The 266,247-nt window shown below is 34.8% G+C and overlaps 25 protein-coding genes, 2 long non-coding RNA genes and 1 pseudogene across 47 annotated transcripts; 16 read left to right on the top strand and 12 right to left on the bottom strand.

Annotated features, from left to right (window-relative positions):
- Positions 1-653: 653 nt before the first annotated feature.
- On the bottom strand, positions 654-6,955 carry LOC109000397 (probable F-actin-capping protein subunit beta). Its single transcript, XM_018977255.2, has 7 exons — positions 6,778-6,955; positions 5,723-5,793; positions 5,170-5,283; positions 4,958-5,040; positions 4,812-4,885; positions 4,541-4,660; positions 654-1,066 (listed from the first exon to the last, which is right to left on the bottom strand). The coding sequence occupies exons 1-7, from the start codon at positions 6,904-6,906 to the stop codon at positions 890-892; spliced, it is 768 nt and encodes a 255-aa protein (XP_018832800.2). The 5' UTR covers positions 6,907-6,955; the 3' UTR covers positions 654-889.
- Positions 6,956-7,594: 639 nt separating this feature from the next.
- On the top strand, positions 7,595-11,632 carry LOC109000398 (MA3 DOMAIN-CONTAINING TRANSLATION REGULATORY FACTOR 2). Of its 2 annotated transcripts, none has more exons than XM_018977256.2 (5): positions 7,595-7,718; positions 8,341-8,608; positions 8,979-9,073; positions 9,221-11,058; positions 11,300-11,632. In XM_018977256.2, the coding sequence occupies exons 2-4, from the start codon at positions 8,374-8,376 to the stop codon at positions 11,045-11,047; spliced, it is 2,157 nt and encodes a 718-aa protein (XP_018832801.1). In that variant the 5' UTR covers positions 7,595-7,718; positions 8,341-8,373; the 3' UTR covers positions 11,048-11,058; positions 11,300-11,632. The 2 variants fall into 2 exon arrangements, with proteins under 2 accessions (XP_018832801.1, XP_035541804.1); XM_035685911.1 differs by lacking the exon at positions 7,595-7,718 and adding an exon at positions 7,769-7,829.
- Positions 11,633-13,666: 2,034 nt separating this feature from the next.
- On the top strand, positions 13,667-16,048 carry LOC109000390. The gene is made up of 2 exons (XM_018977242.2): positions 13,667-14,120; positions 15,539-16,048. The coding sequence occupies exons 1-2, from the start codon at positions 13,740-13,742 to the stop codon at positions 15,752-15,754; spliced, it is 597 nt and encodes a 198-aa protein (XP_018832787.1). The 5' UTR covers positions 13,667-13,739; the 3' UTR covers positions 15,755-16,048.
- A 1,553-nt stretch (positions 16,049-17,601) lies between these two features.
- Positions 17,602-34,274, bottom strand: LOC109000391 (cleavage stimulation factor subunit 77). 5 transcript variants are annotated; one of them, XM_035685913.1, is made up of 23 exons: positions 33,998-34,274; positions 33,801-33,881; positions 33,606-33,668; positions 32,829-32,938; positions 31,378-31,478; positions 30,298-30,359; positions 30,028-30,168; positions 29,745-29,873; positions 28,706-28,752; positions 27,429-27,492; positions 26,810-26,930; positions 26,487-26,545; positions 26,341-26,409; positions 25,509-25,649; positions 25,113-25,177; positions 24,612-24,708; positions 23,876-23,935; positions 22,693-22,845; positions 21,908-22,010; positions 21,736-21,837; positions 20,644-20,817; positions 18,865-19,083; positions 17,602-17,964 (listed from the first exon to the last, which is right to left on the bottom strand). In XM_035685913.1, exons 1-23 carry the CDS (start codon positions 34,007-34,009, stop codon positions 17,777-17,779), a joined length of 2,361 nt encoding a protein of 786 aa, XP_035541806.1. In that variant the 5' UTR covers positions 34,010-34,274; the 3' UTR covers positions 17,602-17,776. The 5 variants fall into 5 exon arrangements, with proteins under 5 accessions (XP_035541806.1, XP_018832792.1, XP_018832788.1 ...); XM_018977247.2 differs by having other exon boundaries at positions 21,736-21,831; positions 21,908-21,974; positions 33,995-34,274; XM_018977243.2 differs by having other exon boundaries at positions 21,908-21,974; positions 33,995-34,274.
- A 4,206-nt stretch (positions 34,275-38,480) lies between these two features.
- LOC108981172 (ras-related protein Rab7) lies at positions 38,481-49,530 on the top strand. The gene is made up of 7 exons (XM_018952262.2): positions 38,481-38,870; positions 38,963-38,989; positions 39,329-39,428; positions 39,528-39,674; positions 48,525-48,605; positions 48,674-48,819; positions 49,160-49,530. Exons 1-7 carry the CDS (start codon positions 38,818-38,820, stop codon positions 49,221-49,223), a joined length of 618 nt encoding a protein of 205 aa, XP_018807807.2. The 5' UTR covers positions 38,481-38,817; the 3' UTR covers positions 49,224-49,530.
- A 4,210-nt stretch (positions 49,531-53,740) lies between these two features.
- LOC108981171 lies at positions 53,741-61,591 on the top strand. 2 transcript variants are annotated; one of them, XM_035685916.1, is made up of 9 exons: positions 53,741-53,949; positions 54,438-54,489; positions 55,278-55,351; positions 55,860-55,961; positions 57,386-57,529; positions 58,328-58,379; positions 59,516-59,589; positions 60,934-61,023; positions 61,238-61,564. In XM_035685916.1, exons 1-9 carry the CDS (start codon positions 53,825-53,827, stop codon positions 61,248-61,250), a joined length of 726 nt encoding a protein of 241 aa, XP_035541809.1. In that variant the 5' UTR covers positions 53,741-53,824; the 3' UTR covers positions 61,251-61,564. The 2 variants fall into 2 exon arrangements, with proteins under 2 accessions (XP_035541809.1, XP_035541808.1); XM_035685915.1 differs by having other exon boundaries at positions 53,742-53,949; positions 61,233-61,591.
- Positions 61,532-65,163, bottom strand: LOC108981170 (putative laccase-9). The gene is made up of 7 exons (XM_018952257.2): positions 64,905-65,163; positions 64,666-64,817; positions 63,757-64,001; positions 63,434-63,559; positions 62,752-63,346; positions 62,212-62,570; positions 61,532-61,969 (listed from the first exon to the last, which is right to left on the bottom strand). The coding sequence occupies exons 1-7, from the start codon at positions 65,073-65,075 to the stop codon at positions 61,770-61,772; spliced, it is 1,848 nt and encodes a 615-aa protein (XP_018807802.2). The 5' UTR covers positions 65,076-65,163; the 3' UTR covers positions 61,532-61,769.
- An 8,413-nt stretch (positions 65,164-73,576) lies between these two features.
- LOC108981166 (polyadenylate-binding protein 3-like) lies at positions 73,577-79,200 on the bottom strand. The gene is made up of 7 exons (XM_018952251.2): positions 78,725-79,200; positions 76,907-77,685; positions 76,654-76,731; positions 76,456-76,545; positions 75,227-75,520; positions 74,490-74,714; positions 73,577-74,086 (listed from the first exon to the last, which is right to left on the bottom strand). The coding sequence occupies exons 1-7, from the start codon at positions 78,969-78,971 to the stop codon at positions 73,862-73,864; spliced, it is 1,938 nt and encodes a 645-aa protein (XP_018807796.2). The 5' UTR covers positions 78,972-79,200; the 3' UTR covers positions 73,577-73,861.
- Positions 79,201-83,228: 4,028 nt separating this feature from the next.
- Positions 83,229-86,062, top strand: LOC108981165 (DEAD-box ATP-dependent RNA helicase 39-like). Its single transcript, XM_035685917.1, has 5 exons — positions 83,229-83,826; positions 84,779-84,853; positions 84,956-85,132; positions 85,236-85,376; positions 85,450-86,062. Exons 1-5 carry the CDS (start codon positions 83,314-83,316, stop codon positions 85,633-85,635), a joined length of 1,092 nt encoding a protein of 363 aa, XP_035541810.1. The 5' UTR covers positions 83,229-83,313; the 3' UTR covers positions 85,636-86,062.
- A 766-nt stretch (positions 86,063-86,828) lies between these two features.
- On the top strand, positions 86,829-94,003 carry LOC108981168 (DEAD-box ATP-dependent RNA helicase 39-like). 3 transcript variants are annotated; one of them, XR_004798455.1, is made up of 10 exons: positions 86,829-87,452; positions 88,050-88,145; positions 88,231-88,419; positions 88,617-88,757; positions 89,070-89,210; positions 90,406-90,548; positions 91,681-91,810; positions 91,937-91,985; positions 92,560-93,043; positions 93,608-94,003. XR_004798455.1 is itself a non-coding variant. In XM_035685918.1 (9 exons), the coding sequence occupies exons 1-9, from the start codon at positions 86,928-86,930 to the stop codon at positions 92,991-92,993; spliced, it is 1,848 nt and encodes a 615-aa protein (XP_035541811.1). In that variant the 5' UTR covers positions 86,836-86,927; the 3' UTR covers positions 92,994-93,157. The 3 variants fall into 3 exon arrangements, 1 of the variants encoding a protein (XP_035541811.1); XR_004798454.1 differs by having other exon boundaries at positions 86,836-87,452; positions 93,460-94,003; XM_035685918.1 differs by lacking the exon at positions 93,608-94,003 and having other exon boundaries at positions 86,836-87,452; positions 92,560-93,157.
- Positions 94,004-94,882: 879 nt separating this feature from the next.
- LOC108981167 lies at positions 94,883-96,945 on the top strand. Its single transcript, XM_018952253.2, has 2 exons — positions 94,883-95,472; positions 96,556-96,945. The coding sequence occupies exon 1, from the start codon at positions 94,944-94,946 to the stop codon at positions 95,466-95,468; it is 525 nt and encodes a 174-aa protein (XP_018807798.1). The 5' UTR covers positions 94,883-94,943; the 3' UTR covers positions 95,469-95,472; positions 96,556-96,945.
- A 4,144-nt stretch (positions 96,946-101,089) lies between these two features.
- Positions 101,090-104,917, bottom strand: LOC109010268 (annotated as a pseudogene).
- A 2,224-nt stretch (positions 104,918-107,141) lies between these two features.
- Positions 107,142-111,422, bottom strand: LOC109010254. Of its 2 annotated transcripts, none has more exons than XR_004798456.1 (5): positions 111,295-111,422; positions 108,613-108,684; positions 108,104-108,172; positions 107,870-107,999; positions 107,142-107,724 (listed from the first exon to the last, which is right to left on the bottom strand). It is a non-coding gene; the product is annotated as an uncharacterized LOC109010254 (long non-coding RNA). The 2 variants fall into 2 exon arrangements; XR_004798457.1 differs by lacking the exon at positions 111,295-111,422 and adding an exon at positions 109,662-109,894.
- Positions 111,423-126,599: 15,177 nt separating this feature from the next.
- LOC109010255 (type IV inositol polyphosphate 5-phosphatase 3-like) lies at positions 126,600-133,014 on the top strand. 3 transcript variants are annotated; one of them, XM_035685919.1, is made up of 11 exons: positions 126,600-126,758; positions 126,908-127,025; positions 127,473-127,532; positions 128,410-128,482; positions 128,601-128,705; positions 129,838-130,699; positions 130,775-130,995; positions 131,480-131,588; positions 131,956-132,098; positions 132,271-132,505; positions 132,639-133,014. In XM_035685919.1, the coding sequence occupies exons 1-11, from the start codon at positions 126,729-126,731 to the stop codon at positions 132,660-132,662; spliced, it is 1,980 nt and encodes a 659-aa protein (XP_035541812.1). In that variant the 5' UTR covers positions 126,600-126,728; the 3' UTR covers positions 132,663-133,014. The 3 variants fall into 3 exon arrangements, with proteins under 3 accessions (XP_035541812.1, XP_035541813.1, XP_035541814.1); XM_035685920.1 differs by having other exon boundaries at positions 130,811-130,995; XM_035685921.1 differs by lacking the exons at positions 126,600-126,758; positions 126,908-127,025; positions 127,473-127,532; positions 128,410-128,482; positions 128,601-128,705 and adding an exon at positions 128,893-129,484 and having other exon boundaries at positions 130,811-130,995.
- A 3,176-nt stretch (positions 133,015-136,190) lies between these two features.
- On the bottom strand, positions 136,191-140,416 carry LOC109010256 (probable choline kinase 1). 6 transcript variants are annotated; one of them, XR_004798459.1, is made up of 9 exons: positions 140,191-140,416; positions 139,526-139,888; positions 138,427-138,548; positions 138,130-138,325; positions 137,510-137,627; positions 137,341-137,388; positions 137,123-137,198; positions 136,828-136,970; positions 136,580-136,680 (listed from the first exon to the last, which is right to left on the bottom strand). XR_004798459.1 is itself a non-coding variant. In XM_035685922.1 (8 exons), exons 2-8 carry the CDS (start codon positions 139,874-139,876, stop codon positions 136,376-136,378), a joined length of 1,056 nt encoding a protein of 351 aa, XP_035541815.1. In that variant the 5' UTR covers positions 139,877-139,888; positions 140,191-140,416; the 3' UTR covers positions 136,191-136,375. The 6 variants fall into 6 exon arrangements, 3 of the variants coding, with proteins under 3 accessions (XP_035541815.1, XP_035541816.1, XP_035541817.1); XR_004798458.1 differs by having other exon boundaries at positions 137,062-137,198; XM_035685922.1 differs by lacking the exons at positions 136,828-136,970; positions 137,123-137,198 and adding an exon at positions 136,191-136,495.
- A 16,157-nt stretch (positions 140,417-156,573) lies between these two features.
- On the top strand, positions 156,574-166,403 carry LOC109010258 (protein GIGANTEA-like). 3 transcript variants are annotated; one of them, XM_018991034.2, is made up of 16 exons: positions 156,578-156,735; positions 156,891-156,983; positions 157,086-157,310; positions 158,668-158,739; positions 158,915-158,969; positions 159,089-159,231; positions 159,440-159,714; positions 160,620-160,675; positions 161,400-161,640; positions 161,763-161,913; positions 162,472-162,681; positions 162,843-164,387; positions 164,841-164,909; positions 165,179-165,397; positions 165,584-165,676; positions 165,846-166,371. In XM_018991034.2, the coding sequence occupies exons 3-16, from the start codon at positions 157,221-157,223 to the stop codon at positions 166,143-166,145; spliced, it is 3,519 nt and encodes a 1,172-aa protein (XP_018846579.1). In that variant the 5' UTR covers positions 156,578-156,735; positions 156,891-156,983; positions 157,086-157,220; the 3' UTR covers positions 166,146-166,371. The 3 variants fall into 3 exon arrangements, with proteins under 3 accessions (XP_018846581.1, XP_018846579.1, XP_018846578.1); XM_018991036.2 differs by lacking the exon at positions 156,891-156,983 and having other exon boundaries at positions 156,574-156,735; positions 157,203-157,310; XM_018991033.2 differs by lacking the exon at positions 156,891-156,983 and having other exon boundaries at positions 165,846-166,403.
- A 1,161-nt stretch (positions 166,404-167,564) lies between these two features.
- LOC109010259 (40S ribosomal protein S18) lies at positions 167,565-169,260 on the top strand. The gene is made up of 4 exons (XM_018991038.2): positions 167,565-167,694; positions 167,804-167,964; positions 168,362-168,550; positions 168,837-169,260. The coding sequence occupies exons 1-4, from the start codon at positions 167,692-167,694 to the stop codon at positions 168,940-168,942; spliced, it is 459 nt and encodes a 152-aa protein (XP_018846583.1). The 5' UTR covers positions 167,565-167,691; the 3' UTR covers positions 168,943-169,260.
- Positions 169,261-169,638: 378 nt separating this feature from the next.
- LOC109010260 (UDP-rhamnose/UDP-galactose transporter 6) lies at positions 169,639-173,801 on the bottom strand. The gene is made up of 6 exons (XM_018991039.2): positions 173,581-173,801; positions 172,812-173,016; positions 171,888-172,072; positions 171,596-171,796; positions 171,050-171,211; positions 169,639-170,314 (listed from the first exon to the last, which is right to left on the bottom strand). The coding sequence occupies exons 2-6, from the start codon at positions 172,939-172,941 to the stop codon at positions 169,985-169,987; spliced, it is 1,008 nt and encodes a 335-aa protein (XP_018846584.1). The 5' UTR covers positions 172,942-173,016; positions 173,581-173,801; the 3' UTR covers positions 169,639-169,984.
- Positions 173,802-180,002: 6,201 nt separating this feature from the next.
- Positions 180,003-184,475, top strand: LOC109010261. The gene is made up of 3 exons (XM_018991040.2): positions 180,003-180,333; positions 182,892-182,972; positions 183,743-184,475. The coding sequence occupies exons 1-3, from the start codon at positions 180,175-180,177 to the stop codon at positions 184,142-184,144; spliced, it is 642 nt and encodes a 213-aa protein (XP_018846585.1). The 5' UTR covers positions 180,003-180,174; the 3' UTR covers positions 184,145-184,475.
- Positions 184,476-187,448: 2,973 nt separating this feature from the next.
- LOC109010262 lies at positions 187,449-191,091 on the top strand. Of its 3 annotated transcripts, XM_035685925.1 has the most exons (4): positions 187,517-187,707; positions 188,046-188,098; positions 188,957-189,575; positions 190,761-191,091. In XM_035685925.1, the coding sequence occupies exons 3-4, from the start codon at positions 189,028-189,030 to the stop codon at positions 190,831-190,833; spliced, it is 621 nt and encodes a 206-aa protein (XP_035541818.1). In that variant the 5' UTR covers positions 187,517-187,707; positions 188,046-188,098; positions 188,957-189,027; the 3' UTR covers positions 190,834-191,091. The 3 variants fall into 3 exon arrangements, with proteins under 3 accessions (XP_018846587.1, XP_018846586.1, XP_035541818.1); XM_018991042.2 differs by lacking the exon at positions 188,046-188,098 and having other exon boundaries at positions 187,449-187,707; positions 188,954-189,575; XM_018991041.2 differs by lacking the exon at positions 188,046-188,098 and having other exon boundaries at positions 187,505-187,707.
- A 534-nt stretch (positions 191,092-191,625) lies between these two features.
- On the top strand, positions 191,626-193,843 carry LOC109010263 (light-harvesting complex-like protein OHP2, chloroplastic). Its single transcript, XM_018991043.2, has 2 exons — positions 191,626-192,232; positions 193,530-193,843. The coding sequence occupies exons 1-2, from the start codon at positions 191,796-191,798 to the stop codon at positions 193,642-193,644; spliced, it is 552 nt and encodes a 183-aa protein (XP_018846588.1). The 5' UTR covers positions 191,626-191,795; the 3' UTR covers positions 193,645-193,843.
- Positions 193,844-202,092: 8,249 nt separating this feature from the next.
- Positions 202,093-204,072, bottom strand: LOC109010265. Its single transcript, XR_001999184.2, has 2 exons — positions 203,835-204,072; positions 202,093-202,505 (listed from the first exon to the last, which is right to left on the bottom strand). It is a non-coding gene; the product is annotated as an uncharacterized LOC109010265 (long non-coding RNA).
- A 582-nt stretch (positions 204,073-204,654) lies between these two features.
- LOC109010266 (probable serine/threonine-protein kinase At1g54610) lies at positions 204,655-211,480 on the top strand. The gene is made up of 6 exons (XM_035686040.1): positions 204,655-205,086; positions 205,591-206,187; positions 206,260-206,478; positions 206,822-206,916; positions 207,823-207,928; positions 209,215-211,480. Exons 1-6 carry the CDS (start codon positions 204,655-204,657, stop codon positions 209,629-209,631), a joined length of 1,866 nt encoding a protein of 621 aa, XP_035541933.1. The 3' UTR covers positions 209,632-211,480.
- An 11,710-nt stretch (positions 211,481-223,190) lies between these two features.
- On the bottom strand, positions 223,191-225,846 carry LOC109010267 (peroxidase 12-like). The gene is made up of 3 exons (XM_018991046.2): positions 225,415-225,846; positions 224,736-224,930; positions 223,191-223,969 (listed from the first exon to the last, which is right to left on the bottom strand). The coding sequence occupies exons 1-3, from the start codon at positions 225,658-225,660 to the stop codon at positions 223,343-223,345; spliced, it is 1,068 nt and encodes a 355-aa protein (XP_018846591.2). The 5' UTR covers positions 225,661-225,846; the 3' UTR covers positions 223,191-223,342.
- A 7,645-nt stretch (positions 225,847-233,491) lies between these two features.
- On the bottom strand, positions 233,492-235,206 carry LOC108981532 (phytosulfokine receptor 2). The gene has a single exon (XM_018952744.2). It carries the CDS (start codon positions 234,858-234,860, stop codon positions 233,724-233,726), a length of 1,137 nt encoding a protein of 378 aa, XP_018808289.2. The 5' UTR covers positions 234,861-235,206; the 3' UTR covers positions 233,492-233,723.
- Positions 235,207-242,266: 7,060 nt separating this feature from the next.
- Positions 242,267-246,836, top strand: LOC108981531 (protein S-acyltransferase 8-like). Its single transcript, XM_018952743.2, has 5 exons — positions 242,267-242,685; positions 244,637-244,813; positions 244,947-245,252; positions 245,355-245,591; positions 245,971-246,836. The coding sequence occupies exons 1-5, from the start codon at positions 242,647-242,649 to the stop codon at positions 246,481-246,483; spliced, it is 1,272 nt and encodes a 423-aa protein (XP_018808288.1). The 5' UTR covers positions 242,267-242,646; the 3' UTR covers positions 246,484-246,836.
- Positions 246,837-248,211: 1,375 nt separating this feature from the next.
- On the top strand, positions 248,212-248,891 carry LOC108981530. The gene has a single exon (XM_018952742.2). The coding sequence runs from the start codon at positions 248,283-248,285 to the stop codon at positions 248,802-248,804; it is 522 nt and encodes a 173-aa protein (XP_018808287.1). The 5' UTR covers positions 248,212-248,282; the 3' UTR covers positions 248,805-248,891.
- Positions 248,892-255,746: 6,855 nt separating this feature from the next.
- On the bottom strand, positions 255,747-258,067 carry LOC108981529 (ethylene-responsive transcription factor ABR1-like). The gene is made up of 2 exons (XM_018952740.2): positions 257,317-258,067; positions 255,747-256,814 (listed from the first exon to the last, which is right to left on the bottom strand). The coding sequence occupies exons 1-2, from the start codon at positions 258,065-258,067 to the stop codon at positions 256,012-256,014; spliced, it is 1,554 nt and encodes a 517-aa protein (XP_018808285.1). The 3' UTR covers positions 255,747-256,011.
- Positions 258,068-266,247: the final 8,180 nt, after the last annotated feature.

Below are 266,247 nucleotides of genomic sequence, written 5' to 3' on the forward strand. Positions count from 1 at the left end.
AAGTTAATTTTTTAATAGTAAATTCCATTCTTTTTCAAAGCGATTATATAACGTTTACATACTTTACGATTATACACGTAGAATTATTCTTATTCTTAGGCTAAAAGAATTAATTATAAATTTTTTATTTTTTATTTTTCATTTTTCAATTTCCTTAACTTGTGAGTATATAGCCAGAGCAAAAGAGTTGATATTTTCACAATATTATCTTATAATCTGAGCTTTGTCAAGATGGTCGGCTAATTACAATATGGGATTAATGCAAGAACTCGCAAGCGCTCCCTCGAGTTGAATGTCTACTACATTATAATATATGTTCTTTTAGGTAATTAATTTTTTCTACATATGAAACACTTTCATTGGACAAACTTATTAGTAGGCTTTATAGTCCAATGGGACTCTCTAGTCTCTCCTCTTTGAAAGGGAAGGATGTCATCCCTGACGGGGCTTCTCCTGTTTGTGGATGATCAAGTCACTTTTCACATTTTGAGGAAATAAACTTCCACTTTTGACAGACTTCTGCTTTTGGTAATATAATGGTCATCCCAGGAACTTGAAAGCCATTCGAAATTTAGTAAATCAATTGCAAAATTTTATCTTCCCACCTTTTTTTTAACGTTTATAATGTCAGTCTCCATATCATCAGAAGAGTATAGACCAAACGAGTTTCCAATTCAATGAGCATCTATATCTCATCCACAAAGCACCAAACTTCTTAAGTCTACAATAGGGTTTAAGAATGCTACACTTTTTTATGTCCAAGATAAGGTCTCAAAATAAGGAGAACAAATAACTACATAATATCTGCTAGGAAAAACACACTGCCAAGTAAGTTTGGGAAATGCAATGAATTTTGAGAATCCGCCAACTCGTGCCATAGAATCCAACATCAGCAATCCGGCAGTCTCATCACAACTTCAGATGGTGGTCGTAGGGTGCATACCATTTCTTTTGTCTTGCCAAAATATACTTGATCCAGGGAATTCCTCAGCTTACTCTCCATCTCCTCTATCATCCTTCCCATATTACAAAGATGGCCTTCTGCAACTGAGAGTTTCATATCCATCTAAAAGGGATAGGAAGAAAATAATGAATTCCTGTCCTAAATAAACATACCCTGAGGTAAAGAAAAGCTTGCTTGTCTATTTGCACACATAAGGATAAAAAATAACTATGATCCAATTGATTATGCTAAGACTCTTTTATGTTTTTGGATAACACGGTAAAAGAAAGAAAGGTAAAAGAAAAAAAGCAATGCCCTTCCTCCTTAGGAGTCTTTAGACCTCATTTTCTATGTTTTTAATTTTTTTTCTTGTTGTATTACCAAGAACCTAGTGGAGGGTCAAGGCATATTCAGGGGAACGTACCATGAGCTGTGGTTTCTGTATTTATCAACTTCCTCTTAGTATAATTTTCTCAATTTATATGTTGGGCTCTCTTTGGTCCCCACACCTTTTCGCTCTTGGACTGTGGGTTGAGCGCGCGCCCCTTGGGGTAATTGTTGGAGGGATTCCTCTTGAGAGACAGATCTACTAAACTTTAGTCTTCTCAATGACGAAACCTTCTACTTAGGAAACGATAGGTTCACCATCAAACAGGAAAGCTAATACTAGTATGGGAAAGTATATCAATGTCCAGACAACAGAGCTTCCGGACAACCATTTCACTGTCAACTTCTTTACTTGATTTGGAGTTTTTGGAGTTCATATTTGATTTGGATCTCATGGATCTCTCTCTTGTTGGGGATGAGTTCACGTGGTTCAATAGTCGGGTTTGGTCGAGGCTGGAAAGACCCTTTGAAGAAGATGAGATTTATAAAGTCATTAGTGGTATGGCCAAAAACAAAGCACTGGTTCCTAATGGCTTTTCGATGGGATTTTTTCACGCTTGTTGGGACATTGTGAAATGCGATGTTATGCAGGTGCTCCTTGAATTCCACTCCTTTAAGAAATTTGAGAAATGCCTCAATGCGACGCTCATTGCTCTCATACCGAAGAAACGTGGGGCAACAAAAATTGAAGATTTCCAACCTGTAAGTCTCGTGAGTGGGGCATACAAGATTATTTCGAAAGTTCTTACTAATCGGTTAAGCTTGGTCATGGAAAAAATTATTTCTAAGCCTCAAAATGCGTTTGTTCGGAGGAGGCAAATTCTTGATTCAATTCTTATAGCCAATGAGTGCTTGGATATTAGGTTGAAGGAAGGAGTTCGAGGTATTCTGTGCAAGCTTGACATGAAAAAGGCATATGAACATGTGAACTGAGAATTTCTTTTCTACTTGTTCGGGAGGTGTGGCTTTGGAGATAGGTGGATCTCATGGATTCAACATTGTGTTACTATCACTCGCTTCTTGGTACTAGTTAATGGTACCCCTGCTGACTTTTTTAACAGTTCCCGTAATTTGAGGCAAGGGGATCCATTGTCTCCTTTTCTATTTGTTATTGTCATGGAGGCACTTGGTCGGATGGTGAAGGCTACTAAACAGATCTCCTTTTCGCAGATGATACTCCTATTTTGTGACGTTGATCGTGGCCAGATTCAAGTCTTAAGGGCACTCTTGTTATGTTTTGAAGCCGTGTTGGGTCTTAAGGTGAATCTTGGTAAGTCCGAGATGGTTTCGGTGGGGCCTGTGCCTAGCATCACCAAGATGGTTTCAGTGGGGCCTGTGCCTAGCATCACCATCTTGGCGAGTCTCCTGGGTTGTAAAGTGTCTTCTTTGCCTATGAAATATTTGGGACTTCTGTTGGGAGCAGCATTTAAGGCTAGAGCTATTTGGGATGGGGTTATAGAGAAAGTTGAGAAAATGTAGGCTGGCTGGAAACGGATGTATTTATTGAGAGGAGGTAGACTCACATTAATAATGAGTACTTTATCTAATCTATTTCCTTTGCTTGCAGGGGTGGCTAATAGGATTGAGAAGCTATTTAGGGCTTCTTTGTGGGGGAGGAAGCAAATTCTCATCTTGTTAATTGGAATAAAATTTGCTCTCCTATCTCGAATGGTGGCTTGGGGGTGCGCAATTTGAGGACATTCAATAAAACTCTATTGGGGAAATGGTTGTCGACATATCACTTGGAGGGGGATGCACTTTGGAAGGAAGTTATTGATCTCCGACATGGAAGTGCTTTTTTTTTTTTTTTGGGGGGGGGGGGGGGGGGTTATGGTGTGGGCTTATAGAAGTTTTTTAGGAGGGGCTTATAGAAGTTTTTTAGGAGGGGCTGGCAGAGTTTTGAAACTCAAATCTGTTTTGTGGCAGGCGAGGGTTCCATAATCAGGTTTTGGCATGATGTTTGGTGTGGTGATAGCGCTCTTGATAGGGTTTTTCCAGCTCTCTATCGCATCGCAGTTAACATGGATGCTTCTGTGGTGGATCTGATTGCATTTTCTCATGGTTCTCGCCAGTGGAATGTTCTCTTTAATAGGGATCTTCATGATTGAGAATTGAGTACTGTTTCAGAATTCTTCAGCTTGATATATTCCATGGGAGGTATAACAACACAGGGGGACAGAATGCAGTGGAGGCCTAATGATAGCAAGAAATTTACAGTGAGGTCGTATTAAAAATTATTGGCACCACAAGGTAATTTTCCTTTTCCATGGAAGAGTATTTGGAGGTCACACTGCCTTCCAAAGTAGCTTTTTTCGTATGGACTGCTTCTCTTGGGCATATTTTGACCACGGAAAATTTAAGGAAGAGGGGGCTCATTGTGATGGATTGGTGTTATTTGTGCAAAACACATGACGAATCAATGGATAATTTATTATTGCATTGTGAAGTGACAAGAGTGATATGTGATGAGATACTTAGAAGAGTTGGTTTAGCTTGGGTAATGCCATCGAGGTTAGTGGATTTACTAGCTTGTTGGAAAGGAATTCAAGGCTGTTCCCAAGTGGCGGCGGCGTGGAAGATGATTCTGTTGTGCATTATGTGGTGTACTTGGTTGGAAAGGAATGCACGGTCCTTCGACGATAGGGAACATACAACGGCGGAGCTTCAGAACTTTTTTTTACACACTTTATTACTTTGGTTTTCAGCTATTGTGCTTTATGGAAACAATGTTCACAATTTTCTGGTTTTAATTTCTGGCTCCTAGAATGTATTTAGGTATTCTCTTGTATACTTCATGTGTACACGGGCTTTGCCTATTTCATTCATATCAATAAAATCTATCTCTTACTTATTAAAAAAAAAACTTCTTTACTTGATCCCTCTCTTTGGGCTAGGAAGATTCAGAATAGAATCTTCCCCAACACTGAATCTGATCCAACTCGTCCAGCCTTTTACCATCTGAAGAGGAGTACTTCCTAGGAGGGAGATGATGTCAATCTCCATACTGAAACCTCTCACAGGTTATGAGCAAATGGAATAAAAAATGATCCTGACTAAATTCACTGTCCATTCTTCGCAAATTCACTCACCCAATAGGCACAAAGGTACAAGTCTCCTACATTTGGCTTTGGCAGATTTTCAGAGAAATATTCCAACAAGTAAACTCTGGGGCAAAGATTAAACTCCTCGGTCCAGAATAGAATGAAATACCTGTCGCCTAATTGATCCAGACAAGCTAAATGTGCCTGACAACTCGTTATCCGTAGTCAAAGATAGCATCACGGTACTGGTTAAGCAGTAATGAGCAACTCCTTCCTCCTCTGGCCCCACCTAGAACAAAATGAGGTTTAGCGCACATCAAGGAAGGAATGACAGAAAAATACACAGAGAAGAGTGAAAGCAGACAGAGGGTTACAAGGACATCCTACATGGACATCATCCCCACATCCACACTATGCAGTCGATGGAAAATGAACTTTACCTCGATGACATGTATAGCATCCCATGCTCCCTCCTGCAGGTAACCCCTTCGACCCTGCCCTGTCTTTGAGCCATCTTCATCCACGAAAATGCAAATCAGTGAAACATAAAAAGCCTACTGACGGTCAGTTCAGGTACAAAGATTACCTTTCTTTATTAGGAAGCATGCTACAAAACCTTCATTGTCATCTTCCCACATATAAACTGATGAAAAGCCACCTTCATAGTACCTAACAAATTACATGTTAATTAAACTAATAATTTTTTTAGACAGGATAAGTCATTGAAGAAGAAATTTTACACATGAGATCCGTTAAACAAAGAAGAAACTCAAGGACGAGGCAAGTAAAGGACCTCACTGGTCACGATAAATTGCAAAGATGTCGTTCGCCTCAACTTCAAGTTTCCTCAACACTATTGATGGGAGTGCTCCATCCTTCAATGGTGGATGGTATTTATTTGACCAAGGCGATCTAGATGGGAATAAAGTAACACAAAACAAAATGAATCCCTACTTTTCAAAGAAGTAGCGAATGCATATAGTTAAGTATAATAAGTGCATCCACGCAAATAATTTCTATGCACATAAATTTTTGGGAGTTTTCATAACCGCCAAAAAAGGTGCTCATGTAGGAAAAAAAGGTATGGTAGTGACAATTGCTTTAGACTAGACGTCGATAATGTGCTTCTCTCTGTTAAAACCATGCAGAAAAGAGTTGCAGCAAAAAGGTCCTCAGAGCTTCAATGATCTGTGAACTAAATATAGAGACTACAAATTAAGGGCAGATCTCTTTTACATCTACAACAGCACACAAGCAGAATCACTACTGAACGCAGATTCAGATGACTACTAATCTACCATGCTACAACCTAGAACAAAACTTATGAAAGCACAAATAGGTAAGCATATACCTGTAAGAGTCGGCATCTCTGTTGTATTCACACAAAATAAACTCCTTCCCACAATCAACGTCGAATAAAACCTGTAAATTCAGTCCAAAAAAGTTTTATTTTTCAAATGAAGCAGTAGGTTAGGAAATACTCATCTTAAGAAAGTCAATACATTATCCATCCACATAAAACTCACTCAAATACAGTCTACTCTAAGTTAAAAGTAAAAAACTACCCAATCATGGAAAAGAATAAAACACAAGCGCCCAAAAGAACATGCCTTATTTACTCTATACAATATAAATAAGAAAGTTGATCTAAATTTCCATGGTCTAATCTAAGTTAGAAGTATCTTTTAAGGGATAGGTTACTTGAAATCCAGCAATTGAAGGGATGGCCGATGCTATGATCAACAACAGTTAATAATTACCATACGGTAAAACTTGATGATCAACAGAGTTAAAAGTTAAAACCTACAACTTGTAGTTGGTTAAACCCCAAAAATTTGCATGACTAGGTTAAATTATTTTACCTTTCCAAACTGAGGGGAGAATGAAACACAATAATTTTTTTTTGATCGATAGAGAATGAAACACAAAATAATAGGAGTGCAATTAATTATTTCAGAAAAATAAATTGTTTCCATTTTTAAAAAGGCATAAAGGTTTGGTACTGTTTACAAAACAACTTTCAAAACCTCCTAATAACATTTTTCCCCGAAAATGCCAGAGAAGTAGATTGCAGAGCATTAACTTGAACAATTTGTATGTCGGGTCATAAGAAATGACTGTCAAGCTGAAAATAGAACATTCTCAAAAAACCCAACAGTCTTCGTTTTTACTTATCTATTATGTCATATTTTCAGAATCAAAGATTTCAAAAAGTTCGAAACCAAACTGGCAGTTGCTAAGTAATGTGGAGCCAATTGGAGCGCAAGTACATATAACAACATCCAATTTTCTTCTCCACTCCTCCAATATCTCAGCAACCAAACACGAAGTAATTAAAAAAAAAAGTAAAAAATTACACCAAACTCTAACTTGTATTAGAGAGAGAGAGAGAGAGAGTTTGTGAACCTGGAGGGGCTGATCGACTTGAGAGAGAAGATCGGAGGAGTGGTTGGGCAAGAGGCTGAGGAGCGCCGAGAGAGCCGCGTCGGTGTGCTTCGGAGGTATTCTTCTCATCAATCCCATCGCCGCCTCCATTTTCTCTCCCGCTTTGGCCTTTTTTCCCGGCTACTTGTTATTAAAATAAGAGAAGAAACCGACGACGATCCCAAGCAATTTAGATAAATCCATATGTATAATATTATTTTTATTTTAAAATTTTAAAAAATTAAATTATTTATTATATTTTATATAATAATTTAAAAAAATTATAATAATTATATAATAAAAAATGAAATGAAATAGTTTAATTCGATGTAACTAAATTAATTTTAAATATAAAAAATAAATTTATAAAAAAAATAGAGAAAATAATTTTATTTTTTAAATTTAATTAACTAATTATTTTTATAAATATTTTCCGACTATGGACACAGTGCACGGTAAGACTAAATATGTAATTTCATTTAAAAAAATCTATTCATCTTTTCTTTAGAATTAAATAATATATTTATAAATAAAATATAATAAATAATCTCTAATAATTTAATATCGCATCATAAAATAAAAATAAAAACTCACTTCTTTAATATCAATCATTAAAAATAATTCTGTCCACGTCTTTTCCCGCGGATTTGGCGGGCTCTGTGTTTGCCGTTTCAACAGGCAGAATATAAGAAGATCTAAGCCGTCCATTGGCAAAATTCCTTAAGATCCGCATTGATTTTAATCCAACGACATATAACGTCCTAGCGTTTTGCAACTTCCTCCGAAAAAAAAAAAAACTGGAACGAGAACCAAAAGCTTGTTTGGGCGTTGAAACTTCAGTACAGCATAGGTTAACAATTTAACACCAACGAAGGAAACCAGATCATCGGTGTTGGATTTCTTCTCGTAAAAGACCATAAAAAGTAAGGTTTTTTATTGGTTTCTACGGTAACAGTTTTTGGTTGTATGGAATGCCGTTTGTAAGATACTCTGAGTATGGCTAAGAAGGGGAGGGAGGAAGTGGAGAGCATTTGGTAGATTTTTTCTCATTTTGTTTGGTTTTCTGAAAGATTTTATTTATTACAATCAAAATGCTTGCGTTTTCAGTAAAAGAAAGAACATCTTCGGTTTTGTTTCCTGTTTTTGGAAATTTATATAAATATATATATATATTTTTTTTTCTTGGTGATTTATCCATTTGTTGGAAGAGCTTGAATTTAGCTGCTGTAGATGTTCTGTGCGACACATACACCTTTACTCTAGTTAATTGTTTTTTGGTTCCTATATTCGAGTCCTTTTCTTTTGATGTCTGTTCTATGAAATAAGAAAGCTGGTATATTATTTCAGACTGGGTTTTTTTAAAGTTCTTATAGCACGCAGTAATGTAGATTTATAGTAATTTTACTGTGCTATGAGAGGGCAGGGGATTAGAGAGGGTGGAGTTTTTTTTCTTTTTCTTTTTTCTTTTTAAAAAATAATAAATTAATGCAGTGTTGTTAGTCTCTCTCTGCAAATTGATTGCGTGATCTCTTTTCTTGGTACTAGAGAGTGAGAAGAGGATTTCAGCATATAAGCTCGATGGATTTCGGCAATGGTTCTGCATCAAATGAGCGTCGGAAGGTTCACAAGTCTGCCTTAGATAGTGCAGATCGGCTATCTGTTCCTTTGTTGAAGACTTCTCCCAAGTCTCCAATGTCCCCAAAGTCACCAATGTCCCCAAAGTCACCGAGGTCTCCGAGGTTGCATGGAAAACATAGCCCATTCAAGCATGATAGGTCTTCACATTCTCCAAAAGACGGGCGTCCTAAAAAAGGTAAAATGTACCTTTTTGTTATATTGATACCGGATCAATGTGTTAATTTTTCGTTTGCATCATTTATTGGCTGAAAAAATCTGAGCCTGAGAACTCTGGTTTTGAAATGTTAGAACAGATAGCCCGGAAGTCATGGTGCTAAAAAAGGATATCTTGGAGAGCATTTCTCTCTTGGTAGCTTAGGTTGGCCTCATTGGCATATTTGTATGTTTGGACTACTATTCTGATGACATAGAGATGCATAAAAATGAAGTATTGGGCATCTAATGTCCTTCATTGCATTATATATTTGCAATTAAAATATAAATGACACGGGCTTGCTATCTGTAATTTTCAGATTATTTCCTAATGAACTACTTTCATGATGCAGGTGGTTATGGGGGAAAAGGTACCTGGGGAGGGTTACTTGATACAGATGGTACCTATTTTCTTGACCCTAATGACCCAAACTATGATAGCAGTGAGGTAGGCAGTTACTTTATGTGTCTATGTCTCACCTTTGCAGAATTGTAAAACATTACCAAGAGATGAAAAGTCAGTAAGATTGCTTGTTTTTATGCTTGAATTGCTCATTGCAGTTACTAACTTCTGAAAAAATATAATTCTTTGTAGGAATGCGAACCTTTAGATGCAGGAAAGTCGACAGGGGATTTTGAGGAGTACAAAAAGAAGGCTATCATAATAGTGGAGGAATACTTTGTCACTGATGATGTTGCCTCAACTTCGAATGAATTGAGAGAACTTGGAAACCCTCGCTATAGCTTCTATTTTGTCAAAAAACTTGTGTCGATGGCTATGGACAGGCATGACAAAGAAAAAGAAATGGCTGCTGCTCTGTTATCTTCGCTATATGCCGATGTGGTTGACCCCCCACAAGTTTACAAAGGCTTCAGTAAATTGGTAAAATCTGCGGATGACTTGATTGTGGATATACCAGACACAGTTGATGTTCTTGCTTTGTTCATTGCTCGAGCTGTGGTTGATGACATACTTCCTCCTGCATTTCTGACTAAAGAAATGGCTTCATTACCTAAGGATTCAAAAGGGGTTGAAGTCTTAAAAAGGTGTGAGAAGGGATATTTAGCAGCCCCTCTTCATGCAGATTTGATTGAGAGGCGGTGGGGAGGTAGCATGAATAAAACAGCTGAGAATGTGAAGGCTAGGATTATAAATTTGTTGATGGAGTATGTAAATAGTAGTGATATGAAAGAGGCTTGCAGATGCATCAACGATTTGAAAGTTCCATTCTTCCATCATGAAATAGTTAAAAGGGTTCTTATAATGGCAATGGAGAGACAGCAAGCTGAAGGACAGCTACTGGATTTGCTGAAGGAAGCTGTGGAAGAAGGTTTAATCAACTCAAGTCAAATATCAAAAGGCTTTGGTCGGATGATTGACACAGTCGATGACTTATCACTTGATATACCTAATGCGAGGGGAATATTGCAGTCACTGATCTCCAAGGCAGCATCAGAGGGATGGCTGTGTGCTTCATCTTTGAAGTCACTTAAACTGGAGCCAGGAAAGCAAGCATTAGATGTTGGCTCTGCCAAAATATTCAAGATGAAGGCTCAATCTACTATTCAAGAATACTTCTTGTCTGGTGATATATCAGAGGTAAGTAGTTTTCTAGAATCGGAAGACAAGACTTGTTCAGCAGAATTGAATGCTCTCTTTGTTAAGAAACTGATAACTCTAGCAATGGACCGGAAGAGTAGGGAGAAGGAAATGGCTTCTGTGTTGCTGTCATCTCTGTATTTCCCTGCTGAGGATGTTGTAAATGGGTTCACAATGTTGATAGAATCTGCCGATGACACTGCTCTGGATAACCCAGTTGTTGTTGAGGACCTTGCAATGTTTTTAGCTAGAGCAGAAGTGGATGAAGTCCTGGCTCCACAACACTTGGAAGAGATTGGAACCCAGTGTGTAGGGCCGGACTCAATTGGGAGCAAAGTACTTCAAATGGCAAGGTCATTGCTAAAGGCTCGACTTTCAGGGGAGCGGATCCTAAGGTGTTGGGGTGGTGGGGGAAGCAGCAGGCCTGGGTGGGCAGTCGAGGATGTCAAGGACAAGATTGGAAAGCTGCTAGAGGAGTTTGAGTCTGGAGGGGACATTAGAGAGGCTTGTTGCTGCATAAAGGAGTTAGGCATGCCATTTTTTCACCATGAGATTGTCAAGAAAGCTTTGGTGACAATCATGGAGAAGAAGAACGAAAAATTGTGGAGTTTACTCGAGGAGTGTTTTGGCTCTGGACTCATAACCATGAACCAGATGACTGAGGGTTTTGGGAGGGTTTTTGAATCACTCGATGACTTGGCTCTGGATGTTCCTGATGCAAAGAAACAGTTCACAAATTATGTTGAAAGAGCAAAGATTGCTGGGTGGTTGGATTCATCATCTTATTTCGGCAAATCAGAGCATGCAACAAGCACACACTAATAATACTGAGGGTAGACTTCTCTCTATGTTGTCCCACATGCAGACACACGCTTTGACACACAAATCTGCACATCCCGGCACACACACACATCCACTTAGTTCACATATCTTTCTTTGCTGACATGTTGCTTCTAATCAGTAAGCAAGCTGGAATGGTTTGCTTCCTATTGCCTTTTTAGTAATCTAGTTTTTCTTCAGCAATCATATTAAAAATCCTCCAAAGTTGAACACTCATACCTACTTTTATTCTAGCCTTCTGAAGCAAAGAGGTGGATGTGGCATGGATGTTTTTCTGAAGCAATGGCGAGGATATGGAGCCAATTTAATGGAGTTTCTTCCTTTCTAGTATCTGGTAGTTTTTATCAGGAAACGAATAGCCCGAAATTACATGTACAAACATCTGGTAGTTTGATTGAATTATTCATGTACGCAGACAGCCGATGAGATTTATATGGGAAAACTAGATAGTTTTACATCTTTGTATTGCATGAATGTAGAGGCTGAAATTCTGGGATGTATTTTTTTTTCTTGCAATTCATGTATATTGAATGGTAGATTTAGCAGCAGTGTCTGTTTCCATTGCTCTACTCAAGATTCAACAACCTCTGGCATAGCATGATGCCAATGACCAAGCAACTCAAGTGTTGAATCTTCAAGGCATTACAATTTACATTCGTTAACAGTTTGAGGATAAATGTGGGTTTCGTTCTTGTTTTAATGCATGAAAAACAGGAAAAATAAAAGAACAAAAGATGTTCTCTAATGTCCTTAAGTATGCCTCGTTGCGATATACAGATACAATGATTATGGGCGAAAAATCCTATTTATAAGTCGACGTGAAAAATCCTAAGAATGACGGGATTCTATCCTCTAACAAAAAGGGCTCAGCTAAAGCTATGATATTAGGGCTAAATTACTTAATAATTTTCCTCAACCTCCTATAAGAAGTGCCTACTCCTCTAATATTCTAAAAAATAATAGGACTGATCATAATTTAAATTTGGAAGGACGAATTACCACTCTGGTAGAGCCTCTTTTCTGGCCTGTTTTTCTGGGGTTGTTGGAGCCCTCAGAGTCTGTGTAGTATTCCTTGCGCATATCATCATTGATTTTGTCTCTCTCACTCTCGTGATCAGAATGGGAAAATAGTATCTCATCCGTTCTTTCCTCTTCATATGCAACCATAAACGTCTCATTAACACTGACTGCTAAGGATCTTGTCTTTTTCTTCTTCGATTTCCTCTTTAGGCTTATCAGAGGATTCTCCCATTCTTCGCCCGACTCAGTTACTTTGCTCACAACTGGATTAATGGCTTCTGTGCTAACCTCTTGTGGGTCTGGTAGGGGATAGGTAAATTTAACGATTTGCAGGCTCTCTTGCTCAATCAAAACTTTCCCTATGTCCTCAACAACTTACTCTTCTATTGATTGTGTGGAGGGGGCAGGAAACTTCTCTGGTAGATCATCATTCAACTGGACCACAACACTGGTGTTATCCTGACCTTGATCTGTAGCTACAGTGTGCCTTGTTGTTCCACTAAACTCCTGGTTACAATTTTGATTGTCTAAAAGAATCAAATTGATTTAAAAAATAATAAATGGGGAGTTATTTAAAAAATGGAACATGATTAAAATTTTATTTATCATGAAAACTTATTTTAGTATCTAAATTTAAATATATAATATATTTATATTAATTAATAGAAATAATCAAACTTCTAAAAAATACCCGAGTGATGCTCCAAAATTAGGGCTGCAAACGGGCCGGTCCGGTCCGGTCCGGTCCGGTCCGGCGATGGACCGAAAATTTTCGGTCCATTATTTTTCCGGACCGGACCGGACCGAACACCCAAAGGGACCGGACCGAACCGATAGCTATCGGTCCGGTCCGGTCCGGTCCGGTCCAGTCGGTCCGCCCTCTTTTTTTTTTTTTTTTAATAATTAATAAAAAAATTTATTTAAAATACTAAATTAAACTAAGTGACTTATTAATGTGGATTATGTAACAAACTCAATAAAAAAATATTTTATATGGTCAATGATAATAAATTAGATGAAAATTATATTATTAATTTATATAATTACTATATAATTAACTAATTGATATTATATATTTATTAATTCATAGAATATTAACAAGTGTTAATAGTATATTTAAAATTTTATATTGTTAATAGTGATAGGTTAAATGAAGATATATATAAAATATTGTTAATTTATAGAATATTAACAAGTATTAATAATATATTTAAAAATTTATATTGTTAATTGTACAATTATTATATATAAAATATATATAAAAAATATATATTTTTTTTAATTTTTCATTCGGTCCGGTCCGGTCCGGTCCGGTCCGAAAAAACTGTGGACCGTGGACCGGACCGAATGATTTCGGTCCTCTAAAATATGGACCGGACCGGACCGGTCTAAGTCTCGGTCCGGTCCGGTCCGGACCGAAACGGTCGGTCCGGTCGGTCCGTTCGGTCCGACCGGACCGTTAATCACCCCTATCCAAAATGTATTCAATTGATTTTTTTTTAATGATTAATTTTTTATTTTATTTTATGTAATAAATCATTTATCATATATTAATAAATAGGAATAATTTAATATTTCTGGATATTACTGTATTAGTGTATTACACAGCGTTAAACAGAAACTCTTTGGTTGAGCACAAGACGGCCAGAGCTAAATGGAGAAGACAGAGAAGGTGGCCGAAGCCGCCGAAATAGTCCCAGAAATCGAGGAAGCGGGTTCGGATCCGGACGGTTCTCCTCAACCTACGGACCAGAGCCGGAGCACGAAAACCGTGAAGACCAAGGTTCCAGAGGTGGAGATCCGTCTGTTCAGGCAGGGTAAGGGTCCGATCGACGTGTTCAAGTCTAGCCTGGGCGGCTGGGACCAGGACCAGCTCGAGGTCCGAGATATCCTTGACAAATACGGGTTCAAGTCAATCTTTGCATTCAAGCCCGGGTCGGGGCGCGGCCTTGCGATCCGGTTCAACTCGAGGAACGGACGGTCTGTGTTGACTTACAGAGACGGATCGGTGATTTACGTCGATGGGGAGCCCAAGGTACTTCTATCGTAGATTTTGTTGTCCATTTTGGATAAATTGATTTTTTTTTCTTCTCCTTAAATTTTCTGCATATTGTCGATAAAATTATCTGTTTGATTGCTGAGAAAACTAGGAAACATGATTCATAGAGAAAGGAAATAATAGATAACTTGGGGGGAATTCTGTTCCGTTGTTGAGAAAGTGTAAGAAAATAAAAGATATATTGAATCATAATCTGTTGGTTCGATTAAAAGCAATTTAAAACCAGTCGATTGTATCCAATGCATATATTTCTTCCCCCTGTTCACGTTTGGTGTCATTGGTGAAAGGGTTCTCCCCAACCAAGAAACCTTATATCTTCTAGTAAGATATGATTTCAACTTTATCTCTGGGTTTAATCACATGATTAAGCCGAAAAATAGGACCATAGAGGCAATGGTTGTGACGTCCTTTGGACTCCCTCATTGTTTTTCAATATCCAAAGAACGGAATTTCAGCAAAAGGAATTGGCTTTTTCCGTAAACATCATATTCACCTAATTTCTTCTGTTTGGATTGTAATGCAGTTTCATGGATTAGATAATGCCAGATAAAATCTCTTTTCCACTTTTTCAACTTCTGCTTGACTCTAGCAACTTCCTTCTTAGGTTAGGTTCTTGAGTGAGAGGCGTGCTTTCAACCAAAGTGCTGAGTTGATGTCACTTGATCATCTTTCAAATAAAAGCTTCTCAAAACTCATTTGAGAATGGTATTTGAACCCAATAGCATCTCCTTCCCAATTAAATGTAGCTCAGTAGTGGTTCAATCTCTGCAAGTACAAGTCCCTTTATCTCTCAAAGAGGAAAATGTGACTTATTTACCTTTAACGGATTGAGATTTTGCAACAGCTAGAGGTGGAGAGAGTAGCATTTTGTAAAGGCAAAGTCTTGTATATTCCCTTCCTGCCCAAATGCTTCCTAACCATTAGGATGATGATTCAGTCAATTTAGATGTTCCAAGGGGCATCCTAGAGACCACCTCTCATGCATAGACCAATAAATTAGCATGACCATCAACACCCGATTGAATGCTCCTTGGCATAATTGTCATGACCGAATGCCCTTAAGGACTTTACATTGAAGACCTCATCCGGGGATCATTTGGAGAAAAAAAAAATTGCTAAATCCCACACTGCCCTGAAAATGATAGATAGGATTTGCAGATGTGATTTTCCATTATTTCTTTCGGTTTCTTTTCTGCCTTATTCGCGCAACAGCAGTGCTTTGTGCTTAAGCAACTGATTTCTCTTGGCAGGGAAAAGCATCATGGACATAAATAGTAAGAAGTTGTGCTAATCTTAGTCGTACCTTTCTTTTTCTTCTCCATATGTGGGCATTGCAGAAAGCCGTTTTCAGCATCTGATTATGACTGTATTGTATTTGTAATCTCTAATTGCAGGACTCCTTGATGAAACCAGTAACCAAGATCTTGGTGGGCGTTGCAGTAATAACCATTTTAATAACATTGGTTTTGAAGGAAACTCCAGTGTGGGTCGAGAAATTTAACATTTTTGGTGGGAGCTTTCCTCCATGGATCCTGGCTTGTGTGGTTATTGTTTTCACACGGACGAGGAAGAGAACAAAGGACTTCTTGAAGAAAACGTTTGGTTGGTGAACAAGATTTTTCCCCCTTTTCTTAGAGCTCATCAAATCTTACTTATTTCTGAACCAAGGTTTTCTCATAATCATCCATATGTTTACTACATTTGACAGTAAAAAATGTTTGGGATTTGTTTGTAGATGATTTTGGTTTTTCCCATGTCTGAGTTGGCTGAGATCCACCTCAATTATCATAAAACTAGTGCTTGACGAAGCTGTGACTGGAATGATTACGTGTCATATTTACTATTTTGAAATGTAAATGGAATTCCATTAATTTTAATGAGTGGATTTAAATCATGCAGATGCATCCTATGTCTAGGAAATCATTTTGCTAGTTCATATTCCAGAGTGCCATCTGCCATGGACTCCGAACACCATGTTAATTTTTCAGAACGAATTTAGTAGATCTTTTTAGGAGGCCCAAATTCCAATTACGACCGATCAAAGTTACAAATTTCGTTCTAAAATATGATTCAGTTTTGGAGTTCTCTAAGGTTGTGATGTGGCATGGCTTTCGTGAGATCAGATTTTAGTTCGTAGAGGATCGAAAGGGTTTTTGTCATTTTGATGCCTTACCAATTATCTTGGAAAAGAGACAGTGCAATGTTTTGATACGACATGTCGGGCTTCATCAACTTTCTATCATGTGATAATTAATCTCTCTCAAACTTTTCATGGATAGTTGGAAGTCTTTTTAAGAGGCTTCTCGTTTGTACAATTTCAGCAAAAAACTCAAGGGTTGGCCGAAGTGGTGAAGGTCCTTAGTCTTGAGGTATTACTTCAAGATTTAAGGTTCAACACTTCATGAGTGCAAACAATTTTTTGGAACCATACCCCCTAATGAAAAACCAACGATTTAACTAATTTTGTGTAGCAAAATTCTTGAGGGTGTGGTGCACGAGACCGGAGTTTACTTTGCAAATGTGGATTTAAAGGACCCTGCCTTGGAGAGGTCCCTGACATAAAATAAAATTAAAAAAAGAAAAAGAAAAAAACAATTGCAGCAAAATATTTATAAATCTGCATATTGATATACTAAATATATGACCTTAGTATATGACTGAGGTGGAGTTTCCCATACCAATTAATATAAAAATATTATTTTTGAGTATTTTTATAAAAGTAATGCCAAGTACAAGCTTAAAGTGTCAAACTTTGCGTAGACTAACCTTTTGTAAAAAGTCCCACTAAAAAAGTTTTTTTTTTTACATTTTTTTTAATAATAAGGTCCATTTTTTTATAAAAAGACTACACGCGACTTGTTTTATTTGAAACTTGAACAAATCAATATTATGTACCTGTAAATAACAAAACTAATGCAATTCATATATGGAGGATTCTTTCCGAATGGCAAAGGCCAACTTGCCAAGTTATACGCATCATAACTCCAGCAGTTGAGAGATTGAAGAGTGTACTTTTGTAACGTTTTGTTGAGGGGTTTACGTCGAGATATGGCAATAGATTTGACTTGCCCAAGTCGAATATTAGGATTGAAGACCCGCATAACATTGCTACTAAATACACAACTTTTCCGATCGAAACCCACATTCAAGTTTAAGTCGTTTGGATAGAACCTGGCATTCTCTACTTTTACCACTACAAAACAGGCCAAGAGTTTTTCCACTCGTCAACAAACATCATAAGCCTATTCCCAAGTGCACAAGTCGGTCTTAGTTTCATGTCAAAATTATTCAAAGCTAACTACATTTTTTCATCAGTAGAACAATGGCTAAGCTGGAAAGATGTGGGAACCATAGGAATTACATATGGAGTGTTCCTATGTAATAGAATGTTCTGTCGTTTCCTCATCAGAGATGTATATCAAAAGATTATTCACATGACTACATATGAACGTGCGAGTTAGGGTGAAAAATTGGCTAATATTAATGACAATGATTTAATAGCATGTGAATAAATTTACAAGCTTAAGAATGAAAGACTATTTATTGGAAAATTAAAGAAAAATTTTCATCTACAATCTACAAAAATAGGGAAAGGAATAAATAGAGGAAAAGAAAAAGTAATGGAAAGCGAATCAGCCAGTGCTACCAGACAAATCTCCAGAAAGTGCACTTCCATATGAAGCTGATCCTGTTTGTGAAGTGGTAACTCCTCGAGCTTTTGTAGTCGTACCTCCTCGAGATTTCTGGATCTGCCGCATCCTGAAAACATCTCTAGGTAGTGGCTGGCTTTGGACAGTGGCAGTTTCATCGTCCTCTTGTCCTTAAATGGTCACATGCGTACCATTAGTAAAATGCTTTGAATGTTTAGGAACTCGATTAATTGACATCATTCTCATAGTTATGAAATAGCATATGGTGGGCATGAGGCGGGAGTGAAATGTTTTGAGCATGAGCCTTGGCCCCAGGTTGGGACCTGATCACAAACAAAAAATCCAGGCTCAGACCCAGCCCCATCGACTGCCCTAGCAATTGAGGAACTTTTAGACTTATCCAACAATAAACTGGTATAACTCTACTCAATAGGTAGACTGAATGGGGAAACTTAAGGGAAAAACACACTTTGCTCCCTCCAATTACCAAATGTTTACATTTTGTGTAACAACTACCAAAACTGACACATTACATTCCCAAACTATCAAAAGGTTACAATGTGAACCCTATTTTAATATCCAACCATCAAGACTCTGCTACATCACCCATTTTCACCAATCTTAACGGGAAAAATTAGATGAAAGTGTTATTTGTCAATTTTTGGTGATTGGAGGGTGCAATGTACCAATTACGACAGTTCGGGGCACAAAATGTAAAACGTTTGGTAATTAAAGGTCAAAAGTGAATTTTCCCAAAACTTATACCCCAGATAAACAATTCTAGCATAAGGCGCCACGTCAGAACATTCTAGATAAATTTCTTTTAACCCACTGAAGTCAAAACTGTACACGTCTGAGATATCTTCAAGTAGTATAAATAAGCATTGAATTGATCAGTAACGTGTGCAACGAATATAAAGCAATATATGGGAGCATCTTAGTTAAATTTCTTCTAAAGAATCAAAATTGATCTCTAACATGCGAGGAATGCTTGTTAGAAGGGAGGTAATTAATGTGTACAATAGCATAGAATAACATAAAAGAGTCACAAAGAAGGGAGTTGCACGTACTGTCTAGGTCTTTCCTTTTCCCTGCTTGTCTGTCCCTAGTTGTTTTAAAAGATGCGGCACTTGGGATGGGATGGGACTTGCTGCCAGAGAGGACACTTGTAGTAGGGGCAGGACCACCTGACAATTGCACTGAGGAAGTGCCTAACTTGCCAGTCTGCCCTGCTGGTATATCACTCTGCAAGCAAATAGATAATACAACATCCACATCCGGTGTTGGGCCTGAAATTCTCAAAGAAAGCAAATTTCATCCAGCAGAAGTGCAAGTGATTCATAATCCTTCAGTACCATCAATTAAAATCAAGTAAATTCAGCTTAAGAAAGCAAATTTCATCCACCAGCAGTGCAAGTGATTCATAATCCTTCAGTACCATCAATTAAAATCAAGTAAATTCAGCTTGAAGAAACCCAAGTTTGTGCAAAAGGAGGATTTCAATGCAAATTAAATTAGAAGAATTGAAGAGGACTTCAATACAAAAGAGAGAGGGGGGGGGGGGGGGGGGGGGGGGGGGGGTTGTGGAGGGGGAGGATTGTGGTTTCTCCTGCATTAGAAGTTTATAACAAAGTTTGGAACATCCTTATGAACGGCCCTAATGATAACGTTACAACTTACAACCATAAACCCAAGAGTACTTTTCTACCCATTAATCAAATAGATTAGTAGTGGTTCATCTTGTTGATGCAAGAAACATGGCATCACATTAATATTGAATATAATGTTTCAGTGTGTGTATATATAGTAATATGCAAATTTTTTTATAAGTAAAATGAGATTTTATTAAACCAAGTAATTAATAGCCCAAGTACACATGGTAATAAGAAAATATATGATGTTTTTTATTCATTCATTTATTTACCTACTTTTACCGACATTGCGTTTCAAAAGTTTTGATCACATAATATGCTTCAATAATATAACAATTGCAAAACATGAAAATCTTTACATTTGATTTACCCTATATTTTTCTATGACGTCAATCTTTTCTTTTTTTATAAATATAAGAATGATGTCAATATTTTTTTATCAAAACTACATATAAATCCTGTCATCCCACTTCAAAAGATGTACTGGTCACTCCAAATTGAACAATGAAACACTCCTTTATAAGGTTGTAATAAAACTCAGTTGCCCAACACCCGTGAAATGGGTAAGGTCATTGAAGGCAACAAAAAAAATATAAAATATAAAAAATGGAAGTGTGATTTTAAACTACATAGACCTTGAGTTATTCCCAAAGAAGCATTTTATACTACATTAACCAGCTGAATGTTCAATGCGACCATTTGGAATTCCACAGTTTTTATTAATCAAGTAGTGTAATGTAGGAATTTTTGGACCAATTATAAGTCTGTCAGACTGTCAAAGCCATCGTAGACACGACACTTTTCCCACATTTTACGAGAAAAATAATAAATAACCATGTCAAGAGAATTTGATGCTGAACATTTGCGTAGCATAGCACATTGAATGAGGCATCAAAAGTGGTGTTGCACAATTCAAATACTGCTCTTCCAACAAGAAAAACAAAATGTATTTTCAACAAAATTATTGGACCTTTCCCTATATCTCAACAGAGATAGCCCATAGACAAAGCAGACAGGCAACAAAGGAAACTGCTCCATCATACCGACAGGCAGGACTACACGTTTCACTCTGGTTTGAGCAATCAAATTGGGTGTTCTCACAGAGAGTTCAAAGTTAGAACAGTAAGAAAATATATGAATTATCATCTTGGCATTGATAATAATTACATAAAACAGGAATCAAAGTTTGGAAGTTACCCTCAACAACAGGCAAGCTTGCTAGAAATGCTACCAATGCAGGTGGTGTTGCTTTCAGTATTTCATCAAATGCATTGGTCATCCCACCACCCACTATTGCAGCAACTGGATTTGATAAGTTGCTATATGCAGCAGGAACTCCAGATGATGTTGTGCTTGGAAGAGTCTCTATCCCTACAGTCAATAAGATCAGCCATCAAGTAGTAAATCCACATGATGCAATAATGTGAAATACTCACTGTAAAATCATTACCACAAAAAATGACCAGGTCAATCCTTTTCCCTTTTCCTTTTTTCTTTTTAAGTTAATATAGCACAAAGAGGGAAGAAAACAAAAGGCACATTACGAGGGATTCGTGTTTCCAAAGAAAACTTAGAAAATATCGTTCACCTTCGACTAATTATTTATCAATGAATTGTTTCCTTTTTCAGTTTCAGCAGTTTATCACCACTTAGGTGGCTGTGACAACATGCAATCTGCCATATTTAATCTAGAGATTTTGAAGATATCATTCCCCCATAGAAATAATTATCATCAAACATCCACACCCTTCCTCGTAATATTTTGGGAATACTTTGCGAAACCATGTACTTGAATTGGATTATTTTTCAATGGTTGGGTATATCTTTAATGCACAGGAAAAAAATTTTGTTTTGTACTAGAAAATAGTATCAGCTTTAATGTTTAAAAATGATTTGATTTGATGATTGCTTTGCTCACGAAATTATTCAAATTTATTAGTGGAGATTCAAGAAATTATATATCCTCTATAATGTGAGATGTCCTAATGCACTCCTTACTTGACCAATATATATTATATACTTCAAATTCTTACCCAGTTATTTATTGATTTCAGACAAATTATCAGGATAGTATACTCTAGCCTCATAAATAAGAGCGATAAACAAAAGGTACAGTTTCAATTATTTTTATTTTGCTTATAAAAAAACAAAAGGTACAGTGCTTTATTGGCAGTTGGGCATCATACTGTAGTGTTCAATTTTATGATTGTAGGGTAAAGTGCCAGTGCCGCATTAAAAAAATTAAGAAAAATAAAGCTAAATCTTTAATCAAGAAAAAGAATCACATACCAGATTTTTGTCTTGGGTCATAAATCACCATCTTAGAAACATCAGGATTAACAACCTTTGCAGACACAGTTGAATTGCTTATCAGGCCCGTATAATCTTTATCTGCAAGAATGGTGCGGTGAACCAAGTGATGACAATAAAATAAGTTATAAGAATAAAATGATATCAGTACCTACAGACCCAGGTCCATTAGGCAGAGCCAACTTCTCAACCTTCTTATTCATATTTTTGGCAAGCCACTGAAAAGAGGGGGAAAAAACAGGTCTTGGAATTATCTGTAGATAAAAGACATTAACAAAAAATGATTGCAGAAACTCTACACAGTTAGAATACATTGTTCTCTGTTATTGTGTCCCCTTATAATTGTGGTGGAGAGCTATGCTTCATAAACGAGCACATGCATCTGGTCTGGGGCAACAATCAATAGGCCTCACATGTTTTTCTGATCAGTATGTCTCACATATGTTAGACCCAGCTCTATGGAAAAAATGACTTTAAAGTGTAAAGTATAAAATATTTTTCCCTTGCCCCATAAAACAGAAAGTGTAAATGCTAAATTGGGAGCTCCCAATTTATGTAATTCAGCCTTTCTTCTTTTTACCCCACATATTTTACATATATTCATTCCCAAGGAAACCACTTCCACATAAATTACGTTATAATAAATGCAAAGTTACGGACCCAAAGTTTTTTTTCTTCTTTAGTCAGACCCAAAGATCAAGGCTTTGCTAAGAAAAGTTCAAAAGGATCCTCAAACTTTTTCCAGAGCACATTTGAGTCTTCAAAATTGCAGGTTTATCAATCTCATAAAGCTTTCTCTTACATTATGTCAAGATCAGAAATAAACGACAAACATGTATCTGAATGATATTAGGTAAGGACGATTGGTAATAAACAATTTTCTTACTGCCAATAATCACAATCAAATGAACAACAAAACATTCTAATCCGATGTACCTCTTGCCGTGCCAAATGATCCAAATCTTTAGAAGAGCATGGCCAAAGATCCATGAAACTGTAACGTGAGACAACATCTTGCAACGATCCCACTAATGCTGATGCTCCTTCTTCCCCTGTTCTAGAAAGAGCTTCTTTCCTTCTTTGTTCAACCTAGATGACATTAACAAGTGGCAAAATTTTCAGTCAATGAGATTCTTCAGTGTTCTTCAGCAAGCAAGATATGTGCTTGCGCACTCCAGCAAGGAAAGGATAATATAGGCACTACTTCTAAGATATAATAACAATAACATATTGCATGAGGTTCTTTACAACCAGAATAATTTAATCTTGACCAGGGCACTCCAGTGCCTTCGGCAATATAACTTTTCAAAGCATTAAAATCACATACAAAGAACCAACTCAAAAATTATTTAAATAAGTTTGCATACAACAAATAAATTCAAGCATAAAAGCAATAGTTGCAATTACGGTGATAGCTTTGAAGTTGTTTCGACTATGGCAATATGGCACAAGGGCCTCCAATAAAGCATACAAGTGCAATTGAAAACAACTTGAGAATTAAGCACAAATAACGCTTACATGATGCCAAAGTTTCCAATATTATAAATAATAAAATAAATTTAAAATCTCTGAAGACATTCCATCTCAGTTGAAAACACAAGCAAAGAGAGACTTTTAATTGCTTTTTGGTTTTAAGTCAAAGCTCTTATTGGTACTTTCGATATAAAGGTATCTTTTCGTATTTGTGGCTGTAGGAGATATTATTGCATGATAATTAACGAAACTTATGAAATCAATGTTCCAGCAGAATATTCTTGCTGGAAGAATATACTTGCTAGAGGTGATCAAGAACAAAACAACAAAACCCAACCATTTGATCCATGCTAATTGCATAGCATCGCACCACACAGAAATGGAGACTAGACACCGTTCCCATTCATATGTTTAAGCAACATAAAATAAATATGAAGTGTCAGCTGAATAAGAGATGGTATAGCAGCTTCCGTGGTAACTAACCCGTGCAAAAGCATTTACTTTAAAAGTTCTAAAGGTTACACTGAAAAGGAATCTCGAATTATTTCATTAAATTAAAAAAAAAAAAAAAAAAAGATGGAGGATATATGTAAGCCGAAAAACTCTCATTCCAGATGATGACTCAGCTTCTTGTTCATAGTTCTACCTTCAACATGCTTGCCAGATCTCCGTAAGTTTGCTCAAATTGGGCAAATCGTTTCCAAACCTACAAAAAGAGGATACATGAGAATCATGTAGATTCTCCCAATAAAGCAATAATGGAAATTAGATATGAACAATAAGAGATGGTATAGGTTTAGAAATTATTATCATTCCTCTCTTAAAGAACTTAAACGTACTGGCCATAATCTGTACCTCTGTTAAAGGCCAATAATTTTTTTTTTGATAAGTAATAAGTTATTTCATTAATAAAAGTAGGCATAGCCCAAGTACACTAGAAGTATACATGTGATTACACCTATTTAAGCACTAGGAACAGTTACAAGGAAATCATGGAAGCTGCGACCATTCCAATCAATAGCAATGGCCCACAAAAACAAAGTCTTCCAGAAAAAATTCCTAAACTCTTCCAAGGAACGTTCATGGTCCTCAAAGAGTCTCTCGTTTCTTTCATTCCAAATACACCAGAAAATACATATAGGAACCATCTTCCACACGGCTGCAATCTGTAGTGTCCCTGTGATCCCTCTCCAGCTTGCTAACAAATCAACCACCCTACCCGGCATCACCCATGCTATACCCATTCTACTAAGAAAATAAGTCCAAATATCTTGGGCAAACTCACAATGTAAAAGGCCAATAATAAATTTGCTTTAGTTAAGTGATAAATACAAGAAATAAAATAAGATAATATAGGCATGGACATGAGTGTGTGGGTCTACCTCAACAGATTCCTCTGGTGGGAGCGAACTCAGTGCCCGCTCGAATAAGGCCCGGATATTTCTATCATCATTCAAGCGTGTCAAAAAATCTGCATATCTGTGACATTTAGGAAATTAATAACTTATATTTAGAAGCTATATTATGAATAGGAAAATGATACTTGAACTAACAAAGTGACCCGAATTGTGACTGAATGATTTTTTCTTTTATTTTTTTTAATTTTCTATGAATAAAAAATGATTTTTATAACTGATTTTTTATTAAAAGAATTCAAAAAGTGAAAAGAAAATTGAAAAAAAAAAAATCAATTCGGTCACAATTTTGGTACAGAATGTTAGTCTGAGTATCAGTATCCTTATCCTTATGAATAAGCTAACATGATCTCTACATTATGAATAAGACCAGATGAGCTCACTAAGTGCTGGTAGAATATATCATGGGCACATCACCACAGCACCGTAACATGAATAATTTCTGCTTTAAGAGATATATGAACTCACTCAAGAATGTATAAAGGCTCATGCATAAACCTTTTCAATCCCGCTTCGAAAACATTATGTGCAATCTGCATGGTGTGGAAAATAGAACAATGACTTGTCTGTGTTTAGCCTTTATAAAACATACCTAACAAACCATCAGAAAGTAGAGAATCAACTTTAATTAGTTGCTGAACTCCTCATACTTGGAGAATGTTTAGGTCAGAAACAAATATAGGTGCATCCCAGAAAGGGGGGACAAAGGGCAGAGGAAAGCAATTAATGGCAATAATCATCTAAAAAACCAATAATCTTGTTGGTTTTGTAGAATCTATAACCATGTCACCAATATAAAGTACCATTTTAAAGTTGGAAGAGAAGCCCAAACATGAAAATTTAAATTAAAAAGAAAAGGAGGACCTCTCGATCCTTGTCAAGACAAAAGGCCATCATTGCATAAGCAACATAAACGTGGTATGTGCAATTTGGGGATTTCCGAGCATCTAAAAAGTACTTGCGAGCTGCTTCAACACCCTCAGTCCTTCTTAGAAAGCGAATAAACTGCAGCATGAGACAGAAATAACATCACTGTGAGAAACATTTATGGACTAGCTGTGGAATATGCATTTTATCAAATCTATTTTCAATCAAACAAAACATTTGGAAAAAAATTAAACTTGATGTCCATCACATTAATAGAATATCCCAACCAACTAAGAAATGAAGAAAGTGAAGTTGTATTCTGCAAGGCCAGTTCCAAGAGAAATTCTTTATCATCCCTTCTTACCTATTGGCTTGAGGAGTCCCATGTGTTAACCTAGATTGTATAACGTTTTCCCCCTTGACTTTCTAACTTATTTCACTTCATGCTAAGTCATACAGCTTTTCTTTTCAAAAATAACATCTTCCTCTACCTTTCCTTTGGGCATTCACTTTATCATAATTTCATTATCTACAAACAAATTGCTATTTGGTTTGATTTCAACTAAAAAATCATATGTACAGAAGGATTGGCTTTGAACTGACCCTAATGTGCAGCACAAGAGCATGAAGCTTCTCACTTCTCTTGTACCAGCACGCAGACTCACCACATGATTTTCAGAACCAAAGATCATGAGACTCAAAAAGATTCTTTTTAGTATTGACCTACCTCATAGAGACCTAGAGAAACATCTCCCTCTCTCAAGACCAGTGTCAACCATGCTACTTACTCTAAAGCGAAAAGTACACTAAACAATTCAAAGTCACTTACTTGAATATGTGCAAGCGTCGTTGTGTTAACATCATCCCCTAAAAGGCTCTCATATATTTTCTTTGCAGGCTGCAATAAAGCAGAGTGAAGTTCAAAGACCAAGAACTGGGGAATTGAGCAAGTGGAAAATATGCCAGACACTGTACCTGAATTGCTCCACGAGATTCCTCCAGCTCTGCATATGCATACCTTAGCATTTCTGAGTCTGTTAGGCAAAAAAAAAAAAAAAAACAAATGAAAAAAATAATAATAATATGGGTAAAAGGTAAGCATGCATACCCAGGTCATGTGAAATACAAGGTATACCAGAAAAAAAGCATAGATAAAACTGAAATTTATATCAGAATAACAGAGCCCTATATGCCAAGAATCAAGCTATATACAAAGAGTTAAGAAGAGAACTGAGCATTATTGAAGAATAAAAAAGAACCTAATTGAGTAAAAGACACAAAACAATAAGTGAATTTACCAGGAAGAGCCTTCAAAGCTCGCTGAAATACTTTGACTGCAGTATCTACTGAACCACTTTTTGCATGCCATGTCGCATAGTCATACCAGATATCAGGATAATGGTACAGATACATCAGACACTGAATAACATCACAATGTAATGAGTATACTAAAACTGAAGCAAAGGGCAATCTTGTTTATGAAAATGGAGAAACATTTTGATTTGTAGCAAGAGTGAGATTGCAAACATCTGATTAGGATCAAACAAAACCAATTATTTTTATTTTTTAGATAAGTAAAACCAATCATTTTTATAGAAGGAAAAGCATAACTCAAACTTTTTTTTTTTTTTTTATAGGTCATAACTCAAACTTTCCTTTTCAATCTCAGAAAAACCAAGAGAAAGTAATGTAACCAAACACTGTATCCTTTTAAGTATTTTATATAATCAAGCAGATTAACTAGTTTTAGAGAATTTAGACAAGTGTGCAACATATTAGTTGCAACTTATTTTTTTTCTTGGTTTATATATTGCACAAGTCATGCTTGGCCTTTATGTTATAAAAGAAAGAAAAAATGAAGCTTCAATTCATATATGATGGAGAACAAACATACACCACAGCTATATTTTCTAATACCTGTTCATATGTGAATATAATTCGCTTGTTGGAGGATGCACTGTCTATCCTCTGTGGGTTTCCCCTGGAATTCAAAGTGTAATTAGATCAAATATATAACTTCAGTGAAGTTCCCAATTAAATCAACATCCATAAAGCAAACAAATATGCATGCCAGAGCTACCAAAAGATTTAAGGCTTGTTTGGGAAGTGAGATGATCTCATCTCATCTCAAAACTTCTCATAATTTCCTTCTCAAACATCACTCAAACACAGACACCTTTCAATTTCAAATCCAACTTTTTCATCTAATCATTACAACTTTCCCAAACTTTTACTTATAAAAAAAAAAAAAAAATTCTCCAACTTCCAAACAAAACACAAAAAACAATACAAATTCTTCAAATTTCAAAAGAAAAATTATATTAAAAAATTATATTCTATTTTAAATTTATAATATTTTTATTCAACTTTTGCTCTCTCCTTTCCCAAAACCCAATAAAACATCTTAACTCACACCATTTCACCACTATTCACAAAATTATCATCTAATCTTATCTCATTACCCAAACATACCCTTAGTTCTACAATAAGAATTACATCAATCCCTTTCAACTATTTAAAGATCTTATTCAAAAACTTGAAGATCTGGGGCACAACACCCAATGGATTTCCATTCAAAAAAAATGTATTTATACAAGAATTATACATACGTTCACTATAATTTATCTGCCAAAGTTTGATTCTTCTCTATTGTTCATCAATATTCTAGCATAATATTCCGCAGCATAAAAATGGTTACATGTATATAAAAACTTTCCTAATCCAAAAGACATTTTAAAACTTTTCTGCATTTGATAACTTTGTCACACGGTACATAATACTTTAAACCATTAAGCTCTCAAACGGCACTTCCTTCCCCCATTACAATAGGTTGGAGGGTGAGTTTATGGACTCAAAACTCATTGTGAGCATGTCTAACCTTTAACAAGAAGAGCAAATAAAACTTCCATTATTTAAAATTATCCGCAGTAGCCGAATGGTGTGTGTGTCTATATATATATATATATATATATTGATAAGTAAGCAAGAAGAAATGAATGGTACATATTTCTGAAAGATCTTATACTACCAAAATTTGAACCCTCCTACCGCTTAAACCAAAGATCAAGTGAAATAGACCTTTCAATACAATGTTGAGAAGAATAAGAGAATAGTTCCAAACACAATAACATGAAATCACATCTGAGACGAATATAAATGCATGAGCAAAGGGTCAGGGTTGCCCTGCTTCTTACTTCTCAAAAGCTAACAACCGTTTCCATCCCATCCATTGCACTTCTTCCTGTGAGAACACCACAAATTACTAAGTTTTTGGGTAAATAAAGATACCAGAATTTTATAAAAAAGAGTATTAGGGGTACAACCCAAGTACACAAGAAGTATATAAAAGATAACGCCTAGTTAAGGTGAGACAGGAGAACAAGAATTCAGATAAGGAAAAATCTTCTTACAAGCGAGTTCGCACACCAAATCACGCACCGATGCTAACATGTAAGGCATTCGTTTAATGAAACGGTGCGAATTGAGACGGAAATTATTTTCATGAGATAGAAAATCTTCTTCTTCTCTCAAAATTTTCCTTATTTATTTTTCTTTTCAATAAAAAAAAAAATCATGTCAGAGTCGGTACGCGGTTTGGTGCGCCAAACTGCTTGTACCTAGCAAGGCTCGATAAGAAAATATACAAAGGATGAAAAGCGAGTAATGTTGTGGTCAGTTGTCCAATGTAACACCTTATGTTTTCAGTTTTATAGTTATGGAAAATTTGGTAATTTTTCAATTACTGATTTCCATAACTATATAGAAAAAATAAGGTTTTCGGTCAAAAAGCTTATAACCTAAAAATGAAATGCAAATATTGCAATTGATTTCATTTCCATTCAAACAACACTATATCAAAAGTATATTTATCCCATTTTTTGGAACTCAAAGTTAAAAGTATGATATTGTTTCCACATAAGCAATTTATACAGGCAAGTTGACCAGGTCTTAAAACTACAAATCACAAAACCATCTTGCCCTCGAATATCAAGGCCAGTCATTGCAGCATGTTTGCTTAGACAACCAACTTTTTTGCACAAACCAGCCAAAATCACATGCTAGGAAGCTATGTTAGAGAAAATAACACTTTAGTAACAAGTTGCTTGCTTGCTTCTCAAAATCAATGTTCAGACATGCACCTTTATTGCTTGTTTGACTAACAGAAACCAACCACTACAAAAACTATCTTTGGTTCAGTAGTTACAAAATGCAGCACTAGAAGCAGATATTTGCCTTGTAAGAGCCAGATGGTGGTACAGCCAGCATATTCCAATCAATTTCATCAACATATTTCTTCCGCTCCCTGTAGACAGCCCTTGCACTGTTAAACTTGGGCTGATATTCTGATAACAGTCCTTTTGCCTGTGCATATTACCATGTCAGAAGGTGCCAGTTTCTAGAAAAATACTGCCTTCTAAACTAAATAGTACGCATGTGCACAACATATTAATAACTACATGTACATGTAATACCAACTACTTCAGATTACACTTTCAATCCAGAATGAAATGGTTACCAGTTGGCGGCTAACAGAGTTTTCAAAGTTCTCGTAGTCCCTCCAAAGTTGTTCAATGTGATGAGTAGGAGTAACAATAGCTTTTTGGTACACTTTCCTGACAGCAGTCATTCTTTGTGACTCTTCCTGAGTGCTTAGAGCCTGCATGATCATCTCACTTTTAACATGCAAAATGACAACAAAAAAACAAAACGCAAATAGCATTACCGTTCATTCTATTCAACCCAGTGAACTCATAAAATGTAAAAGATAATGGTGAGTTCCACATACCGGCAACGACTTTAAGAAGGTGATGTACTCCATCCAAATAGGCCCAGATGCTATGTCTGCTCCTGGAAACAGATTCAACGAATATAAGCACAATCAGATCATTCTTAATCAGTAACACAAACACAATCCAGCCTTTCCAGAAGACGAATCCATCTTAATTATATACATCTAATTGTACACAAAGTTTACCCATATTTTTTTATTTATGGCTGTCTAAGAAGTAACTAGCATGGTCAATACTTGCTACCTTCTCGAGAGATGTAGAAAGCTTATTTTCTTGTATTTATTACTCAATAGCAGATTTTCTCTCTTTCCTATCCTTTTTTTTTCTTTCTATAGTGGAGCTGGTTGCATTTAATGCCAGATCACAGCCTCAAATAAGCAGATTAGAAATTCCACCAATAGCTTGTCAACTTCCTCTCTCTCATATCCCTTCAGCTCTGATTTAAAGAATGAAAAAATAACAAGTAGGACAACCATTCCCATCAAAAAAAGAGAAAAAAAAATCAAATCATTGAATTCTCAGTCCTCAAAGCAAACCAGCTTCCAAAATTATCTTGAGTGGAAAGTAATCGATATAAAGTTGAGATTACCCGTGTACTTTAATCATGAACCTGCAGATTTCAAAGCTTTTTTTTTTTTTTTTTATGATGGGGGAACCACCCCACGGCAAAGCCCTTAGGACTCACCCTAAACCCACCCCCAGGGAGACTAGCACAGCAACCCACCACCATGGCCTCCCACTTAAATCGTAGTTTGATCCCAGGGGGAATTGAACATGTGACATGGGGCTCATGCACACAAGTTCTCCCTTAACAACATCAACATAATACCTTCTCAAATATTTTTAATCTCAAATGGGTTTATGGAACTATAATTACATTCTTACCTGTATTTTGCACAGCCAGATACCAACAGTCTAAGGCAAGTTTCTAAGTGAAACACTTGTGTCTATACTTTTGGAAACTTGGAACTCTATTGGGAAAAGAACTTGTTCCAAATTTGAAATAACAATAGCTGTACGAATGTGAAGCTATTACAGGGGGAAAAATCCTGAAAGACTTAAGAGAGAGCACACACCAACATAGTTGAGCATAAAATCAAAAGCTTTTCTAGTCTCTTCTTGACCCTCTAACCCCTTGGACTCATTGGCCATTTTAATGAAACGAATGTAGCACCGCCTACAAAACCAATAAGCAACACAATTAAACAAAAGTAAGAATAATATTGCCTGAATAAGAGACGGCCTTCCTGAATAAGAAATAATAAAATATAATGGGCTAAGAAGAGAGGTAAACTTCATCAATAAAGTTTATCTCTTACTTATCAAAAAAAAAAAAAGAAGAGAGGTAAACCATATAAAGCAGGTCACAAGCTTCAATCAAAAGAATAATGAAGGGCAAAAGATCATTATCTTATTGAAACGGGACTAGATCATTTTCTAGATTAAATAGATATATAGGATTAGCCCTCTTAAACTCGAGCAGTCAAATAGTATTCTTCAAAAATAAGACAAGAAAATAATTGGATCCTTTATGCTTAGATAAAGCCATGTTGTATATTGAGCATAAATATTCGTTCATTTGACGAAGCTGCCTTCGCAAGGTTTACATTTAAAGGATAAGGTGAGTCTACGAACTATTCTAACTTTGGACAGAATGAATTGATGTCACCCATATAAAAGCGTACGGCATTCGACCAGATTAACCGCCATCATTGTCATGCCTGAAGATGTAGATCCAGGCAGCACATCAATTTGATGTCCTTTTGAACAATATTATAAAATCATTGCTTTACTCATTGAGACTTCATCCTGTCTTTTACAGATATATCCTCTTCTAGCTTGATCTATTTATCTTCTTATATACCTCTCAATATTAAAATGAATGTAAAAAAGCATGATTGACAAGGGAAACCCAGGGTTGAATTGACTTGTGGAAGTAAAGACCAAAGTAGGAAAAAAAATTGTATAGAATTGAATACTTAGAATTGCGTACGCTTAAAATTCCAGCATCAAATACTCCCCACTTCACCGTTTCACTATGTGTAGAATCTAATGCACATAATGGACTTTGCTTTGTGTTTTCTTTTTTATTAGTATAGGAGGGAAAAGCGAGTACAAGTTCATCGTGTGCATCATACTTTCCAAGACACTATAAGCTGCTCTTCAGTTACAAGACACTTTAAAACAATGATGAAGCAATATTGCAATTCAACAGCATTTTGGAGTTCCCAACTTGCAGCAGATATTGATAAACAGAGCAGCAACCACTCAAGGTTGGGAAATTTGGGTGGTGGCCAGCACATGATTTCTAAAACTAAGAGTATAATAGTTTCAACTCTATATCAATATTTTATAAGTAATAATAACTTCATTAAAAAGCGCAAAGGCACAATCTAAGTACACATATACAAGAAAGACACCTATCAATTTCAACTCAATGTCAATGCAAGTACGATTCATCAACCAGTGCCATATAAATGTAGAACATTTTTTTGAGAAGTATATGAATGTAAAACATGAAACATACCAAAGAGGTATTTGAAGACAGTTTAGTAAGCAACGGCTAAATATCTGTTTGGTAGCATCATCATTATTTACAGCCATGTGTGCCTCAACATACTGCTTCCAATATTTTGCCTGAAGAAAAAGGGGAGACAACTTTAGCAGTCTTTTTTTATCAGTAAATAAGAATTTTATTGAAAATATGAGAACCCAAGTACGACAACTTTAGCAGTCTATACCACCAAACTTCTCAAAAATGAAATAAATACCATTTCCAACGTATTGGTAAAACTTTAGACCGATAAAGTTAGTTGATCAGGCTGCGTGCCTTGATGCACAAGATTCAAAAAATCATAGAACTGGCATTTAATTGACAAATATATTACAGCATGTGAATTACTAGATGCGTTGTCCACGATAACCAATAATTAGGCTTCAAGGGCATCATGCAGTAATGTCATTTAAATAAGTAAAACTTGAAAATGACTTTGGATGAAGTAGCCATCGACTTGCACAAGAAAATGTTCTGTAACTTATTTCTCCAAATTAATACCAGCAAGTTTAATCATGTTGGTCATGGGACTGAAGTTCCTCTAAGTCGAGAGTAAGACTCAATTTCATGCTGCCTAGAATGGCGGCATCATTATCATATGAAGTGAAAAGCAATAAGCAAATTTCAACAAGTGAGATCACTCTACTAAGAATTCATAACAAGGAAACCAAAAGGGAAATGCAATCCCTTGACAAAGCCCTTGAGAAGAGGTGATAATAATTACACAAATGAAGATAGTTAGGAACTCACGGCTGTTGGAAAAAGTGTAAGCAGTTGCTCGTATATCGGTGCAGCCTCTGTAATGGGCAAATGCTAGAGAGGGAGACGCGTACAATATGTAAATTGAAATGGAAATAGCATTCAGCACCAGAAAAAAGAAGTGAAATTAACAAAATATTTTTGCTGAATATAAAAGTAACCGAATTGAAAGTATCAGAATGACACCTGCGCCTCATTGGCTAGAACTTCTGCGGCTTCGACATTGTATTTATCATCCATGGCTTTACTGTCGCCCATTGTTTTATCCTGGAATTCCAAATTTAAATTAATTACATAGATTTTCTAGGTGAAAAGAAAGAAAAAACAAAACAAACAAACAAACAGCAAAAATTCAAACTTGAAGGAAGAAAAAAGGGCACCACGGTGGAAGACATAGATTTGAGCGGTGTCGACCAATGGAGGCAGCGTTAGGAGCGCCAGTAAGATTCAGAGACACTGTTAGGAGGAGGATTCCTAGGATACTAAGGACAAAGTACATCCATGCTGATATGAATATGAAGGAAGTACACCTACAGGCCGGATTTCAAACGTAGAGATGGTATTAGGTATGCTTACGGTGTCGAATCTCGACTGCTGAATTTGGGGAAGGAGAGACTGTCGAGACTCTGGTTAGTGTTAACTGTGTAATAAGCTGCCGTGGACGTTAAATTTGGAAGCTTTGGGTTAGTGTTAATTATTAATGGTTTTTTAATCCCAAGGATAGCATAAAAGGAAAATTATATTTATATTTCGGTATATAAAACACAATCTTTACTAGAAGTGTAATTTTTTTTTTTTTTTTTTTAAATAAACCTATATATTGTATTCATGAATCACTTGAATTACAAATTTTATCAAATTCTACCAGTTTCCTAATCTCTTGAGGATACTCCTCCATCCACACTAAGGCTTTGTTTGGCAAGTGAGAGTACTTTAGGTACTTTCACTACTATTCTTTATTTTATTATTACTTTTTACTTACTTTTCTACTATTCATTACTTTTCACCTACTTTTTACAACTATTCAATATTTTATTATTACTTTTTCATTATTTTTTCACTACTATTCATAAACATTCTCAACACTTCTCACTACCCAAATGTACCCTAAGTCTTCCATTATATGTAAAGCACTTTTAGCAAGACTATATGCAACACTATTACAAGCTCTACTCACATGCAAGACTACCCAATGCATTTTGTTTCTCAATATGTTCTTCAATCCATCTACTAGCTGCCCATTCTATTTCCACGATACTAGAAGTGTAATTGATCCGATCTGGGAGGTCATGGATCGAAAATTTTAGTTAGAATTGTCTGAGCAGATCAATTACTCCTATTAGATCAGATTAGACTGTTAGCTATCGGTTCAATCAGCACAATCCAATCAATAAACATTTTGTTTCTCTTTTTTTATTTAAATTGAAATTAAATGATTTATTTAACATGAATTATGTAACTAACTAATTAATATAATATTTAATTATAATTATATTTATGATGTTAATGGTTACTAACTTAGTACTTTATTATTAATAATGACCTATATCAAAATTCTTATATTTGGCTAATGAATATTAACTAATTTTATTATCTATAGATTATTCATGCTTATTTACAACTTATATATCCTAAAAAAATTATTTAATTACTTTAACTAAGTGTAAATCGTAGAGTATGTATCTATATATAATACTAGGGGTGTAATTGATCCGATTTTGTCCAATTTTAAATATATTTTAGAACTGAACAGGTATATATCGGTTTTGATATTTGAATAACGATACCGCACATATTACACCTCTAAACTGAAACTTCGATTTTATTGGTTCCGGTTCAGTTCGTTTTTTTCGATATATTATATAGTATATATAATACATTATATTATAGTATATAATAATATAGGGATAATATATTATAGTATATTATAATTGCATTATACACTATAGTGATATATTATAATACTAGGTCGAAACAACATGCAAACCACGTTTGCCTAGTTCTATAAAATAATTATTTAAAAAAAATAGTATATATTTCATAAAAAAAAAATTGATTTCAATCAATAATTTAAAACATATGGGAAAAAATGTGAAATCTAACAAATATTTAAGAGTAATGACAATTAAGTAGAATATAATAATTACATGTTTGCATAGATTAGAATATAAAAATATTAGTTTAAAATATAATATAGTCCAACACATATTTATAACATCGATAAATTTAGTAAAGTTGCGTACAATAAGTTTAATACAAGCCCAACAAAGACATTAATTCAAAATATAACATAGTCCAACATATATTTATAACATCGATATTTCTAGCAACAAACCCAACAAAAACAACAGTTCAAAATATGAGTCATTTGATGTTTTTACCATGATCCATCATTTTGTGTCATCTTGTACTACATCAATAGAGACGACATTAAAATTCTTGTATTGTTGTTGGTTTAGTCGACTAGGGTCTACTAAAAGTTTAATCATCCACTCTTTATATGAAACTTGTACTACAATATTTTCTTTACATGGCAAATGTTCATGCAAATAAAATTTTTAATAGTCTTAAATCCTTTATCTATGATTTAATCTGTGCCTTTTTTTACAATGTTGATTTATAAACATGATTTCGTCTAGATTTTTGTATATATTGCATAGTTGGTTTGATTTTGTAAATTACTTATGTATTTCGTGTATTCGCTCGAATTTTTTCAGAACAGATATGAGAAATGCATGTGCATAAATATACACTATTTGGTTTGATTTTCTAAATTTCCTATACGTGTTTCCTTTTTATATATCTAATTTTTGTATTTTCCTTTTTATATATTTAATTTTGGTTTGGTTTAAATCTCTTCTTTGCTCATAGTAGATATCTTATTGACTGTGTTGGTCTGTTTTTCTTTCTTATATCTAATTTATATGATTTTGTTTTTGAGTATTTTTTTAGGTGCGCTTGGGTTGCCCATGTGAAAATTTCTTTTATGTGCAAACATGATTTCCTTTAAATCTTTGTATTATTGCAAATTTTAAAGTTAAAATAGCTTAGGCTTGCATTGCAGTCCCCAAATGGGGACTATATCTAGCATTGCTCATTTTCCTAGATAAATTCTATTTACAGTCCTCAAGTGGGGATTGCATGTGCAAGCATATTGTTAAATGAGAGAAAACATCATTTTAAGAAGGATAATTTTGTAATTTTAAAAAATTTTAAAGTTAAAATAGCTTAGTCTTGCATTGCAGTCCCCAAATGGGGACTGTATCTAGCATTGCTCTCTTTCCTATATCATTTCTTTATGATTCAATCTGTGCCTTTTTTTGACAATGAGTTTCTGACATTCTGTTTTATTTTCAGTTTTTCTAGATAAAACAATATTTCTATTTTATTTAATAAAAACAGGAATTTAAAAAATTTATATTTTCACAAATTCTGTTAGATCTTTCTATATATTGTATATTATGTTGGGTTTGAATTAAACTGTGTACTCCAATATTTCTTTTTCTGAATTTCTGTAGTAAATTTTGTTTGATTTCTCACCAAAATATTATATGTTGTAAAGAAGGTTATTACCAATCCTCTTTTGTAGATAGAGCTATCAAATGCATTTCCCTTATCTTTACTTATCTACCAATTTTTTTTTTAAATACATTCACAAATTCTGTTAGGTTATATATACTGTATATGGTGTTTGGTTGTTTGAACACAGTAATGTCTTTAAACACAAGATCAACGAAGCCAGAAACATAATATCAAATAGAAAAATAATAAATGAAAAATAGAAAAAATAAATACAACATATGGTTTTTATATGCCTTTTCTTTGCCTCTACTTATCTGGCAAACTTCTTTTAAATACGTATAGGATACGATTTCTATTTAGATCTTCGCATATATTGTATATTCTGTTTGGATACAGCAGTGTTCTTAAATATAGCATCCACCAAACCAGAAACAGAAAAATAATAAATGATAAATAGAAAAAATAAATATAACATATGATTTTTAGATGCCTTTTATTTGTCTCTACCTATCTAGCAAACTTATTTTAAATACTTAATTTCTATTTAGATCTTCTCATATATTGTATATTTCGTTTAAACACAATAGTGTTCTTAAACACAATATCAACCAAGCCAGGAAAATAGTATAAAATAGAATAACAATAAATAAAAAAATTAAAAAAATAAATTAAATAATAAACGACGTGATAAAATAAATAACAACATACACTTACAAAGATAAGAACCAGAAACGTCCAACTCTGAAAAACAAGAAAGTTATTATTTATTACTGTTTGCGCGAGATAGGCTCTTGTATAATAGAGATATATATATAATATAGTATTATAATATATACTGATATAGTATTAGTATAACTATTATAATAAACTATAGTGATATAGGATTTTAAAATTTAATACTTTAATAATTTATCATATAATACAAAATTATTTTATATATAATTATATATAATATAAAAAATCATATAAAAAATATTTTATACAATATAAAAAATTAAAATATATAGACATGAACCGGTCCGATCCGGTCCGGTGTTAGAAAAGGAAAATCGGAACCATACCGATTATTTTGTATTTTATATAGTCAATAATTATATATTATATGAAAATTATATAATTAACTTATATAACTATATAATATTATTTAAAAAAAACTTATATGTAAACATTTTTGTCCAATTCGGTAGGGTCTTGTAAAAAAATGAAAAAAATTAAAATTAAAAATTAAAAATTAAAAATTAAAAATTAAAAAGTATTTGTAGATGAATAGGATTTGGATCTTTGAGCGTATACCACTTGGATTGAAACAATATATATATAGAGTACATTCTAGATGAGCTGGATAAATTTTGGAAAATACCTGTTTTTATGTCATCTGTGTTTCTGGTGCTGCAGTATTTAACGTTTCCTCCAGTTTGTCTGAGTAAAGCTCTCGCGGCAAAGAGAACCTTCCTCCCTTTTATGTCGCTTTGCCTCTAGCGGTTGGGTTCCACAAAAGATTAAAGAAGAGAGAAATACACGAGCGAAAGCTACCGAAATTGGCGGTACTTTTTTTCTTCCGCTCTAAAAGGAGCTCGTCGAAAAGTGCACAAGATAATCGAATAGGAATCCAAAGCTAAAAGGCTTTATTTTTATATTTTTCCATCTATATATCTAAAGTTCTCTCCAAATCCGAACCGTCATGTCATTGCGTAGGCGCACCTTGCTCAAGGTCATCGTCCTCGGCGACAGTGGGTACGTTCTTAGGGCTTTATACATATTTTCTCATGACAAACGTGTGCATTTATATCTTCACGGATACTGATGATTTTAGTTTGGGATTTCAGGGTTGGCAAGACGTCGTTGATGAATCAGTATCCTCTCAAGTATATTGGTTGATCTGTGCGATACGTATTTCTGATACATTGATACAAATTTTTACAATGTTCATCGATCTTTATAATTCTCCATTTTCGTTTTTTAATACCTATATTGCGTGCCTCTTTCTTGATGCGTTTCTCGCTCACAATTGGTTACTAATTTGATTAATTTTCGTTTAATATTTTAAATTTTATCTAGTGCATTGCAGCTGAACCATATGTTTTACTGTGCTTCTGATCAAAATATAGCATTACTACGTTTTTTTCAAAAATTATTATTGTTTTGATTATTATACGCTAGTTCGTGGTTGTGGGTCGTTAACTACTTAATAGATATGTGCACAAGAAGTTCACTCAGCAGTATAAAGCTACAATTGGTGCCGACTTTGTCACGAAAGAGCTACAAATTGATGACAGGCTCGTCACTCTGCAAGTGGGTAATGCCATTTGGGCATTCTATACGAGCTTAATACTTTTCTTTTGAGATGTTAGGAATGTTTCATGCTAATACATTGTGGATACATGGTGGTAGATCTGGGACACGGCTGGGCAAGAGCGGTTTCAAAGTCTTGGAGTTGCATTTTATAGAGGGTCAGATTGCTGTGTCCTAGTTTATGATGTTAACGTGATGAAATCGTTTGATACTCTTGACAACTGGCACGAGGAGTTTCTTAAACAGGTTCCTTAGGCGTTTCTTGATTCTTTACGTCCTTTTTGCTTTGAATGATTTGCTAGCTTGCCATGCATCACCCTAATGCAATTTGTTGAATTTCTGAAAAATGCGTCCTTTAAAACTGTTTGGCCTGTCATTAAATTCACATCCTGTTATGACAGTTAGTTATTATTTGAGAAATTGAAATGAGTTGCAAAGAACTCAAGTTTCTCGTTCACTTAATAAAGATTGTATGGGAAAGATATTACTTATCTATATAAAGAGAGTATGTTGAAAAGGTAACCCTATGATTAGTCCTTGAGATTCAGACAGCCATTTATTAAGTGGACTGTTTTCTTTCATAAGTTCAACCCCAAAGGATCATAAAGCCATTTATTCAGCAAAACATTCAACTTGAGATTCAGGTTGTTGATAGGTTGGATCTAGTTTGGATCTTATAGGATTCAAGTTCAGTAACCCAATTATGTATGCTAGAATCCAAAGCTGAACTGGATGGAATCATATGAAATGCAATTGAGACTGGACTTGGCAAAATCCAAGAATTCAGATTTGATGCATCTTTTTAAATTCTGTAATGTGAATGTGGTTTTTGTTTCTCTTGTTAAAATGTGTGTGTTCTTAATATTATATTGTGCACTGATATATGTAGTATTGTTATTAGTGCCTAATCTGGTTTGGTGTGATGATGGAGCTTTAACTTGGTTGAATCAGATTAGCATGATCTATTGATACTATGATATGAAGCTTATCTGCTTATCCAAAAAAAAAATGATATGCAGCTTTATCATAATGTCTGCTTTACACATTGAAATGTGCATAAATATATTTTCTGCACTTCTCTTGATTGCACCTTTTTACATACCACATGCTTTGTGGTGTTAAGCTAGAATTGAAATATAAGTTATTCATGCAAGTTTTTTTTTTTTTTTAAGTAAACGATTGTATTAATAAGAATAGGCATAGCCGAAGTACACAAGATGGTGTACAAGAGGTAACACCTATTTAGGAAGAAGAAATGGAAACAAGAAAATCATGAAAATACTGATAAAAAAAAGAAAAGAAAATCATGAAAATCAAGGCTATTAAAATCTACAGCTATGGCCCATAGAAATAAAGTTCTAACAAAAAGTAATCTAAGTTCCTCTAATGAGCACTCATTGTCTTCGAACGTCCGGTAGTTTTTTTTTTATAGGTACTCAAGAAGTTTCATTCATAGAAATAGGCAAAACTCAAGTACATAAGGAGTATATACATGAGAAGCACCTAATTAGAGTTCACAATCGAAAGGAGAAAATCATGGACATTTAGCCCACTACAAACAATAACCCCCGCCCATAAGAACAATGATTTAAAAAAGAAAAATTTAAGCTCATCCATGATTTTTAATGATTTTGTCCAATGATGCTGTCCATATGAAAAAAAGCTTCTTTTGAAGAAGCTTTCGCCTGCCATATACTCTTCTATGGGAACATGGTCATTCTAGGGCTCGTTAGCACTTGGTAAAACGATCTAACAGTGAATCTACTTTTCTTGGAGGGGCTCTAGTTCATCTTGTCGCTAGTACCCTCTTTCATGCTTACGGAATACAATGCTGCATAGAACTCTATGATAGTCTCGAACTCCCAATCTTGAGCTACCTTAATAAAATTAACATTCCATTGAGGGGAGTCACTGGAAAAGACCAATAGATTGGCTATCCCTGCATCATTTTCTTGTGCGAGCTCAAAAATGGTAGGGAAGGTGTCTTGGAGACTTCGTTTACCACACCATTTGTCATGGCAAAATCTGACACGAGAGCCGTTGTCCACCACAATATGTTCATGTCTTCGGAAGATCTCCCAATGTCTCCTAATGTACTTCTATAAACCCACCCCATATGGGCCATGTACCTCATTCGACTACCATCCTCCCCAAATTGTGAAATCTATAACGAACTTCCATAGGGCCCCCCTTTTGTGTTGGTATCTCCACAATCATTTACCTAACATGGCTTGATTGAATTTTGTCAAGTTACGAATCCCCAATCCACCCCCAGAAATTGGAGTACATACAACTGACTAATTAACTAGATAACTCTTCCCCCAATCCACTCCACAAGAGGTCTCGTTGTAGCTTCTCAATACAGTTAGAGACCTTTGTGGGTAGCGGGAGCAAGGATAGAAAATAAGTTGGTAGGTTAGAAAGAGTACTTTTAATCAAAGTGAGCCTACTACCTTTTGACAAATACAATCTTTTCCAAAAAGTCAATCTGCGTTCCACCTTTTCAACCATGCCATTCCAAATCCTTTCTGATTTAAATGATGCACCTAATGGTAAGCCAAGATACTTCAAAGGTAGAGATGATACCTTGCATCCCAAGAGAGAGGCTAAATTCTCCGCTTCAGGGACAACCCCCATTAGCACCAATTCAGACTTTGAGAGATTAACTCTCAATCCCGAGATAGCTTCAAAACAAGGAAGTAGAGCCCTCAAAGATTGGATGTGCCTAAGATGTTGTAACACCCCCTTCCCGTAGGCTAGGTGTGTCACGTATTTTTTTTCATGAAAAATAAACCCGGCAAGCGATTCTCTAATTTCACAATTTAAAAATAAACTGAAATAATTTATTGAAATAAAAAGGTCTAATAAAATGTCTTCCCAAAAACATTTAAGAAATAACTGGATAAATTCGTCATAAGAGACACATTTTATTTTAAAAGTCTGAACAAAACTAAAATGCTCCTTCTACTCCTGGCCTGCATGCTCGTAATCATCATCTTCACCTGGGTAATTAAAAACATGAAAATAAACTAAAATGAGTCGATGACTCAGTAAGAAATCTATCATAACGAAAATATAATAAACATAACATTTTCATAAGAACTTTCATGCTGAACTTAAAATTCATGACTGTTCATGCTAATGCTTATGCCATGTATGACTGAATTATCTGAACTAACTGACTGATTTATCTTACTTATCTGACTGGCCAACACACTTAACCCTGTGTGTAAGGTTGTGCACCAGCCCCACATCCCGCTGCAGCAAGGGGAACTGCTGATAGTATTCTAGCATACTATGGTGGACCACGACTGAGTTCGTGGCTTGCACACCACCCTGAAACTGAACTGCATTGGTACCATGCATCTGAATGGCCATCTTATTAACTGATCTGAACTTATCTTACACTTGAAATTAAGATGGCTTACGTGTCTTATACACATGAGATGCATGACATATTACATACATAAATCATAATTTCTGAATTTAAACATGATGCGGAATGACATGATTGTATGCTATGCTGGATGACATGCTTGCATATGACATGAGCGGTTCATAAATAATGGCTATCGAAGAACTGGCTTGAATAATACATACATATAAGCTAACTGTGATGATCCTAATTTATGATCAAATTTACTTACCTCGATGCGTTTCTCCTTGAATAATACTTCGTAACTTGAGACCTATATTCAATAAATAACTATCACTAAATTGTTTGGAACTAAAATAAATGCTAATATCTTACTTAACTAAATTCGGAATTCTAAAACATAGTCAAACCAATATTTGTTTAACACTAAAATCAATAATTCATAGTATTTAAATTACTTAAAATACTAATTTATAATTTAGTAGAAATACTCGAGCTATTTTAAAATAATTCACAAAAACTTAAATTCTTAAACTAGTTTCATTTCTTAACGTAATTATTAAATCTTATAAGAAACTTAATAAATTCCATTAAATTCTTAACATAGAAATCTTATTAAAATCTTTACTAAATTGACAAAAGAAATATTAACTCAAATATTAGACTTAAAAATTATACTTTAAAACATATTTCCAATTCTTTAAACATTTATTAAAAGAATCTTTAACTACTTATATTTATTTAATAAACTCAACTAGTAATATTAAACTCAATATAAATCACTAAAGCAATTATTGAAGTAAAATGAGATCAAGTCTAACTTAAAATATAAGTTCGAATAAATATCACTATAATCTGTAAAAAGGGTTAAAAACTCTGGCCCATGAAAATAACATTATTACAGGGGCCCAAACCAAATAAATAAACCCATCCCAACCTCATACGGGCCTAAGGCCCAAGGCCCAACAAAAGAAACTCACGGGTTCTTCAAGAACCCGAGTACTCGGCAACCAAAACAGAGAGTTGAGAGAGAATGAGTCTGCGATGGAGGAGCTCACCGAGAGAGGGTAGAGGGCGACGGCGGCGCTGAGTGGTTGGAGTGACTGGCGACGCGATGGGGTCTCTGGGAAAGGTGGTGCGACGCCGTGACACAGAGAGAGAGAGAGAATCGTTAGTCCGAAAACATCCCGAAACTACCGAGAGAGAAAGAGAGCTGATGGCGGTCGAGGCCTTACCGGAAAAGAGGTGGCTGAGCTAGGGCTGGGCTGGTCGGCACCGTCTGTGACGCCGGAAGGGAGTCCCGCGTCTCTGAGTGGCGTGGAGTTACTGCGAGAAGAAGTGGGTGGCTGCGGGTCAGAGAAGAGAACTCCAAAACAAGTGAGTTTTCTTTGTATTTTTCTTGTGTTTGAATCGGATATTCTTAGATGGATTTATAAAGACGATAGAAAGGCTATCTGATAGGGTTTTTCTAATGAGAGTTAGACTCCTACTAGGACTCGAATTTACACACTACGGCAGGGTTTCAAATTTGAAACAAAGTGGATGAACTTACGGATTGGTGATTTGAATTTGTCAAACAGCGGCTAACAAAGTGATGAGGTTCGGAGACTAGAAAATTTAAACTTTAATTTCAAAACACACATCGCAGTGAACGTAATCTGAAACACTTTAGAAATCCTTATTAAAACAAAACTCTAACAAATCATAAATAGCAACTATAATAGAAAATATAGAGATAAAATTAAATATAAATTCTGATAAAACTATACTCATAAAAATATAAATTCTAAAATAAAAGTTTACTAGGAAATATTACTAATATACCCTAACACCAAAACTGGTATGTCACAGATGTGCACCACAGAAGATGAGAGTGTCCTCAGCAAATAGCAGGTGAGAAATATCAATGGAGCCATAATCATCATTTCCCACCGAGAAAACATAGAGTAACCACCTTCCACAAGGCCCACAATCATCTTACTAAGAGCTTCCATGACAAATAAAAAAAATAAAGGAGAGAGCGGGTTCCCTTTCTCAAACCATGGGAGGAGTTGAAGAAACCCACCGGTGAACCATTCACCAAGATAGAGAATTGAACTGTAGAGATGCAAAATTCTACCCATTTTTGCCATTTCTCCCCAAAGCCACATTTTGCAAGTAAATAAAGTAAGAACTTCCTTTTGACGTGATCATAAACTTTCTCCATGCCTAATTTGCTTCTCCATGTCTAATTTGCAAAGTAACCTGAGTTCTCTAGATTTGAGTCGTCCATCCAAAACTTCATTTGCAATTAAGGCCGAATCTAGGATTTGTCTACCTTTGAAAAATGCATGTTGTGGCTTCGAAATTAACTTTTTCACCACTGAACTCAATCTATTCGCTAGTACTTTGGAAAGAATCTTGTAAACTTCATTCACAAGGCTAATGCGGTGATAGTCTCTAACATCCGTGGACCCCATCTTTTTGGGATTAAGTGCTAAAGAAGGTAGCATTAAGACTTTTTTCAAATCTAGCATTAGTGGGAAAATATTGAAAGACCCGCATAAAATCACCCTTAATCACTTCCCAGCAAGCTTGGAAGAAGCTCATGGTAAAACCGTCAGGGCTTGGAGCCTTGTCACTAGCCATGACATGGATTACTTTGCACACTTCATCTTTTTCAAAAGGCCTCTTTAGCCACCCTACGCACTGTTGATCTAATGCTGAAAAAGTTATACCATCCACTTTCGGTCGCCAGGTGTGTTGTTCAGATATGAGGTGCTGGTAATACTATGTAATGTGGTTCTTGTAGCTGATCCGAGGAAACTGCCCCATCCACAATTAGCGTATCAATAGCATTGTTCCTCCTATGAAAATTAGCCACCCTATGGAAGAACTTCGTACATTTGTCTCCTTCCTTGAGCTATAACGCCCTTGATTTTTGTCTTCAGGAAATCTCCTCCATTAATTTTACTCTTTCAAGTTCTATGACTACCTGACTCTTGCGAATTTTCTCGAATTCAAAGAGACTTCTTGCCTCCTCCTCACCCTTTAGACCCTGTGGCTCATCTAAGAGAGAGTGCCTATGCTGAATCACATTGCCAAAAACTTGTTCATTCCATTGCATCAGATCATGTTTTAGTGCTTTTAACTTTCTTGCCATTATGAAGTTTGGAGAGTCTTGAAAATTGTAAGAAGACCACAATTGTCTGACCTTGTCTACAAAATCGTCATATTTAAGCCACATATTCTCAAATTTAAAATACTTTATACTCCCTTGGATGCTTCCCTAGTCTAAGATGATGAGAAGTGATCAGAGCATAAACTGGGTAATTTTCTTTGAGTTACATCTGAAAAGTGTAACTCCTAATCTGGAGTTAGCAAAAACCTATCAATCCTCGACCAAGATGTGAGTTCTTGGTTGTTGGACCAAGTAAATGTACCTTCAGTTAATGGAAAGCTCCTGTTCTGAAATGAAATCAGAAAACTCCCTCTTGGCGGTAGTGATATGGGCCACACCCGACCTTTCACTCTGAAAGCGAGTTATGTTAAAGTCACCCCTATGCAACTTGGTAACTTCCATCAACTAAGAAGTCCCGCCAATTCTTCCCACATTGGCCTTCTCTCCGAATCAATATTCGAGCCATAAACTCCAACAAATGCCCATTGGATGCCGTCTTCTAAGTTGATAAAAGAGCAAGCCACAATGAAATTATCCATACATTCCTCCACCCTTTTATTGAACATAATTAGGACTCCACTAGATGCTCCTTTAGATGGCAAGTACAACCACCCTACATGTTGCCCTCTCTATAACTTTGGACTAGCTTTCTTGTAATGACTTCCAACTTGGTCTCCTATAAGCAAATAATGCCCCCCTTCCATTGGCGAAGTAAGTTTCTAACTTGGAGCCGCTTATTATGTTCATGCAGCCCCTTACATTCCATGATATTATTTTTTACTTTCATAAAGCAACCATCTTACCCCTTCCTTTGAGATGCCCCTGGTTAGAACTCTTCTCCCCATCATCATTCATTGCCCGCGTAAGACTCTTGAGTTTTCTTTCCCTTTTTTTAGCCGAATTAAGGGATGGATCGGATTTGGATTGTGCATTCCCAGCCACTGTGGCTGTAAGTAATGCAATAAATTCAGCTTCAAAACCCTCGCATGTAATCTCTACATAGTGCTTAATTTCCATAGCTTTTTGGATTACCCAATCTAACACATATGACCTGCCCATCCCATTATCCTCCCTCCCTTCAGCCACCATCGTTGGCAGCGATTGCATCTTCCCGCCCTTGTTAGACTCAAATAAAACTAGTGTTCCTTCCATTTCAACCTCCCCCCTTTCACCCACTTATTCTGCACTCTTAGAAACAACATACAACTGTTTCTCGGCTAAAAAGTTTTTTTCCAGTGTCAAAACATTGAACTGCATGGCACGGCGGTTGGCCGCTGGCACATTAGTCTCCAAAGGCAGCTTCTGTGGCCTCCCGTAGTGCTCTAGGCCTCCCGGTGACTCTGCCATTCTCTCATCTGCGAAACTTTGAAGCGACATTTCGATCTCCAACACTTGGCCTGTCGCCCTCTCTGCCGTGGTGACAGGAGGCAGCCCATAGAGCACCGACTCCTAAGTCTGTGTCACCCCATAGAACAGTGGCCATCCCATAGTGTCGCAATTCAGCCCAGAGAGCGCCGACGTATGAGTCTGCACAGGCTCAGTTGGTACTAACATTAGGTTTCCTGCATAAGTGCTGTCTAAAACGAACATAGGTGTTGCCGGCATAGAGACTGGTGGCTCCTTGCCCAGTGTATCGGGAATGGGCCAACATGCCTAGGGATCTGTACCCCCACCGGAGCAATAGGCCCAAACGTGGACGTGGAGCCCTTTTCAAAAGAAGGCCCAACCCGTTTTAGCCTCCATTTCATTCTAGGTGAGCGACTTGGGCATGTCCGGGCCAACCCAATCTTGGCCTTTCCTTTGTCTGGCTTGAGTGAATTCAACCCATTTACCACCTTAGCTTTTGCCTTTTCTAAATACAATTGGCCTTGGCCCAGGCTCAAGCCCTTGACTACTTTACAAAGAAAAAGCTTCTACCGCCTTCCTCAGTAATCCCAGCTCCTCCTTCACATTGAAACTTCCTCCTTCAAACCAGACAGAGCCCTTTGCACCTCACTTTCTTCTGGGTAGACATAGGACAAACCCCCACTCCCTGTTTCCGGTAAATCCGTCGACCACATTTCTCTGGCAGTGGTGGAACTCTCCCCTACTACACATCCCTTTTTGTTTCTTTCACCTTGCTGTAACGCCAAGGAGTGGCCCGTACCACCGGAACTGCCACTCTTTTCCCTTCACCACCCATTGCTGCCTCTGCATACGACTTGGCTTGCCTCACCGTCTCCTTCCCCTTATCCACTACTATGTGCAGATGTGGAGCCAATGTTGGATCCTTGTTTGCTGAACTATGCATGGACAAAACATGCTTTAACTGCATAGAAACTCTGCATACGTCTGGTAGTTATTCATGCAAGTTAACAATCATCTGGAAATAAATATTAGTTCTTTATGCAAGTTAACCGCCATTATCATTTGTTTTGATACTTTGAGTTGATTATTTTCAATTTTATAATTTGTAGTTTGTGTCTATCAATGATATGTCCAAGGAAGATTATATATATATATATATATATAGCTTTTCTGTCGAATGCTGACATGGTTTCCACTTCCATTGTCGCCTCAGGCAAACCCAGCTAATCCCAGGACATTTCCATTTATACTGCTTGGAAACAAGATTGATGTTGATGGTGGGAATAGTCGTGTGGTAAGATAGTTGCAATGGTATCTATGCTTTTTGGTTCCTTGCATGTTGTATAATTATCATCTGTCCAGGTTTCTGAGAAGAAAGCAAAGGAGTGGTGTGCTTCAAAAGGCAACATCCCTTACTTTGAGACATCAGCAAAAGAGGATTATAATGTTGATCCTGCATTCTTCAGTATTGGCAAGACTGCTCTAGCCAATGAGCGTGACCAGGACATGTAAGTTTATTCTGAATGTTGATATCTTTTTTGGATTGGCTTGGTGTTATAAATTTAATTTCTACCGTGCTAACAGCCAATGGTTTTTTTGTCCCTGCTCTGTTCTTGTATACCAGTTCGTAGTTTGCATTATAGTGCAATAGAGCATGGTATTTTTGCCATTTTATAGATTTTTTGAGATGTGAATCCTAACTCATAGATGTAACTGAATCGGTCATGCATTTCTTTCTGCTCATGAGTATTATATTCTAAAAATCGTTCAGATTTTGGAGCGGCCTATGAGATGCATGAGTAGCCTTTTTATTATTTTTAACAAACATTTGTGTATTTTTAATTGCAGATATTTCCAGGGTATACCTGAGGTTGCTTCAGAGGCGGAGCAAGACGGTGGTTGTGCGTGCTGATCTGACATCTCAAATAATCTGACGGACCCAGTATCGTATTGTGTTCTGATTTATTGGTTCTTGTGATTCGTCTATTTTCTGTTTTGTTTTTGGATACATCCTGTTGAGTTCTTGCTAGTTCATGTTTTTTTTTTTTTAGATATGTAATTGCTGGTTCATGTTCATGCTCATGCTCGAATGTGATAATTTCCATTTCGGGAAAGGATAGTATTGTAGAAACCTATCTTGGATTGATTCACCACGAGTTGTTTATGCATAAGATTAGAAATGAATGCTCCATTTGTGGTAATGAAACTTTCATTCTAAATTTGCTGTGTAGCTACCATTTGTGGTTGGCATTGAAGCAAGTTTGTTCGACGAACATGGAAATTTTAGGGGTGTCAAATCGTGTTAACGGGTCGTGTTCGTGTTCGTGTCGTGTCAATGTATGTATATTACAGTTAATGGGTCAACACGAACACGACCTGTTAAGGATTTCGTGTCAAAATTTCAAATCTGAACACGACACGGTAAGATAACGGGTTGACACGACACGACCTGTTATGACCCGTTAATGAATAAGAAATAAATTGACACGATGCGACACGACACGACCCGTTCCGTTTTAATCCGTTTACATTAATGGGTTAAACAGACACTATACGACACGACACGACCCGTTTGACTTAATTAATTTTATATAAATATATAAATATAAATAATATCTATAAAAAATAAAAAACTAACTACAAGTTTAAAATTACAATCCAAACAAATATGACCCACACAATTTGTAATAATATTCATTATTAAAATTATGTCTTAAATATAATAAATAAAATATACAATGTAAATATATTAATGTTATAATCTCAAATATAATAAAAAATTAAAAACACAGATCTAAACAAATTTATAACTTGAAGAAGGAAGTGGAGCATCCTTGCCCTTTAGGTCTAAAGGTATAAAAGTAAATTTAATTTTCTTAACGGGTTATAATGGATCATAACGGGTTGACCCGTTAGTGACCCGTTAAGCAATCGTGTCTTAACGGGTCAACCCGTTTTGACCCAAACCCGTTAAGGCTAAACCCTAACCTGCTTTTATCGTGTCATATTCGTATTGGGTTAACAGGTCGTGTCACATATTGCCACCCCTACATGGAATACCTAAAATGATACCATTACTAGCCTTTACTAGCCACGTAAACTTGAAGGGTAAATAAGGCAGCAAGCTTTCCTCAGGACGCCAATTTAACTTGGGTCTCACGAGAAGGTGGGATTTGTATGGTAAAAACTGGTATGGATGCTCGTGTCCTAAGTTAAGAGTATGCATTAATTTGACAAATTGTGCAATCATAACCGAGCAAGAGTCGATGGATGCATTGCAGTATGGCAACCAGTTCATCCATCTCTTTAAAACCCAGAAAAAGCTGTATCTGGAGGAGTTTTCAAACCAAACTGGCAAAGAATCATTACATAGATAAAAGCATTTTGAAGTGATTGGGTAGACCTTAGTTATGATACATATTATCATGGGCATATATTAAGTTGTATTATTTATGCAAGCTCTCATCGCAAGTTCTTTGAAAAAAAAGAAAGGATAAATTATAAATACATTGTCTAAATGTTGTAGGGGTGCCTCCCGGGGCGGGATAGCCCCCCCCCCCTGCGCAGGGGGACGGATTGGATGCCCTCCACCCATTTCAATAATAAACTACAGTTCAGTAGATCTAAAAATTATTCCTAGGTTAAAAAAATATGGGTGTTGTTTGGTTTGGTCCAGTCCGGTCCGAGGGGTGATGGATCAAAATTTACAGTCTATCATTTTTCCTGGACTAGACTAGAGTCTAGACCGAACATCCCTAGGGACTAGACCAGTAACTATTGGTCCGGTTGGTCCTTTTTGGTCTGACCCAATTATTATTTTCCTTTTTTTCTTTTTTTTTTCAAATCAATTACTAACAAAATTTATTTAAAAAATTAAATTAAAATGAAGTGAATTATTAATGTGGATTATGTAATAACTCAATAACAAAATATTTTATATAATCAATGATGATAAATTAGATGAAAATTATATTATTAACTTAAATAATTACTATATAATTAGTTAATTGATACTATACATTAGTTAATTGATAGAATATTAATTTTTTATAACATATTTAAAATTTATATTGTTAATGGTGATAGGTTAGATGAAAATTACATAATTATTATATAAATAATATATATAAAATATTTATTTTTATTTTGTAAATTCGGTCCGGTCCGGGGAGAGAAAATCTTGGATCGGGACTAGACTGAAACTTTTTCTGTCTTGGGTTTCATGGACCGAGACCAATCAGTCTCTATCTCGATTCAGTCCAGACCGATCGACTTTCACTCCTAAGATTTAAAAATACATTTTTAAATCTAAATTGTAAATTGTAAATTGTAAATTTATAAATATGACTATAATTTTAAAATTATATAGGTAATAGGAAATAGTCAGACGTTGGTATGCGTATATTCTATTTTTCAAGAATATACAGATAAAAAATCAAAGTGAAAGAATGTTTGAAACAAATGGCCTGGAGAGGCAACAAATGGCAGAGGATAGAGAGAAAGTGGAGGAAGGTGGATCAGGGGAAGATGCATACGGATGAATTTATTACCTACAAGCACTTTTATTCATCATTTGCTATGAACCGTACGTGTCAGACGTTTATTAGAGGATCCTCATTAACTTGATTAAATTTATCTTTAAAATTTAGTCAATATCACACTTTTTTATATTTGTCTATTTTATTTAAATTCAACCTCCATATTGGATTATCCATTCACTCTCTATATAATAATAAAATATTATTAATTTAATAATTTTTATATGTAATTTATTTTTATCACATTTTATATCTCTACCAATTAAATGTTAATAATAATTATATTCTAAATAAATTAATATTAAAAAATCATACTTTTAAAGTTATTTAATATTAATAAAAAAAATATTTGATTAAATTCATTTAAAATTCTATCTAAATTTTTTAATTACAAATCAAATAATATTTTTACTTTGAGTGAGAAACTAATATTTTAATATTTGTTTGGAGTGAGAAATTAATATTTTAATGTTTGGTGAATCAATTGTGATTCTTCATATTTAGTCAACCACTGTAACAAAAGTCTAAATTATTTTAGATTTATCAAATTCAATGTGCGATATTTTTGATATCAATTATACAAATTTTAGTTAACTTCCTCATTTGGCCAAATCAATGAAGATGCTCTTAAAGGGTGTAAATCGAGCTTTATCACCATGTCCGGCCCTAACGTTTCTTGAGAATGAATTGAGCTAAATTTTTAAAAATTTGAAATAATTATTAAGATATAAAAATTGATGGAATTAGATTAGGTAAATTCTAAAAAGATAGACTTAAATCTAAACTTTTAGTTATATATGGATGTGTACTGTAGCACTATCAAATCAATTATTTACAGTTATCTGGATTTTTTTCTTTATACTAAAATTTATAAAGGAAAAAAATATCTAAATAAGATTAAATAAATAGACTGATAGTAAAATATGATAAAAATTAAATAAATTAATAATTAAAAAATAAATATTTGTTGAATAAATATGATTTTATTATTATATAATGAATAAATGAATAATCTAATGTAGATATTTTATATGAATGAAATAAGCAAAATCAAATTCATCTCATAATATTTTATTATTATATAATGAAAAAATATCTATTTTAATGTGAAAATTTGATGTGAATGGAATAATCAAAACTAAATTCATCTCATATTAGATAAAAGTGAGACTTGCGTTTGGAACATAAACTACTCTCAACTCATTTCAACTTATCATTACAATTTTTTCAATTCCCAACACAAAATATAATAAACAATTTAACTTTTTCAAATCTGAAAATAATAATAATATTAAAAAATAATATTATAATAATATTTTATCATCTCAACTCAACTCACTTGACTAATTCATTGAGAGTGCTCTTACATCTTTGCATGAATATCAAGTCTAAAAAATTCTTATGTCCATTGATTATAAATTATTGAGTAATTCTACATATAATCATGAAATACATAAACGCTACATAATCGCTTTAAAAAAGAGTGGGATCTACTATTAAAAAATTAATTTTTTTCATATGGATTCTATATTTTATTTATTTTTTTCAAAATAATTACGCAACGGTTGTACAATTCAAGATTGCAAATATGTTTTCTCTAAATTATTTTTCTATTTGAAAAAAAATGCACTTTTTGCTCTATGTTGTCAATATTTTTCCGTACATTATTATGGGAATCATGCTATCTTATCATTGATATCGACGGAGAATAAAAATATTTTTATATTTTATATTTAATAATTTTTTCTACATTTTTTTAAAAGGTGTGAAACGTGTACAATGTGTAGTGATTGGAGAGAAAATTATTCATGCAAATATCATTTCCAGCATCCTATTATTTTTCTGGGGACGTGGTGCACTCGTGTCCATGCTTTAAAAGGCGACGGGGGGGAATTTAACCATCCCACGAACTTCACAATCGACTCGCGCGCGCCTATTTCTTCTATCTCTGCTCTGCGACTCTTCGGAAAAAGCAATGGCGAATTCATTGGTTACTGGGCTAAGAACTCTCTTCGCCGTGTTGGGCTGTGCTATGGTGGCCACTCTCATCTTCACCATCTTCGTCGATGGTCTTCCTTTTCGCAAAGAGCTCCTTACCCCGTACTCTCTCTCTCTCTCTCTCTCTCTCGCTCTCTCAATATATTGGCCATAACTTGTAGTGAAGTGGAGAAGCTGGCTTTTTGATCCCTCCCTCATGCTAACGTTTTTACTATGGTTGGCCTCTAATGTTTCTAGATTGGGCTCTTGGCTTCTCATTATAAGATAATCCCATACATTATAGCAACATATTCTTGTTTAATCAACTCTTCATTCGTCGGATTCCTGATAGTTTAAAGTTGTCACTTTTGCTCCTGCCAGTTTAACAGGTTTTATTCATAGATTTTGCCTCAAGAAGACTAAAATTGATATGTGCTTTTCATATATACGCATCTAACATGTGTGTAAGATCATCATGGAATTTATTTAGCTTGTTCTGTTTTCTTCATTGCTACTAGTTCTTTAATGAAATATATAAGTATAAAATCAAAATCATGTATTGGAGCAAAAAATTACGAAATAAAGAGACGATTTTTGGAAATTTAATCCAGGTGGATGGCAGCAACCTTGGTCGACTTCTATATCAACGTTGTACCTTTGGCGGTATGTTTACCACATCTTCATTTCTCGAAAAAAATATTTTATTGAAAACGTAGTATTTGTTATTTTAAATATTTTTTCTTGAAGTTCCAACTGAGAGCTTGAACGGAAGTACAATAAAGAAAAAATCGTTGAGTTTGGTAAGAAATATGTTGAAGTTTCTAATGGGAGCAAAATTAGTACAAATCATCAAATTTCATTAATGATTTTAGTAAGAGCGATGAAACGTTACCTGTCTAGTGTTTTCTGGGAAATATCTCTCAGTTGCTTTTTTTTTATTCTGTATATTGCACATGGTTGATTCAGTAGAGGAGGATTCAAATTGGTGCTATCCTAGTTGTACTTCTGACATCTGACATCTGACATCTGATGGTGTGGATATGAACTTTGCTTAATCAATTTATCTTGTTTCACCTTGGTTCAAATTTGCCAATTCATCTCCTGGTTTATTGATTCTGTTCAATCACTCGCTGCAAATTTTTTTCTTGGTTTCGAATTGGTGCCCTGGGTTTTTCCTCCAATGGTTGCAGATACTGAAGTTTGTGGAAGATTCGAGGGCAAGACCTCAAAGTCAGAAATAGTGGATTGGGTCGTGCATTTCTTGTTTTGTTGCTATGTCCTCTCAGTTTAGTCATCAATCCCAAATATGCAGAGTGCATGATTTGACTGATAGCTTAGATTCCTATTTATAGTTGAAGGAAATTGTCTTACCTAGAATTCTCAGGTAATCAGGTAATTTTGCTTGTTGAATAATAATTTATTTGAACTAATGCACTTATCTACCATATCAGGTATGGGTTCTCTACAAGGAATCTACCTGGCTCAGTGCAATACTCTGGATAATCCTGCTAGCATGCTTTGGCAGGTATCAAGAGTCCAAAGAAATGACGTTGAGCCTCAAATTTACATTATCATGTTATTCGGACCGCTTCATTTATGCAATAATTTTGTTCACTTTGTGGTTTTGAAACATTTCATTTCATTTCATTTTTATGGTATTTTTTTAACGAGAACTGCAGATTCAGGCTCATTATTTCTCTTTCAAAATTTATTGATATTTCTTGGTTTGCTATCTAAGGCGAAAGTTGGGAATGAGCCTTTGAGTCCTTTTTGCAAATTTAAAGGTTTTAAGTTGTTTACATGTCTTCAGTGTTATTATTGAAGTATCAAACTTGTAAATGAGCTCGTGACCATCAATTATATAATTTTCATGGAACTTGCACTCTTGTAATGGAAACCCAGCGGTTATAGTGTCATCCAGTTCAGTGTCAGCACAAATGGGAGGGCTGATCATTCATTGTATGGAGTTTTTATGATCTCTCGTTTTTCCGCAATTTGGTTGTTAATTTTTTCTCTTTATTTTTGTTTTTCAGCATTACTACATGTGCCTACATTCTTATGCAATTTCTCAAGTTGTCGTCTCAAGAATCTTTACAAGATCCCATGTATTATGTTCTGTTGCGGCATACAGACAAGTATGTATACAAAACTACTAGTGTGTGTGTGTGTAAATATAGATATATATTATTTTGTCTGCAGGTATATGTACCTATGCACTAGTGCCACAAAGAAATGGTAGGTTATACCATCAGTTTTAAGCTTGTTGCCTATATTTGAGTTAGTAGTTATTTTACTTTCTTTTCTAGTTTGGGGTGGGATCGGAGATAGTTTTTAGTATCATTAACTGGATTTGAAAATGTTGTATTTTCTCAATTATAATCGGAAGGTTGGGATTAGAGAACTAAGTACCTTTAATCAAATATTGTTGGGGAAATGGTTATGGCAGTATAATTGGTGCAAGGTATGGGAAGGCAGATGGCAGATTTGGTAAAGAGGCTCGTGGGTGCAATCAATAAATAAGCATTACGGCTAGTTGAGGGAGGTCTAAAGTTTATTAAGTTTGCGGGAAAGGATGATAGGGGGATTGACTTTGAAATGTATGTGCTACGAGATGCTGAGCCAAATGATTTATTTCCATGCTTTGTTTCTTATGGCCAAGTATTGGTATGCTTAGCAGCCAGTTTTATATGGTCTTTCTATAGCTAAAGGATTCTGCCATGTAATCCTAGGTGTTGTTAGGATATGTGCTCAAATCAGTCCCTCTTTTTAATATCCTATATTCGATTCTCCTATCCAGGTTCAACTGTAGTGATGAATTTGATGTCCGTTCTTTTTTAGGATATTTATAGGGTGTATAGTGATTTCCTTGGAAGAGAATCTGGCATATAAAAGTTCCCAGAGAAGATGATCTGGAAAAGATCCTAATGTGGATAATCTCAATTCTCATCAAGAGGAATTTTAATTTGGTGGAAAGGCATAACATGTGTAAACCAAGTAGTGAGTCACTATATCATTTGCTTCTCAATTGTCTAATGTGAGAGTTTTATGGTCATTTGTCTTCACTTTATTTGGAGTTCAATGGTGATGCCAAATAAGGTTGTTGATGTTCTTTTTAGTTGGGAAGTAAATTTGAGAGACAAAATAGTTACTTTTATATGCATCCTTTCCCTCTCTTTGTCATTTGCAGAGAGAGGAACAACCATGTCAATCTTTCAATGGTTGAATGAAAATCACTATTGGAGATTGTTGTATGATTGGACAGTTATCTTTGGTAGTATCCCCACCTCCTTTTCTTTTGAAATTTACATTGTTTTCAGTTCATCCTTTTGTAAATACCATGTTTACTTGAGTTTTTCTCTTCTCTAATAAACGTTCATTACCTATAATAGAAAGGACATTTTATATGTAACCTGTGAGTAATAGCTGTAATGTAATCTTCTGGATTTATTTTTCAATGAAGAAAATGTACTTGCATATTTCAGTAAACATGTTTATTTTTGGGTTGCCTATCTACTTCACTCATAATGTTTGCTTTATTTTGAAAACACTCATTGCATAGGGTTAACATGGAGCAAAAGATGAAGCACTCTTCTGTTGTGACTTTAAGAATCGTTTTTGTTGCTTTGGGTTGTTTGATGACGGGAACTTTGCTTTATACTCTCTTAACTGATGGTTCTCCTTTCCGCAAAGAGCTTTTCACTCCGTAAGTTCTATTTATCATCATCATCATTGAATAACAGTTCCACATTAATAGTTTATTCCACAAAAAATAATGTTGGTATGAAAGTCAAGAGAAGATACTCTTTGATGTGTTGTATCATGCTTTTTACATTATGTTGAGAATGTGTGATGTTACATTGTTACCTAAAAAATACAGGCGAGCAAGCCGTTGGGTTAATATTACCTGATAGAAGCGTATGTTTTTACATTCCTTGGGGCATGTATAAGTAGCTGTTAATTGTAATGGCATAACCCTCACATAAAAAGATTTTTATTTTTGCCTTTAATTTTGCTTTTTTATTTTGTTTTTGTTTAGTCAATTCTCAGGCTATGATGTCTTTGTTGTTGTTCCATACGTATGAAACTTCTAGGGCTTTTGTTAACAGTAACTCCAAATTGGCAGTTTTAAAAGTGGTGAATTGAGTAGCATTCGTGCTAGTCATTTTCACTAGCTGAAGCCACTTCTTGCGGATGGATATTAAGATGCAATAGTAAATGTGTATTTCACCTACTGCATAGATTGCTGTTGCACATTTAGGAGGTTGAAGGTACGGTTACGACACCTAGCACTAGATATGATAATTTCAGGGCAAATAAATGGGTCTGGTCACTCACCACCTTGTTCTTGGAGGCAGATGCTATTTGTGCTAAAGCTAATTTCTACTTTTGCTTTTGCTATTTGTACATGCGTGAGCACATAACATGTCCCCTCTTCAAGTTTCTGTTTGTGAAGGTCATTTATCTGTAATATGAATGAAATGATTTTGATAAATGCATGCAGGTGGATGCTAGCAACACTTATTGACTTCTATATCAATGTTGTGGCTTTATCAGTATGTCCCTAGTGCCTTCATCTTTGCAGTTTTGTTGCTATCTGCAAGCATCTGATGTCACCATTAACTTGTGAGGAACAGCTAGAAAGTCAAAAAGTAACTTTGTGGATGGAAACTTTCATCTTGCTAGTAGGCATCCTATGATTTTTATGCTGGGTTCCTAGAATCAGCTTTAGGAACTGAAGATGGATATTTCCATGATAATTTGGGCACCACTTGTGTCAGTTTCTAGAAAGTACCTATTAAAAGAAATATTGATTCTAAGGTATAGTTTGGACTTTATCTTTTGTTTCGGAAGCAAACAGTAGTAAAAGCTACGCATATGGGGTGCTCCTACGGATGAGCTTTTTGAAGTATTAATGTATTCCAGATATATCTGGCCAAAAAGAGGTCTCAGGAATAGAAATTTATTTTCTTCTTCAATTATGGATGGTTGAACATTCTCCTGAAAACTTTCTTCTAACACAATCCAAATAAAAATTTTGTTTGGCAGAAGGATAGGAAAAATCTCATAAGTTCACTTAAGGTAAAATAATCTTAAGCTGCTCAAGTGATTGATTATGATTGCCATGACTCATACCCCTGTTCCCTGATTTCAATCCTCTATTTAATTCTTATAGAGAGAAACTTTCTAATTGAATTTGTATTTCAAATTTGAGCCTCCTAAAACTGAGCATAGATTTGATCCTTAACAGTTGCAATCAGGTGTTTATGAGAGCACCATAAAGGTGAAAAGGTCCCCATAACAATGATGCATAAGCTCAAAGAGTCAAAGTGAACTTACAAGTGTGTTTTTAACCCCTTGCAAAAATGTATTTTGTGTTTCTGCTGTTGGTTGAACATGGACCTCTGCTCAGCTTATCTGACTGACTTGGACCACCAAATTAAGCCATTAAGAATGTCAAGAGGATGAATCGGGTCCATTCTATTTTGCTTTGCGATGAGTTTCTTCTAATTTAAAATTATCTTTTTCTTCTTTTCTTCCTTTGTCTTTTTAAAGTGAGATGATGAAATGTAACAATATGTGACGGAAGATTTACGTTGAAAAGTGTCTTACATGCTTGGCTTTTTAATATCATCATTATGTTTTCTTTTTTGAATAATCAACATATTCAAACTTCTGTGTTAAATATCAGGTTTGGGTTTACTACAAGGAATCAAATTGGATTAGTTCCATCTTTTGGATAATTCTATTGATATCTTTTGGCAGGTAATTTTTCACTCCTGATTTCAAAAGTTAGCTGTGCTTTGATTTTTCTGCTTATGGAAACATGCAATTTGATGATGTTTGTAATGTTATGATACTGTCTTTGATGACTACTAATGGAACCTTATTGACTGAAATGCCTCGTACAACTCAATATGAGGATTTTCAAACATTAAAATGTAAAATTTTCTATTAAGCTACGTAAATTGCAAAGGTAAAATTTTGGAATTTCCTGATATAAAAATGCATCTATATGAGAACACTTTTCTTGTTCGTACTTTGCTCATAATGTGTTCATCAATTGGATTCTAACCAGTAACCAAGTAGTCCTATTTTATGTGCTACATTTATATTGGCATAACTGCTCATCTCTATGCCTCCAACATGGCATTTGTTGAAAGTAATGATTTTTGACATCTATCTTTTTGTTTATGACCGTGTTTTTGAGACAATTGTATTCATTTTTCCAGCATTCATGGTTATTATATGGAAAATATTATATGTCATACCCTCATTTCTCTTCCAACCCATGTTATTGATGTGGTATTGCCCATCAAAACCCTTATTTAAAAACATAAGCATCACTAAGGGTTGATGTAGTATATAGCATAGATCTTATTATATAAACCTTAATTATTGCAAACTGCAGTCCAAATTATTGGTGCATCTTTTTCAAGGACAGATATCATACAGCATTTTACCGGACTGGTTAAGAATCTATATCTTAGTGTATTAAATCCACATTTCATCTTCCGACCTTTGTCTGTTTTTACTAAGGACTCGTTTGTTTTCACAACTCCTCTCAACTCATCTCATCTCGTTTAATTATTACAACTTTTTCAAATTTCCATACAAAATAAAATAAACAATTCAACTTTTTCAAATCCCAAAACAAAAATAATATTAAAAAAATATATTCTAACAATATTTTATTCAACTTTTAACTCAACTTATCTCATCTGCAAAAACAAACGAGGCCAGTGCATTCTTGTTCCCTTGCACTTTTGCTGAAACTCATTATTGTTTTTGACTACGTATGGATATGAATGGATGGATGTTTCAATTTTAGGCTTTCACTACCATCACAGATTGTTCCTTTACTAAAGCTTTTAGCAGCATGGACAAGAACTCACTTGTCTTATGACAGTACAAATCTTACAAGTGGACAAGAAAAATATAACTCATATTAAGATATAAAGGGTGAAGTTTTTTCTTTTGCCACATCTTTTCTATGTTATCGTTTGAGTGTCCATGCTATCCTAACACCAGCATGGGGCATAAATTTGTTCTTGGTGTTTCAATGTATTTTGAATTTGTTACTAATATTTTTTTTCTCCCGTATTTTAGCATTACCACATGTGTCTATATTGCTTGGAAGCTGTTCCAGCTCAGCCCCCAAGATCCAGCATACCTTGTTTTATTGAGTAGTGGCAGCAGGCAAGTCTAATCACATGCTGGACTTTTGAGTTGTTATTCTACATGCAAGTAATAAGACCGGCTGATCGGGTTTAAAACAATTAAATCACCATTTGTCCAAAAAGTTTTGAATTGATAAATGAATAATGTTATTATTGTTTTTTTTTTTTTTTTTTTTTTTTCTGGTCTTGGAATTGATAAATTATTATCGTTGTGTTTGTGCATGTTAGGGCAGAAAACAGGTATAATGGACTTCATGCTGAGACAGTGCAACACTAGTATTGATAACCAAGAAGGTTTTGAACCCCATCAGAATGCACAAAAATGACTGAGCAGAACTTTGTTGGGTTTGAACCTTGGTGATCTATTTCATCGACGGTGCATTGTTAAGCAAAGTAATCTGCAATAAAGGTCCTCTGTCTACTTCGTGTGCGTTTGTGTTGCTCCCCTTTCATACTTTTTTTCTTATGAAAAATTTTGTTGATGCTAATATAAGCCATGAATTCAGTTTCAACATACTACGACTAAATTTAAAGCTGTGAAACGAGTCCCTTACTTTTCATACATAGTTACATTTTGGAGTTCTCAATTGACTTCTTTCATACAGAACAAAATTCACCAGGTGTACATCTTCTATTCAATGGCAATGATGATAACGATAAGTCATTAAACTCATGGGTTACAGTTCATATCTTTTTATTTAGATCTACTTGAGGTACTTTTAGATACATAAAGCTAATACTCCATATCTAGGGGTAGTACTCCACTTAATTGATCGTGTTTAATTTATTCTCATTGGAGTTGTCAAAATGTAAGAGCTGAATCGGTGATGAACCCGTACAAGGCGGCAAGTAAGGAGGTGGTTCACGGATACTCGTCTCTGGTGTGTCACCATTTCTTACTATAAAGACAGTGTTCATACCCCAACTTAGATGTCTATCCAAATGACAGTGCCATAGCCATACTCCTGCAAGAATTTATCCATTCACAATCAGGTTATGATTTACTTTCCATACCATGTAAACACTTTATTAAAAACTTGACGTTAAGATTGTGTCATGTTACGTATTTTCATCCACTGAGGTATGCATCAAAACTTACGTTTCGAGCAAGTGCATCAAGTGACAAAGTTTGTTTAGCCTTGAGGTCACATTGTAAAGAAATTGCAATGAGGTATCTTTGTGGAAGAAAACCAATTAAGAAACATACCAGGATTACTTGCTTTGAATCTAAGAGCAAGCCATCCATTCTTAGGCACGGAAACGGTATTCATCTTAGGTGGATCAACCAAATTGTAGCCTTTTGGGTCAGTCTCATTATCAAAGTTGCCACCTCCTGAGCCAACCACGTAAAAGGTGTAGCCATGCAGGTGCATTGGATGATCCTCCGATGCATCAAACACATTGGTGCCCTGAAACACTATCTCCACCTCTTCATTATAATCAAGCATCTTCACCTTGGTTCCTTGGATGGTATCGGTGGCATTGTCGGGCACGTCCAAGGCTGTGAAGTTGAAAAAACTCGGCGGGAAATCTGGAAAATCTGTGGTGTAAAACCCACTCAAGTTCCTGGAATGAAGGTTGACTTGTGTAATTAACATCCGATGTAAACATTAATGCAGTAGGATTACAATATTACGGTCTACTGATTTTTTTCCCCCAACAAACCACTTACATTGAAGTTTTTCCCTCATTGGATTGTGAAAGAAAAAGTGATGAGAAAGATGACCCAAATATAAAAAAGAGGTACCTGTAGTAGGCAAGCAGTACATCTGTATCTTGATTAATCCAGCTGACGTTGTTTAAGGCAGAAGAAAGAGCACTACTTGAGACTCCCTCATAGTCAAAGACAACATTGTTCATCGTAACAGTGATATACATTCTAGTAGTGATGTTTATGGGGATATTAACAGGATGGTCTTGATCTGCTAAACTCCTAAGACGATTGGTGAAGTTTAATGCAGATTTGATGTCCTGGTACGTTGGAAGACTGCTAGGAAAAATTGGTGTTGATGAGGAAGTACTGTAATTGCCTGAATATTCAAGAATTGCAGTGGCATTTGTTTGATCGTAATCTGTGACATCTGGCCGGGCACTGTCAAATTGTCTAGCAGCAATGTAATATCGGCCAAGAGGCTGGTTTGCTTTGACCAAAATGTCCATTGTTTGTCCCGGGGAAATCATCACAAAATCGGTTTCAACAGGTTTGAGGTATGATCCATCCATTCCTACCACCGTGAGGCTGTGTTGAGCAATCGCAAAATAGAGCTCTGCGTTCATGGCTGCATTCACCAAGCGAAGCAGATAAGTCTTGCCGTAATCCACTCGCCATTTGTATGTACTTTCTGCAACACAACATTAACAACGACTGCATTTATGTATTATAGCAAAAGGCATCATGGATGGTGTGTATTAATTTTCCATGCACGTACGGTTAGAGCAAGGGAGGAAATCACCCGGTTGGCCATTGATAATATAAGAATTGGAGCGAGGAGTGTCGGCCCCAGCTTCGAGGTCCTCTGCAACTTCAGCGTTCACGTCACCCTTATACCAAGATCCTGCAATATGCAATCATATCCATCCTGTCACAACATAATTTGCATGTGGAGAGCAGAGACAGAGAGAGCATGTGTGCACAAACAGACACATGAAGAACAATGAATTTACTGTTTTATATATGTCTCTGTCTGGCCATGTCCGTGCGCACACCATCTTTTATTTGTGATAAGAAAAGATCATGAATTGGATTACTTACCGAGAACGACAATTTCTTCAGCATCAGGCTGGGGAAAGGGGAAACCTGTGTTGTTGGATGGCAAAACGACAATAGCACCATGGACACCAGCTCGGGTCCAGTCACTATGTGCATGCCACCAAAGGGTGCCTTCCTCATCCGAAAATATGATTTCGTAAGTAAAATTGGATGATGGCTCTATTGGACATTGTGTTATGTACTCTGGACCGTCCGACCATGGATTCCTTGGTTGATGCACTCCATGCCTGTTTTCCAATTAATTAATTGAGAAATACTTTAACTATTAAGAAATTATACAAAAGTAAATCTACAAACTGACGTTGTTTGATTTAGAATCTCAGATTGTAAAGTTACTTTTATTGTAAAATAGATCTAACAGATCACGTAAAGTCACATCAGTTTGTAGGTTTACTTTTATGTAATCTTTTTATATGTAACAATTCTTTAATTCATTAATTCTCTCTCTTTTTTTTTTAAAACAAAACAATTATTACTAAAGGAAAAATGATGAACGCACATCACTTTTTATAATATTTTACACAATAATGTTTTAAAAGAAGCAGTATTTTTATAAAATATCTTATAAAACTAATATTATTTTACAAAAATATTCTTATTTTATAATATTTTATTGTGAAATATACTGTGGGGGATATCATTATAACTCTTAATAAATAGAGTTTAGGATCCTGCTGATCCCACCTGCCACCTAAGGGTCAATCGTTAAGACTTCTCCAGCGCATGCAGCATATCTACCGATCGAGCTACCTCTTTACATGACTTCCTTAAGCTATAACTACACATCAATCCTCAACTCTTTTGCCATAATTTACACAAGACATGCACGTGCTGACAAGACTCGTCCAATTGGATGTGAGAGAGAGAGAGAGAGAGAGAGAGAGAGCTTACCAATGAATGGTAACACCATAGGATCCTTGATTATGGACATTAACATAAACAGTATCTCCTTTTGTTACACGAATGACAGGGCCTGGCAAACTTTCATTTACAACCAACAAGCTCTTGCTGCTACACAACCTTGTAAAGTTTATCTCCTTCAGCTGCATGCACGCACGTGTAAAGTGTATACCAAGATACATTTATGAGAGAGAGAGAGAGAGAGAGATGCATGATGAGATGATACTCACAACAAAATCATAGTAATGGATCATGTTGGCTTGAGCCAAACCAGGTAACATCCAGCAGATGATGAGGAGAAGGCCGATCCCAAGAAACCCTGAAGTCAGAGCCATGGATCCCTTCTCACTTCTCAAGCTATCTGCCTGATCTGCTTCCGTGCTTGCAGAGGCCAGGCTCATGCAATATGCTCTAACCAGTACTGGTACTGATAATTGGAAAATAGGCAGTTTAGACTTATGGAGACCAAGCTTATGTATAATATTATCAATTACGTTGTACTGAAACTTCTCCCTTCAATCGTGTTGAATTCTCGTTACGACCTTTAGTAATGAATGTTGGTTGTAATTGTAAAGGTTTGGTGGAGGGACTAGAAATTAAGGTAGAAATTCTTTTTGATCTTCTTCGGAATTATTTATTTATTTATTTATTTATTTTCCTTTGTAGTTTATATATTTTCTGGTGCTAGAAAATAAATGTTATTTGTTCTAACCAACTAGAGATTTATATACATATATACTAGATGAAGGATCAAGGTAGCCTGCATATGTTCTAGTTAGCAGGCTGATTAATGTTTTAAGTTTTAAATATTAAAACATTTATTGAAATTAGTGGCAGAACCACGTTGCCCCATGGGCCAAAGTTTTTAAAAATGGTAAAAAAAAAAAAATGGTAGTGCTATGTGTACTTCTAATTTTTACTTACACTTTTACTTATAAAACTCATTTTATTAATTTTTTTAAAATTTATAAATTATAATTTTTAGCATATCAATAGCTAACATGTAGAGAATTAAATTTTTTATAAATTTTTCTTCAGTACAATTAGTATTTTCCAAAAAACAATATTAATAAAGAAGACTTTATAAAAATTAACTTTTGCCCCCTTGTTTTTTTTTTTAAATAATTCTATCCCTAGTTGATTAATATTTGGTGTTCCCTTCTATTTTTAAAAATAGTAATAAATCATATATATATATATATCTACTCTATTATAATAAATAGCTATCTGATTGTAAATAGTAATTTTTATTATTTTTCCGTTAACTTTTGTTATTTTTTCGTTAAGTTCTGTTTTACCAAAAGACTCTTAAAACTCTTGACCATTTGACGTGTTTTACCAAAAGGTCCTTAAGACCCTTGATCATTTAACATGTAGCTCCCTTGTAGAATTTAATGAATGATCATATTTTACCAAAAGGCCCTTAATAGCCCTGCGGTACACATGAATTGACGTCTATTTTTCATGTCATTTTTGTTTTGACAGTATACTCATTTTCCTTTATTTTTGTTTCATTTTTTAAAATAAAAAATTAATAATATTTTATTATTATATAAAGAGTAAATATATAATCTAATATGGATGCAGACCAATGCTCATACTTTGCTGAAGTTTAGATTTTTTTTTAATCTTAATTTTTTTTTTCTTTAACTTCATTTTTTCTTTTTCCAAACAAATAAATTACTGACTTTTTTACTTTTTTTTTTTAATTTTTTATTTAAATCATTGTGTTAGGTGCATCTTGGGGCTAACATACCCGAGGTCGTTCCCTATGTGTGTGTGTATATATCCTTATATTTAAAAGCGTCTATAAGATATGAACAGTAATGAACAATAATAAATAGTAATTCTTGTTTAACATTTTCATTTCATTAATGCCCTTGGTAGTTAGGTGTTATTACGATTTTAGCCTTACTTTTTATGTTTTACTTTTTTCATTTGCATTTTGTCAGCTACTCTTATTTGATTTGTCATTATGGTTTTAGTCTTCTGGTTTTGTTAACTAACCCTTCATCTTGAGTTTCTAAATTTGATCCAATGGTAGAAGTTAAAACATTGAAAATAAACTAACTTAAATAGATAATTAAAATATAAATATCATATCATACATTTAAAATTAACTTTAATTTATAAAACACTAATATTTTATCATTAAATAAATGATGAAATTTTGTTAAATATTTTTAAGAGAGTAAAACTATATAAATAATTAAAAATTTTAACATAATTTAAATCTCATAATAATTAGTCTATTTACTAATCAATCTTATGTATTTTTTTAATTTTGATGATTGTGAACTAACATCTAATTTAATTATTCAAGATTTTGTGCTGCATGTAGAAAATCACACTTTATTTACGATTTCGACATATTATTTTCAAGAGTTTTTCTTTCAATTAGATAAACGTGGCAAACGTGCTTGCACGTTTAACCACTGCCGGTATGTATATATATATATATATATATATATATATATAATTCATAGAAGCGAATGTGCGAGGGGCTAGCTGCATTGGGCAGGGTTAGAAATTTTGGTAGCTAAAGCCGAATGTCTTGGAAAGTTAGACAAAACTCATGGTTATATATGGGAACTGCTAGGGTCACATAGAGGTGATTTCGAGGGTTCCACTTATAAATGTAAAATATACTTTTTTTTTTTTTGGTATTTTTTAAAGGAAAAGTTTTATTGCAAGCTAGTTTACGTACTAATTCGCACACCGATATTGACATATAAGGTATCTGCTTAATAAAACGATGCGAAATGAAAACGAAAATCATTTTTGCGAGATAGATAACTTTCTTATTCTCTTAAAATTTTTCTTCTTTTATTTTTCTTTTCAATAAAAAAAACTATGTAAGCGTTGGTACCTGGTTGGATACGCGAACTTACTTGTACCTAGTAGGGGTGATACCCGCCCCCTACGGGGCGGGGCCACCCCTCCCCCGTCCGCTGCCCGGGGTGCGGGGGTGGACCCCCACCTGTCCGCACCCCCGCACAGTACTTTTTTCTGGGCCCTAAATGGCCCAGAATCAGTTTTTGGGCCCAAAATTCGTTTTGGGCCACTTTGAGCCCATTATTTAGATTAAAAAAAATATAAATTTAAAAACAGAAAAGAAATAATTTTTTTTTGATAAGTAGATATTAAGTTTTAACTATTAAATAATTAAGTAATATTCATCACTAAGGCAGTAAGATACTATGCTACAATAAATAGTTTACAATTATACAAATTAAGAGAACTAATAAACTATTACACTATTACAAACGCTTCTAAAAAAAATAAATATTACAAATTGTATAATTAACTATTGTAGCAACATTACAATAATTGTAAATTAAGAAAATTAATTTTGGGGTGGAGCCGTAGTTGTGAGTTCACTGAGTTGTGTCGAATGTCGATTGCTGTGAGACTGAAAATCAATAAGTTAAAAATAAAAGTTAATAAGTCAAAAAACCTGAAATATTAATAAGTTAAAAATAAAACAAATTAGAATTAAAAAGTTATAAAAATGAAACAAAGTTTTAAATGCAAAAAACAATTAGGGAAGAAATTATGCAAACCATGGCAATGGTGAGTCCAATACAAAAGTCATACTGCATCGGAGGTAGCCGTAGACGCCGTCTCATGTATCACTATAAGTATTAAATTTGAAATGAAATTAATGAATATCAATTAAATGAAAATAAATAAATGAAAATAAGAAATTAGAATAAATACCAGATCCAGACTGATCATCACCCTCCTCCTCGACGTCAGCCTCCTCATACTCAAGAACATCCGGAACATGAATTGGAGTTCCCTTGATCCAATTCTGCGTGCAAATCAAAGTCTCCACAGTAGTAGGAGCTAATGAACTCCGAAATGAATCTAATACACGTCCTCTGGTGCTAAAGGCCGACTCTGAGGCTACTGTGCTAACAGGGATGGCCAAAAGTGTGCGGGCTATCTCTCCAAGGATGAGATACTTCACAGCATTCACCTTCCACCAACTTAATATATCGAAATCTTGTGAAAATGGTAGAATCTCTGCTGCTAAGTATCTGTCTACTCTGACTGAGCCTCTACAGAAGTCCGGAGGAAGGGGGTCTGCTCATACCTCTCACCCCACTCCAATCTACGCATTTTCCCACTCTCGACTTCAGGAAACTGTGAGCCTGAGGCTGAGGGGGTAGATGTAGGTGCCGCAATATTACCACCCCGCAGGGTGGAAAACTCATCAAATAATCTAGTAAGGGTTTCCCGAACCCTTGCTGCAATAAGCTCCGCCCATACTTGCCCGTACGCAAAGCCCAATCCAAATATCATGTCATCCAACTTATACCCCGGGTCAAAGACGACAGCTACATATAACAAAATATTAGGCCTAGTTAAATCTCCCCAATACTTGTCGTACTTTGACCTCATAATCAATGCCATCTCCCGCAGCCTAATGTGACCACCCGCGACCATGTCATCTAATTATTCTTTTACCTTATATATTTGCTGGCATACAACATTGGATGTAGGGTACAAAGTTCCAGATAGCCTCGTGGTGATATCGTAAAAAAGCCTCAAAAACTCTACAAAAATAGTTACAATTTCCCAATCATCAGCTACGGGTTTCCCCAATCCCCCGTGATCATCAAAATATTTTACATATTGGATGTCTTCATCACCCAATAATGCAAATGCCAGCCTATATTCTTGAGCCGCCTCCAACATCAGAAATGTTGAGTTCCAACGTGTAGGCATATCAGTACAAAGACCCTTCTTAGATGTTAGACCCGCAGATCTCGCAGCAACCTTGAATTTCTCCAACCTTGAAGGAGAAGATCTCACCCATCTCACAGCAGTCCTAACTCGAGCAATCGAGTCATGAAGATCTCTCAAACCATCACTGACAATCAAATTCAGAATATGTGCTGCACATCTCACATGCAGACACTCACCACCCATAAGTGTCTTATTTGCCTCTCTAAGATAAGTTTTCAAATGTCCTAATGCAACATCGTTAGACGAGGCATTATCGACTGTGACTGTAACAACTCGGCTCAAACCCCACTCTTTTATTGAAGCCTCCAAGGCCTTCCCAACTGTCTCACCCTTATGATCGGTGATTTTATAAAATTTTATAATTTTCTTGTGTAATGTCCAATGGCAATCAATAAAATGCACAGTCAAAGACATAATTAAAATTTTGGATCGATGTCCAAGTATCAGTGGTGAGACAAACAAATTGATCCGCCAATTGACCCCTCAACTTTTCATTTTCAATGTAAAAATGCTTTTTTACATCCTTTGCCACCGTGTGGCGAGAGAGAATATTAAACCTTGGTTCCAAGTAGTGAGAATACGCTTGGAACCCTTTCCTGTCTACAATTTGAAAAGGTAGCTCGTCCATTATGACCATACGAGCTAGATGTCTTCTACACTCATCGGGATCATACTTAGTATACCCCATCAAACTTGCACCCCCACTAGTCCCATCCGCCATTTTTTGAAGTCCAACTTCTAGCCTAGATTGGCTTTTATCTTGTAATGATCTTAATATTGGACTTTTTTTGCATTGCTCTTCTAAGTGCACCTTTAATTGTGAGGTGCCATGTTTCCTATAGTGGCATCCATAAATTTTGCCATAATGGTTACACTTGGCTTGGGGGTTACTTGAGTCACCACCCTCTAGTTTGGTGAAATGACTTCAAACTATTGAAGCAGGTTTCTTGCTGGGCTTGGGGGCGGGGCAAGGTGCCGTAGGGCTAAGGGTAGAGGTATGAGTAGGAGGGGTAGGTGTAGAGGTAGGGGTAGGGGTGCCCTCGGCCTGAAAAGGAGAGCTCGCACTCGAATCCGCTGGCATATCCATGAACTAAAGCAAACAAGAAATCTGAAATAATAGAAAACATAACAACTATATAATGAACATAAAAGAAAAGTAGAATAAAAAAAAGTATCACACTATCATTTGGTTATAAATGTAATAAAGTATATTAACAACAAATACACTATATGTTGTTAATAAATTAACTTTATTTAAGTAAGGTAGAAAAGTCCACATCCAACAAATTAAAAAATATTAACGAAGAAATGACATCTTTTTATTTATTTATTTTTTTAAAAAAAATCTTCATCTCTTAATATAACATCAAATAATTTTTAAAATGTAGTATTATGCATGGGTTGAAAAATTATATTTAGAGTAGATAAGTCTTGTGTATTTTTTTTTAAAGAAAAAACTTGATTAGTAAATGTGAAACTTACAAGAATAATATTTTTTTTTTTAATGATGAATCTCATTTTTTTTAAAGAAAATCCTTAGTATACTTGTATAAATTATATCTAGCATTACTAGTCTAGAATAGGGTATTAGAGGATAATATATACACACACAAAGTTAATTTCCAGATTTTAATGGCATGCAATTTCTTCTTTATACATTGAGCCCTAAATTAATTTAGGGGTTCCAATATTTGAAAACCCTAAATTAATTTAGGGGTTTCAAAGATTGAAACCCCTAAATTAATTTAGGGTTTCGGATTTGAGCCCTAAATTAATTTAGGGGTTCCAATCCGAATTAATTACACAATCAATTCCAATCCAATCCGAAATAATTACAGAAATGAGAAAACAAACACAATTCACATGCATTTCACGGACTCATTCAAATTTCAAACCAAAACACATGCACAATCTAAGCTCCACAGCACACAATTCACAAAAATCCCATCCTCCATCTCCGATAAACCCCATCCTTCCTCCAATCTCTATTAAAAATATAAATCACAACAAAATAAAATAGGATAGAGTTTGAGTTTCTTACCTTCGAGTTCGGGATTCGGATCTTCGGTGAGATGTAGAGAAAGGGACTGGATGCGCACAACGACGTTGAAGGAGATGCTGGTAGCTGGGTGCGGCGCCGGAAACTCAGAGAGAGGAGGATGAGTTGAGCTGGGTCAGCAGCAGAGACAGAGATGAGAGAAGTGAGAGTCCGAGAGTGAGCGAGGGAGGGAATCAGGGGGGGGGGGATTTCATTTCTAATTAACCCAGGCATGAAACGACGTCGTTTCATGCGTAGTTATATATATATTATGATATCTGGGTGGTGTGACCCCATCACTTAAGCCAGACGCAGATCTTGAGGATCTGCTGCCAGTCAGCTATCCCAGCAGAAAAAACCCCATCCCATGGCGGAAGCGGAGAAGGATTCAGGCAGCGGCGAGGGAGCCACCCCTAGTACCTAGCAAGACTCTTTTTTAAAACATTTAAATTTTTTAAAAGAAATCATAAATTTATTAAAAAATACTTTTTTAATCATGAAGTAAAAAAAAAATCAAATGGATAGAAATTACGTCTCATCTCATTATCTAAACAACAATCTCATTGTCCTATTTGACATTCAATATCCTTATCCAACAAGAAAAAAAGAATGAGGGACAAAAGCAAGTGAATCATAGCTTGAGGATTGCTAGCTTGGTTGAAGTGTTGAGGAGAAAGGCAATATTAGATTAATGTTTCTAAGACCACAAAGAAAAAATCTATATATATATATATATATATATATAACTTTTTATCCTTTCGAAAGTCAATAATATTTGTTAATTACGGTGACGGATACGAATTATGATTGCAATATATGTGCTTTGTTGATTATATAAGATTAAATATTTGAGTCAACTCGACCAACTTTATTGAAAGAGTTTAAAATGAATAAAACGGATATTGTTCAAATCAATTCAATATAACATTGAGATTATTTAAACGAGTTAGGTTAAGAATCTAAGATTGAGAAATCTGATTTTAATAGCCATAGATTCTTAAACTTAAGCCCTCGTTTGTTTTTACAATCATTTTCATCTCATCTCTTCATTATAATTTTTTTAAATTTTCATACAAAATAAAATATATAATTCAATTTTTTTAAATTTTAAAATAAAAATAATATTAAAAAAATATATTTTAAAAATATTTTATTTAATTTTTAATTTTTATTTTAATTTATCTATCTCATTCGAAAAAATAAACGAGGTCTTATCACTGTCGAAAGAAAAAGTTGTATAAGGGCGAATTTTCCTTCTATATATGGATTTAACTCGAAACAAGTATTTGGGCTTAGGTTGGGCTTTGTGGCGTACGGATTGGTGGCAAGACAGTTCCAAAAGCTCTCGAAGCCTAAGGCCCTAAAGGCTAAACCCACAATTTCAAATCCCCGAAATTGGCGGCAAAATAGAAAAAAAGCAGAGCCTTGCGTAGAGAACATCTATGCCCGCGATGTCGACAATCTTCATTGCAGTTCAATGCTCTGCAATGAAGGTATCTCTCTCTCTCTCTCTCTCTCTCTCATTGATGATTAATGAAGTTTCTCTTGGGTGAAGCAGCAGCAGAAGAGAAAGATATTTAACAAGTGGTTGTTTGTGGTCTGCAACCCAATAGCAATCCGTCCGGAAGGCGTGCGCTCAGGAATTCATGGGCCTTCCACATGTCCTGCAATTCTCCTCCAATAATCAACCAACCGGCCTCCATGGAACCCCACTACCAGAATCGCCAAAAAAATAAAAAATAAAAAAACTAATGAATACGCTAGCAATGACCGATTTTGGTGCCATCGCAGGACGATTCAAAGCGATTGGAAGGAATACCTCGATTCAGAGCACAGCGATCATATCAGAGGAGAATTATAGTACACTTTCGGTCCAAAAGCTTTCGACGATATGTTGGAGGAGGTGAAGTGATAACCTTTATATAAAACTACCATCGAGTATATTTTAACCTTTATGCTTAGCTTAGCCTAACCTAGCCTTGAACACTTGACCAATCACGCACTTTGTGAATGGTTGTTACCTTATATTTCCTCTGAATTGCAGACAAGGCAGGAAAGAGAGAAAGAGATGATGATAAAAGTCTAAAGAAAAAAGAAAATACTGACAAATCCCAAAAAGTTCAGGACTTTAAAAAATGTTTGCAATCAAGTTGCAACATGTAACCTCGCCCAACAAAAAAAAAAAAAAAAAATTATTTTTAACACTCGGGTAAAACCATTGGCGTGATCGTCAATCCTTTTTTTTTTTTTTAATAATTAATGTGACAAGTATATCAATATTTTTTTTACGTCAATGGTGTTACCCGAGTGTTACATTTGGAGTGATGTGAGTAACAGGACCTCCCACAAAATAAACAATAATCTCAAAGAAAACCTCATAAACAATTGACACCTTCAGTCATTCAGTGCCAAGGAACCAAGCCGATCACTAACACTGGACTCCGAGGCAGCTTTATGGAGGACTTCCATTGCCTCGGCCACCTTCTGCTTCAGGGCATCTGGAGACTCAAGGAGATGGATTACCTCAGACTTGTCCATCTCCAGCAACATCCCTGTCACCTTTGCAGCATTGTTGGGCTCAAGCTGCTCCACATGGGGATATAGTTGTTCTCCCAGCATCTGTGATTTCAAGAAACATTAACTACAATCATGCTTTCCACAGATTACTAAATAATATTCTCTACAAGTATGATGGTCACAATCAAGTTCAACATCTTATTTGATGTCCCTGATTTACAAGTAATAACCATGTTCTCATTGATAACTCTTTATTTTGGACCATTATGGCCTTTTCAGATGATTGACAAAATCGATCTCTCTATGGATAGCACAGGGGTGCTTAAAATCAATCTCTGGTCTTAACCAAAAGAAAAGCACAAACCCTAATACAAGGGCACTACACAATATAGACACCGAAAAGATGATGGCGATCATAAGCTACAACTAACCATCAGCGACTCAAACAAAGATCCTTACGAAATCATATCTCATAATCACTGCATCAAAAGAAAAAATAACATACCGCTCGCTGATTCTCTGGACTAGCAGAAGCCAGAGCAGATAGAAGTGCTGAAGTATGCACATGCCCAGGTCGTTGGATGTCAATAGGAGTTGCTGGCCTCCCCAAACCATCAAAAGGCAAAGACATCACAGGCCCTATAACACCTTGAGAAACCACAGATGCATCCATGCCAGTTCGAGAACTTCCCACATATCGAAAGCCTTGGTGAGGGTTATGATGCATTAACTGAAATTGAGAAGTGGATGAAGAATATCAGAGATAAAAGATAAATTAGTACACCATAAAGGTTCTAGTCATTGCATAATCTATTTATCATGGGCTACATCATGATTACAAGGGTAGCAAGTTACAAAACTATATGTAAAGCCATCAAAAAGCACATACAGAAAATTTGGGCAATGAAAAATAATGCGACAAAAAATTGAATTGGAAAAACTTCAAATTTTATATAACCATATCAAGAATACTTTAAATTAAAATAAAAAATTAAGTCAATATTCATAATTTAGTCATTTGATTCCTATCAAGCAAGTGCCTAGTTGTAGATTGCCTTATATTTTTAGCCAGAGAATCTTGCATTCTCAAAGCCCCTGTGAAAGATTTTGGTATTCAAATAAAAAAACAAATTGTTCATGGCAACTCTACATCAATGTGGCCTTGGAATCATATAGACAACTATAAAATGCGATGAAACCAGAATGAGCAGTAATGAAAATAAAGAAGGTTAGTTATATCACCTGCTGCTGCTGCACCTGTTGAAGGTTTCCAACTCGCCGCACACCCATTTGCTGCCCTGGCTGGCCTTGCCGTTGAAGGTGGTATGGCATCATAAAGTTTGGAGCAATACCCGGTCGCATTCCGTGGAAGAGTTGCTGCTGGAAGCCATAAGGCTGAGGGGGTAGCAGACCAGGATTGCCTTGACCAAAATACAAATGTTGTGGGGAAAATCTAGGCACCCCAGGATGAAATCCTGCAATTCCTGCAGGCATCTGTGCCATCCCACTATGTGTTCGGATTTGAGAAAAATGTGCCTAGAAGGGAGATATATGTATATATACATACATATGTTATTGTCGATAAGCTATGACACATATGACAAAATGAGAATTTAAGCAATGGCACCAACTACTACCCATCATGATACAAATGAGAGCCAAATTCTTTGTTCCTTTTTCAAATTCACAAAACACCCACAAGGTCATTAACCTATGGACCTACCCTCCACCCTATTCTTGTTGGTGTACGGGAAAGGAGCCATTTGAGAGGCAAAATTCTAATCAGATTTTAAAATTTATCAGACATTTACTTGCTAAGTTTCGAGACTTCCAGACAGAAGACATACAGTGAAAATATTTGTAAGCATGTAGAAATGAATGGTAAACTTTTGGATAGTTATGAGAAGGAAATTCTTTTTAGCCATGTGAAGAAAATCCATGAACGTTATCAATTTAAGACAAAATTTTAATCTTACAAGTATCTGTCTGTCCTAGTCCAAAACACCTTGGCCAAAAATTCTGGGTTCCAAAAATCCACGCCTGAAAGCTATATCCAGCACTAACAACTTGTTATTTGCAACCCACACAGAATAAAAAAAGAAGGCTATCTAAATTACTATATTGCAGGTGAAGTCTATGACTTACACGTTTCTTTTTCTTTTCTTTTATATATGTCTATTTTTCTTAAGGAAATGCAGCAGAGATTTAATATTAAATTTCCAAATTAGTCCTCAGCAATTCCAGTATGTCCAGCGCCAGTTGTGTAATAATAACAACAAAAGACTGCAAGGCATTAACTGCAAACTCAAGAAGTAGAAACCCGCCTTTTCAGCTTATAACTAAACTAGATTGGTTCAAACCTTATTAAAACATTTGCATCAAATGTCCACACAATTAAGAAAGAAACAGCTGCACTTCAAACTGACAAATTACATTTTCTAGATAACCATCAAAATATGCAGAAGAATCACCTGAAGCTGAGCTTTTCTGTCTTCTTTACGCTGGGCCACAGCAACGTACAGAGGTTTCCGCCCTATCATCTTTCCATTCATTTCTTCCAGCTGAAGAAGAAATAAGAAGAGAAGGCATGCATGAGAGAAAAAATGGGTCAGCACTATATGCAAAAGCAGGGTCTGCCAAGTGGCCTAGAAAAAGAATCAATAACTCACAGCTTTAGCAGCTTCCTGTGGAGAGGAAAATGCCACAAAGCCATATCCCTTGCTGTGACCTTGGGAATCAACCATGACCTAAAAGATTCATATGAAAAAACAAAGCCAAACAAAAATTTACAACAGGAAACATTTATTATAATTGTTTATCTAAAGAAGACATTTAACATTAATTGGCTCTTAAACAAGTCTTACTAAGGACCAGTACAGAAAGAAGGGGGCAAAATCACTCCACTTGAAGCTAAAGATATACCTTGCATGATGTTATTGTTCCAAACTCGGAGAATAATTCCTTCAGCTTGTCATCATTTACATTGTCATCAAGATTTTTCAAATATAAATTAGCACCTTGAGATTTTTCGTATCTACTGATTCTTTCCTGTTCAAATTTTTCCTTCAACTCTGCCTCCCTTTCCCCTCTACTTTGAGCCCTCCCCACAAATAAAACCTTGTCATCAAAAGCAGTGGCCCCATTCAACTTCTCAACTGCAACAGCAGCATCATCTGGGCTCTGGAAGTTCACAAAACCAAAACATTTGGACTTCCCATTTGTGTCTGTCATAACAACTGCACTGGTGATCGTACCATAGGAGCTAAAAAGTTTCTTGAGGTCTTCATTAGTAGTTTTTTCGGGCAAATTTTTCACATAAACATTAGTAAACTTTGGCAATCCAGTTGCTTCAGTCCTTTCATCACGGCGAACAAAAAGTCCAACATAGACTTTTTTATCATTTATCAGCATGCCATTCAATTGTTTAATTGCATTTTGTGCAGATTCCTCATTTTCAAATTGTACATATCCATGACCTTTTGACTGACCATTGCTATCAACAACCACCTTGGAAGAAAGGACAGTCCCAAAGACAGCAAAAGTGTCGTGCAATGCCTTGTTATCTATTGATGTGTCCAGGTTCTTAATGAAAACATTAGCATATCCACTTCTTCGAATAGTAGAATCTCGATGAGAATACATAATCCTGATAGGTTTCCCGTTGATAAGAGTATAATTCAAACGTTCCAGAGCACGAGCAGCTGCGATTTAAGTACAAACAAGCAATGATAATTCATACCTACATATATTCATGCATACTCATTTATAATTATACATACATATACGAATCTAGACAAGCATATTCTCAAAGAGACACATAATAAACCAAACACCATACTTTCCTTGCATTACATTGAGAATTCACTAGAACTCATTCACAAACTCAGCAGTCAATTAAGTTTGTTTCACAATTGTGGAAGAGATGGGAAATGCTGGCACTTGACTGAAATGAGGTCAGAAAAAAGTGAAGCAAATAGCACTAATATTTTTTTATAAGTATAATGAAATATTATTAAAACAAGTAAATAGCTGTGGCCGAAGTACACAGGATAACTATCAAGCAAATGGTGCTAATACCACTATCATCAGATCTCATCACATTTACTGAAATATCTCTTTAATATAAAGAAGATATAAAAATCAAACATGCCAAGATTTCCTTTACCTATCTTAATCAGTTTATTGTCCATAAAAAGCAAACAAAAATTGATTACTACTGCTTCAAAAAAAAATTCAAACATTTGTATCCCTTAAAATTCCTGCTCGAACTCTACGACTTAAGAGACAAAAAGACATACATAAAATGAGTTCCACAAAATTGATCACTGCAAAAATTTAGGCAGAATCCACTTTATATGTATGCCTCTCTCCTAGACTCGAAACCCAAAAGACGTCCTCCTAAAAATCACACTTAACGATGTAATCGTAGAATATACTAAAATATATCAAAAACTAAAAAACAAAAACAGAAACATAAACCATATACTTAAACAAAGGCCCTGAGAATTGAAAATCACTGTCTCTCGCACGCGCAAAGATACACTCAAACACACACACGGCAGAAAAGAGTAATCAACAAATACCAATGCGAGCGCACACATACACGTACTCTATGTATAACCGTCTGTATCTACATATACAAATACACGCACATGTCTATGTAAATAGTCCGACTGAAAATAAAAGAATTAAATCTGAGAACAGAGGCAACGGGTGGTCAAACAGCGCCGTAGTACGTACCCTCATGAGGGTGGGCGTAATTGACATAAGCGTAGCCGAGAGAGGACGCCCGAGTATGATCCCTGAAAACCCTAATGGACACAACAGTAGCCACCTGGCCGAACAAATCGAAAAGTTGCCCCTCGTCCACGCTCGGGTCCAGATCCCCCACGTACAGCGCCAGGTTGGCGGGAACCCCAATAGCCGCCTCAGGGGACGGAGGCGGCTGAGACGTTGACGTAGACGGAGCGGAAATATCAGCCGCCATTGGTATCTCAGAAAAAATTCCGAAAAAAAAATAAGTTTTTCAGTGGAAAATCACAAAACAAAACAAAAGAAAACAGAGAGTATTAGTTGGGAAGAATTTGGTTTCTGATCGAATATATTATATAGGGAAGGAAAAACTAGGGTTTCCGTCTCCTAATGCTGTAAGGAGTTCTCTTTTTCTTTTATTTTTTTTATTTTTAATTTTCTCTGGAGTTGGAGTGTGAGAGAGGCGGAGCGAGAGGGGAAGGAAGGTGGCGAAGGCATTTTATACGTGAGTGTGAGAGAGAGAGAGTTGAATCCACTGGGTTCGTTTCGAACTACTTAGCATTTGAGGATGCACACGTGGACATGACGACGTGGAATTCGACCATTGAACTTGTCCCCCCAAGTTGTCGCGCGGCCCCACTTTTCTTGTTTTTTTGCGTCTATAATTTATAAAACAAATTGACTAATATATTCTACAGTTCTTAGTTATTAAGGAAACAAATCGACAATATATATCTCAAATATTGGGTTATTTTCTGTTATTTTCTTCTAATTTTTCTTATGAGGCAAATTTGTTTAAAAGAAAAAAAAATTGATTATCATAGAATATATCTAAAGTGCTTACGTTTCATAATTTTAATTTTAAAAATAAATTTTAAATTTTATAAATTAAATTCTATCATTTAAGTCATGTAAATGATTTTAAAAGCCCAAAATTAAGAAAAAAATAAAATAAGAACCATCAATTTATATAAAAGTCCGTCCTAACAATTTATATAGAAGTATATGGGTATATTGAGTGCTTTGTCACATAGTAGATTAGTAAATAGCATAATTCTTTTAAATATTCAATTGGTGAAATTAAAAGCGGAAAAATATTTAAGCAAAAAAAAAAATTATACAAAAAAAAATTTATAAACTAATATGGTTTGATATAATACATTAGACTATAAAATTATTTTTATTACAAATTAGATCTAAAATATCATATAAAGTCATATCAATTTATACGTAGATTTATTTTTATAAGATATTTTTGTAACTATAACATGTCTCTTAAAAGTGAGCAAAATACATGCAACACGTAAGACAGGTTGCAAACTTGCATGCATAGATTACATGGCGAAGATGTTTGGGATGGAGAAAAATATAATGTCACGAGTTTTGCATTGGTTTATTCATAGGTATTTTAAAATTCAAAACCATATAATGAATTTTAAATTCTCACACATACCTTAGATACTACGTTACTGTCCATAAAAGAATAATTTTCTCCATGCCCGTAATATTCTCAAACTGCCCAAGGACTAGGAAAAGAACATTGTAGCAAAGCCATTGGGATTATGGTTGCAGGAACTTTGGCATGGCGTATTATATGATGCAAAATAACAATCTTCTCACATAATTGATTGGTCAAGTGATAATGCATGCATGAAGTCCCTCCCTTTGGTTGAAGGATGAAATCTATAGGCACTTCTTCAATACTCAAAAGCAATAGATGGTCATTGACTTTATACTCGTACTTGGAGGCTGGATTTGGAATCAACGTCATAAATAGAGCATGTAAAATCACTTGCATCATTGTTAGTTATACTCCCAAGGACACTAGATTTATTTATGTTGGATAGTTCTACAGCCACCAACCATTACTCCCGCTCGTAGATATCGCTTGACATGGTATGACACAATGACTTTTTTAATTTAAAAAAGAAAAAAACAAAGGAGAAAGGAGAGCATATCTAGCGATTGGTGATTTGCCATTGTTGATAGAGACGACGAAAACAAGGGAGAGACGTTTTCAAAAGGGATTGAGGCTTGAAAAAGATAAAAACAATAGAAAAATGAGAGCAGATCTAGCGATTGGTGGTTTGCTGTTGTTGATAGAAGCTACAAATTTTACAAGGGAGAGACGTTTTTGGGAGAGGGGGGTTTGAAGAAGACGAAAGAGAGAATGGAGCAGATTTACTTTTTCACTTGAATAAGACGAAATTTTTTAATCTATTAAATCATGCCACTTCAAGTGAGATGGTCAAGTGGTGGACGTAGCTTTTTTCATTTATGTATGTATGTGGTCAAGATTCAGTGACATAAGCAAATCAACATTGCTAGCTACAGTCCGTGATGTTCAATTCTTGGAGCAGCAGTAAGTAAAAATCTCATAACATAATTTTTTTGTATAATTTAAAAGAAAATAAATAAATAAAATATATTTATAATTAAATTATATGATTAATTTAGTTGATTAAATTTATTTTCTTTTAAATTATATAAGAAAATCATGTGTTGAGGTGTTTAATCCATATTCAAAGAGTAAAAGAAAAAAAAAAAAAGTAATAAAATAGTAATAAAGAAAATATAAGTATATCATTATCGATAAAGAAAATTCATAGGAACATAACTAGGGGAGACCGCCCGCTAAGCAGATGAACTATGCTCACCTATCACGAGTCTATCGTTATATAATCTGGAGAATTGATAAAAAAACAGCACATGAAATGCGCGCGCTAAATATACATAAATCTAGCTGTGAGCTTTCTTTTGTGAGGTTTGCCAAGGGTAATAAACGTTGAAATTATTGGAGTAATACTCCCTATTTCAATTTTTATCATTCTCTTATTATTTTATGATATAATATTAGATAATTGAAGAGTATTTATTATTTTTTTATTTATGAACCTATCATTTAATGCCACATCATGAAATGATGAGAGGATGATGAATAAATTTTTTCTTTGCAACCCTCCTCTATCCTCCCCGCAAGGTTTTCTCCTGCCCTTCTCTCTTGAACTCAAACTGCGTTCTCTGCAACCATCAACACCTACATCAGCCACAATTGGGAAAAGTTAGCTCCCCATCACATGAAAATATAGGTAAGAGTAATGTTACTTATCATTCTTTTTATCGTCATTTCATGATGTGGTATTAAATGATTAAAGATTATTTATTATATTTTACTTGTTAGCATATCATTTTACTGAGTGAATAATGAGAGAGACTGACAGAGAGATAGTTACAGAGGAGAGAAAGAGAGTTGCAGAGATCAGATTTGAGAAAAAGAAGTTGGGGAAGAAGAAGACTTGTCTCGAAACGACACCGTTCGACTTAAGTTTAAGTGGAACGGCGTCATTTCAGACTTATTTATTTTTTCTTACGTCCTTAATAAAACGACACCCTTTGGTTTAATGCCAAACATTGTCGTTTCCATTATTTGTTGTAATGCTTATTAACTAAAACGACAACGTTTCACTTAAACTTAAGTAGAACGGCATCGTTTCGATAAGGGTATATTAAAAAAAAAAAAGTTTTATTATATTGGTCGGTTTAGCAGTCCGATCCAACTTCAAGTCATGATTGCATTGCTGAATTCTTTAAATTTTCACCGCTCACCGGTTCTCCACCGGTTCTGACCAGTTCCTGACGTGGCCGGTCGATTCACGTCGGTAGCAGCCAGTGGCTTCGGTTTCTGTATAGCTCCAATAAAGACTACTAGTATCACACATACTCTCTAGATCCATTTCTACGTCTAGCTCTCTCAATGGAAGTGAGACCTATCCAACTTGAGAGCATATGAAGTTTGGTAAACCTGATTTCCTTTTTGCATGCCTAACAGAGCTGGAGTTAAATTTTTAATGAAGAGAAGTTGAGGGATTCTACGAAATTTTAAAATTTATCTTTTAAATAAAATTATTCTACATAAATGATGTGTTGCATAAAAGTTAAATTATTCAAATAAAAAAAAATTTCAAAAAAGAAAAATATTAATTGAATTTAGAAAAGTGATCGATTGAATTTTTTATTTTACTTACTTAATTTTTTTACGTAATGGTTAAAAAAATAAATATTAATGAATTGATATTTTTATCTATTTTTTAAAAATATTTCAATATATATAAAAAAATGATTAAAAAAAATAAATAAATAAAAAAGTATATTTATACTTGTCGGCTGAATTCTTAATTCCTGTAGCACTATCTCTCGAAAAAAAAAAGCAATAAAAAAAGACAGTAGTAGCAGTTATCGTTGGATGTACTGCTAGTTTATTTTTTATTTTTTATTTTTTTCAACAATTATTTAATATCTTTAATTATTAAAAAAAATAAAAAATATATAATTTTATTAATAATCATTCTCTTAATTATGAACTAAAAAAGTAAAAATAATTGAGCGGTAATTTCAATTTGTCTCCGCATTTTCCGAGAAAAAAAAAAAAAAACTGCTAAAGTTATTTGTCGGTTAGTATGACTGCACCGACTTTAGTTGCTTTTGGTTCCTTGGCGAGGCCGAACGCCCAAAGGCCAAAATAACATGCGCGAACAGAAAAAAGAAGAATACAGCGTAACCACCGGCGGCACCCAAACATGCAAGGGAGAAGCAAAGACTTTCTCAGCCTCTCTATATCTCTCCTCCCTCGTATTAAACGCCAGCCACTATCACCCACTCGGGCTCTTTTCGATTTCTGCCCTCTTTCCACCACAACCATCACCAATCCTGATAATGACAAAGCACCAAATTCGGAATCCAACAATAGAGACCCAATCCTTCTTGAAAAGTTTAGACAGAGAACGCTCAAAGTTTCTTCAACAACCCCAGAAAAGAAACCCCCACCACAGCCGTCACCAACACCTGGATCAAGCCCTGCTTATGAGAAGGACAATTTGCAGAAGGAGGGTGGACCCACCAAAGTGGTGAACAGTTTTGGGGAGTTGGGTTTGAGTGAGGAGGTGATTGAGGCTGTGGAGGAGATGGGTGCGTTTGTTCCTACCGAGATTCAGTGTGTTGGGATTCCTGCAATATTCGAAGGGAAGAGTGTGGTGATGAGTGCTCAGCCTAATTCTGGCAGAACTTTGGCCTACCTGTTGCCTCTTGTTCAGGTGATTTATTTTGTGTTTCCTCTTTCTTTCCGTTATTTCTACCTCCGACGGTTCAATATTTTTTCTTGGACCAGTTATTGGTTTGTGGGTTGGTAGGATTTTGGAATGTGATGTTTGCTTTCATTGTGATGGATTTAGTTTAATTGCTTCTTAAAATTTCTTTTTTCTGATAAAAGAAAATAGATTTATCTGATCATTGTTTCAGGGGTCGTTTCTATTTTCAGTTTTTGCCAACCAACTTATCAAAAAAGTTTCTTGCCAACCTGTTGCATGTGATTGTGTGCTTGTGTTTTGAACATGCTATTATTGCGAGTTGAAATTGAAATGCAAAGCTGATTTATTTACTTGTCTTTGACTTAGAGTTTTTTAATTGCATTGTTTTGCTGCTCATTTTATGATTCCTGCTGAAAATAGAAATAGGCTGAGCAGTCATCTTGGGTCATCTATATGTTCTCGTTGGAACCTGATATATACTGGGCAGTCGTTTTTTTTATTTTTTATTTTATATATATATATATAAATATATATGTGTCGGGGAACCTCTCCAAGGCAAGCCCTTTGGACCCATCTCTGCAGAGTAAACCCCGGTCCCGTGCACCGCACCCTCGAAAGTTTCCCTATATGGAACTGGTTAAATCACTGACTTTTCACTAGGGGGTGTGGTCCCAAAGGATTGTTTGCACCCATGAGGTGTTGAACCTTGCTTGGCAGTCATTTTTAACTCTTCAAAACCTACCTGCCCTAGGAAAACAATTTTGTTAGTCGAATTGGTCGTGTATGTTGCCATCTAATGTGTCCATCATCTTGTTAGAATGAAAAATTAATCATCTCTGCAAGTCAGTCCTAAGGGAAGTGTTCAGTTGCCATATAATTACACCAATATTACAATATTGTTATGTTTGCAGTAAGGGTAATATGAGGTCACGCTATTGACCCCATTAATTTTCTGTAGCTGATGAGACGGGGTCCAAAGCCCAAGCATCCACAAGCGGTAGTGCTATGCGCCACAGAAGAACTATCTGATGAGGTGCCCCCTCCCCCTCCTTCTCGAGCATACCATATGAATTTCTGCACTCATAAACCTTAAGTATCACTCACCCTTATCATTAACTTTGGATGGACTTCGCAGGTGTTTGATATGGCAAAGTTTATCAGCTACTATGCACAGCTAAAGTCTACAAAGGAGAATGGTTCACCCCAGAAGAATTTGTCAAATGTCCCAATTGGCATGATAGTTGGAACCCCAGGCGAGGTTCTTCAACATATTGAAGAAGGGATTGTAGTTCTAGATGAAATCAAATACTTGGTCAGTATCTCAGATATAAATCTTATTTCAAAATTTGCAAAGCTTATATCTGTGCTCTTGCATAAATCTAATTCATTCAATCATGCTGAATATCTCGTTGTAGGTATTGGATGAGGTGGATGCCATGTTTGGTTTTGGCCTTGGTCCAGATATTCAAAAGATAATAATCCCATTAAGATATCATTCATCAAAATCTGATGACCAAGGAATACAAACTATTCTAGTGACCTCGACAATAGCAAAGGTGCAGGCTTTAAAATTTTCTTACTGTTGGCTGCTGTTTCTGTGTTGTTTTGCTTATGTTGTTCAAATGACAGATTCTGGGTAAAGGGCATTCACCCTTTTTGGAGCGTCTGGAGCACGATCATGCAGGACAGATTGCTGCGATGTTGCTAGAGGTGGACAGAACAGAAGTATATCATCTCACTGAGTCCCTGGATGCTCTGAAGAAGAAAGTAGCAGAGGCTATAATTTCCCTTAACACAACCGGATCAGAATCTTGACATTACTTGTTGTTTCACTCAGATCGGATAATGGAGCAAAGCCAATATTTGCTTTCATGAGATTATTTTTGTATGGACCTTCTCATGCGCCCATTTTTTAGGGCTTTTTGAGTGTCATATGTGGAGTGGGTATAAATTCTACTGTAAATTTGTAGGTCCTGTTGCATTCGGCAAGGTTGAATGTAGTAGCTTGATTGTTGACATTTCTATAGGATTCTGACTGTTAGGGATCTGCAGACTTGCAGTGAAGCCGGATTTATGCCATTGTATCTATGTTTTATCATGCCATTCACTGCGGAATGTCTCAGACTAACAGGATATCCCACTAAACCAGCAAATTTTCTTTCTGTCCTTAGTTGTGGTAGTCTTGAAATTGTCATAGTTTTCTCTCAATCATTTGATTCTGGACAATGGATAGTAATTGGGTCCACTCTTTACCCAGGCTTGTTTGTGAAACTCTGGCTGACTCACGTTAGATGAACAAACATGAACAACAAGAGAGCCAAAACTTGCAAATGTTAATTAACATTTTATTAATCTGACTGTATGATTTAAATCTCTAGTTTAGACTTCAGATGCAAAATTTCATAGCAAATACATTTGTTGCCAAGATTATGGAGTGTAGTATCATTTACTTATCTGATGGGATTGGGCAATTTACAAGAGTTCAAACCATATCTCAGCTTTTTAAGGCCATTCTTCTCGAAATTTGTCACATTCTTTCTCTGTTAAAAGTAAGGGTGTAATTAGTCTGATTCGATTGAAAAACTTTTGTCTTTTCTTTTTTGGGATCGGATTGACTAGATTAGACCATTAGCTATCGGTCTAATTGATTCGATTTGGTCCATATAAGTTAAGAATATATTTTTTTTCTTTTTTGATAGATAAATTAATACAAAAAATTAATTAAATTAATAAAATCAAAATTAAGTGAGCTCTTTAAAGTATTCACAATGATCTATATTAAAATTTTAATATTTTATATATAGTTTATTAATATTAAATAATCTATTGACAATAGATTATTTAATATTTATGCTTATTTACAACTTAAATATTTTAAAAAAATATTTATAACTTTCTTTTTACTTCGCTCAAAAGATACTATAATCATAATTTATCATTTAATATATTAATTAATTGTTATCACATTATTTTACATTTTATATGTTTCTTACTCAGTTTGTCTCGTCACTCGTCCGAACCCAAAATATCAAACCATAGCACATAGACGTTAGGGATAATTGAAGGGACGCACGAAAACAGCACAGAAGCTCGAAAACCCGGAAGCCATGGGAGGAACAGCAAGAACCCTCTTGGCCCTCTCTCTAAGTTCGAACCTCTTCGCTCTCTCTCGACTCTCTCCTGCGCCCAAACGATTCTCACTTCCCAAAACCACTAGGGTTTTTGTAGGGTTTAGGCCACTATGCACTACTATTACTCCCACCACCCCCACTACTAGCCTTGCGGAACCAGAGCAAATGAAGCACTCAATTCTTCTTGAGAGGCTGAGGCTCAGACACCTCAAAGAATCTGCCAAACCCCCACAAACTAGAAATCCAAAATCAGCGACTGCTGCTGGGAGTGAAAATGAGGATGGGTCCAAAAAGAAGAAGACTGGGAAGAGGGTGGTTGAGAGTTTTGAGGAGCTGGGTTTGAGTGAGGAGGCGATGGGGGCTGTGAGGGAGTTGGGTATTGAGGTTCCTACTGAGATTCAGTCTATTGGGATCCCGGCCGTCTTTGAAGGGAAGAGTGTGGTTTTGGGTTCCCACACTGGGTCTGGCAAAACTCTGGCTTACATGCTCCCCCTTGTTCAGGTACTTGGTCATTTTGTTTCGTTTTGAATTTAAAGTTTTAAACTTTAAATGTTTCTTTAACATAGTCTTGTGTGCAATTATTTGTGCCTCTGTGAATGCGGTTCTGGGCTTTGAGCTTGCTTTTCGGTTTTTTTGCTTCTTGTTATTTTAACTATCGTCTTTAATGATTTCTGATCGTGTTTGGCCTTATGGGGGTTGTTGTTTGATCTATTATTTGTGTTCTGATTGTTTCAAAATTTTTCATTCACATCATTAAAATGGAATATTGTGACTATGTATTTAGTTAACACGAGTTCAATTCCCAAAATGGCCGTATTTTTTTTTATATAGGTAATAAGAAAAAGTGTGTCCTAAGCATCCACCTCTCACAAAATCCATTATATCTATTGGGTAGATTGAATATTTTCAATCTGTAACAATTTGTGAGATTTTCTAGGTGATACATTTCTCTGATATCACTGAACCACATGATATAATAATCCCTATGAGTTTATGAAAAATATATTTAACTATTCATAAAAAATAAAAAAGATATTGAACTGTTTCATTCTTGTTGTTGCTATTGCAAGTGATACTTATCATTTATTGCTTTTATAGTTGCTGAGACGGGATGAGGCATTGTTTGGTATGCTAACGAGGCCTAGGCGCCCTCGAGCTGTTGTGCTATGCCCCACAAGGGAGTTATCTGAGCAGGTATCTGTGCTCTATCTTCAGGATCTGAATATAACTTTGCTATGTGGATTTACGCATTGCAATTAACGTTAGCTTGATTTTGTAGGTATTTCGTGTTGCAAAGTCAATTGGTCATCATGCACGGTTCCGTTGTACTATGGTAAGTGGTGGTGGCCGCCTAAGACCCCAGGAGGATTCATTAAATAACCCAATTGATATGGTAGTTGGGACCCCTGGCAGGGTTCTCCAACATATTGAGGAGGGCAACATAGTGTATGGAGACATCAAGTACTTGGTGAGTGTCGTCCTATGTAAAATTGTGCTGTTATACGTACAAAACTGTCTCATGTCCAATTATTTTAGATGGCTGCACACACACACACATCTTATATTTTAATAAATACATAGAACTTAGAACTATAAGAAAACTGCAAACTACAAAGTCTGGTGTGTCAAGGCATACGCTTAATGATGGTGGTAATCTTTTAGTAGGTGTTGGATGAGGCTGACACCATGTTTGATCGTGGCTTTGGTCCTGAAATTCGAAAGTTTCTTGGCCCATTAAAAAATCGTGCATCAAAGGCTGACTCCGAAGGGTTCCAAACAATTTTGGTCACTGCAACAATGACAAAGGTATGCTGACTTGCACTGTTATCTTACTGAAAATGAAACAGCGAAAAGCTTTTGAGGCCTCTCGAAACCATTTGTTTTCCTGTGGCATATAAAATAAACCTACTTTGATGTTTAAAATAAATATGAAAAGTCTTGTTGAGCAGCAAACCTCTATTAGTTGAGGGTATGAGAAAGCCTTCTTAGTGTAACAAAATATTTGATTCTGTATTGCAGTAAAGCGGTTGCAGTTTGCTGAATTCCGGCAGTTTTCTTTACTAATGGACTTTACTCATGTTTTCATCTGTAAAGAAGTTCAAATTTTAACATTTGCAGGCAGTGCAAAATCTGATTGATGAGGAATTTGAAGGCATTGTACATTTGCGCACATCAACACTGCATAAGAAAGTGGCATCTGCTCGCCATGATTTCATCAAACTTTCAGGTTCTGAAAACAAGATGGAAGCTTTATTACAGGTATATTTCTGCAGTGATTTATCCTATTTCTTGCATTTATCAACAGTACTAGTTATGAGTATGACAATTTATTTTTTTGATAAAGTAGAGTATGACAACTTATAGTAGCAGTAACATTGAACTGCTGTGTAATTGTTTTTTGTTAAGTCTGAACTGCTGTGTAATTAATCTTATCAAGGCATGCTTTAGTTATATTTCAGAAGTTCTACATATATATTTCTTATTAAGGATATTAATGAACCTAGATTACCGGTTTTACATCTTTCGATCTCATCTGAAGTACACCCCCCCCCCCCCCCCCAAAAAAAAAAAAAAAAAAAAAAAAGAAAAAGAAAAGGGATATGAATGAAGAATAAATAAAAGAGTAATGCTAGATACATTCGTGGAGTGCATAAGTGCCACGCAATCATTTTGAAAAAAGTGAGATCTACTATAAAAAAAATTAGTTTTTTTTTTCATGTGAGTTCCATATTTACTCACTTTTTTCAAAGGATTGTGCGGCGCTTGCGCACTCTACAATTGCAAATATCATTTCTCTAATTAAAAATATCACATCCTGGTACTTTATGGCTTGACTTCAATGAAGATATCTGAAATTGGGAAATAGTCAGATGCAGATGCTAAATTTGTGGTTACTTTGGGATTATATAATATGTTAGATGATACAGGAGCAGTACGGGGTATCACGATCTCCCCTCTTAAACTCCTGACATCCTTCTCAAGTCATTCCATCATAGGTGGCATGGTTCAAGTTCCACATTTGTTGGGATAGGTTCTAATACCATTTGTGACACCCCAAAGGAAGGCCAGCCACATTTAGGCCATACTCTAAAATGATTAGTCAATAGTACAATTGGAGCCCCATTGGAGTCATGATAAAGTGCAAGATCTTCTCTTTTCCAAGTAATGTGGGATCCCATATACCACTTACACTCATCAGTCAGTGAGGGATATCACAGCCAATATCACCTATGTAGGAGCCATCTGAAAATTATGTTACTAGATGTTGGTTTCATATACTCAAACTTACATTTTTAGCATTTGATTTTGCTGTCCTGGTCTATTATTGCTGGCTTGGGAGCCCATGATAGCCTCTGCCTTTTCACTGTGAATTTATTATACAGTCCATGAAGCCTATAACTCTTGTTCTTCCAATGGCAGTTTACTAACAATTTTGCATTATATGGTAGTGAAGGTTCTGGAGCCAAGTTTGGCAAAGGGAAACAGAGTGATGGTATTCTGTAATACATTAAATTCTAGCCGTGCTGTGGATCACTTTCTGGGTGAAAATCAGATTTCCACAGTCAATTATCATGGCGAGGTGCCTGCAGAGCAAAGGTGATATACAGCATTTTCCTATGAATGACAATCTTATCTTCATATTTATGACTTTTTAAGAAGTTTATTCTAATTTATATAATTATATTACCTTGACTGTCTAAGGAGTGCTGCTACCTTATCTGGGGCATCATTTGTTTAGGGTTTATTTTTCCCTCCTATGTTTTGGGCCTTCATTTCTTTCATTTAGATTCTGTAAGTTCTCATGTCTTGATTTTAAAGTCTAGTTTGAAACCTATCTTAATATGGTTGGAAGTTTTATTTTTCACTAAATATTGACTTAGGAATGGTAGTATATTTGCAAGTGTGATATTATTTGATTTTGAGCTTGATATTTAGGTCGAACTTTCAATTTGGTTGGTAATTATAGTCTGATGAATAGAGCCAGGTTTTTTGGCCCCAAATCCATGTGATATGCATGTCCAGAAAGTAAGATCAGATGTTTTGGTGATATTTTTGGCAATTGTAGGAATGGCAAGGGGTTGGCCCAAGTAGTGAAGGCCTTGGTCTTGGGTTATCACTCCCTTCAAGGTCCAAGGTTCAACACCTCATGGGTGCAAACAATCATTTGGGGCCACACCTCTTGGTGAAAAGCTAGCGATTTAACCAGTTCCGTGTAGGGAAACTTCCGAGGGTGCGGTGCACAGGACCGGGGTTTACTCTGCAGGGGTGGGTCCAAAGGGCCTTGCCTTGGAGAGGATCCCCGACATTAAAAAAAAAAAAAAAAAAAGAAGCTCTGCTACACTCATCTTTTTGTTTTATTTGTCTGGATGTGGATCTGTTAACAACTTCTTGCTGAACCTCCAAGTTGGTTAAACAATCTACGCACTGTCACTTGAAAATATAAGTTAAGCATATATGTAAGAAGGAACTCTTCATTCGTGGTACACTTAGAATTGTAATTTGTATATCCAGTTGATTAAGCATATAAGATTTCTATGCATGGAAAAGGCTAATGATGTCTAGTGTCCTTTTTTTTTTTCCCCGCTAATCTGAATCTGGACATGCATTATTACACATTAACGACTGGATGACCGTTGAAATCTGAGTCATTCTTCTATTCTCATTCTTTGAATGTATTTGTTTCAGTTTATTGTACTTTACCCCACCTTTTTTCCCCTTCCAAACCCAGGGTTGAAAACCTCAATAGGTTTAAGAGTAATGAAGGAGATTGTCCCACGTTGGTGTGCACAGACTTGGCTGCCAGGGGACTCGACTTGGACGTAGATCATGTTATCATGTTTGATTTCCCCTTGAACTCTGTAAGCACCATTCCTATGGTATCTTGTGTGTTCTTTTGGTGTCCTCTTCTTTATTGGTAATTGTTGAATTGTTTCTTTTCAAGTCTGCCTTGGGTGCTTCAACCCTAATTTTATTTTACCTTTTAGATTGATTACCTTCATCGCACGGGAAGAACTGCTCGCATGGGTGCAAAAGGTGTGCAACAAATTTTTTTTGATATGATGTGCTTTGTTTTTCTGTCCTTTCAAGGCCAAAACTTCAAAGTACAAAGAAAAATAGAATGAGTTCTGAAAATCTCTACCCTGGCTGCATCTATACCCTAATGTTCAATTTAAATATGTACAGAATCTAATTCTACGATGTTTTAAGTGGGGACTAGATATAACACTATAGGGAGAAAGCTTTTTTAATTATATTGCTTGTAGTTTTATAGTTTTTTTATTCAAGGTTGAAAAAAAGGGAAAAAATAAAGAAGAAAAAAATGGAGGAAAGAAAGGAGAAAGGAGAAAGAAGAGAGTATATATAATGTATATAAAGGTTACCGTTTGAAATCACATTTTCTTGCTAAGTATTTCCTAGCTTATAATACATATTTATCTGTAACCATTTATATTTGAATTGTAGTCTGTCTTAATATGTACTGTAAAGCCTCTGTTATTAAGTGAAAAAAAAATACTTGAATGGCGACAATTACCAGTTTCCACTATTGGTGGATGGAAGCCAAAAGTACCCAGTCTGGTTTCCATAAGACAATTTGTTCTTGTTACAGGGAAAGTAACAAGTTTGGTTGCTAAAAAGGATCTCCTGTTGGCCACCCGAATAGAGGAGGCCATGAGGAAGAATGAAAGCTTGGAGTCTCTTACCACAGATCATGTTCGAAGGGATGTTGCCAGGGCTCGAATAACTGGGAACAAGGTGATGAATGCTAAATCACTTAAGGTTTCACAGCAGAAAAATAAGGTCGTGGTGAAAGGTAAAAAGACATCTGCTCCAGCAAAATCTACCAAGCCAGCAGTTCAGGTCTCAAAATCAATAAAATCATCCACTGCTAGTACCTCAAGAAAACCATCTTCAGGAGGGAAGAAGCAAACGGCCAGCAGAAGGTCAAGTTCTGTTCAATCCACAACTACAAAGCTAAGCGTTGTTGGGTTTAGGGGGCGCAATTCTTGGACTAATAAGAAAGGAGGAACCGTGTCCCGTTGAATGAGGTTAAATTTTGGGTTAACTTTGCAATTGGATTTGTGAACATTCTTGTAAGTTTTGCTCTTGAACTTTATTTTGGTATTAACATCACTCACCCTCACCAGGTTCTGATAATATATGTATAAATTTTGCTTTCATGGATAGGGATGCGAGTTTTACAAATATTGTTAACTTCCAAGTTTTATATTTGAATAATTCTTTTCATCAGCCTTTATTCACTACCCCACATCTGAAGAACAAAAAAAAAAAAAAGTTGTCAGGTGTGGGGGTGAATAGTAGCTGATGTATAGCAAAACCTGGCTGTGTACAAAGTGAGGACATGCATGTGAAGTTTTGAGAGTTTCTCTCCTGAAACATGTAACAAACCCAGATTTGCATAGAAAGAAGCTTCCTGATAACATAGAACATTAGGTTCCATAATTTTGTTTTACAGCAGGCATTGTGTTTACATCCCTATTACTTCCAGGTGAGTAAAGGGGCGAGAAGTTTTGACAGGGACTATTTTCCCGAATCCTAAATTACGACACCAGAAAAATCTGATATTCAGTAGTGTAAAACATCGAGAAGTTTGATCATTTCACTTATCAACATGATATAGAAGATATGTTTCTCAGGTTGCTGGCGCTTCACTCCCACGAGTATGTTCTTCTTACAGATGGAAAGCTCACCACTATCTTGCCGCATTAGGATCGTTGCTTTAATGTTGAGCTCGATTACAGGGTTCTTATTGTTGGAACCATAGCAAGAAGTGTCATGTCTTCTCGGCCATGGTCGAAATGTGCTTTGGAAGAGTATGCATCAATAGAATGGGTTATGCCCGAGACAGTGAGAGGGTTTATGTAATCTTCATGCCGGCTTGATGTGGGTGTTAGATTGTCAAGATTTATTGGAGTTTAGTTGACTTTTTAGTTTGGTTTTGGTGGTTCTTGAAAATAGTATGGTGCTGGTGATCTCTCACATCCACTGCTCTATGTGATGCAACTTTTATTACTTCAAGTTTATCCTTTTCGGTTCAAATGTTTCATTTCTTTACGTATGAATTGATGCATCTCCTAATCTCTCTCAAGAAAAGTGACGCTACCATCAAATTTATTGATAACCCTCTCTTATTGCGGAGGAATACCTTTTACAAATAGTGGAAGAGCTATGAGTTACATAAATCCCAAAACAAAGCTCTTGTAAAATTATATATTCTAAGAAAAACTAATACGTACAATAATTCTTCCAAACTATATGGTCAATAAAAGAAAAAAAGCTAATGTTAAAAAAATTTCTATTTTCATCTAAAGTTTGACAAACCATATTTATTAGTAACAAAAGGCTCATACAGTTGCTTAGGTAATTGTAAAATAGAAGAAAACGACAAAGTAATACCTATTGCTCCAAAGTTAGTTAAGCCATCTGTCAAATCATTACCTTTTCTCTCTCTCTCTCTCTCCCTATATATATATAATAAATGTCAATAGTATACCATTATAACATACACTATTCACATGAGATAATTTGATTTGTAAGACTTATATTTTAAAATTTGTCTTATAAATTAAATTATGTCACGTGAATAATGTGTGGTGTAAAGACCTTTAGATATAATTATTCATATAGATTATACTATACTTTACATAATCGTAATTTCCGTGTGCCATGTTGAACTTGAGTAATTTTATCCTAACATATTTTATGAGTTAGGGATTTTCTTATGTGTTTATTTTTATTTTTAATTTTTGGTATAATATTAAGCTTAATTGGCAATTTGGCACCCACTTTCCTTTGTGGGCTAGTTAACATTTCTGGGTCTAATATGGGCCTCGTCCTTGCCCAAATTTGCATCACTGGTGTACTATTCAGTATTCAATATTGAGACCCAGCCCACTTGGTTACGTCCTCAGTGAACTTTCTTCTTTCCGCCTCTGCTCTCGTTGTTCTGCAGAGAATTGGGGAAGAACGAAAATGCATCACCGTGCACAAATTTCTCTCTGTAAATTGTTTTCCAGATACCCTTTTCAACGATCTCTAATACCCAGTTCTTCATCTTCCCTTAACTCACTCGCAATGATTTCAACTCAACTCGTTTCAGGCTCGGTTCCTTTTCGAAGGCCTGAGTTTACCGTTACACCCACCTCAAATTTCCACCATTTCCGTCATCCAACTCTCTCAAAATCGATAGTCCAGTTGATGAAATACAGTGCTCAGCCTGGTGGCTCGGTGGCCGAGTTTGACCAGAACAGAGAGGTGGACATGATCAACCTCAAGTTTGCTGAAGCTAGAGAGGAGATAGAGATGGCTATGGAGTCCAAAGAGACTGTGTATTTTGATGAGGAAGCGGAGTGTGCTCGGGCTGCTGTGAAGGAAGTGTTGGACATGTTTAATGGACTATTAGCGAAGTTGCCGGAGAGCGAACGAGCGGCATTGCAGAGGTCAATGGGCCTGAAGATTGAGCAGTTGAAGGCTGAGCTTCAGCAGTTGAATGAGTAATGAGGTTGGTGAAAGCCCATTTTTGTCTAGTGCTAGTTTTCTTTAATTTCTTGGGCTTTGTGTTTGTTGGGAACAATTTGGAAGGTGATATTCTAGGTGGAAGAGTTGTTGATTGCGGCAACAATTTGTGATTTTTAAAAAATGTGATGAATTTTGAATGATGAATGGGAGTTTGTTATTCGAAATAGACGACTAATGCTAACTGGGGAATTCCTGTATTTGTAAGTGGTACTGCATGGAGTGGCTTATGCCTTATGGTACTTACTAATACTGTTGTTTATTATTTCTTAATTCTCTCTCTTTTCATACAATCCGGTTAAGTTTGTTGTGATTTTCACATCATCTAGAACTGCCTGAAACAAATATCATGAATGCTGTGTGCTTCGTAGATATGTATGTATCCACTCAGAAATCATATTTTGCTTGTCCTTTTGAGTTTGAAGATCTAGTTTCTCGTATTTTTGATGTAATAATTGTTAGAGGGAATAGATACAAAACTACCTTACAGCTCTATGCGTTTTCTTGGTGGTAACCAAATGATCTCACGAGTTAGTTATTGTTTTTAACAACATTAGAAATAAAGACATCTCCAAAGAATGAACTAATGCGGCAAGTAGAAATAAGGACTCCTGAAAACAGGGTGATGACTCAAGCAGATTATGATTAGCACATAAAAGGGACATGTCACTGGTCAATTTGACAAAATATGGCATTCCAAGTTCTTTCAGAATACACGATTTGCAAAAACATATGTTCTTGCTTTGTGCAAAAGATGTAAGCTATCTTGCTAATCATTTGGAAAATCTAAGTCGGTTGCTGATCACAACCAGAGATCATCACATCAGTGCAAAATACATGATTATTTGCCCAATACGGTCGTTGGTGGCATTTTTCACCAGCTTATACCATCAAGTTAGAAATAGAAGGATGTTCTCTTAAGAAAGGACACAATGTTTAAATAGATAATATGCCTTGAACATGGTTGTCTCAATTATGTTATCAAATTCTCTATCTCTTCTCAGTTATTGTCGTTTTTATCCAAGACCATAAATCAAAACACAACTCTTGAAAGTTCAATTTATGTCAGTCTGCAAAGATTACTGCATTGCGAAGTGACGAGTGCTATGGGATGAGATACTTAGAAGAGTTGGTTTAGCTTGGGTAATGCCATTGAGGGTAGTGGATTTACTATGATTCTGTTGTGCATTATGTTGTGTACTTGGTTGGAAAGGAATGCATGGTGCTTTGAAGATAAGGAACGTACAATGGCGAATCTTCAGAACTTTTTCCTACACACTTTATTGCTTTGGTTTTCAGCTATTGTGCTTAATGGAAACAATGTCCATGACTTTCTGGTTTTAATTTTTGGCTCTCAGAATGTATTTAGGTGTTCTCTTGTATACTTCTTGTGTACACGGGCTTTGCTTGTTTCATTCATATCAATAAAATTTATCTCTTACTTATAAAAAAAAAAAAAGATTGATTGTCTAAATGGAACAATAGTTCTCTCTGCCGCTACCCCAAGACTGGAATTACACCATTGTGTGGCTACACAGAAAGTAGGAAAGAGTTGGGAAGACCACTTGCCACGGCTTTTCTACTTAAAGGGCTAATTGCATCTTCCTTTCACAGGTTTCAAGTAGAGTATTGTTTTTTTCTTCTATTTCTTTTAGCGGTACCATAAGGATTTTATTGGTGTTTCATCAGTGCACCGGAAATATACAAGAGATCCAGCTAACAAGCAAAAGGAAAGAGCTAAAAGTTCTTGAAAAGAAGTAGCAATAGAAAAAGCAACACCATCTTGGGCCATTATCCAATATAGGGTGTTAATAACGAAAGACTTGAGCTCCAACACCAATTTTTCACAATCATCAAAGCTGCGTTTGTTTCTTCTCTCCATAGACACTACAGTAAGCATGATGAGATCATTGTCCACAAACATGTGTACTGATGGTTGCCAAATTGCCCTTTCCAACATGTTAGGAGTTCCACGACCTGAGAAGCATCTGCATCATTCAAACTATCCTAGCAAAGGCCAAATATCATGTTCCATATGATGCTATCAACCTTACAATGGAAAAGAAGATGATGCTAACAACCTTACAATGTCTCTAGAATGTTAATTACCAGCTACTTGTTTGCTTTTAGAAAGCCACACTTTGCCCCTTAAATCCTACCTTTTGACTAATTCTTTAACTCAAAATCTAAACCCTTCATGACTTACACACTCTCCTAACCGTAAGCCTAACCCTACAACTAGCACATGTGAATAGATATTCCTTATTTTTCCTATGTCAGTATCACTTTTACGAAAAGAAATCTAATAATTAAGTTTTCTGGAAAACTTTTTTTGTTTATTTGGCACTGGGTGTCTAAGAACAGCGTTCCGACTAATCTCAGGGGTGCATAGGCCCTCGGCAAGGAGTTTTCCGCAAGAACACATCGGATAATTCAAGAAAAAAATTTCCTAGTCTGATAGCCCCAAGATCCGGAAAACTTCCAAGGAGACCCATGACTGAAATCTCTCACTTAAAACCATTGAAGTAAAATATTTTGATTCACCTATTTTTTGTCCTTTTTTTGAACGAATCTTACTATGGCCAAATACTCAACATGATTCTCACTTTCCTTGAGCCATTTCTTCTGCTTCACTTACTCCGTACCAATTTTGGAGCACCTAGTATGAACTATACTTCATTAGAGCCAGGGAACAATTTCTTTCTGCTACTGATCACTTTGAAACAAACTATTTGAAGCAGCATAAAACTTAAGGAGCATTTGCAAATGGTGATAATAGTAAATAGGGAAATTTGATTTTTTTTGTTTTGTTTTATTTTGTTGCGTATATGCATTTTATTCCTTTTGAGGTTGTGGTTATCTATGGTCGGCAGTCAGAATCTCCAGAAAGAGTAGCTTAAAAAAATTGTTTTATGTGGTAAATGCTACTGAATGGCTGATTAAAGAGTGCTCAAGTAGGAACTTCTTTAATGCTTCATTCACATAGGGTATTCTTACGGTTCTTTGGATGAGGAAAACTCCATGTTTCACCCACGTTACTTTATTTGGAGCCATACAGATTTATCAAAATATGCCCTGTAGATTTCAGGCATCCTTAAGGTGTAAAGAAGGATTGTTGTGTAATTATGCAGAAGGAGAATAAGGAAGAAAATGAAAGGAAAAAAGACATATCATAGGAACATCAGAAACATCTAAAGAGGGATAGAATACCATGAGGGGAACAATGGGAAATGGAATGCCATGTCTTTTTTGGACAAGTTGAGGAGCTTAGAGATAAAGGTTCTAGGCAACTGATAAGAGATAGGTTCTGAGTTCAGTTTTTATCTCTTCACTTCTCCTTTTTTTTTTCCTTTGATTTTTTTATTGTTCTAATCTTTATGCCTTCTATTCGAGTTTCTCTTGTTCTGTTGTTATCAGGGCTCTAAACCCTTGAACTATGTGTAATAGGAATTTCTGATGATTTTGGGGCTGCAGAGACTGAGTTTTAAGCACAGAACGACCATCTAAATTGTAATGGAAAAGCAGTAGAGTTTCTAGGATCTTCATTACTAATCATGAAGATCAACCAGTAAAACTTTTAAAGTTCGGGGACACATTCTTCATAGACTAGTGGTATGCATCTATCTCACATAAACAACATCATTCATGTAATAACGCTGAATCACGAGATAAATGCACACCCCGTTTGGATAGTGAGATGAGATAATTTTAGATGAATTGAATAAAATATTGTTAGAATATTATTTTTAATATTATTGTTTTGAGATTTGAAAAAAGTTGAATTGTTTATTACATTTTATGTGAGAATTTGAGAAAGTTGTAATGATGAGATGAAATGAGTTGAAATGAGTTGAGGTGAGTTTCGAATCCAAACGGGGCCTTTGATTCTTGCAAGGAAACATTTGGACGTCCAAAAAAAATCCTGCTCATTGTTTCTTGCTTTGTATCCAAGTTCTTAAATCTTCATGGTTTCTTGCTTTGTAGCCTAATTCAGACTACTTGACTCAATCATATTTTACCAACAACCATATGCAATTGATGTATAACGGCTAAATATCATCCTTAACACGTCAAGCAAATGCAATGGACAAGAAATTGCAAAATATCAGCCTTACAGGTCCTCAGAGTTAAAAGCTAATCAACAGAGCCTATCGCAAACACAAACAGATTCAAACCCTGAACCACAGATACATGTGGTTGTTATAGTGCCATCTTTTTCCTTCATCTTTAAACTGTATCCGGCTGATATGGTGATTTCTTGGCCTGAAGTATTGCATCCACTGTTGGGTAAGAGTATTTATTCTCTTAACATAATTAGCAAGAATCTATTTCCACTGTTGGGTAAGAGTTTTCTTGGGAAAGGAAGCCGATGAGAACATTGGAAAGTAAGATGGTATGGCTTAATCGACAGGTTTAGTCAAGAACTTGGAGCTTGCAATAAATTTTTAACGAATGACCTTCTTTTTTGGCATTTTGACCAATAACTAAGAACATGAGTTTAATTCAGTGCTAAATTTGGAAAATGATTTTGTTTCTCTTTCTTCAATTTTGGTATCTTATTTCAAGTTCCCCCAGCTAATGCTACATCCCACTTTTCAGAAAATCCGTATTTAAAACCGATTTATGATGTAATAAAAAGTTTCTTCGCGTAAATGATGGCACCAAGACCAGTTCGAGTAGAAAAATAAAGGAACAAGAGTTTTCTCTCTCCAAAATGCTAAAAAGAAAAACCAGACAAATTTGGACAAGCAATAGACCAGAAAGCGAAAAGAGAGACCCATGACTCATGCTATAGAGAAGGAGACCACTTTGCAATGGACAGGACAAGGTTCCTTTCTAGTGAAAGTGGGGCTGTCTAGGCGTTCTCCTTTTTGAAACTACTCTTTGGGTCCCCTCATTCCTTACTGGGGAGGCTCCAAAATAAGATGAATGTTTTCTGGCTTTTGCTTTATCTTCTTGTGCCATGCTCTCAAAGATTTTTTTTTTTCTTCTGAAAAAAGAAGAGAGAATCACACCAAAAGTGAAGCATTGAATTGTTCATAGATCTATTGGTGAAGTATTAATGTGCTAGCATCTTCTCAATGTGGCACTGATTAGTTCTTATTGGAATATGTATTCAAACCGGTGAAACGCTTATAAAATCCTTTTTTATCTTCTTATTGACCAATGCTTCTGAGAAACTGGGATAGCATGGTCCAGGTGAGAGAACTAAGATGTGGGAGACAAATCTATCTACCATTTGCACAAGAGGGCAAAGCATGCATGTGGGGGAGGGGAAGGGAGGCATGGCCTGTTTCTGTATCTGCATTTATATCCTGCAGCACAGGGCCTACATGAAATATTAATGTGAGGAAGTTGTCTAGTATTATACATTGTATGGTAAAATTGATGGTCAATTCAAGGTAGAGCTAAGATTTTGTCTAAATCTTGAAAAGAAAAACATGTTTTCAAAAGTCTCATTTTGAAAGTAATTCTTTTTATTTCTATATCTGGAAAGTATCGGATTGAACATTACAGACCATGGCGATGGAGATTTTAAAAGAACAAGATGTGTGAAATGAACCACATTTTTTTCCAGAGCTGTACAAGCCCAAGACCACCATCCAAACTTGATAGTGCCACTGACCTAGGCTTCTTCCTCATTATCCATAATAACATCACTCATTTCTTCTTTTCTTGAGATGCAAAAGAAAACCAATTGTTTATACCCTCAAAAGGAAGAGAGAGAGAAAAAGATACTAAAAAAATTAACTTTGATTTGAGGACTGCTTTATTAGAGGTTGAGAAGTCTTTCCCCATTCTTCGGGTGGGCTCTTCACCTCCATTAATAGGGTCACCACTTCCTTCATGGTTGGCCGCTCTGCTGGTGAAGAGTTCACACAAAACATAGCAATTCCAAGTGTTTGAAGCATCTCTTGCACGATTTGATCAGCTAAGCCTTGGAGCTTTGCATCTAGCATTGATACGGCAGGCTCAAAGCTTCTCATCTTTTTTTTCACCCACTCAACAATATGGAGCCCATCACCCACGTGGGGTTCAACTGCACTGCGCCCACTTAAAATTTCCAGCAGCACCACACCATAGCTGTAGACATCGCTCTTCTCTGTTATGTTCATGGTGTATCCATATTCTGCAATGGGACCGAAACCTTATTAGAAATGAAATTACAATTTCATTTAATGGCACATAAATATCTAATACTGCTGGGAAGGGTCTATGGATATCCTTATTTCTTTTCAAACAACGTACAAATAGCTTAATTCTGTACAAAAATGAGTTTTTTGGGCTACTTAAGATATCCCATGCCATGGGAATGGGAAACAATGACCTCTAAGATCTAAAAAAAGGATTGTCGAAGAAAACGGATGAATCAAAGTTGCAGAAGATTGATATAAATTCCGATAATATCTTCATACATGTGCATGATTGTATACACATCTCAGCTGATTAGTGGTTAAACATAAAATCCTACTGAAGGACAATGTTTTATAGATTATATGTAAGGCAAGCACTGCAGATGTAAATAAGAGAAGATTGAATATCCAGAATACTTGCCTGGGGCTATATAACCATAAGACCCGGCTACTCTTGACATTGCATGATTATAGTTTGGAGAGTTCATCAATTTTGCAAGACCAAAATCTGCCAGATAAGCTTCAAACTTGGAATCTAGAAGTATGTTATTGCACTTAACATCTCTGTGAAGAATTGCTGGCACACAATCATGATGAAGATACGCAAGACCCTGAGCTGAACCAACTGCAATCTTGTACCTAGTTTCCCAATCCAAGTTTCTATTCCCCTGTAACAGCTGTTGTAGGTTACCATTTGAAATGTAGTTGTAGAGAAGCAGCTTGACACTCTTATTAGAACAGTAACCTAGCAGCTTCACAATGTTCCTATGCCGAATGTGCCCAAGAATTTGAATCTCTGCTGCGAAAGAGTCCACTGGTTCTTCATCTCTTTTAGTTTTCCATAGCTTTTTCACTGCAATCCGCTCACCAATGGGTATTTCCGCCTTGTAGACAATCCCAGAACAGCCTTTTCCAATAACATTTTCATCTTTCAACCAACCAAGGATGTTGTCAATGCTGAAGTTGAGCTTTTGAAATGGGATGAAAGTCCATGGGTAGGAGAAATCTTCAGCCCCTGGTGAAGATATGGAAGTTCCGGAAGATTTTTCCACCATATACTTGGGATTGCGCATTAGTAGAATCCATGATGCAAGAACTAGAATGGTTACTGAAGCAAGAATAACCAAAATCAAAGCAACAGTTTTGGAAGATTTTAATCCATTTCTTCGAATGAGACTTGTAGAACATGTAGATCCATCGATGGACTCACAAAGATTCAGGTTGTGAAGGTATGAATTGAGAGATAGGGTTCTAAAGAATGGTGTCACAGGTATGGGACCTGAGAAATTATTGTAGGAAATGTTAAGGGATGTTAAACTAGTTAAGGAACTCAAAACTTTTATTTTCCCATAAAGCATATTATGAGAAAGATCGAGTGATTGTAACTGTGTCAAACTGGCCATTGTCTCAGGAATTTCCCCTGTGAAACCATTGAAGCTCAAGTCCAAACTGATTGTCAAACTTTTTACGTAACCAATTTCAGGTGGAATTGCATCAGAGAGGCTGTTGTAGCTCAAATCAAGTAAAGTCAGTTTCTGCAAGTTCCTAACAGATGTTGGAATTGAACCTGTCAGTAGATTATTGTTGATAATGAGCTTGTTCAGGTAACTGAAGTTTCCAAAGCTCCAAGGAATTCCGCCTGTGAAGCTGTTTCTGCTGAGATCAAGCAACTCTAAATTCACAAGCTCGCCAAGCTGGGATGGGATTTCCCCAGTAATGTAGTTATTGTGCATGTCCAATAGCTCAAGAACCGTGATGTTGGCAATCTCACATGGAAGGCCACCAGAGAAATGGTTCATGTACAGGTCAAGAAAGACAAGATTTTGCAGTTGGCCTATCTCCTTAGGAATCTGACCTGAAAGCTAATTCTCCCCAAGCCTCAATCTCACTAAAGACTGACAATTGGCAACACCTCGAGGCAACCCTCCTGATAACGAGTTCCCCAGAAACAGTAGCTTGCTTAGCTTCTTCAAACCAAAAATCTCTTCTGGGATAGACCCTGTAAGTTTGTTCCTCGAAAGGTCAAGCGCATATAGTTCTGTGCAGTTCCTAAATGTAGACGGTATGGTGCTAGTCACCGAATTGCCCCACAAGAAAAAACTCTGCAAGAATTTCAAGTTACCAACCTGCCATGGAATCGTCCCTGATAACTGATTCTTATCGAGCTGAATAGCAGTGAGGCATGTGCAATTGCTCAACTGCAACGGTATTTTCCCCGTTAGCTCATTGTCTGATAGATGAAGCTGTTCAAGAACCACTAGCTTCCCCAAGTCACCCGGGATTTCTCCATAAATATCATTGGCAGAGACATCAAGCACCACAAGCGAAGAACAATTAGAAAGCTCAGCTGGAATTGGTCCAGATAGTGCATTGCCCCAAAGAAGCAAGCTAGTGAGCTTTTGCAACTTACTCAGTTGTGGAGGGATTGGACCAGTGAGCTTGTTCATGTGCAAATACAAGTTCCTTAGCTCCAAACACAGCCCAAGGTCATGTGGTATAGAACCAAATACATCAGTTTCATAAAGTGCCAACGTTTGCAGATTGATCAAGTTTCCGAATGTGGGTGGTATCACACCGGAAAGACCAGTTGCCGCAGCTCCAAATGTAGTGAGATTAATGAGTAGTCCTAATTGAGGAGGAATTACTCCGGTTAGATATGGATTACCCCCAATTCGAAACTGTTGGAGGGAAACCAAAGAGCCTAGCTGTGATGGTATTGACCCGTTAAGGAGATTGTCTTGTAGACAGAGAACTTCCAGTGCGGTAAGGTTAGCTAGTTGTTGAGGTATCCTACCAGACAATTTGTTGCTGTTCAAGAAAAGGAATTGGAGGGAAGAGAGAGTGCCGAGTTCTGGAGGAATGGGACCTGTTAGGGAATTGGAGGAGAGATCAATGAGGCGAAGATAAGTAAGTTTGCCAAAGGAGGGGGGTATGATGCCAGAGACATTGATGGAAGAGAGGTTGAGAAGCTGTAGAGATGAGAGGGAGAAGAGCTGTGGGGGCAGAGAGGAGAGATTGAGGAATGTGTCTGGGAGAGATAGAGAGATAACCCTGTTTTGTGGAGAGCATGTGATGCCTTGCCATGTACACGGAGTTGGGCTTGCTGGGTTCCACGAGGAAAGAATAGAGGAGGATGCTTTGGCGGAAGGGTCGGCAACAGAGAGAAGGGAGAGAAGGGCCTGTCCATCAGATGAAAGGGAAGTAACCAGCAACATTTTTATCATGGTTAGGTAGAAGAAGAATGAGGAAAATGTAACAAAATGGGTGATATTTTTCATTCGGGCCATGGGAAATGGCTACGTGATTGGTGATATACGAAGGTTAAGAAATGGAGTTGGTGAAGTAGTGTTTCCAGCGGCGGTGATGGTCGTGATTCTGCTAAACACCCAATCTAAGAGATAATATGCATGTGAAGGAGGTTACTGGTAGTGTTGGGGATGCTTATACTTCGCACCAGGACGTTGAATCCATGTATGTGAACAGAAAACATGGGGTCATTGTCATGTATCTCTATGGTGGAACAGAGTGTTGAATATAGTCAAAAACTTTAATGGCAGAAGGGTGCTATCTTTCTTACTGGCAAATGCCACCTTTCCTAGTGGTGGTGACTTGCTTAAGTCCAAGCTATTTTAGATCATGGAACTCCAACAATGCATGACACTGCCTGAATGATTTCACTGGTGGTGCTGGTGTCGGCGGCGACAGTGGTGGTTAAGTGGCTTTGTTTTTCTTTGTACAGAAAGACTTCTGAGTAGCATCCTGAGTTTTGAGTTGCAGGGACTCGTGTCTTTGTTATTTTATGTCGATGAGACTTTGAAGACGGGCCCCACTGGTTTGTGCTTTCTGCGCCGAATTTTGTGGGGATGGTGCTAGCAGTTTGCGGAGGAGGTGCTCTTCTTACTTTCTTCCTGCTCATCTCTCTCAAGTAGGGATAGTGAGAGTGCTTGAATTATAATCCAACGGCCAGGGCTTCTCTAAACAGGATAAGATTTTCCAGCATTGCTGACACGTCAACATGTTTTAACCCCACCAGATCTCTAGAGAAACTATCAGAAAAAATAAACACCAAGACAAATTTGAGAGAATGGTTGAATTATTTTAAGGTAGTTATTATATGTAATTACTATTTGTAAGTCAGATAACTCAGTATCAGCCTTATATTTATTCCTGAAAAAGATACGACAAATGATAATCTAATGAAAGCTTAAAGGGTACTTTCAACCAATGTGAGTCAGATTTCCTGGAAAACAGGTTTGACAGTACCAAAAGATTCAGAGCTAGCTCCATCATCCATGTCCATGGAGGAGGTACAGTGAGAGTGCCTGCCTGCCTGCCTGCCCAAGTGCCTAGGGAAGAGAAAGACTTTGATGATAATACAGGAATGAGGCAGCTTAGGAGATTGTGAAAGGTTTTTTAAGGGTTGGAGACTTGGAATAAGCAAACCAATTTAAAATGTCTTCTCTGGCATATAAACTATGCGGATCAATGGTGGTCTCAGCGTTTATTATTATAAAGGGATAAGGTAGAAGGGTGGCGTGCATGTACAGAGAGTTTTAATTGGAGCATCTGCTTAGTGCTTAAAGCCAAAGCTGGTGTAACATACATAATTTTATGCTTTTTACTGCATGATTACTGTGGTGTGGTGAAGTTCAGAGAGTTGGGTGATTTGGTTACCGAGGAGGAGGTGGTGGGTTTTGTTTTTGGAGTGGAGCAAAAGAAAGAGGAAAAATGTTCATAATCACATGAGATATAGAGAGAGGGTTTGATTTTTTTTATACTTTAGGGCACAAGTAACGATAAGGGTTTTCTTTTAGGTTTTGACTATATTATTCCAAATGTTCAACCCCATGAGATACCTCTTTCATTAATGTTGCAAAATCTATCATGAATGCTGATCAAACTGAGCTATTTTGCTATCGAATAAATATAGATAGAAGTCATTATTGAGAGCATCTATTTTACACACATGATGTGGCATCATCTAGATCACACATCTCCCCAAGTGAGTGTTGAGAACAATCAACTAGAAGCAACCACAAAGTGAGTACAAAGTGTGCACTGCTATAGTGACTTTTCTCTAACATTACTCTTTGCTATCAAAATACTGTTTATATCCCTATGAAATATGAGTGTCATAGGCATTTAGGGAACCCATCTTCAAAATTCTCAACCTAATCCACATTAGACTAGTCATCTCAAAGTCAAAGTAATAATACAATATTATATATTTTAATAATAATTTTTTTTATTTATATATTTTGCAAATACACTCCATCTATTAATTAAGAATTTAATTTTTACTTAAAATTATTGTTTCTCAACTATCATTTTTATAAAACAATTTTCCAAATACATTAGTCAAATTAATAGGAACAAAACTATAATTAGACAAAATCAGCTTAGCTTTTTGGAAAATAACTTTGAAATTGACAAATTAAGCACACCTATAGAGGGTAATAAGCCAAAAACTGGAAATAAGAAATTATGTGCATAGTAAATTCAAGGATAAAGAAAACCAGCAACTACTTGACTTCCACAAAAATGCACAAACACCAAATCAAGAAAAATCCATCGCCCACATAAAACTGTATTTTTTCTACTCTCGAAGACATGCTACAATTAACTTCCAATGCCCACAAACACAAATTAACAACCAGCCACAAAACTCAATACAGTGAAAATACCAGCTGGACTGTTATCTTGTGGCCACCATGAATAGAAGCAACACCAATACAGTGCAAAAAAAATCCCAACAGCAATCAATCCTTAAAGTTTCAAGAGTAAATTCTGGACCATGATCAGGCTCAAAGCTTTCAACATCATAGGGGTTTGTGGTATCTTCATCACTATAGCCATTCTTTGAACTTATCCTCAAACTCACCCTTCATATTTTCATGAAACCTAGCAACTTTACTCTGTGAATACTGATTTTGAAGCCCATCTATCCACTGAATATGAGTGACAAACGTAGAATCTTCCCATATGTTCTTTTCCTTTATTAGGCAGGGAGGTTGCCATGACGGAGGAAGAACAATACGACAAATTCCATATGCTTCTGCTTTAGGGCGTATGCTCGGAATATACTCAACACTGTATTCAAATTCCTGCAGCAAGAGGTTCAAGGTCATCCTGAATTAAAATTTATACATGAAAAGAAACACTTCACATTTAAGAAAAACAGAGAAACTGAGAGCACAAAAATGAAGACAGAACTGACAAAATGCTTTATAGAAGTTAGATAGGAAATACCTCCTGTGGGATGGAAAACAGGAGCCTCCTCAATGATACTCCTGCCTGCCTCTTCAGGACGCCACCTTGCTGTTACCAGTTCAAAATACTACAACCAATAATGAGCATCAAGGAAACAAGAGAACATGACCTGGTAATGCATCAAAATTTTCAAGTGCATTGGAAAGTTGAAAACTAGTACCTACGAATCATATAATACAAACAGAATAATATTTGTAACTAATGAGAATCAACCTTTAGACAGTTATTACAATCTGGCCATCCTCGAATAACTCCTTTTGGAAGGCAAGTTTTAGGGAGATCCTGCAAAAGAAACAAAGTACCACTATAACTAGCATTTTCAACCAAAAAAGGAAAAAAAAAAAAAAAACAGATTCCATTTTTGATCCTTCAATTCCGTATTCTTAACACAAATCATCCAGAGGTAAGATATACTCAAAGCCACCCTATAAAACATATTGATGCAATCACTCTGTCACAGCAAAACCAAACCATCTGCATTCAACTTCCTCTTGGTTTGTACCTAAATAATATTGTGAACATATAAAATTGAATTCATTTTTAAGAAAGTATCCATGGTCTTCGTTCAAGAGATGTCTTCAAATCCACAATATCAATCATGCCTGACATGGTGTCCATCTTGATTGGCTCTTGTTTAGATGCACTCATGAAGGACATGGAATTATTTATTTCTTCACTTTTTTCTACTCTCTTCAGTACGAAGGATGTAAGAGACACAAAACCTGGTGGAACTGAGAGACTTTCCACATTCTCATCACTAATACAAGACCATCTGCGCTTTGTGCCCATCAGCACTGAAAATTAAATTTTAAAAAATAAATTACTAATGAGTATGTCAATAAACAAGCAATTTAGGAATGCACTAGATAAAAAAACATAACATTTGGGAAGGATATTGAAGTAGAATCCAACTGATTATCCTCCCTGCTAAAATCAGTTGACATCCACTGATTTTCACCTACCTAGTCAGGTGCTCCCCTTTGTGCTTTGTAATACATATTTGTATTTTACTTATCAAAAAAGAAATTGGCTGTAGCAAGCAAACAAGAGAAGCAATCATAGGGAAAAGAAATAAGCAGGAAGAAAAATGATGAAGGTCATCAACTGCAAGCAATCAAGCCAATCCAGCATACTCCCAAAGCTCATGACAGTCATCTGAAACATAACATACTAGTAAAAGAGCTGAGTTTTCCATGAGAGAATGTGATTACATGTGGAATTAGCAAGCGTTTCTGCCTATATTTTATTCTTACTGCAAATTAAAGTGTGTTATCTGGTTTGGAACCTATATGATAGTCTCACCCTCCCAAATGACAACTGTTTCTCTTGCTTCTTTTCTCCTTTGTTGTTTTACAGTGATCTTAACAGGGTAGGATATAAAATGCTCAATCTTAAGTGCTTTCCTGCTTGGCCCTTTCTAACGCAACTGAAATATCAAACTATAAAGCAACATCATCCACAAGATAAGTCAGTGGCTCACACAAAGCCATCACATATATCCTGTCAATATCTCACAGATTCAAACTCCACATTTTCGACACCCATCCAACATGCTTGTATTAATATAGCACCACTCCTACACTTGTTCCAAAGTTTTTCATTGAAACCAGTAACTATTTGGAATTGATGCTTAAGCAGAAAAAATCTCTAAAGCAGAAAAATTGAAACCAGTAACTATTTGGAATTGAAGCTTAAGCTGAAAAATTCTGTAAAGCAGAAAAATTGAAACCAGTAACTATTTGAAATTGAAGCTTAAGCTGAATTCTCCTACCTCTATAAACCACTCTGCCTCGAGCCAAATATAATTCTCAACCAAAAGCTAGAATGTAAAGCTCTTCAACACCCACAATCAAACAAAGTATATATAATATGACCAGAATCCATACTTCGAAACCCCCCCTGTACTTGTATTCATACTTCGAAAACTATTCTAAGAAGAAAGCCCAGAATCCAAATTTATCAATAGACCTCAAATCAACGAATTGGCAGCACCCTTGTTCTGTCCTGTGTTAGGGGCTGAAGTTAGTTAATAACAAAATGAAGTCTGTTGTGAGGATGGGAAGTTAAACGGGGCGTTTGATGAGTTAGTGAAACTTTGTGTTTTGATTAATGAAGGGAAATAACGGTTTTAACTGAAAGTGGTCAATACGGTGAGTTTTGTATAATGCTGTAAAACGGGGCGTTTTGTTACTCGACTAGCATAAAAGGTTGAGTGCATTGGAAATGGTTTTACTACGTAATGTTACGTGCAGTCGTGCATAACATGAAGTCTATAAGTAAGTTATTTTAATAAAAAATAAGATTTATTATTAAAAAATTATTATTTTTTATTTAAATCTCATATTTATTCAATTTTTTTCAAAATATCGAATGACTTTCATCTAAGAATTCGTCTCGAGGTTGAGGTTCTTTGAAAGCCTCTTCCAAGAATCAAGAAAGGGATTCTTGGGTTTTCTTCAATTCAGTGTTCTTGTTCTGTGATTGTTTTGTTCCTCTGCAATTGTTTCTCACGTACTGGGTAAAGTGTATTTTACCCATAACATCCTGCTCAAGCTCGAAGGGGGAAGACGGCGAAAGACGGGGAGAGAGAGAGAGAGAGAGAGAGAGAGAGAGACCAAGGGAAGAGAAAGACGGAGACGACATCAACGTTGCTCGACAGAAACGAAGAGATTCGCCCAGAGAAAGAATTGTTTCTCACGTACTGGGTAAAGTGTATTTTACCCATAACATCCTGCTCAAGCTCGAAGGGGGAAGACGGCGAAAGACGGGGAGAGAGAGAGAGAGAGAGAGACCAAGGGAAGATAAAGACGGAGACGACATCAACGTTGCTCGACAGAAACGAAGAGATTCGCCCAGAGAAAGGATGCGAAAACGAAGAGAAATAAGGATGAAGGAGACGCGGGAGAGAAAATTGGGAATAAAAAATTCTTTGGTTGATGAACAGTAACTCGCTAAGTTTGGCTTAGTTTTACATTTACTTATCTCATAATTTGAGTTGGGGTGATTTGGCTTCAGTGCAGCTGATTTTGAGAAAATTTAGTCAAAATTTAAACTTGACTGGCATTGAATGCCAGTGCTCCCGCTCATCAACTCTTGCAATTCAAGCTCTTCATTTCCCTTTAATATTTTCACTGCGGGGCTTTTGGGGGCAATTGGGTACTCGAAAAACAATAAGAAAACCTCATTCCTTGAGCAAAAGGTAGCATGGTTACCTCCCCAAATCGGGAAATTCTTTCCAATACTAGATTTTGAAGAGACCCCAACAGTGGAAGTTGAGTGAATATTGAAGGGTTTTAAAGCTGGGGATTTGGGGTTGCTTGGAAATGCTTTGTTTTGGACATTGTTGCATAAAACAGTTGATTTGTTCACAGGTAAGCTGCTGCTGGGGGAACAAAGAGACTTACAAGGTTGAAGTAGAAGTGACATTCTTCATATCCTGCGCCACTTCATGAGCTCTGTTTCTTATAGATGTAGGAGTTCGGATTCGGAATCCACTTTGCTCTCCATGACTACTGCTTTTCCCGGCCTCTTGTATTCGTTCACTGTTTTCCCGATGCGGTAACTGTGACGTTTTGTCTATCGTGCGCTCAGGGGCCAGAATACGTGTGAACATCAGGCCCTCCAAGACTCTTTGTGATAGCCCACTCTTGAGGGGATATGGGCTTGGGCTTAAATGGATAGGTTGTGTATGGCCCACTCTCAAATCACCATTTAAGCTGAAAACTAAATACCATGTTTGCTTTACCACCTAGAGTCAAGAAAACGGGAGAAAATTTTAGGGAAAATAAAAAATCTCTCATTTCTTGTGATTTGGTAAGTAGATGAGGATATCATATGATATCTTCTAAGCTTATTCTATTTTATTTTCAAGTTAGTGTGTAGAGCATACCGTTCATATCACTTAAATAATAAGATTTGATTTATAAAATTCAATATTTAAAATTTATCTTTCAAATCAAACTATGTCATATAAACATTTTACTACGTGTGTTTTACACACCAACTTGATAATATAGTTTTTCTTATTAAAAACTTCTATAGAATAATATTGTTGGGAAGATTTGAAGAGGAAGTTGGTATCAAGTGCAAATATTAATTGCTACAGAAAAAAAATAAAGCATTAATTTCTTTAGTTTATTTTCCATTTACTTTTCTATACATAACCAAAAAATAATAATAATAATAATAACGCGAGCCAATTTTTTTTGTTCTCTCTTCCTTTCTCTCTTTTATATTATCTCTCATAGAAATCAAGTAAAACAACGTCCCTGATATTATTGGAATTTTGAGTCGCTTTCGTGTGAGAATTTGGAGTTTTGTTCACTTAATTAAATCATAGATCATCAACTCGTATGTGTTAATTTTCAAATTGCTCCTAACTTTGAAACCGATGTTATTGTTTGAAATTTTTCAGAAATGAATTTCTTGAAAATTAGTATTGATTGAGATATATACTTGTATCCTGAAATTTGAAAAGGGTTTTTTTTTTTTTTTTTGTTGAAAATATTGAATCTGGACCTCTGGTACGTTTTACTTTGTTGATTTCGACATAAGTTTAAGAGTCGGGCTACCCTGCGGCCTAGAGTAGCCTTGTTAGGGACCCCGGTCTAGTCCCTAAACACTTGCCTTGCTAATCCAATTGTAGCCTTGGAATGACCGAGTCTATGTTCTTCTCTTGCTTGGTCCACGTCCAAAGTTGGTCAATGTGACCAATGTGCCAATATGGGGTTGTGTATTTCGGCTAGTAAGGGAGTGGGGTGTTGGGAATGGATGATGGAAGTGTATGGTTAGGAAGGTGGTAAGGGTGCACGACAATGGTGTGGGTTTAGGGTTTCCCGAAATGGATGATGAGGTGGGCAGCTAGGGTTTGCTAAAAATGGTAAATGAATGTGGCGGCTAGGGTTTGTCCAATATGGGAATGAGTGTGGCGGCTAGGGTTTGTCCCAAATAGGATAGTGCCGAAATTAGGAAGGTTTCCTAATTGTTTGGGATGTAAATGGAAGATATTATGGGCGGCTAGAGTTGGTCCAAATGGTAAGAGAGTGTGGCGGCTAGGGTGTGCCAAATATGGAATGAGGATGGGCGGCTAGGGTTAGCTCAATATGGTAAGTGGTTGTGGTGGCTAGGGTTTGCCAAAATGGGAAAAGGATGGGGCGGCTAGGGTTACCAAAGTAGGATATGGAAAGTGATAGCTAGGGTTGCCGAAATGGAAGAGGGTGGAATTAGGAAAGTTTCCTAATTGTTTTGGATGAAAAATGAATGTAGTATGGTGGCTAGGCAAGTCCCAATAAGGCAAGAGATGGCCGAATGAGATTTGACTTACCAAAGATTGATATTTGGCTAAGGCAACCAAAGGGATTAAATCAACTTATGGAAAGTTGACTAACACCTTTATTGGTCGAAAATTAAGGTTGAAGGGATTGAATAGCCGAAATGGATGGGGATGAAATTAGGAAAGTTTCCTAATGGTTTGAGCTAGAAATGAAAAGTGTGGTGGATGGATTAGGCAACTCCCAATATGGCAATGGATAGCCGAATGGGATTTGTCTTACCAAACTAGTTTTCGGCTAGGGCAACACAAGAGTTACTTCAACTTATGGAAAGTTGAATAACACCTTAGTTGGCCGAAAATGACAATCAAATGGATTGAAAGAGTAAAAATAAGGAAGAACTTCAAGAACAAATATGAACCTCCAAGAACAATATATAGAACACTATTGCTCTTAGATAAACAAGAATCAAACAAAGAACAAATAAACAATCAAGCCTTGATTCACGTATTGCACAAGGAATGATTAAACTCATAAAATGATAAATCAATTTGGGATTCACGAATTGCACCCAAATTGCCCAAGTGCACTTGCACCGAAAGTTGATCTCTCAAACAATGTTCTCTCTCTAAGAGTTTTGCCAAAAGATGGGAATGAAATGACTAAGGGTCCTATTTATAGAGAATACAACTTGGAAACCCCCAATAGGTCCATTGTAAAGTAAATAATTAAATAAAAATAACTAATTAAAAATAACATATTGGCATGGGTCAAGTTGACCCATGGCATGCATGAGCCCATGGGTGGGTTAGACTGGCTGCTGGGATGTGGCTGGCAGGGCCCTGGGCTGGTCTGGGCGTGGGCAGGCTGGCATGGCCCAGGCAGACTGCCTGGGCGCTGGGCGTTGGGCGCTGGGGTGCTGGGGCGCGCGCGCGGGCGTGTGCGCGCTGGGCTTGCGCGCAGGTGTGGGCGTTGCGCGCGGGACTGTTGCGCGCTGCACGCTGGCGAGGCGTGCGCGCGTGGGGCGCGCGCGCGCCATGCGTGCTGTGCGCGCTGGGCGTGCGGGCTGCATGCTGAATGGGCTGGTTTGGTCACCAGCCCCCTTGGGCACCCTGGGCATGTCAAGGCAGGCCCCATGGCATGCCCCTAAGGCTATTTTGGGGGTCTCTAGCCTTGTCCCCACATGGCTAGGGCCTTGGCCATGGGCCACTAAACATGGGTTTCTATCAAGCCTGCTCTACTTGACTGATAGTTGTTTTTTGCAACTTTTTATTTTTATTTTTCTATTCATATTTTTTTAATATTTTTAAATATTTTTAAAAAATAAAAAAAATACACCAATACACTTAAATCACTTTCTTAATCATTCAATAAAAAATAATAATATTTTTCTTCCCGAACGGTCAAGTAGAGCGGTCACATTTGGTGGGCGCGCAAACTAGCTTTTTCTTATGTTTAATAATGGGCTTGAATATAATATATATATATATATATATATATATATATGTATACACACACGCAAAAAGATTACATTAATTACTTTTATAGACTTACAAAAAAAAACTCTCCAAAATTTGTTGCCAAGTCAATCTCTCTTATCTTGCAATGTTAATTCCTTTAAGCACATGAGAGATGAATATTTTCAAATATTAGAGATGAAAGCATACATGATAATTACTCTAATATCGTTAATTCTTTCTTTTTTCATATATATCTAAAAACTCGTCTATGCGTTAATCTAGCTAACACAATTAATTATATTAAGAAACATTTGTCTCGCATATGCTAAGATGATGCGTGACAATTTAATAAACTGGATTGGAGAAAATTCCTCTAATTTAGATGTTTTTGCCATGAATTTTCCTATTGGACCTGGAAAACCTAATTTTTACAACTGATATAATAGTATGTGTCTTATACTTTGAGTAATGATACACATACAACATTTTTTCTTATCTCTTCATACAACTATATTTTAAGTTGAGTGTATTTCTATAAAACAATGTTATTTTTATTAATTATTTTATAAAAATATCCCTCATTTAAAATATAATTATGTAGAAAATTATGAAAAAGGTTGTATATATGTGATAACCCGAGCTTGACTAAGCATGGTTCATAGATTTAATTCTTAGTTGCTATAGTATTTTAAGGGCCTTAGTATTGTTAGTTAAAGAATAGGTCTTAGAATCTTTGATTGAGCAACTTGAGCCCAAGTAAGGAGTAAACCTAGAATGCCTTGTATAAATTCGGCCTTATAAAGAAACCCAAGCCCAATGGCCCTAAGCCCATGATCCAAACCCTAGTCACTAGTATCATGTGTCATACATGTGTTGCACTATTAATCTAGTCTTGATAGTGGACTAAGGGGAGAGAGAGAAGTGCAGGGAAACCAAGAGATGGCTTGCATGCCTACCCTAGAGGAATTACCACTTGTCAAGCATGCTAGAAACTTTTTATAAGAAACAAGATACAAGATGACCTAGGGAGACTAAAGGATTTTCGGCCAACCCTTTCCCACACGCCTGGACCCATTGTTTTGGCCCAATTTCGAGTTTCAAGATAGATATTCTAGGAAAGGGGTGCCTAGGGAAGAGAAAATTGGATTTTCTAGGAGATTTGCATGAGAAACTGAAGGGATACAAGAAGATTTCGAAATTTGACCTACATCTTCAAATTTTGCCCAAATGTCAATCATGCAAAGAATTTCTAGAAGAATAGATGAAGAGACATTTGCATGAAAAGACTAATCTATCCTTAATAATTTGGCCACTACACTCATAAGCACATTTCCATTTACCACTTGTCACTTAGTTTGTAATTTGAACCAATGACACATGAGGAGTCACCTTGGGAAGAAGCAAATGGGGAACCGTGATATATCCACCCTCTGAACAAGAACAAGAGCTTATATGTTATAGATTATTTGTTAAAAATCTCGTGATATGATAAATATTACTTGATGAAAATCTTTTGATATGTTATGATAAGACAAGTTCTGATCAAGCTCAACAAAAACAAAAGGAAAGTCATAGATGTTTTCTGAAAATATCAATGTCTTTGTTACAAGTCTTTTGGAAATGGTTAAGTGCATAAGTCATGTTCCGGTCAAGTCATATGTCTAGTACATATCCATGCACGTATTTCATGATATACATTTTGTATGCTTGTGTTAACTATTGTATGCTGCGTGTTTACTTGCTGAGATTTCTCGAAATCTTATTGTGGTAGTTTCCACTACCATTCCCCAATTGAAATGGTAGAAGTTGTGACAAGTACCCCGGCTTCCCGAGAACCCCAGATTCCCGAGAACTATGAACCTAGACGGTTCTATGATAAATGACGAGTTTGCTATATAGGCTCGTTATGACTATACTGCAGACGCATTAAAACACACAGCCTCGCTTCTCAGGAAAATTCTAGCTAGTATTAGTGAGGCCAAAATCAATACTACGATCTACCAACCATCCAAGAATTTGAAATTTTGGTGGAATATAAACTAGTTGTCTACTTTTCTTGAGTGAGCCTCGAAGGCCTCAGTTGACGCAAAGGTAACAACAAAAGACTTAAGACTGTTACCACCCGAGCCTTAGCAATCCCATGGGATCTTTTGGTGTCTGACTCCTGATGGGACATAAGTGATGAAGAGAACGTGAACCTAAGATATTTTGTGTGAAACTTATGACTTAAGTCTCAACTTTTTGAGAAATAATATTTTGAGAAGATCCCGTATTTTGGGAGTTATTACTCTATGCTTTTGGGGGTACTATATCTTATATGATATATGTTTTGGGAAAACAAAAATGTTGGGTATTCTGTTAAGTAATGGTACCATGTGTTTTGTAATTGTTTATCGCATTGCTTAGATTACTTGACTTCATTATTATTCCTCTGTAATTTTTATTGTATACTGCTAGTGTATTTAGATGCATTGTATTTTATCTGTCATGTATGAGAGATATGTAGCCATGTGTTACATATCCCGATGTTTCAGTCACCGTCCAATCCCAAACGAAAGGCTGGAAGCTGGAAGCGTCACATATATGTGTATCAATTTTCTATCCTTTAATTTTCATATGTTCAATCAGCTCTTGTAAATTAGTTTTCTGAGAGTTTGGACGTACATGATTAATTATTAAAATAAATAAATAAAACTACTAAATGAATAGACTAGTATTGATAAAAATGCATTGCATCAATGTGAAAAGAAGAAGGGTTAGGGTCCTTATATAGGCCGGGGGAACAAAGTTAGTGAGCAGTAGATAACAATCAATGCTATTTTGACAAGGGAAGCTACTAGCTATTTATCTTTAATTAAATAATATATATTGTTAATTATCTTCAACAGCATTAATTAATAGATTATATATTTGGAAAAAAAATTATAGCCACAAGAAAGATACATGTGGCAACTTTCTAAACCATTATTTTTTTAAGCTTATAATATTCTAATTAAAGCACAAATTAGCATGCGTGCAGAAACAATCTCCCACAACTGGACATGAATCCACGCACAAATTAATTGAGTTCTCATCTCAATGCTGAACATATATAATCACGAGACAAATATAATATAAATAATTAAATTTATTTAGTTTTTAAAATAAGTGATAATTTCACATAACATCATAATAAAAATAATGTATTTAAACTCTAACTCTATATTCTATCTCATTTAATTAAATAATATTTTACGTGTTGAGTCCACTCATTGATTAGAAAGATCATTCTGGTCTACACGTGAGGAGGAACGTTAAGAATATATTATAAATAATTAAATCTATCTATTCTCATATATAAATTTGAACTTTTGAATCAGGTAGTAATTTAACAGACGTAAATATTATTTAAGAAAATAGTAATATATAATTCTATGATAAACATTGACCAAGTTTTTCTTTTTGTTTAGCCATTGATTATGAAAATCTTACGTCCTCTAATATAAACTTATTTGGTAAAGAATCAAAGATAATGTACCATAATATTTGAAAACTGATTATGTCATTTTACTTTCTATTGGTAGATGCTGGAGAGCAGATAAGAAATTAATGCTTGTGATGCTAGCATATATTGTCTGATCTATCTAGGAAGTTTTGTTAATTAAAGAGGACATGGATCAATGATCATATATATATATATATATATATATATATATATGTAAACACACATACTTGGAGTCACTTGAAGATAACCTTATGATAATGCTCCTATATCTGTCTTGATTAGAGTGACCTGATTACCCAAGTTTTTTTTTTAAAATTTTTTTTATTGATATTATAATATCAATGAAAAAAAAATTAGGTAGAAAATCAAGCAAAATAAATCGGATTATTGGTGCTGAATGCTGATCTTGTCCACTAAGGACAGGTTTGGGAGGTGAGATGAGAATTTTATGTTTTGTTTTGAAGTTTAAAATATTATATTTTAATATTATTATTGTTTTAGGATTTGAAAAATGTGTATTAGGATTTGAAAAAGTTGAATTGTTTATTATGTTTTATATGAATATTTGAAAAATATATAATGATGAGATGAGATGAGAATTTTGTATTTTGTATTGTATTCCAAACCTACCCTAACAAACCGAGGTCGGTGCATGAGGTTGGCTTGCAACAAAAACATAAGACACAAAACATATATCATATGTACTAGTCATTTCAAGAAGAAGTGAGTCAAGACAAACTGTATTTTTCTCGTAATGTCATCAGACCAGCTACCCATAACTACAATAATCCATATACATGACCATATGCACGGTATTAAGAAAAATAAGTATTTATGATAAATTATTTATGACGATAATAACTATTTATAGTAAGAATAAATTTATTTTGATAGAAAATAGTCATTTTCATAACATATAACTGATCACATATATATATATATATATATAAAAGCATTTTTCTCAAAATTGTTCTTATATTTAAAGTAACTATCCATTTAATTAGTTGATATATCGTGTGACTCAAAATAATAAAATTTAAAATCAGGAACATCATTTTTCTAATTCATTGAATTAACAAGAATTATATTTTTTACTTTGGTGGGCACAGTACGTACGTACACGTATAAACGCAGAGAATTTAAACGGCATGGATCAACAGACCGGATCAAGACATTCACAACATTCACATTAGAGTAATGTTTGAGAGAAATTATTATAACAGTGCATACTTTATATTCATTATGTGACTATTTTTAATTGATTATTTTTAACACTAATTTAGAAAAATATATAATTTAAATAATATCACATCATAAATATAAAATAAATATTTTTAATAATAATTTCTATCTATTTTTATTATTCACGTTAATGCTGTCAGTTAAGTGTTGGCGTGTACTGCGAATGATATCGACAGATTTCGGTGCCCCATTAAATTAGGGTTTAATATACGACTCTCTTTGTTTTTTTGTTTTTATGTATTGGGCCCGGTGCCGGGCGACATTAACGTGCTAGCTGCAGCCAAACATCCTTCGCATGTCTGTTCAAAACCCGCATGTCTGGTTTTGAAACCTGGTTTTGAAGGAAAATGATTTCCTTACAATAATAATTTTATAAAAATATTCCTTATTTAACACATTATTGTATAATATATTATACAAAATATTGCAGATGTATCATTACTCGGTTTTGAAACCTGCATGTCTGGTTTTGAAACCTGCATGTCTGTTCAAAACCTTGTATCTACGAGTCAGAGACTTCGACCATGCAATTCTGACGTATATACAATATTATATATATATTTAGTCATGTGAGGTCACATATGTACGTACACTGTCCATAATATTCGTGCCACGTTGCACTAGTGACAATAATACGTGTCAGAAATCTACTCATGTAGTACTGATGGGGCTTGATGACAGGCTGCCAGCTTATTAATTTCAGAGGAAATAATATAAAATTCAGTTATTATATTTTTAAGGCTAAGATGTTGCCCTGATTTCAATTCTTTATAAATGCTGTTAAATTGAGATGCTTAAGCAAATTTTATATGATTTATTTAAGATTAGTTTATGTATGTTTGAATATTAAGATAAATTAAAATATATTTATAAAAAATTATGAAATAATTGAGACTCACCATAAATATATTATTCACGTGTCAGTTGTCTTCTGCACAATCAACGGTAATTCTAAACTTACATGTGACTAAAACTGACCATTCACAGTACGTTAGTATCCATTCTTACAAGCCCACCACCCAAGTAAAATTATATTTATGACAAGTTTTGACAAAATAATGGACTTTTTCATTTCAATTGATATTTTTCCAAAGTAGACACTTCACATGCCAGATGTGTCACGTCTATCTACAATATAAAATGAGTTGAAATGAATGAAAACTTAGCTCAAAGTTTGTTTAAATGGCAGACTCAGTTCAAATTTGAACTTAATTGAGCTAAGTTGCTTCTATCATCTAAACGAAGCTTAAGTCGATAGTAAACGCATCATTCATATTATTTAAATAATAAATTTTAACTTATAATATTTAAATTTTACAATTTATGAAGATACTAATTATTTGATTTTAAAATTCTTTTCATTTAGAATTATTTTGCTAATTAAGTAAATCAGAGGCTAATAGCTCCACATCGATATCCGATGCACCCCAACCACATGATCGAGACCTATATATATATACACGTACCTCCCCTCCCTTTCATATGGTTTCAGGTCTAAACATGAGATGATAATCTAACCTTTTATGATTTTATTTAATTTATTGATTTATTTAAGTTATAATAAAATTAATTTTATAATTTAACTAAACCTATCTTATCACATCATTAGTCTTCTCTACGAGTTCATATTGTTTTTGTTGTATAAATAGCTAGAAATTTATATATATTGTGAAGCAATTTATAAGCACATGATGAAGGCGATTGATGGTAAGATGATGAAAATATAAAACCATGCATGCATCACATTTTCTTTTTGTAGACAAAATAATTGCGACTCACAATTCACATGCATGTATGGCAACGGTAGCCAATTAATTATGAAACTCATTATGAAAACTACTAAAAACGTACACAACAAAATTCTACAAACAAAATTCTCACAAACTACGACGTGGCAGTGCCACGTATTTGTTTTTTCAACCACATACAGAAAAATGAACTGACGACATGATAATCATATGAGCAAGCTCTAATTTCTTAGATAATGCGAAGAAGATGCTGAATAACGACACATCGATCGAGGATGTTGACAAATGTTGCATCCAGGTCATGATTGACGTAGTGCTTAATGTAATTTGGTACACTGAAGTCTGATTGCATGATTAATTTCATTTAATTTGTTAAAAAAGGGTAGAGGACAATATATAAGAGAATTAATATTTTATCTATAAAATATATATTTTTTAAATAAATTAATAAACTTGACAATTATCATGATTTAATATAATATGTTAGGTTATAAAATATATCTAATTTATCATATAAAATTATGTTAATTTATAAATTTATTTTTATAAGATATTTTTATGAAAGTATCTTTTCATATATAATACCTTCCCTAGTACAAATTAGACAAAAGAGGTTTAAAAATTTGTAGATATGTCCTCGTGTCGGATTCAATCGTAGTTTAGAATGATTCTAAACTGATCATAAAAAAAAATCAAAGGATCTTTATGCTCGCGCATGCATTGCGTTAAAGTGACGGCCTGCTAGCTGCTTGAGTCTGACATGCACATATATGATTGACAATATTATTGGAATAACGTGGAGCGGTATAAATGGGTTTGAATAGATTTCGAAAGCGAAACAACATCCAGATTCCAGAGTGTGCCCTCTTAACTCTTCTCAAAGTACGTACTGATTTGCAAAGTGGAGTCGTGGACCACCAAGAACCTGAAATGAATTAGTACCCTAGCTGCAGCTTTCCACATGGATAAAATAAGGGTTTATTTGAATAATAAGATGAGATAAAATAAGTTGAGATAATTTATAAATAATAATAAAATTATAATAATTTGAAATAAGATAGAATAGATGAGATGAGATGAGATGAGCATCTCTGTATCCAAAATATCAAGATATATAAATAGTAGAACTATACGTACTATATATATATATATATATATATATATGGCCATATGGGATGAAACAGACCTATATATCCAGGAAAAGCTTGCAAGCGAGGACAAAGAGAGACGTATGGGATTTAATTTAGTATATAAACTTTATATATATATATATATATATGCATCAAGACGTAGATATATCGAGAGAAAAAAGGCTCATAACCCCTATATATCTTTATTAATTAATCATCATTAATATTAATATTGACAGGTTAATTGGTCACTTTCCCAGAAAGATGTTTTCGATCCCTTTGCTCCTAATTAAGAGTTCTTTAGATAAAGAGGAAGATAGTACGTAGCTTAATTTCCAAGCTGGACATGATCCAGAGTACACTAATTAATTAAGAATGAAATATATCATGCAGCTAGCTAGCTAGCTAGGGTTGATCAGTTTTTAGGTCAGATATATTCTCTCTATATATTTTAATTAGTAAAATGAATATTATTTATTTATTTAGTATAAAATACGTGATATTTTAATCATTTCATTTATAATTAACACAAATATAAAATAATTAAAATATATCATATATATTAATTTACAGTAGTACAAAATAAATAGATCTGTATACAATTGGGAAGTTAAGCTGGTTGGTTTGAGAGAATGCATGCATGGGAGAAACAGGAAGAATCAAAGAAGATGATCAGTGGAAACATGCATGCATGCATCCGCATATATATATATATATATATATATATATATATATATATATATATCGCGCCATGATATTACGTGCAGTGTCGTCTTTTAGAAACGCGTACTGGTACATTTCTTGCACTATAATTTGCTTATAAAAGTTAAAACTGGTCCAGGCATGCAACCTATCAGGCAAATTCTGACAGCATGCACGAGTACTGATCATCCTCAATCTTTCTTCGGCCTGTTTTTATCTAATATTACTCATTATATTTTTAAGCAGGAAGCTGCCTTGTAATGTGAATGCTAGCTCTCACACGAATGGTACTTATTGAGATTTTAGTACGTTTGGGTAGTGAGAAGTGTTGAGAAGTGTTGAGAATGTTTGTGAATAGTAGTAAAAAAAAATAATGAAAAAGTAATAATAAAATATTGAATAGTAGTAAAAAGTAGGTAAAAAATAATGAATAATAGAAAAGTAGGTAAAAAGTAATAATAAAATAAAGAATAGTAGTGAGAGTACCTCAAGTACTCTCACTTGCCAAACACACCTGCACTCTCAATGGATGTTGTAAAATACAATTACTTTTAAAATATAAAGAAATTTATACAAAAGTGAGGTCCAATGAATCTTTTAGAGCACTCTCATTGGAATGGCTAAATTAAAGTACATTTTTTATGAATGTAAGATGAATTTAACTTTTAGCTATTCCATTTTTATAAATCTCCACATTGGAATAGCCAATTTTTCATTATATGACAATAAAATAATATAAGATGAATTTAATTTTGACTATTCACATCAAATTTTCAAATTGAATTATCCATTTATTCATTATATAGTAATGAGTAATTAATAATTTTGAAATTTTTTTAATTATAAATTTATTTTATTTTATCATATTTTACTATTTATAATATTATATATTAATTTGTAATTGTATTCTAATTATATTTTTTCAATTGTCATTTAAAATAGAGAAATAAATAATTAATATTAAAAGGAGAGAGAAATAAATAATATAAAAAGGATTTGATGAATGAATAATGTGTTCCAAATTTGAAAATTAGTTTGGATATTATTGTAGCTATATTCCAAATATTTGGAATATAGCTAATTCAATGTGAGCAATTTATTGACCTAATAGCTAAATTCTCATTGGATTTAGCGTTTAGCTAATCCAATGAGAATGCTCTTATATAATCTTTATTTTAAATTTTACTACAGTAATTTCATTACATGTAGAGAATACGATTCATAGCTGTAAACATTTTAAATTAATTCCTCTCTCTTCATGGTTGATTTTTTCCATTTCTTTCAGATTTTTTATTTTCATTTCAAGTCTCTCTCTCTCTCTCCCCTCTGTGTTGCCTGAGGTGACTTCAATATTCGGTCTATATATATAAAAGCAAGCTGCATATGGATAATAATTAAAAAAAAACTGCATATATGACTCCAATCAGTTTGTATATCCTTGTAGACATGCAACATTAACCTCATTGTATATAATTTGAGAATATTTTTATTATATAATATTTTTTTAAAATTAATTTATATTTTGCTTTAGTTTATAAATTTGGATTAATTTAGAATAATACATAATTATATGATATTGTATATGAGGAGATATTGTAAATATAAAAAAAAAATATGAAGATATTATTGGTAATTAGCGAATATATTTGAAATGAATAAAAAATATTAAAAAATATAATATTTAAATGATATAAATAAAAAATAAATAAACTGATAGATGACATATTGTAAAAGTCAGTATGTAAAATAGAAAAAATGAATTTTAGTAATGTATTTTAAAGAATAATATAAAGAATATGTTGAGATGAGTGCTCTTATAACTGTATGGATTTCAAATCTACCATTGAATTCGATCATTCAATTCTTGCATGGGATATTAGATCGTACTTAATTTTGCGTACTGTTGCATTTTATAATTATTTGGTCTGATCCCATCATGGAAAATTCTTCAACTACTCCATTTCCATTTAAGTGATCATATAAGCCAATATATATTTAATGTGGATTCAAGTTTGAAAATTATGCTCGCTTCTAAATTAATTTTATGTGGTTCATCTTCAATATTCAATCAAGGCCGTTAATTAATTCGGATAAGAATTTGAAGGTTTCATTGGGTTAGAGCAGGTAGAGTATACACAAAGTAGACTGATCTATAACATTTATTGATATCCATGCACGTATGTTTTTAGGCTAATATGATTAGTTGCGTTTGGATAGTGAGATATTATCAGGTATTATAAAAAAATAATTATAAAATATTGAATAATAATGAAAAATATGTAAAAAGTAATAATAAATAGTAAGAAGAATACTTAACTCAATTGATGCACTGCATGTTGAACTCCTTGAAAGATTTTCAACTTCATTAAATATAATTAACATTTCCCTTTACATAATTCATGACCTAGAGTTGAAATCTTTCTCCGAGTTCAACCAGCTAAAATCATGGGAGATTGACACAGGATGCCCAACATCCTACAATTAAAAATAAAATAACAAAAACGGAAAAAGATGATCATTAACGGGAGATTGATAATTAAGGTTTTGACATTTTGCGGTGGTTTAATTCGTCACAATTATCATTAAAATTGTTGTAAAAGTTAAAATAATATTTGCAGCAAAAATTTAGTGCTGCAAATGTGTTTAAAATAGTTGCAAAAGGTAAAACTAAAAACGCACAGATTGGAAGCCGCATCGACCAACAAATCATTGTGAATAATGATTTATTGCGGCGATATTAATTGCAGCAGATAAAAAATCACCGCAATAGAGCTATTTTCTTGTAGTGTAAGTACAAATACTAAAATTAGAAGATCAGAAATATGGAATTTATTTAATGGAAATAAATTTTATAAATTAAGATAATTTATTATATTTTTTCAACATAAAAATCTATTTTTTTAAAAATCTTCGTGAACTTTTAACATGACTTCTTAACAAAATTCCTAAATTAATCCAAATGAGTCCCTCTTGAAAACCGCTGTTTTTTTTTTTAAATCTTTAATCATTTCTTATTGATGGTTATCCTATTTTAAGAGAAATGATATTTACAGTCGGGAAATATATAAATATTACATAATCTTTTTGAAAAATGTCATAAGTAAATACAAAACATACATGAAAAAATTATTTTTTTTAATAGTTTACACAACTCTTTTTTCAAAACGATTGTGCGGCGCTTGCGCACTCCACAATTATATAGAATGCTACTCTTTTTTTAATCATTTATTTCTCTCTTTTTATTTTATTTTATTTTTGCACAAAATATAATTAATGACGGATTAGTATCCATAATTATCAGTAAATTAGGGATAAAAATAATAATAATGTTACTATGCAAACTCATTTTGCTTCCTCATTTTGATCGTTTATGTATTTATTTATTTATTTTTTACTTACTGGTTAAGAAAATGATTATTAATATATTGATATATTTTTATTTTATTTTTTAAAAATATTTAAATATGTTAAATAAAAAAATAAAATATAAAATATGTATCAATAGACAGTCTAAGGGTCAAAGCTCGACAACACTATCCTAAAAAAAGACTCTCAAAGTCAATGCTCCGAAGATTGAAAAAAAAGCCCACGTAACCTTCTCGACTACCGTTATTTGTCATATATGGGTTGTTACTTGTTACTCTTTCTTCTTCTGCTGCTTCTTCTTCTTCTTCATTTTTTGTTGCCTCTCTCTCTCTCTCTCTCTCTTACGCTTCATTAATTCAGTATTCATCTGCTGCTTCTTTCTTTTATCTTTTTTTTGTTGTTCTGTTTGGTCACCAGTCTTTATATCTTCAGAGACATGAAGCAACGTTCAAAGCACCAAACAGAGGTACCACTGCCACTATTTTCTTGCTCTGTGCCTTTTTTATGGGATTTTTGTTTCAATCCTTTAGTTTTCTTGTAAACAAGACTAATGGAAAACTTGCAGAGAAGTAGTAGCGCTGAAATTTGTTGTTTGGGTTATGGTGGTGCCTACAGCTCTTCTGGCCCAGAGTGGTGATGCGCAAATGGCTCAACATCAGCTCCAAGGACTCCGATTTTAGCGCTGACGAGGACGACTGTGACATCGATTCCGGTTCGGATTCCGAGGGTGAAGGTCACAAGCCACGCCTTTTTAATCTTCTACCTTTTCTTTCCAAGTCTTGTTTTTGTTTATTTCTTGCTATATTATTGGAATTTGGTTGGTTTATACGAATACAGTAGTGGTGGTGCTGGTAGTTGAAGACAGTCCGAGGTTGAGGCTTTGATTGTTTCTGAGTTATGACCGGGAAGTGGGCCTGTGTGGGACATTGGAAGTTTGGAACTGATTGCTCATTAGTTTTGTGTGAAATTCTGGGAAATTTGGTTTTTGATGTTGTAGTGTATTTCATGGTGTAGATGAATTTTGAGGACCCTTTGACGCGAGTCTTTATTCAGAGCTAAACTTGATAGTTTTTTCAGTTTATCCGGATGTTTTGGTAGAACGTGATAGTATTGTCCTTTGGTTTTCCCCCTTGAGTAGTCCCTTTGACGGCTTGATTCGGACCATCAAATGTGTTTGCAGGATTTCGTCAACAGGAAAGAGAATCTCGATTGAGGGGCAACAAAGGGGATGATCCTCAAGGTAATTTTTCCCTTGCAGTTTGGATTTTGTATGTTATAGCACAGCACCGTCACTTGTTTAGATTTTCATGAATTTTCAGTAGCTTTTTCTTGAGATTGTAGCAGCAATTCTTGTTTTGGTGATGGAGGAAGCTGTATCGCTGTGTGGCTGCACTTGAAGACATTTAATTATTGAATAAACACCATTAATCTTGTGTTTAATTGCGCAGAATTGTATGTTGTTAGAATTTCAGAATTGTGGAACTTGAATATGGATCTTCCTACTAGAATTTCTTCATAAAACTGGGTAAAAGAAGTTTGAGAGAGATTGCTTGTTTTAATTAATAATTCGTTTGCGTCTTGTGTTGGCATTAGACGTTTCTTCCAGTGAATTGAATAAGAAGACAGATATATGAAATTATTATCTGAATTTAGGAAGTAACGCATTGGCTTTTTTCCATTTAACAAGCTGGAGAATGCACGCAGCTTCAAACTATGAAGGGACTTTCCTGGATGGTTCTTGTTTTTGGACGTTGTGGTCCTCTTCCTCTGGCAAAAGACTCCATTTTACGCTACAAACGATTGTTTCGAAGTTCCATTAGATACAAAGAAAACTATAAAATTTCTTCTCCAGAGCTACACTTTTTTTTTCTTCTGTGTCAACTTTGAAAAAATCTATATCATCCCTTTTCTCATCCTCCTCCTCTCATAAGATGATGAGAGAATGATGAAAAAATGGATGATGAGGAGCATATGGTAATGCTGCTTAGTCCCAAATCTCATATTCTGTGTATTTCCAGTTATAATATATCCTTTGTCTTCTTTTCTTATTCTTTTTAGTCTTAGGATAAATTGCTTTTGTTACTTTGTAGGCTGAACTTTTTTCTTTTAACCGTCAGATGGTCTTCCAAGGTCAAGAAGAAGAAACTCAGAGACTTTTAGAGCACAGTATATAGACAACGAGGAACTCAGGTATGGTGCGCCTAATAAGAGTGAAGACTTGCAGTACTCATTCTGGAAAGTGCAAAAAGCGATTGTACCAATTTAAGTAAGCCACCAGCTAATAATTCGGTTCTTGTTTTTGTCTTAGAATATGTGTCGTGACCTGGAATGTTGGAGGGAAGCTTCCACCTGAGGACCTAGATATTGATGATTGGCTACATGTCAACGAGCCAGCTGATATGTATGTGATGGGGTGAGTGTTTTCAATACTTTTTTACATTTTTCCTGTATATAGTACATGAAAAATTATTTGTTAAGATAAATTCGGTGCTTTCATATTTGCTTTATGTTTCACTAATCTGCTGGGAATATGTTCTGTACAACTCTCTCTCTCTCTCTCTCTGTTTTAAATGAATTTGTTCTGTGACTAGCCATAAAGAATCTCTCTCCTGGGTTTTCAATTTCTCTCCAGAGGTCATTTTCTCTCTACCCAACCGTCGGCATCCTTCCATTTCCTCCACCCAGAGGGAGTTAGAGTTTCGGCTCCTCCCTCCCTCCTCTTATCCGGCCAATGCCGGAGTTGTCCATAGAGTTTTTTTTTTCGTTGTTTTCCGTCTGTAACACCAAGATGCGTTGATCTACTGCCTACCAGCCACCTATAACCACCACACACCTCGTCAGCAGACTCTCCAGTCGCTGATCTGTTAGACGGTAAAAGAAAACTGCTCAAAAGAGCGGCACGTGAGTCTCATGCGTGGCTCATACCACGTGTGCGTTTCACACGCCGCCACGCCAGAGAGAGTCTGCTTCCGTCATGCACGGCACCACTGAGATTAGTGGTTTCAGATCTCTCAAATCTGACCACCGCCTTATTTCCTAGACTGGAGCGTGAACCACACGCGCCACCACAAACAGTGAAGGTCCTATGTCGACGTATCGATGCATCCTCCGGTTGCTACGTTCCTATGTTCCCACTTTTCCTAACCAAGGATCAAGTGAAAGTCTCTTCCAGCCAGTCCAGACCAACAAGATGTAGCACACAACCCTTCACTGCGGCTTCTAGCCACAATATTATAGTTTGTTTATTAGACTATATTAAAACCGCTTCAAGCGGCTTTCTCTGGTGGGAAATGGGTGTGAGCTAAACTTTTGGCTCTAAATCTCTTTTTTCTTATTTTCGTGATGTATCTGTTGGTTTTGAGAAGACTGTAAGGACTTGTATCATGTAATTTGCTAATTTATCTGTGAATATTTTACTTGCTGAGGGGAAAAAAAAAAAAAAAAATTTGTTCTGTACCACTCTCTATGCTCTTAATCTATTTGCAATTTTGCATATATCCAGTTGAGTCCTGATCAGAAGCATGACTTCTGCTTTATGTTTACAGTCTTCAGGAGATTGTGCCATTAAATGCTGGGAATATTTTTGGTGCTGAAGATAATCGTCCAGTTCCAAGGTGGGAAAACATTATCCGCGAAACACTGAATCGAATTCGGCCAAAGGCAACCACAATAAAATCTTTTAGTGATCCCCCATCTCCATCAAAATTTAGGCCATCTGATGATATCCCAGATATAGAAGAGGAGATGTTGCTTGAAAGTGATAGTGATGTAGGTGAGGAAGTTCATCCATTGAATGAAGAACCCAATGATTTTGATGGAGGTAAGGACAGACCAATCACGGATCAGCAAAACAAATGTTTGAGTTTTGGAGTTTCAGACTGTCCTGGAAGTGTCAAATTAGGCTTGCCAGGAGAAGAGTTACAGAGGCAATTTTCTTCTCCAAAGAGATTGGATAGATTAAATTGTTTGCGGACAGAACAATCAGAAGATCATGTGGAAACATCAGTTTCCCAAAATAGTGGCAAATTAACCAGAATGCTTAGTGGATGTGAAAGAATTGGTTTGAGTTGGCCAGAGCCTCCATTAAACTTGCTATCTCAATGTGTATTAGAGAGACCAAACTCCTTTAGATCGATTAGATCTTTTAGAGCATCCCAGTCTTTCAGGACATATGGTTCTTTCAAGTCAACAAAAAATGAAGTGCCTTCACAGATGGCATTGCTGGCAGAAATTGACCTCGAATCTCTCTTGAAGAGGAAACGAAGATCATCCTATGTGAGGATAGTAAGTAAGCAGATGGTTGGGATTTTCCTCACAATATGGGTCCGTAGGAGCTTGCGTAGACATATTCAGAACTTGAAGGTGTCTACTGTTGGTGTCGGTGTCATGGGCTACATTGGAAACAAGGTTTGGCTTGTAGTAACTTTTTATTTTGTCTTCAATTTTCAAATGCATTTATCACTTCACTTATTCTATAGTTAGTCTTTCAGATTTCAAGACAGTTCTTCAATCTTCCAGGGATCAATATCTGTCAGCATGTCCATACATCAGACCCTTTTTTGTTTTATATGTACTCACCTGACATCAGGTGAAAAAGAGGGAGATGAACTAAAAAGAAATGCTGATGTGCGTGAAATACATCGGAGAACACATTTTCATTCGATTTCTGATATTCGACTTCCCAGGACAATCAATGATCATGAGTGAGTATATCACATGCTTTTGCAAAAATCTGAACCTTTTTCTCTCCCCCTTGTGTCCTGAAAGGAGGGATTTTCTTTTCTTTCTTTTCTTTTCTTTTCGGTTTATTTGATGTATCATCATTTCTGTTGAATAATGATCGAAATACAGGTATTTCCATAAAGCCATATCATATAAAGTAATCCTACATCCACAAAAGAATTACACAAAAATAATCTGACAAACTGACGTGATTTCATCTGATTCGTTAGATCAACTTTACAATAAAATTAATTTTATAATTTGACGAATCACATCAAGCCACGTCAATTTACGAAATTATTTTTGTGTAATCTTTTTGTGATTAGAGTATTTTAAATAATCTGTGTAAACTCTTAAATAAATTTTCAGCCAATTTTCATTATCATTTTGGTTGTATGTTTCAGGAGCCATTTCTTCCTTGTGCGAAAGGAGTTGATTTAGTGATAATTTTTATTTTTTATGCAGAAGAATAATTTGGTTGGGGGATCTCAATTACCGTATAAACCTGTCTTACGAGAAAACAAGAGAATTTATCTCCAAAAAGGAGTGGTCCAAGTTGGTTGAGAAAGACCAGGTATGTAGTAATTTTACTTACAATCATGAAATGTGTAAACACTGCATAATCATTTTGAAAAAGAGTAGGGCCCATTATTAAAAACTTAATTTTTTTCATGTAGGTCTCATGTTTTATTCACTTTTTACAAAGTGATTACGCAGTAGTTACACAATTCACAATTACAAATATATTTTCTCTTTATCTTGTAGTACTGTTGCTTCTGGACATAGCAACATAACATGACATTAAATGCTTGTCTATGATATTGAAGATGTGCATTATTTTCTTCCATTTCAAAGACAAGGCAATGTTCTCATTTTATTACATATAATGTTGGAGAAAAGTCAAGTTATAGGGTGCCAATTTGTCCATCTTATTCTGTCAGCTTGTACGAGAGCTTAAAAAGGGTCGTGCATTTGATGGATGGTCTGAGGGCACTTTAAATTTTCCACCGACATATAAATATGAGATCAATTCAGAGAATTACTATGGAGAGGATCCAAAGGCTGGGAGGCGTACACCAGCATGGTAAGCTTTACTTGCCTAGTCCAATTGCCTGATCACTGCACCTGCTTATGTCATGTTTAGATCTAAAGAGATTTTGACTGCTGATCAAAACTAAACATGATACACATACATTTTGTCAGATCTTTATTTTTTTACTATTTAAAAGTTACAGTAGCATGCATTCTTGTGCCAGGTGTGATCGTATTCTTTCATATGGTAAGGGGATGAGGCTACTGAGTTACAGGAGGACTGAGCTTAAACTTTCAGATCACCGACCTGTGACAGCCACTTATATGGCTGATGTTGAGGTGTTTTCTCATAGGAAACTACAGAAGGCACTTACATTAACTGATGCAGAGACTGAAAGTGAAGATGTTATAGCAAATATGGGTATTGATGTTGGAATGAGCTGCTTAAGATTTGGAGAGGTGAGTACTTAGCCGTGTGTGTGATTACATCAGGTCTGATTGGCTTCTCCTTTTGAGTTGCAAGGGTGTACTTTGCAATTCTATATTTGCTTTGCTATTATTGTACTTGACATATTTTTCTTTTTTGATGCAGGACATACCTGATAGGGATCGTTAAGGCTGAATTTCACAACCATGGAGTGGTTTTGGGTGAGAGCTCCTGCAACTTATGGAATTCCCAATACAATTACTATATTTCTCATGGCTTCTTTCAAAATTTGTCTTTGATATTGTATATAATATATTGCAGTTGCAGTTAGCATGTAATGCTCTTAGCTATAGGGTTTTTTTCCAATAGCTCTTATAGAGCATGCTAATTCTAAAGGCCGGATCACACAAGGGGATTAGGGTAAATACTAAATAGTGTGTATTGGAGAGAACAGCTATAGAGCAGAATGCTTTCTCTAGTTGGTTAGAAACTGAATATTGTAAAACATAGTTGATGCCTATTTTCATGAGATAGTGCTATATTCAGATTTGTGTCCTATTTACCTCCCAATTTCATATTCTTTTGAAATTCTATCATGGAGTATATCTTATGTTCCAAGACTTCATGTCTGTGTTTGGGTACAGCTGCACTGCCACAAAATGAATCAATCCTATGAATATAAAAAATTCCAACCCTACGCCCGTCCCGACCCGTTTATTTGTGTAAGTTTTTGAGGCACATAAAGAGTCATTTCTCATTACCCAGTTTTGATCTAGAACATAAGTGACACCCAAGAAGTGGTGATCTGGATACAGTACCTACCCTTCAACATCTTTTTCCTATGTGACTGCTCTTAAGACTTGAACGAACCCATGGGCTTGGCAGCCATTGATTTGACCATTGCATCTACATGCATACTTGCAGCTTTCCAGATTTATGTGCTTTTTGTCCTATTTTATGCAAGAGTAGGATGGTGAAATATCCTGCAGGGAAATATGTATGTGCTTGTTGTCATATGCAGGAGAGTTAAACAACTGTATCTGTTTGTTTTGCTGCAGTATCAAGCCAGAACTTTGTATCTTCAGAATGATGCCAAAGTTCTACTTTATATCTAACTTACAAGATTAGATACCATCTCAATGGGATTTTAGAGGCATCAATGGTTCCTTGGCCCCTTAAATCTAACTTAGACCATGATGTTAGACCTTTCGATCGACCGTTAAAGAGTTTGATTCAAAACCCAAACCGATAGGATTGCCATGTTGCAGGCACTTTTCATTTTGCCATTTCTACATCAAATCCAAAACCTGAGCTGAGCTGTTGACCTCTTCTTGATTCAATTCCTTCTAATTTCTAACTCCAAAATTTATCTTTCTAGCCATTTAAGTGAACAGCGTTGGGAAGCCTTTGATGCGGTATGGCTTGTGAATATATAACCTGCAAAATAAATAAAATGATCATCTTATATTAATTTTTTGACAAAGCAAAATTACTGAAAACTCAAAGGTACTGTTTGGATTAAAAAACAGTTTTATTTCATCTCATCTCATCTCGTTTTATCATTATAATTTTTTCAAATTCTTACATAAAATATAATAATAATTTAACTTTTTTAAATTTTAAAATAATAATAATATTAAAAATAAAATTTTATTTAATTTTTAATTTTTATCTAAAATTATTTCCTCTCGTTCTATTGTTCAAACGATTAAGGTTGAGTTTGGATGTTGATGTGAGTTGAGTTGAGATGATAAAATATTATTAGAATATTATTTTAAAATTTGAAAAAATTAAATTATTTATTATATTTTATATTAAAATTTAAAAAAATTATAATGATAAATTGAGATGAATTGATGATCAAACGAAGCTAAGCCGCAATTACATCTTAGATTCTTAAAAGTTGAAAAAGCAGCCGTTTTCATACAGCATCAATTTCATCTCAACAGTCTTAACAGTTAACTGGATAGATTCCCTTTAGCTTAGTTAATAAACTTCCAAAATGAAGTGCTAGAAGTGTTCAAAAAAGCTGGTGTCAGAAATTCTTTCCCGAGCTTTGATGCAGATCACTCTCACACACTACATCATATTTTTTTTTAAGAAAAAAATTATAACTTTATTTTTTTTTAAACATATTAAAATTTTCTACTTATTATATATATATATATATATCACATATTTAATAAAAAATAAATAAATTATTGCTTATTATATTTCTGTCTCCGACTCTCGTAACAGAATTTTATTTATTTTTTCCACCCACTTGTCCACTGAATATCAATGTCTAAAAAGTTCTTTTTTCTTCGATAATTCACAAGTGGTTCATTGGTACTGCCTTAAAACCACTGTTAAATCACACACTGGTTATAATTTTTTTAAAATAACAAACCAGATCTTCACAAAAGTTCTGTTTTCAGAGTCTGAGATAATTTTCTTTTATTAAGGCATCGTTTGTTTTTAAAAAATATCTTATTTTATCTCATCTTATTTAATTATTATAACTTTTTCAACTTTCAATACAAAATAAAATAAATAATTTAACTTTTTTAAATCTTAAAATAAAAATAATATTAAAAAATATATTTTCATAATACTTTATTCAACTTTTTAACTTTAATCTCATCTCATCTCTAAAAATAAACGAGCTCTAAATCACATAGTTTATTTTTTTACTTCGTGATTAAGAAAGTGTTTTTTTTTACACGTATTTTTTTAACACTTTTAAATAATTTTTCTTTAAGAAAGTCACAATATCATTAACAAATATTTCCTTAATCACAAAGTAAAAAAAAATTTAAAACAAAAAAAAATTGCCAACTATAGCTCCTAAATGGAAGCTGGGAGCAGTGGGACTAGCATTAGAGCATTGGCATTGGACTCATCAAATGAGTCCAATCTTCAAAATTTGATGATTTTAGCTTTAAACTCCTGGCATTGGATTCATCATATGCTCAAATGTCAAGCTTTGAGCTACAGTAGATTTCTCTTCATCTTCAAATTTGAAGACTCACTATTCACACTCTATAACCATTATTTTATTTATTTAAATTAGTATTTCCCAATTTTGAGCCACAATATATTTAAGTTGAGAAACAATAATTTAAATATCAAATTAAATTATTAATTAACATATAGTTAGTATAATTGTAAAATATAAAAAAAATAAATTAAAATATTATTATTAACAAAATAATATTATATTATTATTTTGATGAATCCAATAACTAATCCAATGTGGGGTTATAGATAGAGAAGTTTTAGATTTATGAAAAATATATACTTTTCATCAAATTTTGAAGATGAAAATGATGAACCCAATGCTAATGCTCTTACTCATTCTGAATAGATGGAACCTTTTTTAGACATTGATATTCTCTCAAACTCTTTTTATGGGTATATAAAAGCCTCTCAAATTCCAATGTTACACAACACACCACACTTATTTTAATTTTTTTTTCCTATAACAAGTATATGACGTATGGATGATAAGTTGAATAACTCAATTAGTTTAACAAGAATAAAATAAAATAATAAAAATAAAATATAATTTTAAAATATGTGAAGTGTGCGGTGTGAGATATGAGTAGCATCCATCTTCTACTTATAATCCCTTCACACTACACACCACACCTATTTTAATTTTTTTTTTCTTATAACAAGTATGTATTGTATGAATGATAAGTAGAATAACTCAATTAGTTTAAGAATAAAAGAAAATAAAACATAAAGAAAAATTTTAAAATATGTAAATTGTGTAGTGTGAGATGATAAGTAGCATTCCTCTTTTTACAAGTGGACACAACACCACCATTGGGAAAAACAACTATAGAAAAAACATGATATTCAGATGAGTTTCAGTATGGTTGTCATGCACTTCATGTAGTATATGCTACAGAACCGTTCTAAATGTCCTCCTGAGGCTTGCCTGAAGAACCCAACAATGCTGGTTTCCTCAGCCAGTACTGACCAAATCTCTGCCTTGCATACTCCTTGTAATCGAAATTAATCTTGTTCACGTAAGCCTGCAGACATGCAGAAGGTTAATCTTACCCTTTCAATCTCTCGTGTTTATGAATAATAGGGAAACGAGACTTGGGAATGCTTACTGATATAATTCCCCATAAGCCCCAAAAGAGATGATTTGCAAGAGTGTATTTCTCCACATCCTGGACGAACTGCTCCACTTTTGCGTCACTGGGTTGGTTGCCTGTATACCAACGAAGGAGATGAGCAGTTTATGTGGAAAAATGTTGTCCGGATAATCTAATATACTTAGGAGAATGGTTTCTAAAAGGTTTCACTCTTTACAAAAAAATAATAATAAGAACATACAGCTTAAAAACAGAGAACAAACCCTGATCTGTTTTACATAGCATTGCATCCGGCCAGTGATGGCGGACCAATGTTAAAAAGACTAGACTACCAACACCAGATCTGCAGTGTTACTTGAGACTGGTGGCCAAGCATTTTATGTTCAAGCTTCCACAGGCATATGACCTGAGCACAGACCAAATTGGCATTTACTTTCAAAACCAAAATTAGTTATCCACAGAAATTCATGTCAGTAAGGAGATGGACTCTCAGTTACATTGTAAGTTAAATAATGCAGAATCCCAAGCAAAATTGATCGCAGGATTAGGAGTCCATACACCTATCATTCGCAGAAATCAACTGCACATGAATCCTTGATCTATAAAGAGTTTCAAACAGCTATAGGTGCTCTACCTGCACCAATACCAAAGATAACATGTGGAACTCATCCCAACCAATGCACTGGGAGGATTAAAGAGCTAAAAAAAAAATACAAATCCCAGATCCTTGTTTGTCATACTAATCACTTGATTGAATGGGACACTAATGGGCTAACCTGCAGAACTCAGATATATACGGACAAATCTTTGGCGCTCCTCCAGATCTGATACCAAATGAATGATGTATTAGGAACAACTGACACGTTTAATTAAGGAAAAGGTAATTTTGGAGGCAGTGAGATACGCATGAATGAATTTATATATGATCTGTATATGAACACTTACCTGGATATTGACTATAGTCTAAAACATGAGGTGTCTGAGAATGGTAATTTGCTGCCATTTCACAGAAATGATTTGCTATGTCATAAGCAATAGGGTTGTAACTTGCATACTCATAATCCTGCAAAAATGAGCAAAATAACACCAGGAATATAAATCTATTCGTTAAAATATAGTCGTCTTACATTTATGCTACCACAAATCTATTTAATTTTTCAATAACACAGATAAGTCAATGAAGCCCGCGCTGCATTGCTCAAAACATGTATACACATAACCATGGATGAAGTGCCAGCCTAGAGATGTGGACAACTTGCTTGCAGTCCAGAAAACTCATTTTCAAGGCATCGAAATTTTATGGGTGGTACAATTGTGATAATCAAACAGTATTGTAATCAAATATGCTTATCTCCCAGTTTATTTTTTCTTTCAAAATCCAAGAAAATCCCGTACTTGTTAAACTCCACCAATCTAAAGGTTAATACAGGTCTTACTTTATAGATAAAAGGTACAAGAATAAACCCTATACAGGAACGAAGTAGTCTTGTGTTTATTAACTGGGGAGAAAGTGCAACAACAGCTGAGAACTGAAAGTCATAATGCAGAGTCCATAGGAAACTTACAATGAGAGTGAGTGATCTTGTCTCTTCATCCATCATTATATTACCATATTGCAGGTCATTGTGACAAAATCCAACCTCTTGATAATCCTGTGACAACTCTTTATCTAGCATACTAATTTCCATCCCAAGAGTATCCAAGCAAAAGTCTTGTGTGTCATGGGAGGAACACAAACTTTTGGCCACACAAAGCCAGTTTCTGAGGAAGGAACAGATAGGGTATTAGATATCTTCATATTTGAGAGGGAACTCTTAACTAGTTTGAAGTATTCTTTAACTTCTGATAATAGATATCAATACCTCAGTCTGTCCCAAATGATTAAATTCTTTGGACCAGGCACAGCAAGATTGTGGAACTCTCTCATCTTAGCAGCTATGAGAGCAGAAATCTCAGGGTCTCGTAGGTCAGCCGCTGATAGCGTCTGAAAATCACAATAAAAAAAGGAAAAACAGTCATAAAAAAAGATCTTCTGCAAGGATAAGTAATGGGTGGGGTAATAGAACCGAGTCCTCGGTGCTGCTTTTCCCTAAAGCACTTAGCTTTGCAACATCTTTCTAAAGGTGCAAACTTCAAGTCAGGATTGAAGAAATTTAAACAGGACTGAAATAACGGAGCAGGTGAATCTGACTTGAACCAGATACAGTTTCTCATATGCAATGCTTCTTGTTTAATTAAAATGTAAGTCAATTTACAAACTACAATGCTATATATGTCGGTTGAGGTTGGAAACCATAAACAAGGCTTATAAACGGCATACTCTGACTAATACATAAATGGACAGTGCAAGAGGGGAGGATCAGCACCTAATTGACGAAAACAGCTCCTATCCAACAATTAATCAAACTGGTTGCTATAAGATTGATAACGTTTGCTGTCATCTACATTAAAAGATAAGGTACTGATGGGCATTATGAGGTCTATTTAGTGTAATTAATTCAAATTAATTGGATAATTTTGACCAAAGAGACGAGCTTAAAGATTCTTGATTGATTGGGGTTTTCTTATCATAATATTATCTACTTATTTTTATTATTTTTAAAAAAAAAAAGGGAGTTTAGACCCTAAAAGTCATTACTTAACTATCAGAAAAGGATGGCCAAGCTTTCTCAGCATAGTGCTTTAGACTTTTTACATCACTTTGCCCCCCCAATGAATCGATTCTAAAGGTTCATTTACAATCTATAAATAATTTTTTTAATTAAATACTAGTGATTAAAGCAGGAACAATGAAGTCAACACAAGAAGATAATCATTCAAGCGCACATATCCTAACCATGTTCTCACAATTTAGCATAATATTCAAAACAAAGCACAATAATTTCTCAATAATATATATAATCATAGGCTTAAAAAACATGATCAAGAAATATAATCATTAAGCATCTGAAATATACATACCCTGGCATGAATGAATTCCTCAACCCGCCCATCCGGAAACCGGCCGAGAAGGCGAGGCCCCTTCCCCTGCTTCGAAATGCACTCAAACGTCCTAATCTCATCGTCCCTGTTGAAGAAAACCTCCACACCTTCGCCATAGACACGAACCAAGACCTTTCTCCCAACCGCACCATTCTTTGCAGGCCAGTTTATCTGGTAAACCTCATTTGTCATTGCACCGTTCAATTTTATCACCTCCAACGCCTCCAAATCATCCATCACATCCCCCCAGTTTGCAGCCACCGACAGAAGTACTTTCTTTAGTTCCTCTGGGAGACGATCTTCGACAAAATCCCTTGTCGTTATGCCCATTGCGCTTCAATTCTATGAGCCAAAATTGTCGTAATGTTTAAATTGTAATACATAAAATTACCATTTCTAAGCCATTTGTATCAAACGGAAAGGTTGTTTCGCATGGAGCTTAATCTCAACCTTAAGATTCAGCATCTTGAGAAAAATATTGTTTCATCAACCTTAAACTATAAAGAAACAAATCATTGAGAAAGTTCAAAAGAAAAGAATAGCATGATGAAATGGAAGAACCCAGTACGAGAATATCTTGAGAACTCGAAAAAAAGGAAAAAAAAAAAGAATCGAAACAGAAGCAGAATGGAATTGAAACTCACCCGAGAAGGGAGATGAAAAGGCTGTCCTGTGAAAGAACAGCTAGATGAGTTTTGCAAGGGCGATGACTTGTTATGAGCTTTATCGAAACAAAAAAATCAAAATTCAAGCATGCACGTTGAAAGTTTTGCTGTTGAAAGAATTAAAAAAGAAAAAGAACCCGGAATCGACTATATTTTGGGATGTGATTGTGAATTTGTGAGAGCAAGACCAAGAACGTGCTTTTCTTTCGTTGCGGCATACAGCAATATAATATAAGAAAATATTTCAACTGGATTATACTGCCACGCATTGTCTTTAGGAGCCATTGATATTACCAATATGGAGTTGCCACGTGTACGAGACCCAGTGCTTGTCAAATTGTGTTGGAGATTCTTGAACTGGTCTGTAGTCTGTACCCTACCGAACTGGAAATTGACCGTTTTCGAAACGCCGAAGTCAAGCCCATTGAAGTTTAAGTTCAAGATATAAAGCGGACGCCGAATTTGAAGACTTTTTTCAAGAGTAAAAAAATTTGAAGACTTTTAGAAGAGAGAGGTTGTAATCTTTAGGCTACGTTTGGTAGTGAAAAATATTAAAAAATATTGAGAATATTTATGAATAATTATGAGTAAAAATTGGAATGAGGTTGTGAATCTCATTAAAAATATTTTGAGTTATTTAGATATGTGAAGTATGTTGAGTTGTTGACTTTTAAGTAAGTAATTGAAAAATATGTGGATCCCATAAATATTATAGTGATTTTATTTTTAGTAATAAATATTATAATGATTTTATTATAGTGATTTTTTAATATTAATAAATTTTGTAGTGATTTTATTTTATTTTTATATATAATAATGATAAATATTATAATAATTTTATTTTTAATTTATATATAATAGTGATAAATATTATAGTGATTTTATTTTTAATTTATATATAATAGTGATAAATATTATAGTATTTTTTTTTTATTTATATATAATAGTGATTTTATTTTTTATTTATATATTATAATGATTTTATTTTTTATTTATATTTAATAGTGATTTTATTTTTTATTTATATATTATAGTGATTTTATTTTTAATTTATATATTATAATTATTTTATTTTTTATTTATATTTAATAGTGATAAATATTATAGTGATTTTATTTTTTATTTATATATTATAGTGATTTTATTTGTTATTTATATATTATAATGATTTTATTTTTTATTTATATTTAATAGTGATAAATATCATAGTGATTTTATTTTATATATATATATATATTATAGTGATTTTATTTTTTATTTATATATTATAGCTATTTTATGTTTTATTTATATATTATAGCGATTTTATTTTTTATTTATATATTATAGCGATTTTATTTTTTATTTATATATTATAGTGATTTTATTTTTTATTTATATCTTATAATGATTTTATTTTTTATTTATATTTAATAGTGATAAATATCATAGTGATTTTATTTTTTATATATATATATATTATAGTGATTTTATTTTTTATTTATATATTATAGCTATTTTATGTTTTATTTATATATTATAGCGATTTTATTTTTTATTTATATATTATAGCGATTTTATTTTTTATTTATATATTATAGTGATTTTATTTTTTATTTATATATTATAGCTATTTTATTTTTTATTTATATATAATAGTGATAAATATTTTTTATTTATATATAATAGTGATAAGTATTATAGAATGTTTGTGAATAGTTATGAGTAGAGATTGAAGTGGGTTTGTGAGTCCCATTGAAAGTATTTTAAGTTGTTTGGCATGTGAAGTATTTTCAAAAGTACGAGAATACTTGAAAAGTGTTGAGGATACTCTAGTATCCAAACATAGCCTTATTTCATATATCTATTTTTTTATTTAGAACAATTGAGATTTGGATAATCGGTTGATTTGAGTTGAGTTGAAATTAAATAAAAATTAAAAATTAAATATAATATTATTATAATATTATTTTTATTTTAAAATTTGAAGAAATTAAATTATTTGTTATATGGTTTTACTGTATATATCAGTCACTATTTACTTCCATACTCTATATCTGATAATTTTTTTTATATAAAGTATAGAATAGTAAATAGTGATTGACAAGAAAAATTATTTTATATATATATATATTGTTTAAAAGTTTGCTAAAGTCATAATAATAAGATGAATTGACAGTATTTTTTAGTCCAAACAAGGCCATTTAAATAAAATTTTGAAAAAAATTAGTATGAAAACATTCTAATATCTATAACTGAAGAGTAATGTTAGGTATAAAAATTAAATGTACAGATCTCGCACAAATCTTTTATAAAATTCGAAATTTGTATATATAGGAGTTATAAATCATTACTCAAAGGTGATTCATGTTTCTTTTTCCTTTTTCAAGATGAGGACATGGATTCGAAGATAATGGATACTCTCTTTTTTTTTTATTCTTGAAAGGGATAATGGATAAATATTAATTGTGCTGTTATGAGACGCATCCATGTCTATATTTAAAGGGTCTGAAACTGAACCCAGATCTTGTCCTTAATTAAGGTTTTTAAGTTAAATTATTGGGAAAATTTGTAGGGAGGATTTACTAAAAATAAAGGCCTTCCTTTGATGAAGGAAGAAGGTAAACAGATAAAGCCATATAAATATATATATATATACATATATATATATACATATATATATATATTATATATATATGTATATGTATATATATATTTCTCTTATCAAGAACAAAATCCAATGTCATTAATGCATGCGGCTTCTTCTTCCAACCAAATACATGCACCTCTGGATTTGCATGCAGTCACATGCACTACGTGGCCATAACTGCATACATTCAAAGCAAGGTGGCCAACAGCATAAAGGCATATACATCATTTAAGAACCTTGTGGCCTGTACCCAAGAAGTACTCAACATAAGCCCCCCACTTTTTTTTTTTTAATTTTATTTTATTTTATAAATCAACGCATGTCACTTTTTACAATATTTTATATAATAATTTTTTTAAAAGAATGTTATTTTTATAAACTGTGAAATATATTACTTGGATATCATTATTTATTAATCTTTTATTTTTTAATTTTAATTTAAAATTTTAGATTTTAAAATTTTCACTATTTTTAATAATTGATACATCGGCATGAACGATTATGCATATTATAATTTTAATACTTCAAAATTCTATACGGGATTTCTAGTTTACTTGTTTGGATGTAAAAAGTTGAGGAATTTCTTTTTTTAATGAATAGTGAAGAAATGGAGTAGAGATGGAAGTTTTATTGGCTTTTGTGAAAATATGAGGCATATTTTATAAATATATTTAAGTAATAAACTTTTTTATTTTTAAAAATTATAATTAATAAAACATGAGGGTTAATTGCAAACTCACATCCACCCTAAGGCTACCCTATCCTTAGGTCGCTCGATCTGATCTGCCCACGAAGGTGGCTTGGGGTGGCTGCTATTTCAAAACTATATGTGTGACTATTGGCTCTTTTAAAAAAAATTAAAAATAAAAACAAATAAATAATATATTTTAAATAAAAAAAATTAAAATATATTGATATGATAATTATTGGTAAGTTTTTAATGTTTGGGAAGAATTTTGAAAAAAAAAAAAAAAACCTACCGTAAATCAATATTACCGCTACGCAAACATGGGCTTAATCATGCTTAATAGATCCGTACAATAGCTTGGCATCAACATCGGCTGGGCTCTAGTAAAGTGCAATACCTTCGTATCCACCGCACTCTGATCTAGTTGGGCCTGGACATTGTCCGGCCTTATGGCTAGACTGGCCCATTTCTTGGCCTTGTATCAGAATTAGTACTCTGATGTTTTATGACAATAAAATTGGAAACTCGTAGATAATAATATTTATGAGTTTTACCATTTTAATTTGGACTAGATTTATTTAACATATAAGTATTAAATTTAAGATCTGAATTTATTAAAATATGTATTTATTTTTGTACAAAAAAAAAGATTACTAATTATACAAATCTAATTTTAGAAAATAGGTTTTCATTCTTTAAATAAATATATATTTAATTTTACGCATATAATTATACATATTGACGTATTAATTTCTGAAAAGGAAAGATCTTGAAATTAAAAATTTGAATTAAAAAATAAATAAAAAATTAATAAAATAAGACTGAGACTCAATACCTATCTAGCCACCTCTCAAACTGTATCCTTGTCATCATCCTATTACAATAATATAAATGTGGTTGATTAAGTAAAAGTTAGATATCTTCAGCCGTCCAAAGCTTCTTTTCAAAACGAAGACTGACTACATTAAGCAAAATTCATTAAAAAACACCCATGTTGTGGCCCACCAAGTTTATTCAGGAGACGTGTGCGGAGGATGGATTGACACGTTATTAGCCTATATTCTTGTCATTGAGAGGGGTTTTCAATTTGAAAGGCAAATTAGCAACCATCGCTGTTGATTGGGTTGTAATTTTATACTGATTTTGTGTTGTTGGAACCGACATGTTATCACATGATTGCTTATTTTATTGTGAGTGGGGGGTGGATGTTTTGGTCACTGTTTTGTCACTGTTTTGTCACTCATTCATTCATTCTAGATTGTTCCATTATTTAGGCTCCATTTACTATGTTACCATTGTGTAAGATAAAATGGAATCATAAATTATTTGACAATATTGCTATATTTTTCATGGTCTATATATATAGGGACTCTCGATCCTCTGATAGGAGGGGTATCAACGGACCACCAAATATGCTAACGGGGTGAGGAAAATCGAAAAATCACACCGTATTAATGGCACCACTATCTGAACTACACGCCAAATTAATGATGCTGTTATAAAGTCACGCCGCATTAAAGGACTCTAACAAATGGAACAGTATGAAAGACACGGATTCCATGGGGGCAGACACGGTCTGTTCCCCAGACGTATAGTATAAATAGTAAGTCCTAGATACGATAAAAAGTCTCTCTAATCCCTAGACTCTCTCACTTATTTACAAACTTCCAATAGAATTTACTAACTCTAGCATTGGAGACTCCTCAGACGTAAGGTTTTGCAAACCTAAGTTCTGAAAATCTGAGTTACCGAAATCTGACCCAAAATTGTGCAAAACACGATATTAACAATAATGTCAGTTACAAATCCTCAATAAACAAGTTTCGTGTAGGTTTTTTTTTTTTTTTTTTATAAAAATGTGGGTCACGCTAGAGATTTTTTACATTTTTTATGATGGGGTTCATTTTTTTATAAAGGATTTACATGAGATTTGTCTATTAAAACTTATATAAATTATTTCTCTTATAATATGTAGTGTAGTTGAGACAAACAAAGATAAATGTAGTCACTAGTCATTTAGGTTTTTTAGCATGTAGTTGTGCATCCAAGCCAGCTACCAGCTCTATACATACTTGGACTATCTTGCATGCATGCCATTTATGCATTCATCACGTCTCTCCACGAATTTTATCAATTACTCTCTCATTCAAGTTTGGAATCGGACTCTTTGCTAGTAGTTTCTTTCTTTTTTATAGATTTATGTATATAAACTTTTTGTTGTTTTTAATAATTCCCACATTATTTTTATGAGTTTGGTTTTGAGATTATGAATGTAACCCTTGAGCTCTTTTTTATATAAGGTATTATTCTTACATAAGTGAATGTGATCGGTCAAATCAGAATAGCGTTCTCTTTTGAAAAATAAATTGAAAAAAAATATAATATGTGGATCCCATAATATTAAACATTGCCTATAAACAACATAAATCTTAATATTAAATATAGCAGGATGTACGAACTCTCTGTCAAGATTTCTTTAAGGTGTAGAAAGTATTTGAATACAAGCATTCATATTTTGAACATATGTATATGTAACGATTAGATTTCTTTGTCCTAGGACTCTTGTCTTCCATATCGATATTGTCATTGGATAAAATAAATATCAGGTTTTGCAAAAGCATTAGTATCTTCATCACATTATCCTCCAATTGCATGCAACTCACGGTCTTTTAAATATATAAACGCGTTTGATGATACTTGATGCATATCATCTAATATTATTTAAATTGTATAATTTGATTTACAAAGTTTAAATTTTAAAATTTATTTTTGAAAATAAATTATGCCATAAAAATATTTTATATATCGATTTAAGAATAAAATAACTATATTTTATTTATTTATGGTAAGCCAATTGATATGTATTTAATTTAGAAAAATTATACTCATCATTTATATTCCACACTCACATGATTTTTTATTTTTTATTTTATTTTTTTTAATAAGTATGTAGTATATAGATGATGAGTAGAAAAATTTAATTAATTTAATAAGAATAAAGCTAAAAAATTAAAATAAAATAAAAATAAGTGTGATGTGTTTGGTGTGTAAGATGAGGAATAGCAATGAACAAAATTGTGAAGAATTTCGTACATCGGGGGTATATCCGTCATTCCGGGGGACGAAGCATGCACATCAAAGGAACAAGTCCACTAGAGTCTAGCGTGAGAGTCGAGTACACGATAACCATACGCAACGAATAAGAACGAATACGCATGAGACCAAAATGCACGATTATATGCATTATTATAATCTACGAATAACCATACCCATGCATGCAGCGGTTTGGGCCATGACCATACATGCCAAAGGTAGGGCCCACGCGGTTCACGAGGCAACTTGGGTTTTTTTTTTTTTGGGGACCGTGCAATACGATGGACAGAGGATGTATATATTCCTCGCACCTGATTGGGCCACGAGTACGTTAGGTGCGTTGATTATCTAGAGCTGTGCTGTGATTGGTCCGTCAGAAATATCTAGAGAGATCCTACAAACTTTGTTTCCTCGGTCTTTCCTTCAGATATTTTTGCTTTTGCCGTGACTCTCTCTACCCTTTGGTTCCGGTCCACAATCCACACTACTCTGTCCACGCGGCGAGATTCATGCATCTACATGTTGTTCCCTCTCCATCATAGGATATGACGATTTTTTTTAATTTTATTTAAATATCTTTTAATTCATTCTATATCCAATATATGATTTATGAGGAGGGTAAAATACACCGATCTGAAAATGATTCTCAAGATCTAATTCATCGATGAGCTATTACTAAAAAATAAAAATAAAAAGGAGAAAAATGAGACAGAGAAAAGATAAGGGAAAGTAATGAATAATTTGTCATGAGAAAAAATTAGTGATTTGATGTAAAATAAGAAAAAATGACATAAATCAAATAGGGCAAGAGATAAAAGGGACTACGGTTTCAGCGACTTTTCTTTTTGAATGCTTGGAGGGATTGTTTGGGGGCTAGGCTTCTCAGGATCTTCTTCTTCGACTACTTCTTCAACCTTTAGACAAATAGCTCTAGAGAGAACAACTTCTCAAGCAAGTAGATCTCTAGCTCTCATTGTATAGTGAGAAATGAAAGACTATGAGAGATTATAAACAAGCATATGATAGTGAAATCTACCATCCCCAAATCCATGTGGATGTAGGCATAGTGCCGAATTACATAAATCTATGTGTCCATATCTCTTTATTTTCTCTGCATTTAAATATTGCTCACTACCATAGACGTACGCACCAACACCGTACAGCCGCACCGGATCACCGTCAGGGGCTCCACAGCTCATCGATTGAGGCCCAACCCACCTCAACATGTCCTGGAATGGATCTTTCTCCCATTTCTAGTTGCTCCATTTTTGGGCATTAATAGTAGCGCCGTCTATGGTATTCGAGTTACTTTTTATACGGGAAGTAGAATAAAGACAATTTTTAAGCTTGCTAAAAACACTGAACAAGCAGATGAAGTTTTTCCAGATAAATGTTCTCAACCTTCTAGCTTTTATTTTTATGAAAAACAGTATTGCAAAAACTGGATGAGTAAACATTTTCTCGCCCAAATGAGAATCCCAAGTTACTTGCTGCTTGAATTGCAAATGCTTAGTACCCTTTAAGGGAATTGTACAAAGGGGTGAGTATGAGAGGATGCAATACACTTCGAGTACACAAGCAAGAACAAACAAGCGGGTGCTTGTTACCATGCACCCTGGGCTCCCCTTGACCACTAGACATGGTGCCGACGAAGATATCAACAGCCACCCCTGGCTCATCGACGTGTTCTGTCAAAGCAAAGGTGGTCGCCGACAATCCCCATAGGCTAAGGGTGGCCCTCGGCCACGCACTAAGGCTCACGGTGTACTCGTGGAAGCACACTGCGAGCCACGAAGACTTGCCGGCGGCTACCACACAAACCGTCGGAGTTGTTTGGACCTCCTAAGGTGACCCTCGACCACCTCCCTCCTGCGGAGACCTTGTCGCGCTAGCCAAGTGCATGCACGAGACTGCACACGGCTGAGGTCTCCTTGGCCCAGTCCCACCATGACAAGTAGGGGTGAAAACCAACACTGACCGACATTTGAAAAAATGGAGCAGCAACCGGCCATAACTGGTAGATGGGGAGGAGGAAAATTGGCTAGCAGTTCTCTATTGGTATTCGGTTCCCATATGACGAGCTTCTTCTGAGATAATAGAGAGAAAGAGAGTTTCGGAGGAGAAATGCAATCGGGGAAGAAGTCCTGGGGGAAGAGGACGACCCCATCTCAAAATAACACTGTTCTACTTAAGTTTAAGTGGAATGACGTCATTTCATACATATTTTTTTTCATGCATTTTGAATAAAATGATGATGTTTGGTAATATCAAACAGTGTCATTTTCATTATGTTTTGACAGTTTTATACACTTATAGGTGTAAAACGACGTTGTTCCACTTATACTTAAGTGGAACAACGTCGTTTTAACTAGGGTATATTAAAAAAAATAGTTTTATTTTCTCGGCCGGTTTAGCAGTCCAGTCTAGCTTCAAATCGAGACCAAACTGTTGAACGTCAGTTCCTTCAAATTTCCACCACACGCTGGCCAGTTCTCCACTGGTTCTGGCCGATTCCTGACGCGGCTGATTGGTTCCCGTCGGTGGTGGTTGGTTGCGTCAGTTTCTGTTCACCCCTAACGATAAGGCAGAGGTACCGACGGCCACCATGTGTACCGTCGGTGAAGTCTGTCCCAGCTAAGTGCCTTTGGCACGCCCCGACACATGATAGGCAACAGTGGCCTTCGACCATGTACACCGTGCGCGTAGCAATCTCACGGTAGACCGTTGTGAGCCTCGTGATGCCATCGGCGATCACCACTTGGACCGCCGGCATCCACTACTGTCTAAGTGGTGGTCCCCGACCACCATAGTTGACCCTGATGGCCCCTTGGCCACTCACCCAGTGCACGAAACGTGCATTAGACTTCTCAACCAGCTCACGACTGAGGTCTCCCTTGGCCCTCCGAAAGACCTCCACTCCTCGGCCGTGCTCCACGACCGAGGTCTCCTATCAACCATAACTTCCACGACTAATACATTTGTCGCCAAACAACTCATCGGCCAGAGATCTCCACACACCACAACCATGCACCACGGCCAGAGATCTCCTCGCCCACTACCATACACCACTGACAGAGGTCTCCTCGACCAGTGACAATCCAGCTGGTATCCTCGACCAGTGATGACTCATCACCCAGACTCCACAGCCATGCAACTCCCTGGCCATGCAAGCTCCTCGAACTCTTCCATGATAAACGGTAGACTCCACGCCAACCTTGACCTACAACAGGATTCTCGGCGTGAACAAGTGCACGGCCTGAGTGATTGAGTTGCCAACCTCCAGCATACGGCCACCCGATTGTTTTGGCTACGTGGGCAACATGCATCACATGTTGCATGGCCCATACAATGTGCTCTACTAGCCCTTACTTGGCCTCCATAGGCATGACCAAAGGAGTCCCGATCCATCTGTGTCCTCGGCTAACCGTTCTTGACTAGCGGGCACAGTGTCGCCACCACTGGCTTTTTCTATCACCAAGCTGCCCCCACTCGACCGTACAGATAGAAATCACAGATAAGCATGCACCTAAAAAAAATGAAAACAAAAATGAGGAGCAAGGAAGAGAAGAAATGACAAACAACAGTGGGCAATTTCGGTAAAGTAGCAGGAAAACAACAACGAGCAAAAATCAGTCATAGTGGCTAAATACTCCGGTTTGTCTCCTTCAAAATTTGTGTGGATTTTTTTTCACTAACGTAATTGATCTCTATAGCACGAAATCTCTATCAACTATTTACCTCCCCACAAGGCACCAAAGGGATGAGTGTAATGCCTAAGATTGCTCTATCTCTCTCGTGAATGAGTGCGGGTCAGCTTTCGGATACCCGAAGATGAAATCTCTACAACGAAACCTCCATCAACGAAATCTCCATCAACTACTTACCTCCATGGGAGGCAAAGAGATGAGTGTAATGCTTAAGGCTGCTCTATCCCTCTCATGGAGGAGTGCGGGTCAGCCTTTGGCTACCCGCAGACGGAATCTCCATCAACGAAATCTCTATCAGCTATTTACCTTTTCGCGAGACAAATGGATGAGTGTAATGCCTAAGACTGCTTTATTCCTCTCACGGAGGAGTGCGAGTTAGCTTTCGGCTACCCGAAGACAGAATTTCCACCAATGGAATCTCTATCAACAAAATTTCCAACAACTACTTACCTCCCCGCGAGGCAAAGTGATGAGTGTAATGTCTGAGGTTGCTCTATTCCTTTTGTGGAGGAGTACGGGTCAACTTTTGACTACCCGAAGTCATAATCTCTACCAACGAAATCTCCATCAACTACTTACCTCCCCAATGAGCACCAAATGGATGAGTGTAATGCCTAAGGCTACTCTATCCCTCTTGTGGAGGAGTGCGGGTCAGCTTTCGACTACCTAGAGACGGAATCTATACCAATGAAATCTCTATCAGTTACTTACCTCCTCGCGAGGTAAAGGGATGAGTGTAATGCCTAAGGCTGCTCTATCCCTCTCGGGAGGAGTTCAAGTCAGCCTTCGACTACCCGAAGACAGAATCTCCACCAATGGAGTCTCCATCAACAAAATCTTCATTAGTTACTTACCTCATTGTGAGGCAAATGGATGAGTGTAATGCCCAAGGCTGCTTTATCCCTTGAAGGCTGACCCAAACTACTCCTGGGACGTCATCTGCAGCAACTGAATGCCAAATGGATAACTTCTATGACCTTCACCGCACCCCTGCAAAACAACTCAGGTTTGCAAAATTTGCACTTATGATTGAAAAATATTTGCACTAACAGGTTTGACTTTTGCAACATCTCCTACTTACCTTCCCATGAGAGTCGATAGGTGGGTCCAGCTGTAACGAGGCCCGGCCTACCTCACCGTGAAGTGAGGGTTCAGTCTTTCGATTGCTTGACATTACTTGTGAAACAACATTTCCTCCAATAAGCGTTGAGCCTCCAATCTTCGCCACACTCCAGGATGACAGTTCAACACGTTTAGATATCTTTTACTTACCTTCCCCGTTGAGGGTTAACAGGCAAGCAAGCTATAAGGCGGCCCGGCATGCCTCATGAAGAAGTGCGGGTTCAGCCTTTCGATTGCCTGACATTACTTTTGAGACAATATCTCAACCAACAAACGCTGAGTGTTCGCACTCGTGCCATAACTGCTGCCAACATGTTACATTCGGGAACGAGCATTTGAAGTTAACATGCATCCGAGCTCCATAATCGCTTGAAGTAGACCCAAAGGGTCGATGAGCTCCCTGACCACTTCGCTCGGGTAAATATATTTAAACATTAACCACAATTCACATCGAAAAAGGATAGTTCACCAACATCATCGAAAACAAAGACGCCGGAAGAACATACGCCTTTCGACAAGACTTAGGGTGAGTCCAGTCTTACAAACTGCTCGACCATTTTTTTTTATCATTTTTTATAAAAAGTTAGCAGGCGAGAAAGGTCAGGGACCATCTGACCTCCCGGGTGTCCGAATAGGCGGGCAAGTCACTGGACTGCCCGATCGACTTTCATATGCACCTTATGCGGTCGAGCCCATCTCCCGCCATAACTGTGCTACGTACTTGCACCCTATGCGCTCCATGCGATCGAGCCTACCTCCTGCTTGCCTCGCCAAGACGAGCTTTGCACTTGCACTCCATGCTATCGAGCCTACCTCCCGATTATCTCTCCAATGCGGGCTTTGCGCTTGCATAGTACGCGGTCAAGTCCATTTCCCGCCTAACCCCGCAGTCGGAAATCTTTACTGATTAACGCAAGGGGAACATATGACCAGGGCCAGCTCCATGAATTTATTTATCTACAGATGGGGGTGGATTAATTCGATTGCATATTTTATTTTTGAAGATTCTCAAGGTCTTTTTCGAAACAAATTGCCCTTAAGATTCACTGGTAATTGTGAGGGGGTAAAATACACCAGACCCAAAATAGTTCTCAAGGCCCAATCATAAAGGGGCCATCATTAGAAGACAAAGGAAGATAGAGGAAAATGAGACAGAGAAATGACAAGGGAAGGCAATGGGTAATGTATCAGGAGAAAAAATGACTGATTTGACGTAGAGGAAACGACATAAAGCAAATGGGGCAGGAGATAAAAGGGACATGGTGCCTACGGTTTCAGGGACGTTTCTTTTCAACGATTGGAGGGATTTTTTGGGGGCCAGGTTTCTTGGGGTCTTCTTCTTCAGCTGCTTCTTCAACCTCTAGAAAAAGAGCTCTAAAGAGAACATATTCTCTAGCAAGTAAATCTCCAGCTCCCATTGTACGGTGAGAAATGAGAGGCTATGAGAGACTGTAAACAAACATATTATTGTGGAACCTCCCCTCCCCAAACCTCTGTGGACATAGGCCTAGTGACGAACCACGTAAATCTGTGTGTCTATCTTTCTTTATTTTCTCTGCATTTAAATATTGTTCACAGCTATGGACGTACGCACGAACACTGTACAGTCGCACCAGATCATTGTCGGGGGCTCCACACCTCACCGATCAAGGCCCAACCCAGCCCACCTCAAAGTTTCCGAGAATGGATCTTTCTTCCATTTCGGACTGCGTCGTTTTTGGGTGTTAACATGATCAATCTGAATATTAAAATTTTTCTTTTATAAAATAAATAATGACATTGTCATTTACGAGATACATTATTTACCCTATATACCGATTTTTAAATATAAATTGTATAGAATGTGGGTATAGAAAGAAAAGTTATAATCAAACTTAAAGTTTTTGCCTAATGGTTGTTTTTTTCATTTTACTAACGGTTTTTTGTTTTTTAGAAATGATATTTACAGTTTTAGAATATGCAAATTTCGCGTACTCTATTTGAAAAAAAATTCTATTTTTTAAATAAAATGTGAGTAACTTGCACATTTTAAAATTGTATTTAACATTATTCTTTTTTTTATTGGTATAATTTCAATTAACTTTAAAGTTTTTAGCTATTAAGCTAGTATTTTATGAGATAATATTATTTGGTAGTTATACGTCCATACCATTATTTTCTTCATCTTTTCACAATGTCTATCCTCTAAACGATAAGGACCCAACATCTCATAAAGTGGGGGGAAAAGAAACTATTGACAGCATCAAAAGATAGAAACTCCAAAGGTAATCTATGCGATTCCCAATTAGAAAGAGGAAGCTGCAAGATCATCACTCACACAACACAAGTCCACCTATAAAACAAAACCCATAATTATTATGCTCAAGTGGCCATAGCTCTAGCTTTTAAGCAAGTTGCTAAAGTTCTTCTTCCACATGATCTTCTTCTTTTTAAATCCATCTATCATTATTTATGCACAGAAAGCTGTGTCGATTGATGAAAAAAGAAGTCAACTTTGTGCACTAGCAATAGTAATTGGTTTTCTTAATTGACAAAAAGTAGTTCTCCCTATAAATTATAATATTAATTGGGTCCCTTAATTTTCTTTAATTTACGGATAACCAATCTCCAATTATAGCGTGTTATACCCACTTAATAGTCAGTGGGGGTTTAGCTGCTTTACTAGTAATTTCAACAATGGCACATTGTTTCCTCATCTTAACAAGTCAATGAATATTCAAATCCCTCTCTCTATCTAAGCACTACAATCTCTTAAGTTTCATGATCAGTCAACTCTAATATTCCACAACATATATATATATATATATTTATATATATAAGTCCACGGGATATCAAGTTGAATTTAACCCATGTTGTAATTTGAATTACATGTCAAAGAATGAATCATCACTCCGGGATGATTCGGGGCAAAGTCGCTTAAAATATACCATTAATTAGCATTTCAAGGAAAAAAAATATGTTATATACTATATTTTTATTTCGTTTCCATCGCATTTTGTACATGTAACACTATTCGTAACTTTTGGATCAAATCACTACAAGAAAAATAAGCATTTATAACAGATTATTTGAAGCAAGAATGACTATTTGTAACGAGAACAGATTCATTTTAGTAAGAAATAATCATTTTCGTAGAAAATAATTTACCACAAATAAGTAATTTTTTTATAGTAAATTTTGTTAGGTAGATACATAGGTGCAAATGCATTTACATTCTGAACATGAGCTTGTTATGTGAAATTGAAATTTCAACTTCCAAATATCTTCAATGCTCAATGATGATATAATTTGAATAGTTCCAGAGAATAGACCATTCCTTATTTCCTTCACTTTGCTCAAAAGGGTAATATGTATTAAAAGGTAGGTAAGAAGGCTAAGTAAGCGGCACGTGAAGCTAATGCGCATGAACATGCATGAGCAAAAACTTCATACCATATAATTAATATGCTCAATCCTTCACTTGTTGATGGATCATCAGCAAGAGAAAGTAGTCGTTTCAATGATATAATTAATGAGAGTATTGTTCAATAATTATTGTTCTAAAAATCTGAAATTAATGAGAGTATATAAGTTTAGTAATTTGATTAATGCTAAGTGTAGAGTATTTTATAGGGTATATAGATAAAATATAGAAGAAAATATTATCTATATTATTTTTATTAGTTTTTAAAAGTTTATACGAAAAAATTATGTATTTTTTTAATTAGTATTTAAAAGTACAATAATTCCAATACAAAGTGGCATCATAAGAACGAGACCACTAGCTGTAGTATCTTTGCATAGAATAGAGATCTTAATCAAAAGAGAAATGCTCTGGGTCTCAAAAAGTCACGAATGAGACATTTTTTTTTTATTGAATGATTAAAAAAATATTTTTTAATGATGATGTAAATTTTTTATTTTTTTTAAAATATTTATGATGATTAAAAAAATACATAAAAAAAAATACTCTTTTTGAGACACTTTTTAAGTTCTGAATTCAATATCTATAGCAGTACTCTAATCAAAATATTTTGGTTAAAAAATGACAAAGTAAAAGAAACCAATAATAAATAAGCTAACATTTGTTTGAATATGTGGGCCTGTACGTGTTTTCCTCATTTAAATACCATTCCCTGCCTACCCATTGTGTTTTATAATATTAAAATTTGGGCTTACTCAACACGCATTAATAAGGTAGTGTATGTCATAATCTGCTACATTGCATGCTTAATTAAAGATATTTTAACATATTTGGTATTAGTTTTATACTTAGGAAAATGATTTATAAAATCATAAAGTATGAAAAGTCTCGCGTATCCTATTTGAAAAAAGTAAAAAAATATTAATATTTACATGGCGGATCTCACTTGTTTAAAATGAGTACACGAAATTTATGTATCTTAAAACTGTATCTAATATTATTCTATATATTTATTTTCGTTCGTTCGTTATTTCTTAGATGACATGTCAAGAAAAAAACTCATATAATTTGTCATTAATTGAAAAAGTTAATGCCCAAAAGTTATTTTTCATGCTATCTCTTAAGATAAATCATTAAAGATGAGTCTCTAATGAAATATTGCAATAATTATCACCCTTGGATTTTCACGTTAATCATCAAGATTAATCGGACGGCAGAAAAATGAGGAAGACATACACATGAGCATCACACCAAGTCAAATTCAGCCCAAAAATATCTAGCAACCAGCACCGGCCACTTCGACCGCCCCGAACTTTTTTATTCTATTATTAATAAAATTTATGTTATATATAGTATTTTTTAATAATTTTTATAGAGTGGGTAAAAAATAGGTAAAAATAATTACACTTAACATTTTTAAATTAATAATTCACCACGTAATAATCCCTAAAATATAGGGTCATTTATGTCATTTTACGAAGTGCTTGTCCAAGTGTCTATCTCGTGTCGTGGCTGATTAGTGATGTAGCAGTAGTAGTCCAGATCCTTTGTTATGGAGGATGGATGTATGGATGCATGCATGCATCCATGATGGGGTATGTATGGGAATGTGGATGGTAAAGCCTAACATGACGTGACAGCCAGCCTCTTAGGCGAGCGGAAAATATCATTGCCACGTACGCACCCAAATCTAAGCTTCGCACGACAGAGCTCCTAAAGATATTCTCTATCTCTGTGACCACCCAAAAACTTCGAGCTCAACCCTCAAATATTTCTGAAAAGAAGAGAAAAAAAGGGAGAGCACAAAAAATCTAAAATTACAGTGAAAGTGAAATATCGGAAGGGTTTTGTTCAGAAATCGGCTTGCAGAGAACTCTAGCAGGTACTTAGTAGTCTTAGTTTCCTTTTCTTGTTGATTTATCATCATTTTCATATATATATATATATATGATAATAATTGGTTTTAGTGATGTCAGTTTGTAATTTTGCATTGATTAGAGACTGAGATTTCGAGTTGGGATTTCTGTAATTTTTTAGGATATGTGAAAAAAATCCTGTTGTTCTTGCTCCGTTCTCACCAGAATCAGATTGTATGAGTTTTCTCTCTAATAAAATTAGCGAGATTTGGAGGTCTGAAGCTTTTCAGAGGCAGATATTTTGAATTATGTTTCTCGAATTAATTTCTAAATTCCTAATCGTCGAGCTCAGATCTTGGTTGCTAATGGATCTCAGGGAAACGTTAAGGGCGGAATGTTGAATTACGAAAATTTGATTCTTGATTGGTAGCAGTTTTGCGGTTACGGTTACGGCTACGGCTACGGCTACGTTTAAAACAATTTTTATTTGTAGGAAGGATAATTCTCTTCTATGGCGGGTTCATCATGTGAGAGGTGGATTGATGGTCTTCAATTCTCCTCATTGTTCTGGCCTCCGCCGCAGGATTCGCAGCAACGAAAGGTGCTGTATATTTATTTCTTATATTTTTTTGAAGAAACTGTTAGCTAATTTATTAGTTTTATTTGTTCAACTTTGGTCGCCTTTTTTTCATTCGATTTTGCCTTTTGATATGAGTGCATGGTTGGAAAGATGATTTATTTCCCGTGACTCTTGGGTGCCTCACAACGAGGGTGATGTGGTAGTGTCAGTGCTGGAAGTTGCTTGCAGAGAACTGCTTTTTAATTTTAATTTGAAATATGCTAGATTTTGTTTTGAGTATGAAGCTTAACTATGTTTTACACCAAGTACCGCAAAGGTTTCTGCTGAATAAAGCGCTTAAAATCATGTTTTCATCTACCAAAGTTGGTTGCTGTGAGAAATTCTTAAGGTTATTCTTTGTATTAAAGCAGAATAATGGTATCCCACATTCCTTCAGCCAAATATTTCTTTTGACTCCATTTGTCAAATAGATTATATGAAAAGAAAAAATCATTGTTAATAGCTTTTTCAATATGCTTCTACAAAATCTGGGGATGCTTAGGAAAGAGGAATAGAGCATATAACAGAACCTTGCGTGAAGGTCAAACAAGAATTATTTGAAAACTGCACCTCTTTTGATAAGAAAAGAAAATGGCAATGTATAAACAAAAGAGTTTCAGGGCCAGGTTTCCATCTTGGATCTGTGAGTGGGGGTCTATTTGAAAACTGTACCCTTAGAAGAAAGGAAGCAGAGAGCAACGCTGAAAGATCTGAAACATTTTCATTTGACCAATTATCCAACTCCCTTTCACTTGTTTTGTTAGTTTTTGTTTTTTTAATTTTCCTTTTCTAACATTTTTTCATATTTCTGAACATTACCATTGGACCTCTTGGAACTTTAATGTCCTCTAGAATATTGAACTAGAACCACACTTTGGAACCGCACATAATCTCTGTCAAGAATTTCTAAAATTTAGGGAGACATATTCGGCATCACCACTAGTAGTAGTTGTTGATATTTTCTGAAACTTGACTGCTTTAAGTTCAGTAGATAAAATTTAGGGAGACATATTCGGCATCACCACTAGTGCATTTCTTTCATGCACTACGTTCTTTGTTATTTCTATTTCCAGAGCATCTTGTTTGTGCTGAAAGTTATTGATAAGTTGCTCTATCTTGCCTGTCCAAAAAGTGAGAAGGGAAAAAAAGGAACTTTTTGTATGTAGACAACAAAGGCTCTGAAAATGATTGATTGTCTTGGATGGTTGTTTTTATATCTTCTCTGTATTTTTTATGTTTCCTACTTCATTTTTATGGTTATTTAATTTTACCTCTTTTAAGTCCATTTCTCACAATGTTTGAGACATGCACGCTTCTTTCTTTCCTTCCTTTTCCCCAGGCTCAAATTACAGCCTATGTTGAGTACTTTGGTCAATTTACATCAGAACAATTTCCAGAGGATATTGCCGAGGTACTGCATTCTCATTTACGAAATAACTTTTTTTTATCCTGAAGCACAGCATGGAGAAACAGACTGAACTAATACAATTTATATCTAGTATGAAAGAAATGCTGATTATGCAGAGACTTGAAGTATTGGGTTTTTATAACATGCTCACTCTTATACTGATATGGTCTTTTGACAGTTGATCTGTAACCGTTATCCATCAAAGGAAAAGCGACTTTTCGACGATGTATTGGGTATTGACACTTTCCCCATGTTGGTTTGGCAATAATTGCTAAAATGTCTACGCTATCATTTGAAGTTTTTTTCTTGTAACTGTATAATGACTGCTTTGTGCATGTAAACATATTTCCAGCTACATTTGTCCTTCATCATCCAGAGCACGGGCATGCGGTTGTCCTTCCAATTATTTCATGTATCATTGATGGTACGTTGGTGTATGATAGGACCAGTTCTCCATTTGCTTCTTTCATATCCTTAGTCTGCCCAAGCAGTGAGGTATGACCCTAAGCATATAAATATCACTATATCCAAATGTCATTCATTTTGCACTGAAGATTTTCCTTGATGAAATGTATTTTCTGCCTTATTTTTCCCAAGCTTATATCTTTCTCTTTTATTTACCTGTTTTTCAACAGAGCCTGCAATGTGCTTTACAAACTACGGTGGAAATTCATATTAACATGATTTCCCCCCATTTTTGCAGAATGAGTACTCTGAACAGTGGATTCTGGCATGTGGGGAGATTTTGCGAGTTTTAACTCATTACAATCGCCCAATATACAAGATGGAACAACCAAATAGTGATTCAGAAAGAAGCAGTAGTGGCTGTGATGCTTCCACAAGTAACTCTATTGACAAACAATCCAGCCGTATTCCTTTGGTACAACAAGAGAGGAAACCTTTAAGGCCTTTGTCTCCCTGGATAATGGATATATTGCTAGTTGCGCCTCCCGCTATCAGGAGTGACTACTTCCGGTGGTGAGTGCATCATTTAAATGTGGCATATTGCTTCCATTTTAGTTAGGAAGTCCTCAAACATATAATGGTGTTTTTATACTCCTCAATATTATCATGATGATTATGAGTCATTCTGGTTGAAAAAAGCAAATTGGTATCTGATCCAATTATTGTGGAAGAAGTAAACCAGCACAAATTTGGTTTGGTCTAATCAAGTTTATTCTTGTACAAGCAAGCTGGTATTCGGTTGTTCCAAACTGCCTTCATAAATTGAATATACTTGTGAAACTAGAATTCAACATTTACAACAGTGTGCCTTTCTTTCTCCCCCTCAACTGGTGTGGCTGTTTGTTGTTTAGTAGATTGCATGTTCTATTTCTGCATGGCAAAGATTTGATAAGTTTTTAATTTTTACAACCTGGTTTTGGGACTGCAGTTACCTTCATTTTGTATAACTCCCTAAATTGCAGTTCAATATTTGTTGCTGTATTTGGCAAGTTGCTTGTTTTCTATCATAAACTAGTTGATTTATAATTCATGATTTTGATCTTAATGTTTGTATCACCATCAATATATTCTTGACCAGTTGAAAATGAAAGATTACTCGGACTCTAGGGCAAATGTTGGTGGCTTGTAAATTTGGTCTATGCCAATGGTATTGAGGTCAACCTTGAGGAGTTCAGCAATTTCTATTGCTGGTCCATATATCATGCTCTCAGTAACATTTCATAATAGGCACATCTGATTTCAACTTTCAATGGCATGCAGACTTTCTCGATGGTCAACAATTCCGAGTATAAGCTAGAAATTAATTGATTATAGGTGTCCATTTGTAGTAAAAGTTTTCACAGGCAGTTGTCATAGAAGACATTTAATCCTTTTATATGCCCTTATCTAAGTTCATAAATGTTTTTATGCATTTACAGGTGCAGCGGTGTCATGGGTAAATATGCTGCTGGAGAGCTCAAGCCACCTACACTTGGTCAGTTACTTTAGGTTATAGAATGACTTTACATTCTGTAATCCTTGATATTATTTCGATTCAACTGCAAGACTAAAGCCAAAAACTATATAATTTGATTTTGTTTTGAGTTGTAATTTTGAATAGTCTTAATATCATCTGTAGACATTAATTTTGCTACACATGTTGTGGTATCTGATCCTTTTCTGATGTAAGTTATAGAATAAGTTCATAAAATTTATACATATATTTTTAGGTGAAATGACTGGGCAAACATATTGATGTACTTAAAAACAAAATATAAAAGCTGGTGAAATTCTTTCTCCTGTATGCTTTTACTTGTTTGGGTCTCTCCAGCGTTATGCTGTAACTGTTTTGGGTCCTGGGCTTTTTAAGCAGTTAGGGTGGGATAAATAAAAAGAAGAAATAGGAAAAGAACAATAAAAACAAAGAAGAATATTGATGATCTGGGCTTAAGTCGAGGCTCAGATAAACATGCGGTATTAGATTAACCATGATAACATGTGGTGTTAATGGCTTGAGACAGCAGATAAGAAAAGTAAGGGATATCTCACCCCTAGAGTGGTTGGTTTCTGTAGGCTGTTTCTCTATATCATGCGGTTTCACTCTATCCTCTCCCACATATATAGTCTCTTCCAATTTTCTTAAATATAATATTGAATAAGAAATTTCACGCCTGGAGACAAGAACCAAGTCCCAGTGAACTCCTCTTTTTTTTTTTCAGCTTCTTCTCGTGGATCTGGAAAGCATCCTCAGCTCATGCCATCGACTCCAAGGTGGGCTGTTGCTAATGGTGCTGGTGTCATATTAAGCGTTTGTGATGAGGAGGTTGCTCGATACGAAACTGCTACTTTAACAGCAGTTGCCGTCCCTGCACTTCTGCTTCCTCCTCCAACAACAGCTTTGGATGAGCACCTGGTTGCTGGGCTGCCCGCTCTTGAGCCATATGCACGCTTATTTCATAGGTTAATATCTGGATTTTACATCATTTTTCTAGCAAAAAGGAGAAGAAAAGAAACTGAATCTTTCGGTGTACATCTCGGGTTATTACTAAATTCGTTAGTTAAATGTCACTTTCCTCTGCTAGGTATTATGCCATTGCTACTCCAAGTGCCACCCAGAGACTTCTTCTTGGACTTCTAGAAGCACCGCCATCATGGGCTCCAGATGCACTTGATGCTGCTGTCCAACTTGTGGAGCTCCTTCGGGCTGCTGAAGACTATGTATCTGGCATTAGGGTAAGCTGGATTGGTTGCTAACTTTATATATGCTGTAACATGTACTGTGGGGTGAAGTGCATATTTCATGGTCCTAGCATGAAGGGTAAGAAAGTGGGCAGAAAAGCAATAGTGTGCAAGAAAAGTGACACATTTATGGTAAATATATCTCCAGAACTACATCTCATATTGGGTATGGAACGGAAGAAGTCAGAAACACTAAATTATGGACACAATATTTTGTTCATGTCTGTGTATGACTTCTTTTCTTTATCTATTCCCTCACCACAAGCTCTAAATAAACGTATCTTGAAGAAAGGAAACAATCTATGCAGTATCAGATATTTTATACCATGATTTTTTTCTTGCATATTTTCAGAAACAAAGTAATCTAGTATAAAGAGTTTATGTTCCTTTCAATAGAGTTATTTACTGAGGGTTGGCTTATTCTAGTACTTTTAAATTCTTTTTCCTGACAAATGTTCAAATTTGTTCTAGCTTTCAGAACCGAGTGATCTAAATGCATATATCATTTCCTATTCTGTTGTATTAATTTTTTTTGTTTGTTTGTTGATGTAGCTGCCTAGGAACTGGATGCATTTGCATTTCTTGCGTGCAATTGGGACTGCAATGTCTATGAGAGCAGGCATAGCAGCTGATGCTGCTGCAGCTTTACTTTTCCGCGTACTCTCACAGCCAGCATTGCTTTTTCCACCAATACGGCAAGTTGAAGGAATCGAAGTTCAACACGAACCTTTAGGAGGTTACATTTCATGCTATAAAAAGCAGGTACAAGTTACAATTGTTGGCATGTCTTTCCTAATCTCCCTCTAGTTTTGTGCCACCAGATGCAGAAAAACACTTTGTTATAATTGAGTTTGATTTTTTTTCTCTTTTTTTCTGTTTATGTATACAACATAAATATAGTCTCAAATGTTACTTATGATCAGATTGAAGTGCCAGCGGCTGAAGCAACTATTGAAGCTACTGCCCAAGGAATTGCGTCTATGCTTTGTGCCCATGGCCCTGAGGTTGAATGGAGAATATGCACCATATGGGAAGCTGCCTATGGCCTGATTCCATTAAGTTCGTCCGTAGTTGACCTTCCTGAAATCATAGTTGCAACTCCTTTGCAACCACCCATGTTATGTTGGAATCTGTACATACCTCTCCTAAAGGTTCTGGAATATCTTCCTCGTGGTAGTCCGTCAGAAGCATGTCTCGTGAAGATATTTGTTGCTACTGTTGAAGCGATTCTCCAGAGAACATTTCCACCTGAGTCCTCCAGAGAACAATCCAGAAAAACAAGATACCTTTCTGGCATTGGGTCTGCCTCCAAAAACCTTGCTGTGGCAGAGCTTCGTACTATGGTCCATTCGCTTTTCCTAGAATCTTGTGCCTCTGTAGAGCTCTCTTCACGCCTGCTTTTTGTTGTGTTAACTGTGTGTGTTAGTCATGAAGCTCAATCCAGTGGGAGCAAGAAGCCGAGTGGTGTAGAAAGTTGTCCACCTAATGAAATCATTGAGGACTTGCAAGCAATATCTGAAATGCAAAAACAGAAGAAAACTAGGAAGTTGAAAAGGCCAGGGCCTGTAGCAGCATTTGATTCATATGTTCTAGCTGCTGTTTGTGCTCTTGCCTGTGAGCTTCAGTTATTTTCTCTGATTCCGAGGGTGAGTAATCACTCAAGGTCAAAAGATGTATCACATGTGGCCAAGCCAATGAAAATAAGTGGATCTAATGATGAGTTTCAAAATAGTATTGACTCAGCTATTCGTCATACTCACAGAATCTTGGCAATTTTAGAGGCACTTTTTTCGCTGAAGCCATCTTCTATTGGAACCTCATGGAGTTACAGTTCAAATGAGATAATTGCGGCAGCCATGGTTGCTGCACATGTTTCTGAGTTATTTAGGCGGTCAAAAGCTTGCATGCATGCTCTTTCAGTCTTGATGCGATGCAAGTGGGACAATGAAATTTACACCAGGGCATCATCACTGTACAACCTCATTGATATTCATGGAAAAGCTGTTGCATCCATTGTCAACAAGGTTGAGCCATTGGAAGCACACTTAATACATGCACCAGTGCGGAAAGATTCCCTTGTGGGTTCTGATGGCAAAAAACAAAAAACATGTGAAAATGGTGTTTGCTTTGGTCAAGGGCAGCAATCTACCACTCAGTTTTTGGATTCATCTCATTCAGATACTAAATCTAAGTCTCAGAGAGCATCAAATTCAAATGAAGGCTCGGGAAATACCTTGGGTAAAGGCATTGCAAATTTCCCATTAGATGCATCAGATTTAGCTAACTTCCTCACGATGGACAGGCATATAGGATTTAATTGCTGCACGCAAGTTCTTCTTAGATCAGTGATGGCAGAGAAACAAGAGTTATGTTTCTCTGTTGTGTCATTGCTGTGGCACAAGTTGATTGCAGCTCCTGAAACCCAACCAAGTGCAGAAAGCACTTCTGCCCAACAAGGTTGGAGGCAGGTAATTTTTTGTGTCAATTGCAGCACCTTTGTTTTCAGTCTTTCATAGTATGAGCTCCTGAATAGAGGCAATATAACTTTCCAGCTATAATGAACCGTGTGATTTTATATTCTGGCACAATTATTTTAATATAATACAAGTTTTAATGTACCTTTTCACCATGCAGGAATTTATTTTTAGTCATGTAAAAGGAAGGATTACATTTAAAGGATATACTCCTGCTACTTATATGTATATTATTTATATTTTTTTATATGAAAATAAGAACTAATAAAACATGTATTTTCTGTTAAAAGGGTCAACTATGAACAAAATATTCTCACCTTGAGTAAATGAGTTTCCTTGTACTTTATTAGAGCAGTATTTTTTACCATTCTTCTGCTACAGTTCATTTGATTATTGTTTCCATTATCAATGGAAAGGTATTTAACCGACATATTTTGATGTATTTAGGTCGTTGATGCGCTATGCAATGTTGTATCAGCATCACCAACAAAAGCATCTACAGCCGTTGTTCTTCAGGTCTAAACTTCTGTTCAACTTGTAAATTGTCACTGTATTTATGTTTTACATTTGCTTTTGGCCGCGGTCTTGAGACCACATTTTTTTTTTTCCTGAGGTGATAAATTTCAGAACTACTTTGTGATATTACTAAAACGTAGCTTACATTGAAAAAATTCTCAAATTTTAATCAATGTGGTAATGCGGAGGTGTTTCACTGGCCTTGTTAACCGGTGCATTGTAATTATTTTGTCTGTTTTTTCACTTTCTGGTCTTTGTGTGCTTGTCAGGCGGAGAAGGAATTGCAGCCTTGGATTGCAAAAGATGATGATCAAGGACAGAAGATGTGGAGAGTGAACCAACGGATTGTAAAATTGGTTGTGGAGCTTATGAGGAATCACGATCAGCCAGAATCATTAGTGATTTTGGCAAGTGCATCAGATCTACTTCTGCGTGCAACAGATGGGATGCTCGTTGATGGAGAAGCTTGCACTTTACCACAGCTGGAGGTAACATATCATAACATTCATTCATGTTTTTGCAGTTCCATGTGGTTAGTGACTGTTTGATTATGGAGCCTGTATTCTTCAACCTTCTTATCCTATTGCAATAGGCGTTTCTGTCTTTTGTCATTAAAGTTTACTGTTTGGATTAATTAATGACTTGAAACATTAAAAATAAATATGCATTATCAGCTGCTGGAAGCAACAGCTAGAGCAGTTCAGCCGGTGCTGGAGTGGGGAGAATCTGGGGTGGCAGTCGCAGATGGCCTTTCAAACCTCTTAAAGGTAAAACACAGACCCGTTATTGATGCACTCCATTGGAAAACTTTGTATGAACAGATACTCATATTACTACTCATACAAATCGGTGCAAAACAAAAAGTGACGCCATTATTCTCATTTTTATGCCCATGAAAACCTTTACTTACGCAGTTGCATGGTCTAAATGTTGCAGTGTCGCCTACCGGCTACCATCCGATGCCTTTCTCATCCGAGCGCTCATGTCCGTGCTCTAAGCACGTCAGTTCTCCGCGATATCCTGCACACTGGTTCAATCAAATCAAATTCCAAACCGGTAAACATAAATGGCATCTGCGGTCCCTCTTACCAGTACATTAGTTTAGACGTTATTGACTGGCAAGCTGACATCGAGAAGTGCTTAGTATGGGAAGCTCACAGCAGACTAGCAACCGGAATGCCTATCCAATATCTTGATACTGCCGCCAAGGAATTAGGCTGTACTATTTCCTTATGACGTCAATTAGCTTTTGCCATCCTTTTTTTTATAGGTTTACGAGTACTTTTTTTCTCCTTATTTCTAGAGAGACTTACACATAGAAACAGACTCTATTTCTTGCCTTGGAGAACATGGTTTTGCGGGCAAGTAATTATGCATTCTGTTGTTGTAGATATAATCATTGGCCAGACATTAAAATCCTTTTGCAAGAATGACTGCATATTGCTTTACTTAGACAGTGCCACAATTAGGCTCTTATGTTGTGTTTTTAACATTTGTTCAATTCATGTTGCTTCTTATGTTTGTTAACCAATCACACGTTCCGTACATGAAATTTGGTTTTCCTTTGAGTAGGGGAATTTTTTTTTTTATGCATCAGTCACTATTTACTATTTCACACCATACATCTTATAAAAAAAAATACTCTTACATCTTAAGAAAAAAAAAATTATAGGTGTGGGGGTGTAAGTGAATAGTAGATGTTGCATAGAATTCCTCGGGAAAAAAAAAAAGAAAGGATTTTTCCTCTAAAATGGAAAAGCAAGCAAGATCACCCTAAACCGGTTGCCATTCTTAAACAGAGCAAGAATGTGTTTTAGGTTGGGTAATTGTGTCGTATACTCAACTACGGTCTAATCAAATTGTTGTTTTGCTCTTCTTCTTTTATATGACATTTAGAAGAAGGAAAAAAAAAATTACATATCTGCCTTAAAATGGGATAAAGGTCAGACAATAGCATGGAAGAATACATAAACGACTTGAACAAATTTCAAACCTCATCCTTCTCGCCCAGCACCACCCCCTCTCCTCTGACCGTCGGCAAACGACATGAGTTTGACGAGTTCACCGGAGCAAGTAAATCTGTCATTTTAAAAACATGACAATTATTATTATTTTTTATAGGAAATAGACTTCATTTCATTTATAAAATCGAAGTTACAGTTGTAATTAATTAATATTTAAACTCAAATTACAAACCAAACTACTCATCTGTTGAAAACTTCTCCACACAAATTTTTTTTCGACGGACATTATCTTAATTTCTAGAAACCCTATTGACAAAACTGGTTTGTCAAAGAGTAGCACTTTATAAAAAAATAGAGATAACCATCCCCACCTCCAAAGGAGGAAATGGTATCCAACCCCATCCTCAAAGGAGAAGAAGGCTAAAAAAGAAAAAAAATGACAATTATTTGGGGGTTCTTCTTGTGTTTGTTTATTTTAATAAAATACATGAGTTTATAGTTTCTTTTTACTTGGAACAATCTCATTGAATGAATCAAGGTTCACCTCCAATAATATGATTTGGCCCAAAATATGTTTTCGGACGGCCCAAGAGCCCAAACTCAACGCTGGTGAAATAAAATGGAGGGCAAAATCGTCCAAACCGTGTGAAAGTCAGAAAAACCCTAGCTACCCTAAAGTATTTCTCTATTATATATATATATATATTGGGAAAAAACCTAACCACAGGTCCACAGCTCGCAGCTTCCGACTTCGGCACCTCCTCTTTCCTACCTCCGAATAATCTCTACCCTTCTCTCTCTCTCTCGGAGATTCCAAAATGGTAACGGCTTTGTTATAAGATTCAATTTTTTCATGTTTTCGTTTTCGCTTTTGTATCAGTGTGCGTGAGTTTGGATGGTTTTTGATCTGTGTGAATATTGTGCACGCAGTCGCTGGTGGCGAACGAGGAGTTCCAGCACATATTGCGTGTGCTGAACACCAACGTCGACGGGAAGCAGAAGATTATGTTCGCTCTTACCTCCATTAAAGGTATCGGTCGCCGCTTGGCCAACATCGTCTGCAAGAAGGCCGATGTCGACATGAACAAGAGGTTCGTGTCCTCGTTCTACGTGCCCTCTCTATTTCTTTTTTTTTTCCCCGTCAAAATAGTATATTTTCTATGTAGAAATCGAAAGGGTCCAATTTTAGAAAGTTCCAAATTCATGAGGAAAACTTGGTGGAATTGGCAAAACACTTTGGATCAACATAATGGATTCCAATTCATGTTTAGCAGCTGATGGGTGTAGAGTGACTAAGACATGTATCGACTTGTGATCAATTTACCTTCTTTTTTTTTTCCATTTAAGCTGTGTGTTTTGTGGTATATCTCTGAGATTGCTAATTAGTACATTTATAACTTTACATGTGTCCAATATGACTTTATTCTAAGATCCAGTGAACTAAAATTAAACACCTATGTTGATTCGTTATGATAATGTTGTTTTCAGAGCTGGTGAATTAAGTGCCGCTGAGCTGGACAATCTCATGGTTATTGTTGCCAACCCTCGCCAGTTCAAAATCCCAGACTGGTTTTTGAATAGGAAGAAGGATTACAAGGATGGCAAATACTCTCAGGTGGTTTCCAATGCACTTGACATGAAGTTGAGAGATGATTTAGAACGATTGAAGAAGATCAGGTGACTTTTAACATTCTTAACACTCCAATCGGTGACAACTTTTTGTTTTCATGCTATTATTTATAGAAGGAAAACTCAATACACACTTTCATCCCACTATATAATATGTGGTACATTTATTACTATTAGATAATCAGTTATTAGATAATTCTTTATCATTCAATGATAATAAATGTGTCATATCTTACATAGTAGGATGAAAGTAGGACGAGAGCATGAATTCAGCTGTTTATATTTTTTTGGCGGTGAAACATAAAATTGAGCTGAAACTGAGACTCTTATGTAGGAACCATCGAGGTCTGAGACACTACTGGGGCCTTCGCGTTCGCGGTCAGCACACGAAGACTACTGGTCGGAGGGGGAAGACTGTTGGTGTCTCTAAGAAGCGCTGAGTTTTTTTTTCTCTTTTGTTTTCATCAGTTAATATATAATTGGGCAACCGATGAATTTTGTGAATTTAGTATGTTGGATCAGAGACGTTTTTCTACTGTGGTCGTGGTTGGGTAGTACACACACTATTCTTGGGTTTCTTAGCCATGTAACCCTATTTATCTTATTAGGCTCAATTTTGGTTTTTCAATGATCATAGCTAGTGGTATTCTTCTACCTGGTGTGTGGTACACGACTGTGACTGTTTTTCTTAGCAGAAAAGGAAACCTTCTAGCTATCTGTATGAAAACCATAATAAATTGGTTTCTAAACTTGCATTATTATTCTCTTAAAAGTGATGCCAAGGTTAAGATCATGATCTAGGAAAGCAAAGAGCTATATTAATCCAAGTCTTTAGGCGACAAATCTGCAGGGTTGGAAGTAATGGAAACTCCAAGGAATGATTGATGTGCCCCACTTCTTGTCTTCTTGACAATACTGCAGGAGCTCACTTGCAAGAGAAACTCGAACATTTCAATTTTATTTAATTTTTTTTTTTGTTCAGTCTGCCTTTTTATTTTTTAATTCGGTTAGATCCGGTGATATTATATACTGTTTAAAACACTTGTCAAAATATAAGGCCAATAAAAGCAAATGAATGGGATAAATTATCATGCAAATAGGGGAAAAATTGCTATTGCAACTGGTCAAACTAGTATTTCTTAAGCAGCCCTTCTCATTAAGTTATTGTTACAAAAATGTTCTGAATTTCGGTAGGGGTATAGTGCATCAAAATCTCAATGTCCAAAAAATAAATAACAAAAAAAAAAAAAGGTTACTATAAATTTATAATCAAGAAACACAAAAGTTCAGAATCTAAACCTACCCAGATATATCAGTTCCCCCTGATAGGAACTTCAAAACAAATATGAATGAAACTAGGAATTACAGAAAGTTTGGAAAATAAATAGGACCAAATGGGTGGTTTTCTAATCTCAATTAAGTATAATCTTCCCGGTATCAGATGTCTTTCTTTTGTATGCTCGATTTTTCTGAATGAAGCGCTTACACTTTTCCATCAACCTCAGTGGATTCTGATAAACTGCTTTGTTTTTGTTGTCTGGTAGCAGGGAGTGAGTGGCTCCGACGCTCCTTTCCCCCAGGCTTAGCTGAGGCATTTCCATACCAAATCATTCCAACTACAGCTATGACCATTCCCAAAACTACATGCAGATTGAGACCCTCCTTCCCAAAGAAAAAGAATCCCATCATCAAAACAAAGATTGTCTTCATATGACCAAGTACTTGAAAAGAGACAGCTGTAAATCTGCCGATGCAGATGAATTGGCTGAGGTTGGTCCCCACGGCGATAGTGCACGAAAGAATTATAAACATCTGTGAAGATGAAGTCACAGGTGAAATTGTGAGTTACCAATCGATTAAAGTTGAAAACAACAAGACAGAAGCCAGAATACATTCACCCCTTCATGCAAGTAATACGAAATAAGGGGGGTCAACATAAGTCCTAGCACCACTTTGAGATGCCGTAAAAGGACACCATAGGAGCCACCATAGTCATTCTACACAATAACTGGTACAAACATATTTAGATAAAGGTTCAATTAAAAATCACTTTTTTTTTTTAATAAGTAATCATGAATTTTATTGATGAAATCAATAGGCACAGCCCATGTACACAAGATATATACATTAGAGACACCTCAGTAGGAGTCCCCTAAAAATTACTACACTGAAAATATATATATTTTTTTTGATAAGTTACTACACAGAAAATATATTAGAAAGTAAATTCATAGATCATTTGGCATGAAATAGTCAAGATCCAGAGAGAGAAGATTTTGTTTTGGATTGGGATTTCATTTGGATGTCATGAACTACTAACATTTTTAGTTCCTCCCATGTCCGTGGAAAGTGTGTGAGGAAACCTAAATACCTTTTTTAATTGCATAAAAGCAAATGACACTATATGCCCATGTCCAATAATGTTTTGTCTACAAGCGGATAATTTTCATAAAAGCATAACTTTTTTTTTTTTGATAGGGAAGATTAACTAGCATAACTTTGCATGAGAATCATAAAAGAAAAACCATAAATGGCTGCTGCACTTACCACAGAAACCATGTTATAGTTGTAACCGTCAACTCTTTTGTTTGTCAACCAATAATCTAGAAAGGGACCTAATAATAGCAATGAAGCAGCCTGCGCTGGAGCTGTGTGTCCCAACAGGTTGAAAGAGCTAAGTGAATACTTCCGTTGAAGAAAATGAACATACTGCACACATAGATTTGAGAAAGAATAAGCCTTTTGAACATACTACATGCATAGATTTGAAAAAAACAATATACCTTTTGAACATACTGCATGATAGATTTAAAACAAAAATAACTAAGGCTTTTCAAACAGTATAGATAGATTATAGGAAGAGAGAGTTCTAGACAACTATATTTATGAGTTAAACGAAATAGAGTTTCAAGATAATGAAAATTTGGATTGTTAAAATTCCAATTAACATCATACGATTCTCGTAAATATGTGTATGCACAAATGAGCATAATGTCTGTTTAAAACCAGCGTGCCCTAATATGTGTAAATATATAAATGGAGAAGTACTGATAATTATGTATGCGTGTATGTTTAGAGGAATGGGCAGCTTACATATTGTTGCATAGAGGTACTCCATACTGCAATAAAGGCTGCAATGAAGCCTCTGGCATTAACACTCACATCAGTGACAGTGCAAACACCAACACCCAATAGAACAACTGCTATGCTTAGTTTCGTGTCTCTGGAGTATCGAATTTTATCCAACATTACTTCCAAAAGGCAGGACACAGGGATCATGCTCAACTTAGCTATCTGCATATAAAGTGGATAATAGTATAATACATAACATTCATTGCAATAGATCACCAGAATGAATCCCAAACCCAGGTCACAGAGAACTTACCTGATAGAATCCAACAGAATTCCACATCAGACTAACATTCATTCCAACAATAGAGAAGTTAGCAAAGATAACAAATTTTAGAAGCTCTGGGAATGGTAGATGAGATGTTTGGACATATCCCAGCCACCTTAAAACAACTGTCATCAGAGTAGTTGTCACGAAATGCAAACCAGTTAATGTAGTAGCTGCAAAAGATAACAAATACTAGTGTGAACAGATGGATGATGAGAAGCACGCCTATAGCTATAACGTTTCTAAGATGCTTACCAATAACAATAGAATCAGTGATTTATAAACTAAAAGGTCATTAAAGAAAACACCATCCCCATCGGCAAACACCGACCACCATCACTACCACCACCATCCAAGCTTTATTCAACTCTCCATAGGTCAACTGCAGTTGCATTATGCTTATACTGAAAATAAACCATGCTTATACCCAAGTCTTCCTTATATGATCAATTAGTGGGATTATTAGAAAATTCTTCAGCACACAAGTACCCAACAATCCTTTATACTCCTACCAATACACTCAAATCCTTTGCAAAACGAAACCTACTACTGGGTCCTAAATCATGGTCCTTGTTATTTATCCTTATTGGTAAGTCACATATGTATTGAATGGTTTTTGAACCCATGACCTCACCTTCCATTGAATTCTTATGGGGGTGAAAGCCTGAGATCAAAGAGGAGCGGATGGATCCAAACTCCAACAAAATTACTTGCAGCAAACTATTTTAAAGATAAAAAGTATACACTAACCTACCAATAAAAAAAGAACTAATAATAGAGCTTTATAACGTTCAAGTGCACAAAGCATTCCCTTGATAACTAAACACATAAATTTAAAACGCATCGTTAAATCAAGAGAAAGAAACTTAGAAAGAAAAATCCAAATACAAATTTATATTAAGAGCAACTTACCAAAACTGAAGCCATATGTAGCCATCAAGGCTTTATTGACAATGATAATCCCAACAGAAGTGACAACATTGAACATCCACGCGGCTGCATCTGCTGTAGCCTTCTCATCTGCCTTGCTGGTCGGAGCCATAATTATGTTGTATTCTGAGAACTGAACACCGCAAAGTCCTTATCCCTCAGCTTCCATTAAGAATTCCATTCACATCTGCAATAAGTCCAAAGTTCATGCCCACTCAGCAATAAATTCTTGTACTACAAAGTTTATGTCGGAAAAAAAAAAAAAAAAAAACTTGCTCGACTGAAAATAAAAATCACAATCGCAGAGGAGTTGTTACAGTATTTTATGAAACTATTATCTTTTTTAGATATTCATTTTCGATAAGAGTAACATAATTGAAAATCATCGTCTGGTTAACCAAAAAACTCAGAAAAACACTCTGCTTTGATGACTCATAGACTGTTAGTTCAGCGCCAACAAGTCTAAAAGCCCATTTACAAAGATCACAGTGCGACAGAACCTGCACTAGTACACAGATCCAAAACCAGAAAATTCTCGTCAATCACAAACAGATCCAAAAATGCTTCAGATCAATCGCACATATTCCAAATCTTTGCGGAATCAAACCAATACGAAAGTCAGATCCATAATTTAGAAACAAAAAATCACAATTCGATCCCAAGCATTTCACAATATCTACGAATCACATTTTATGAAGATACAATGAACCGGAATCCACGGTTCCGGAACGAGTAAATGTACGGTACGTACCGGCGAAACGGACCGAGCTGAACGAGAACGAGCTGGCCACGAGATAGAGAAGGAGGAGAGAGAGAGAGAGAGAGAGAGAGAGAGAGAACTCTGGGAGTAAGGAAGTTCTTTTCAACTATTTTATTCTTCCTCTCTGAGTTTCTGTCGCTTCTTTTCTTGGTTCTCTCGGATGCATCCTATTCCTCCAGATTCAGATGAGAGAGAGAGATTCTGTTAGTAAATGAGGAGCTCGTGGAATTACGTTGCCGCCAGCCAATTAAGGGCAGGTTTGAGGCCAAAACTAAAACATAAAATTATCATCTCATCTCATCTCATCATTATACTTTTTTCAAATTCTCATATAAAATATAATAAACAATTCAACTTTTTCAAATCCCAATACACCTTTTTCAAATTCCAAAACAATAATAATATTAAAATTTAATATTTTAAACTTCAAAACAAAACACAAAATTTTCATCTCACCCCCCAAACCTACCCTAAGTGTTATAACACATATTTAGTATTATTATTATTATTTGATCATATCATACCAAATTTGCTCTAATAAAATTTGCTCTAACAAAGAAATTATAAAGAGAAAAAATTTATAAATTGAAAATAAATTTAATAAATTATATAAAATCATATCAATTTGTATGTTTACTTTTATTATATAAACTACTCCTAACATCAAGGTTATGGATTGAGATTTGTTACTATTTTTTACTTCGCAACAACTTTACAATTTGATGAAAGACGAGAGATGGATTAAAAGTTAAAATAAATAAATAAATAAATCAAACTAATATTTTTTACATTAAGGACACGTTTGGTAACCAAAATAAAATATAAAATTCTCATCTTATCTCATTATTACACTTTTTTCAAATCTCTATATAAAATATAATAAACAATTCAACTTTTTCAAATCCCAATACACCTTTTTCAAATTCTAAAACAATAATAATATTAAAACATAATATTTTAAACTTCAAAACAAAACACAAAATTCTTATCTCACCCCCAAACCTGCCCTAATAATCTATTACCACATGCATAAATTGTCAAATGCTCAATGAATGGCTAGTTAGTAAATTTATCAATATGAGCAATGTGGTATACCACATCATAAAATCTAGCATTGAGAGTATGAGATCTCCACACTTGCAATTGATGTTAGGATAGAAGTTGTTAAACATCATTAGCATTAAACTCTCACCATATATGTTGTCAAGCCAAAATGAAGAAGAGGTAGATAGAGATCAGAGCATGTTTAGAGGAGAGGTGAGGAGATCTGATAACAGGGGCCAGATAGGTAAAAATCAAGATTGATAGACATAAAAGGTGATTGTGTCCTTCTACAGGATAGTGTATTTTTGTTGTTGTTTGAAAAAAAGAAAAATACACAATTAAAACAACAACAAAAATACACAATTGGAGCAACTCATCAGTCTCTTTAGCATTTTCTGTTTTTCTTATAGATCCCGTTCGACCTTTTGGGTTGGATCATTGTGAAAAGCGAAAGTCAAATATTATTGAAAATCAAATTAAAGTTAATTACAATATATGTCCTTTTATATACACAACAAACGTACACTAGTATAATAATATAAACCAAGTAAAAAAAATAACTATTCTTGAATACTCCCCCTCAAGATGAGAAATAAATGTTGAGGAGACTCATCTTGTATATCAAAAGAGAAAATGCTGTAAACCCAAGAGGTTTAGTAAGAATATCTGATAGTTGATTAGTGGAAGAGACATGCAGTGTATGTATAAGACCAGCCTGGAGCTTATTACGGACAATATGACAATCGATTTCGATGTGTTTCGTTCGTTCATGAAACATGGAATTTGCAACTATGTGGAGAGCAGCTTTATTGTCACAAAATAAGAGTGCGGGCTGAGGATGTGAAACAGAGAAGTCAAGTAAAAGAGAATGAAGCCAAATAACTCACAAACTGTGGATGCCATTGCTTGATACTCAGCTTTAGTGGAACAAGATATTGTATGCTATTTTTTTTTTCCAAGCCAAAAGTGAGTCACCAAGGAACACACAGAAGCCCATGATGGAACGACGGGAGTCAGGACAAGCTGCCCAATTTGAGTCTGCAAAACCTTTAAGATGGATGCCTGACGTTGATGAAAAAAACAGGCCTAAACCAAAAGAAGCCTTGATGTATCTTAGAATATGATGAGCTGCATGTAAATGAGAGTCACATGGTTGGTCAAGAAACTAACTCAAAGTGTGGACGAAATATGTGAGATTAGGTCTAGTAAAAGTTAGATACAAGAGTCTCCCAATACATTAGTTTGGCCCTAAGAAAACTAGCGTCATTAAGAATATCCAATGCATATTTGCGTTGGCAAACAGTAATACCTTTGGTGGAACGTGCAACCTCAAGACCTAAGAAATACTTGAAAGGACCTAAGTCCTTGAGCTTGAATTGGGAATGCAGAAAAACTTTTAAAGCCGAAACAGCAACATCATCATTACTGGCAATGACTATATCATCAACATATACAAGAAGGGTAATGAAATATGCTAGAAGGGCAATGAATGAATAACCTTGAGTTCTTGTAAACAAAGAGTAATCATTTTTTGGATTGAGAGAAACCATGATCAAGTAAGGTGGCATAAGATTTTGAAAACTATTGCCAGGAGGCTTGTTTCAAGCTATAAAGAGACTTATTCAGTTTGCATACGTGATTCTCCCCTATACAAGTAAATCCAGGTGGTAATTTCATGTAAACCTCTTCATATAAGGAATCATACAAAAAGCATTATTAACATCCAACTGAACAAGGGACCAACCATGAATAGCTGCAAGGGCAAGAAGACAACAAACAATGACCATTTTGGCTACAGCGGAAAAGGCTTCAAGATAATCCAAACCTTCCCTCTGTGTATAACCTTTTCCAACCAGTCTCGCCTTATATCATTCAAAGGAACCATCCGACTTATCCTTGATCTTATAGACCCATTTACAGCCTATAGGACGCTTACCAGGAGGCAAATGAGTAATAGACCAAGTATTATTCTCCGCTACAGTAGTTATTTCAGATTTCATGGCCTATTTCCAATGAGAGAATTTCATTGCTTGAGTAAAAGAGGTAGGTTCTGAGTTGTTTGAAAGGGTAAGAATGTAATGTTTGTGTGCAGAAGAAAGATTTGAATATGAAAGGGAATGAGAAATAGGATAAAGTTTACCTGGACCTGCAGACAAATAAGGACAACAAGCTGAGGTAGAATCCGAGACATTATAGCAGTAATAATTTTGCAAATAGCTAGGTGGTCAATGTGTTATGGAGGACCTTCTAGGCAAGGTAGGAACAGATGGAGAATGATGGATATTTAAAGGAGAAGTAGTGTTGGAAGTAGTAGGAATGTCAACAAGAGGGCAAGGTAAAACAAGATGAGTAGAAAAGTGGGCAGAAATTTGATTGTGGAAATCATGATAAGGGAAAATGTCTTCATGGAAGGTAACATCTTGGGAGATAAAAAAGATTTATGGATTAGGTCATACAACTTATAACCCTTGACGACACCATAAGGATACCCGATAAAGAGACAAGATGTAGCTCGAGCATCAAACTTAGATCGAAGGTGAGAAAGAGTAGATGCATAGCATAAACATCCAAACACTTTAAGATGAGAATAACAAGGAATTTTATTGTATAACATTTCATATGGAGATTTGTTACACAAAATAGGTGTTGGAAGCCTATTGATGAGATGAGCAACATGTAAAACACACTCACCCCAAAAAGAAAGATGAAGATTAGCTTGAAATCTCAATGATTTAGCAACATTGAAAAGATGTTGATGTTTTCTTTCAACCACAAAATTTTGTTGGGGGGTAGCAACACAACTACGATAATGAATTACACCTTTAAGGGTGAAGAAACTTGGCATATCAAACTCTTTACCATTGTCTGTTCGAATGATCTGAATTTTTGTGTTGAATTGAATTTCAACAAGGGTAAATAAAGATTGTAATAGGGATCAAGTATCTAATTTTTGTTGTAATAGGGATCGAGTATCTGATTTTTGTTGTAATAGGGATCGAGTATCTGATTTTTGTTTCATCAAGTATACCCAAGTAGCCTGAGAGTAATCATCAACAATGGATATGAAATAGTTGAAACTATCACATGTAGAAGCAGAAAATGGATCCTAAATGTCATAATGAATTAAAGCAAAAATAGATATAGTAGTATGTACACTGTGAGGAAAAGGTAAACGTTTCTGTTTGGCAATAGGACATACAAGACAATGAAACGTTTTATTACAAGATGAAGGAATGTCAGATATAGAGTTGTGTAGAACATCCAACTTAGAAAAAGAATTATGACCTAATCTAATATGCCAAAGATCAACATGAGTCTTTATTAATGGAAACAAATGATTGGAAACTATAGAAACGATAGGATAGAAGAATGAGATGATTGCTGCAGAACATACAAATTGCCTGTTTTGCTACCAGAATAAAAGATTCTTAGAGTTTTACAATACCAATATGAGTCACATTTACACTGGAACCATTAGGTAATGTAACAACAATATCAACTGTGGAGATGATAGTAGTATAAAAAGAAATTGAATAAATGATATGGTCAGTTGCACTAGTATCAATGATCCAAGTGCTAGAATGAATTGAAGTGTCAGGAATTTGATTGAAGGAAAAAATAGAGTGAGATATACTTGACAGAGATGAAGAAGTGGAAACATCGAAGACTACATTCATAGCCTTCGAGTTAGATAAATTGAGAGTTTCAATGAGCAATGAGTTTTGAGCAGTGAGAAAAACCAACAACTGTTGACATTGCTGTAGAGATATAGGCAATTGAGGAATAGCCGCTGTCGATGAGAAAGATCCATGATCTAGATACTCCTGAGTAACCTAATTTGCAGCAGGGGATTTTCTGAACTTGGATTGAAAACCAAGAGGATACTCGTGCAATTTATAGCACTTATCAACAGTATGGCCAGCAACACCACAGTGAAAGCAAAGAGGTCTATCTTTGTGAATATTAGGTTTACCAGAAGCAATCATAGAGACATTAGCTTTGGTAAGCAGAGTAGTAGACTCAAACATTGGAGTTGAAATAGATAATTGTTGTTGTTTTTCTTCTTGTAAAACAAGAGAAAATACCTTGTTAATGGATGGCAAGAGTTCCATTAATAGAACCTGACCATGAACGTGTGAAAAATTATCATTAAGTCCCATACGAAAACGAAAAACATACTGGCATTGTTGATAATCCAGTAATATTTTTAAAGCACCACATGAACAATGCGGAATAGGGGAATAATTTGCCAATTCATCCCAAATCCCCCTCATACGAGTATAATAGGAACTTACAGAGATCTGACCTTGAGTGAGAGATGAAAATCATTTCTCCTATTGATAGATCCGAGGGCCATTACCTTGATCAAAACGCTCTTGAAGATCTGACCAAACTTCAGAGGTAGAAGAAACATAAATAACACTGGTCGCAATCTTCTTTGATACGGAGTTCAGAATCCATGAAAGCAAGGTGCTATTGCACCGCTCCCAAGCCCCCAAACATCAGATCATTAGGTGGAGGTTGTGAAATCAAGCCAGTGACAAACCCTAGTTTATTCTTGGCTCGTAAAGCCATAAGCATTGAATGAGACCATGTAGGATAACTGTCACTCGTGAGAGGTTGCGTAACAAGGATAGAACCATGGCCATCTGCATTGGTGAGGAAGTAAGGGTTTGAACTTTGAATAATCATCCCCAGTGGAAGAGAAGGAAGCGGAAGATGCCATGTTTGAGAGAAAATCTAAGTTCGGGAAACGTTTGATATCATATGAAAAGGGAAAGTCAAATATTATTGAAAATCAAATTAAAGTTAATTACAATATGTCTTTTTATATACACAACAAACGTACACATGTATAATAATACAAGCCAAGTAAAAAAAAATAACTATCTTTAATATGGCTAATCCTAAGGCTCATTTTGGTTTCATAGATGGTCTCAATCCATTTTATTTCATTTCAACATTTAAATACCATTTAAATGTAAACATTTTTTAATTTTAAATTTTTAATTATTTTCATCTACTCATTACAATTTTTTTAAATTTTTAAATAAAACATAAAAAATAATTCAACTTTTTTAAATTCTAAAACAAAAATAATACTAAAAAATAATATTATAACTTTAAAATATTTTTATTCAATTTTTTTTCTCTCATTTTTAAAAATCTCATAAAATAGTTTAATTCAAATTATTTCATTATTATTATTGATAAACTATCTTATTATTATTCATAAATTTTTCAACTCATTAAATAAAACTAAACAAGAAATTAACCAAAAAAAAAAGTGGTATACTATAACCATCCACCCAACCCATGGGCCTTGTACAATAACGTATGGAAGCGATTGTGACGTGGGACGTATTGCCACGATATCTACCATGTGTCCCTCCCTTCCTCTGCAACTATTGCCCCCAAGACTACAAAAAAGGCCCCCCCTTCTTCCTCTCTGTCGCGTTGGCCTTCTCTAATCTGATTCCGAAAGCCTCCGATTTCACAAAACTCTGATCGCCAAGTCCAATCGAAATCATATACACGGCGATGGCGAAGAAGAGGAAGTCCATAGCGACCAGCCTCGACGAGGTGGATCGGACCATGTACGCGTCGTTTTGTAGCGCGGCCAACTCCCTCTCCCAGCTCTATACCCACGCCATGAACCACCAGAAGTTCTCCTTCCAAGCCGGCGAACGCCATGGCCTTGTATGTATCACTCTTCCTCTCTTTGATTTTTCACGTCTTATTCTGGTTTCGATGACGTTCGATGTATTTTGGCTGTGCGATTGTGGTTTATCTATGTACGACGGACGAAAAAAAGTAAATATAGATATTTAAATTTTTTTCCTGAGTTTTGGTTTTGGATTGTCTCGTTTATATTTGGATTATTAATTGGATTGAGTTAATTTAATTAATGGAGTGTATCTTATCTATTCGATTGTCATTTTTTTTTCTCTTGAAGTTTTGATTATACTTGGGTGAATTGTACTTCAGGTGAGAGAGCGGTGGAGAGAGCATCGGAATTAGAAAATCTCCAATTTTGTCAATAATGGTATTATTATAGGAGTATGGGATACTTGAGGGGTGTTAGAATGCTAATTAAGCAAGAATCAATAGCCATTTTGTCAAAATCTGGACAAGCAAAGTGTTAATCTCAAGAGTGTGGACAAACGTTTTTTTTTTTTTGGGCACACCATGTGGCCCTCGTTTGGAATTTCTTGTAATTGACGCGTGACCTTTTTTGATTGTATAGGAAGTAGTGATTGGAACTGAAATACGCTTAGCTGTATGAAAATACCAAGGTGATCTCTGAATGCTAAATGTAAAAGTGGGGAAAGAGTTCTAATTTTAAGTGCCTTTGGCTAAGGATTAGTTTTGAAGTTATCAAAGGATCAGCTAGCGAGTTGGCATTGTGGCTACTGGTTTTTTTTCCCTTTTAAATTGTGGCTACATGCATTGGGGACATTGGGAATTTAAAGGAAAAAAATCTTAAAGAGTATTTGATGATATGAGATATCAAGAGCATTATTCATGGTATGTAGAATTATAATACTGCTCCTGGTGTAAAAACTTTGTGCTAATAGGTATTTATTAGATGACTTGGATGGTGGCTCATAAATGTTGAAAGAGCAAGAAGATGTCTTGGAAGTTGAAGAAACAAAGAAGTGGGCCTTGAATTTAATCAAAAGAAAAAGTACAAGTTCCCAAAAGTAAATATTGAGAATTTCGGTGACTGGTTGAACCTGAATTTTCATTTTCTTGAGGAAGTTACCACTTATGGCCATTACATCTTCTCCTTCCATTGCAATAAAATTATTGAAGATGCTTAGACATGGCTTTAGAAGCTTTGGATCAAAGACCGAGTTTCTCACAAAATTATTGTAGTCAGATGCAAATTTTTGTCAGCATTTGGGTTAGGAAATAGTTCTATTTTAAGAGTTGTGTGGTTTCTAGAGGATTTAGTTTCTTGAACAATAAGTGGGTTATGTTCTTGTGTCTATAAGTAAATATTTTGTTTGACAGAACTCCTTTCTAGTTAGAAGTTCTTAGCTTTATTAATAAGTTACAAGTTGGAGTTTTTAGAAGTATGATGAATATAAAGTGTTTATAACATGATGTAGACCATTTGTATATATCTATTTCCTTCCATGTCTCTTACTTATAGGTGCTTTCCAAGGATCAAGCAATAGGCTGATTAATGGGGTGTTAAGCACGTTATGGGAACAAGATAAATTGATCTTTTCTCTTAACAAAGAAAGAAAGAGAAACAACAAAACATTTTTGAAGTTGAAATACACTCCACCCCTTCTGGTTGTTGTTATGTTTCTTGAACCAAGCTTAGAATGTGAAACTTCTGTAAACTTTCAGTATTACTGCTACTTCACCTTTCTCTTTTACTTCATAATGAAATTTTCAGTAGTGCAACTTCTGTAACCCCTTCTTCATCTCTCTCTTTTGCTTCATAATGAAATCTTTGGTAGTTGTTTTCTATATGATCATCAGTTGTTCAATAGAAGCACAAAATCAGTTTCTTGTCCATTTTTAGGACTTATCTACTTGATGGTCATCTTTTTGTGAAAATGTATACTGACAGATTGCTTTACAGGTGCTTCTTGCTTTCCTTACCCTTTTAATTCTGTTGCATATTGACACTTAAATGTCTGAAATATATATATATTTATATATATGGGTCTCAATAACAAAGCCCTTTGCAGGTGCATCGTCTTTGTGTTTACTATTTTTAATTGTGTATACATAGTGGCTTAAATATCACAAGCAAACAGGCACTGTTACCTTCTTAAGCATTATCAGGTTGTTTGGCATTAAACTTATAATAGAAAATTTCTCTTATCTTAATAAAAATACTTGTCACTGAGGCATATTTATTGTTGTCAACCATGTGTTAAAATTGAGAGGGATTAATTTGGTTTCTAGCTGTTGAAACATAATAAGAGTGTTGGGAGGTTATGTTTTGTTTGTATTCAGTTTAAGGATATAATTTTGCCACTAATCTTCCTTACTATTTTTATTTTTTCAATCTATATGTGTCTTTCACATTTATATGTTCTTTGCATTTGTATTTTTGTGGTTTGGTTTACTCATATTTGGTGCTTAATCCTTATTTGAATTTTCTTGTACCAGTGGTAGCCGCCACAGGCTCTGAAGCTTTTAGCTGTAATATTACTTATATTGTTTCGGTTAAGTCTTTGGTCTTTATGGCCTTGACCCATTTTGTTGAGGTAGCCTGGTGGTTTTGTTCTCAGGAAAAACTCTATCAATGGATCCGGAGGCAACAAGAGGAAGGTTCTAGGGTTTTAACAGTGGATATTATCAATTACCTTCAGGTATTGTTAAGCATTCACCCTGCCTGATTTTTTTTTTTACCTTCTATTGCGATTGTAAGCATATTTTTATGACATGGTTAACATGTATGCAGTTTGAATTGACAAAATGATATTAGGCAATGCGATATAAGAGGCCACCAAGAAACAGCCTCAGTATTTGACATCTCTGATCGAGTGTGATATTTTTTCTGTGCACATTTTCACAATTTGACCTCATTAACATTGTGTCATTGCTCTTTCATATGACTTTAATATCTCGGGTTTAAGACATGCGAGATACTCTCCCATCGAGAATAGATAGTCCTCAAATCATAATAGCTCTTCTACAAGAATGCCTACTCTGTTTCTGCAGACAAATTAACCGATAACGTAATAGCCTGGATTGAAAGCACTACCCCAGATTTTGTCTATTCATGGCCCTTAATCCACTAGGAACGTGTAAGTAAATAATTAGAGATTACATTTTTTTTTAATTTCTTTCACACATGAAGTCGGTGGATCCTTTTACTGAATTTAAACGTCATTACAGCACATAGTCAAATCCATATCTGCATGGGTGTACTTATCTCTCCTCTCTCTCTCTCTCTCTCACACACACACACATATATTTGAGAGAGAGAGAGAGAGAGACTATATAAAGGTATGCCTACGCCACATTAAAATATAGATGGAAGGTGTTTTCTTCTTTTGCATTGAGAATTTTAACATTTGTTTGCAGTTTGTTTTGTTTTGGGTATATTTAAGAATTGGAACCGTTATGACCTGTGTAGAATGAGCTGGACTACAGTGGGGAAGAGCCATCAATGTCCCCTAGAGCTCCAGTGCAACAGAATCATCAGCACTCTCAACCTGCAATGCAGGGTTTCCAAGCCTCTTCAGTCTCAACTGGCCTAACAACCACTGGGCAGGGAGCAGTGACAACCGCTGGGCAGGGAATTCGCTCCGAGCACTGTGATCATCAATCCAAGAATTCAGTCTTCTCAAATGCTTTATCAAGCCCTCTCCGCCAGAGTCTTCAACACTATCATATTACTCGGGGAGGTTACTCTCCAAATAGGAACACCGAACCCACCTTTCTTCATAACCAGAGCAGGGATTCTAGTGCTCTCAGTTCCAACGATTCTGCCATGGACATGCATGCAGATAGTCCTGCTCATGAATCCACTTACTGAAATTTCCCATCTTTACTTCGTCTCTTGCCATGGAGTTGTCAAAAGCTTGGAAGAACTATATTGGTGATTACAAGGCTCTTTCCTGCATTTCCATTAATGAGAGAAAGCACAGGAGGGAACTGATGCTATAACCTTATATCTTACTTCTGTCAAGTTTGGGTCTATTATTGTATCTTCTGTAAAGCCTTTGTGTTGAATGTATCTGGAACATTTAAGTTGGCTCCTATGGTTTTGTCGTCTTGTTGTTTTGTTGTTTCTGTTTTCTTTAAACACGTTTTATGTTTTTTTTATTAGGAAATCTTATTTAAGTTCAAAGCTCTCTTTGTATATTTATTATTCCATTGGTCTGCTTTATAATTTATATGACAAATCGCTTCTAGAGTTCACCATCTTAAGAAAATTATTCTATTTTAATAAATTCTCAACTCTTCTCCTTCACTTTCATAAATCTCAGTACAAACCATATTTCAAAAAGATATTTCTTCCAGCTGCCTATACAAAACTCGATTAAAAAAAAAAAAAATCTCAAAATTTCATTAACCAAGCATGCACGACTTTTAGTTATAATTTCGTTTGTTTTCAAAAATAAGATGAGTTGAGATTAAAGTTAAAAATTAAATAAAATATTATTAAAATATATTATTTTAATATTATTTTTATTTTAAGATTTGAAAAAGTTAAGTTATTTATTTTATTTTATGTGAAAATTTAAAAAAATTGATTAAATGAGATGAGATGAATTGAGAGAAATTATAAAAATAAATAAGGCCAGTTCTACATAGGATTTAAATGAAAAAATTGAGAAATGTGTTACTAGCCATCTGACCTTTGTGAATTTGTCCCCCCACCCTTTATTTTATAAGCAAGTTTTTAGCCTTTTGGTTGGTGGGATTCAAGCTCAAACAAATTTGAATCAAAGTTGTCAGTGTTCAAATGAAGCCTCCCTCCTTGACCCATCATCAACTACTATACATTGAACTTGTATAGCCATTAATCGAATTGAATAGTCTAATGTAGAGAAATATACACAATATCAAATGTTCATATAAGACTCATTCAGTAAAAAAAATATTATACGAATAATATAAAGAGTAATAATTTGTACAAGTTTCAAATATATAAGACTCATGCAGGTCTCTTTGTAAGAAAGTTGATCCCGTCATGAAAAAGCATAAAAAAAAAATTATTACAATTTTTTTAAACTTCTAAATAAAATATAATAAACAATTTAATTTTTTTAAATAAAATAAAATAATAATAAAACATAATTTTTTAATAATATTTTATTTAATTTTTAATTTTTATCTCATACAACTCACTGTCTAAAACTGAATTTTTTGTGATGGGTCATATCCATCTAAGGCCAGTCTTTGCCATAAATGTTGACATATAGTTGTTTCGGTTGTTCCTTTTCACGTTCAGTGAACATGGTTGGTTGGAGTTTACTCTTTCTGCACTACATTATTTATCTGTCTCAAAAACAAAGGCAATTTGAGGAAGTTTTATAATTCATCTTTTGATTCACTTTTCTTTCCCCTTTTTCTTTGTCTGCTACTTTTTGTTTGGCTGCAAATTATGGTCCAAACATCCCAAAAAGAAAAGCTTATGAAAGAGTGAGGTTCCCACTTTAGAGGGACATTACTTGATTGCTAGTTGGTTTCAATGCAACTTATTTTATTCTATAAAAAAAAAAGAATTCAGAAAATTACTTGATTTCATTAAACCTTCTAATATTTCTGTTCCATCAAGAAAATCCTTGAAAAAACTTGGAAAGAAGTTAAAATTATTAGGTCTTTTTAATATTGGATATAAAATGATATGATATGAGAAATACTATAACTACAAAATGATTGTATAAAAATAAATCTATAAATTGACATGATTTTATATATTATCTTAGATATATATCTTACAATAAAAAATAATTTTACAATCTAACATACCACATCAAATCACATCATTTTATAAATTTACTTCTTTATGACTAAATCATTTCTCATGCGATATTATTGGATAAGGTTAGAGTAGAATGTATTTAATAATTACTCGATATTCAACATTTTGGTCACTTTAGTTAGAAAATTAAGGTTCCGTTTGGAATTTAGACTAAATTGAGATCAATTTAGTTCAGTATAATTTTAAGTCGAGTCGAATATCCAAACATCTAAATTCTAAATCATTAAATTCATCTTAACTCAAAACTTCTTTACACGTAGAATTCACAACTTTTTTCAACTCAACACATCTTTACATATGAGACCCACTATTTTTTTTAACTTTCCATAAATACATCTAAACTCATCTTAACAACCAAATACATCTAAATTTATTTTAAATAGACTTTATAAAACTTACTCTACTATCTCAATTCACTACTATTTATAAATAACTCAACTCAACTCAATATATAAATGCGACCTTGTGGCCATTTGGTGTCTCAAGCAATAGCAATTATTTTTTTTAGAAAAGAAAATTAACACCACTTTCTTTGAGAAAAAAACAAAAAAAACCAACAAAAAAGTTCGGAAATTGACAGATCGAAGAAAGAAAGTTGTCGTGGATAAATAATGAAATCATGCAATTTGTGCTTTAGATCTCATAAATGAAATTCATCAAAATGATGGACCTCAATCATCCTCAATCATCAATCTAAGCACGCCAGCAGCATGGTTCGCATGGTATCTGTTAAAAATGATTTTAACGAATATTAGATATAATTTTAGAGTGTTCAAATCACACATATTCTTTTTAAAAAATAATAAAATTTATTATTAAAAAAATAATTTATTATATAAATCTTAAATTTATTTTTCTTTTATAAAAAAAGTACGTATGATTTGATCACTTTAAGACTGTAAATATAATTTTTATATTATAATTTGTTAACTAAGGAGAATTATACATATTCAAAGATGAGTCAGTACTTCCAAATATCTTTTAGAAAAAACTCTCATTTTTATTCAATTATATCCAAATATATTGAATTATACATATTCAAAGTTCAGTCAAAATGAGTACTTCCAAATATCTTCTAGGAAAAAACTCCCATTTTTATTCAATTTTTCAAAAAGATAAAGTGTGTATATATATATGTTTTTATAAAGAATAATAATATTTATATAACATATTTTACAATATATTTTATAATATATGTTAAAAAATAAAGATATTTTATAAAATAATGTTAATTTTATAAAATATATATCTTTTATTTTAAAATATTATTATACAAAATATTGTGAAAAATAAAAATAATTTATTATTTTCTTTTCTAAATAGGGGACCCATCGCTATCATACGCCTTGGGGAGTCACTATCCCTATCCTCCTTTTAAATAACTCTGTCCAGAAGTTTACAAAAATCTTTTATTTATTTAATTAATATTTTTTCCCTCTCTCAATTCTTCGGCAACTTTTTCGTACACCCCGCGATCAGATATTCCGCAGCCGCCGATTTGACCACTCGCAGCCGCAGATTTAATCGACGGGGGTCTCACTCGGATTTTACTCGCCGTTCAAGGGTAACGTTTCCTTCTGGTTTGATCCGGCTTCTCGAGAAACCGAGTAAGAAAATTTCTCAATTTCATGCTTGCTGATGCATTTTTTTTCTTTGTTCCTTTTTAGTCTAAAAAACGTGAGGATTCAGTTTTATGAATCAAATTGTTTAACCAAGAATCATGAAGTGGTGGCTTTTTTTGTTCAATCAATTCGATCATAGAATAAAAAAGAAAAGAAAACAAGATTAAAGATCTGAATTTGGTCTCTTTTCCTGCATTTTTTCTGCTAACAAACAAAGTTAATTGAAGTGCTAACATTTACCTCTTTCTTTTCTTTTCTTTGTTAGTTAAGTAGATTATACGCTTTTTTCCTGCAAATCCTAGTTCATGTAATGGTTTGTGCAGAAGTAGTTCTTGGAATGGGAAGTAAACTAGTATTTTGTAATGGAGCTTTGCTGGTGAGTTGGTAACGAAGTGTAATTTATTTTCTTTATACTGTTATTGAATTGAATTAAGGATATCTTCAACTACGCCTTGCCTTTTTCTTGGTAACTTTATAAAATATGGATTTTTGTTAACTATCGTCATGACGATAGCTAAGTTTTTCCTTTTAACTAATTTTTTTTTTTTAATTTCTGTTGATTCTTTTTCACCCCAACTATGGATCGATGTAGAAAAGCCTCTGTAGAACTTCTGTGGTGTTTACGTGATAATCTTAGTTAAATTTTGATTAATCTGATGATGGTTGATGTGGAAAATAAACGATAATTAATTTATAACTACATTAGGGTAAAATTTTCGTTCTTTTCTGTTTTTTTTTTTAAAAAAAATTCTCTTTCCTCTTAGCCGTTACTTGCTAGCTTAATTGACCCGCCTCCCTCCCTTCTCTCTCCCCCAATCTTGCTATTTTCCCCTTTTTCTTCTTTCTATCATTGCCGATTTATTCTGAAACTAGTCCTTGCAAAAGCATCTAAGTAATTTTCCCATAATGATCAGCTTCCCTAGATAATTTTTTACAATAATTATTCTAGTCAGAAACTTTATGCAATTCAGGATTTTTTAACTAATTGGTTCAAAGCTTATGCGAATCTCCTCTTTCTTTTATGCCAGTTTTAGTGTTTCTCGGAATTTGAAATTTGTACCTGTACCATAACATGAGTTTTGTAGTTACCATTATCTATGGTTAGAAAGATTAACAATGGTTTGACCGGACATCTGTGCAAGAAAACATCAGGAAGGGAGAAAATTTGAGAACTGTATTTGTTTTGAGCATTCTTTCTACATGCCAATGCTGATACTTTTGATATTTATAGCAGGTTAATGTGGTCCTTCTAAGGGGAGGAAGCTGTAAAGAAATTCCTCTTGGGTGCCCCGATGTGCAGAACTGATGTTATTGGCAGTAGAAGGTGGAGGGTTCTTCTCTTCTTCAGCTTCTGGGTATAGCAAGGGCCTGACCCTCCTTCTCTTGGGTCATAAGAACGAAGATAAACCCATGAGAGTTTCGCCGTGGAATCACTACCAGTTGGTGGACCGAGAATCCAATCCTAACCTCCAGCTGGCTTCCACAAAGAACTGGATTCCCCGCGGGTGCGCTTCCTTTGTCTGCTTCGGTCGCACTTCCGCAGGGCTTGACACCACGTCTCCCCTTAAAGTGGGCCCTGCCCAACAGCAAGATGTCTTGCCAGAGCCTCCTACTTCTGACAAGGGAAAGGATGGTACTGATCCAGGTTATGATAATGATACTAGAAAGGTTGATCTTAGAAGTAGCTTGAAGAGGCCATCAGACAAACGCCCTATTTCTTTTGAGAATGCAAATGAACGTGGAGCATTGGGTGCAAAAGGTGATGTTATCCCTGGTCATATGGAAAGGAGGAAAGTGCAGTGGACAGATGCACGTGGGAGTGAGCTCGTTCAGATTAGGGAATTTGAGCCCAGGTATGGAAATTGTTTCTCTTCTTCTTTTCAAAGAAATGAGAGTAATTCTTAATTTATTTGTGTTGTAAGTAATGGTAGCAGTTTTGTCCTTCCCACCCCCAAATGATGTCTGTGGTAGTGTATGCCAACTAGACAAGTCAAGTCCTGATATGGAAATATCCATGCCATTGGTGCTACACTAATAAGTTGTGTCTAGGACTTCTCAGATTATAGCAATCACCATTAGTTCTCTGAGCTAGTTCTTTGCCTTTGTTTCTCAAAAGCTCTGGTGATCATTCCTCAATATATAACATTGCTCACTTTTTCTGTTGGTCCTAAAGAGGTACTTGAATGTGGGATTTGGGCTTCCTATATTCTTAAAATCACAACTCAGTTTAGAGTTCTATTTACTACAAATGGGAGCCAAGTCCACTACTTTTTAGCTTATGCATTGAGGGTTTCTCAAGAATGCCATAAGTTATTGTTGAGATAAAACACGCAGGGAAATAAAACAAGAGGAGGTGAAGGGATGCTGGAAATATAGGAGATAAAGTAATCTGGAAATGGGAAAATAAGTTTAAAAGATCAAAGACAAAAAATTTGAGAGGCAAATAAGTAGGGAGAAAATAGTAGAAGATCTGAGACATATAGAGAGAGACAGTTATGAAACAGAAGCAGCAGTGGTAGAAGTAATGAAAACCTCCATGTGAGATAATTGCAAACTGAGGAGACATGATAAAATAGCTGGTTGGTTGGATGGATCAAAACTCGGTAATTTTTGTAATATTTAAATTATGAGGTTTAGACATCATTAATGGGAAGAGTAATGCTACACACCGTCTCTTTTATCATCATGTGGTATTAAATGATTGAAGACTATTTGTTATGTCCAACTTATGGGTCAATCATTTGATACCACATCATGGGATGTTGAGAGGATGATGGTAAAATGGATGATAAATAGAATTTTTTTAATGGGGAAATATGCGCTTAAAAACCAGTTAATATTAAATGTTTCCAATTGAATGTTAGATTTGAATGTATCCTTTGCTTCATCCTTTACGCTTGTTCTTTATGCAATTGAGTACTTGATGGATGTACATTCTGCTCTGTTTCTTTTGTTTTTTGTTTTTTCTGGTTTGTTTCCCTTTGATTCCCTGAATGACACAATTTTGCTGACATTGTTGAAAATTGAACCAATTGCAGTGAAGTGGATGGGTCAGATGATGAATTTGACAATGAGAATGATGAAAGAAATTGTTCGTGCACAATTATGTAGTGTGGCTTTACCCAAAGATGCTGCTGTTGGCTCAACTTCATGTTAAATGTAACGATGCAATTGCCAGCAAAGTGTCTTGTTTCCTCCTTTTGCTCAATTTTTTTTTCTGGGAAAAAGAAAAATGTAAGTGTTTGAGCCGTATGGGCAAATCCTACAGAAGAGGAGTTTCATCTCTGGCCACGCATGTCCTGACTGTTAATTTTGTGTCTATATTAGATTGCTGCTGGTTTCAGTTTCAGTTTCTTTTTCTTTTTCTTTTGTTTTGGGTGTGGCTTCCATTGTCATTCTTTTTCATCCTTATCTTATTGGATCCAATTTTATCTTGTTTTATAAATTAAAGATGCCGTGGAGGTTTGAAGCCATTGACCACACTGGAAAGTGAATGGCGGCTTAAATTGCTGTAACATCCTTTTCTTTTTCCTTCCACATAGAATATAATTTTTCTACTAAAAATCCTAAATTTTTCCCGAATATTTGTTTTAAACTGTTACCACATGTTTTGTAAATTTTTATCACAATTTTTCTACCCTTTTGCTATCATGAAAAGAAAATGATATTTGTGTGAATTGTATAATTATGGTGTAATTATTTTAAAAATAAAATAAAATATGAGATTCATATAAAAAAAAATTAATTTTTTAATAATAAATTTTATTCTTTTTAAAAATAATTATACGATATTTATATATTTTATAATTATATATAAAATTATTGATGAAAAAATTATATTAACACCCAGTGTTAATAAAAATAAAAATAAAAATAAAAACTATTTTTTGAACCTTTGTCGATTGTGAATGCTCTCTGGCCATGTTGCTGTTGAAACTTGGCCATACCTTATCCACGCGCACGCCTTCTCAACACTTCCTTCTACTTCTGAATCTGATTCTGATTCTGATTCTGATCACCCACCACCAAACAAAACACTCATAATCCGAAACCCAAAACTGTAAAGAGGGAAAATGTCAGTGACATCCTCAATCCCATGCATCAAAATCAAAACTCCCTCTCCCTCGCCATCTTCATCTTCATCTTCATCTTCTTTTTCCAGCTCTTCTTCTTCCCCTTTTAGATTCTATTCAACAAAGCCTCATGTATTCACCATTAGGAATTCTAAAACCGATGGACCTTTCAGAAGACCTGTGGCTCCTTCTGTCAGAGAACCCTCTCCCCCTCCTTCTCCTCTCAAACCCACCCCTCCTTCTCCGTCGTCTACGGTGGCTTCGCCGCAGAAGCCGGCTGCGGTTCTTGTTGGGGATGATAGGAATGTGATAACTTTGGAGTTTCAGAGGCAGAAGGCTAAGGAGCTTCAGGATTACTTTAAGCAGAAGAAGCTTGAGGATGCAGATCAAGGCCCGTTCTTTGGGTTCATTGGGAAGAATGAGATTGCCAACGGAAGGTAAAGCTTTCGTTTTCTATTCTGGGTTTATGCAAATTATGTTACTCTTTCAATGTGATTGCCAACGGAAGGTAAAGCTTTCATTTTTTAGTCCCGTTCATGGTGTAATATTCACGGGAGGTTAGACCTATATGTCATGTAAGATTCAAGCAGATTGCTTTTAGACAATATAGTTAAGGTAGCGAAAGAAGAGATTATTACAACAAAATAACTTCGAAGGTATCTGTAGTTTGGCACTCAAATTTCCATAACGTCCTAAAGCAAATAGATGACTTCCATCATCCTATCATGTGTCATTAGGTAATTGGAAATTATTTATTACATTTTACTTGTAAACCTATCATTTAATGCCACGTCATGAGATGATAAGATGATAATGAGAGTTAAGATGATGAATAGATTTTTTTATAAATGGCATCTCTAAATCTTGACGGTTTTTTTTAAAAAAAAAAGGAGGGCGGAACCTCCGAATACTATATTGAAATCCTCACTTGCAGCGGAGGAAAACCGTCAAACACAACAAGAAAAACTATCTTTCCCTACTTAAAACTTTCCAAAAAACTATCTAAATCTTGACAGTTGAAAGTAGTAATTATAAATAAAAAACATACTTCTAGAAAGACCCACATCTTCTTTTACTGTCAGAAGGGGATTGGATTCGTGAAAGATGAGATAGCTAAATGGAAATTCACTGAGAGAATCTCTGTAGATTGTGAATATATTGTACCAAGGGTGTCCGTCATATCAAGTCGGCAGAGCTATCCGTCTTCTGGCAGGGCAATGCAATCGCTTGTTGATGTTGAACAGAAAACTCCTTAGGCAATGCAATAGCAATGCAAGAGACTAAAAAAAAACCCCTTAAGCAAGAGGGTTGTCTTTGTTTCTGCACTCTTCAAACAGTGCCAGACTTGTTCAACAGAAAACTCATTCATTATGCCTCTCCATCTGCCTTGCCCCGTTCAATCAATCTTATGAAGCAGAACCATTAATTAATTAAGTTAGCAAAAATACTTTTCCTTGTATGCATGTGTTTTCTAGTGTTTTCTCTGCATTGCAAAATGACAGCAAGGATTTCGTGGTACCTGGTAGTTATAGTGATATGCATATCCAAAATGACTCAGTTCTTATATGAGTGCATGAATGAGCCCGACTCATTTCAGTTATGTTACCTACTTTGATCATTTTGGTCTATATAGTTTTTTTAACATTTCATGAATTTTTTTTTTTTAATATCTAACTTACATGACTTTTGATCCGGGGTTGTCATATTTCTGTATCTGGGATTTTGGTCAAACAGATGGGCAATGTTTGGTTTTGCTGTTGGGATGCTAACCGAGTATGCAACGGGATCGGATTTTGTTGACCAAGTAAAGATCCTTCTCTCCAATTTCGGGATAGTAGATCTGGAATGACTCTTTCTTGATGTTCAATGGCATCAATGCCATCCATACTTTCTGATTGTTGTTGTAGTAGCTGTAGTCACATCCATTGCTTGATCTGTGACCTTGTTGAGTTATTTGTTTAATTTCAATCTCTTCTCATCAAGCTGTATCTTCACCACACATACTTACCAGAATCTCATCAATACAAGTTGGTTACTTTTTTGCTTCACATTTTCAGTAGAACAGTGACGCCTATGTCTGAGATAAAATGTACTTATTGTTAGTTGTTTTGGGACTGCAAGTGGGAAAGACAACCCAAGACAACTGAATGGCCAAAGTGATCCACTTTTACAATCTCAGGGCAGTTGGATGAGCGCATTTCACATTCATTCTTTCTATCAAGGGCAAGTGCATAAAATAGCAGAAACAGGATTACAGAATATGCTGTTACATCGCGTAAGCTGGCCCGGACACCCTTGGTTATAAAAATAAAAAAGAATATGCTGTTACATAGATTTTTTTGTCCAATTGTGCATTCTATGGTTATATAGCATGTTAGCTCCTGTTAATCTATGGCTATAAAAATTTGCATGTGTTACACTCATGGAAAGCGGTGGTTCTTCCAAATCAGCATATGAAAACTTGTTTTGGGACCTCTCTCTCTCTCTCTCTCTCTCTCTCTCTCTCTCTCTCTCTCTCTCTCTCTCTCTCTCTCCTTTGCAGCTGTTGTTTCAAAAGAGAAGCACTTCTAATTGAAAAAATGTACACAACCTCCTACTATTCACACAATCTTCACACACCACATATTTTTTAATTTTTTTTCTTTTATTAAATATTTAATATATGAATAATGAATAGAAAAATTAAATTATTTTTAAAAAAATAAACTCAATTTTTTTAAAAAAAAAATATTAAAATTTAAAAAAATATAGTGAGTGGAGGATAGAGAGGTTTTGTAGCATTGCTCCAATCTCACACAACCAACTACGCAGAAGAACGAAATTTCACTTTCAAATGCTCGGTTAATGATCCGTTTTGCGTCACATGTAACTAGTTTCTTGAGTCGGGGTGAACAAACGTGACTTGAGCATCGCCTGACTGTAATATTTTTGTCTATGAAGGTGCAACCTTGTGTAACTTAACACTACGAACCATCAGCCATGCTTGTAAATACTTGAAACTCGGATTGAGATCCTTGTCCAAACATTAGGACCTAAATTGAAAGTCTTACAACATTTATTTTTACCCATGATGTCTTAATAATTTACGTACACATTTCTTTCTCCTCTCATGCATGTATGTAATCCTTTCTCCGGCACTTCTCACCAGAGTTGATTGTCTGCTTCTTCATCCTTTCTTCTTTTTTCTTCTTCTCTTTTTTTTTTTTAGTTTATTTTCTCCTTTTCTCTATTGCTGTTTTAATATGGAGGTCGATGAAAGCTTTACGGTGGAGTCTAAAACCTTTAGCTTTGTGAAGGTGGTTGCTAATAGCTTTTGTATTACCGAGAGGAGTAGAAGAATGGTCCTATTTCTCTTCATTAATGGGACATCAACTTCATGGTTGGCAAGGATGGTGGAGAAGCTCAGGCTTCATGTCAGAGCCAAGAGTTTTTCAGAAAGTTGTGGGTGGGCAATGGTTTTCTCATACTCTAACGTCACAAAAACAGTAAAGGTTGTTTTTGCGCTTGGAGGAGTTTTGGAATGGTAGGAATATGGGTTTTTTAATTGTTCCTGAATGTGAGAAGGGATATGGTTGAGAAGGTTTTTCTTACCATCTCAAGAAGATGGCTAGCCTACATTGGGGTCGTGAGGTTACAAAGAAACCTTCACCCTCAAATGGTGTCTCTTTTGCTTTTGTTTTGAGGTCACCAACAACCTCACTGCTAGGAGGCAACTCTGCCATGGTGTCGAGGGGCAAGGAGATCTGTGTTGTAGGTGATTCTCATTGCATGGGTAGTGGGATGTCGTGTACAAAATGGGGGAGGTGGAAGGTATTTTGTGGGCTGTCAAAGCAAAGTTGTCTGGTGTATTTGAGGAAGTTTTGGTGTTGATGAATAAAGTGGATGCGGGACTTAGTTTGGTAATGGAGGTGGGAAAGGAAGTGGGAGTTTCTGGAATGGGCTTCAGGGGGCCCGTGTGCCTACAAGGAATAAGTGAGTCTGTGGGCCTCAAACCTGAGCCCACTAGGCCCATTGGGCCCGATTCTTCCTGGATAGCCAAGGGGCTCTCTCGAGCCCATGAGCCTGGGCCGTAAAGGCTTCTCCCTTCAGAAGGTTTCGGTTGGTGTCGTCGTTTGCACCCTGGCCTCGGGGATCTTGTCGGTGACACAAAACGAGCCTTCGAGCTTGCCTATGACCCAAAAAGTGTTAACGGCCCAGCCTAGGCCTCTGGTTAACATGATGGACTCACCGCCAATAGCAAAGAGAACCATTTTGAGCTCGTTGGCGACACAGAAAGAGCCGTTGTGCTCGCCCGTGCCACAAATAGTGCCGATGGCCTCATTTAGGCCTCTGGCTAATTTTTTGGGCTCACCCCCGACCTCAGCTGGGAAGGAAATTTGCATGGAGGCTTCGACTTCCACTGGGCTGCCTTGGGTTGTGGGCTCCATTGTTTTGGAGACCCCTTCAATGGTTATGTGCACTATGAAAGAAGGGGATGCCGAGTCATTGACTGTAGGGGCTTTCTCAGATGATGAGTTTTCACACGGTTCTGATCTACAGTTAGTTTGCAAGGAGTATGGATATGACATGGATCTGGGGGATCCTGGAGATGTTCTTAGTCCTTTATGCTCGCTGCCACCAATGCCTTCAGGGGCTGGCTTACAACCTGATTGGGTATTATGAAAGGTTGATGTTCTTCGACATTGCCTTGGGATTTCATGCGAAGGCTATGAGGACCAATTTAAAGCTCTCATCATTGCCATAGAAGCAGGACAGCCACATCTTGCTAAATCTGCTGCTAAAAAAGATAGGGAGCTCAAGAGGCTAGCCTGCTCCATTAACTACGATGCAAAATAAGTAAGTGCGAGCAGGGGAAGACACAATGATAGGGTGAACCTCGGTTTTCCATGAAGCCCAAGGTCCTTTCATGGAATGTTCGGGGCTTGAATGATCCAAGCAAGCCCCTGAGAATAAAGAACTTCTTACGGGAATGGAAGCCAGATGTGATCTGTTTGCAGGAGACTAAGTTGAAGTATATTGATAGGCAATTAATAAGAAGCTTGTGGAATTGTCCTTATGTGGGATGGACCACCCTTGTCTTTAAGGGTGCTTCAGGGGGCATATTAGTGTTGTGGGATAAGAGAATAGTCAATTTGGTGGAGGATTTTGTTGGCGCATTTTCGATAGCTTGCTCTTTCTCAAATGTAGAAGATGCTTTTGTTTGGGGGTTCTTAGGTGTTTATGGGCCAAATCTTGACAACAAAAGACAATTTCTTTGGGACGAAATAGCTGGTGTGTGTAGTTGGTGGGAAATCCCGTGGTGTATTAGAGGCGATTTCATTGTCACTCGATTCCCGCGTGAAAGATCAGGGGATTCCAGCATGAGCTCAATCATGACTGATTTTTCAGCACTTATTTTTGAGATGGAACTGGTTGATCTACCTTTGGCTGGAGGAGATTTCACTTGGTCTAACGAGAGGGCTTGGTCTAGGTTGGATAGGTTCATTGTATTTTCCTCCTGGGAGGTCCACTTCCCAAACCTTTGCCAAAAAAGGCTTTCTAGACTTTGCTCCGATCACTTCCCCCTTTTATTAGATTGTGGGGGTCTTCACTGGGACGAAGATATTTTAAATTCGAGAATATGTGGTTAAAGGTCGATGGGTTCTCGGAGAAAGTTAGATCATGGTGGAACTCCTATAAACTCACGGGCACCCCTAGCTTTATTTTGGCTGGGAAGCTAAAAGTTTTGAAAAATGATCTAAGGAAATGGAATTTGGAAGTCTTTAGGAATATTAATGACCAGAGTTTTACTCTATCTCAAGAGCTGCAGTATTTTGATGTTAAAGAAATTGGGGGGGGGGGGGTACTCTTTTGGAGGATGATAAAATAAGGAAAATGGTAGTAGTAGCTGAGCTGGAAAAAATCACCCTTATGAAGGAGATCTCTTGGAGACAAAAATCTCGGGCCCTTTAGTTGAAGGAAGGGGACAGGTGCACAAAGTTTTTCTATAGAGTTTCTAATTCTCATAGTAGAAACAATGTCATTGAGATCCTACATTCGGAAGGCAGGGTTTTGACGGATAGAGTTGAGATAAAAAATCACATTGTTTATTTTTATGACAAGCTTTTAACGAAGCAATATCAATGGAGACCCAAGGTAAACAGACTAGATTTTGATTCAATTGATCAAGCAAGTGCAGCTTGGTTGGAGAGGTCTTTTGAGGAGGACGAGGTACTTAGTGTGCTTAATGAGATGGCCAAAGATAAAGCACGGGGCCCCAATGGCTAAACAATGGCTTTCTTCCAAACTTGTTGGAATATTTTAAAGGAGGATCTAATGAAAGTTTTTCTCGAATTTCACTCTTTCATGAAATTTGAGAGAAGTCTAAATGCTACTTTCATCGCCCTTATCCCGAAAAGGGCAAGGTCGGTGGAGGTGCACGATTTCTGGCCCATAAGTCTGGTGAGTGGGGTCTATAAGATCATCTCAAAAGTTCTTGTGAAGAGACTAAGTGAAATTATGGGGAATATCATCTCGAAGTCACAAAGTGCGCTGGTTAAAGGAAGACAAATTTTAGACTCTGTTCTTATTGCTAATGAATGCTTGGAGTCTAGAGTTAGAAGCGGTACCCCAGGTCTATTGTGTAAATTGGATATGGAAAAAGAATTTGATCATGTCAATTGAGATTTCTTGTGTACATTCTTGGCAGTAGGGGTGCTACTCGCCTCCTACGGGGCAGGGGCACCCCTTCCCCGTACCCCATGCGGGCGGGGCGGGGGTTGGGGTTTTTACCCCCGCCCCCGGGATGCGGGGTCTGGATACCCCGCCCCGATGGGCGGGGCAGATTCCCAATCCGCCCCGCCTCTTTTCACTTAAAAATAAAAAACTATTTTTATTTGATTTAAAAATTATTTATAAGTACAAAAGTAATTAAAAATATATTTTTAGATCCAAATTATAAATTTAAATTTTATAAATATGACTATAATTTAAAAACTATGTAATTTTTAAATTTGCTAGTGCATATTTTGTGTAAATTGTAGTGTATTAGTTTTTAAACTATGTAGTTTTTAAATTTGTCAATGTATATTTTGTGTAAATTGTAGTGTATTAATTTTTAAATTATGTAGTTTTTAAATTTGTCAATGCATATTTTGTAAACAAGTCTAACAAATTGTAATATATATTTATATATACACAATTTTTAAAATATAAATATATATTTAATAATATATATATAAAAAAATGGGGGCGGGGGAAACGCGGGGCGGGGTTGGGCCCTCCCCTCCACCTGCCCCCGCTAGGGGTCCTAGATGTGGGGCGGGGGGCCCCGCGCCCCGCCATGCGGGAGCGGGGTGGAAGCGGAGCGGGACAGTGGGGGTGGGGCCCCGCTGCCCACCCGTACTTGGCAGGAACGATTTCGGGGAAAGATGGTGTCAGTGGATAAAAAATTGCATCACAACCGTTAGTTTCTCCACTTTGATAAATGGTATCCTTGAAGGTTTCTTTCACAGCTCTAGGGGTTTGAAACAAGGGGACCCTTTATCTACTTTGTTATTCATTTTAGTAATTGATGTATTGAGTAGAATGTTGGAATGGGTGGTGGATAGGGGTTTCATCTCAGGCTTCTCGGTGGGTAGTTCCTTGCATGAAAGCTTATCAGTTGCTCATCTTCTTTTTGCCTATGATTCAATGATTTTTTGTGACTCAGATCCCGATCAAATTCGCTCCTTGAAAACCCTCATTCTGTGTTTTGAAGCTGTCTCAGGCCTTAAAGTGAAATTATCAAAGTTTGAGCTAGTCCTAGTTGGTTTGGTTAATAATCTAAGTGAAGTGGTTGCCATCTTGGGCTGCAAGGTGTCACTCTTGCCTATGAAGTATCTGGGACTTCCTTTGGGGGCTCCCTACAAATCTAAGGCAATGTGGGATGGGATTGTTAAGAAAATTGAATCCAAACTGGCGGGTTGGAAGATAATTTTATTGTCTAAAGGCGGCCGAATCACACTTATTAAGAGCACACTGTCTAATCTTCCAACATACTTTTTATCTTTATTCCCTTTGCCTGCAGAGGTGGCAAATAGACTGGAAAAGATCTTCCGTGACTTCTTGTGATGATGGCTAGAAGATGAGAAAAAATCTCATTTGATTAAATGGGATAAAGTTTGCACCTCTTTGTCTTGCAGTGGTTTGGAGATTAGAAAATTGAGAATCTTCAACAAGGCTCTACTTGGAAAGTGGCTATGGCGGTATCATCAAGAAGGGGCCACTCGTTGGAGAAGCATCATCGACATTAAATATGAGAGCATTTGGGGAGATTGGTGCTCTAATGCAGTAAGAGGTGCCTACATGGTGGGTGTTTGGAAATTCATTTGAAATGGATGGGAAGACCTACTCAGTAATTTCAGATTTGAGGTGGGAAGGGGCATGCGTATCAGATTTTGGCATGATATTTGGTGTGGCGATGTGGCCTTGGAAAATGCTTTCCCTTTGCTCTATAGGATTGCGTCAGACAATGAGGCTTCTGTGGCTGATAATATGAGCATTTCTGCTAATTCTTTTCATTGGTCAGTGAGTATTTCTAGAGTTGTACAGGACTAGGAGGTGAACGACATTGTTGATTTCTACAATGTTTTATACGTGTTGAAAGTACAAGCAGGTAAGGAAGACGGACTAATATGGACACACACCGGGAACAAGAAATTTCCAGTCTGCTCTTATTACAAGTTTTTTAGGGTTCATCCCACCAATGTCTCCTTGCAAGAGCATTTGGAGGAGCAATGCACCCCTTAAAGTTGCCTTTTTCGGCTGGTCGGCATCCCGTGGGAAGATATTGACTATTGATAAACTGAAAAAGCGAGGCCTTGACTTAATCGATTAGTGCTTTATGTGTAGACACAACAGCGAATCAGCAGACCATTTACTTCTCCACTGCGAAGTAGTCAAGGCTTTATGGGAGGACATCTTCACTAGGCTTGGTATTGCATGGGTGATGCTCAGGAGAGTCTTGGATTTATTGTCATGTTGGAGAGGGATTAGGGGCAACCGTCATATTGCAGCTGTTTGGAAGATGGTGCCTTTATGCTTAATGTGGTGCACATGGATTGAAAGAAATTGTCGATGTTTTGAAAATAGGAAACGCTCTCTTGATAGTTTTAGGGCATTTTTCCATCACACTTTGTTACTCCGGGCTTCTTCTATTGTATTGTATGTGAGGAATTTTAATGACTTTTATGCTACTTTCCGTAGCGCGTAGTTTGTAACTAGGCTTTTTCTTGTACACTTCCCATGTACTTGGGCATTGTTTTTTACATGGATTAATATAACTTCTTACCTATAAAAAAAAAAAAAATTTACGTGAGGACTACTACAGCCACAGATAGATTACACAAAAATAATTTTACAAACTAACGTAATTTCATATGATTAATTAAATCTACTTTATAATAAAAGTAATTTTTTAATCTGACGAATCACATGAAGACACGTCAGTTTGTAGGATTACTTTTGTATAATCCATTTGTAGCTAAAATATTTCTCAATTTACGTTTGTGAGACCCGTATATCACGTCTATATAAATCTACTCTTCTCCTGTAAGTATTCAAGTAAGAATTCTAGAAGATCTTGAAGATTATACCTTCGTTATAGTTAATTTTGCATGCACCACGATATCAATTCAAATAATAAGTATGCATAGCCTGATGAGCAATCTTCGTGATGACAGACTGCGTTATGTTGCCCACGGTTTACAAAGCTAAAATTTGTTATAATAGTTGGGGTAGAACTTGCAATCAAGCTTGAGCTTCTTTTAGCTCAAATGGGACATCATGGGAGAGTTCTGTGAATTGAGCTGGAGCCTACAAACATCGCCAGTTGGCATCTTCTCCTACCCTCGGAAGGAGAATGGCATGGCTTGACAGCTTTGTTCCCTGAAGAAGTTCTTGCGCTGGAAAAACCCATTATTTCTTACTTGAGAAGATATTTGACCTCCATTTCATGGTCCAAGTGCTAGAAGCAGCTAAACAACTTGCAGACAATGGTAGTCAATGTTGATTGTGTGCACAATTTAGGAAATGATTGATTTTGTATTTGATATAAATGTGCATAACTCTTGTTGCTCTCCGGAGATCCCCTTTAGCCGAAAATATCTACATAAAATCAATCATTTTCAATCGCAAAAGTCATGACTGATATACCATGATGTTTGAATTTTCATACTTAAAGACCTACATTTGGTGACATGCATAAATGGGATGACATTACTTTTCCATATTGCTAAATATAGCAGCAGCTCCAAGTGCATTAAGGGAAACAAGACCATTTTTCTAAACATACATCTTTACATTAAGATTCTTTTTGTATAGACATCCTTGCATGAAGATTCTTCAGTCTATATATGCATCAAATACCTATTATACATTTCATATGCGAGAAATACAGTAATGAATAATGAGTCCAATCATCACAGTATCTATTTGCATATAGAATACACCACAGCAACCAAAAGCAGTAAGCATACAGCACGCATCCCCCTTCGCATTTGCAGCATTGTTGTCTCAAGTTTTTCCACCCGAGCCTCGACTCTTGCTATTCGAGCCTCTAACATTGCCATCCGGGTTTCCCATCTTGCCTCCATATGCTCTATGCCATTTCCTGTTCTTTGTGGAAAATCTTCACCCTGGGGTGGAGCATCTTCCCATGGTTGATAGCGGCACATTTCAATTGACAGCTTCCTGTAATAACAATCAATTTTTACAATTGAGATGCCTCAAAATGCCCATTTTATAGTTAATCTAACCCTAAGCTTAACTAGCATGTAACCCAACTTGGCTTCATATACTTTACACCACATATTTAGTTTTGCCAATAGCTGTTTGGTTGATCATGCCACAATACCAGGTAGTAATTCAAATGAATGCTACTCAATTTGGATTTTTTTCGATATGTAAAACAATCTTGGATATTAAATGTATAAATGCCTAGAATTTTAGCTCAAGTGCTACATATGCACTTCATAACCACGATATATTCCACAAGCATCTCACATTACTAAAATATTTTCCACTATTGCGTCCCTTGCTTATACTTCTTTGATCACATCTAGTTAAATGACAATGTTCCGCAAGCTAAAAGATCCTTATAAGAGTATATCGCCCACAAAGAGCTAATCAAGCCACTCTTCTAATCTGACAGGACTACACTGAAAATTTTAAACTGAATTGGATTAAAAAATTGTTGAAATTATGCAGCCAAATTCTTAATTTTGACCTTTTTTCTCCAAGATTTTGAAGAGAAATAAAAAGAATACTAATTGAGAAAAAAAACCCATGTTAACATTTTGATCAGAATCCTATTCAATCGCGGGGAAAGTCTGCAAAGAGTCAAAATCTCTGCACTGTTAGAGGTATCTTCATCATTTCCTTTAATGTTTGAACTTTGAATATCTCTCTCTCTCTCCAGACTTGCCCCACGCTCCCAAACTAGATCAAAGCTTGTCCAAAACCATTGTAGCAATAGCTTTTTTCTTTTTCATATTACTGAAGTTGATTTTTTTAATTGTATTTTCCACTCTTTCCATTCTCTGTGTCAAGCCAAAATTTTATTAGCGTTTGAGTTAGTAGCTATTTGAAGCAGGCAGACATAATTAGTTTCTGTGACTAATTAGACCAAAGACAGAGAAACTATGGAAATAATTTCAGGTAGAATGGCTGGTGCTCAACAAAGAAATTCAAGATATTTAGGCAGTTCATGCCATTTGTACTTTGTACTTCAAAATTCAGGTAATCACACACAAAGTGATTTCAAACAAAAAAGGCATCAACCATAATGGACTCTGAAAATAGTTTCAGTAAAAAGAAGACTTGTCTTGCATTTTTTTTTTTTTTCGCTTTGAGGTTGCTTCAAAAAAAAAAACCTCCAACCAAGTGAAATTTTCCAAGGCTTTCGCAGCAACCGAACAAAGCCTAAGTAAGGCTAGCAAAGAAAATATATGCCAATTCATTCTAATCTCAGAACCCAGAGAGAGAGAGAGAGAGAGAGAGAGAGAGAACTAAAGCACACACCTTTGACACCCAAAAAGAGCGAACCCAGATTTTCTTTCTCCACGAAATTCCGAGGCCCCGACGTCCCAAACTTTTCCCAATGTTTCAAGGTTTCTAGCCAAGAAAGAACGCCAAATAGAAAACGTAAAAGAGAGAACTTTTCACCTGAATCGAAGCAACCAAGACGGAGTGAAATGAATATCCTTCTCTATAGTGCAGCACTGCCATGGTGCCATTGCCCACATCCCTCCACACCAGATCAGACACACACTGTCATGGGACCCAGATGCTGAAGTGTCAAAGTGTTTGGAGGCTTTCTGGTCGTCCTATTAGGCCACCTGTTTCCGATGCACGTGAAAAGACACGTGACTTAGCCACTAACGTGGTTCGTACCGGTTGGCTGTAATAATACCTGTTAACACTTTTTGGCTGTAATGCACGACCCTTTCATATGTTTTTATTTCCATTTTCTGATACGTTGAATTTTCCTTATTGTATATAGAAATGCTTTCATACGTAGAATTTATGATTCGATACATGTTTCTTATCAAGTTTATTATTCTCGGGAATCGAGTTTTTTATTTGGAAAGTCTTCTTTGCACTCAAGCGGAGAAAGCTATAAATATCAAGAAAAGGTCTTCTGCTTCTTCCACGTAGAAAGATTCCAAAAAAGCCGGCCAGGACGGCCAACCTCCTTGCTACTCTCTCTCAGATTATCCCCAGATGTCATTCTTTTCTTTTTTCTCATTTTTCTTTTCCTTCATGATGTTATGTTTCTCCTATACTATCTTAAATTGTCAGCAACGAAGAGTATTACTACGCGGACTAGAACCTGAAAGGCATGGGCTGCGTTCAGGCCAAGCCTCCAGAGAGCTCAGAATCTAGAGGCTTAGGCAAGTTGAAACAAGAAAATGGCTACGTCGGAAGAGGTGGATTTGCGGGTCATCGACGATCAACGGGTCAAAGGGACATGCATAGGGGCTCTGGAAAGGAGAACAATAGGGCCGAGTCCAGGAAGCTACATGTTTCTTATGGTAATAAAAATGGGGATGTAGGAGATGTTGGAGGAGAAGGGAAGTTGATTGGTAGAGAAAGAGACGGAGATGGTGGTGGTAATGGTGGAAGTATGTCACAGAGAATATCGTGGTTGAAGCCAATCGAAGAGATTGAGTTGGTGGATGGATGGCCAAAATGGCTAACTGATAATATTCCAAGACAGGTTCTGACTGGTTTGGTTCCAAGGAGTGCCGACTCCTATGTTATGCTTACTAAGGTATGTGTGCATGTGCATGTGCATGTGCATGTGTTCGATTTCAGTATTATTTTCTGTTGTTCCAAACGCACATGGTTAGACTGATTGCTGGTATACATTAATATGAATGGTCTCTTCGCTAAAAATCATGAGTAATGGTGCAATATGAACTGAAGTATATATTTTATTCTTGGTTACTGATAATCGGGCTCCCTGTCTATGTTAAATCTCTAGTTGTTGTTGTTAATTCAAAGAATTTGAAAGGTCGGATATGCATTTTAGTTCTAGACAGTCTATTGTTTCCTCAGAAATTTCTGTGTACCGAGAAGTAGCCCTGTCCGAATTATGAATGAATCATTGGAAGCAAAAAGAAAGAAACTACACCTCATTTTCAAAAGCAAACGATCTTAAGTTTGGTTTTCTCTTCCCTTCCTTCATATCCATCACAACCAAACTGCAGAAAAACTGTTGGTTTAACTTGACTTGGAAGAAGGGTTGATTTTTCGCAAATTTTTGGTATTACAGGTGGGACAGGGAACTTACAGCAACGTGTATAAAGCTCGAGATAGAGACACCAACAAGATTGTTGCTCTAAAGAAAGTCCGTTTTGACACGTCTGAACCTGAGAGTGTTAAATTCATGGCGCGAGAGATAATGATATTGCAGCAGCTCAATCACCCCAACATAATAAAACTAGAAGGATTGGCTACTTCAAGACTGCAATACAGTCTGTATCTGGTTTTCGATTTCATGCAGACGGATTTGGCAACAATCATCTCTCGTCCTGAAGGAAAGCTTACTGAAGCGCAGGTCAAATGCTATATGCATCAACTGCTCTCAGGGCTGCAGCACTGCCACGATAAGGGAATTTTGCATCGAGACATAAAGGGAGCAAATTTATTGATAGATAAAAATGGGATGCTAAAGATTGCAGATTTTGGGCTTGCAAATTATTACACTCGAAACCGTCGTCTCACAAACCGAGTTGTGACACTTTGGTACAGAGCCCCTGAGCTGTTATTAGGAGCTACTGATTATGGTGTTGGTATTGATCTTTGGAGTGCTGGATGCCTCTTGGCAGAAATGTTTTCCGGGAGCCCAATAATGCCGGCTAGAACAGAGGTAATATTCCAGTCCAATCATAATCATGGGTTGCTGGTTTTTCAGATTATCATGTTTTTCTGTGCATTTTAGGTTGAGCAACTTCACCGGATTTTCAAGCTATGTGGCACACCTTCAGATGAGTATTGGAAAAAGTTGAAACTATCTTCGAAATTCAGAATTCCACAATTCAGACCTAGTCTTACAGAGACTTTCAGCGAGTTCCCTGCATCTTCTTTGGGTCTGTTGAACACTCTTCTTGCTCTGGACCCAGCATATAGGGGCTGTGCATCCTTAGCTCTCCAAAATGAAGTAAGTACTAAGTACAAGATTTCTGCTATATATAGACTTGTTGAAAGTAAATATGTTTAACTGGGCCCTTTTTAATGCTTAATGATTTTAATTTGCTTCTTTAATTTGTGACAATTAACATGCTTGGCAAATAAGAGTTCTACAAAAAGACTCTTATTTAAACTTACAAAACATGACCCTGTCTAGCATGGTTTGACTTTATTGTCAGAATTTTACTGAAGTTTTTAATATTGAGGATCCCAAAAGACCCTATACTAGATTGCAGAGCAGAGTTCATTTTTACTGAAAATGTCAAGCTAATTAAGAAGTCCATTCTGACTGGAAATACATTCTACTTTTGCAGTTCTTTCACACAAGTCCATTGGCATGCGACCTTTCAGATCTGCCTGTAATCCACAGCAAAGATGATGAACTGAAGGAGGCCAATGAAGAGAGAAAGTGAGTGCCTTTCCTACTTACCAAACAAAGTGCCTCTTTCTCTCGAGTAACAAACTTTTCTAACAGCACTGTAGTGTTTTTCTCACAATAAACTTTTATGTATTTGAATAAACAGTATTGGTGTTCTCAAATTGACGAGCTTTGCTACTCATCATCTCACACACTGCACTTATCTTTATTTATTTTAATTTTTTTTGGTTTTATTCCTCCTAAACTAATTTAGTTTCTTCTACTCATCAGTCATCATCCATACACCACACATTTGGTAAGGGAAAAAAAATAAAAAATTAAAACATCATGCGTAATGTGTGGTGTGAGGATGATGAGTAGAATTTTTCTTTGATAAAAAAAAGGATTAGATGCATGGATGTTGTTGTTTTTTAATCAAGAGAACTTCCCTGTATAACCCTTATCCACACTTTTTGTTTCAAAACTTGAATGTTTGCCAGTTATATGATGGTAAACTTTTCGAATATGTTTAATATGGATTTTCGGGAATGCATGAACCCACACACGCTCACTGATGATCCTTCTATGAACACAAATTCAATAACACTGATTTGAGATATCTAGATGGAGAAGTACACAAAATCTGTGAGTCTTGGGCCATGAAAGTATTCAGGCGGACCTAACTACATTGCAATAACTATTTTATAATTATGGTAACGTTGCCAATTGAATTTCAAAATCAACTTGGCATTTGAATCAGTGGCATGCTGGCACCAGGCACCCTGTCCTCAGGAAAGTTTAAGGTTCTTCCCCTTGTAATAACTGCAACCTATTAATCAGCACTTTCTATTGCTTTCATGTAGCATTATCATGCTGTACTTCTGAATTCACCATAAACATAAACCAGTGCAGGCTTTAGTGATCAGAATTGAAATCCAATTGCTTTTTTTTTTTCAGGTACAGGAATTCTCGAATGAAACATCGGTCCAGGACAGTTCGTGAGCGCAGGAGAAAAGATCTAGCCACTGAAAAGCCTAAGGAAGATAAAGAATATCCTCCAAAGGTAAAAAATAAGCCTTGAAACCAGAACCCCTCTCCCCCTTTTCAGCTTCCCAACACACACACTAACGAAGAAAAGCAGAGATATGTGTTAAATTACCACTTGTTTCAAAAGTTTAAACTGATGAGAAGATATAGATTTTATTATTTATTGTATATCTTAACACTCCCTCTCACGTGTGGACTAGATTCTCCCTCAATGGATGGCCAAATGCGTTGAATATTTAATTAAATGTGATAGTGTAAAGTCAGGATTCGAATTCAGAATTTCTATTTTGATACTATGTGAAATCACCACTAATCCAAAAATTTAAGCTCATGAAAAGAGATAAATTTTATTATTTATTTTATATCTTAACACTATCGTGAGAGTGGTAGCTACTCCTCTATCCAAAACTAGTCTAAAGATGGAAAAAATGATACACCCTTCCACACTGTCAACAGCACCTAGGAACATTCTGCTTGATGCTCATTTGGATATCCCTTCACTTCTCCAGCACATCCCAAAGGAAGAAAAACATCCTAAGCTTAGAATGCTCAGACTGTAAGAAAAACATCCCAATATGTATTCTGTTGTTTATACAAACACCAGAAAATCAAAACATAAATAATGAGAGACAACAAAATAATGAAAGTCAAGATGTCTGCAAGCTGTTCTCCAGTCTTCGCGTAAGGTTTAAAGATAATGCCTTCAGACAGTTCCTCCTTAATAAAGTGTGTGCCTATTTCAATATTTTTTGTTCGATCATGCTGGACCAGATCTTGTGCAAATCCAATAACAGCCACTTAATCAAGATCTATCAAAGTTAACAAAAAAAAAAAAAAGGCATTCTGTCAACACCTAATCCACAAGAGCGAGCAACTAAATTTTGTGAGGATAGGTACAGGGTGCAAAGGTGAACTTAGTGTTTTTTAAGCCAGCAAACTTTTTCTTAGTGCGGTTCTTTTTTGCTTTTGAAAGGCAATGGGACGTGGGTGGATGAAGGATGTTTGTTGGTACCACACAACAATCGAGTGAAAGATAACACATCTCACAATTCATATTTAATGCATATATCCCAAGTGTGCACTATGTTTCTACAGTGGCTCATCTAGTATTTATCAACGAAAGGGACACGAAAACAATCAAGGGGGGCCATCTCTAGATTTTGGAGAAAAAGATAGATCAAACCCCATCTCCCCTTCCCTTTGCCACTGCTTTTGTACAATGATAGTATGCATGAATCATTGTTGATTTAAGGTTGCAATTGCAATGACTAAAATATGTTAGAATTAATGTGTCATGTCTAAAATCTGTTGTTCCAGGAGCAGGAGAAGACTGCAGAGCTAGATGTACAATTCCAAGAGCCGGATAGCACTACCAGCAGTGCTTCCTCTGGTGTAAAGCCAGCAAGCCGTACAGAGAGCCCAACTTTAACTGCAAGTAGTACCTCGTCTGTTGTAAAGCTCTCCAGCCAAACAGCGAGCCCACATTTCTCGCTCTCCCCAGATGTTTCTTTCAATCCAAGAATGTTACTGAATACACATCATGAGGTTCATCCCAATTCTAGCAAGAACACCAGGAACCTGCCTGCACTGCCCACCTCTGCAGTGAAAGACAATGACATGTTCAGGTTTAAGCCTGTCCATAGGTCTGCATCCACAAGAGATTTCAGAAAAACAGGTCTAAGAAATCATTTTGATCATGTCTATGCAATTGATGATTAGGACACTTGAGTGACTATAAATAGTTCAGACAAGTATTTTTTTCTCAAGTTATTACAGACTATCTGTGAGTTTCATAACCATTTTTGTTTTCTCCTTTTTGGGCCAAAAAGAATAAACATATGTTGTTAGTCAGAAGATATTCTGCTACAAGTGGTCACCTGTTTTTGGTGATATTGTAGATTCAGACATGACAATGTTCTGCTTTTTTGTTTAATATGACATGCACAAGATCAATGACCTTCCCTTACCACCCGGCTAAAAAATATCAATTACCATCCTGCTTAAACTAGTGCCTTGCTTAGAAAGTAAAAAAAAAAAAAAAATCAACTCCTCGTCGTTTTATGCCAATCAACAACGTCGGTGCAATTTAATTGAGATTTAACTCATGATAGGCTTGAGTCCAACAGACAGCAAAATCAAAATATATAGGAGTGATGAGGCCGAATTATTATTGTACTTTGTTATTACTGATTTCCCCCTAGAGATCAACATCATCATCAAGACATTTATGATCATGTCTTGAGTTTCCGTACGAATAAACATAATCCAGGTCTGTCAAAGCTTAGGCTAAAGTACTTGTGTGTTGCCAAATCTGAAGTACCCAAAGTATACCCAAATCCAGGAGATGAGTTTTGGTTTGCCCCCCTGGCCTTTGCCCAGCCTTGAACAAATTTTCAGGGATGAAACTCCTTATCCCATCACCGTTTAATTTCTGTCTTCATGATTAGATTGCATGCTTCTAGATCGAGCTTCCTTATTATAAGTTAATAGCTCCAACTTCTGTCAGCTCCATATTATATATATGTGGATAAGATCATTGTGGCTTGTTGACATGATTTAGGCCGCGTGTGATCACGACCCAATTAAATTAACTGACCTCCATATTAATTCAATTTTTGTGTCCATCACTTTCGCATATATGCATAGAACAGTGAACAGAAAATGGTTAAAACTAGTTTGAAAAGAAAAAACTCTGAAGGATCGTTAATAAAATCGTTCTAATTTTTGGTTTTTTTTTTCCTTTTTTATTCCTAATCATATATAAGAGAAAAAAGAAAACACAACTAAATATATGTCACCAAAAACCATATTACACCCCAATACCGTACTCTCGTACTGTGATGCATGGATGGCATTCTTTTTTCGACACAAGGGACGTTTCACACTTGTAATATGATCAAACATCATGACACTTTTGACATGATGTTTTTCAATGAGGGAATAATTCCTCTCAAGATCTCTTCCTTTTTTCTCCACTCTTTTGAAGAAAATTTCCCTCGATCACCAAATATCAAACAAGACCACGAAACAAAATATACAGAGAATGAGAAGTGAGACCTCAGAGAGAGAGAGAAAGAGAGAGAGAGAGGTTACAGATCAGAGTACTCTAAATTACATGACTGATCATCACACACCATAACGTATATCGCTTAGCTTGCCTTTGATCCACTTGAGGCTGTTCCTTACATTAGACTTAAGCCTACCTTCCAAGGTGAAGACGTTATAAGAAGCAATCCTCCTTTTCCTCTTCAGCTCTGGATCACTTGAGGTAGCGAAGCCGTTTCCCTTTTCACACGGCCCATTAAAGTTGTAGGAGTTTGCTTGTTCCCGATCCTGGAACCCAAATTCCCCGGAATATGACGAGGAGTATTCTGGGAATGACCTGCTCTTTTCCATGGCCATAAACTAACTCAATTTGCTAGGAAAATGTATTCTCTGTGTTATATATATATATAGGGTCGTCGAGTCGTCGGTCGAGACTCGAGAAGGATCAGAAATGCTAGCTAGAGAAAGGGTTGTGATCAGCATCATTAATGATTCGGTGTGGTGGCGGTCCATGTGTGATGTTGGAAGGAAGGCTGCTTTAAGGGTTTTTGTGACTGTTGGAAATCATGAGGGCCAGTGGGTGTGGGGCATAGATGCCATTAATTAACTTAATTAGCAAAAATGAGTTCACAAGGTTGAGAGTGATCGATGGTGGTGGGGATCATCCACTTTAAGATCAAGGTTTAGTTTGGCCAACTTGGGGGAATGCGTTTGAATTCGTTTTTGGGGGGATAAGAATATATATATATATACACACACACACACACAGATATATATATATATATATATATATATATATATATATATTGCTGTGTCAATTTATAGGAATAGTGGAAATAAGCCAATTACCTAATCTTTATGAAAAGCAATATGGAGTCATGATCTCCCCACTTTATGCCCTACTTTTGCTGGCTTGGTGCTCTGTGGGGCCTTCATGTTTCATGCATGCATTAGGGCATTATCATGTTCACTCTACTTTCTTGCATATATCTCTCTGGTTATTCTTAATGCAGAATATATATATATTTTTTGTGGTGAGGATAATCTCGTGCAAGTATCTGTTAGGAACAAGCACGAGCTTTAGTAATTGTGGTATATGATCTATGAAATGTGCTCCCTAAACTAGAGGATCCTCTTCGTAAGCAAGTCCCACAATTGTCTACATATGATTGCGCGCTTAGACTCAATGTAGAGTACTGTAAATGATCCGTTAAAATATAAAATAAATAATAGAATCTAACTCTTACTATCAATTTAAATTTTTGAAATAAGTAGTGATTCCACATAATCTAAATCTATAATCGACTTGATAGAAGGAAAACTACCATATATGTAGGCTGACATCTCTGTATATCGATCAGTTTTTACCTCTTATATTGAAAAAACCACTCAATATTAATTTATGCTAGTGGCCTCTTCCTTTATTGGAAGCTGTGATAATCAAGTTCAATCATTTCTTGTAAAAGTATGGACTAAGATAGTAGGTGATCACATGTTATTGTGCTTTGAATGTCTTGGTGGGTTTCTTATTTCTTTTCAAATGCTGCCTAACAACAATATCATTACACGTACGTACAAGACACAATGGTTAAAATAAAAGTAAAAGAATTACATTGGACCACATTATACATTAGTACTCCGGCCAGGGATTGTCTAAAATGACGGTCTGTATGGAATCCAAATAGTGGTCTATAGAGCAGCAGCATTTTAAAGCAACAACCAAAAGAGAGGCATTGTAGTTGTCTGTTTGGATGATTTTAATAGATCTAGCTTTCTCACTTTGATCCAATTCCAAATTGTTGTTAAGAGAAAGCGAGAACGGAATTGGATATATAGATATGAATGAACCAAACTGGATTTTGACAATAAACCGGAGAGACACCCGTACATGGTAGTAATGTGTGTAGGGTTCATGTGTCGGAGGGGGAGGGGCAAAGATGGTTAGATTCGGCAGAGCCATGCATGACCAAGCTGGCCAGAGTAAGCTATATATAGTGGTTTGTGTGATAGCAGATATGAGTAATGTTAGGTACAAGTTTCAAACAGACAAGCCTAGCTCACACATGCAAGTCTTTTGTAAAAAAATAAGTTCCACTAAAAAATATTAAGTTTTTTTTTTTATATATATTTTTTAAGGTAGAGTCCACTAGTTTACAAAGGAATTGCACAAATCTTGTCTGTCTAGAACTTGCACAACTCATTTCTCAAACATATATAGAGCATAGATTAGAGGTGTGGGACTCATCATGTATATATGGCTTGGTTGGTGCATGCATGAATCTCGCAGGCTCGACTTAAAATATTAAAGATCAGATCGATATCCAAAGTACTGGCCGATATTGCAAATAAATGATTCGTGCGGTGAGATTAGGCGCCCTAGCTAGTCATACTCCCTGTACGTCTTAAGAGTTTTGTTTGAATTTCAAGATTTAAAAGTAGTACTAGAAAAGATAAGATAACTGAATTGATGAAATAGATCGATCGATCACTCTACAGTATTAATAGCAAGTTAGCTACGTTCAACTACTTTGTTGCTTACTTCCGTTAATTATGATCGTGAGAGCATGGCCACCGGCCTGGATTCGTACATGCATGATAGCGTTCAATGGGGCTGATATTGTAGACCGGAATCCGACATGTTGGGTCCAAATCATTAATCTAGCTATATAAAACCTTGCATGCATGCATGCGTTTATAAACTTAATATTTAGGGTAAATAATTAAAGATTTAATAATTTCGTGGTCCCAAACAAAATCTTTTGAGAAACATAAAATCATACCTAACAACCAACATGCTGCCAGCTGCGGCCTTCATGTTCATCATATCTAAATTATCACTACTTTGATGTTGCTAATGTTGTTTTGGCATGCATGCATTTCGCTAAAGTTTTGTCCAAATTAACGATCTTAACTTAATTAAATGAAGATTTATAATAGAGAGAGAGAGAGAGAGAGAGAGAGCCATTGATCCCAATTGTAGCTAATTATAGTTTTGACATAATTGCGGGGTACCCCATTGAAAGGGTCGATCCGATTTCCTTTGCAATATTGGATCGAGGTAGGAAGTTCTTGTCAACATGATGATCTCACGGGGACATGCATGTGCCCATGCAGGGTGATGGTCACAGTCATATATATATATGCATACTTCGAAGCCAAATATCTCAAAACATGTTTGGAATCTCGGCTCCCCAGTCCCAACATGTCTCAGTACAATCCAATCTTGTACAACCAATCACTTGTTGGATTATTCAAGCGTTGCGCTCTACAGTGATTAATGAGTTTGAGTTCCTGATCGCCATCCAAAAAATATTGTCAAATTGAACATCTCTCTCTCTCTCTCTCTCTCTCTCTCTCTCACACACACATGCACACACACACATTTGCAATTGATTATAATGGTTAGTATCAAGATGATCATGATCTGCCTAACCAGCTATATATCTGTCCCTCTACATATCTATACAAACAAGAACATTGGGGAGAATTTGTAAGAACGTACTTAAATCCAAGTTCATTTATGCTGAAAGACTTTAATTCGATCATGATACCCATTATAAATTAGTAAATGAAACATATTATACTTTGTAGTAATAGCACTTCTCTTTTTTGTTTCTTCAATTCGATGCATGAATAATATTTAAGGTACTATATATATATATATATATATATATATATATATATATAGGGCCTTGCTATGGAAAGATTTTGGTGGTAGTAACTGAAACAACTCCCAAAAAGTAACTGAGAGAAGAAGAGAAGAAGAACTTTCCCTTTTATTCAACTTGAGTTATTACACGAAATCATACTATTATTTATAGACTAAAGTAAACAATTACTTAGTAACAGACTTAATAACATAAACACTAACTGATTATAGTAAGGACTAAAAAGTAATTTTACATTATCTATGATAATCCCCGTAAGATGAATGGTAGATATTATGGACATTCATCTTGGATAGCAAAGCATGAAAATTTGCAGAACCAAGAGGCTTAGTCAGTAAGTCTGCAAGTTGATGAGATGAAGATACATGCAATGTTCTAAGCAGTCCAGTTTGTATTTTCTCTCTAATGAGATGACAATCCAATTCAATATGTTTTTTCCTCTCATGAAACATTGGGTTAGCTGCAATATGTAGATCAGCTTGATTGTCACAGAATAATAAGGAATGTTGAGGATGATTCTGATGAAAATCTGACAGCAAGGACTTCAACCAAGTTAACTCACAAATAGCATAGGCCATAGACCTATACTCAGCTTCTGTAGAGGACCTTGAAACTGTTGTTTGCTTCTTGGACTTCCAAGAAATGAGTGATTCACCAATGAATACACAATAACCAGAAATGAATCTTCTTGTATCAGGGCAACTAGCCCAATCTGAATCAGCAAAGGTCTTTAGATGAATTGAGGAAGAAACAGGGGAAAAAAAATCCTTGACCTGGTGCCATTTTAACATATCTCAAAATTCTAAGGGCAGTTTGCATATGAAGAATTCGAGCGTCAAGGAATTGACTTAAATGGTGAGCTGAAAATGTGATATCTAGCCTGGTGTGAGTGAGATAAAGTAGCCTGCCAATAAGTCTTCTGTAGACTGTTGCATCTTCAAGTAACTTGCCATTATCCTTTGAGAGTTTGCAATGAGAATTCATAGGAAAATCTACTGGTTTAGAAGCCAATAACTTAGCATCTGCAATGACTTCCAGTGCATACTTTCTTTGGCATATAGAAATTCCCTTTTTGGATTGGGCAATCTCCATGCCTAGAAAGTATTTAACAAGACCTAAATCCTTTAATTTGAAATGAGCACTTAAAAAGGTTTTAATATTCTGGATAGCAGAGAGATCAGAGCTTGCTAATACTTGCTAATAGTATGTCATCTACATACACCAAGAAAGCTACAAAAGAATCATCCTTATTTCTTGTGAACAAAGAATAGTCTGATTTGGATTGAAAAAATCCTAAATCAAATAAGGCTGTAGTGAATTTTGAGTTCCACTGCCTAGAAGCTTATTAAAGCCCATATAATGATTTCTGTAATTTGCAAACTCGATTGTTCCCCTTTCTAAGATAACCAGGTGGTGGTCTCATGTATACGTTTTCTTCCAAATCACAATAAAAAAATGCATTATTTACATCTAAATGTATTAAATGCCAATTGTGTATTGCTACCAGAGACAAAAAAACATCTTACTGTCACCATCTTTACAATTGGGGAAAAAGTTTCTAGGTAATCAAGCCCTTCCCTTTGAGTATAACCTTTTGCAACTAATCTTGCCTTATATCTCTCAATTGAGCCATTAGCATTAAACTTTATTTTATATACCTATTTGCAACCAATTGAATTTTTATTTGGTGGCAGGTCAATAAGGGTCCAAGTATTGTTCGATTCTAAAGCAGTTAACTCAACTGACATCTGACATAGCATTTCTCCAATGAGAATGCTTAACTACTTGGTGATAAAATTCAGGTTTTGTATGGGATGAAATAGAAATGTTAAAAGCTTTATGAAAAGGAGATAAATGTTTGTAAGATAAAAATTCAGAAATGCTATATTTGTTACCTAAATTTATAACCAATGAGCCAGCAGAAGATGTGGTAGAAGTAGAAGTTGCCAAGTTGCAATGATAATTTTGCAAATAACCAGGAGCTTTCTACTGTCTAGTGGGCTTTCGAAGAGGAGGAAAATTAATAGTATCTTGTAGCGAGGGAATATTTGGAATCTGATGTGAAGTTTGATATGGAACTTGATGTGAATTATTTGAAGTGTTGGATGGAATTTGATGTGGAAGATTAGAGTAATCTGATGTTAAATTGGAATTAGAATTATTTGAGGATTGTGAAACAAGATCTGGAATTGGAGAAGGTAATACTAACTCAGATGGTAATAAGGATGGCTGTGAAGAAACTGTATTCTAAAATAGAAATATAGTTTCATGAAATATTACATCTCGAGAAACAAAATATTTATGTGAATCAAGATCATATAATTTGTACCATTTTGTTCCAAATGGATAACCAACAAAGATGCATTTTCTTGCTCTAGGTGAAAACTTTGATCTGTTATGGCTTAGAGTATAAGCATAACATAAATAACCAAAAACCTTGAAATGATTATAAGAAGGAGAATCACCATAGAAGATCTGTTGTGGTGATTGATCATTAAGAATATGAGAAGGAATGTGATTGATGATGTAAGTGGCTGTTAAAATACATTCACCCCAGAAATTTAATGGAACATTTTATTGAAATTTTAAAGCTCTTGCTACATTAAGAAGATGTTGATGTTTAGTCTCAACACATGAGGTTTGATGTATAATTCATTTGAAACAGAAAAATTCTTTCATTTGAAATTTTAAGCCATTATCTGTTCTGACACATTTTATTTGTTTTTGAAATTGTGTAGAAACTAGATTATAGAAAGCTATGAAAATATTCCTAACTTCATATTTGGATTTCATCAAATATACCCAAGTAGATCTTGAATGATCATCAACAATTGTTAGGAAAAACTTAAAACCATCATGAGTGGGTACTGAAAAAGGACCCCATATATCACAGTGAATTAAATGGAATATAGAACTGGGCTTGTAAGAATGTATTGAAAATGATAGACGCTTTTGTTTTGTCAAATGACACAGTGTACAATGTTTTTCATGTACAATTTTATTAGAAGCAAAGTTTGGAATCGACTTTGAAAGGACCAACAACTTAGATGAAGATGGGTGACCTAATCTATTGTGCCACAATTGATAGGAAGGATCATATATGGTATTTACACTAGGTGAAACAAAGGAATTACTAGCTGTACTCACTGATGGTTGTTGCAGAAAATATAGCCCAGCTACTTTTCTACCCTTCTCAATCATCTTCCATTGGGTAAGGCCCCTTACAAAGCAAATCTCAGGAATAAAAATGAAACAACAATTCTGATCAGATGTAAGTTTGGTTACCGAAAGAAGATTATATGAAAAACTTGGAACACATAATACATCTTTCAAAACCAAATTTTCTGATAAATGGAAAGTCTCAAGATGAGTGACTGTAACATTTTCTCCATTCGACAATTTAACAAAGGTATTTAGAACTCGTGTGATTGTGGTAAACAAATTTATTGAATGAATGATATGGTCTATAGCAATTGTATCTATGATCCAAGAGATTGAATTGATTGAATGTGAGGTATCATTCTTCATAAATGAAAAACTGGAATGATAAATTGGTTTACTATGATAAGAAAAATTTGTTTTACCTGAAAAAGAAGAGGAAGGTAAAACATTTGGCTTAGATGTAACGGTTGCTACTTGATGGCTGATCTTTTGTACTTCAATTGATTGTGGTTGTGGATGAATTAATGCAAGTAGTTGCGGATACTCTTCTTGAGAGAATGACATGTAATTCTAATCAAAATGTGTATTCACAGGTTGGGCTATAACTTGATTTGTTAACGAAACTTTCCCTTTATGTTTGAAATTTGGAGGATATCCATGTAGTTTGTAGAACTTATCCATTGTGTGATAAGTCATTCCACAATGAGTGCACAAGACCTTTTCCCTTCTGTATTGTTGTTTTCCAGCGTTAAGCTTTGAATTCTCAACCTTCTTATTTATAAAGGCAACATTAGGTTCAAAACTTATTCTTCCCATGGACACAATCTCCCTCTATTTCTCTTCTTGAATTACTAAAGAAAAAACTTTAGTAACTGAAGGTAAAGGGCCCACATCAAAATCTGACCTTTAACATGTGTAAATTCTTCACTTAAACCCATAAGAAACATAATCACATGTTGTTGTTGTTGATACTCAACAAATATACGTGCAGCATTACAAGTGCAATTTTTATATGCCCCACAAGTACAATTAGGCATTTGATTATAATTCATTAACTCATCCCATAGACATTTAAGCTTGCGATAGTATATAATCGCAGAGGTTTGATCTTGAGATAACAACGAAAGTTTTTTTTGCAATTGGAAAATTCTTGGTCTATTTCCTTGATAGAATTGATTCTTTAATTCATCCCACATTTCTTTTGATGTTCTTGCATACACAATTGTCTCCCCAATATCTTTGGACACTGAATTCAGAATCCATGATAAAACCATGCTATTGCACCAATCCCATACACCATACGAGGAATCTTCTACGGCAGGTTGAACTATTGCCCCATTTATAAAGCTTATCTTGTTCTTGGCCTTCAACGCCATTTCCATCGATCTGCACCAACTGTTGTAGTTATCACCAGTAAGAAGATTGGAGACTAACATTGAACCAAGTGAATCTCCATTTTGGAGATGATACAGACTGGACTCCACACTGATCGAAATAGAGGAGGTAGCTATTCTTGTAGTGGAAAGATTGATCTTTGTGATGAACAGAAGAGAAGCCCTAAAGTATTCTCTCTAATACCATGAAACAATTCCAGAAAGTAAACTGAGAGAAGAAGAGAAGAAGAACTTTCCATTTTATTCAACTTGAGTTATTACATGAAATCAGACTACTATTTATAGGTAAATAATTACTTAGTAACAAACTTAATAACATAAACACTAATTGATTAAGGACTAAAAAGTAATTTTATATTATCTGTGATAGTAATTATAAATATTAATTTTATTTTTATTATTACTTTTTGTGTTTAAGTAATTAGGATTAAAAATGACTCAAGACTTGGCATTTCCCATCACCTTAAACTAAAGTACCTATAGCTAGCTAGCTAGCTGATGAATTCAACTGTGGGGTCATGATTAATTGGATAAATTATTTGGAAAATAAGTCGGATTACGGTTGAGTGAATAATAATTAACTTTTGTGAATCACCAAGACTTTGCGCATGCAATTGCCATATGGGCATGAGGCCATGCAGGGACAAAGTTAACTGTCTACTCCCACAAATTTTTGCATCAAATATCTTTTCTTTTTTTTTCTTCTCAGCAATAATTTGTCTAAACTAATAAAAACAAGGCTCACATGAGCATATGGGTAGGAACATAATCCAAAAATACAAATTACAATATATTAATTATAAGAAAATAAGTGTGATCAATATATATAGAGTAATGCTAGATGCAATCTAGCATTTGTAAGTTTCACGCACTGATCTCTTTGAAAAAAGATGGAATCTATTATTAAAAAAATAATTTTTATCATTTAAATTCTAGATTTATTTATTTTTTCGAAGAGAGTGCATGGAATTGCACACTATAAGTAATGCTACTCATCATTCCAACTTCCATCATCCTTCCATCATCCTATAATGTGGCATTAGGTAATTGTAAATTATTTATTACATTTCACTTGTAAACATATCATTTAATGCCACATCATGAGATGATAGAAGTTAAGATGATGAATATAATTTTTCTATATATATATATAGTCATGTCTAATTAATATTCAATACGTACATCAAGTGTTTTTAAAAGAGTCGAAGCCACAATGCAAATATCTCTCGATATTCTTCACATGATCAAGTGTTTTTAAGCGTCGTGACATATTTATAAGCTTAATTAGTCTGCACATCAACAACACATAAAATTTAAGTATGGCTTTAGACAGGTTGCGAGGAATTAATGGATGCGTCGAAGACTCGAAACATATTATAAAATGTTAGACGACGACGTTGCGTACGTGTTGCATCCACGTTTATGCCACAAACCCCGGTACGGTTCTCACTGTTTCACCCTGCAACTTGGCTTACGTATACTGCATACATAGCAATTTTTGGTAAGTAAAGTAGTTTGCATTATTATTTATTAGTATTTACAAAGAGTTTATTACTATTTACAAAATATTTATTATTTTTTTTAATTTATTACTATTCACAAATTATTCAAGATCGTCTCAGCATCTAAATGTAACCTAAATTGTAAGGGAAAGTCATAGCAACTGCTAGGTTTGGTTGTTGGACTGTACTGAAATCAATTCAGTTTAGTTTAATTTTAAATTGAGTCTAACATCCAAATATTCAATTTTCAAATCACTAAACTCATATCAACTCAAAACTTCTTTACACATAGGACTAACAACCTTTTTCAATTGAACATTTCTTTATACGTGGGAATCATAACTTTTTTCAAATTTCCATAAATATATATATATAAACTCAATTTAACATTCAAATACATCTATATTCATCTTAAGTATGCCTCATAAAACTTATTACATTATCTTAACTTATTACTATTCATAAAGAATCCAACTCATCTCAATATTTAAACGTAGCCACAAGTAGAAGAAAGTCTTTGTCCGTATGATTTACAATAACATTATCCGTTGGAGAGATAAGATTAAGTAAGTTTTATAATATTTGTATGTATCTTATTTAAAGTTGTTAAATTCATATAAGAATTAGATAGGAATACCACATTTTTCCAACATTGTTGAAAATTGATCAGACTTATATATATAGCCCACGCCCGCCCTCTACTTGCATTTACTATTTAGATGCATGCATGCGTCAATTACTGTATTATTAGGTTAGGAATGGGTCAATTTTCTTGCGTATTTAAAGAGCAAAATGAGTTAGCTAGGCAGTTCCATATTCATTGTACCATTCCATCTGTCAAGTGCTTCTTTCTTTTCATTTTTTCTTTCTTATTTGCAAAGTAAAATGTTAGTATGATTCTTAAATGTGTATATTTATATATTTTATTTTTTAATGGTTAAGAAGTAATTATTAATAAATTTATATTTTTTTTTAATTTTCTCTTAATGAATAAAAAGGTTTAAAAAATACTTTAAAAAAAAAACATTTGTACTCGTGTGTGTATTTGGAGTTCATATTAGACTTTAAAAGGGCTCACGTCCACCTGTGAGCCATACCTAACCCACCTGATCAGATTTCCATTAATTAGTATTTTAAGAGACTTCAATGTCTTTGGTTGTTATTTGATGACTTAGAGGATAGTTTAATGCCGTGGCAGGTATGGACGAGCCAGTAATTAATGTAGGTCACGACATCTTTAAAGACCAATGAATGATAAAATAATGCCCCCATTTACTTAGAAAAGCAACAATGACTAATAAAGAAATACGACTTTTTAAACACGTTCTATGTGAAGGACTACCTTTAACACTATTTGAGCATATAATTTATTCAGTATATAAAATTGATAAGTGATCACTTTAATAAATATTATTTTCAAAAACTAAATTAATAAAGTAATATTAAATTAAGTCCTATTGTGAGTAAGTTTCGCACATTTATTTTTTCAAAAAGTAAAATCTATTTTTTTATGTATATTTTAAATTTATTTATTTTTTTCAAAAAGAATGAAAGATTTACGTATCTTAAAATTATAAAAATTATTTTTTAAATTAAAATTAAAATTAAAATAAATATCTAAAAATAAAGTTAATTAAGGTTAATAGAGATATCCCAAAGTTAGGTAACGAAACAGTCAAAGTTCAAATCACACAATGAGCTGAGAAAGATTTGAGTAATTCTACATATAATTGTAGAATGTACAAGTGTCATACAGTCGTTTTAAAAAAGTGTAGAGTTCACTATTAAAAAATTAATTTTTTTTTATGTACATCTTATATTTATTTATTTTTTTTAAAGTGATTGTACACTTCCTATACACTCACGACTATAACTATCATTTCTCAAAAGATTTAAATCATATATATTCTAGTGTAATTTAAAATCTCAGTCGACATGTATTATAAGTGAGATCATGATTATAACTATTATAAAGAAATATTTAAGTTACAAAAATTTTTATAAAAATAAACTCTATAATTGATGTGTTTTGAAGTGGTAGTTAAATTATAAAATTAATTTTATTTTAAAATAAATATAACATATCACATGAAACTAATATCATCAATTTATAAATTTATTTTTATTAAATCTCTCTATAATTATATAACATATAGTTCTATCTAATGAAGAAATAATATAAAACCACTTTTATCATTCATATATATTAATTCATTTCTATCTTCCTTTATCCATCCAAAATGGAATTTAAAAATGTTTTCATTTTGGCATCAAGCTAAGCAATATGAGACCAATTCAACGAGCCGTTAATTATTGTGTTTTGTCTCTCCATATTAATTGCTTTTGGGTATAATTTATTGCAATCTCCTCCCCATGATCCACCGCCTGTGTTTATTAATTTAATAAATTATATTTTATCCATAATAATAATAAAAAACTAATATATACATATATATGATTTAGACACTAATATAGGATCTTACTTTGATCTAATCCAACCGACAGAATTATCCTCAAATTTGTCAAAGAAAAACAGTCTTATTAACATTAGATCACAAGCAGTGTACTGATCCCTTGAAACCAGGAAATACAAAAGTTCGACAAAAAAGAAAATAGAAATACATAAACCAAGTTAAGAAATGGAAACAGGCAAACAACCCTACAACTCAGAATGAGCAGCTGCCTCCTCTTCTTCTTCTTCCACCAAAGTTTTCAGTTTTACATTATCAGAGTTCCTCACGGAGCAATTTGCACGAACTTCTCCTTTCGTGCCAGTCAACACGCTAAGTTGCCCCATCTTGGTCATGAAATCAACAAACTTCTCAAAGAAGAGCCCCTCATCAACAGCAAAGCTAGTGACAATGTCCCTTGTCCTTTTATCAGTGTACAAATCTTGGTCTGAGGTGAACAAGCCTTGGCGATTCATGAGATCAACATAGTACTTGTTATCAAACTTGTTGGGGGACCGGATATCCAACACTGTGGAGCCATTGGAATCCAAAGCGGGACATATTTCCTTAAGGTCTTTGGCGAAGGTCTTGTCCATGGTAGAGTCTTGAGTCGGGTAGAGGCGACCAGTGAAACCGGCACAGTGACCGACACCGATGGTGTGACCACCGGAGAGGGCTACGATATCGGTGGCGTCGAAGTTCTTGGAGGACAGGTTGGCAAGAAGGTCACTGGTGGTGCTTGTAGGTGGGGGGAGGTTGGCCAATGTCACTTCCTGTGTTGCAAAGTTTAGTCCGTCCCGCCTTCCAAGTGGCACAGCATAATCGGGGCCTCCTGACTGCAGGGAGTAAGCGGTTCAGCATAAGTTACATGAAATATTTTCCAAGGCAATACCTACCAATGCATATGTTTATACAAAAATATAGTGTTCTCTAATTGATTTCCAAGCTTCATTGCAGAACTGCAAATAATTTCATCTAGTTGCTGGTCCAACAGAAGATACAAATCTCAAATCTCGAAGAGAAATGAACACATAAAATAAATTTTATTTTTATAGCTAATTTAGTTGTTGCTTCAATTATGGCATTAATGACTCTTATTAGATTAAAAAAATAATGAGATACTATAAAAATAAATCTCCGTATTGACATAGTTTTATATTAGATATATTTTATAATAAAATTAATTTTTTAATTTAATATATCATATTAAATAATTGGTTAGGTTATTTTTATGAGATTTTTTGTGTTAAATCAATTTTTTTTATAAAAAAAGTAAATCGTTTTAGATACAAATAGATTATATAAAAATATACACATAAATTAATATATTTGACATCAGCTAAATTTAATTTATAATAAAAATATCTTTAAATCAGATGATTTAAATCAGTTTGTAAATTTATTTTTATATAAATTTTTTATTATTAAAGTATTTCTCTTTCTTAAATGAAAAAGAAAATGAAAAGGAAAAGGAAAAAGATGGAGAGGAGACTACGAAGAATATTAGTGACAATCTGGCGTTTGGTGTTGAATTAGCTAGCTAGATTCTATGCAGTGCGACAAAAAAGTAAAGAGGATGTACTAAAGCTAAGTAGTAAGTACCAGGAAAACAGAATCACGCGCAGCAAGAGCAGTGATGTCCGCGCAAGAAACGACCCTTCCGCACTTGTCATGGACGAGGTCACGGAGATCATTGATGATCTCAAATGCCTTAGCTCTCAAGGTGAGGTTTGGAGGCGCATCTTGCTCGCTCGGACCACTGGCTGATCCATCAAGCAACACAGAAGCATCACATCCCTGCATCGAAAGTGAGATGCAAAAATTTAAGAAATAAAACAGTTTAATATGACTAATAAATGCTTACAAAATGTTGTTTGCTACCAAAACATGCCATAAAAAAACCCCAAAAATACAGTTTTGGTTAAGGCTAAGAAACTTGTTTGGTTAGCAAGTAAGTTTAGACTGAGATGAAGTTGTCTTTTCTTGTATTAGAATGGCCCATGTGAAAAGGACAAGTCCAGACTTTTCTTCTCTATAGATACTGGAAGTCATGGAGCGGTCCTATTTCCCATTTGCAGACATGATCAAGGAACTAAAATTGAGAAGATCGATCAAGATTAGGGCTATTAGTAAGATAGAAAGCTTTTCATGGAGGAAAAGCAGTCACCCATTATTTTTTATGCTGTCAAACACTTTTTCTACAGAGTTTTGCAATGATTTTTAAAAGTGTTCAAGTGCATAATCTTCTGATGATGGGCTTATGCTAGACTAGTATTGTTACCTGAACAAAGCAGTCATGGAAATGAAGGCGCAGCAAGCCTGCAGCTTGGCCGATATCCTCCTTGAAAACCTTCTTGAGCTGCTTTCTGACGATGGATTCAAGCTTAGGGCATTTAGAGTCGTAGAATGACCATGAGAGCCCTTTCACTATAGGGACAGAGGATTTTACCTCTGCAGCAAAAGCATAGGAAACCAGTAAAAGAGAAGAAATCAAAAGCACAGAGGAAAAAGAAGTAAAACCAGCCATGGTGGGTTTTGATTGTGCAGAGAAAGAGCAAATGGGGGAGCTTTATATAAAAGCCAGACAGCTTAGATGGTAAGCTTGCAGACGATTATAGTACAAGATATTTGAATAGTCTCACCTTGGACTTTTCAAGGGAACGGGAAGGGAACCTCAAAATGTCCAAAAAGCCATGGATTATTGTAACACTTTCACACTGCAAGTGTGCAACTTGGAATATAAAAGCGTGTGGAGTTCACGAGGTTTGAAATCTTATCTGTTACTGTTAACATCTTTTTTTTTTATATTTTCTACCAAATCTTATCAAATTTGGCAACCAAGAGAAAAATAGACGTTGGGACAAGCGGCACACTCCTTTGTTTAGGAATTAGGGACACGAAAAATAAAATTTAAAAAATATTTTATTTCATTTTATTATTATAATTTTTTTTAATTTTTATATAAAATATAATAAATAATTTAATTTTTTCAAATTTTATAATAATATTAATATTAAAAATAATATTTTTTAATTTTTATATTTCTTTATCTCATCTCGAGTAATATAATACACCATATTCTCATATTATTTTTATCATTTTAAGTGATATATGATACATTTATCACTATTAAATGATAAAGAAGCATGTAATAAATATTTATTTAATAGTGATAAATATGTCATATTATATTTAGTGAGATAAAAGTATGATATTAATATTATGTATAAATTTTTTTTATTAGATATAGTCTTAAGATGTGCAAATTCACGCAGTCTTTTTTTTTAAGAAAATATAATTTATTATTAAAAAAATAATTTTTTTTTAATATGAGTCTTAAATTTATTTAATTTTTTTAAAAAAAAAATGTGTGAGATTTTCAGACTATAAATATCATTTCCATATTTCCATATTTGTAATGCAAATTAACTATGAGATTTATCATGCTGATCGATCTCTGCTTTCAGGTAATTGGCCGGCCCCATCAAATTTACTCCAATTTTATGGGCAGATATGCCAAATAAGATAACGCGTCACTGTTCAATAAATGATCCACCATTGTTACCTAAAAATGTGGTTGAGTACTGAGATATCTTCAAAACAGCACCCTCTGCAGGTAACATGCTAGCCAGTCGGATTTGTTTTTCTATTACTTTTTGTGAGATTTTGCGAGATTCTTGTATGCAAGTTTTTTATTTTTATTTTTTAAATACTTGTTTGAAAATTTTGAGTAACATATTTTATAGATTTTTGTAAAATTAACGGTGTATGTTAGAATTGTGTTTGAAGTAATACAATTTCTTAGATTTTTTAGATAGACCATCGAAATATTTTTAAAAAGGAAATTTTTGTGAGAGATTATTTTAGAATTTGTCACTAAAATCAAGATAATGTATTTTAATGATTTTAGAATAAAAATATTTAGAGCAATAATAATAATTTCTCAAACCTCTTTCTTACAGTGTGCCTTTCTTCAGTCTGATATGTACGTGTCATTGGATAACCTTTTTTTTTTTTTTTTTTCTTTTAGGTAACGTCATTGGATAACTTTTAAATTTGATGTCTTCATCCTATCTTAAAATAAGAAAATAATATTTATAATTATGAGTGTGTAAGTATCGTACAATTATTTTTAAAAAAATAAATATAAAATTTATATGAAAAAATTTAATTTTTTAATAATAAATTCTACTCTTTTTCAAAATAATTGTATGATATTTACACATTTTACGACTGTACGTAACATTACTTTCTTAAAATATACTTGCAATATAAAAAAAAAACCTTCAAATCATAGTATTTAAGTTAAGTAGATAATGTAATCTATACATTATTTAATAATAAAATAATTCATTACAATTAATATTTAAAAAATAATAATATTTACAATCGTAAAATATGTAAACGTTGTATAATTTTTTAAAATAAATAAATAAATATAGAATTTAAATAAAAAATTTAATTTTTTAATAATAAGTTTTATTATTTTTTAAAATGATTATACGTAATTTTATTTTTTATATAAAAAAATAAAAGAGGGATTGATTATAGTATTGAATAATCTAAAGTCATAATTGCCTAAGCACGACTCCAAATGACTGGCTTTATAGGAGCAACTTTCTAGGGAACTTCCATGCTTTACAGTATTATTATTATTTTTTATTTTTTATTTTTTATTTTTTTCTCATGGCACATGGATTCCTCCGAGATAAAAATGTAGCAGCCCATGTGCGTCTTTTTCCTAAACTACCAAAAACTGTGAGATATATCCGGCCATTAAAGTCCAATAAAGTGGTAAAACCAAAAGAGCCCAAAAGAACTACGTCAAGAAAGAATATCCGGCGAGAATAATTTTTATTTGAAGGAATTTATATCTTATATTATTTAGGTGATATAATTTAATTTTAAAATCTAAATTTTAAAAATTATTTTATATTACATGAATGATTTATGATATAAAGCCGTTCAAATAACACTGTTAAAAAGACAAATGACAGAAACAAAAATTATTTCGGCATAGGCCTAAAAAGTTTATGTTTGGAGACGACCAGCATGATATTTTCATTGGAATATCGTCCAAAATATGGAAAATAGGATAATCTAACTGGAATATTATCTGAGGTACAAGTTAAAAAAAGGATGGAAAATCACCCCTTTGCAGACAAAACCCAACAGAAAACAGCACAAATAAATTTTGAAAAGCAAATATTGGTCAAAAGATGCCATTTTCTAGCAACTCTATTCGTGTGGTCTAGATTAGGGCTTGTTTATTGTTAAAACCGATTGGGGAGAGTGATTTTCATTTAAAATTATATATTTATTTGTGTATCACTTTATAAATATATAGATGTACAGGAGATTAAATATAGAAATATGTATAAAAGGTAAGTAGACTAATTATATAAATTAGACAAATTCTTAGAATTAAGGTGACTGATTTTTTGGAGATGGAGAATCTGGAAAATATGGCAACTGTCAATATTCTTCTTTAAGTTGGTGCATAGAGATCCGTAATACCCAACTTGTGTACAAAATGATGAAAAAGTTCTCATCCCAAGGTTTTAGTGAAAATATCGGCAACTTGTTCAGTGGAAGAAATGTGAACGACTGTAAGGAGGCCTAATTGAATTTTATCACGAACAATCTGACAATTAATCTCAATGTATTTAGTATGCTCATGGAACACAGAGTTATGCGCAATGTAGAGAGCAGATTGGTTGTCACAATGTAAGATGAAAGACTCGAGATGAGAAATTCCAAGATCAGTGAGAAGTTGCTTCAACTAGGTGAGTTCACAGGAGGTGGCGGTCATAGCTCGATATTCAGCTTCAGCGAAAGACCTTGCTACTATAATCTGTTTCTTTGTACGCCATGAGATTGGACTGGTTCCTAACTGAATGAAATATCTGGTGGTGGAACGACAGGTGGTGGGACAACTGGCTCAATCAGAATCAATGTATGTTGTGACATGCATACTGTTAGAGGAAGAGAATAAAATGTCTTGGACTGGACTGCCTTTGATGTAACGAAGAACACGAATAGCGGCAATCAGGTTAGGAACCCGAGGAGAATGTATGAATTGACTGAGAATATTAATTGCATAGACAATGTCAGGTCAGGTGATGGTCAAATAGATGAGTCGTCCAACTAGGCATCTGTAAGTGCAAGGATCAGGGAGGAGATCGTCATCTTCAATGCTAAGTTTCAAGTGTTCATGTTCCATAAGAAAATGGGCAGTTTGGGCATCGAGTTGTCCACTGTCGAAAAGAATATCAAGAGCATATTTGCGCTGATTGAGAAAGATACCTTTTTGAGAGTGAGCAACTTCGAGTCTAAGAAAATATTTCAAATAACAAAGATTTTTAGTTTTGAAATGGGTGGACAGGAGTCTTTTGAAAACCTTGATCTGAGAGATATTGTTACCAGCAACCAAGATATCATCAACATAAACAAGAACAAAAATAAGGCTGGTGGAGGTGACAAGAGTAAATAAAGAATGATCGGCCTGAGACAGATGAAAACCTGCATCAAGAAGCACATAGGTTAGTTTAAAAACCAAGTTGCAGGAGGCTTGTTTGAGGTCATAGAGAGATCTTCAGAGCCGACGGACACGGGTCTCCCCCTTTATGCAATATCCAGGAGGTGGTGTCATGTAGAATTATTCATCAAAGTCGTCATGTAAGAAGGCATTGCTGACATCGAGTTGATGAATGACCCAATGTTTGACGGCAACGACCACCAATAAGCAATAAATAGTAGTCATTTTGGCAACCGGTGCAAATGTCTCACGATAGTCAAGACCTTCAACATAAGTGTAACCTTTGACAACCAACCGAGTTTTATACCTTTCAATGGAGCTATCGACCTTGAGCTTAGTTTTGAAAACTCATTTACAACCAATAGATTTTTTATCAGAGAGAAATGTCTCAAGAGTTCAACTGTAGTTATCCTCCAAAGCACGAATGTTCATTTATATAACTCCACGAATGTTCTTAACAAACACAATGAGGAGAGAGTTGGTGTTCTCATTGGATCCGTTTAGATAGTGAAAGTGTTTCATCTCATCTCATCTAATCATTACAATTTTCTCAAATTTTCACACAAAATAAAATAAATAATTCAACTTTTTTAAATCTCAAAATAATAATAATATTATTAAAAAATAATATTTTATTCAACTTTCAATTTTTATCTAAAATATCTCATTTCAGTATTAAAACCCCGGTCCTAATGTTCAAAAAGAGAACTCAATTATCTAATTAAAGAAAATGAAAGGGGTGCGACGTTACTCTTAAACTAACACATTTTGACAATTATAAGACTTTTGAACAAATTATGCATCGTAGGTACGTGTTTCAATGGACGAGTGCCTCGGAGAGTCGGAAGGGTCGCTAGCTTTCACAATCAAATCTGGATACAGAAAATGGATAAGATTTAGATGGTCCAGAAAATGGATAATAATTATCCTCTGCAGCAGATACGTAAATCCTTTTAACATGTTGTGTTTTAAAACATTAGTGGAAAAAAGAAAAAGAAATTACGTAAATTAATTTTCCTGCAGAAACCTTTGACCCAAGGAAATTAAGTTCCTGCATGCATCTACATTAAGTTTGAGCCAAATCCTTCATGGGAATATCCGAATCAATAATTTTATGTGTAATTATTTTACAAACTTTTTATACATTTCATTAATGTAATTGGTTACATCATTTCTTTTAAAATAAAATAACTATTTTAACTAATCACATCAGCCGCACCAATACTTTGGAGCTGTATTTGAGAGATTAGGCACGAAATTCTTAAAAGCTTTAGTTCTTGGCTTTCCAAAAAGGCATAATTGTAATGAAACCAAGCTTTAGTTGAAGCCATGACTCATGCATGAATGATGAGGAACTTTCTTTAATTTGAATGCAAAAATTGAAGTTTATGGTTCAACTATTCAAGGGCATAACAATAACGTTTGCTCTATAATGTATTTTGGCATAAATTCTGCAGAGAAAAAGTTCGATCTGTTGTTGAATTGGTTCCTTATTAATCCTTTGCAAAGCATGTTCTGCCCATCCTCCCTCTTGATTTTTGAGTTTGCTGAGAACTCTATTGTGTAAGTTCTTTTGGAATTGAGAGGGGGTTTCTGCCATTACTGCATCCGAGTTCTTTGTAACAACATCTATATATATATATATATATATATATATATATATATATATATATACCTAAAGAATAATTCTATTTAAAAACATTTATACCACACACGTCATTCATATAACATGAAATGAGATGAGATGAGATAGTTTTAAATGAGTTGAATAAAATATTGTCAGAATGTTATTTTTTAATATTATTATTATTTTGAGATTTAAAAATTTTGAATTGTTTATTATGTTTGTATGAAAATTTGAAAAAATTATAATGATAAAATAAAATGAAATGAGATAAGATGATTTCTGAATCCAAAAGAATAGAATTCTTTTTTCAATTGTAAGTGTAATACTCTTAGAATTGTGAATCTTAATGGAGTTGGATTGTGGGTTTAGTTATATATTCTCTATTTGGGTATCCTATACTTGCTTTTTACTTGTACATGAAAAGCCCATGTCGATGTCATACCAAATTAGTTTGAATCTTATAGAAAGAGAGGCTAACAATCATTGTCTTTTCCCCTGTTGAACATAAACGATCTGGAGGAATCATGTCTAAATTCTTGTGTATTGATTCTTGTCTATTGATTTTTATTTTTATTTTTATTATTATTATTTTAAACTATGTTACAATCAATACTCTTGAACAAAACGATAGATTAAATATCAATTCACTCTAAATCTCCTTATTATAATAAGAAAAAGTAATGTTAGATACAGTCTTATGGTATACAAACTCACACATTATTTTTAAAGAATAATGTTATTTGAATGTTTTACACCACACATCATTTACATGATATAATTTGATTTATAAGACTCGAATTTTAAAATTTATCTTCCAAATCAAATTACGTCACGTGAATAGTGAGACCCACTATTAGAAAATAAAACTTTTCATATGAGTCTCAGATTATCCACTTTTTTTAAAGTGAGCATGTAGAGCGTACACATCAGAAGACTACACAAATTATTTTCTTACCAAAAATTTCATACTTCAAAAATCTCTTTTCCACACACATTCGCCAAATTCTCCACCACTCCTTAGCACTAGGTAATAACAAAGTTAAAAGGTCACCTAACACCATTATATGCATAGAATAACTCATTGTCCTACAAGCCTAAATTCCCTTATCAATAAATTTAATAATAAAACATAATTGTGGTTGTTATCCTCCCATCCTCCTCGATCGTTTGGGTCGACCACCACCACCCACCTACCACTTCCAAAAGATAGGCTTGCCATTCATATTGTGACAAAACGAGGATTAAAAAAACAGTGAGAAATACATTGATTAAACAAGTCCCATGTTGGCACAAGAAAAACGACAAGAAAGTGCTCTGTCTTTTTAGCAAACTTCGCGAGTGGAGGCTCCTCTCCATTATTAAAGTAGTTCTTCAAATTAAAGCCTTGCTCAAATTCAAATTGTATACCTAGTCCTTACCATGGATGGGAAAAAGAAATAAAAAATAACTCGCATCTTTTTATTAAATGCTTTGGAGAATAAATATATAATTTTTTTTTTAATAATTGAGCATAAAACAAAGCATTCTATGTACAAAGGATATAAACTAAGAAAAATACTTAACTATAAAGATATTATACAAAAGTAAATTTATAAAATTACTTTTATTATAAAGTAAATCTAACGGATCTCATGAACTCATATCAATTTATAAATTTACTTTTATGCAATCTCTTTGTATCTGTAGCAGTTCTCATAAACTAATGGTAACAAATAATTGTTTTTCAATAAAATAAAATATAATTTATACTGGATACAAATCTAAAACATTCTCGTACAATACTCAGGCTTTGTTTGGGAACACAACTGTTCATAGACCTTCTCAAACTACTTTATTATTATTTATAAACAGTTTACTACCATTTAACAACTATTCATAAACTATCTAATTAGTATTCACCAATTATCTGAGATACTCAATGTAAGTTATTATTAAAAAACAAGTTAGAATTCCTCATATTTCTGAATGAAATATGCTCAACAAACAAAAAGGATTTCTCTCCTATGCCCTATGCACTCCATGCAAAGGCAGAGAGTGAGCTCTGCTTTCTCTTTTCTACATTTTCCACTCTATAAATAAGTAACAACTAGAAAATAATGAATTCTAACATGCAAAGGGGTATACAAAATCTAACTCAAGTGAAATAGAATATAGAGTAAGGGTGAAAACTATAATAATAATAAAGTGACAATAGGCAGCTTAAACAAGCCCTGAATTCCCATCAATATTTCAAGGACTTGGCTTATGCACAAGTCCATTCCAAAGAGTCTTACTTTAAAGCACAATACTAAATGACCCTACTTGCACATAATTTATACCTTGCTCAACAAGCTATTTACTTCCCTTTCATGATCTCTATAAATCTCTCAAAGAACTTGAACAACAACTTAAACATCACTCACTCAACCATTCACTAAATGCAATTTCACCCTGAAATTTGATTCAACGATTCAACCACCTGACCCATAGTTGGCCTATTTCTTGATAACTCACTTATGCACGAACGAGCAATATCAAAATACTTCTTCACATTGGCCTCCAATAGTTCCTCCCTCTTAATATTGGCATCCAAAATTTCCATTTGCCTATTTTCAGCCACCATTTTTTTTGCCCATTCCACTAGCACCACCTCTTTTCCGTCCACGACCGCGGGTAAATTGGGCCGCATACCGGTCGCAATTTCAAGCAATAATACTCCAAAACTATACACGTCGGCCTTCACCGTCGCCACTGTGAGTCCCTCCTTGTACTCCGGCGGCATGTATCCCATCGTGCCCGCCACTTGCGTCGACACGTGGGAATGCGACTCGCCGACCCTTCTTGCAAGCCCAAAGTCTGCAATATGGGCCTCAAATTTCGAATCCAACAACACATTGCTAGCTTTTATATCCCTATGAATGATGGGCTTCTCCAAACCATGTAAATAGGCGAGCCCATTAGCCACACCCTGGGCAATCTTAACCCTCGTCTCCCAAGATAACGGTAACCGTACACCGGGATTTGGCCAGGCCGCTGCCGAGGTATCGTTTTCTGATGAAGCGTCCTGCAACCATTGGTCGAGGCTGCCTTTTTCCATATACTCGTAAACTAGGAGCCTCTCGGACCCCGAGACGCAGTACCCGAGAATCTTGACGATATTTTCGTGACGGAGCTTATCCAGGGTCTCCATCTCGGCCTGAAACTCCCGAAACCCTTGAAAAGCGTCCGGGTCGAGCTTCTTGACAGCGACGGGGACGCCACTAAGCTGCGCCTTATAGACGAGGCCGAAGCTTCCGTCTCCAACGATCAGGTCGGCGGAGAAGTTCTTGGTAGCGATGACGAGCTCGGTCATGGAGATTCGGAGGTTGGGGTCGAAGGACGCGCTCTCGTCGACAGTGATGGAGGAAAGCTCGGTGTTACCTCTGGAGAGGGCTCGGGTTCGGGCTCGGGCTCGATCGTTAGCTCGGCTTCGATGAGTAGGCTTCTCGTTTCGTTTACAGATGATGATCACGAAAGCCACGAGTATGGTCACGATGAGGAAACTCGCAGCGGCTGCGATAAGACCTTGGAGACCGCTTTCCATGGCGAAACAAGAGGAATTCAAGGAGGAGAAAGGTGAAAGCGATGGGAGGGAGGAGGGGGAGGGGTGTTCGAGATATGGATGTGTAAAGGGGACGGGGTGATTATGGGGATGGAGTTTGACTGGGAAGGGTACTTGAATTTCGGTATAGGAAAAAGAGAGCCGCCCTATGCGGTGGGGTGAGAGATTTCCAGGAAGATAGATTGGTCAGTCGTCGGTGGTATCTAAAGTCTCTAACTTTCTACTCTGAACGAGTCAACGTTCATAGAGAAATACTATGGGGAAGAATTGTGTAGGGGGAAAGAATTATAGACGTCAGATGACTCAGATTCATCAATAACCGTCAATTAACTATTAAATACTACACCCTATATTTTCTTCCAAATTACTAACCCATATCTCATATGGCAAGCATTTATATAAAATAAAAATATATATATATTAGGTCTAAAAATAGATTTAAAAAAATAAAAAAATTTTACACATCAATTTTATAATATACAAGAAAAAAATAAAAATTCACATGAACAAATATATAGTGTAAGACTGCTGAATTAAAAAAACTCTAAACAAATTAATTTACCTACCGATATGTCTTAATACGATAAGTTAGATTTATTAAAAATGTTTTACAATATAATATAATTTTAACTTTGAAATATAATTTAGTTTGAACAATTAATTTCTTAATAAAAACATTTAACTTATTTAGAATAATATACAATGATAAACAGTTTTCAATAAACATTTTCAGATTTATTTACAACCCATCAAGGACCCACACATGTCATTTAAGGAAAAGGGAAGGACGGCAATGATTGATTTAAGAAAAGTTATATTCGTATACAATATATATTTAGTAGAGTATTTTTATATAATATGATATAATATAATTTAAAAGATAGATTATTGTTTAAATGAAAATGATGTGTTCTATTTAAAAATAGAAGAACTCTATTTCAATAATTGACGGTTGCGATGGGTCTTATATTAGCGAAGACAATTGATATACGTGTAATGTATTCTAGACAGAAACGCGAGGAAAATACGTAAAAGGCCATTGAAATTTGAGTTAAGAAAAAGAAAAATTAAGAAGCAAAACTCCGTGGAAGGGACCCCACACGGTATTTGGCTACCTACTCCTCATTGTCTCAAACGGCTAATGCTAGAAAATCAAAGCTGGACAAATGCATTCCGTATAGATGGTGACTTAGAGCATTGGCATTGGCTTCATCAAAAGCCTAGCCAAATGTAAAATTTGATGAATTTGATCAAAATCTAGCTGCATTGGATTCATCAAAAGGATAGATGGGAAGTTGTGAGCTACAGTAAATTCATAGTATCCTTCAAATTTGAAGTGTTACTATTCATCAAGCAAATGTATTTTTTATTGTGTTTTAATCTTGCAAGTTGAATGCCATTGGAGTAAAATGACTTGACACTCTTCCTCCCATTTGTCATTGGAGTAAAGTGTAACCGAATGATTTTTTTTTATATATTTTAAATTTCTATTTGAATAAGAATTAATGATTTTTCTAACTGATTTTCTATTTCAAGAAAAAATTGATTGAAAAAATGTATTTGTTGGATAATTAAGTTGAGGAAAAAAATTAGTTGGGAAACAATAATTTAAATATAAATTAAATTATTAATTAACATATGATTAGTGTAGTTCCAAAAAATTAAAAAATAATATTATTAAAAAAATAATATTATATTATTATTTTGATGAATCAAATGACTAATCCAATGTGGAGTTTTGGCTAAGGAAGTTTTAGATTTATGCAAAACATGTAATTTTCATCAAATTTTGAAGATGACTTTGATGAAGCCAATGCCAATGCTCTTAGGGCAGGTTTGGGGCCAAAACCAAAACATAAAATTCTCATCTCATTTTATCTTATTATTACACATTTTTTAAATTTTTATACAAAATATAATAAATAATTCAACTTTTTCAAATTTCAATACACATTTTTCAAATCTCAAAACAATAATAATACCAAAACTTAATATTTTAAATTTCAAAACAAAACACAAAATTCTCATCTCACCTCCCAAACCTACCCTAAAGAAGAAATTAGTTAAAAATTAAATAAAATATTATTTTTTTAATAATATTATTATTATTTAAAAATTAAAAAAGTTAAATTATTTATTATATTTTATATGAAAATTTAAAAAAATTATAATGATGAGATAAAATATTTTTACTATTTAAACGGGACTGATAAAGATAAACTATAAGCTTAATTTTACTTATCTTTACCGTTAGTTAAAATATGGGTGCGGCTACTCTGCAGCCCCAATTTGACCGCTGGGCATACCGCCTAGCGTAAAAATTTTTTTTTTTTCTTTTCACATTTTTTTAATATATTTAAATACATTTAAAAAATAAAAAAAATACACCAATACATTCAAAATCAATTCCTTAATCACTAGGTTAAAAAAAAAAAAAAAGTGACCAACGGTCAAATAGAGGTGTCAAATAAAGTGGGCATAGTAGTGTTTTCCTTAAAATATATATTTGAAATCATGTTCCATTCATATATCCATCATTGAAAAATTATACTCATCATCTTCACAACACACATTACACATAATTTTTTATTTTTATTTTTATTTTTATTTTTTCTCTTACAAAATGTATGATCTATAAATGATGAGTAAATGAAATCAATTAATTTATGAAGAATACAACAAAAAAATTTTAAAAAAATAAAAATAAATATGGTGTGTGAGGATGATGAGTAGCGAAACTCATCCATCATTAGAGGCAGGATGTAAATTCATATGCCATATTAAACTGGATACGAGTTTATAATATGGTTCAGATATCCATATGGATTAACTTCCTTATAATCTAGGCAGGTATCCAACATTATGGTGTTATAAAAATTTGGATATTCCGTTATTCGGATTGTAACTGAATACTTGAATTTGTCAAAAAATCATTTTAAAGAAGAAGATTACAAATATAAAACGACTGGACAAATCTTTTTTAAATTGTAAAACGTAGTTACGGGTACCAGGTATTGACCCATACCCATATTATATAACCATACCCGCATTTGAATAAAAGTGGGATTAAATTCGGATACAAATTCAGGTAAAACTAGGTTGGATACCCACCAGGATGAATCTAGTTTTTCTGATTCTGAACCAAACAATGAAAAAAAAATCGACTCAAATGCACAACCCTAATTATATATATATATATATATGAAGTGATTTTAAATCCAACAATTGAATTGTTTACTGTATTTTATGTTAGAATTTATGAAAGTTATAATGATGAGATAAGATGAGATTGGTTTAGAGTATTTTTTAATCCAAACTGAGCCTTGATTGTCAAGATTGTATCAAGTCATCTATTTTTCATCTATCTCAATAATAAAAAATGAATAAACATGCAAAAACAATAGAACCCTATGCATGCAAAGTGCACAAAAACAAACTATTAGGCTGTGTTTGGATATTGAATTGAGTTGAGATGAAAAAATATTGTTAAAATATTAGTTTTTAATATTATTATTATTTTGAGATTTGAAAAATTGAATTGTTTATTATATTTTATGTTAGAATTTAAAAAAATTATAATGATGAGTTGAAATGAATTTATAAACCAAACGAAGCCTAATCAATTGACGTTGCATGTTTTTCTCGTAAGAGTTTTGTTATAGAAAAGTCTATGTATTAGCACGCTACTTAGAGTAAGACCTATTATAACCTTAAAAAACATCAATCATTTTTTGCATTATTGATGTTGCCTTCCACATCAGCGATGTGCTGGATGTGTTAGAAGAAAGACTTTTAAATAAATTCTCTGATATCGTAATAACCCAACGTTGACCAAAACCTTGGGCTATAAAAAACAAATATTATAAATTTCACACTGCCTAATATCTGTAATTAATTTGGCAAAAATACCTATATACACTGTCTTGGCTCTCTCTCTCATTCATGTTCTTCAACGGCAGGTCGTGTTTCATTGTATAAGGAATCAAGCATCATTATTTATGTCCTGCATTGAACCTTAACCATTGTTAGAAAATAACTACAAGAATTATGCTCATCATATTTGCTGCTTCTAAACTTTTACCATCTTTGTGCCTTACTTCCCTCAAAAGCTCTGAGATTTTTATTTTATTTTATTTTTTTGTTAGGATGAGTAATAAATTTTGAGAAGCGCTATCGTTTTAAAGAGATTTTAATTTTATATGATATAATCGATCTATTATTTAATACAAATAATTTTATAATATAAAGTATCATATTAAGTTACGTTGATTTATGATTTTATTTTTCTAAAATTCTTTTAAAACTAAAGCATTTTTTATAAATTTTAAGTGTAAAAAGATGCAGTCCTAGCACATAGGAAATATTTTAAAACAAATAAAGAACTCCATTAAAAATCAACCATGGCCATGAGTAGATGCTAATTTCCCCTCCGTCTCACTCTTAACCAAAAATTGATCTTTTCGACCAATTCTCTGCCTACATGTTAACTTTTAAAATTTCCACCAAATTTTTTGCTAAAGTCCTGTTATATTGTTTCAAAGTTGTCTTGTTAATGTCAAAAAATAGTACAACGGGTTAGAAATGGGAGAAAGAATCATTCCTGACCCATGGTGATGATTCGAGTTTCATTCGGTGTGGTTTCGAGCTATCGGCGATAGTTCAAAGTGGTAGTACAGTGCTCGTATGTACATCCATAACAGTGAATAGAAAATAAATACTCGAAAAATAAATAGAGATGGAGACATACAGATTTACGTGGTTCGACACTAGACCTACGTCTACGGATCGTTTGGAGGGTAATCCAATAAAATATAAGTATTTTATAGTCTTTCATAATCTCTTATTTCTCATTATACAATGAAGATCGGAGACCTATTTTCTGAAGAAGATAATATTATTTTTTCCTGGAGCTCTCGTCGTGAGGTTTGAGAAGTTGAAATAATCGTCTCAAATAAGTCCTTTTCACATCCGATCTGATCTTTTTTTTTTTCATCCTAGCTTTGGGAATGGTAAGGAATGAATCAATGATAGCTTTATTCATTTGCATGTCTAACTTGTTTTCTCTCATTCTCTCATTTCTCTTTTTCCCGTTACATTCTTTTTTTCCCTTTAACATTTTTTTTTTTGTCCCCTCCTTCTCTCTTTCCATTTATCTCTCAAAGGTGCGGGTGGCAACTCCTATTTTCGAGTCTTATTCGTATCGGGTCAAATCATGAATATATAATTATATAGGTCAATCCAAACCTAACTCGTTAAATTAAACGTGTTAAATTTTCAAACCCTACTCAACCTATTTAGATAACAGGCCGTGTCATGTTACTCGTTTTAACCCGTTTAATAATTAATTAGAAATATGTTAAAACGACACGACTTATTTAAATCCGTTTGTTTTATATAAATAGACTGAACTAAAACGTATAACTTATTTGACCTAATTAACATAATTTCAAATAAAATTTAAGATATAAATTTATTAATAACCATAATATCTTAAAATATATACCAATATTTTTTTTAACTTTTAACATATAATAAAACCAATATTAAAAATTATACAATATCAAATATGAGTATAGGTATAAAATTACAATCCCAAAAATAAAAACATAAGCATACTAAGAAATATCAATATTACAATTTAACAATAATAAAATTATAATTTTGAAATAAATTCTAAAGTGGTCCAAACGAGTTGATTTCGTGTTAAGCAGGTTGATCCGTTAATAACCCATTTATAAATCATGTCTTAATGGATCAACCTGTTTTGACCTGAATTCGTTAATATCAAATTTAAATCCTCTAATTTTGAATCGTATTCGTGTTGAATTTATAAATCGTGTCCCATATTATGGTCCCTACTCAAAGGTGACATTTTGCTGGGATTGGTTTATTGGGAGAATTTACCCTCCTAACATGTCTATCGATTATTAAATCATTACTTATTTTTTTTGAAAATAATAAATTTTGAAATATATGTTAACGTTACCTCAATATAATGAGATCAGTCTATTTTGTATTTTGTTTTTAAAAAGAAAAAAAACTGATCGGCCTGGTATAACCTTGGAGTTGGGTCATTGGGCCCATCGCCCCCCCGCGCCCGTAAAGCCTCTCTCATCTGCCATCAACTCTGGCTTTTGCTGTCCCCTCACACATGCTCTCTCTCCCACTCTCTCTTTCTCAATTTCTTTCCAATCTCCTTTTGCTGAGAAAACCATAGCTGATCTAAGAAATAAAAAATGATAAAATCGATAGGTACCTCAAAGTATCCAACCATTTAAGCATTCATGTTACTCTCATCTTTTTATTTTTATTTAAATAAATGTTTGAAAATTAAATTTACGAGCTAACATGTCTTAATACGAAGATTATAAATCTTTTATTATTGTTATTATAAAATAAATACACCGTCACATATCAAGTTACATCAATATGTAATTTTACTTTTGTAGAATACCCATATAGAGTTTGCACTTATTTATTATTCTTTTATCCAACAGAAATTATATAATAAAAAGAAAAAGAAAAAGAAGATAAAAACAAAAGTTAAGGCTGGTTTTATCTCCCAATGTTGGGCTCTATGGTAGACCAAAAATAGTTATATTCCCTATATTGCCCAACAGAATCCCAGTTGTTGTACTTCTACCATCCAATCCAATCTTGCCACGTCGCGGAGGACTACCAATATTGCTGACATGGCAGGTTATCTAAAAAAATTAAAAGAAGGATTTTATTTTTCAGATCTTTTAAACAACCCATTCAATACAATACTGATGTTAAACCTTCTATTTCAGTTTGTAGGTAAAAATCTTTCACAATAATTTCTATATAAAAATAAAAATAATTATAGATCTCGTGATAAAGAATTAGTTTATATACTATTTTTTATTTAGAATAATGTTAGATACAAACCTAGTTTGTTTTTGCAAATTATTTTATCTTATTTAATTATTACTACTTTTTTAAACTTTTAAATAAAATAAAAAAAATTTAATAAATTCTAAAACAAAATTTATATTTTAATAATATTTTATTCAACTTTCAACTTATCTGATCTCATCTGTGTAGCCAAATGAAATCAGTCTTAAAGTATGTAAATTCGACATATTTTTTATGTGAGTAAAAAATTGTTTGAAATTAAATATTATTTTTCTTCTATATAAGATAAAGAAAAATTTTATGTATCAGTTAATATTCATTCACACATTCTACATCTATAATTTCTTCACAAGGTGTATGAAAGTTTTTTAGGATGTGAGAATATTTTTTTTTAAAAGATGTGAAATGTAGGATGGTGAATAATTATTTTTATAAAATAAGTCTAGTTAAAGAGGGGTAAATTAGACATTGCATTTCACCATAAATGGTGACGTGAAGAAAAGTTCTTCAATTGGATTTCATTTAACCCTATAGCATATACGGTGTACAAGGTTTCCTCTAGGAAGAACGTTCGTCTCTCTCTCTCTCTCTCTCTCTCTCTAGAAAATAAGAAAGACACTTTCGGAAAATTCCAAACTTTCAAACCGCCATCTTAGATATCAATCCCCACCCTCTGTCTCTCTGATTAAATAGGAAACCCTCGAAGAAGAGGGTCACAGTCCGACTCTGAGCCCCAATATCGTAACGCCGGAATCACCGGCAAATCGAGTGTGGTTTCACTGTGATCTGGGGGAGAGTGGGTTTAAATGCGAGTGAGATGAACTGTCACAAGTTCCAAGTCTTCGACTCCGTTCCTGCTTGAGTGTGGTAACTAAAAGCGTGCGATTCTCTCATGGCAAAGCGCGTGTACGAAACCTGGAAAGGAAGTAATGTAAGGCACTCGTTGCTATTTTGTCTAATTTTTCTCGTTTGAATTTGAAACTCGTGCTTTAAAAAAATGTCTAGTTACGATTTAGAATTGTTGGGCTTGTGTGAAAATTAGTGGGTCTGGGTTCGTATTGATTCGGTGATTGGTGAATATGCGTAACTAGGTTTGTTTATTTTCGATACATAAATGTGCGGATTTAGGTTATTAAGTCTCTTGGACTTAATTACCTGTTTGTTTACTCGGAAAATCGAGTTTTCACTGTACTTATTAATTATGTTTTTCCTTTTCGTTTCTGGATTCGCGAACCGGTGAAATCGATGTGTTATGCCAGTTGAGGGGATTGGGTGGTTGGTAATGGAGAATTTAGGATTATAATAAGAACTCCTTTTTGAGATTTTTCTTTTACTTTCTACATCCCCTGAGCAACTAGTGGAGGTGATAGGGTTGGTTTGGAGGAAGCTTGGTGGGCAATTAAATCGATAAAAGATACTATTTTTGGACTGAATTTCTATGGTCAGTTTTGCTTACAGTTCGATTTGGGATCAAGTTGTGTTCTCTGCTCAAAGTACACATTATTCATTTATTCTTTGCTTGGAGAAGAAAATGGAGGAGTAGAAATAAACCATATTTTTAAGTATTTTCTTATCTCACCTTAAGTGAAATAGTTGTGTTATGCTCAATTTCAAGTAGTTTGTTACCTAGAGTTGCGGGTGATGGAGACATGAAACTCATTTCTCTTTTTTCTATTTGCTACATCTCTCATCAAGGCAAATGGATGCTTATTTTTAAGTTTACAGAGGCATCCAGTGAGCAAACCCGATAGTTAAGTAATGGTTGTTCATTCAAATATATCGCCGGTGCTAAATATGCTAGAGCAGATTTCTATTTCTGCACCGGTGTATAAACTTACCTTCACTTTAAAGTGGTAAATTATATTAGATTTGAGGTGCTTAATATTGTTTAGATATTTTTCAGGTAGTTTATGCTAGCTGTATTTTTGAAGTCGGGACAAACTCTACCAATGCCAATGGTTTGGCATTTGCAACAAACTCTTTTTCCTATTTTGATCTTCTTTAATAACATGTATTACATTTTGCCTAAGGCTATTGGGTTTCCATTATCCATGCTTACATTACGGCTACCCCATTGTAAAATCCATTCATGTTTACTATGTTTTTTTGTTATTTTTTTTTTTATTTCCCTTTTTGCCTAAGGTAAATATTCTCCATTGAGAGATGTTTTCAATTAGTGAGAAATAATGTAAGTTATGCAATCTGATGAAGTATGTCATGTAAGAAAAAGCAGCTACATGTTATGTATTGTGCTGCCAAGTATAGGATGGGATGGTTGACATAAGCATTACGCTAGGATGAACCAATAAACTTAGCATTTGGGCCTGCTTTTGAGCACAAAAGAATGTGTACGTATTATCTGTTAATTTTTTCCCTGGTGGTTCCTCTCTAGGATCTGCTGTAATACTATCAATTGAAGTTCTTGCATGTTAGCTGTATGCGAGTAGAGCACACACATGTGCTTGCGCGTATATACATGTTGATTTCATGTCCATTTTAATTTTAACTTCCCTCCCATGGCTCAACTCAAACTTGAATAATTTAATTACACTTGATCATAACACAACTTAACAAATATATGGTTTGTGTCGTGTGACCCATATAACCCTTTTAGTAAATTGATCTTGTTGGATTGACTCAAATATGATCTGTGTCAATGTAGATGTCTAATATAAATGGGTTGAGTTGATCCAAATGGATCTGGCCTTATTAACATAATTTAGTAAATCATACATGGTGCTTTGTTTCAATCATTCTAGTTGTCTTTCTCTCGTCAGTCTCTCTACGCATCCTGTTGCATTTGTTTCAAAACATATGCTTCTTTATAAATATATTATTTCAGTCTATTTTGTATTCAACTCTTTCTCATCCACCATTTGCAGAAGTTTATCCTTGGTGGGAGGTTGATATTTGGACCAGATGCTAGATCACTGCTTGTTACGATATTGCTCCTTATTGTCCCACTTGTCATATTTTGTGTATTTGTTGCAAGGAAGCTTTGGCATGTATATAATGGGGGATATACGATTCTGGTGGTAGCAGTTGTTTTTATCATCCACGTAAGCCTGCTTATTCAGTTGTTCTTATTATTCTTGGTTGTGAAATATCTATTGGAAGAGTTCTGATAGTAATTACCCGATGATTAATTCCTAGGGTTTGATATCATCTTAATACCTTAGTTGATGTTGGTAGGTCTTGGTGCTTCTTTATCTCACTTCAGCCCGCGACCCGGGTATTATTCCACGTAATTTACATCCACCAGAGGAAGAGTTTCGTTATGACCCTTCAGTGTCAGCCGATGTGGGGGGAAGACAAACACCAAGCCTTCAGTTCCCGCGAACAAAAGAAGTATTGGTCAATGGCCTTCCTGTGAGGGTGAAGTATTGCGATACTTGTATGCTATACCGACCTCCTCGTTGTTCCCATTGCTCCATTTGCAATAACTGTGTCGAGCGTTTTGATCACCATTGCCCTTGGGTTGGCCAATGCATTGGTCTGGTATGTTGTTTGACATCAAAATCAAATCTATTGTGCTCATGAGATTTATCTGTGTCATTATTGTTGTCATTAATGTTGTGTTACTGGCCTCTGTCTGTGCAGCGCAATTATCGTTACTTCTTTATGTTTGTTTCTTCAGCAACTCTTCTTTGCATCTATGTGTTTGCCATGTCAGCTCTGTACATCAAGGTTCTGATGGATCGTGATAATGTGGGCACAGTTTGGAAAGCAATGAAAGAATCACCTGCATCTGTGATACTGATGGCCTATTGTTTCATTTGTCTGTGGTTTGTTGGTGGACTTACTGGCTTCCATTCGTACCTTATAGGCACAAACCAGGTTAGTTACCTCTTATCTTTTTGTGATTCTAGTCTTATCAAAATCTTTTTGTGCTTCTAGGATGATTTGTTGTGAGCAATTCGAGGTCTGTGTTAGGATTGGCTTATCATGTGAATGAGATAGCCACTGTTAGGTTTTCTAAATGGGCGTGGATATAATGGGAAAAAAAGGAGCAGAAAAGAGAGGAAACATTGTACCCATCTAAAGTATGTGGTTTTTTTTAATCCTTTACTTTTTGTTATTTATTTATCTTTTTGGTGGGAATTTTGAGTGCCAACTTGATGAGATTTTAGCCAAGTTATGGGAATGAAATATTGCTAGGTTACTTAAACAATGTACGTTTTACCAGCTAGATTTAATATTAGTTGGTGTTTTTCAGACCACCTATGAAAATTTCCGGTACAGAGCCGACAACAGGATCAATATCTATGATCGGGGTTGTTTGAATAATTTTCTCGAGGTATTTTGCACGGCAGTGAAGCCCTCAAAGAACAACTTCCGGGCTTTTGTTCAAGAGGAGGTACAAAGGCCTCCCCATTCACCTGCACCTAGGGAAGGAGTAACAGCAGATGATTTAGGTGTGGATCCACGTACTAAGGTAGAAGATGATCTTGAGATTGGCGAAGACTTATTGAAGATCTCCCAGCGTCGTAATATTGATGAACTTGATGAGGACATTCGCAGCAGAGGGAGCAGCATACCTCCCCATAATACATCAGATGCTGATTCTGTTTTTGGCTCAGATCATCGAGCTCCTACCATTCGTTCTGATGCTCGTCACTCGAGTTGGGGAAGAAGAAGCGGGAGCTGGGAAATTGGGCAAGAGGTCTTCACAAACTCCAATGTAACTGAAAGCAGAAGCCATGTTACTCCAAAGGAAGCACGTCAGTGATAGGGTAATTGTTCATTTGATGTTAGCATGATAGCCACTTGGGTGATTTGTGATTACATTGATGTTCTTTTCCTTGTTTGGGAGGAAGCTGAGATTGATGAGAAATTTACAATTTTGCCAAGGGGACTCCAATTTACTCACCTTTCAGGTATAAACCTTTGATCTATTTCTTTTTGTCTGGGAATGCTAGCTTTACTGTTTTAAGAAAGCATAGAAATGTGTGTAATAGTTTGAGAGATGAGGAGATAGTGTCTTTTGCCACTTTCCCTTTATTCTTTTGTTGTTATATATGGATATTATGTACTGTTTTTCTTTTTTCTTTTTTTTTTGCGATCAAATAGTGCTTGGCTTTATATTCTTCTTTGCAAGTTGCAAACAATCTCATCGCTTTAAAGCAGTTCCCCATATCAAGCCATTCTTCTGCTTGAAGATGCATATTAAAGAAATGAGCAATGATTTGTACTGGTCTTAAATATACAAATCTTGTATAGTGCCTTTGTAAAACAACGGATCCCATCATGAAAAGATATAAAAATGAATTACTTTTTTTTAATGGGATTATTTTTTTTTATAAAGGTTTTGCACAAGATTTGCACAATCTTGAAGATGCAGATTAAAGAAATGAGCAATGATTTGTACAAATCTTGTATAGTGCCTTTATAAAACATCGGATCCCATCATGAAATGAGTTACTTTTTTTTAATGGGATTGTTTTTTTTATAAAGGTTTTTGCACAACTTAAAGACTGTAATATGCATGCTTCATATATAAAGGGTCGAAGTTGGACTATGACACAGATTAAAGATTAAAATCATGTTTTGGCTAAAAGATAAAGAGTAATATTATTTATCATCTCAATTCTCATCATCATTGTTATCATCATCTCATGATATTACATTTTATGATTAGAGATTATTTATTATATTTCATTTATAAACCTATCATCTAATGTCACATTATGGGATGATGAGCGGATGATGAGAAAATGGATGATAAATAGATTTTTCCAAGTATTGCCTAGTTCTCATTTAGGGCTTAATTAATAATATTTCACCTCCAATGAATTTGGGTTAAAAAGAGGAGAAATATTTTGGATTATTAGCATTAATAAATAAGAGATGCACATCATTTAATCAAAGTAAAATTTCCCAACTTGGCAGTTTTAGAAATCTCAATTGTTCCAAAATATGTACACTATAAAACTAATTGTAGTTTCTTTCGATAAACTTTTGCCTCTCAATTTGATTAGATAAATTCTTGACAGCTCGTATTTGATTTAATTCAAAAGGTTTCATTTTCTATATTTAAGAATATTCAAATTGACATGCTATATATATATATATATAGCCAAAATAAGATCCTCTAAATTAAGTAAATAGTTGCTGATAAAACAGGAATTGTACTTATAATTTGGATTCAAAGAATCATTCGCTAGCTGTGAAAATCTCTTAAAAATTAAAACTGCATATATTCTATATATATACACCATTAAATAATCTTAATTTGAAGGCGGAATTCATGTCATCGACCAAAAAACAAAACAAAAACTAGGAAAGAGTTTTATCCTGAATTGGTAATTTTCTGTCCATATTGATATCAAATCAATAATTTCCAGTGCATCCAAATCACCCACATTAAGATTTCATCAAAACCTTCCTAATATATCTACACAGAATTTTCAAAATTGAATCTTTTTTGGTCTATAAAATGGCCCCCCAAAGTATTCAACTCAGCAGCAGCTAGCTAGCCAGACCTCCCTCCATCTCCCTGTAATAAAATCTCCATTACAAAACATCAATATGGTCTCCCAAGTTCATGCAGTATTACTCATGTTATCTCTTTCCATCCTCGTGTTTTCTCAATCTTTTTTACCAGCAAATGCAGCAAAGAACTTAGTTCCAGACGTCTGCAGGGAAACAATAAGCTATGCCGGCTGCATGCATGCGTTCCAGTCTGATCCCCGAGCCAAAACAGCATCCAACTTCATGGATCTTGCGAAAATTGCATTGGAATTGGGTCTGAAAAATGCGATAGATAGCAAAGCTTATATTGATGGTTTGCTCGAGAAAAACCATGCTGCACCCATTAAGAAGTGCTCCTTTTGGTACGAAGCAGTGGTGGGATCGTTCCAAAGTGCGCTAAGTGAGTTAAAGGAGGATGCTTTGACCGCAAATTACGACGTGAAAATCGCCGGCGATGATGCTGCTAGCTGTGAAAACGAGTTGGCTTCCGGTGGGGTTAAAGTTCCGTCGATTTCGGCAAGAAACAACGACGTAGCATTATACAGTAATATTGGGGATGTGATCACAAATAAGCTTTGAGTTTTTTTTCTTCTTTTTGGAATAAGATCAGAAATTAGTGTCATTTTCTTAGGAAAATTTCCATTTTATAAACTTCATATCACAGAGCTAGAGATTTTAATCTCCTGTCTTCAGTATTGATTGTTGGTTTTGCACAAGGAATATTGAAATTCTTGGAGGAATGATTTCATGTATGGTTGTCAGATATTGAAGAATACTAAATTCTAAAATAATTTGGCATAAAAAAGGACCCAAAAAGGAAAAATCTTGTATAATTATGCATCTATACAAGTTCTTTTTGGGTCATGCATGCTATATATTACTCGTGATGGTACAGTGTACATGATGATCACTCTTCTTTCGGCCAAACCTTAGAGAATTCCCCCATTAATAATCTTCCAAAAATGGGTCAAAACGTTTCCATGCTGCGCTACCAGTACTATAAAAGAACATGAGAGCCCTAGCAACAGACATCATAGTACAGATATTAATGGCGTATCCTTGTCAACTATTTTGGCTTTTTTTTTTTTTTTTTCTTACATGTATTTTTTAACACTTTTAAATATTTAAAAAAAAAAAAAAATTTACAATATCATCAAAAAATACTTCTTTAATCACTAAACATAAAAAATAAAAAAAATAAAATTTCACCAAGAACTCACAGCGAGAAGATGAGCATTTTCCTTGTTGATAAGGCTCGACATACGGGAATTAGAAACATACGGAACAAACAAAAAATCTACACAACCTTCACACACCATATTTTTTTTAATTTTTATTATTTTTTTCTTTTATCAAATATTTAATATATGAATAATGAATAGAAAAATTAAATTAGGTTAAAAAGAATAAACTCAAAAAAAAATTAAAAAATATATTAAAAAATTTTAAAATTTTAAAAAAATGTGGTGTGTGGAAGTTGGGAGGTTGTATAGCATTGCTCCGGAAGAAAACACTGCAGATAAAATTTGTTTTTGCTGATGTTATATTATTGGTCAGTTTATTTATTAGTACCTAAAAATATTATTAATATAGAAATTTACTAAAATATATATAAAAAAAAATAGATAAAGAATTTATCTAATTATAGAATATGTACGTCTTTTATTTTTCTTTCTCGAAAAAAAGTAAGACATCCCTAAGATCAATATAAAAAATCAATTTTTTTTTCATTGTCTATCTTATATTTCTCCATGGAAATAGCTATTTTCAAGGGAATTATCTGGCATTGAGTGCTTAATTTAATTTGGTTTCTCTTTCAAAAATGGTCGATGTCCTAATTGTACAAACCTTTCATATTTGGCAAACCAAGCATACAAGAATCATTAACCCCAAAGACTATGGTGGGTCGGGCACAAAACCTCATTTTTACAATCTAGATGTCATTTATTATTTTCTTTATTCTAAATAGTATCATAATTAATTTCATCTAGAAATATAGAGCCAATTTCATTTGAATATGTCAATATTTGTGCGTGTGTGCGCGCAATGTGTGTTTCTTTAACCATAGATACCATGCAGTGGATTTTTCCAAGAAAGATTAACAGTCATCGCAATGTTAATTTCAAACCAGCTAACTAATTAAGAGGAATACTATGCATTAACTACTATTCACTTCTACATTTCACAAATATAACTTTTTCATAAGGTGTGAGAGTGTTTTTTATAAGGTATGAGAATGTTTTCATAGGGTGTAGGGTGGTGAATAATGACTGATGAGAATAATTTTCATTAATTAATGAGTGATGTTATACATACATATAATTTTATGCACAATATTATACGTATTGAGTGCACCCTCATTTTATCAGTATTTCTTTTTAATTTAAAATTTGAAATTTTGGATTTTAAAATTTTTACTATTTTTAATAGTTGTGGTTCTGTAAATCAAATTATAAGTGGGTAGGATGTTTTCCACCCCATGAACTGGGCTGACTAGGCCCATCTCTATGAGATTTCAGTTGGTGGACGCCCAGCCCACTCCTAAAGAGGGCCTAAGCAAGGCCCGCAGGGTATGTACACAAAAAGAGAAAGAGAAGTCATTTCACTTGCGCAAACCGCTACTCACACAACCAGACAAGGGACACGCCACGCCACACTGGTCAGAAGGGACCACATGCAATGTCCGAAGCCTACCACTCACCAATCCCTAAGGCAGCCTACCACCCACCAATCCCTAAGGTTCTGATGGTGGGTGCACCATCCCCACTCTTGCCGCAAAGAACAAACGTGGGAGTAAGACAGAGTCCCAAACGATACGAAAAGACACTGACTGGCATGGCAGGTAGACACCTTGTCATTAGTGCGACGCTCAGTACATTCCTTGCACAACGAACATGAAGTACTCGAGACCACCCCACCAAGGTATATAAACCAACGTTTTTAATTTCGTACCGTACCGGTCAGTACGGCCGAAATTTTTCGTTTCGGCCGTCCGGCCGGTACAGGTACTAGATATATACCGTACCGGCCAAAATACCGGCCGGTACCGGCCGTTTCGGCCTAAATTTCGGCCTGTACCGGCCTATATTTCGGCCGGTACCGGCCGATATTTCGGCCTGTGTTTTTTTTTTTTTTTTTCATTTTTTCAAACTACAAGTTCATTTTTTGACCCCCAATTTAGACTAAACTATTTATAATTTATATGTATGTATGTATTTATATATAATTTATTCATATATAAACTATTATTTTAGAATATAATTGTTATATATATTTATAGATATAATTTATTCATATATCGACTATCCCGAAACGGTACACGAAACGGTACCGGTACCGAAATATTTCGTTCCAGTGTCTTGACCGGTACGCCATCCGGTACGGTATTCAAAACATTGATATAAACCCATCCTCGAGCTTCTCTTGAATACTTTTCTATAAGCACACTTCTCACAATAGACTTGACTCTAACTTAAGCATCAGATGTGTCACTCACCACCCCTCACCCTCACCCTAGTGGATTTTGTAGGTTAGCGAGTGGAACCGACAAGTTGCCCAAGATACAAAACACGACATCAACAATAAATATATATTACATTTTCCTTAATTTTATTTCTGTGTATATTAATTTCTATTAGGGGTGTAGAACTGAGTCGGATTTTTTTTTTTTTGTTCAATCCAAAACCCAGAATCAGGATGTATCCATGCGGTTATCAGCTCAGATTAAACCCGGGCGGTTGAGAGAAACCTAGATCCGATTACGGATCTGATTTTATGACCCGGTTATCCGTAACCAGGTCATTTAAAAAAAATTCATGCTTCCAAAACGACATCATTTATTTATTTTATATTAGTCTAATTAGTTATGATATATTATTATTTATTTTGTTCTTTGTAAATTAATTTTTTGCATTGTTATTTATTTTCTATTTTTAAAAAAACTTTAAAAAAGTGTTCAAGTTATTTTACAAAAAAAATCTAGACAATTTAAACATGATATCATATTTTTTTAAAAGTGCATTAAAAATATTTTTTAAAGTTGAAAACAATTTTTTTTAAAAATAAAGTATTAATAAATCCAGATTAAATCCTATTATAATCCAGATATCTAAATCCGGTTACAATCCGGATATCCGGATTTATAGCCAAAAAAAAGAAAAAAATCTGGATATCCAATTTGGATATCGATTGAATCTGGTTATCCACCCGATTATTTCCGAATTAATCCGGGTGGATAACCGCTCGGTTTTTAGAATTTGGATCTAGATCCGGTTATGGCTGGATATCCAGATTCAAATATGGTTGCACATCCCTAATTTCTGTCCATGTGCTCTCAAATCCTCAACTAAATAGATAAATTATCTGCATATATTGGTGACAACTCTGATAGTCATAGTTAATCATGTTCCTTAAAGATATATAGTGATGAATAATTGAGATCAAAGATTAATTAATGATATAAAACTACCTACAACTAATGTATTAGTGGTCATAGCTTTTGAATTATTACTAGATAATAACGATGGACGTACCATATTCATAATTTCACACTTGAATAACCAATGCCTAAGAGCATCTATCTAGACCATATCTTAGCCCCAAAAGGAATTAAGATTCTAAACATTTTTTTTTTTAGGTAAAGATAGATACATTATTAAATACTATATCATTAAATGTTGTCTGTATGCTTACAGTTTGGACTTCAACATTGAATACAGTGAGTTTCGTATATCTGTCCAAGAAAATTATATGAATCTAGTCTTGAGAAAGATTTTGGAGTACTATTAGATGGAACCCAAGTGATTGATTGATTGCAATCTAAATAGACTAGCTTCTAAGTACATGATCTTATAATGTGACTAAATGCTGCTCATAAACAGTATGAATTCCGACATTAAATGCAATGAAACTCACACCTTTTTTTTTTTTTTAATCAGAAGATTATACGAAATTTACATTGAGAAGATGGTTGGATTCTATATGATCATATACATCTATATGATCACTTAAATGATATGATTTAATTTATAAGATTTTAATTTTAAAATTCATATTTTCAAATTATGTCATATAAATACTTTAACAGATGTATTCTACACACAGACTCGAGAATAAAAATTCTTCATCTACCCAAATTAATGGTATTGGTATGGTCGGTAAGCAACCTCCAAATTCGGTTACACACGTTTTAATAAACTCTTGTAATTAGATACTAAACATAAAGATAAGAAGAAACTGTACATGCATTAGAGAACGTGTGATCCATAAATTATTGTCAAAAACAGGTTGTCACCAAACCTGACACGTCTTTCCCCCCACAATGCTGAAAGCCCACCTCACTAATGACAGAGAACCTCACTAATGACAGAGAAGGTGAGACTTAAGTTTCAATCTCATCTAACCCCATAAAACAAATATGGTAATATTTTTATAGAAGTGGTAAACAAATTTGACACCAAAATGTTGCTGTTTTTTGACCTGATCCAGTTGCCCACCTGCTTTGAACCTTTTTCATTTCAAATGGGAAAAACTCATTTCCTTTTTTTTAGATATGTGCTTTGTATAATCAAAAAAAGTTTAAGATATATTTTAAAGTTGTCATAGGTGACCGGATTAGCATAATCTCAACTTTTAAATAGAGGTTCGGAGTTTGAAACTCTCCTTTATAAGAAAAAATGTTATAAAGTTGATGTATTATAATCTAATTGATATGTACAAGTAAATTTGCATACCAATCTGCATATTAATATTGTTGCCTTCATATTGTAAATTTAAATTAGCATTATTTTCAATAAAATCTACTTTCTGACCATTCATATTAAATAGGTGCGCGTATTAGTTCGCAGAATCACTTACAATTAGATTTTTTCTAATCTTCAATTAGGTTGATTGGAATTTCTTAATATATATATATATGCCAAAATACAAAAAAAAAAAAAATGATATGAAAACAAGGTTGTTTGGCACTTTGTTTTTGGCACTTTTTTTGTGCAAATAAAAAAGTATAATTTTTTTACAAAATATTATTGAAATCAAGGAATGATATTATAAAATCAAAAGCGTTTCTTTCTTAGATTAATCTAAGAAACGTTGTTGTTTTTTTATTAAACCTTACACATGCACTATTTACACTCATGTTCGGGGATATATAATATATTTTTTGAATTGTAGAATATTTTTTTGGGTTAAAAAATTATAAAAAAAAAAAAAATCTCAATTTAATGAAGATTATAAAATTAAAGATAAAGAAACAAACAAGTTCTTTGTCAAAACTGAATAAAAACAAGCTTCAGGTTGTTTGCTAGATTTATATATTGATCAAATCGAGAAAAATAAAATGCTGATCATAACATGAAAAACTGATCGACTTGCAATTAGGTAGGCTTTTGGGTACTTGGTCACGTGGAAAATGTTTGTTTCTAGTCTAACTCCAAGTCCCAATTCGATGGGGACATCTCAAGATCAAATCAACTTCAAAAGCCCCACAAATATTGCACAAACACCGTCCTTTTTTTTTCGGTGGGAAATTTGTTAGTCATGATCAGCGTGGACGATAGAGATGTTACCAAAGTCTAGTTCATGAGTTTATAAACCAAATAATAAATATAATATTTTTTATTTATTTTTTATATAAATACTAATCGAGTTTAAATTTATCTTTATTTTTTATTTGATTAACGAATAATCCTACGAATTATTTAATTTGGTAAAAATTTAATAACTTTAGACTAATGTTAGAGAGAAGTTATTATAACAGTGCACACTTTACACTCACTGCGTGACTGCTTCTAGTTGATTGTTTTCAATACTTACTTGGGGAGATGTGTAGTCTAGATGATATCACATCATGTGTGTAAAATGGATGATCTCAATAGTAACTTCTATCTATATTTATTTATCAATGAAAATATTTATAATAATTCAAACAACACGCACAGCATTAAAAATATGATTTGTTTTGTATCTTTTTAAATATTCACTATATTCTTATTATAAAATTAAAGATAATAGTATAACATAATATATACAAAACTATTCGAATTCATACAATATCTGAGTTGTATTGTTTAATATTCGAATCTCCGTGCATATGAGCGATTGAGGCCTTTGTTTGGTTGCGTAATTGAGATGAGATGAGATGAGAAGTGATATTTTGTTAAAAATTAAATAAAATATTATTATAATATAATTATTTGATATTATTTTTATTTTAAGATTTAAAAAAGTTAAAATATTTTTTATATTTTTTATAGGAGTTTTAAAAATTTGTAACGATGAGATAAGATAATTTAATTTTGTATAACCAAACCAACCTTCAAATGAATCCATACTCGGATCAAGGATAGGTCTTGACCATTCATGATTTATTGTGTTCTTCAAAATTAAGGAAATGTGTTACAACTCTTATACCAAGTTTCCTCTAATCAGATGCAATTACTTGAGTTGACGTATTTCTCTTGTACCAAACAGAAAATAAAATATACTGAAATTCATATGAATATTTAAATAAGGAGATTGTGTCGTAAAACAGATTGCAGAGACACACAGCTTGAGCAAAGCTGTGGTTTTCTACATCTTTTGTTTGATGATTGAGATAAACATACACATGAAATCCTTTCCTTTTTTTTATGAATATGTAGTTTGTTATACTTTACAACAACAATGGAACAGCACGTAAAACCAAAAAACGATGTGCTAATAATGCACAAAGTACATTGAAAATCATAAACTAAAAGCCAGGAAAAAAATAGTAATTATTTGAATGGGAAAAAAAATATGGTCAAATTTAGCTGGAGGAGCTAGGTTCGTGTACGGAATCTGACCACGACGGCGGCGGAGGAGGAGGAAAATATGAACTTTCACCACCGCTTGGATTATGATTTCCTGGCGGTCGGAAATAGAACAGTTGCTGATCGGAAAACAGAGGAAATGAAGCAGAGGATGAAGAACCAGAGGGTGCAAGCGAAGTAGTGGGAGTTAAAGATGAGGAAGATGAAAATGAGGATTGACGAGAAGCTAGCTGAGAAGTGTAGAACATCTGCTCCATCAAAGTTGTCGGCTGCTGTCCAGGTTGAAAGTCTGCAGAGTTCTGGAGCAACTGGGAGTATTCTAAGTAGTCTCTGAGAATGTCGGAAGAGCTCTGGTAGGGTTGAGGATGAGAGAATTGTGGCTGCAATAATGGCTGTTGTCGCGGGGTCAGCTGCAACTGGTTTGATGGAGAATCAGAAATGGATAACGAGGCCGACGTGGCGGCCGCCGGGGTGTAGTTTTGGAGAGCCGGTACAACTCTGACATTTTCCGGGAAATTGAGTTTGGCTCTGCTACCTCTGAATCGCAAGGCGGCTTCATCGTAGGCTCCGGCGGCGGCCTCGGCCGTGTCGAATGTGCCAAGCCAGACTCTCGCGGCCTTATGGGGATCACGTATCTCTGCTGCCCATTTCCCCCATGGCCGCTGCCTCACTCCTCTGTATCTTCTCCTCCTCTCTCCGGTTTCTTCGTTGGAAACATTTTCGCTTGATGGTGTTGCCGGGACTGTAGTGTTGGTGGTGGTGGTGGCTGTTGTTCCAAAGATATTTGAAGAAGCTTCTGCTGTTGAAAAGAAAGATATAGTTTGAGTCAGTGGACATGCAAATCAATGTTAAAACATATAATTTGTGTAAGCAATATGGCCAAGAAAATAGAAGTATAAATGCATGATTAAGGAAGCCATACACTTTGCATTACCTTTGGCTTTGTGTAAATTATCATCCTAGCTAGCTAATATATTTCATGTGATAATAAAGTACTGTTCAATACATGCAATATTAGATATTTTTTACACTTTTTATGTTAATTTATAATGAAATAAATGGACAATATATTTTTTTTTAATAAAATCATGATAGTTTTAAGGGAGAAAAAGAGTCAAAACAGGACATGAAATACACGAGGAAATGATCAAGTACTTGTCAATGGAGAAATTAGAGTTTATTCTTTGCACCATTGAATAAAATGAAAGAACTTGATATTAGATGCATAAAATGGGGAGAGAGAGAAATGGTACAGAAACTGAATGAAATCCAATTAGAAGTGATTTTGATTCAAGACTAACCCGTTACACCAGATGATGATTCTCGATCTCCTCCTCCCTTTGTTCCTCTGAAATCAACAACAGAACCTGATCCTCTAACACTCCTTGGATTAACAGACTCGATCAACTGAGCAGGACCCACTTCTTGACGCCCTCTCTTCTGCCCTGCCCAAGAGCCAGAGCTAGAGCCAGAAGCAGAGGCGAAACCAGAGGCAGAAGTACTAGAAGAGTAGGCAGACAAAGGTGGAGATGGAGATGGAGAATAATAAACCCCTCCAAAACCCGACGTCACCGCACCGCTCATACCTGTCCCATGCCCCCAGCCACCGCCTCTCGGTCCAGAAACCACGCGACTAAGCGCCGACACGATCGCTGACGTCTCTGTCGTCGAGTTCAGGTAATCAGAAAACATTGATTCCGGCACGGTTACACCTGGATGAAGTATTGGCTGATCCATTTCTTGTGTTTGTGGTAATCCTGGCAGTCCTAATTCTTGACCAAATCTCCCTAATTCATCGCCGCTGTCGGCGCCGCCGCCACTGTCTTGAGCCGGAAACCTGATGTACTCACCTGAGTCGCGCTGGTTCGCCACCTTTATCAAGCATACGTAGAACTCAGTGATATCTAAGAGAGAGGTGAGACCGACCCAGATATGTTTTTGACTAATTGTGCAAACTGCAAACCCTTTCAAGTTTTCAAGAGAGCAACGGCTTATATAGTGATTGAAAATCCAAAGCAGCCGCCATATGAACAGTTCAGCTGACTTCACCATTACTATTCACAATTCATTTTGAGATTTAAGCTTTAATGGGTTTATAGAAACCTTTTTCGTTTTGGATTTGTTTTCTGTACCTTTTTTGTTTTGTTTGCTATTGCATAAAAATCTAAAAAAAAAAAAAAAATTGCCGACTTTGATGATAATAAGGTATGTGCGTTCACACCTTAGCTTTTGACTGATCACAAGGGAATGGATTTTAGTAGAACCAATGAACGGTGGTTGCTGTAGTTTTGAGGTAAATAGTCGGTGTTTCTTTTTCATATAGAGAGTAGCTCATCTTCGATTTGAGTACTTCTTGACCGACATGAGGTAATTACGGGGCTGATTAAGCATTTTGGTAAGTCATTAATATAAAGATTAATGCATAAAATTCTATTATTATTTTTTAACTTCAAGATAGTTAATGTGAAAAGCTAATTACACTGCAACGATGGGTAGAGTGGAGGTGTGAAAACAGAGTCAAGTTGTAAACGAGACGTGTGCTGGATTGATGATTCTTTGGGTCTGAACTTTTATCTTCAACAGAGAGCTAAAACAAGACCACAGTTTCAATTTGATACCTTTTAGGATCGGAAAAGCAACGTGTCATAGAAGTCCGAAAACAACTCTGTTATTGAACTTTTGTGGGTTTACCTTAGACTTTCCATGCATGGCTTCATATTTTAGTTAAAAATAATAATAAAAATCACCAATATTAGACTTGTATGATATATAAATGTCAAACTATTTTGAGGTCCATCTAGGTTTAGGTCAAATTATCGGATGAAAACCTTCCAAAAGAAAAAAAAAAATTATAATATATAATTTGATAAAATATCATATTATAAAATAATTTGTACAAAAATAGAGATATATAAAAATAAATTTATAAATTGACGTAACTTGATGTGATACTTTCTATTGTAAATTTAGTACTTTTATTGTAAAATAAATTTAACGCATAATATAAAATTATATTAATTTATTATAGATTTGTTTTTATAGCTATCTCTTTATGACTGTAACACTTATCTTTTTAAAATAAATAACTTTATTTTATGTACGTAACTCTTGGCTTTGACATTTTTCTTAAAAAATATACGTAACATAACGTGCATGAGTACCATTACTCTCATCCTAGCTAATATTTTTCTTGTTTTGTTTTTAATATTAATGTATTTGAATTGTATGGTCAAAACACGTCTCCTTAAATGAGAATATTACAACCTAATGGAACAACCTAGATTGTACTTTTCTTTGCCATGAATCGTCCACAGAGAGTGTTTGGACGGCGTGAAATCTTCAATACGAAACAACAGTTGAAATGGGTGGGGGAAGGTTTACTGGGTCAGTTCTGATCCAATTAACAGCTGGAGCCCCACCCCGACCCCCATCTACCAAAAGTCGTACGTGGTTGTACATGCACCAAAGCCAATTGCATCGAGATAACTTAGGCCTTAGGGATAGCCATTAATTTTTCTATTTTTTTTTTATAATAAATGTGGTGAGAGATGATTCGGTGGGCTTGTCTTGTAGCTAAAGATTGCTGTGGAAGGCCTTGATTCGCCAAGTGGCAATGCTCTGCTTTTTAATCGATAATGACAGTGCGATGGGTAGATGCTGCTCAGCATCCCATATTATATATTTTAATTTTTTTTTTAATTTTATTTCAATTAAATTATTTTAATCATCATTCATATAATACGTACTTATTATGAAAAAAATTAAAAAATATATGATGTGTGATATGTGAAATATTAAGTAGAGTTATTTCAATTTAAAAAATGCTATTTATCATTTTACATATTATATATTATATTTTTTTATTAAATATGTGATGTATGAATGATGAATAAGAAAATAAATTAAAAAAATAAAAATAAATATGGTGTGTGAGAATTATAAACAGTAAAATTCATATAATATATATATAATCATAGTGATTATTATTAACGTTTAAAACCCACACGTGGATGTATCGATGTAGATATAGATAGGAAGATGGAAATTCACGAAGTTTTAGCCCAAGAGTAATAGTCACGGAAAGATTTTATAAAAGTAAATTTTGATATAATTTTAATGATAAATTAAGTTTATTTTATAATAAAAATAATTTAATAATTTAATAAATCTAATATTTTCGTGGGCTCTCGTTTAAAAAAAAGAAAAGGGATGTTTTGGCGGCCATGATCTGAAATGTGCAGTGGTAGTGTTCATGAATCATGATTGTAAGAAATTAAAATCTGCCACCATCTTGGTCATGGAGGACTTTTTTTTGGGGGGATAAAAATGCCACGTACGTATATATAATTTGAACGCATTTAATTTGAAATAAAGAGATCAAGATGGCCCTTTCGAAAAAAAAAAAATGCACGAAGAACCGGAAGCATGTTTTTCACAAAGTGTAAAGTGACAGAAGTGCTGATGCATGCTGGCTTTGGCTACTTTGGTGCACAGATTTAGATTGTGTGCAATCTTTGGAAAGGTAAAGGAAAATCTATCTTAAGATCGACTCTAACAAATAAAAGTGACTGTTTCGGATCAACTGGGGGAGTACTTGTCCTTATCCACTGCATGCGTACTCAACTTCATGCTAGCTAGCTAGCTTATATATATATATATATATATCAATCAATCCAACTCAGCCGCAACTTTTACTTGGTAAAGATTAATGCACATTCGATATTTTTGTTGGAGTCTAGTTGTGCTTTGTATCAGATAAGAATTTGTTGTGATTTTTTTATTAATTTGTAATGAAGCTTCGGTTATGGAGCGGATGCGCCTGTTATTTAAACACAGAGAATTTTAGAGAATCATAGAAGTTTATATTTATGTATGTATAAAACTATTCAAATGAAGGCTATATATATATATATATATATATATAGTTGAATATGATCAAAACAAATAAGGAAATACAACTAAAAGGAAATATTCTAATCTAACATAATTACAGAAAATTAAGAATATGATCTAATATTCTGGATATATTCTAAGATATAAATATATACACTAACACATATTGGTCCAAGCCAAAGCAATCATGGACAAGTCTTGTGAGGTACTCTAGGGTTTTACCATTGGAAAAAAAAAATTGATCCATTTTAGCTCTTAATCCTACTTGACCCGTTAATCAAGGATTTAGTATAGAGTGTATTAAACTCTTGTACGATTATCGCTTATCATTTGAAATAAAATTGAGAAATTTTATTTACAGTCTCTATTTGGAAACTGCATGTACAAGTTCTTTATTAAATAAAAAAAGTACTATTTTGATAAGGATATTATTATAAGAGCAGTGCTACTCCCACCGCTTGGGCTCCTCCTAGTGGTTTTGGTATGTGTTTTTTTTTTTTTTTTGTATTTTTTTACATGTACTTTTTTAACACATTTAAATATATTTTAAAAAATAAAAAAATTCATAATATTATTAAAAAATACTTACTTAATCATTAAGTAAAAAAAATAAATAAATAAAATAAAAAACTCACAACGGTAGAAACTAGCGGAAATAGTAGTATTTTTCTTATTATAATTTTAAAAAAATTTAAAAATAAAATTAACTAGACTTGTAATGTAGTCTTTATTTAAAGATTGCACATTGCATTACTTAGTAAAATTATAAGCAATTTCATAGATGCAGACATATTATCGAATGGTTAAATTACGTAAATCTTATATATATTGTATGTGATTGATTCGATCAAGTTTCTCATTTTACTTTTTCTCTTTAACAATTTTTAAATATAAATATTGTCAAAAGAAGATCAAATATACTGCAATTCTTGAAGCTAACTGAAGAGGATGTGTATACATGGAGTAGAGTCTAGACATTGACAGTAGCTTCAATTTCAAAAGAGAATGAGATTTGAAAAAGGGAAAAAGGTACTTCCAAAACGATCATTTTCCTTGAGGGGTCAAGAGATCACGAAAGAACCGAAATCCTCATGAGTCATGACCTAACTACTAGTACTTATTCCTACACGAGGCAGTGAACTCAACTCTTTTAAACACCTAATTAAACAACTTTTCATCCATTTATAAGAATTTCTAAATATAATATTGGTGTGAAATTTTTTAAGAACTTAATATATATATATATATATATACATATATAAACTTTTAATTCAAACATCATATATAACAACTTTTTATCTATAAAAATATAAAAATCAAAACATGTTTTATAAATAAAAGCATAAAAGATTTAACAAAAGTAAATTTATAAACTAATATAATTTCATATAATACGTAATATCTATTTTACAAAAGTAACTTTACAATCTAACATAACTATTATATTAAGCAGTAAACTCATATTACAAAATATTTATTCTAATAATTTTTCAAATTTTCCTATCTTTTAATTTTATATTCAGATACAAATCACATTTCAAATAATTATTAATTTAATATTTATTTATTAGATTTACCTGTCATTTAAAAAAAAAAAAAAAGAAGACATGTAGAGCCCATATTCTTTATTTAGTTTCATTATCTTTGAATTCTTTGAACAGTTAGCTTTATTCTTTATGCATATGCAGAACGTGCATAATGAATGAGACTTTTATTTATTTATTTATTGTTTTGTGTGCCATTTTGTCGGCTGATTATTCGAGTGGCAGGAATGATTCGGACGCGCGGGCGCACGAGGCCACAGGAGATCACGTACGTACATTCTCATTAGTCATTGCTTTCCCGTTGACCACAAGTTTTCAGTGCTCGATCTGCAGCTTTACACGTGTACCTAAATCTCCGCCACAAACCGCTAGCTGCATGGTGTTTGGAATATGTCAAAATTCATATATATACGACTTGTAAGTTGTAAGACGCAAAGAGCAAATTAATATTATTGTAGGAATTTTCTATGTATGTGGGCAACACAATCAAGCTAGCTAGGGCATCCTCAATGGTTGAGATGTTCCTGTATACGTACCACCTTTTAAACCCAAACCAGACAGAATCCTCGACATGATCTTCTTCAATATTCCTAGGATATATATATCTATAATTAGTTTGCATCAAGACACCAAACATGTAAGGGTAGAGTTGGGCTGAGAATCTATGTGGAGAGAGTTTGCGCGACAAGTCGTTCAAATAAAGCTTAGGCAAAGAGTTTGTTAGATTCTCACTCGATAGGTGGTTATTCGAGCGAATAATTCAAAATTTGTAAAATTAGGATTTTCGTTATACAATTTTATAAATATGTACTTAATGAACAGTAATCATCGACAACTCTATATATAGACGTAAGCACGTTGTCGAATTACATAAATTTTTATGTCGTATGATTTATTTTTACTTACTTTTATTTTTCTGTCATCATATATTACAATTTAATATATCACATTAAGTCACGTCAAGTTACTTCAAGTCATCATGTATGTTTACTTTATGTGATTTCTTTATGACTGACTATGTCTCTAACTTCTTCAATGATCTCTTGCCTCAGCAGTCGGGAGTCACTAGTTTTTTATCTATAATCTGGCGTGTAAAACGTAGCTTGAAATCAAAAGTACTATTGGTGAATAATTACGTAAAAACAAGCGACTGGCATTCCCAGAAAGTACCAAAATAAAGCATAAACATATCTGATGATTTCCAGAGACAACAAAGGATCGTGATTTGGAGAATCCAATAATGGTACTATTTTTTTTTGGACCAACGTTTTTCATAATGGCTTTATGATCTATGCGGGATTCATTCAATCCAACTCAAAACAATCACCATCTCAAAGAATTTGAAGATTTTCATGAGAAGCCTTATCAAATAATTCTCTTTCTATCATCATGCATGATTTCCATATCCTATGTACGCACTTTTAAGTTCTGTTCATTGGCACACTCAAATCATGATCATACTTAATTAACTTCAACCTCAGATTATTACTTAACTAGGTGAGATAGTTGAGATAGTTTACTTAGTTTTATTGCATGGAGACATATTTTACTTAATTAATTTATAACAACCAACAATATTTAGAGAGAAGCGTTATAGACACAAAGAGATCGACTTCATAAAAATAAACTTACAAATTGATGTAATTTCATGTAATATGTTATATCAAGTAGTACTCTATAAAAAAAGTAACTTTATAATCTAACATACAATATCAAGTCATCATGTCAATTTATAAATTTATTTTTATAAAATCTTCTCGTAATTAAAGCATTTCTACAACCGCTTGCGTTTCAATATACTTAAAAGACAGAGACATCAACTTCAATCTGTTACTGAAGGTACTCGTGCTAGCTCACTAGCTTTCTTGTGCACTTTTTCTCAACTGGTACTTTTGGGATTGCATTTCAACCGTGTGATTAATTGATTTTCTCTCCTTCAAGGAAAGTAGTGGGAAGTACTAGTGTGGACCTCTTGGAAGTAGGACCCAAAAATAAACTGTGCTTCTTTTTTTTTTTTCAAAAGAATATGGAAAAGATAAGAAAAACTGAGTATTTTCGTTCCAAGCTGTTTCCAACTCATTGACATGATCAGATGCCTTATCACTTAAGAAAAAACAAAACCAGAGAAAAAAAAAAAAAGAAAGAAGAAGATGAAGATGACTGATCTTTTTTTATTTATATTTATGCCTCGCGCGCGCATGCTTGGCTAGCTTTTTTTTTTTTTTTTTAAATCAGCATGCTTGGCTAGCTAAGTACTGCTTGTGTAGGCCATATTTAGAAAGTCCCCACAAGAGCCAAATTAGGGTTCTTATATTATCTTTTGATCAAGTGAAAAGAAAAGACCTATAAAAAAAAAAGATAAATATTTTTGTTTTGATCTTCATAGTCAAAGCAGAAATTATTAGAGAATTAAAAGACAAAATGGGAATGGGAATTATTTTCCCTCGTGGGTTTGCTGAAGAAAAAACAGGCCAGAAGAAGATCAGGTTCAAAGTTCAGACCTAAATAGACAAAGAAACCCAATAAAAGTAATATTTGCACAAGACTTTATTGACACCACAAAACACGCATGCAGCACGCCTGCCAATCCCTGCTCATAAGTGTTTACATATAATGATTAAATATAATAATTAAAGGAAAATAAATTACTGATTTATATATATATATATATATTAACATGACTGATCCATCCATGGAGAATATTGCTAAAATTTTGACACTTCGTTTGTTTGCACTCTTTTTTCATATAAACTTTGGTCACAAAAAAATTTATAAAATAAATTAATTTATAAACTAGAGCATTCATAATGGCTCATGTAAAATACATTTTTCTGTAAAATATAAAGAAATTTGATCAAAAGACCATGTCAATGGATTTTATATTTTGATCTTTATTTTACAATTTGCTTCAGTAATCTTCTAGATGTAGAGAATACTGTGAATAACTCTAAAATATTATAAATTATTTTCTCTTAAGGGGATAGGAAGAGAGTTTAAGTAAATTGCATGTGTTTCCCATCAAATACCCATGGAAAAGAACAAGGACTTCTCCATTATAGGTGAACTTGCCAATAAAACAAAAGCAAAAAAACAATTTGTAGATTGGATCAAAATCTTGTAATAGTGGTTTGGCATTTAAATTTGGATTAATCTGCAATATGACATATTATATAACATTATATATTAAGAAATATTACAAATATCAAAAGATATAAAGATATTACAAATTCATTTGTAGTTAGAAGAAATATTTAAATGATATAAAGAAAAAATAAATAAACTGATATATATGTATGACCTATTATAAAAATTAGTATGTAAAATAAAAAAATTAAATTTTAATAATATATTTTGAATGATAGAATAAAAGAACCATTGAAAATATTCTTACGTGAAATGTTATAACTTATATATATATTATATATTGTATAATTAAAAATACAATATATTTTTTTTCTTTCGCTTTCTCGGAAGAAAGTTAACTGAACTCTCGTTGCATGACAAAAAGTCTATATATGAGCATGAAAAGTAAGGAGTGATTTAATTCCTGAATAAATAAACATTTAAAAAAGAAGTTAATTAAAGTACTTTCCACCTTCCGTACACCACATCTGTCTTCAATTCGTACCGTTTCAATTAACAAGTATAATGTCGGGCGGAAAGGTCTCGTGGTTAAGATCGGGTATGGTTTATTATTATTATTATTATTATTATTATTATTATTATTATTATTATTATTATATGCAATTAAACAAATATTTTCATATTTTCAGTCCACTTCTTTTGTACTATTAT

Source organism: Juglans regia, chromosome 15 (genome assembly GCF_001411555.2).
Source record: "Juglans regia cultivar Chandler chromosome 15, Walnut 2.0, whole genome shotgun sequence".
Taxonomy (NCBI): domain Eukaryota; kingdom Viridiplantae; phylum Streptophyta; class Magnoliopsida; order Fagales; family Juglandaceae; genus Juglans; species Juglans regia.

What these genes read in the sequence shown, in the direction of transcription:
- LOC108981171 (XM_035685915.1), top strand. Translation starts at nt 53,825, where the DNA reads ATGGCGAATTCATTGGTTACTGGGCTAAGAACTCTCTTCGCCGTGTTG. An exon ending in TCAACGTTGTACCTTTGGCG is followed by an intron (nt 54,490 to 55,277) that starts GTATGTTTACCA and finishes CTACCATATCAG; the next exon opens with GTATGGGTTCTCTACAAGGA. An exon ending in TTATTGAGTAGTGGCAGCAG is followed by an intron (nt 61,024 to 61,232) that starts GCAAGTCTAATC and finishes TGTGCATGTTAG; the next exon opens with GGCAGAAAACAGGTATAATG.
- LOC108981170 (XM_018952257.2), bottom strand. Translation starts at nt 65,075, where the DNA reads ATGAGCCTGGCCTCTGCAAGCACGGAAGCAGATCAGGCAGATAGCTTG. An exon ending in TCCATTACTATGATTTTGTT is followed by an intron (nt 64,818 to 64,904) that starts GTGAGTATCATC and finishes GCGTGCATGCAG; the next exon opens with CTGAAGGAGATAAACTTTAC. An exon ending in GTACTGCTTGCCTACTACAG is followed by an intron (nt 62,571 to 62,751) that starts GTACCTCTTTTT and finishes CCTTCATTCCAG; the next exon opens with GAACTTGAGTGGGTTTTACA.
- LOC109010261 (XM_018991040.2), top strand. Translation starts at nt 180,175, where the DNA reads ATGGCGAAGAAGAGGAAGTCCATAGCGACCAGCCTCGACGAGGTGGAT. An exon ending in CCGGCGAACGCCATGGCCTT is followed by an intron (nt 180,334 to 182,891) that starts GTATGTATCACT and finishes TTTTGTTCTCAG; the next exon opens with GAAAAACTCTATCAATGGAT. An exon ending in ATATTATCAATTACCTTCAG is followed by an intron (nt 182,973 to 183,742) that starts GTATTGTTAAGC and finishes TGACCTGTGTAG; the next exon opens with AATGAGCTGGACTACAGTGG.
- LOC109010260 (XM_018991039.2), bottom strand. Translation starts at nt 172,941, where the DNA reads ATGGCTCCGACCAGCAAGGCAGATGAGAAGGCTACAGCAGATGCAGCC. An exon ending in ATTCTGTTGGATTCTATCAG is followed by an intron (nt 171,797 to 171,887) that starts GTAAGTTCTCTG and finishes CTTTATATGCAG; the next exon opens with ATAGCTAAGTTGAGCATGAT. An exon ending in GTACCTCTATGCAACAATAT is followed by an intron (nt 171,212 to 171,595) that starts GTAAGCTGCCCA and finishes CTATGTGTGCAG; the next exon opens with TATGTTCATTTTCTTCAACG.
- LOC109010256 (XM_035685922.1), bottom strand. Translation starts at nt 139,876, where the DNA reads ATGGGCATAACGACAAGGGATTTTGTCGAAGATCGTCTCCCAGAGGAA. An exon ending in ATCATTTGGGACAGACTGAG is followed by an intron (nt 138,326 to 138,426) that starts GTATTGATATCT and finishes TTCCTTCCTCAG; the next exon opens with AAACTGGCTTTGTGTGGCCA. An exon ending in AGACTATAGTCAATATCCAG is followed by an intron (nt 137,389 to 137,509) that starts GTAAGTGTTCAT and finishes ATTTGGTATCAG; the next exon opens with ATCTGGAGGAGCGCCAAAGA.
- LOC109000391 (XM_035685912.1), bottom strand. An exon ending in TGTCTTCAAATACCTCTTTG is followed by an intron (nt 31,479 to 32,828) that starts GTATGTTTCATG and finishes TTGGTTTTGTAG; the next exon opens with GCGGTGCTACATTCGTTTCA. An exon ending in AAGCTTGCCTGTTGTTGAGG is followed by an intron (nt 19,084 to 20,643) that starts GTAACTTCCAAA and finishes TGAGAATTTCAG; the next exon opens with GCCCAACACCGGATGTGGAT.
- LOC109010267 (XM_018991046.2), bottom strand. Translation starts at nt 225,660, where the DNA reads ATGGCTGGTTTTACTTCTTTTTCCTCTGTGCTTTTGATTTCTTCTCTT. An exon ending in TCCATGACTGCTTTGTTCAG is followed by an intron (nt 224,931 to 225,414) that starts GTAACAATACTA and finishes CTTTCGATGCAG; the next exon opens with GGATGTGATGCTTCTGTGTT. An exon ending in CGCGTGATTCTGTTTTCCTG is followed by an intron (nt 223,970 to 224,735) that starts GTACTTACTACT and finishes TACTCCCTGCAG; the next exon opens with TCAGGAGGCCCCGATTATGC.
- LOC109010266 (XM_035686040.1), top strand. Translation starts at nt 204,655, where the DNA reads ATGGGCTGCGTTCAGGCCAAGCCTCCAGAGAGCTCAGAATCTAGAGGC. An exon ending in CCTTAGCTCTCCAAAATGAA is followed by an intron (nt 206,479 to 206,821) that starts GTAAGTACTAAG and finishes CTACTTTTGCAG; the next exon opens with TTCTTTCACACAAGTCCATT. An exon ending in ATAAAGAATATCCTCCAAAG is followed by an intron (nt 207,929 to 209,214) that starts GTAAAAAATAAG and finishes TGTCATGTCTAA; the next exon opens with AATCTGTTGTTCCAGGAGCA.
- LOC109010263 (XM_018991043.2), top strand. Translation starts at nt 191,796, where the DNA reads ATGTCAGTGACATCCTCAATCCCATGCATCAAAATCAAAACTCCCTCT. An exon ending in AATGAGATTGCCAACGGAAG is followed by an intron (nt 192,233 to 193,529) that starts GTAAAGCTTTCG and finishes TTGGTCAAACAG; the next exon opens with ATGGGCAATGTTTGGTTTTG.
- LOC109000390 (XM_018977242.2), top strand. Translation starts at nt 13,740, where the DNA reads ATGGAGAAGACAGAGAAGGTGGCCGAAGCCGCCGAAATAGTCCCAGAA. An exon ending in ACGTCGATGGGGAGCCCAAG is followed by an intron (nt 14,121 to 15,538) that starts GTACTTCTATCG and finishes CTCTAATTGCAG; the next exon opens with GACTCCTTGATGAAACCAGT.
- LOC109000397 (XM_018977255.2), bottom strand. Translation starts at nt 6,906, where the DNA reads ATGGAGGCGGCGATGGGATTGATGAGAAGAATACCTCCGAAGCACACC. An exon ending in TTTGCAATTTATCGTGACCA is followed by an intron (nt 5,041 to 5,169) that starts GTGAGGTCCTTT and finishes GTAATTTGTTAG; the next exon opens with GTACTATGAAGGTGGCTTTT. An exon ending in ATGCTATACATGTCATCGAG is followed by an intron (nt 4,661 to 4,811) that starts GTAAAGTTCATT and finishes ATTTTGTTCTAG; the next exon opens with GTGGGGCCAGAGGAGGAAGG.
- LOC108981168 (XM_035685918.1), top strand. Translation starts at nt 86,928, where the DNA reads ATGGGAGGAACAGCAAGAACCCTCTTGGCCCTCTCTCTAAGTTCGAAC. An exon ending in ACATGCTCCCCCTTGTTCAG is followed by an intron (nt 87,453 to 88,049) that starts GTACTTGGTCAT and finishes TTGCTTTTATAG; the next exon opens with TTGCTGAGACGGGATGAGGC. An exon ending in TGCTCGCATGGGTGCAAAAG is followed by an intron (nt 91,986 to 92,559) that starts GTGTGCAACAAA and finishes TTCTTGTTACAG; the next exon opens with GGAAAGTAACAAGTTTGGTT.
- LOC108981167 (XM_018952253.2), top strand. Translation starts at nt 94,944, where the DNA reads ATGCATCACCGTGCACAAATTTCTCTCTGTAAATTGTTTTCCAGATAC.
- LOC108981172 (XM_018952262.2), top strand. Translation starts at nt 38,818, where the DNA reads ATGTCATTGCGTAGGCGCACCTTGCTCAAGGTCATCGTCCTCGGCGAC. An exon ending in ACGAGGAGTTTCTTAAACAG is followed by an intron (nt 39,675 to 48,524) that starts GTTCCTTAGGCG and finishes TTGTCGCCTCAG; the next exon opens with GCAAACCCAGCTAATCCCAG. An exon ending in AATGAGCGTGACCAGGACAT is followed by an intron (nt 48,820 to 49,159) that starts GTAAGTTTATTC and finishes TTTTAATTGCAG; the next exon opens with ATATTTCCAGGGTATACCTG.
- LOC108981166 (XM_018952251.2), bottom strand. Translation starts at nt 78,971, where the DNA reads ATGGCGGCTGATATTTCCGCTCCGTCTACGTCAACGTCTCAGCCGCCT. An exon ending in CACAGGAAGCTGCTAAAGCT is followed by an intron (nt 76,546 to 76,653) that starts GTGAGTTATTGA and finishes TTTCTTCTTCAG; the next exon opens with CTGGAAGAAATGAATGGAAA. An exon ending in GTCCAGAGAATCAGCGAGCG is followed by an intron (nt 74,087 to 74,489) that starts GTATGTTATTTT and finishes TTGAAATCACAG; the next exon opens with ATGCTGGGAGAACAACTATA.
- LOC108981530 (XM_018952742.2), top strand. Translation starts at nt 248,283, where the DNA reads ATGGTCTCCCAAGTTCATGCAGTATTACTCATGTTATCTCTTTCCATC.
- LOC109010259 (XM_018991038.2), top strand. An exon ending in GATGTCGACATGAACAAGAG is followed by an intron (nt 167,965 to 168,361) that starts GTTCGTGTCCTC and finishes TGTTGTTTTCAG; the next exon opens with AGCTGGTGAATTAAGTGCCG. An exon ending in GAACGATTGAAGAAGATCAG is followed by an intron (nt 168,551 to 168,836) that starts GTGACTTTTAAC and finishes ACTCTTATGTAG; the next exon opens with GAACCATCGAGGTCTGAGAC.
- LOC109010262 (XM_018991042.2), top strand. Translation starts at nt 189,028, where the DNA reads ATGTTATTGGCAGTAGAAGGTGGAGGGTTCTTCTCTTCTTCAGCTTCT. An exon ending in ATTAGGGAATTTGAGCCCAG is followed by an intron (nt 189,576 to 190,760) that starts GTATGGAAATTG and finishes AACCAATTGCAG; the next exon opens with TGAAGTGGATGGGTCAGATG.
- LOC108981532 (XM_018952744.2), bottom strand. Translation starts at nt 234,860, where the DNA reads ATGGAAAGCGGTCTCCAAGGTCTTATCGCAGCCGCTGCGAGTTTCCTC.
- LOC108981529 (XM_018952740.2), bottom strand. Translation starts at nt 258,067, where the DNA reads ATGGTGAAGTCAGCTGAACTGTTCATATGGCGGCTGCTTTGGATTTTC. An exon ending in ATCATCATCTGGTGTAACGG is followed by an intron (nt 256,815 to 257,316) that starts GTTAGTCTTGAA and finishes TCTTTTCAACAG; the next exon opens with CAGAAGCTTCTTCAAATATC.
- LOC109010255 (XM_035685919.1), top strand. Translation starts at nt 126,729, where the DNA reads ATGAAGCAACGTTCAAAGCACCAAACAGAG. An exon ending in TTCGGATTCCGAGGGTGAAG is followed by an intron (nt 127,026 to 127,472) that starts GTCACAAGCCAC and finishes ATGTGTTTGCAG; the next exon opens with GATTTCGTCAACAGGAAAGA. An exon ending in TGGGCTACATTGGAAACAAG is followed by an intron (nt 130,700 to 130,774) that starts GTTTGGCTTGTA and finishes TTCTATAGTTAG; the next exon opens with TCTTTCAGATTTCAAGACAG.
- LOC108981531 (XM_018952743.2), top strand. Translation starts at nt 242,647, where the DNA reads ATGGCAAAGCGCGTGTACGAAACCTGGAAAGGAAGTAAT. An exon ending in TTGGCCAATGCATTGGTCTG is followed by an intron (nt 245,253 to 245,354) that starts GTATGTTGTTTG and finishes CTGTCTGTGCAG; the next exon opens with CGCAATTATCGTTACTTCTT. An exon ending in ACCTTATAGGCACAAACCAG is followed by an intron (nt 245,592 to 245,970) that starts GTTAGTTACCTC and finishes GGTGTTTTTCAG; the next exon opens with ACCACCTATGAAAATTTCCG.
- LOC109000398 (XM_018977256.2), top strand. Translation starts at nt 8,374, where the DNA reads ATGGATTTCGGCAATGGTTCTGCATCAAATGAGCGTCGGAAGGTTCAC. An exon ending in AGACGGGCGTCCTAAAAAAG is followed by an intron (nt 8,609 to 8,978) that starts GTAAAATGTACC and finishes TTCATGATGCAG; the next exon opens with GTGGTTATGGGGGAAAAGGT. An exon ending in CAAACTATGATAGCAGTGAG is followed by an intron (nt 9,074 to 9,220) that starts GTAGGCAGTTAC and finishes AATTCTTTGTAG; the next exon opens with GAATGCGAACCTTTAGATGC.
- LOC108981165 (XM_035685917.1), top strand. Translation starts at nt 83,314, where the DNA reads ATGCAAGGGAGAAGCAAAGACTTTCTCAGCCTCTCTATATCTCTCCTC. An exon ending in CAGAAGAACTATCTGATGAG is followed by an intron (nt 84,854 to 84,955) that starts GTGCCCCCTCCC and finishes TGGACTTCGCAG; the next exon opens with GTGTTTGATATGGCAAAGTT. An exon ending in TAGATGAAATCAAATACTTG is followed by an intron (nt 85,133 to 85,235) that starts GTCAGTATCTCA and finishes ATCTCGTTGTAG; the next exon opens with GTATTGGATGAGGTGGATGC.
- LOC109010258 (XM_018991036.2), top strand. Translation starts at nt 157,221, where the DNA reads ATGGCGGGTTCATCATGTGAGAGGTGGATTGATGGTCTTCAATTCTCC. An exon ending in TTCCAGAGGATATTGCCGAG is followed by an intron (nt 158,740 to 158,914) that starts GTACTGCATTCT and finishes GTCTTTTGACAG; the next exon opens with TTGATCTGTAACCGTTATCC. An exon ending in GCCTTTCAAACCTCTTAAAG is followed by an intron (nt 165,677 to 165,845) that starts GTAAAACACAGA and finishes TAAATGTTGCAG; the next exon opens with TGTCGCCTACCGGCTACCAT.